Source organism: Salmo salar, chromosome 14 (assembly GCF_965601325.2).
Source record: "Salmo salar chromosome 14, fSalSal1, whole genome shotgun sequence".
In the NCBI taxonomy this organism is placed as follows: domain Eukaryota; kingdom Metazoa; phylum Chordata; class Actinopteri; order Salmoniformes; family Salmonidae; genus Salmo; species Salmo salar.
In genome coordinates, this window is record NC_138304.1 from 6846543 (window position 1) to 7134900 (window position 288358).

At 42.0% G+C, this 288358-nt stretch overlaps 1 protein-coding gene across 1 annotated transcript; it reads right to left on the reverse strand.

The window, feature by feature from the left end:
* Window positions 1-72628: 72628 nt before the first annotated feature.
* Window positions 72629-241394, reverse strand: LOC106568679 (cadherin-7). Its single transcript, XM_014139204.3, has 11 exons — window positions 240907-241394; window positions 211195-211489; window positions 200907-201026; window positions 198653-198820; window positions 196900-197087; window positions 189899-190152; window positions 189407-189543; window positions 148605-148726; window positions 102740-102857; window positions 102208-102459; window positions 72629-78327 (listed from the first exon to the last, which is right to left on the reverse strand). Exons 1-11 carry the CDS (start codon window positions 241159-241161, stop codon window positions 77825-77827), a joined length of 2412 nt encoding a protein of 803 aa, XP_013994679.3. The 5' UTR covers window positions 241162-241394; the 3' UTR covers window positions 72629-77824.
* Between the last annotated feature and the right edge of the window lie 46964 nt (window positions 241395-288358).

Here is a 288358-nt window from a genome sequence, read left to right on the forward strand (position 1 = left end):
AGATCTCACAGTAAAAGACTCAAAACACTTTGTAAAGGCTGGTGACATCTAGTGGAAGCAATAGGAAGTGCCAAAACATTAATCAACCCCTGTGTGTTTCAATGGCATAGGCTTAAAGGTAATTCAACAAGTCAGGTATCCACTTCCTGTCAGAAAATGTCTCAGGGTTTTGCCTGCCAAATGAGTTCTGTTATACTCACAGACACCATTCAAACAGTTTTAGAAACTTTAGGGTGTTTTCTATCCATATATAATAAGTATATGCATATTCTAGTTACTGGGTAGGATTAGTAACCAGATTAAATCGGGTACGTTTTTTTATCCAGCCGTGAAAATACTGCCCCCTAGCCCCAACAGGTTAAATCATTTATGCAGCAGCATACAATACAGTTTTGGACTCACCTTGTTGTGCTTGAAAAGGAAGGGCAAATTTTGTGGGGAAATTTAGTCATCAAAGTTTGGCACTTGGAATTCCGAGTTGGATGACCGTTCAAAACGTATTTTCCCAGTTGGAGCTAGTTTTTTTCAGAGTTCCAAGTTGCCTTGAACTTCATTTTATATATTTTTTTATTTAACCTTTAATTAACTTGGCAAGTCAGCTAAGAACAAATTCTTATTTACAATGACGGCCTAGCCCAGCCAAACCCTAACCCAGACGACGCTGGGCCAATTGTGCGCCGTCCTATTGGGACTCCCAATCACGGCCGGTTGTGATACATCCTGGAATCGAACCAGGGTCTGCAGTGACACCTCTAGCACTGAGCTGCAGTGCCTGCAGTGCCACTCATTGAAGTCTGAGATTTCAGAGTTTCCAGTTGTTTTGAACACGGCAGAAGTCATGCTGGATTGACAGCATGGCCAATGTATTCAACCTTTTCTGGCCCATGGTGTTGCATGTGAATGTTTATCCTTTTAAGCTTGGAAAAGAGACCCTTATACCCAGACCACACATACTCTCCACTGAATAGCAGATTTCTAACTTGTGTAATGTTTATGTCCAATGTGCACCAATATATTTTATTTATATTTCTCTTCATATGACAAGGATTGAAAAGGATTTGACAGTCAATTTTCCACTTGATTCATGATGATGACTGCTTGTCTAGCTTGCTAGCGAAGATTTTGAAAGTATTATATTGACATCAGTCCAATCATCAGTCCAATCAAAGCTAAGGTAGATATAACGTAATTTGATATAATTTGATCTGTGGCCAATGACCTTGAGACTTCTTGGATGGGCACTTCTAATGTACATTTTTGGCAGCACCCAAGGGGCTTGAATTTTTGAGCTCTCCCTGTGGATTTTGCAGTGACGTAGTGTCCCCATGAGTGACAGAACACTGAGTCAATCACGGCGCAACTAGAGAACATTACCAACCCCTAGGCTCTGTATTTTCCACTGGCTGCCCCACCACCACAGAAAGCACTGAGCTAGGCTGAAACACCTGCATTTTAGGTCTGTCTTAAGAAAGCAAAAAAGAGACCATGTTTGTATTTGGTTTTATTAACTCAGTTATTTTTGTAAATTTACATTGACACAACTCTGTAATAAAGGGCTCTAAAGTCTGATGCCAAGGCCCAGTGGCAAAAACGAGTTCACAAACGGTTCCCTACTTTAAATTGTTAAATCAATTAACGGTGCATTTGACAATGGGTCGATTACTTTAACCATAAATTAAAACGTTTTAGACACATTAATAAACATTTATGGTTAAAATTGTGAGATAGTCATTGAAAATTGTAAGCCTATGAAGCTTGGTTGAATAATGGTTTACAAAGGCACTTAAAATGTTCATAAAACAATTATTCCATTATGTAACCTTGCAAAGATTTCACTGTTGAGGAACAATCTAAATTTTGAATGGGATGCATTGGTGAAATGTTTCATTTATCACAGAAATTAAGGCATTGTGTCAGGGTCTATCCATCTGCACAACACACTCACAATAATGACAACCTTGTAGACACTCACGTCACAGAATAGACATTCCATGCAATCTGTTGAGTTATTTTTTTTTTGGGGGGGGGGGGTAGCTAACACGCTAGCTAGCTAGTTCGTCTTTTTCTAACCTTGACTAGCTAGCTACCCAAAGCTGGCAAATAGCTATGCTATGGTCACTACTCGCTAACTAAATAGCTGGGCTCTATGGTCTCATCTTCCCTGAACCTTGTTTTCAGGGTATCCGTACCCCAAGGGTATTACGTGAGACACACCCAGCATGTTAATGTTAGCTAGCTAGCTAGCTAGCTGCTTGAGTCAACACACAATAGCTGTGTTCAAATACCCACACTAACATACTGTATACTACATACTTAATGAGCATATACTACATACTATTAGTTCATTTTAGTATACTGTAAATTAATGGTATCTTTTTAGTCTAGCGCTACGCCTGTCTAACGAAAGTTGATGCTGTTACTATGCAACCTCTTGCTAACTTGTTAGCAAAACAAATTACTAGCTAGACATCTTACAACTTCATTAACAATATCCATTGAGAACGCACAACAACTATACCACTTAGCTAAGAATGACGTGAATAAACAAGTCAATACATGTTGGGTACTTAGATAGCATATAGTTAATATACTGTAAAGTTTGATGTATTAGTAACCAACTAACTTTAGGTAGCTAGCTAACATACCGGTACAGACTGCTGTAATGATATGCTTTGCAGTTCATAAGAATAGCGTAACTAACAAATTGTTAGGCAAAATAATGTGTATCATTACTTTATTACATTGCTCAACATTTTCTTAACATTTGTCATACTAAGTTAAAGCAATTTATTTCTATCCGCTCTCGTAGAACTTCGGCTGCATATTTTCCACCATTTTCTTCAAATGTGAAAACGTTATGAAGCCACACCCATTTTCTGAAGAATTGCATTATGGGCCCTAAAATCACTGCTTGTATACTTCGTTTTTTGACAAATGTAGCACGACATCTGGGAACTTTTGGCATAATAACTATATCCATACTATGACCGATAAGCATACTACATACTCAATTTACATCACAAATAGTACGGTTAGTGCTGTTAGTATGAGTATTCGAACACAGCTTATGAATAACGTTAGCTCCTTTTCAATGTAGCTAAACACTAGCTAACTTAGTATTAGCAAGCACAATTATTGCTAGTTGGATATCACAACAACTAGCTATGTAGCTAGCTAGGGCTAGCTAGCTATATGCCATACTGGGCTATGGAGGCGCACCGGAGGGAGAGTGCGAGGAGCAGGCACAGGACGTACTGGGCTATGGAGGCGCACTGGAGGGAGAGTGCGAGGAGCAGGCACAGGCTCACCACAATAAGCACGGGGAGTTGGCTCAGCTCTCACCCCTGGCCCAGCCAAACTACCCGTGTGCCCCCCCCCAAAAAAATTGGGGGCTGCCTCTCGTTCTTCCACTGTAGGCTATGATACCTGTCTATTACCTAGCCCCATGTCCAGTTTCTCCTTTCGGTCCACTCCTTCATCGACCAGGTATCCATCTCTGCCCGGGCACGCCACTTGATCCAATCATGGTGGGTAGTTCTGTAACGTGCGTCGTATAGAGGGGACCAAGGCGCGGCGTGTTGAGTGCTCATGATTATTCTTTAATGAAAACTAAACACTTTTACAAAGCAACAAAACGACAGCAAACAGTTCCGTCAGGCAACAGACAACAACATGGAAAACAACTACCCACAAACACAATAGAAAAAATCTCAACTTAAATATGATCTCCAATTAGAGACAATGAGGACCAGCTGCCTCCAATTGGAGATCAACCCCCCCCAAAAAAACATAGAAAAACTAGAACTTAAACATAGCAATAGAAAACATAGAAAACCACCCAAAACACGCCCTGACCTACTCTACCATAGAAAATAACCTCTTACATCTAGATGTTCCGCTAGCGGAACACCGCTCCAATATCCAATGATAGGGCGTGGCGCGAATTACAAAGTCCTCACAAATCCAAAAACTTCAATTTTTCAAACATATGACTATTTTCCACCATTTTAACCTCAAGACTCTCCTTTATCTAACCACATTGTCCAATTTCAAAAAGGCTTTACAACGAAAGCAAAACATTAGATTATGTCAGGAGAGTACCCAGCCAGAAATAACACACACCCATTTTTCAAGCTAGCATATAATGTCACAAAAACCAAAACCACAGCTAAATGCAGCACTAACCTTTGATGATCTTCATCAGATGACACTCCTAGGACATTATATGCATATTCTAGTTTCTGGGCAGGAGTAATAACCAGATTAAATCGGGTATGTTTTTTTATCCGGCCGTGAAAATACTGCCCCCTATCCTAAACAGGATAACCTCTTACTAGGGTCAGGATGTGACATGCACTCAAAATATCTTGTAGTTGAGTCAAGGCTACTGCTCAAATGTGGCTGGAGGTGGTATTGTGGGTGACCCGGCCTACAGAGCGCCCGTCCAGCGCTCTAACGTCCGTGGGAATGGAGATTTGCTGAGTGGGGATGCCGAGCTCAGATACCAGCGTAGGGTCCATAAAGCTCTCATCCGCCCCAAAGTCGATGAGTACCCGAAGAGATTTCGACTGGTTCCCCCACAGCAAGATGGCATGAAAAGGGGTGCGAGTAAGGGGAGAGGAAAAGTTATCCGTATGGCCCATCAGAGTACTCGCTCCTATCGGTGAGCCTGGTCTCTTAGTGGACAGGTGGACACAAAATGACCAGTAGTCCTGCAATACAGGCAACTTTTCGTGTGAAGCCTGTATAGCCGTTCAGCTGGGGACAGCCTAGCTCTGCCTAGTGAATTGGCAGACTTCGGTGACTCTCGGGGGAACTCGGGTAACCTAGGGTTGTCTCAGCAACGAAGCCGTCGGGGACTTCTGGGATGTCTCGGAAGCTAGGTGGAAGCCTTGGTCGGGGGAGTGAAATCGAACCTCCTCCCCTTCCTTCGCTCTGGTAGTCACCCATCGATTCGAATGGTCAAGGCGATGAGCAAGTCAAGATCCATTGTTAGTTCCCAGGCTGCAAGCTCATCCTTTACTTCCTCCAACACTCCTTACAGGAACATGTCGAACAGAGCTTCTGGGTTCCAGGCACTCTCAGCTGCCAACGTGCGGAAATCCACCGCATAGTCTGCCACACTGCAGGAGTCTTGCCAAAGCTGGAGTAACTTCAAGGCATCCTCTCTCCTGGACAATGGAGCATGGAAAACTTTCTTCACTTCCGCCACAAACTCCTCCAGACTGAAGCATATGGCCGACTATTGTTCCCATACTGCCGTAGCCCAGGCAAGATTCCTCCCGGACATCAGCGTGATCTTCTTAAAGTGGTCTGAGGGAAAGGAGGAGGGCTGCAGCTCAGTGATGGAGGGACCACTGAGTGAGAAACGCCTGACAGGTGCTGACTCTCCATCAAAGCATTCCGGGGAAGTAAGCGGGGTTCCCGGTGGCCGGGGAGATGGCGCTGCTACCAGCCGGGTTACTGAGGGGCTGGGAAGTTACAGTCATGGTAGGCTGCCTAACAGACAACCCGCGGAATTGCTCCAGCAATGAGTTCAACGCTTGGTCACGGCGTTCAGCCAAGGTCTGGAACCCTTCCATAAGACCACGAAACAACTCCTCGTGCCTTCCAATAGTGGCTCCTTGGGAGGAGATGACGTTGCGGAGATGGTCTGAGTCTGTTGGGTCAGTCATGGCCAGTTCGTACTATCACGTTTCAAGAGAAGACCTGTGTCGAAGTAACAAAAGTTCATTACTAGAAGGGGCAGGCAAAACGACAGGTCAAAGCAGAGGTCAGTAATCCAGATCAGAGTCCAAAAGGTACAGAACGGCAGGCAGTCTCGGGGTCAGGGCAGACAGAGGTTAATAATCCTGGATTGTGTGACAACGTACAGAACGGCATTCAGGATCAGGGCAGGCAGAATGGTCAAAACCGTGAAAACTAGAAAAAGACAGGAGTAAGGGGAAAAACGCTGGTAGGCTTGACAAACAAAACGAACTGGCAACAAACAGAGAACACAGGTATAAATACACTGGGGATAATGGGGAAGATGGGCAACACCTGGAGCGGGGTGGAGACAAGCGAAACAGATCAGGGTGTGACAACATGTTTCTCATTTGCTGGGTGATTTATTGCAAGTGTTATTTATTGTCAAGCTTTGAAAACCGAAGCCAGACTGCAACATTTTAGTAGCCTAGGACTGTGACATGTGTCTCTAAAGTCTACACTTTGTCTGCTGTGTGCTGTAAATGGGACACATGAAAGCAGCGCAATTGATGTTGAATTCATTGATGGGATTGATCAGGCTGTAATTTCATAAAGTAGGTGACTCAGCTGTTGACTCATTTATGTGTCCTATTGTCCTTTAATAGGAATTTATACCTAGTAATTAATCCTTTGTCTTATAACCTTATAACTTTTTGACCGAAAAATTACATTTTCTATAGGCTACAGCAAGGAACTATTGGAACTGAAACATGGCATGGACATTTAGTCTACAGCACATTTAAACTTTTGGTCAGGTAGAAGATTTGGTCAGTGCCATTAGTGATGTTATGATACAGCACACTCGTTGGCTCGGGTGGGTCTGTGTGTGGATCTGGGAGGAGGGGTGTGTCTGTGGCAATGCACTGCAGTTTGACGTGTAGAATGTTGGTGGTGCAGCGCATCGCGGGCGGCTTGGAGGCGGGCCAAAAATTAATTGACAACCCAAATCATTGCGCGGGGCGGATAGAAATGTGTCATGGTCTCAGTGATGGAAAAAGTACTTAGTTGTCATACTTGAATAAAAGTAATGATACCTTAATAGAAAATGACTAAAGTAAAAGTGAAAGTCACTCAGTAAAAATACTTCAGTAAGTCTAAAAGTATTTGGTTTAAATATACGTAAGTATCAAAAGTACAACTAAAAGTATGAATCATTTTTTATTTCTTATATTAAGCCAACCAGACTGGACAATTATCTTGTTTTTATTTATTTACAGATAGCCAGGGACACACTCTGACACTCAGACATAATTTAGAAATAAAGCATTTGTGTTTAGTGAGTCCGCCAGATAAGAGGTAATAGAGATGACCAGGGATGTTCTCTTGATAAGTATGTGAATTGTACCCTTTTCCTGTACTGCTAAGCATTGAAAATGTAACGAGTACTTTTGAGTGTCAGGGGAAAAAAAGTACATAATTTTCTTTAGGAATGTATTAAAGTAAAAGTTGTCAAAAATGTATATAGTAAAGCACAGATAATCCAAAAAACGACTTAAGTAGTACTTTAAAGTATTTTAACTTAAGTACTTTACACCACTGCATGGGCTAAACAAGCTAAATACTCTACTAATGTTAATTAATGACAAGTACCATTCAATATACACTTAATTTTAACTAGCTAAATCCTGTGTAACACCTAGTAATTACATTGTACTTATGCTTATGATTTTACATGTACTTGTGTGTTTATCCTCCCCCTTGAGGATGACACCCACTTGAGAATGACACCTGTATGGTAGACCACAGACAGCGATATTGATCTATATCTGATCTGTTTTCGTAAACTCGACCAAGATAACCTAGATGGTACACTTTTTGGGGGCAAGTGCTAGCAACAACATTGAGTGGACATTTTGAAGAGTGTGCATTCACGGGTAGGTAAGTAATTAGAGCCTATGTAATCTCGGGAAACCCAGAGCATCTGTCCACAAGAGATTACAACCTTGTGAAAGTTGTTACTGAATCGGATGCAGCGGAGAAGAAACAAAACACTAAATTGCTGAATTTAGTGGAAACTTGTCTATTTGAAACAAGCATAGTAACAAGTGTTCATTGTTACACCTCTAATTACAGACTGAAAATACCACCACATGTTATAAGATGTAACTAGGAGTTATTACAATTAACTACAATTCTTGTGAATTACACTCACATGATTGCATATAATTATGTGGATTGTACTAGTGACATGACATGTGTTATAAAATAAAACATGTTATGCAAACATAGTATACTTTTTGTCATAGGTGTGGGGTGGGTACTGTCACGTTCTGACCAGTATAGGGGTTATTTGTTATTGTAGTTTGGTCAGGACGTGGCAGGGGGGTATTTGTTTTATGTGGTTCGGGGTGTGTGTTTATGTAGAGGGGTGTTTGGTTAGTGTTTTCCGGGGTTTTTGTGTTATGTTCTATGTTAGTATATTTCTATGTTCTAGTCTAGTCTTTTTAGTTCTATGTTTAGTTTATTGATTTGGGCCTTCAATTGGAGGTAGCTGTTCCTCATTGCCTCTGATTGAAGGTCCTATATAGAGGGGTGTGTTTTGTTTGGGTTTTGTGATTGCATAGCTGTGTTTAGCCTGTAATCCTGTTCGTTCGTATGTTTTCTTGTTTTGTTTTCTTAAGTCTTCAAAATAAATATATAATGAGCACTCAACCCGCTGCGCTTTGGTCCACTTACTACGACGACCGTTACAGTGGGTGCCCCTTTCTGTTCAATGAGGCAATTTCCAGACAATATTCCTTTCTATTTAGGGGACCCCATTTGACTCAACAGCACTCCCAGAAACAAAAGTTCTGTATAGCATCTTTAACTTTGTATGCAACAATAATTGCCACTATGAATAGCAGGTTTGCCATAAGATACCGAATAGACCAATCACAAATTATAATTAATCATGCATATCTCATTACCAAAAGACAGATTCATTGTTACAATAAGAGAAAAAGGGCACACAGTGTATTGGATACTTTCTTGCTGCCTGACAGTATTCTTTGTGTCTCTGCTTAGAAATGGTGAATGTGCGGTGGTGTCCTGGGAGATGGAAGGCTCCTCCAGCAAAAATGTTCCCGTCATTAAAGGTGAGGATAAATAAAGGGTACGGACATGATTGGGATGCCAAGAAGCAGAGTAATTCCAAGGTAATGAGTACCTATTTGACACAGGGGCCACTATATGGAGCCCTGTGAGTTGAGAGTGAAAAAATAAAACTCAAGGTTGCATGCTGCAGGCAGTTAGACATCTTTCTCTCACACATTTTGAGGGCTCAGCTGCCTGAGTGCATTCTGTGTTCAAACTGCTCCGAACGATAAGCATATTGATGAATATACATGATACTCCAATTTGTCATTCTCATACACCAATTCTTCTTCCCGGATGTATTTGGTCAGTTCCTGTAATTTGGATTTGGGCCTGAAATTGTATGAATTCATTCTGGCTGGGTCAGGGTCAGGGTTAAGCAATACACAGCGTTTTCACCAACAAAATTGTGATTGGCAAGAGGGTACACACAGTGTTTGGCTGCTAAGGTGGCACACTCACCATTTGCACCTTATATGTAGTGAGTTGTTTTTTTATTCATCTCTCTCTATACCCCCCACCACACACACTCCATCTACACGTAATATAGTGGATTGTTTTTTATTCATCTCTATCTATACCTCTGACCACACACACAAACACACACACATAGCCACTAACTCAGTCTGCTTTCGTTTGGTGCTGCAGGTCTTCGATAAGTCCTAGTTTGTCTCCTGCAAATCCTGTGTAATTGCTGGGCTCCTGTTTGCCAGGGTAAATGAGCCGTCTCCAAACACTGGTGCTGCGTCCTAAATAGCACCCTATTATCTATGTAGTGTACTACTTTTGACCTGACATAATTTCTGACTAACCAGGCCACGACCATTAATGAGAAGATGTTGTCCATATTAGGCCAGTCCCGCGACTGTCCTAGTATGGACACCATATGAAAACTACTGTCTGACTAAGAAAACTAATATTACCCTGTTAATGTGCATGGAGTGGTAAATCTATGTTTTCCAAATGTTTTCCATGTTAAATGCCATAAACCCATTATGTTTCTTGCCATATGGAATCTTTGTTGTCATGTCAAACATGTTATGTCATGCTAATGATAGCATAAAAAAGTAATTTATAAAATCATGGTGGTAAACCAGCAAGCAAAACTGGTTGAAATGATGTAATTATGAGTTTTGCCCACTGGAAAGCCTATGCAAATGCAGGCAACTCCCTCAAAGCATTGCCTGAAATATCGAAGAGTACTCTCTGATAAGCACTGAACAGCTAGTTATTTGAAGGAATATTGGCAACCAAGGTCTTCCAAGAATAGACAGAGAATAAGTAGCAGATTTTAATACACCACATTTTGCAGTGGCCCCTGCCCCTTTCCCTGACATTCTCACAACGACTCCGGGATATGCGTAATTCATTTAATAATTTGCACATGAAAACATACATTTTTAGACAGCAATGGGAAAAACTTGTTGCCACGAAGGATGGAAGTACCGGACTCATATCTAACGCCCAAACTGAGTATGTTTTATTAAAAATAAAGTCTGAGTAAAGAAGAGGAGAGAAAGCCCGTAAGGCTCAGAGAATTTCATGCCTACTATTAAAGTGTAATGGGCATCATGAATTTCTACAAAAAGCCTTTTGTCTGCTAAGGAAGTACTTAAAAGAGAGTGAAGTTGAGTGAAGTTTTTACTCTGTCATATCCCATAAACATAACCCTAACATTAATATTTTTTTTGGGGGGGGGGTTGACTAAAGTTAACCTTTCAAGGTTCGTGCGTTACTGAATTGATGATGTTGATGAGCCAAGTGACTCAGTTATAATTTAATGTTTCTGACAAAGAAACCACCTCATTAATTAATACTGAGCTGCCTGGGTTTAGTTGGGTACATCTAGCCCAAAGTTTTTCATATAGGTTAAAAGCTGTGTTATACAGGTCCCACAGAAGAACAACTACATAACATATGGTCAACCATCATAAAGTGCCTTCATTATGAAGGGGACCATAACCTTGGACTCTGATTAGGCAATGCCTTTATTCTGCCATAAACAGCTGTTCAATTAGGAATGGTGGCACTTCTCAATGTTATGTTAATGGCACACCTCAAGACCTGGTGTTGGTATTAGATAAGCTCAAAAGTGACATTGCTTTAATAACCTACAGTGCCTTCAGAAAGTATTCACACCCTTTGACTTTTTCTACATGTTGTTGTGTTACAGTCTGAATTTAAAATGTATTAAATTGAGATTTTTTTGTCACTGGCCTACACACAATACCCCATAATGTCAAAGTGGAATTACATTTTTGAGTCAATAAGTATTCAACCCCTTTCCTATGGCAAGCCTAAATAAGTTCAGGAGTAAAAACATGCTTTAACAAGTCACAAGTTGCATGGACTCACTCTGTGTGCAATAATAGTGTTTAACATGTTTTTTTAAAGACTAGCTCATCTGTATACTCCACGCATACAATTATCGGAAAGGTCCCTCAGTCGAGCAGTGAATTGTAAACACAGATTCAACCATAAAGACCGGGAGGTTTTCCAGTGCCTCGCAAAGATGGGCACCTATTGGTAGATGGGATTAGATTTTTTTTAAAGCAGACATTGAATATCCCTTTGAGCATGGTGAAGTTATTAATTACACTTTGGATGGTGTATCAATACACCCAGTCACTACAAAGATACAGGCGTCCTTCCTAACTCATTTGCCGGAGAGGAAAGAAACCGCCCAGGGGTTTCACAATGAGGCCAATGGTGACTTTAAAACCACTTAAATGTAACTTAATGTAATAGAAAATGTAATCCCCAAAATAATTGTTTATCACGAGAGGGCCATGAACAATAACTAGTAATGCTGCATACTCCAAGAAAGGTTAAAATCTCACCTTTCTGGTAAAAATACACTGAAAAAAAAAAAAAAAACGCAATAAGGAAATTCATTAGGCCCCAATCTATGGATTTCACCTGACTGGGAATACAGATATGCATCTGTTGGTCACAGATACTTAAAAAAAAGGTAGGGGTGTAGATCAGAAAACAAGTCAGTATCTGGTGTGACCACCATTTGCCTCATGCAGTGCGACATATCTCCTTACCATAGAGTTGATGAGGCTGTTGATTGTGACCTGTGGAATGTTGTCCCACTCCTCTTACATGGCTATGCGAAGTGGCTGGATATTGGCGGGAACTGGAACACGCTGTCGTACATCCCAAATGTGCTCAAATGGGTGACATGTCTGGTGAGTATGAAGGCCATGGAAGATCTGGGACATTTTCAGCTTTCAGGAATTGTGTACAGATCCTTGCGACATGGAGCGGTGCATTATCATGCTGAAACATGAGGTGATGGCGGCGGATGAATGGCATGACAATGGGCCTCAGGATCTCATCCCAGTATTAATCCATGAAGAGCACATCTCCAGCGTGCCAATGGCCATCGAAGGTGAGCATTTGCCTACTGAAGTCGGTCACAATGCCGAATTGCAGTCAGGTCAAGACCCTGATGAGGACTACGAGCATGCAGATGAGCTTCTCTGAGATGTTTTCTGACAGTTTGTGCAAAAATTATTTGGTTGTGCAAACCCAGTTTCATAAGCTGTCCGGGTGGCTGGTCTGAGATGATTCCCGCAGGTGAAGACGCCGGATGTGAAGGTCCTTGGCTAGCATGGTTACATGTGGTCTGCGTTTGTGAGGCTGGTTGGACGGTATGGTAGAGAAATTCAAAATTATCTGGCAACAGCTCTGGTGGACATTCCTACAGTCAGCATGTGAATTGCACGCTCCCTCAACACATGAGACACCTGTGGCATTGTGTTGTGTGACAAATCTTCACATTTTAGAGTGGCCTTTTATTGTCCCCAACACAAGGTGCTTATGATCACAATCTTATGATCACGCTGTTTAATCAGCTTCTTGATATGCCACACCTGTCAGGTGGATGGTGTCACGTCCTGACCAGCAGAGGGAGCAATTGTATTAGTTTTGGTCAGGACGTGGCAGGGTTTCTGTGTGTTAAGTGTTGTGTTGGTGATTGGACTCCCAATTGAAGGCAGGTGTGTTGAGTTGCCTTTGATTGGGAGTCCTATATAGTAGTGTGTGTTTTTCTTTGGGGTTGTGGGTAGTTGATTTTGCACTGCGTTTGATAGCCTGCAAAACTGTTCTTGTCGTGTGTACCATTTATTGTTTTTTCACTGTGGATGCTTTGCGTGTTTTTTCATTAAAGAATATGAGTATCCACATACCCGCTGCGCCTTGGTCTTCTCTCCATGACGACACGTGACAGATGGATTATCTTGGAAAGGAGAAATGCTCACAAACAGGAATGGAAACAAGTTTGTGCACAACATTTTATAAAGATAGCTTTTAGTGGATATGGAACGTTTCAGAAACACATGAAACACATGTTGCGTATATATTTTTGTTCAGTATAGTTATAAATTGCTGGGGTGTAGTCACTTTTGAGGACACAAGCTCAAGTACACACTAGAAATATGGTAAAATATGAAATATTTTATATGATGTATTTTCTAAATATAGTATATTCAATTTATAAAACTAATAAGATTTCACTTTCCTTATAACTGTAAAATCAATATTTATATTGTGCATATTTTCTAAAGGTATCTCATCAACTAAATGTCTGCCCCATCACTGTGAGCATCTCACAGAGCTCTTGGCTTTCAGAACTTTTCAGGAACTCACCTTCATCTCATATTAATCTTGTCTGTCTATGAAAAACAGAAAGTAATGTTAGATTACTGGCTATAAATCGATCACTGAATGTGCTACAGTAACGGAACCACTCCCTCCTGCTGATTCCAGTAGTTGTTAGTGACTACCGCTCAATGCAAGCCATTTTGATCTATGGTGTCCACATATCAATTTATAAGCGAAAATGTTGGTGGGAAGCAGTACTATAACCACGCAGGTCCCCAAAACAGGGGACTTTACATGTAAGAGGTTTTAAAACAGATACAGAGTTTGATGGCAGTGATAGCAGATAACTGAGGATGGATCAACAACATTGTAGTCACTTCTAAATAGTAACCTAAATGACAGAGTGAAAAATTAAGCCTGTACAGAATACAAATGTTACAAAACATATGGCACTAAAGTAATACAAAAAACACAAAAATAATGTTTTGGCAGACTGTCTCTCATACAATCAAATTCTTTTAAATTGCCAATGGTTTATAGCATAGATGTTGATTGATGAAGATTTTTTGATTAACATTTTAAAGAAGACACTAAATGTAGTACTTTTCCTAGGGAAGACTTTGACATTAGTTGTAGGCTAAAGTTGCCAGGCCCATTGTGAGATCATAAATAATGGTACAATCAATGTTTAGAGCTATGTAAGTTATAGCAGAGGTAGGCATTTGAGGTAGGCACATGAAAGGCATTAGTGAAAATTCTATAGCAATATAGAGTGGGAAAGCGGCCGTGCGTTTGGACAATTAATAGACACTGCAGGAAATAAAACCTAATAAAAACATCTGTCTTGTCCAGGACCGGAATCTATTCAGACCAGTGCGCCATAGCCAATCCGAGCTAAAGTAGGCCTATATGCAAATAAGCCATTTTCCATACGGCCTGCCATCATTCACTTTCAACTGGACTGTGTGTTTACAGGGAATAGCAACTGCGCGACTTTAGATCATTAGAACGCATTCGACAAAAGCCACAAAATACACCTGAATGGATTTCTGCAAATATGTAAATACAACTGGAGTCCTCTTTCCTTTGGGAACTTCATGGTTCTATTGATCAAACAACCATGAAAAAGGTAGGCTCTCTCTCCCTCATTTATGCACATAAAAACAACAGGATCAACAACTAATGCTATCCATAGTGAGATGAGCTGAAATCTAATGTGGGAACATTAGATAAACCCCCTCAAACCTTTTCAGGTAGTTGGACGTCACAATTGCACTGATAAACAATGGGGAACAGTAGCCTGCTCGTGCTTTTGCATCTTGCCTTCCTATGCATGCTTCTCCCAACCCACGTTTTGACAACTGAATGGGAACTTGCCTGCCTGCCAGCTCATTTGAACATGCCAAAATACATTTGATTGCCAACTTATCGTGCTGTCGTAAATTGCCTCCAGTGTGTCAGAGCGCACTTTGGGTCGTTCATAAATTCAGAGTGTTGTCAGATTGTCTGTTTGTCTGCACTACTGACACTGGACACTGGTCGAGGAGAAAGGTTGAGCCGAGCTTTCCTCACAACGGCAGTCAAGCACCCAAGCTAACTGGCTAAATTTGGCTAGCTTGCTAGCTACTTCCAGACACAAATGATAGAATACCACGCTCTGGCCTTTAAACTCGCCCTAGCAGAGCTGGTTAGTCTGTTTACATGTTATCTAGAGCGTTATTGACTAACTGAAACTTGGCAACAATTAAATAATAGTGTTTTTGCCAATTTTTACAGACACCAGTCATATCAAATCAAAGTTTATTTGTCATGTGCGCCGAATACAACAGGTGTAGACCTTAGTGAAATGCTTACTTACAGGCTCTAACCAATAGTGCCAAAAAAAGGTATTAGGTAAACAATAGGTAAGTAAAGAAATGAAACAACAGTAGAAAGACAGGCTGTATACAGTAGCGAGGCCATAAAAGTAGCGAGTGACTCCGGTTAGTCAGGCTGATTGAGGTAGTATGTACATGTAGATATGGTTAAAATGACTATGCATATATGATGAACAGAGAGTAGCAGTAGCGTAAAAGAGGGGTTTATACCTGTGTTCTGTTTGTCTGTTGCCAGTTCGTTTTGTTCGTAAAACCTACCAGCGTTTGTTTTCCTGCTCCTGCCTGTTTCTTGCTCCTTTTGTCTAGTCCTTCTCTGTATTGACCGAGGGGTTGGTGGGTGGTGGGTGGCGGGACACAATGCAGATAGCCCGGTTAGTCAATGTGCGGGAGCACTGGTTGGTCGGCCCAATTGAGGTAGTATGTACATGAATGTATAGTGACTATGCATATATGATAAACAGAGAGTAGCAGCAGCGTAAAAAGAGGGTTGGGGGGCACACAATGCAAATAGTCTGGGTAGCCATTTGATTACCTGTTCAGGAGTCTTATGGCTTGGGGGTAAAAACTGTTGAGAAGCCTTTTTGTCCTAGACTTGGCACTCCGGTAACGCTTGCCATGCGGTAGTAGAGAGAACAGTCTATGACTGGGGTGGCTGGGGTCTTTGACAAGTTTTAGGGCCTTCTTCTGACACCGCCTGATGTAGAGGTCCTGGATGGCAGGCAGCTTAGCCCCATTGATGTACTGAGCTGTACGCACTACCCTCTGTAGTGCCTTGCGGTCAGAGGCCGAGCAATTGCCGTACCAGGCAGTGATGCAACCAGTCAGGATGCTCTCGATGTTGCAGCTGTGGAACCTTTTGAGGGTCTCAGGACCCATGCCAAATCTTTTTAGTTTCCTGAAGGGGAATAGGCTTTGTCATTTGAGCACACCTCCTGGTAATCCGTCTGGCCCTGTAGCCTTGTGTATGTTGACCTGTTTAAAGGTCTTACTCACATCGGCTACGGAGTGCGTGATCACACAATCGTCCGGAACAGCTGATGCTCTCATGCATGCCTCAGTGTTGCTGGCCTCGAAGCGAGCATAGAAGTGATTTAGCTCGTCTGGTAGGCTCGTGTCACTGGGCAGCTCGTGTCTGTGCTTCCCTTTGTAGTCTGAAATAGTTTGCAAGCCCTGCCACATAAGAAGAGCGTCGGAGCCAGTGTAGTATGATATTCAGCAAGCCAATAGTGCCCAAAAATTTAAAATGTACGTGTTCGTAAATTTATCAGGTACTCTGCACTCTGGCACACAGACGAGAGTGCTCTGAAATCGGAGTAGATAGCCAGAGTGAATATATGAATGCAAGAGATATGCTAACTGGATAAGTCCTTCAAGTTCAGCATAGCTAGCTCTCACCCACTCCTCCAATGACATCCTCCCAGCTAACGTTAGGCTCCGTGTTTTTAGCTAGCTAAATAAATAGTTACTGTTATGACCGACTTGTGATCAATGCCCATGCTAGTTAGTTGCATTAGTCCATTTTTGTCCAAAAATGTTGAGTCATATATTGAAGCAACAGCTCAAGACATCAGTCAGAAAGTTAAAGCTTGGTCGCAAATGGGTCTTCCAAATGGACAATGACCCCAAGCATACTTCCAAAGTTGTGGCAATATGGCTGAAGGACAACAAAGTCAAGGTATTGGAGTGGCCATCACAAAGCCCTGACCTCAATCCCATAGAAAATTTGTGGGCAGAACTGAAAAAGCGTGTGCGAGCAAGGAGGCCTACAAACCTGACTTAGTTACACCAGCTCTGTCAGGAGGAATGGGCCAAAATTCACCCAACTTATTGTTGGAAGCTTGTGGAAGGCTACCCGAAACGTTTGACCCAAGTTAAACAATTTAATGGCAATGCTAGCAAATACTAATTGAGTGTATGTAAACTTCTGACCCACTGGGAATGTGACGAAAGTAATAAAAGCTGAAATAAATCATTCTCTACTATTATTCTGACATTTTACATTCTTAAAATAAAGTTGTGATCCTAACTGACCTAAGACAGTTTAAATGTATTTGGCTAAGGTGTATGTAAACCTCTGACTTCAACTGTGCGTGCTACTGCTAACATTCCATATTTCCATTGATTTTGAAAAATATTTATATCATAAATACCTTCGATTTTGGAATTGTCTTTATCAAAATGAAAATGTGAAAAGGTCTCTACATTTTTTTGTCATTTTATTATTTGCAAAGAAAAGAAAGCATTTGATGCTTCAAAATCATGTCTTGGAAAATACATTTTGTACTCATTAATAATTATCCTGCACAAACTTAATTTGTTTTCACAAAACTAATTTCTTGTGTCCTTTGTTTGAGTATAAATCTGTACACTTGACTTTTTGGAATTACCAATGAGGAGTTTATAAACACGCCATATAAGAGCAGGGAATGTACAACTCCAGAAGAAGGGATCTAATTCTGCACTATACAGCATTCGAACCACCACAATAGTGTTTAGGAGCTTTAGAGAGGGGAAACAACACTAAAAGAGAAGGAAACTAATTCTGTGTAACACAACTCTGATGTGGTGTTACAACACATGTTGTCATGTTTCAGAACAACTCAGGTTGAATTTTTCAGTTCACCTTAAATCTGTCCCTATTGAGCCCCAAAGTGGACGCGTCATAATACCCATAAAATTAAGCGGTCAAACACAAACGGTTCCAATAATTTTTTCAACCATTCATTTTATCCATTGTGGATTTTAGAAATACTTCAAATAAGGGTTGTGTTTCATGTAGCCTTACCCTGCAGTGGCGTTCTGATAACCGTGTAAATCTCTCTCAGACAAGGAGGCTTGTATCAATATAGTCGGCTGTATTTACTCTCAGATTTCTTAAATTCGAATTATTGTCAAAGTAGACATCATGCAAGACTACAAATCCCTACAAGCTCCTGCACGTCATCTCTAGCTGACACCTTTGCTGCCATTTAGCTAGCTACTAGCTACCTTGATCCAAAACGAAAGATATGTAGAACAATTTAATTAACTTACATATTTTCTTTAATTAATATTTGTCTTATGCATTTGGTCTTGTATAGAATACTATCCTAGTAGCAGTCAGATAATTAGGTGCCATTAATACTAGGCTATTTTCTTGCAAAGAAGCTATATAGCGAAATATAAAATGGAAAAACCAAAGCCTGTAAACCTTCCCCCTTAAGATTAGCTCGGGAATGTAACTAATTGGGGGCTTGTCCGGGATCTTATTTCCTATGAGTATGGTAGTTGCTCTAATCACCTACTCTGAAGCTCTGCTCTACCAGATATTAGAGTGTTCAAAATACACTTTTGTGGAGAGTTTCTGTCAGTTAAAATTGGTGGAATAATTTAGAAAGTTGCATAAACACATAGGCTTATAAAATAAAAAGTGTATCTTCTAGACAGCATTTTGGATCAGATGTATATGAACCCTTTGCAGAGTGGTGATGCTATTGGGCAGCCGATGAGGATGTTGCAAAACAGTGAGGTGGCCCGGTCCTTCATTTTAGAGGGTATTTTGCCTTTGAAACTTCAGCAACTGGTTGCAGTGTGTTGGTACGGGCGTGGATATGGTTTACATGGAAGTGCCTTTGTATAGTGTGGAGCTCGAGTCTGATCTTATTTCTGGTTCCGTTGTCATATATATAAAAATATACAGTACCAGTCAAAAGTTTGGACACACCTACTCATTCAAAGTGTTAAACAAATCAAAATATATTTTATATTTGAGATTCTTCAAAGTAGCCACCCTTTACCTTAATGACAGCTTTGCACACTCTTGGCATTCTCTCAACCAGTTTCATGAGGTAGTCACCTGCAATGGATTTAAATTAACAGGTGTGCCTTGTTAAAAGTTAATTTGTGGAATTTCTTTCCTTCTTAATGCGTTTCAGCCAATCAGTTGTGTTGTGACAAGGAAGGGGTGGTATACAGAAGATAGCCCTATTTGGTAAAAGACCAAGTCCATATTATGGCAAGAACAGCTCAAATAAGTAAAGAGAAATGACAGTCCATCATTACTTTAAGACATGAATGTCAGTCAATACGGAAAAATGAAAGTTTCTTCAAGTACAGTCGCAAAAACCGTCAAGCGCTATAATGAAACTGGCTCTCATGAGGACCGTCACAGGAAAGGAAGACCCAGAATCAGGCCTTCATGGTCAAATTGCTGCAAAGGAACCACTACTAAAGGTCAACAACAATAAGAAGAAGAGTCTTGCTTGGGTCAAGAAACACGAGCAATGGACATTATACCGGTGGAAATCTGTCCTTTGGTCTGATGAGTCCAAATTTGAGACTTTGGGTTCCAACCGCTGTGTCGTTGTGAGATGCAGAGTAGGTGAACGGATGATCTCTGCATGTGTGGTTCTTAATGTGAAGCATGGAGGAGGTGTGATGGTGTGGAGGTACTTTGCTGGTGACACTGTTAGTGATTTATTTAGAATTCAAGGCACACTTAAGCAGCATGGCTCCCACAGCATTCTGCAGTGATACGCGATCCACCTGGTTTGGGCTTAGTGGGACTGTCATTTGTTTTTCAACAGGACAATGACCGAACACACCTCCAGGCTGTGTAAGGGCTATTTGACTAAGAAGGAGAGTGATAGAGTGCTGCATCAGATAACCTGGCTTCCACAATCACTTGACCTCAAACCAATTGAAATGGTTTGGGATGAGTTGGACCACAGAGTGAAGGAAAAGCAGAAAGCAAGTCCTCAGAATATGTGGGAACTCCTTCAAGACTGTTGGAAAAGCATTCCAGGTGAAGCTGGTTGAGAGAATGCAAGAGTGTGCAAAGCTGTCATCAAGGCAAAGTGTCGCTACTTTCAAGAATGTAACATTTGTTTAAGACTTTTTTGGTTTCTACATGATTTCATGTCTTATTTCACCGTTTTGATGTCTTCACTATTATTCTACAATGTTGAAAATAGTAAAAATAAAGAAAAACCTTTGAGTCGGTGTGTCCAAACCTTTGACTGGTACGGTACATCCCTCACCGCTGGACACCTGTGTATCACCCGCACCATCCAATCTCTCTCAGAGAAGTACTGGTGGCCCACCTTGGCACAGGACATCGTCCAGTATGTGAACTCATGTTCCACATGTACCCAATCCAAATCTCCCCGGCACTCTCCAGCAGGGAAAATACTTCCACTTCCCATACCTCAGCGGCCATGGTCACATCTGTCCATAGACTTTGTAACTGATCACCCCCTTTCTGATGGTTTTACCACTATTATGGTTGTTATCGACAAATTCATCTCTCTGGTCTACTTACCACTCTCCAGGTCGCTGAGGCACTATTCCAGCTGGTTTTCCAGTACTATGGCCTTCCAGAGGATATCGTTTCTGACCGTGGTCCCCAGTTTACATTGCAGATCAGGAAAGCCTTTATGGAAAAGCTGGGGGTCACGGTCAGCCTCTGGTAGAAAATTACAAGATTATGTTTTAATACTGTTTATGCATTGGCTAGCTTTGATGAGTGCTCTCTCGTATGACTGAGTTGGGCCTCTGGGGCTTGGCGCTAGCAATTGATTTATGATGACTTGGTGATAAAACCTACAGCCTGCATTCCATAGAATCAGTTGGTGTTCGTGACCCGAGATAGATAGAGCCTGGAGGAGTAAAAACAACACCCAGTGCACATAACTCACAAGAAGAACCCAAGATAGCTTGTGATGCCCCGAGCTGCCAGGGAGGAGTGGAATCAGCCAGGACTAAGCATTTTTTTGTGTTCGCTATATAAGACCCATGATTCCTCTGTTAGGTTGGGCTATCAACGATCACCGATGGGTGGTCGTTGACCAGCTCCATTATTGCAATTCTCAATCAATAATAAAGATTGATTGTTTGAAAAAATAACAAAGTCTCTCAACGTATAAAGAATTTTTCACGACAAGCCTTACATCTGGGTACCGGCCTCAGTCCAACGGGCAGGTGGAGAGGACCAACCAGGACCTGGGGATGTTACTAATGAGTCACTGCCAGGACCAGCAGGGGGAGTGGGCCCGATTCCTTCCCTTGGTGGAATACACCCAGAACTCACTTCGACACTCCTCCACTGGGCTGACTCCCTTCCAATGTGTCCTGGGATATCAGCCGGCTCCGTGGACTACGAGACAGATCGAGGCTCCTGCAGTGGACGAATGGTTCCGGCGTGCAGAGGAGGTGTAGAATGCCGCCCACGTGAGGCTCCAGCGCACCATGCACCGTCAGAAGGATCAGGCGGACAACCTGGCAAGCATCGTCAGGCGGCATCAGTGTGGGGGATACTAGAACGCCTACCCCTGCTCCCTCCTTCCGGTGCTCGACATCGTCGGTCTGCTAACCACCGGCCCTGGCAACTATATTACGGACACCTGTTCCCCATTATTACGCACACCTGGTCATCATTTTCTCCTTGATTTCGCCTTTATTTAGCCCTCAGTTGTCATCTGTCATTAGGTAGTATTGTTTCCTCTCACGTTCAGTACACTTCTCATGTGTGTTCATTTGTTTCATTTCATTATTAAACTCATCTTCTGCACCTGCTTCCTGACTCCCAGCGCGTACGCTACAACCATTATATACAGTGCCTTCAGAAAGTATTGAAACCCCTTCACTCTTTGCACATTTTGTTGCATTACAGGCCGAATTAAACATTTATTAAATTGAGATGTTGTGTAACTGTCCTACACACAATACCCCATAATGTCAAATTGGAATAATATTTTTCTAAGTGTTTGCAAATGAATGAAAATTGAAAAGCTGAAATGTCTTGAGTGAATAAGTATTCAACTTCTTTGGAGTAACATAAGTTGCATGGACTCACTCTGTGTGCAATAATAGTGTTTAATTTGATTTTGAATTACTACCTCATCTCTGTACCCCACACATACAATTATCTGTAAGGTCTCTACCAAACAAGAGCACCTATTGGTAGATGAGTAAAACAAAGAAAAAAGAGCAGATTTTGAATATATGTTTGAGCATGGTGCAGTTGTTAATTACACTTTGGATGGTGTATCAGTACACCCAGTCACTACAAAGACACAGGCGTCCTTCCTAACTCTGTTGCCGGAGAGCAAGGAAACCACTCAGGAATTTCACAATGAGGCCAATGGTGAGTTTAATAGCTGTGATAGGAGAAAACTAAGAATGGATCAACAACATTGCAGTTGTTCCACAATACTAACCTAAGTGAAAAGAAGGAAGCTTGTACAACATTAAAATATTCCAAAACATGCATCCTGTTTGCAATAAGGCACTAAAGTAAAAGTACAAAAAAATGTGGCAAAGAAATTAACTTTTTGTCTTGAATACAAAGTGTTATGTTTGTACAAATCCAGCACATCATTAAGTACCACTCTTCCTATTTTCAAGCATGGTGGCGGGTGCATAATGTTATGCTTGTTATCGGCAAGGGCTAGGAATTTTTGGGGATAAAATTTAACAGAATAGAGCCAAGCACAGGCAAAATCCTAGAGGAAAACCTGGTCCAGTCTGCTTTTCAACAGACTAAAATCACCTTTCAGCAGGACAATAACCTAAAACACAAGGTCAAATATACACTGGAGTTGCTTACCAAGATGATATTGAATGTTCCTGAGGTGCCTAGTTACAGTTTTAATTTAAATCACCTTGAAAATCTATGGCATGAAAATCTATGGCCATTGAAAATGGCTGTCTAGCAATGATCAACAACCAATTTGACAGAGCTTGAATAATTAAAAAAATAATAACGTGCAAATATTGTACAATCCAGGTGTGTTAAGCTTTTAGAGACTTACCCTGAAACATTCACAGCTGTAATCACTGCCAAAGGTGATTCTAACATATATTTACTCAGGAGTGTGTCGGCTCCTCTCCTTGTTCGGGAGGCGTTCGGCAGTCGACGTCACCGGCTTTCTAGCCATCGCCGCTCCATTTTTCATGTATCCATTTGTTTTGTCTTGTTCACTGCACACCTGGTTTTCATTCCCCAACCAATCTACATGTATTTATTCCTCTGTTCCCCCTCATGTCTTTGTGTAAGATTGTTTGTGTGATATGTGTTTTTGTACGCATTAGGCTTGCGTGCGATTTCTCTTGTGTGTCACGTCCTGACCAGTAATAGGGGTTATTTGTTATTGTAGTTTGGTCAGGACGTGGAAGAGGGTATTTGTTTTATGTGGTTTGGGGTGGTGGTTTGTTTAGTAGGGTATTTGATTTATGTTTTCAGGGTTTTTTTGGGCACTGTTCTATGTTAGTGTATTTCTATGTTCTGTCTAGTCTTTTGTATTTCTATGTTTTGTTAATTGGGGTTGGACTCTCAATTGGAGGCAGGTGTTTTCTAGTTGCCTCTGATTGAGAGTCCTATATATAGGTATATGTTTGTTGAGTACTTTGTGGGAGATTGTTCTGTGTGTTCATTTTGGTTCTCCTTCTTCACCAAATAAAAGAAGATGAGTGCACATATTCCTGCTGCGTTTTGGTCCACTTTATCCGACGACAGCCGTTACTGAATCTCCCACCAACCAAGGACCAAGCAGCGGGGTAAGGAGCAACGGGAGAATAATATGGACTATTGGGAAAAGTGGACGTGGGAGGAGATTATGGCCAGAGAAGGTCCATGGAGAAAGTGGAGCGAAGACCGGGAACGCTACAGGGAAACACGACTGGCGTTTAAGCCGGAGAGGTAGTTTGGCTGGGTCAGGCAGTGGACCTAAGCCAGCTCCCCGTGCTTTTTATGGGAAGCGTTTGGAGTGGAGAGCGCCGAGGTATGCAGAAGTGCGCACGATCTCGCCCATACGCACGCACAGTCCGGTGCGAGTGATCCCAGCCCCTCGCAAGTGCCGTGCTAGAGTGGGCATCCAGCCTGGTAGGAGGATGCCTGCGCAGCGCATCTGGTCACCGGTGCGCCTCCTAGGTCCAGGCTACCCTACGCCCGCTCTACGCACGGCAACCATCAGGCCCCTGCACAGCCCAGTTCGCCCTGTACCAGCACTCCGCTCGTACAGGGCTACTAGTTCCATCCAGCCAGGACGGGTTGTGCAGGAGGTGCGATCGAGACCGCCAGTGCTTCTCCACGGCCCGGTATATCCAGTACCATGCACCAGGCCTCCAATACGTCAGCCCAGTCCAACTCAGCCCGTTCCTGCTCCCCGCACTAGCCATGAGGTGCGTGTTCCCAAACTGGCACTTCCAGTACCAGCACCACGCATCAGGCTTCCAGTGCGTAATACCAGTTCCACTCGGCCGGTTCCTGCTTCCCGCACTAGCCCTGAGGTGCGTGTCCCCAGGCTGGTACCTCCACTACCAGTCCCACGCATCAGGCTTCCAGTGCGTCAGCCCAGCCTCGTGTGTCCAGAAACAGTGCCCCGTCCAGAGTATTTGGAAACAGTGCCCCGTCCAGAGTATTTGGAAACAGTGCCCCGTCCAGAGTATTTGGAAACAGTGCCCCGTCCAGAGTATTTGGAAACAGTGCCCCGTGCAGAGTATTTGGAAACAGTGCCCCGTCCAGAGTATTTGGAAACAGTGCCCCGTCCAGAGTATCCGACGACAGTGCCCCGTCCAGAGTATCCGACGACAGTGCCCCGTCCAGAGTATCCGATGACAGTGCCCCGTCCAGAGTATCCGACAACAGTACCCCGTCATGAGTATCCGGTAAGAGTGTTAAGCCCGGAACCGAGTGAGACGGCCTACAGTTCGGAACCAAGGGAGACGGCCTACAGTTCGGAACCAAGGGAGACGGCCCACAGTTCGGAGAGGGGTGAATGGGTCTACAGTCCGGAACCGAGTGAGTCTGCCTGCGATCTGGAACCGAGTGAGTCTGCCTGCAGTCCGGAACCGAGTGAGTCTGCCTGCGTCCGGAACCGAGTGAGTCTGCCTACAGCTCGGAACCGAGTGAGTCTGCCTACGGTCCGGAACCAAGCGAGTATGCCTACAGTCTGGGTGGCTGTAGACCAGAACCTGAGCCACCTCCAGTATATTGGCTCAGACACTGAGCCAATCAAGTAGTTCTACTTGTCAAGTCCCAAGATGGTAGCATGTCAAGTCGTTTGTCTGTGACTAGTACATTTTAACCTACTAATAACCTATTTATTTATGGCTGAGTAACTTCCTTGTTGTGTAGTGCAAATTATTTTATTTTTGCTGCTGTAAAGATCACGGGTCTTCCTCAACTTGGCACTTCAACTCTGCACTGACGTTTACCAAAGTAACCCGATCTCTGGCTGGCCTGAGTTCCTTCTTCATCCACGGAGTGTCTCGTCCAAGCCGCTCCTTTTTGCTCTTCGTCTGGCTGTCAGTGGCAGCTCAATAATCCCCAACCCGCTCTCTCAATCGACCTCAACACCCAATCTACTCACACGTGCAAATACTCACATTCAGATTTACATATACGCTGTCCCTCTCTCCCCTTACCTTCATTGGGCTCTATTTACATTTGTCAGAGAAAATGACAATTTTCGTGGTATTGCTTTGTGCACTGACTTTAACGAGATCTGGAGAATACGAACATTGTCGCTGGGTGAGTACATCTGACAATGTGCTCTCCCGTCCATTGGACATTTTGTTTGCAGGAACTCGCTCCTTTTCACTCGTTCCACTCGTCCAAGTGCCGATGTATTTGTGGCATGATGTGAACATTACGAATTTGTGTCACTACCAAAGTCTAATGGTTTTAAATGACTGTTTTGTATTGTCTGGAAACTCACTTGTAGACTTCGCTTGCAGTAGGTCTCTTAAAAAAGAGAAGCCGTGCAAAGTTATTAAACAGAGGTGCCTAGTTATTCTTCTTTTGTTGATATCAGGTAACGTGCAACATAACCCTGGCCCTGATATGCAATGTCTCCAAACCCCCTCTGATTTTAAATCAAGATCTGGTCTTGGTATTTTTCATTTAAATGTACGCAGCCTGTTGTCAAAAATGGATGGGGTTAGGATTTGGGCTAAATCAACTGATGCTGATATAATTGTGTTTTCTGAAACCTGGCTCAGCAAGTCTGTTCTTGATACGGATATTTGTATAACTGGTTACAATGTTTATCGCACTGATCGGGTTAAGAAAGGTGGGGGTGTGGCTATATATGTAAAAACGAAATTCCCTGTAAGTGTGGCAAAGTCTGAAACTATTTGTAAACAGTTGGAATTTCTTGCTTTGAATATTGAGGTTTCTAAGGGTCTTTCTATAACTGTGATTGGCTGTTACAGACCCCCCTCTGCTCTCGGTGATGCATTTTCTTCTTTGACGCACCTCATGTCTAAACTTCTTTACAGTGAAATGATTTTGATTGGTGATCTTAACTGGTGTTGGTTAATGCCGGTGTCTGATGATTTAAAAATGTTTTGTAATTCTATGAATCTTACCCAGTTGATTAACTCACCCACTCGCCCTAATCTAAAATGCCCTGATAAATCTACCCTGATTGATTTGATATTGACAAATGTTCCACATAAATATTCTGCGGTTGGTGTTTTTTGTAATGATTTAAGTGACCATTGTGCTGTTGTTGCTATTAGAAATACTAAGATTTCTAAGTCTAACCCGCGTTTTATTCGTAAGAGAAATCTGAAGTGTTTCATTGAGCAGGCTTTCTTTCATGATTTGTTTTATTTTGACTGGAGCAAGATTGAGCTTATCCCTGATGTGGAAACTGCCTGGAAATTCTTTCATGATGGTTTTCTCCAAATAGTAAACAGACATGCTCCATTCCGCAGGTTCAGGGTTACAGGGAGGGATAATCCATGGTTTTCGTCTGAGCTTTCTTGCATTGTTCACGACCGTAATCTAGCCTGGGCTAAAGCAAGGAAATCGTGTTCTGATGCTGATTGGCTTGTTTTTAGGCAGTTACGAAACAAGTGTTCTTCTCTTCTCAGGAAGGCCAAATCTGAATATTTTATGTCTGTTACCACTGATAACCTGAATGACCCTAGAAAGTTTTGGAAGGCTATTAAGTCTATGTCTGGTAACAGTAATGTTAATGAATTACCGTCATGTGTATTGAAGGACTCTGTTGCTATATATGACAAAACTGAAATGCTGAATTGTTTCAATGAGCACTTTGTATCATCTGGTAGGCTGTTTGATTCAGTGTCCTCTGTCTCTGTACAACCTTGTGTGGATGAACCAGTGAGAGCTGGTCAAACTTTTAGCTTTTTGCCATTCTCAGTGCAGGTGGTACATAAAGCCCTGAAATCCTTAGATCAGAGAAAGCCTGCAGGTCCTGATCTTTTGGATCCCTGCTTTTTAAATCTGGCAGCTGATTTCATAGCTGAACCACTTGCATATCTGTTTAATCTAACCCTGGAATGTAATGAAATTCCAAAGATCTGGAAATCAGCATTTGTCCTGCCACTTTTAAAAGGGGGAGATCCAACTCTTTTAAATAATTATAGGCCAATCTCAAAGCTGTCACCCCTGGTGAAAATACTTGAAACCCTTGTGAGTGACCAGCTAAAAGAGTTTTTATATACTAACTCTATTTTATCAATGTACCAATCGGGTTTCAGGAAGAAGCATAGCACAATTACAGCAGCCATGAAGGTTTTAAATGATATCACTGAAGCTCTTGACAAAAAACAGCATTGTGTCTCACTTTTTATTGATCTCTCTAAGGCTTTTGATACAGTTGATCATGCTATACTAAGGCAGAGATTGTCGAGTGTAGGTCTTTCAGAGCATGCAGTTGCATGGTTTGTTAACTATCTGTCTGATAGAACTCAGTGCACTCAATTTGATGGGCTTAGGTCTGTTAAATTGTCTGTCTTAAATGGTGTGCCCCAAGGCTCTGTACTTGGTCCTCTCTTATTCACTATTTATATAAATAATTTAGACAAAAATGTCCAAAATGCACAACTTCATTTTTATGCTGATGATACTGTTATTTACTGTTGTGCTTCATCTCTTACAAAAGCTTTCCAGAACTTGCAAACTGCTTTTAATACTGTTCAACATACCTTGTCTCAATTGAAGCTTATCCTCAATACTGACAAAACTAAACTTCTGGTGTTTTCTAAAGCAAGAAATAGACCCCTGAACCTTTCACCTATTACTAACTTTCAGGGCAAGGAGATTGAGGTTGTAACCTCATATAAATATCTTGGAATTTTGATTGATGATGGCCTCTCTTTTAAAATGCATATTCAACAACTTACAAAAAAATTGAAGCTGAAATTAGGATTTTATTTTAGGAATAAGGCTTGTTTTTCTTTTGAAGCCAGAAGGAGGCTAGTATCAGCTACATTTATGCCTTTACTAGACTATGGGGATATTTTATATATAAATGCTTCCGCTCAGTGTTTGAGATCAATTGACACCCTTTACCATGGCACTTTGAGATTTATTTTAAATTGCAAAACCCTTACGCACCACTGCACTTTGTATACCAGGGTTGGCTGGCCTTCTCTAGTCACTCGTAGGCTCAGTCACTGGTATACTTTTATTTACAAAGCCATTTTGGGTTTACTACCTTTTTATTTGGGCATTTTTATTGTTCAGAAATGTGGTGGGTACTCTCTTCGTTCGAGGGACTTTATCTTGCTAACTGTTCCAAATGTCCGAACTGAATTTGGTAAAAGTTGGCTTTTATGTACTCTGCGCCATCGTCTTGGAATGCCTTACAAAATACTTTTAAACTGGAAGAACTTGTCCCGATTGGTATTTTTAAATCACTGATGAATGATCTTGAGACTGATTCCCTGACCTGTCAATGTTTTTAATTTGCTGTTTTTGATTTTGTTATATTCTTTGTTAATTTTATGGTTTTTACTAGGTTACTTGTAGTTTTTCATGTTGTTTGTCTAATTTTTGTAATGACTTGGCGCTGCCTATCTTGGCCAGGACGCTCTTGAAAAAGAGATTTTAAATCTCAATGAGCCTTTCCTGGTTAAATAAAGGTTAAAAAAAAAAATTAAAAAAAAATTGGTGGGTTGGGGAGGGGGGGTGTAGCACAGGTGCCGTCGTTGACGGCAGCCACCCTCCCTTCCCTCCCTTTAGTTTAGGGGATTTATGTTTGTTTTGTGGTAATTTTTATTTGTTGTGTGAGGTGCATCCGGGGTCTGCACCTTTGGGGGGGGGGGGGGGGGTACTGTCACGTCCTGACCAGTAATAGGGGTTATTTGTTATTGCAGTTTGGTCAGGACGTGGCAGAGGGTATTTGTTTTATGTGGTTCGGGGTGGTGGTTTGTTTAGTGGGGTATTTGATTTATGTATTCCGTGGGTTTTTGGGCACTGTTCTATGTTAGTGTATTTCTATGTTCTGTCTAGTCTTTTGTTAATTGGGGTTGGACTCTCAATTGGAGGCAGGTGTTTTCTAGTTGCCTCTGATTGAGAGTCCTATATATAGGTATGTGTTTGTTGAGTACTTTGTGGGAGATTGTTCTGTGTATAGCCTTGTGCCTTACCAGCCTGTGAATAGTCGTTGTGTTTTCTTTGTGTACATGTTTATTTTGGTTCTCCTTCTTCACCAAATAAAAGAAGATGAGTGCACATATTCCTGCTGCGTTTTGGTCCACTTTATCCGACGACAGCCGTTACATCGTGTTATTTCACGAAGCCTGTTTGTATACATTTGATGGTTGTGACTGTTTTTTGCACGTTTTACACTTTGCCTTGTTGGTTGGAGGTTTTTGGACGCAGCTGCGTCTGTCTGTATATTCTCTCCTGCCGAAATAAAGTGTGCGCCTGTTCACAATTCTCTGCTCTCCTGCACCTGACTTCAGCACAAGTACACACACGCCTGACAGAGTGTGAACACCTATGTAAATGAGACATGAATATTTTTAAATGTCATTAAGTTGGCAAAACATTTTTTTAACAAATGTTCACACTGTTATTATGGGGTATTCTGTGTAGATGGGTAAGAAAAAAAAACATATTTCATCAATTTTGAATTCAGGCTGTAACACAACAAAATGAGAATTAAGTCAATGGGTTTGAATACTTTCTGAAGGCACTGCACATATGTACAACAGCTAGCAATATCCATACCACAATGCAGTTGGGCATTCTATATTATACTACAACATTACTCAAACTGAATATGGATGTTGTGTTGACTGAATGTTCCAGGCAGGTTCCATAATGTTCTTCAGCTGGTGAACCTGTTCTTGTGTTGGGTAATGGCAGCTGGTTTAGCAAACTTTGGCGCTGTGTCGATGTTGACAGGGATTTTGGGTTTGGGGCGCTCTGAGTCGGGCTTCTTGTAGACAACTTCTGGTCCTTTCTGCACTCCACAGCCAGGTGGACAAGCCTCTCCTACACTTTCTTCACCACCCACTGCTTCAACCTCTTGCAGAAGATTTGTTTGTACTGCAGGTCTCCTCAAAAGACATGAAGGCTGATCATGAGGATGTGTAACCATACAATAAATTATGTTCATCTGTAAACAACAAAGGGCACAGTAGACTGGTATGTGTTTTGTTACTCAGTCAATGAGGCATTGAGCAAAAATGTGAAAATTTTGAGGGGACTTGACTTCTAGACAGCCTAGTTGAGTAGTGTGGTGTATGAGCCCTTACAGTTGTACTATTGAGTAGACAAGAACAGCCAACAATAGAGTGAATAGGCTAGAAGAGTATACTAACAGCCCCTCTTCCCATGCCAAATAATTGAATACAAGTGTGTGAAAAGTTTGAGGAGCACTTGTCTGCATAGAGTTGAGTGTATTGGGGATTTAGTTTTCTGAAGAGAGTATTGAGCTTTTGTAAATACCTTTGGCTTTCCTAGCTTATTTCAAAGTCAGATCATGTTTAGCTTGAGCTTATTCCCAGGCTGAAAACGTTCATCCAATGGGTCTACAGGCTCTGTACTACTTATACTGGTGTCTAGGTCGTTGTCATCAGCAGCAGGCTTAGTCTGTAGGCAGTGAGTGATTAGCCAACATTTACACATACTACATTCCCCCCATCAATACATACTCAAACATTCTATGTCTACCCACCCCCCTCATGTCAATAGATCATGCATACTAACCTTCCCCACACAATACCCACCCCAGTCAGTCACCCGCACCATCTCCTCCTTAATAATACCTAATTTCCTCCACTTTAGACTTCAAGCCTTGCATGAGTAATCAACTAAGCCTCCATAATACAGAGAAAACTACCTAATGAAACCTAATGAAACTAACGTTAGCTTGCAAAGTTACAAATCACATCACCAGATAGCAGCTGCCTAATTACATTGGTTTGCGTTGGAATGTCTAGCTAGCATATTATGAAAGCTAGCTAGCTAGATTTTGGTTTAGATAAACACTTTATTTTGCTAGCTAGCTAGGTAACGTTAGCCGAGTTACCTCAGCTTGACTTCTTTTTTTTTGCTGTGGTGTTGTTGGCTGATTGGATAGCTGCCTCTTTTTGAATTGAAGGGGGGAAATTGATAGAATGGCATCACTTGTTCGACGACGTGGCAACCCTATCACATGAGACTTTAATTCTGTTTCGAAATCCTCTGGCTGTAAGTGCTGGCTACAAACACAGACATTTAGAGATTTCTCACACCTCCACGGGGGCTATCCTCCACATCCTGAAATTGCTATGAATTCTGGAAATGGTGGTTTGCTAACAACCAGGCAATGTAGCTGGCTCGTTTCTACCAGTGAGATGCAGAAACGCTCGTATTTGCGTGTGGTGAGGAAATGCTACATTTTTATGACACATATAACATGTTAATAACGTATTAATGGACATATATAGTGGCATAGAGCAGTGGTGAAATTTCCCTTTAAGGTGATAGAAGCTCAGTTACCACTAGTTTTAGTGTTACAAAGCACTTAATTTTAACAGCTTGGCACAATGCTTGGAAAAGGGTTTACCCACCCAAATATCTCATTCCGGTAGGATCATAAATTAGTATTATTGCTTTTGAAGATAACGCAGAGCAGTGTGAGGATGGCTTCTTGTTGAAAAATACATTGATTATTTTGAAGATATGAAGTGATAGCAGTGATGGTACAAAATCTTTTATGTCAATGGTATGGGCAGTTTGAAAAGACTGATTTAGGCTTTTAGATGTCATGGATAATTCCAGTAATTTCAGTGAGGTACGTTGTGTTAGTTTTGGTGTGTTGCTATGTTTTTGACATAAGGGTAAGCATAAAGCATATTAATGCTGCTGCTATAGATGGGGCATATAATATACACTATATTGGTTCATGAGTTCACACTCAAATGGATATACGTCTTCACGATAAGATCTCAATGACAGCAGATTAAGATTTTGAGTCCTGAGGAGAAACCCTGCGTCTACTGAATCAAAGCAGGCAGAAAATGCAAATGTGTGTCCTGAGGCGAACTTCCTGTCCAGGTTTTCTTCCTGTTCATCTCAAGATGAAGTTTCCTAGATACAGATCTAGGATTAGCTTTGTTCTCTTCAGACCCAACCTAAACCATAAGTGGGGAAAATTCTAACTGACCAAAGATCAGTGACTAGGGGCAACTTCACCCTACTCCCTAGATAAACCTAGAGAAAGCGGGGTGGACTTCATAAAATAAGTTGGATCCTACAGGTTACCTGGGTTACCCTTTGCTTGTAATATGTCTATCAGCCTCAAGGCGTGCTTTCATCATGAGACGCTTGGTGATCTTCAGTAGCCTATTAGCCAAATTTCTTTATTAAAAGTTTAAGTAACATTTAAGGGCAATAGTATGTAATCAATTTAGTTTCTTTGTAGCCTTTAGTAATTGGGTAATGCTTTATTATACAGCCCACTCTTAAATTAGTTATCACTTATGATATGCTTGGAAAGTGGAGACACTGTGCCATTTTGGAAACACTGTCACGCTTGCAAGCTAGAAGTTAGTTAACAATCGCTTCTAAACTATTTTGCTAAGTACAGTAGTGCTACTGTGTCTTTAATAACCTGTCTCCAAAATGTTTATTAATAACTGGTGTCTCCAGTTGTGTTTACATTTGACCAGTGTGATGCGTATCCACTTTCTATGCATATTGTATAGTAATTACAATTTGGTAATTGCATTAGAATCTATTTCCCAATATGATGAAGTATTATTTTATGTTATATGGTCAGTCATGTTAAAGTAAACAGTGGCACTCATGAGATCCGTGATCTGAGATGTTACTGAATTCCAGATTAACCCAAGGACAGTTGGCTGTCAATCATTGTTTGTTTCATTGTGAAATTCCAGCAGTTTATAACCTTGCTTCATTCTCTCTCCCCTCTCCTTGTCTGCCTCCAAGGCATGTATTGCAACAGCACTGTTATTCTAGAAACAAAAGCCTCCTCCTTTTGAAATCTTTTGTTTCAAGCAGCATGACTCCTGTGTTCCACCGATTGTTTGTTGTTTACATTTTCTTTGCTCACTTCCGAGGGCTTTCCCTCCTCCCTCTGTGATGCAGACCTCCTTCTCCCAGACCTGGATTCAAACCCTATGAAACATAATTTCAAATACTTTAGCTGCGCATGATTGAGCTTGTCTGGCAAAGTGGAACAATAGAAGTGCAACCCTATCTGGCACTCCAGGTAGGCAAGAGCACACAACAAATATATATATTTGAAAGATTTTGCATAGTATTTGAACCCAGGTCAGCCTTCTCCCCGGCAACGCCACTAAGTGGAAGGACAATGACAGTTATCTCTGTAGGACACACGTGCCTCTGAGTGTCTTCCACAAAGACAGTCATGTTCACTAGTGAATAGGAAGTCCTTCGTTCTGTCAATCCACCACATATGTATGTGCTGTGCCAACTGCTAGTTTGTAAAGAAGGTTTGGTAACACTTTCCTTAAAGCAGACAGGTATCATGCTGTATTACTTGTTACAGGCATGGATGAGCCATTGTAATGTATTAGTATAAGGCTTATAATCAGTGATGGACAAAGCTTTTTGGGGGCCCTGGGCAGGATTTTATTTGTGGGGCCATCTCTCTATCTCTCTGTTGTATGGTTGTTTTGTTAATATTGAAGGATAGGTCTTGTTATACAGTCCCTGTTGCACATACATATTATTGAACAGGTGACATGGGATGCTTTAACTAATCTGTGTTGTTCAGGTTGTGGCTGTGGGGTGTAGAGTATTGCGGACTCGGACTACCGTTATAAATGTGATCCATAACCATTTCCATGGCTTGGGGCGATGAATAGAAATTCTGGGAGTTGTTCAATGTTAGCTACAGGATAATTATTTTTTAATGCTGCAATAACTTTTTGGGTGACCTGACCAAATTCACATGTGTTATAGATCCATCATTCTCATTGAAAGCAAGTCTAAGAAGTGGTAGATCTGTTCTATGGGCCCTATTTCTATTCTCCCCGTTCTTAAGTTTTGTTTTTGCGTCTTTTACTTTCGGTTTTGTACACCAGCTTCAAACAGCTGAAAATACAATATTTTTTACAGGTAACAAGCTGCGGTTAGGAGCACTTTAAGAGTGTGCTCCTAATCTCAGCTCGTTACCTGTATAAAAGACACCTGGGAGCCAGAAATCGTTCTGATTGACAGGGGGTCAAATACTTATTTCCCTCATTAAAATGCAAATCAATTTATAACATTTTTGACATGCGTTTTTCTGGATTTTTTTATTGTTATTCTGTCTCTCACTGTTGAAATAAACCTACCATTAAAATTATAGACTGATCATTTCTGTGTAAGTGGGCAAACGTACAAAATCAGCAGGGGATCAAATACTTTTTTCCCCCACTGTAGATGTAATAGGATGTTCTCTCTTCTAACAATAAGCCAACTACATCAATGAGGAAGCCCTGTTCAATTTAAACAGTTTACTGGTAGATTCTGTAGTTTAGAGGAAAATACATCCCTATGTTGAGAGTGTTGGACATCCAATTGAATTTAACACTGTTTTGTGGATGGACTGAACTTAAACTCCGATCCTTGCTGCAACAAAAATATTCTTATTTTAAATTTACCTTCAATTCACGGTGAATGATTTTACTCGAATAGGGCACTCATTTAAAAAAATGAATAACCCTTAATAGGGCTAGGCATCCCGCTAGTGGGACAACTTCCGGTGAAACTGGAGGGCGCGCAATTCAAATAAATAATCATAAAAATTATGGATATTAAACATTTAGGTACATATTGGTTGAAAGACTAAATTCTTGTTAATCTAACTGCACTGTCCCATTTACAGTAGCTATTACAGCAAAAACAAGCCATGCGATTGTTTGAGGATGGCGCCCCACATCAAAATATTCTTCCAACAGGCACAGGTTTCATAAGTTCACAAATAGCGATTAAATATTCACTTACTTTTTGAAAATCTTCCTCTGATTTATCATCCAAAGGGTCCCAGCTATAACATGTAGTGTCATTTTGTTAGATAAAATCCTTTATATCCCAAAAAGTCAGTTTAGTTGGCACCATCGATTTGAGAATTCCACTCTTTCAACATGCAGAGAAAGGAATCCAAAAATCTACCCCTAAACTTTATTTCAACAAGTCAAAATAAGTTTCTATTTACTCCTCAGATACCCTAAAACGTAATCAAACTATAATATTTATTACGGAAAGAAGTATGTTTAATAGGAAACCGATTATAGCAGGTGCGTCCTGTCTTCATGGCGCGCAAACATGAATTTCCAAGACTGTGTTCCTGTACTAAAACTGATATTTCTTATTCGTTTTTGAAGTTACAAACCTGGAACATAGACTGCTGACACCCTGTGGAAGCCAGAGGAATTGCATCCAGGGAGCTAATTTTCAATATGACCTTATACTTGCCATTCTAAGAGGATGGTCTCTCTCAACAACAAAAACTTCTGGTTGGTTTTTCTTTGGATTTTCTCTTACCATATCTAGTGTGTTATATTCTCCAACATTATTTTAACATTTCTACAAACCTCAAAGTGTTTTCTTTCCAATGGTACCAATTATATGCATATCCCGACTTCAGGGCCTGAGCAACAGGCAGTTTACTTTGGGCACGTCATTCAGGCGGAAATTGAGAAAAAGGGGCCTAGCCCTAAGAAGTTTTAAATCTTACTCTCACTTTTTTTGCAAACCAGAGTTATTTGCTCATACCACTTATTATATACCTTACCTCAACTCTAATTTTGATCTTTTGTAATCTGATGAAGAAATATAGTCAGCCTCTGATTGGTTCACAAACAAGTGTTTTATTATACACTGAAGGCCAAAACACTCTATGGAGATTTTATGTGTGATACCGAATTACCTCCAAGTACAGTATGTTCATGAGGCAAGCTGCCATATGGGCTCGGTTTAATGTGGCGGAACCTATCTGGACTGCATCCCAATGCATTATTACAACCATAATTCAAGAGGGCCAGAGGGAGAAGTACAGAATATGAGGAAAAAGTAGTATGAAAGATAGTCAAGGCAAAAAAATGAGGTAGTGGGGCAAGGGAGAAAGAATAATAGGGTGATGGGAAAAGAGAGAATGTTGAAGGAAGAGACCAAAATGAAGGGAGGAGGGGAAGGAGAGAAAAGGGCAGATGGATATGCAGACTGAGTGTGAACACCATCAATGTTGTTGTCTGGGCAGAGGTTAACCTGATTAAGGCTGTTACTGCGGTAATCCCGGATGGGGTGCTTGAGTAGATCATTACTCGAAGGGTAACAAACACAGACAGCCACACACCATCAGGCTAATTCATACAGTATCTCTCCCTCTCTCCCCAATCACAGAAACAATGGAGCTCTGATTAGCCCTAATTAGCAATAGCTATGCTGTCTGACTGAAGTGTGACAAAAGCTGCTAACACAGTCAGGAAAACAATGAACAAATTCCTTAGAAATAATCATAATGAATCACAAAAGTGTCAACTACAGTGCCTCCCGAAAGTATTCACACCCCTTGATTTTTTCACATGTTGTGTTATAGCCTATATTTAAAATGGATTAAATTGGAGAGAGAAAAAAAAGTCACTGGCCTATACACAATACCTCATAATATCAAAGTGGAATTCTGTTTTTACAAATAAATAAAAAATGAAAAGCTGAAATGTCTCGAGTCAATAAATATTCAACCACTTTCTTATGGCAAGCCTAAATACATTCAGGAGTAAAGGTTTGCTTAACAAATCACATAATAAATTGCATGGACTCACTCTCTGTGCAATAATAGTGTTTATCATTATTTGTGAAGGACTACCTCATCTCTGTACCCCACACATACAAATAATTGTAAGGTCCCTCAGTCGAGCAGTGAATTTCAAACTCAGATTCAAACACAAAGACCAGGGAGGTTTTCCAATGCCTCGCAATGAAGGGCACCTGTTAGTAGATGGATCAACAAAAATGTAAATCAGACATTGAATACCCCTTTGAGCACGGTTAAGTTCTTAATTACACTTTGGATGGTGTATCAATACACCCAGTCCTTCCTAACTCAGTTGCCGGAGAGAAAGGAAACCGCTCAGGGATTTGGTGACTGGCCAATGGCGACTTTCAAACAGTTACAGAGTTTAATGGCTGTGATAGAAAACTCAGGATGGTTCAACAACATTGTAGTTACTCCACAATACTAACCATATTGACAGAGTGGAAAGAATTAACACTTTTTATTCAGGACAAAGTTATGTTTGGGGCAAATCCAATACAACACATTACTGAGTACCACTCTCCATATTTTTAAGCATAGTGGTGGCTGCATCATGTTATGGGCATGCTTGTAGTCGTTAAGGACTGGGGAGTTTCAGGATAAAAATAAACGGAATGGAGTTAAGCACATGCATAATCCTGGGAGATGAATTCACCTTTCAGCAGGACAACAACTTAAAACACAAGGCCAAATCTACACTGAAGTTTCTTACCAAGAAGACGGTGAATGTTCCTGAATGGCCGAGTTACAGTTTTGACTTAAATCTGCTTGAAAATCTATGGCAAACCTGAAAATGTTTGTCTAGCAGTTATCAACAACCAATTTGACAGAGCTTGACTAATTTTGAAAAGAATGAAAAGGGCAAATGTTGCACAATCCAGGTGTGGAAAGCTCTTAGAGACTTACCCAGATAGACTCAACTGTAATCACTGCCAAAGGCGATTCTAACATGCATTGACTCAGGGGGTTGAATAATTATCTAATCATGATATATTAGTGCTTCATTTTTCATATTTATTTTTACAAATGTTAGAGTAGTTTGTGTAGATCATTGACTAGAAATTACAATTAAATACATTTTAATCCCACTTTGTGACACAACAGAATGTGGAAAAGGTCAAGGAGTGTGAATACTTTCTGAATGACACTGGTAAAGAACAACCAGGAAGACTGCAACAGATATGTTTTTCTAACTCCACCCTTTTATAAAATCAGTTTTGTGGTCCCATAGCATAGCAAGTTTGTCGTCCCATTGCATACCGGGTTTCAGACTATTGGCTAATTCAGTGTACTACACATTAGCCCTGGGAGCTAGATTATTTATCAAGCAAGAGTAGTTCACCAAGTCACCTTCACTGCACCAACACTCATACAGACGGCTTTCTCTTAACCCCATTTATAGCTGCTGAGGTCTGAGGGATGATAAAAAATAATGTTAAGGAGCTCGGCTCTGGCAAGCAAATCCATCAGCAGGGTTTGGCAAGGTCAATAAAACTTTAGTTACACTTTCACACTATCATGCTGAACTAAACCATACTGTGCTTCCTTGGAGATTTAATTATTATACAGTCCAATTTTCAGCATGGTATCAACAACTACTGCATGGTGGATGCGCAACAAGGCCTGCCCAGTTCTGCTAGGCTGCACTCAACTCAGTAGTGTGAAAATTGTGAAATACACCCATCTTTTGAAAACTATGCATAAGTTTATAGTGGGTCCCAAACTAGGCTGTTTCCCACCAAAAGCTTTCTCAATATTTCTTTGCCCAACTATAACAAAATAAATGTTTCTAGTCATAAGCCAGCCTCTTGTTACGCTGCAAATAAACCAGTCATGTTCATTTGGACACAATGGAAAACGCTTCAAAAAGTATGGTAACAGAAAATACAAATGAGCATTTCATATTGGACAAGTCAAGGTTGTCCTTCCTTGTTTCAGTCTGTTTTCTTTCATCTGGTGCGTAATGATCCCTCTGTTCCCATCATTTGGGAAACACTGTTCTTCAGCCATCTTTAATTCCAGAAAGCAATCATAACAATGTTAGACATGTTTGACTAGAATATCTCCACAAGTCAAACAGTCATTCCAAGAGAGAAGAGACCCCTTTTACTTTCAACTAATAACTGACAGTCACCATAACTAGATATGTCAAAAGACTCTGGAAACTCTCACAGTGCTCATCCTCAAGTTTGGATAAAAGGGAATAGAGTGAGTACAAATACAACTAACAGTGACATACTGTTCTTAGAATACAAATGGCAAATCAATTATATGACACTCGCACATGTACGTGCTCTCACACAAACACACATCTAGTCCATTCTGCTGATTCAGCCAGGCAGTTTCTCTGGATCACTTTGAAGAGACTTAATGATGTACCTTTGATTTTAAAAGCCTACATTTGGTTGGTAAGGAGTCAAATAAGAGCTATATGATATTTTTCACACTGACATTGAGACAGTGTATGAGCTGAGTCTGCACTTATTTTACATTGAAAGAGGGGATATTAAACAATCACACGTCCCTATGAAAATAATAGCGCTCGTAGTCACTGCAGTAGCCCGTTCATTCATCCTGAAAGGACTGGGAGAAAGGTTTTTAAGGGAGAATGTAATCTAACTGTAACGTCCGCTGTTAAAGGTAGACCAAGGCGCATCGTGTGTTAGGTTCATCATATTTTATTTAACGGTGAACCAGCAAAAAACAATAAACAACACAACGAACGAAAAGTTTTGCAGGCTACTAACAGCAATACAAAGACAAGATCCCACAACTACAGGTGGGGAAAGGCTGCCTAAATGTGATTCCTAATCAGAGACAACGATAGACAGCTGCCTCTGATTAGGAACCATACTCGGCTCAACACAAAGAAATAGACACCATAGAATGCCCACCCCACACCCTGACCTAACCACATAGAGAAACAAACCGTCTCTCTCAGGTCAGGGCGTGACACTAACGGCCATGGAGCTCACAATCAAGGTCCTTCCAGTATTGAATCAGTGGTACGTTTCCTTTGGAGTAAATTCATTTCAATTAAAGAGGGTCGATACGCAGTCAATCACAGACACTAAAACAGTACACTTCTACATTAAAGACTGTCAACTGGGTGGGAATACTGGGGCTCAACATTCTTCTAAACTTGCACACTCAGGAAAATGCAAAGCAAGTGCCTTCAATGCACATGAAGGCAATTGTAAATGGATTACCTTACCTATCTTTATACATTGTGTTCCAACAGTAAATGACCACATAAGATGGAAAATGCTTGGTTAAAACCTTGCCTAATGCTGCAATACACTGAAAAATAAACATGTTGATTCAATGTACAATTGCAAGGCAACCAGCTGCAAAAGGATTGTGAGTTTACTCAACTTTGGCCATATTTGCTGACACAACACGCCCAAATGTTGCGTAAACTCAAAATTATTTTGCAGCTGGTTGCCTTACAATTGTACTCTGAATCAACCTCAATGCTATTTTGTTGAGAAAATTCACAATCCTATTGCAGCTGGTTGCCTTGAATTAGACTCTATAAATTGCTTACATTTTGATTTTTTAAATAAAAGTCACAATTATTGCACATGTGGAACTGAGATTATTTAACGATATTTAAACATATTTCGGATTAAGTCAAATCCATGCATTAACCTCCAGATGGTCGGCCAAAGTAAAATATATTGTATGGCCATTACATTCAAACAAAATTGTGACCAAAACACATTGGGTATGAGTGACATGCCATCAACTTAAAAGACAGGTGTTCAAACAAAGCAATGAGTAATACCACATTAACCCCAACTATCAGTAAAGAATGGCTGGCATACCATTATAATGTCCAACGTATGTCTATAAACTAGACATCCAGGCAGAGTTTCATTTAAATTGAAAACATCTGTACTGAAATTATAATTGGTTTCTTTGTAGCCCTTTCCTGCAGTCAATGACCAAAAGTGCCCCCTTCGGCCCCTTGGGTGGAATTTTATTACTATTTTTAATAATTTCATAGTTAATAAAGTTTATTTCAAAACCGACGAAAATCTGGTGTTTCTATGTCAAACGGTTTTGATATATTTCAGTCTTCTGTGATGATAAAGTGTAATATTGGGATGCAAACTCAAAATGTTATACATTTCAACTACAGTTGAAGTCGGAAGTTTACATACACCTTAGCCAAATACATTTGAACTCCGTTTTTCACAATTCCTGACATTTAATCCAAGTAAAAATTCCCTGTCTTAGGTCAGTTAGGATCACCACTTTATTTTAAGAATGTGAAAAGTCAGAATAATAGTAGAGAGAATGATTTATTTCAGCTTGTATTGCTTTCATCACATTCCCAGTGGGTCAGAAGTTTACATACACTCAATTATTATTTGGTAGCATTACCTTTAAATTGTTTAACTGGGGTCAAACGGTTTGGGTAGCCTCCCACAAGCTTCCCACAATAAGTTGGGTGAATTTTGTCCCATTTCTCCTGACAGAGCTGGTGTAACTGAGTCAGGTTTTGTAGGCCCCCTTGCACGCACACGCTTTTTCAGTTCTGCCCACAAACCTTCTATAGGATTGAGGTCAGGGCTTTGTGATGGCCACTCCAATACCTTGACTTATACTCATTGTCCATTTGGAAGACCCATTTGTGACCAAGCTTTAACTTCCTGACTGATGTCTTGAGATGTTGCTTCAATATATCCACATAATATTCCATCCTCATGATGCCATCTATTTTCTGAAGTGCACCAGTCCTTCCTGCAGCAAAGCACCCCCACAATATGATGCTGCCACCCCCGTGCTTCACGGTTGGGATGGTGTTCTTCGGCTCCTTCCCTCTCTTTCCTCCAAATATAACGATGGTCATTATGACCAAACAGTTCTATTTTTGTTTCATCAGACCAGAGGACATTTCTCCAAAAAGTACGATCTTTGTCTCCATGTGCAGTTGCAAACCATAGTCTGGCTTTTTTATGGTGGTTTTGGAGGAGTGGCTTCTTCCTTGCTGAGCGGCCTTTCAGGTTATGTTGATATAGGACTCATTTTACTGTGGATATAGACACTTTTGTACCTGTTTCCTCCAGCATCTTCACAAGGTACTTTGCTGTTGTTCTGGGATTGATTTGCACTTTTCGCACTAAAGTACGCTCATCTCTTGGAGATGGAACGCGTCTCCTTCCTGAGCAGTATGACGGCTGCGTGGTCCCATGGTGTTTATACTTGCGTACTATTGTTTGTACAGATGAACGTGGTACCTTCAGGCGTTTGGAAACTGCTCCCAAGGATGAACCAGACTTGTGGCGGGCCGCAATTTTTTTATGAGGTCTTGGCATGACGTCAAGCAAAGAGCCACTGAGTTTGAAGGTAGGCCTTGAAATACATCCACAGGTACACCTCCAATTGACTCAAATGATGTCAATTAGCCTATCAGAAGCTTCTAAAGCCATGACATCATTTTCCAAGCTGTTTATAGGCACAGTCAACTTAGTGTCTGTTAACTTCTGACCCACTGGAATTGTGATACGGTGAATTATAAGTGAAGTAACCTGTCTGTAAACAATTGTTGGAAAAATTACTTGTGTCATGCACAAAGTAGATGTCCTAACTGACTTGCCAAAACTATAGTTTGTTAACCTCTCTAGGGTAGGGGGCAGTATTTGCACGGCCGGATAAAAAACGTACCCGATTTAATCTGGTTATTACTACTGCCCAGAAACTAGAATATGCATATAATTGTTTGATTTGGATAGAAAACACCCTAAAGTTTCTAAAACTGTTTGAACGGTGTCTGTAAGTATAACAGAACTCATATGGCAGGCAAAAACCTGAGAAGATTCTGTACAGGAAGTGCCCACTCTGACCATTTCTTGGCCTTCTACACTCTCTTTATTGAAAACTGAGGATCTCTGCTGTAACGTGACACTTCCTACGGCTCCCATAGGCTCTCAGAAGGCGGCAGAACGTTGAATGATGACTTTGCAGGCCATGGCTGAAAAACAGTAGCGCATTTGGTAAGTGGTCGATCTGAGAACAATGAGACGGGGGCGCGCGTACACGTGAAGAGTCCATTTTAGATTTTCAGTCTTTGAACGAAAACAGGGTTTCCCGGTCGGAATATTATCGCTTTTTTACGAGAAAAATCGCATAAAAATTGATTTTAAACAGCGGTTGACATGCTTCGAAGTACGGTAATGGAATATTTAGATTTTTTTTGTCACGATACGCGCCGGGCGCGTCACCCTTCGTTACCCTTCGGATAGTGTCTTGAACGCACGAACAAAACAGAGGATATTTGAACATAACTACGGATTATTTGGAACCAAACCAACATTTGTTATTGAAGTAGAAGTCCTGGGAGTGCATTCTGACGAAGAACAGCAAAGGTAATCCAATTTTTCTTATAGTAAATCTGAGTTTGGTGAGTGCCAAACTTGGTGGGTGTCAAAATAGCTAGCCCGTGATGGCGAGCTATCTACTCAGAATATTGCAAAATGTGCTTTTGCCGAAAAGCTATTTTAAAATCGGACATAGCGATTGCATAAAGGAGTTCTGTATCTATAATTCTTAAAATAATTGTTATGTTTTTTGTGAACGTTTATCGTGAGTAATTTAGTAAATTCACCGGAAGTTTGCGGTGGGTATGCTAGTTCTGAACGTCACATGCTAATGTAAAAAGCTGGTTTTTGATATAAATATGAACTTGATTGAACAAAACATGCATGTATTGTATAACATAATGTCCTAGGAGTGTCATCTGATGAAGATCATCAAAGGTTAGTGCTGCATTTAGCTGTGGTTTGGGTTTATGTGACATTATATGCTGGTTTGAAAAATGGGTGTCTGATTATTTCTGGCTGGGTACTCTGCTGACATAATCTAATGTTTTGCTTTCGTTGTAAAGCCTTTTTGAAATCGGACAGTGTGGTTAGATTAACGAGAGTCTGTTATACAATACATGCATGTTTTGTTCAATCAAGTTCATATTTATATCAAAAAGCAGCTTTTTACATTAGCATGTGACTAGCATGTGACTAGCATTCCCACTGAACATTTCCGGTGAATTTACTAAATTACTCACGATAAACGTTCACAAAAAACATAACAATTATTTTAAGAATTATAGATACAGAACTCCTTTATGCAATCGCTATGTCCGATTTTAAAATAGCTTTTCGGTGAAAGCACATTTTGCAATATTCTGAGTAGATAGCCCGGCCATCACAGGCTAGCTATTTTGACACCCACCAAGTGTGGTACTCACCAAACTCAGAATTGCTATTAGAAAAATTGGATTACCTTTGCTGTTCTTCGTCAGAATGCACTCCCAGGACTTCTACTTCAATAACAAATGTTGGTTTGGTTCCAAATAATCCATAGTTATATCCAAATAGCGGCGTTTTGTTCGTGCGTTCAAGACACTATCCGAAGGGTAAAGAAGGGTGATGCGCCCGACGCGTTTCGTGCCAAAAAAATGCAAAATATTCCATTACTGTACTTCGAAGCATGTCAAACGCTGTTTAAAATCAATTTTTATGCGATTTTTCTCGTAAGAAAGCGATAATATTCCGACCGGGAAACGCTGTCTTCTACTGTGAAAACTGACCGAACGAGAGGCTTGGAATGTTGGTCATAAGCGGATGGCCTATACTACTCTGGCGCGCGAGTGCATGTTTGGGTACTCTCATTCCAATACGTTTTAAAAGAGAATGCAATCGTCCGCCTTGAATATTATTGAAGTTCTGATTGAAAAAGGCCCTAATGATTTATGCTATCCAACGTTTGACCAAACGTAAATATTTTTTTCCCCCTCTTTGGTGAAGACAAGTCCGGCGGGCGACATTCATGTTTTTGAGTAGCCTGCAGGACGCGCTAACAACACGGAGCTTTTTGGACATAAATTATGACCTATTCAAGCAAAACTACATTTGTTATGGACCTGGGATCCCTGTAAGTGCCTTCTGATGAAGATAATCAAAGGTAAGGGAATATTTACATAGTATTTTTGATTTTAGATCTCTCCAACATGGCGCCTAGTCTGTATCGCCAAGCCTATTTTTCTGAGCGCAGTACTCAGATTATTGCAAAATGTGATTTCCCAGTAAAGTTATTTTTAACCTCTTGGGGCTATGTGGGACGCTAGCGTGCCACCCGTGGTGCACCCTATCAACAGCAGGTGCATTTCAAGAGCGGCAAATTTGAAACATACAACTATCTTACACCCTTTGAAAGATAAACATCTCCTTAATCTAACCACGTTGTCCGATTTCAAAAAGGTTTTACGGCGAAAGCATAAAGTTAGATTATGTTAGGAGAGTACATTGACAATAGCTGTGTGTAATGTTTTGTCAATTCAAAGACAGGCATCACCAAAACCATAAAACCAGCTAAAATGATGCTCTAACCTTTTACAATCTCCATCAGATGACACTCCTAGGACATTATGTTAGACAATGCATGCATTTTTAGTTCTATCAAGTTCATATTTATATCCAAAAACAGCGTTTTACTATGGCGTTGATGTTCAGGAAATCGTTTCCCTTCAATAACCGGCAGTCAAGTCAGCACCACAAATTAAATAATTAAAATTAGAAAACATTGGTAAAATATTATATTGTCATTTAAAGAATTATAGATTTACATCTCTTGAACGCAATCAACTTGCCAGATTTAAAAATAACCTTACTGGGAAATCACACTTTGCAATAATCTGAGCACTGCGCCCAGAAAAATACGCTTTGCGATACAGACAAACGGCCATGTTGGAGAGATCTAAAATCGAAAATACTATGTAAATAATCCATTACCTTTGATTCTCTTCATCAGATGTCACTTCCAGGAATCCCAGGTCCATAACGAATGTAGTTTTGTTCAAAAAAGCTCATCATTTATGTCCAAAAAGCTCCGTGTTGTTAGCACATGATATAAGCCCGCCGGACTTCACTTCATGAACGAGGGGAAAAAATATATTTACGTTCGTTCAAACATGTCAAACGTTGTATAGCATAAATCATTAGTGCCTTTTTTAACCTGTTGGGTCTAGGGGGCAGCATTTGCACGTCTGGATAAAAAAATGTACCCGATTTAATCTGGTTACTAATCCTACCCAGTAACTAGAATATGCATATACTTATTATATATGGATAGAAAACACTCTAAAGTTTCCAAAACTGTTTGAATGGTGTCTGTGAGTATAACAGAACTCATTTGGCAGGCAAAACCCTGAGACATTTTCTGACAGGAAGTGGATACCTGATGTGTTGTATTGACTTTAAACCTATCCCATTGAAAAACACAGGGGTTTAGGAATATTTTGGCACTTCCTATTGCTTCCACTAGATGTCACCAGCCTTTACAAAGTGTTTTGAGTCTTCTGGAGGGAGATCTGACCGAACAAGAGCCATGGAACGGTGATGTCCCATTAGACACCTGGCGCGCTACTTCATGTTGGGTACCCTCGTTCCAATACGTTATAAAAGGCTATGCATTCGTCCACCTTGAATATTATTCATGTTCTGGTTAAAAAAGGCCCTAATGATTTATGCTATACAACGTTTGACATGTTTGAACGAACGGAAATATATTTTTTCCCCTCGTTCATGACGAGAAGTCCGGCTGGCTTACATCATGTGCTAACGAGACGGAGATTTTTGGACATAAATGATGAGCTTTTTTGAACAAAACTACATTCGTTATGGACCTGTGATACCTGGAAGTGACATCTGATGAAGAGAATCAAAGGTAATGGATTATTTACATAGTATTTTCGATTTTAGATCTCCCCAACATGACGTCTAGTCTGTATCGCAACGCGTATTTTTCTGGGCACAGTGCTCAGATTATTGCAAAGTGTGATTTCCCAGTAAGGTTATTTTTAAATCTGGCAAGTTGATTGCGTTCAAAAGATGTAAATCTATAATTCTTTAAATGACAATATAATATTTTACCAATGTTTTCTAATTTTAATTATTTAATTTGTGACGCTGACTTGACTGCCGGTTATTGGAGGGAAACGATTTCCTCAACATCAATGCCATAGTAAAACGCTGTTTTTGTATATAAATATGAACTTGATAGAACTAAAAATGCATGCATTGTCTAACATAATGTCCTAGGAGTGTCATCTGATGGAGATTGTAAAAGGTTAGTGTATCATTTTAGCTGGTTTTATGGTTTTGGTGACCCTGTCTTTGACTTGACAAAACATTACACACAACTCTTGTAAATGTACTGTCCTAACATACTCTAAATTTATGCTTTCGCCGTAAAACCTTTTTGAAATCGTAAAACGTGGTTAGATTAAGGAGATGTTTATCTTTCAAATGGTGTAACATAGTTGTATTTTTGAAAAATTTGAATTTTGACATTTATTTGGATTCAAATTTGCCGCTCTTGAAATGCACCTGCTGTTGATGGAGTGCACCACGGGTGGCACGCTAGCGTCCCACCTAGCCCCAAGAGGTTAACCAGAACATTAATAATATTCAAGGTGGACGAATGCATTCTCTTTTAAAACGTTTTGGAACGAGGGTACCCAACATGACCTCGCGCGCCAGAGTCTAATCGGCCATCACCGTTCCAAGGCTCTTGTTCGGTCAGATCTCATAGTAGAAGATTCAAAACACTTTGTAAAGGCTGGTGACATCTAGTGGAAGCAATAGGAAGTGCCAAAACATTAATCAGCCCCTGTGTGTTTCAATGGCATTGGCTTAAAGGTAATTCAACACATCAGGTATCCACTTCCTGTCAGAAAATGTCTCAGGGTTTTGCCTGCCAAATGAGTTCTGTTATACTCACAGACACCATTCAAACAGTTTTAGAAACTTTAGGGTGTTTTCTATCCATATATAATAAGTATATGCATATTCTAGTTACTGGGTAGGATTAGTAACCAGATTAAATCGGGTACGTTTTTTTATCCAGCCGTGAAAATACTCCCCCCTAGCCCCAAAAGGTTAAATCTGGCAATGCGGTTGCGTTCACGAGATGTTAATCTATAATTCTTTGAATGACAATATAATATTTTACCAATGGTTTCAAATAGTAATTATTTAATTTGTTGTGCTGATTGACTGGCGGTATTGGAGGGAAAATATTTTCTCAATATCAACGCCATTATAAAATGCTGTTTTTGGATATAAATATGAACTTGATAGAACAAAAAATGCATGTATTGTCTAACATAATGTCCTAGGAGTGTCATCTGATGAAGATTGTCAAAGGTTAGTGCATAATTTTAGCTGGTTTTCTGCTTTTGGTGATGCCTGTCATTGCATTGACAAAACATTACACACAGCTATTTTCAATGTACTGTCCTAACATAATCTAACTTTATGCTTTCGCGGTAAAGCCTTTTTGAAATCGGACAACGTGGTTATATTAAGGAGATGTTTATCTTTCAAAGGGTGTAAGATAGTTGTATGTTTGAGAAATTTGAATCATGACATTTAATTGTTTTCAAATTTGGCGCCCTTGATATTTCACGTGCTGTTGATAGGGTGTACCAGGGGTGGGACGATTGCGTCCCACCTAGCCCATAGAAGTTAATGGCCAAAGTGTTGAGGGCGGTTGATTCTGATTGAAGTTTAGTGTCTGTCTGTCTGTCTGTCTGTCTTTCACCCACAGTTGAGACTTCTTTCAGGATTCCAATTGTAGAACTGGCCATAAACCTAAGCACTGATCACCAAGCCAAAATATAAGCTCTAATGACAAACACGTTCTGGCTAAATTGCAAAGCCAGTGACTTTCTTTCAGTGTGTTTTCACCGTAGGTCAGTCAACACACTGCAGTACCCTCCCTGTCACGTCTACTCCCTATCTGGCCTCTAGGTCATCCGGCTGCTGGTTATCCCGCACACCTGTCACCATCGTCTTGCGCACCTGCGCCTCGTGACACTCACCTCCTTGATTGTCTTCCCTATATCTGTCACTCCCCTTGGTTCTTTCCTCAGGTGTTATCACGTCCTGACCAGTAATAGGGGTTATTTGTTATTATAGTTTGGTCAGGACGTGGCAGGGGGTGTTTGTTTCATGTGGTTTGGGCTATGTATTTAGGTAGAGGGGTGTTTGGTTTATGTGGTTCGGGGTTTGTTAGTCTATGTTAGTATTTTTCTATGTTCTATCTAGTCTATTGTAGTTCTATGTTTAGTTAATTGGTGTTGGGGCCTTCAGTTGGAGGCAGCTGTCTATCGTTGCCTCTGATTGAAGGTCCTATAATTAGGGGTGTGTTTGTCATGGGATTTTGTAGGAGATTGTGCTTGTTTAGCTGTGTGCCTGACAAGACTGTCCAGTTCGTTTGTGTTTTGTATATATTTATTGTGTTTCCCTTCTTCACCAAATAAAAAGAAGATGAGTATATATTTTCCCGCTGCGTCTTCGTCTTTACCCTATGACACCCATGACAGGTGTGTTGTTTATGTTTCGTGTTCATTGGTTTTTTGTTTTATTAAAACACTCACTCCCTGAAATTGCTTCTCGACTATCAGCGCACACGTTACACTCCTGTTGTCTCGGCAATAAAATCGTCATCACTTGCATAATTAACCTCTTATGGCTAGGGGGCAGTATTTTCACGGCTGGATAAAAAAACGTACCCGATTTAATCTGGTTACTAATCCTACCCAGTAACTAGAATATGCATATACTTATTATATATGGATAGAAAACACCCTAAAGTTTCTAAAACTGTTTGAATGGTGTCTGTGAGTATAACAGAACTCAAATGGCAAGTCAAAACCTGAGAGATTCCTTTACGGAAGTGGCCTGTCTGACCATTTCTGGAACTTCTTTGCCATCTCTATCTTTTACAAAGGATCTCTGCTATAACGTGACACTTCCTACGTCGTCCATGGGCGCTCAGAGCCCGGGAAAAAACAGAATGTCGTCATCCCAGCCCCAGGCTGAAACACAATATCGCCTTTCTCAAGTGGCCGATCAAGGGACTGTGGGCTTAGGCGCGTGACCTTAGGCGCGTGACCCCGTCTTTGTGATTTTTTTCCTCTGTTTGCCGAAAAGGAGATTCCCGGTTGGAATATTATCGCTTTTCTACGAGAAAAATGGCATAAAAATTGATTTTAAACAGCGGTTGACATGCTTCGAAGTACTGTAATGGAATATTTAGAATTTTTTTGTCACGAATTGCGCCATGCGCGCGACCCTTATTTTCCATTTCGGATAGTGTCTGGGACGCACGAACAAAATGCCGCTATTTGGATATAACGATGGATTATTTTGGACCAAACCAACATTTGTTATTGAAGTGGCAGTCCTGGGAGTGCATTCTGACGAAGACAACAAAAGGTAATCAAACTTTTATAATAGTAAATCTGATATTGGTGAGTGCTAAACTTGCCGGGTGTCTAAATAGCTAGCCCGTGATGGCTGGGCTATGTACTTAGAATATTGCAAAATGTGCTTTCACCAAAAAGCTATTTTAAAATCGGACATATCGAGTGCATAGAGGAGTTCTGTATCTATAATTCTTAAAATAATTGTTATGCTTTTTGTGAACGTTTATCGTGAGTAATTTAGTAAAATGTTAGCGAATTCCCCGGAAGTTTGCGGGGGGTATGCTAGTTCTGAACGTCACATGCTAATGTAAAAAGCTGGTTTTTGATATAAATATGAACTTGATTGAACAAAACATGCATGTATTGTATAACATAATGTCCTAGGGTTGTCATCTGATGAAGATCATCAAAGGTTAGTGTTGCATTTAGCTGTCTTCTGGGTTTTTGTGACATTATATGCTAGCTTGAAAAATGGGTGTCTGATTATTTCTGGCTTGGTACTCTGCTGACATAATCTAATGTTTTGCTTTCGTTGTAAAGCCTTTTTGAAATCGGACAGTGTGGTTAGATAAAGGAGAGTCTTATCTTTAAAATGCTGTGAAATAGTCATATGTTTGAAAAATTGAAGTTTTTGTATTTTAGAGGAGTTTGTATTTCGCGCCACGCCCATCATTGGATATTGGAGCAGGTGTTCCGCTAGCGGAATGTCTAGATGTAAGAGGTTAAGTGTTTCTAAAATCCCCAATGGGAAAAATGAATGGGAAAAAAAAATTGGAACCATTTCTCTGTTTGACCGCTAGGTTTTATGGCACCTCCACTGTGGGGCTCCATTATGCCCAGGTAAAAAATTTATCAAATAATTACCACAAACTACTAACTTTCTGAGGTCCTTGGTCAGAGTGTTATCTACATTCAGGGCAACTAGCCATAGTTTCAATCGGTCCGGATCATTCAATGGAAGTTTTTTATTTTTTAATTTTTTAAGAAATTGGGGGTGGATCAGCTTAATATTGCGGAAAGAATGTTGCTTCCATCAATGTAATTGTCTGCATCATTTCCAGTCCCCCATATATTTTTGGGGTAAATATATATATATATCCATACACGCATGCATACATATACACATATATACATACACATACCTATATAGACATACATACTTTTTTTAAAGAATATACTTTTATTATTATTCCCCGCAAACCCTACCACCGATCCCCCAATTGGAGTAAACTAATAAACACTTCGGCTTTTACCTTCAATTTATTCATCTTATACACATTTTACAGACACAGTCTATTTTACAATAGTTATTTTTGTTTGTTTTTAGTCATTCCTCTATTTCTGATGTTCATCCAGTTTGATTTCTATTTGTAACTGTGCTATTTCACAAAAAGTTCTGAACCTATATACATTTTACAGACCCCGTATGTTTTACATTGTTTATCTTGTTATTAGTCCCACCCTTCAGCTCCATTCAACCCCTCCCATCTATCTCTCAACATCATCCATTTCAGATTTCTATTTGCCATATATTTTTCAACTGTGTTGTGATGCTTCACAAAACAATTGAACCTTTCTATTCTCATAGCTTCTACAGATTGTAAATTAAAAATAAACATTTTTGCTAAAATAATTATTAGATTATTGCATTGATTGACTATGGCTTTTCAAATCACCCAGTATTGCTATCTGCAGCGTTAGTTCTAGGCAAATGTTGCAATTCTTCAGCCATTCCTGGACCTGTGACCAAAAACGAGCTACATATGGACAATACCAAAATAAATGATCTAATGACTCTGCCTCCTCACAGCAGAATCTGCAGAGCTGGGATGGTTGTATCTCCCATATATATAACATTCTATTAGTTGCAAGAATTTTGTATAGTAATTTAAATTGAAAAATTCGAAGTTTTGAATCCGGTGTTGTTTTGCGAATCAATTCATAAACCTTGTGCCATGGAATGGGTACATCGAAAATCTCTTCCCAACTATTTTGCAATTTATATGGCACAGCTGTCAGTTTTTTGGTCCTTAAATGAAATTGGTATATTTTTTTATTTATCACACTTTTCTTTAACCATTTATGTTCTTTAATACAGGGCCGACATACAAGTCCCTTACTTTTTTCCCCTTCTATTTGCCTCTTCCATTTTTGTGGTAATTAATTGGTTGTAATTTTGGGTAGAGCAGACATTTCCATATGTCTGTGTTAGCTGTATGTGTGACGTAACTCCACCAGTCCTATTTATGATATAATTCACAGAAATTAGACCTTTTTTTAACATTTCTACGAAAAATATATTTTTTTTTTAAATAAAATAGTATATTTGAGTTTAACCATAATATTTGTTGTATTATTTGTTCTGTCTTTTCAGGTGGATTAAACTGAAATTGCAACCAATGTTCTAAGGCTTGTTTAAAAAATAACGATATTTTGGAGATTATTTCCTTTCCAAACAACTGAAAGTGAGCAGGTGTAATCTGAATAAAGGGAAAAAGGCCCTTCTTAAACATAGGATGAGACATTCTTACCAATTTACTAGAGAACCAGTTTGGATTTAAGTATAATTTTTGTATGACTGATGCCTTTAGTGAAAGGTCTAATGCTTTAATATTTAATAATTTCTGCCCTCCGAATTCATATTCGTTATACAAATAGGCACTTTTAATTTTGTCTGGCTTGCCGTTCCAAATAAAATTGAATATTTTTCATTTAAAAAGCAGGTCACTAGGTGTAGGCAAAACCATAAGCAAATAGGTAAACTGTGATATGACTAAAGAGTAAATCAGGGTGATTTTTCCACAAATAGACATGTATTTTCCTTTCCATGGTAACACGATCTTATCTATTTTTGCTAACTTTCTATAAAGATTTATTGGAGTGAGATCATTTCTTTCTTTTGGAATTTGTATACCGAATATGTCCAAATCTCCGTCAGACCATTTAATTGGTAAACTACATGGTAATGTAAAATTTGCATTTTTTTGTGATCCAATATGTAATATTATTTATTTATAATATATAATATTTAACACTTATTATAATTTGGTTTTAACCCAGAGACGATAGCAAAAGTATCTCGATACTCTATGAGGCCGTGGAGAGATTCTAATTGTGGTTTTCAAAGAAAACATTAATCATCAGCGTACAATGACACCTTAGTTTTTAAGCCACGGATTTCTAATCCCTTAATATTATTGTTTGATCTAATTTTAACAGCTAACATTTCGATGGCAATAATAAATAGATATGCCAATATGGACAACCTTGTTTTACTCCTCTAGATAGTTTTAAACTTTCTGAGATGTAGCCATTATTTGCTATTTTACATCTAGGGTTACTATACATAATTTTAACCCATTTTATAAGAGATTCCCCAAAATTGAAATATTCTAGACGTTTATATATAAACTCCAGTCATACTTTATCAAAAGCCTTTTCAAAATCAGCTATGAAAACCAGGCCTTGTGTCCCCGAAATTTCATAGTATTCTATTGTTTCCAATACTTGTCATATATTATCTCCAATGTATCATCGATATAAAAACCTGTCTGATTAGGATGAATAATATCTGACAATACTTTTTTAATTCTATGCGCCTAGCATTTTGCTAGGATTTTTGCATCACGACACTGAAGTGTAAGAGGTCTCCAATCTTTATATATATACCATTTGGGTCCTGTTTCAGCAATAATGATATCAGACCTTCATGTTGAGTGTCTGATAATCTACCATTTATATAGGAGTGGTTAAAACATGCTAATAATGATCCTCTGAGTATATCAAAAAATGTTTTGTATACTGTCATGGCCAAAAGTTTTGAGAATGACACAAATATTAATTTCCACAACGTTTGCTGCTTCAGTGTCTTTAGATATTTTTGTCAGATGTTACTATGGAATACTGAAGTATAAATACAAGCATTTCATAAATGTCAAAGGCGCTCATTGACAATTACATGAAGTTGATGCAAAGAGTCAATATTTGCAGTGTTGACCATTCTTTTCAAGACCTCTGCAATCCGCCCTGGCATGCTGTCAATTAACTTCTGGGCCACATCCTGACTGATGGCAGCCCATTCTTGCATAATCAATGCTTGGAGTTTGTCAGAATATGTGGGTTTTTGTTTGTCCACCTGCCGCTTGAGGATTGACCACAAGTTCTCAATGGGATTAAGGTCTGGGAAGTTTCCTGGCCATGGACCCAAAATATCGATGTTTTGTTCCCCGAGCCACTTAGTTATCACTTACTTTTGCCTTATGGCAAGGTGCTCCATCATGCTGGAAAAGGCATTGTTCGTCACCAAACTGTTCCTGGATGGTTGGGAGAAGTTGCTCTCGGAGGATGTGTTGTTACCATTCTTTATTCATGGCTGTGTTCTTAGGCAAAATTGTGAGTGACCCCACTCCCTTGGCTGAGAAGCATCCCCACACATGGATGGTCTCAGGATGCTTTACTGTTGGCATGACACAGGACTGATGGTAGCACTCACCTTGTCTTCTCCGGACAAGCTTTTTTCCGGATGCCCCAAACAATCGGAAAGGGGATTCATCAGAGAAAATGACTTCACCCCAGTCCTCAGCAGTCCAATCCCTGTACCTTTTGCAGAATATCAGTCTGTCCCTGATGTATTTTCTGGAGAGAAGTGGCTTCTTTGCTGCCCTTCTTGACACCAGGCCATCCTTCAAAAGTCTTCGCCTCACTGTGCATGCAGATGCACTCACACCTGCCTGCTGCCATTCCTGAGCAAATTCTGTACTGGTGGTACCTGCAGCTGAATCAACTTTAGGAGACGGTCCTGGCGATTGCTGGACTTTTTTGGGTGCCCTGAAGCCTTCTTCACAACAATTGAACCACTCTCCCTGAAGTTCTTGATAATCCGATAAATGGTTGATTTAGGTGCAATCTTACTGGCAGCAGTATCCTTGGCTGTGAAGCCCTTTTTGTGCAAATCAATGATGACGGCACGTGTTTCCTTGCAGATAACCATGTTTGACAGAGGAAGAACAATGATTCCAAGCACCACCCTCCTTTTGAAGCTTCCAGTCTGTTATTCGAACTCAATCAGCATGACAGAGTGATCTCCAGCCTTGTCCTCGTCAACACTCACACCTGTGTTAACGAGAGAATCACTGACATGATGTCAGCTGGTCCTTTTGTGGCAGGGCTGAAATGCAGTGGAAATGTTTTTGGGGGATTCAGTTCATTTGCATGGCAAAGAGGGACTTTGCAATCAATTGCAATTCATCTGATCACTCTTCATACCATTCTGGAGTATATGCAAATTGCCATCATACAAACTGAAGCAGCAGACTTTGTGAAAATTAATATTCGTGTCATTCTCAAAACTTTTAGCCACGACTGTACTTTCACTGGTATGCCATCCAGCCCTGGAGTTTTCCCATCCTTAAAGGCCCAATTGCATCAAGAAGTTCCTCCTCTGTAATTTGGCCTTCACATGAGTCTTTCTGTACAGATGTTAATTTTACATTATTAATAGGAAAAAAATCCATACAAGTAGTTTCAGTTAGTTGAGATGGGAGACTGAAACGAAAACATATTCTTAAAGTATTTTACTTCCTCTTTCAAAATATAATTTGTTGAATCATGCATGACTCCATCATTTGTAACAAGTTTTAATACATTTTTTTGGTAGCATTTCTATATTGAAGATTAGAAAATAATTTGGTACATTTTTCCCCATATTCCATCCAGTTTGCTTTATTTTTATAATATATTACATTGGATCTTTCTTGAATAAGTTCCTCCATTTCTTTTGGTTTTTCCTCTAACTTATTCTGTGCCTATGCTACAGGTTTTATTGCTATCTAACTGTACTGTTAGTCCTTCAATTTTCTTTGTTTATATGGACTCTTGATCTAAATTGCTTACTCTTGATCTAAATTGCTTTTGTTTTATAGATGAGTACTGAATTGCATGGCGTCTAAAGGAACACTTAAAAGTGTCACATACAATAAGGGGATCTGCTGTACCTATGTTATGTCTGAAAAAGTCAGTTATAAATTATTCTGTCCTAGTTCTAAACAATTTATCATCTAGTAGGCTTTGATTAAATTTCCAATAGCCTCGCAATATCCTTACCATAGAATTTTTGTATGTTCTCTATAGTTATGTACGTGAAAAAATATAAATTGACCAATTCGGCACATTTGGGCAAACTCCTGGCAGACTTGATGCAAAATATTGTGTTATGAGGTAATTCTTCGCTGGATCAGTCTGACACTTTGCACACACACTGATGCCATCTTGTGGACAAAATCTACATTAAACCTGAGATCCTAAATTAATGTATGGCCTTTCACTTGCATTTCAAAGATTTCTTTTTCCAGATCTAATGTGTTAGACTCTCCTACATTAACTTCACATTTCCACAAACTTCAAAGTGTTTCCTTTCAAATGGTATCAAGAATATTCATATCCCTGCTTCAGGTCCTGAGCTACAGGCAGTTAGATTTGGGTATGTCATTTTAGGCGAAAATTTAAAAAAGGGTCCGATTCTTAAGAGGTTTTAATATCAGGCAAGGCCACTTTTATATTCACTGGGTCTCATATCCCATAGGTCAGAGTGAAAACAAGCCAACCATTTCATCACATGTTCAGCACTTTCATTATAAATTAAAAAAAATCACTAACTTGGTAACATAAAGTTAAAGAGACAAATAAAATAAGAGACAAAAGAGAAGAGCAGGTACTCCTACAGTTTTAAGTACAAACAAATCCATTTTTTGTGGCATCAATTTCCACGTGGGACACGCTGAAATTGGAGATTTTTCAAAAGTCACTGTTAGGAGGAACGGCCCTTACAATATTTGCTGCCATTCACAAAAAGTGATTATGCATCCAATCAATGTCAGAAACTTTTGGATATTTTTGTTACTAGTATTTTAGCATGTCCCTTACAAGTAAAAATATACATACACCTGTACATGTGGGATATTTGACATCAAAACATCCACAACTTCTCAAGTCACCACTATAAACAAAGGTTTTGCAATATTCTGATACCAAAACAAGACCAACAATTGAGTATCTGAATGGACATTAAATGAAATGCTGCGTGGCAAAAATCGGAATAACTTTCTATTCCAAGGAGTATAGAAGAAAATCATAATATTATTGATCATGGTTTCAATTTGTGTACATATATTTTGTATACTGTACACTAATGTGTGTGGTAAAGCGTAGCCTCTCCCCTTAGGTGTTGTCCAAGTGCTTACAGCAAGCCAGTTAACAAATAATTGTATTTACTTAACGGCGACAGCCGTTTCTAAGAAAATAACCTCAATCTTCATTATCGTCACTGGATGCAAAATGACAAAATTATAAATTGTGGTAGAGATTGCATTTTAGCTAATCTTTGAAAACACAAAAAGGTATATATTAAATGTGTTTTTCTAAGTGAGAAGACTCCTATAAAGGAGTTATTGTTTTTATGTAACTGAAATACTGTACTGTGGATGGATGTCTAAGGGTGTTTTCACATATAGTCCTCTTTTAAAGAACTGATTTCAGTCCTCAAAGTAAACTCTGGGGTAAAAAAAAAACTGCTAAAAAACTTTGTATTCACACTGACCTTGCCTTTGAATGAGGACTCAACTGTTTTTCCAGTTCAGCCTAATTGTTTTGGTGGTCTGAGACCTCTTTGCATTCACATTGCTATGTTTAGAAAGGAACCAATATATTTTTCCAACATTCACTCAATGTGGTTTTCACAAAGTCCAGGACAAGCCATTCTATCAGAACACGTTATCGGACAGCTAGATATACCTACTTATATTTTGGAAGCTAATAGATTGCATACAGTTAAAAGATGACACATAATAATTATAATCAGAAGATAATATTAACATGTAAATATTATTGGTAACCGAATAAATAGCAGATTAAATAATGTTGTAATTGAAAATTGGGGACTGCTTTAAATGAAGTGCAGCTTATAAATGCTTCATAGCGCCTTCATAAACACTACATAAATGGGTCACAAATCATCCATAACCATATGTCATGCTCTTTAAAGGGTTCATAAATGTGGCATAACTGTGTCATAATCACCTATTTCAATAGAGACATAATCCACTGTCAAATATGACATAAATCTGTGCTTTATAAAGGGTGGCATAAGCACCGCTTAATAAAGGCTTTATAAATCATATTACATTGAGGCTTAACAAAGCCTTTATAACTTTGTCATGCATCTTGGTAAAGTATTGCAACGCCATGATAGTTGGTTCGATTGCCGGAACCACCCATACGTATAAATGTATGCACGCATGATAAAAGCATCTGCTAAATTGTATATATTATATTACTCTAAAACATTTCTAGCAGTGATGTAGTGGTAAAAAAAATAGGTGGATAAACACTGATCACTGTTCGCAGAGAATAAAGTTATGCTCCCTATACTTTCAATGCATTTTCTATGATGTCCCAGCCAATATTGGACCTCAACTTTCCCCAAAATGATGTGCAGCAGGATGACACACACTCTAAAGTGCAGTCATGCAGAGCAAAAAAAATTGGTAGGGCCCTTTAAAATGTATTTGTTTTTCCGATTTCCCCAAATGTTTTCATGTTTCTCACAAGTTTTTTTCACACTTTTTTAACAGAAAAACAATATTTGATTTTCTGAGTCCTCACAATGCTTAAACCACATGAGGGGATGACTTTTGAGTTCTGAGAAAAATCTAAATGATTCTGTAGTGAAGAAAGTGGATATGAGATGAGTTCGTAAATCAAATGCCAACTTGTGGTGCCACTGGACAGCGGACAATGAGTATGTTAACCTTTATTTATGGTAATTGAAATGAATTTGTTGTAGTTAACTGTTGAGTTAGATTACATAGCTACCTCAATCGCTCTTTCAAATAATTTTGGTGACTTCACAGCAATTGCTAGTTACTCTGCTAAATAAAAATCCCCCTAGATACAGCCACGTCTCATAGTCACATCATGATATTTGGAAAGGAAAGAGGAATATAATAATATGAATCGAATGGAGTTTTCCCATCTCCCCATTTAGAGTATTTCTGGTGCAGAACAGAAATGCCCTTATACAGATGGTGTGACAAAAGCATTTCCTAACAGACCTGCCAATTTTCTTTGTTGTTTTAAAGGTTGGAAACAACATGCAGTACCTCCGGCAGGCAGAGGCAAAAAACATTTGTTCGCAAGCTTAGGGACAAGCTACACTATTTACAGCCCTGTGTAATGTTCAATGCAATGTCCAATGTAATTGCATTGTTGGACTTTTCGAAAATGTATGTACTTGTATTGAACCTGTTGGGGCTCGGGGGCAGTATTGAGAAATTTTGAAAAAAATATGTGCCCATTTTTAACTGCCTCCTACACCAACTCAGAAGCTAGGATATGCATATTATTAACACATTCGGATAGAAAACACTCTGAATTTTCTAAAACAGTTTGAATGGTGTCTGTAAGTATAACAAAACTCATATTGCAGGCAAAAACCTGTGAAAAATAGATAAAAAAAATGTGAATTTTGTGACTGTACTATTTAGTGTCATTGTTTTATAGATACCATAGTGAGAAAGGATTCATTTCGCAACACCTACGGCTTCCACTAGATGTCAACGATCTTTATAAAGTTGTTTGAAGCGTCTATGATAAACAGAGAGCAAATTAGAATGCAAGGAAGTTGACATGTCATCACTTCATTTTTTTGCGCCTGCGCATAAATCTGAGAAGCGTGAGTTTGTCATCATTGTTTATCTAGACATAGGATAGGTTGTGTGAAAATATTACTGATGTTTAACGTTAAAAATGGACCAAAAGATTAATGCTAAGCAACGTTTGACATATTTGAACGAACGTAAATAGATTATTTACTAGTTTTTTTTAGCTTTTCGGCGTGATTTTACACCCCCCCCACCACGTTTTGTGGGAGCATAATGAACGCTAACTACTTGTTGTTATTTGGACATAAATTATGAACTTTGTCAAAAGAAACCACATTTGTTCCGGACCTGGGAAATCCTGGCAGTGCCTTCTGATGGAGATAATCAAAGGTAAGGGGATATTTACAATGTTATTATCGATATTAGATGATGCTAACTGTATAGCATAGCTTATTGTTCTTAGCATAGCACCCCGTTTATTGCAAAATGTGATTCACCAGTAAAGTTATTTTGAGATCTGGCCATTCGGTAGCAATTACGAGATTACATTTACATTACATTACATTTGTCATTTAGCAGACGCTCTTATCCAGAGCGACTTACAAATTGGTGCATTCACCTTATGATATCCAGTGGAACAACCACTTTACAATAGTGCATCTAAATCTTTTGGGGGGGGGTTAGAAGGATTACTTTATCCTATCCTAGGTATTCCTTAAAGAGGTGGGGTTTCAGGTGTCTCCGGAAGGTGGTGATTGACTCCGCTGTCCTGGCGTCGTGAGGGAGCTTGTTCCACCATTGGGGTGCCAGAGCAGCGAACAGTTTTGACTGGGCTGAGCGGGAACTGTGCTTCCTCAGAGGTAGGGGGGCCAGCAGGCCAGAGGTGGATGAACGCAGTGCCCTTGTTTGGGTGTAGGGCCTGATCAGAGCCTGAAGGTATGGAGGTGCCATTCCCTTCACAGCTCCGTAGGCAATCACCATGGTCTTGTAGCGGATGCAAGCTTCAACTGGAAGCCAGTGGAGAGAGCGGAGGAGCGGGGTGACGTGAGAGTACTTGGGAAGGTTGAACACCAGACGGGCTGCGGCGTTCTGGATGAGTTGTAGGGGTTTAATGGCACAGGCAGGGAGCCCAGCCAACAGCGAGTTGCAGTAATCCAGACGGGAGATGACAAGTGCCTGGATTAGGACCTGCGCCGCTTCCTGTGTGAGGCAGGGTCGTACTCTGCGAATGTTGTAGAGCATGAACCTACAGGATCGGGTCACCGCCTTGATGTTAGTGGAGAACGACGGGTGTTGTCCAGGATCACGCCAAGGTTCTTAGCACTCTGGGAGGAGGACACAAGGGAGTTGTCAACCGTGATGGCGAGATCATGGAACGGGCAGTCCTTCCCCGGGAGGAAGAGCAGCTCCGTCTTGCCGAGTTTCAGCTTGAGGTGGTGATCCGTCATCCACACTGATATGTCTGACAGACATGCAGAGATGCGATTCGCCGCCTGGTTATCAGAAGGGGGAAAGGAGAAGATTAATTGTGTGTCGTCTGCATAGCAATGATAGGAGAGACCATGTGAGGATATGACAGAGCCAAGTGACTTGGTGTATAGCGAGAATAGGAGAGGGCCTAGAACTGAGCCCTGGGGGACACCAGTGGTGAGAGCGCATGGTGCGGAGACAGATTCTCGCCACGCCACCTGGTAGGAGCGACCTGTCAGGTAGGACGCAATCCAAGTGTGGGCCGCGCCGGAGATGCCCAACTCGGAGAGGGTGGAGAGGAGGATCTGATGGTTCACAGTATCAAAGGCAGCAGATAGGTCTAGAAGGATGAGAGCAGAGGAGAGAGAGTTAGCTTTAGCAGTGCGGAGAGCCTCCGTGACACAGAGAAGAGCAGTCTCAGTTGAATGCCCAGTCTTGAAACCTGACTGATTAGGATCAAGAAGGTCATTCTGAGAGAGATAGCAGGAGAGCTGGCCAAGGACGGCACGTTCAAGAGTTTTGGAGAGAAAAGAAAGAAGGGATACTGGTCTGTAGTTGTTGACATCGGAGGGATCGAGTGTAGGTTTTTTCAGAAGGGGTGCAACTCTCGCTCTCTTGAAGACGGAAGGGACGTAGCCAGCGGTCAAGGATGAGTTGATGAGCGAGGTGAGGTAGGGGAGAAGGTCTCCGGAAATGGTCTGGAGAAGAGAGGAGGGGATAGGGTCAAGTGGGCAGGTTGTTGGGCGGCCGGCCGTCACAAGACGCGAGATTTCATCTGGAGAGAGAGGGGAGAAAGAGGTCAAAGCACAGGGTAGGGCAGTGTGAGCAGGACCAGCGGTGTCGTTTGACTTAGCAAACGAGGATCGGATATCGTCAACCTTCTTTTCAAAATGGTTGACGAAGTCATCCGCAGAGAGGGAGGAGGGGGGAGGGGGAGGAGGATTCAGGAGGGAGGAGAAGGTAGCAAAGAGCTTCCTAGGGTTAGAGGCAGATGCTTGGAATTTAGAGTGGTAGAAAGTGGCTTTAGCAGCAGAGACAGAAGAGGAGAATGTAGAGAGGAGGGAGTGAAAGGATGCCAGGTCCGCAGGGAGGCGAGTTTTCCTCCATTTCCGCTCGGCTGCCCGGAGCCCTGTTCTGTGAGCTCGTAGTGAGTCGTCGAGCCACGGAGCAGGAGGGGAGGACCGAGCCGGCCTGGAGGATACGGGACAGAGAAAATCAAAGGATGCAGAAAGGGAGGAGAGGAGGGTTGAGGAGGCAGAATCAGGAGATAGGTTGGAGAAGGTTTGAGCAGAGGGAAGAGATGATAGGATGGAAGAGGAGAGAGTAGCGGGAGAGAGAGAGCGAAGGTTGGGACGGCGCAATACCATCTGAGTAGGGGCAGAGTGAGAAGTGTTGGATGAGAGCAAGAGGGAAAAGGATACAAGGTAGTGGTCGGAGATTTGGAGGGGAGTTGCAATGAGATTAGTGGAAGAACAGCATCTAGTAAAGATGAGGTCAAGCGTATTGCCTGCCTTGTGAGTAAGGGGGGAAGGTGAGAGGGTGAGGTCAAAAGAGGAGAGGAGTGGAAAGAAGGAGGCAGAGAGGAATGAGTCAAAGGTAGACGTGGGGAGGTTAACGTCACCCAGAACTGTGAGAGGTGAGCCATCTTCAGGAAAGGAACTTATCAAGGCGTCAAGCTCATTGATGAACTCTCCAAGGGAACCTGGAGGGCGATAAATGATAAGGATGTTAAGCTTGAAAGGGCTGGTAACTGTGACAGCATGGAATTCAAATGAGGAGATAGACAGATGGGTCAGGGGAGAAAGAGAGAATGTCCACTTGGGAGAGATGAGGATTCCAGTGCCACCACCCCGCTGGCTCGATGCTCTAGGGGTATGCGAGAACACGTGGGCAGACGAGGAGAGAGCAGTAGGAGTAGCAGTGTTATCTGTGGTAATCCATGTTTCTAGGGACTGGAGGGTAGCATAGGCTGAGATGAACTCAGCCTTGTTGGCTGCAGACCGGCAGTTCCAGAGGCTGCCGGAGACCTGGAACTCCACGTGGGTCGTGCGCGTTGGGACCACCAGGTTAGAGTGGCAGCGGCCACGCGGTGTGAAGCGTTTGTATGGCCTGTGCAGAGGGGAGAGAACAGGGATAGACAGACACATAGTTGACAAGCTACAGAAGTGTTGTTTCTTGTATTATTGTCTCTCGTGTCTTTAGAGAACTGTTTCACTTTGATATCCTTTTTCTTCTGTCCTGATTTTCTCTTTCTTTTCTTCTGTTAACCTGTTGGGTCTAGGGGGCAGCATTTGCACGTCTGGATAAAAAAATTTACCCGATTTAATCTGGTTACTAATCCTACCCAGTAACTAGAATATGCATATACTTATTATATATGGATAGAAAACACTCTAAAGTTTCCAAAACTGTTTGAATGGTGTCTGTGAGTATAACAGAACTCATTTGGCAGGCAAAACCCTGAGACATTTTCTGACAGGAAGTGGATACCTGATGTGTTGTATTGACTTTAAACCTATCCCATTGAAAAACACAGGGGTTTAGGAATATTTTGGCACTTCCTATTGCTTCCACTAGATGTCACCAGCCTTTACAAAGTGTTTTGAGTCTTCTGGAGGGAGATCTGACCGAACAAGAGCCATGGAACGGTGATGTCCCATTAGACACCTGGCGCGCTAGTTCATGTTGGGTACCCTCGTTCCAATACGTTATAAAAGAGTATGCATTCGTCCACCTTGAATATTATTCATGTTCTGGTTAAAAAAGGCCCTAATGATTTATGCTATACAACGTTTGACATGTTTGAACGAACGGAAATATATTTTTTCCCCTCGTTCATGACGAGAAGTCCGGCTGGCTTACATCATGTGCTAACGAGACGGAGATTTTTGGACATAAATGATGAGCTTTTTTGAACAAAACTACATTCGTTATGGACCTGTGATACCTGGAAGTGACATCTGATGAAGAGAATCAAAGGTAATGGATTATTTACATAGTATTTTCGATTTTAGATCTCCCCAACATGACGTCTAGTCTGTATCGCAACGCGTATTTTTCTGGGCGCAGTGCTCAGATTATTGCAAAGTGTGATTTCCCAGTAAGGTTATTTTTAAATCTGGCAAGTTGATTGCGTTCAAGAGATGTAAATCTATAATTCTTTAAATGACAATATAATATTTTACCAATGTTTTCTAATTTTAATTATTTAATTTGTGACGCTGACTTGACTGCCGGTTATTGGAGGGAAACGATTTCCTCAACATCAATGCCATAGTAAAACGCTGTTTTTGTATATAAATATGAACTTGATAGAACTAAAAATGCATGCATTGTCTAACATAATGTCCTAGGAGTGTCATCTGATGGAGATTGTAAAAGGTTAGTGCATCATTTTAGCTGGTTTTATGGTTTTGGTGACCCTGTCTTTGACTTTACAAAACATTACACACAACTCTTGTAAATGTACTGTCCTAACATACTCTAAATTTATGCTTTCGCCGTAAAACCTTTTTGAAATCGTAAAACGTGGTTAGATTAAGGAGATGTTTATCTTTCAAATGGTGTAACATAGTTGTATTTTTGAAAAATTTGAATTTTGACATTTATTTGGATTCAAATTTGCCGCTCTTGAAATGCACCTGCTGTTGATGGAGTGCACCACGGGTGGCACGCTAGCGTCCCACCTAGCCCCAAGAGGTTAACTAGATATTCTTTGTTGTTCTTCGTTAGCTAGCTAGCTTCTTCCAAAAGAGTCCCTAGCAACTGCTTAGCAACTGGTAAACAATTCAGCTAGCTAAGATAAAATTGTAGTTATGAAAAATAGTTATTTTTCAAAAGCCTATCTTCTTTGTTTGTTGCTTGTTTTTTCTCCTCTTCAGTCTTGCAGTTTTCTTTTGCTTTTTCCGATGTACTTCACTCTAAAAACCATGTAAATTTCAATATTTGTAGGATCTAGAATACACAATAGGGTTTTTTAATACACCCAAAACAAACAGGTAAACAAAAACACTGGGCTGTACCCAAACAAAAGAGCGAGGGTAAACCTCGTTGAACGACACGATACCCGTAATACACAATATAAATAGCTCGCAGTATAACAGCTGCAACAATGCATAGGTACTCACACCACCAACGGACATGGGAACAATAATCGACAGGACACTGGTAAACCACACTTATACAATTACGAATCACTGGGAAATGATGTTGATATGAGATGAGATGATAATATATTATTCTTTGAATGACAATATTATAATTTACCAATGTTTTCGAATAGTAATTTTGTTATGTTCAGCGGAAGCATTTCAGAGAAGAAAAAAATCTGAATTTCACGCTACTGTAAAATGCTGTTTTTGGATATAAATATGAATTTGATGGAACAAAAAATGCATGTATTGTATAACATAATGTCCTAGGAGTGTCATCTGATGGAGATTGACAAAGGTTAGTGCATAATTCTAGCTGGTTTCTGCTTTTGGTGACGCCTGACCTTGAATTGAAAATGGATGTTTGTACTTTTGTGGCTATGTACTGTCCTAACATAATCTAACTTTATGCTTTTGCCGTAAAGCCTCTTTGAAAATCGAACAATGTGGTTAGATTAAGGAGATGTTTATCTTTTAAATTGTGTAAAATAGTTGATTGTTTGTTTGAGAAATTGAAATTATTAGATTTTTGATGTTTTGAATTTCCAGCCTTGTTAGCAATCCCAACTCGGGGTTCATTGCTAACCTGTAGCCCCAACAGGTTAAAAACATGTCAAAATAAAAGGAAATGTATGGTTTAAACATGTCTTTAATGTTTATTTGTTTTAGCTGTTAGTTTTAACTTCATTAGGGTAGGGGGCACTATTTTCACCTCCGGATGAAAAGCGTGCCCAAAGTAAACTGCCTGCTACTCAGGCCCAGAAGCTAGGATATGCATTTGGATTGAAAACACTCTAAAGTTTCCAAAACTGTTAAAATAATGTCTGTGAGTATAACAGAACTGATATGGCAGGTGAAAACCTGAGAAAAATCCATCCAGGAAGTGGGATTCTTTTATTTTTGTAGTTTTCTATTGAATGCCATTACAGTATCCATTGACTTAGGACTCAACTTGCACTTCCTATGGCTTCCACTAGATGTCACCAGTCTTTAGAAAATGTTTCAGGCTTGTATTCTGAAAAATGAGCGAGTAAGACCAGTCTGAATGAGTGGACCCTGCAGTGTCCCAGAGGTTTTTTCATGTGCATGACCGAGAGCACGCCTTTCTTGTTTTCCTTTTATATTGACAAAGCTTTTGTCTGGTTGAAATGTATTGATTATTATGACTAAAAACAACCTGAGGATTGATTATAAACATCGTTTGACATGTTTCTACGAACTTTACTGATACTTTTCGGATTTTTCATCTGTCTGTTGTGACTGCTTTTGAGCCTGTGGATTACTGAACAAAACGCGTGAACAAAACGGAGGTTTTTGGATATAAAGAGGGACTTTATCAAACAAAACAAATATTTATTGAGTAAATGGGAGTCTTGTGAGTGCAACCATATGAAGTTCATCAAAGGTATGTGATTAATTTTATCACTATTTCTGACTTGTGTAATGATTTGTCTGCTGGACGCTGTTCTCAGATAATCATATGGTATGCTTTCGCCGTAAAGCTTTTTTGAAATCTGACACCGTGGTTGGATTAACAAGAAGTTCATCTTTAAACCGATGTATAACACTTGTATGTTTTATGAATTTTTATAATGAGTATTTCTGTTTTTGAATTTGGCGCTCTGCAATTTCACTGGATGTTGGCCAGGTGGGAGGTAGCGTCCCACACCCCCTAGAGCGGTTTTAATTCCCTAAGTGTTAATACATTTGTTTATAATCATTAAGCCTTTATGTATGTGTTATGAATGACCAAAGGTGTCTGACTTTATAGTAAGTACAGCGTCATATGATATGTATGCATTTATGTATGTGTTATGAATGACCAAAGGTGTCTGACTTTATAATAAGTACAGTGTCATATGATATGTATGCATTTATGTATGTGTTATATATGACCAATGGGGTCTGACTTTAAAGTAAGTACAGTGTCATGCGTCATGTGTCTTTATGGATGTGTTATGAATTACCTTTAAACTGAGTATTACAGGACACTACATAAAGTGTAAATAAATAGGTTTTTAACCTTCAGCAGATTTATGACGGTTCTCTCATGATCCACAGGTTACTGTAGGGTCTGAGAGGTATTTCAATGACTTGATTGACCTGCAAAGCTTGAGTTTGTCTGTCTGTTTGTCTTTGGAGTAATCCAACCTGAGACCACTGCACCAGGTATTCCTCTTCTGTTCCCATGCTGGAGACCAGGGCTTGATTACAACCTGTTACAATGGTGCCAACATTTTGTGGCTGATTTTTCAGCAGTGGAGTGGGTGAAGACCTGACTGGGCCTAACACAGTATGGCTCATTATATTGTTGTGTGTGTGTGTTTGTGTACTGAAGAACATGTAACTTGGTTGGGGGCTTTCATCAAGGTAAGTGTTTCTTGGTGTAACGTCGTCCTCAGGCTATTGCTCACACAGCACATATGAAACTGGGATATCAACCATTCAAAGTTGGCATAAGTGGGAGAGACCATAGAATTCTTTGGGAGTGACCTTACTGAGTAAAGTATTTGTCATCAGGCTATGTCCCTTGCTAGCAAAAACATTCCCCCAGTTACAAATTCATAATTAAGGATAAAACCTGCCCATCTCCAAAATGCCTCTTCTTAAAATTAGATTTGAAACCTAACCCTAACTGAAGGCCAAGTTTGATGCGTTGGTCCACCAGCCCTGCTGTGCAGAGGGTAATGCGTACGGCCCAGCACTGGGGCCAAGTTTCCTGCCATCCAGGACCTCTATACCAGACGGTGTCAGAGGAAGGCCCTAAACATTGCCAAAGACTCCAGCCACCCTAATAATAGACTGCTCTCTTTGCTACGGCAAGGCAAGCGGTACCGGAGTGCCAAGTCTAGGTGCAAAAGGCTTCTTAACAGCTTCTTCCCCAAGCTATAAGACTCTTGAACAGCTAATCAATTATAGCCTTGTTATTGTTATTTTATTGTTGCTTTTTTATTATTTGTATTTATTTATTTTTTGCTTCAGTTTATTTGAGTAAATACTTTCTTAACACTTATTTTTCTTAAAACTGCATTGTTGGTTAAGGGCTTGTAAGTAAGCATTTCACTGTAAGGTCTACACCTGTTGTATTCAGCACATGTGAAAAATAACATTTGATTTGGACGGAAGTGTCTGGGAACGAGATTGGGTGTAATGGGACTCACATGACTTCACTTTAAAGCTTGTGCCACCCTTCAGAACCCTTTATAAAGCACATGTTTATATAATATTCAACATATTGTTATGCCACATTTCTGAACATTTTATAAAGCATGACATACGGTTATAGATGATTTGTAACACATTTATTTAGTGTTTATCAAGGCATTATGAAGGCTTTATGGAGTCTTTATAGGCTGAACATCATTTGAAGCGGGACTGAAACAATATTTGGTGTACACCCAATGTACTTTCCCTTTAGGAGCTAGTATTGATTTTGTACCATATGTTGTGATTCTCACCAAATATTGTTGTCTTCTCACACTATTCAAACCCCACAATCGAATAAACAGAGTAGGAAGCTTTCTTAGCCTATAGATCACATATGGCAAACAAATAATCTGTACAAAACTCCACATATATGTTCATCCTTGACAATCACTAATCAATATCCAAAAACAGCACACCTGCACATCATCATATTCTCTCTTTTGTGGCACTAATGTGAAGGTTTATGGTAGGGAAAATGGTGTTGCAGTTGCCTAGTGTGTGGTGTGGGAATATTTACAAGCGAACATGTAGAGCTTTGTGTTCACACTGCCCTAAAAAAAGGAACCAGACCGCAGAATTCAAGCGAATCAAACTCAGACCATTTCTCGGGGGCTCTTATGAGGGGTCTGAGTTCCTTTGGAAAATTCACACTGCACAAAAAATTAAGTGAACCACACTTAGTTAAAAAAAAATTGGCTGAAAGGGACCAAGTGTGAAAACACCCCAAAGAAGTGAAGGCACATATTTTCTGGTAACGCTTCAAGCCAACAGTATAATGAATTAATATATATAATAATATTATACAACATATATTATACGTTTTTAATCAATTCGACAATTTTTCTATGGCCTCAGAATATTTGATAATAACTCAAGATTATTATGAGATAAAATGTAAGAGATTATGAGGGGGTCTTAGCAGATGTTTATGTGAAGTCTTGAAAAATGCCTTTGGACTGCATTGTACATCATTAGACCTGTTGGATTTAAGTTAAAATAGCATTGTATGGTTTGAGTCAGCACAATAGCACGAAAAGGATATGTAGGACTGTGTTGCTTCCATTTATTGTATAACTTTTTCTCCTACTAATGAGCATCAAATGTATGAACCGTCATCAAATAAAATAAATAAACAGCTGTGCAGCTCTGGAGGAGGGATCACCCTATACATTGACAGTAACATCAGGCACAAATGACTATGTGAACTTGAGGACACTCGTTGTGAGTGCCTTTGGCTGTGGCCTGAACTGTATTATAACAGATATAATTTACATCCCACTCCCAACTTCTAAAGAATGGGTCTCAGAGTATCTAGGGTGGTGCTTGGACCATGTGCAACGCAAATAGACCCTCCCAGGTCTTGTGATTCTTGGTGACACAAACAGATTTGCCTTAACCAAGTGGTAACATACTCTACATGTGGAGCTAATCAGCTGACTCCATATTTACCACCATGAAAGGCCTATACTCCAAAGCCAAGCATCTACCACTGACAGGTGAGTCGGATCACCAGACCATATTGTGGTCAGCAGGTGAATGGCCTAAATCACCAGCTCAGGACATCTACAAACAACACCGTACCTCTGACAACCTAAGAGCTCTCTCCATGGCACTAAATACAGATAGTTTCACACCAGTCTACACAGCAAAACACTCCCAAGAGCAGACAGATGAACTTAACTCTTTCCTAAAAATGACTTTCAATAGTAATCTCTCCATCAAAAAAAGCTAACTGACCACCAGAGACAAGCAATGGATGACCACACACACAGACTCAGCCTCAGCTCATCCAGACAGAAAGTCTTTCACAGTCAAGACAAAGCAGAATACAAGCCGCTTCAGCAGAAAGTTGCAGCTCTGGTGAAAAATGCCAAGAAAGAGTACTTCCAAGCAGAAGTCCAACAGCTGAAGTCATCTAACTTTGCTGGCTAGTACAAATCATTGAAAAGCTTGATTGGTGCGAGTGAGACAAGAGAAAACCTTTTAGCCCTCAATCAACAGGATTCTCAGAGGGAATGTGACATTCTCAGTGCCCAGTTTCCTCTGTATGGGAAGGTACAACATGCATGATCCCTGAAATTGAGGCTATTGAAAACAAGCTTACAAACGTCTGTCCCCCCAGTTTCAACATTGGCCAGATCAAAACCCATCTGAAGTGGCTGAATGGGCAGAAGTCTGCAGGCCCGACGAGATTCCTCCCTGGTTCCTAAAACGTACTGTAAGGAGCTTGCACCAGTACCATGCGATATCTTCAACTTATCTATGGGACACAGCTACTTCCCCCTCTCAATGGAAAAAGTCCATCTGTGCTGTGCCTAAAAAAGAGCAACCCCATCTTCCTCCAAGACTACAGGCAAATCTCTCTCCTCAGCTCCATGGGAAAAATCTATGAGCGGTTGAACACAACATACTGTAGAAGGAGACTGCTCATAACATCAAGTCTTCACAACATGGCTTTGTGAAGAACAGGTCAACAGTGTCTGCTCTGGCACAACGCATCAAACAAAGTGCCAAAGCAGGATGTTCATGTAACCTTCATAAGCTTTTCCAGAGCATTTAACACCCTAAACCATCTTCTACTCACTCTAGTGGAGCATGAGGTGACCCGCTCACTATGGATCTCTATCAAGAGCGAACTGGGCAACCGCAAGCAGACGGTTAGGTCGAGAACATGGCTTTCTAACTCACAGCCAGTCCCAGCTGTGCTGGAGAGTGCTCTTTCCCCTACATTCTTAGTGCTATGCATGATCACCATAGACTCCAGCCTCCCAAAGAGAATCCATCCTGTCAAGTAGGCTGATGACCTCACATTCACAGATTTTGCTCCCTGGCAAGCTACCTGGCCAAACACATGCAGCAGTATATGCAGTGGCCCAATGGGGAAAACCAACTGCCTGTATGTGAACGAAAAGAAATCCAAGGATATGGTCATCAGCTTCAGAAGGGCTGTCAGGTCCTTAACAATATCATAACCGCCATCGATAAGAGACATTACTGTGCAGCTGTATTCATGGACCTGGCCAAGGCTTTCGACTCTGTCAATCACCACATTCTTATTGGCAGACTCAACAGCCTTGGTTTCTCAAATGATTGCCTCGCCTGGTTCACCAACTACTTCTCTGATAGAGTTCAGTGTGTCAAATCGGAGGGCCTGTTGTCCGGACCTCTGGCAGTCTCTATGGGGGTGCCACAGGGTTCAATTCTTGGGCCGACTCTCTTCTCTGTATACATCAATGATGTCGCTCTTGCTGCTGGTGATTCTCTGATCCACCTCTACGCAGACGACACCATTCTGTATACTTCTGGCCCTTCTTTGGACACTGTGTTAACCTCTTTGGGATAGGGGGCAGTATTTTCACATCCGGATAAAAAACGTACCCGATTTAATCTGGTTACTACTCCTGCCCAGAAAGTAGAATATGCATATAATTAGTATATTTGGATAGAAAACACTCTAAAGTTTCTAAAACTGTTTGAATGGTGTCTGTGAGTATAACAGAACTCATATGGCAGGCCAAAACCTGAGAAGATTCTATACAGGAAGTGCCCTGTCTGACAATTTGTTGTCCTTCTGTTGCATCTCTATCGAAAATACAGCATCTGTGCTGTAACGTGACACTTTCTAAGGCTTCCATTGGCTCTCTAAAGCCGCCAGAAAGTGGAATGGGGTGTCTGCTGTCTCTGGGCAAAGTACAACAGCAGGAGAGTTTGTAAGTGGTCAGCCTGGGGACAGTGAGACTGAGATGCGCATTCACGAGACTTCTCAATTTTTTTTCTTTCAGCCTTTGAATGAATACAACGTTGCCCGGTTGGAATATTATCGCTATTTTACGAGAAAAATAGCATAAAAAAAATATTTTAAACAGCGTTTGACATGCTTCTAAGTACGGTAATGGAATATTTTGACATTTTTGTCACGAAATGTGCTCGCGCGTTACCCTTCGGATAGTGACCTGAACACACGAAATAAACGGAGGTATTTGGATATAACTATGGATTATTTGGAACCAAAACAACATTTGTTGTTGAAGTAGAAGTCCTGGGAGTGCATTCTGACGAACAACAGCAAAGGTAATCCAATTTTTCTAATAGTAATTCTGAGTTTAGTGAGACCCAAACTTGGTGGGTGTCAAATTAGCTAGGCTGTGATGGCCGAGCTATGTACTCAGAATATTGCAAAATGTGCTATCGCCAAAAAGCTATTTTAAAATCGGACATAGCGATTGCATAAAGGAGTTCTGTATCTATAATTCTTAAAATAATTGTTATGTATTTTGTCAACGTTTATCATGAGTAATTTAGTAAATACACCGGATGTTTTCGGTGGGTATGCTAGTTCTAAACATCACATGCTAATGTAAAAGCTGGTTTTTGATATAAATATGAACTTGATTGAACAAAACATGCATGTATTGTATAACATAATGTCCTAAGACTGTCATCTGATGAAGATCATCAAAGGTTAGTGCTGCATTTAGCTGTGGTTTGGGTTTATGTGACATATATGCTTGCTTGGAAAATGGCTGTGTGATTATTTGTGTTTATGTACTCTCCTAACATAATCTAATGTTTTGCTTTCGCTGTAAAGCCTTTTTGAAATCGGACAATGTGGTTAGATTAACGAGAGTCTTATCTTTAAAATGGTGTAAAATAGTTGATTGTTTGAGAAAATTGAATTGTGGTATTTTAGTTGGTTTTGTTTTCGCACCGTGCGATGCCATTGGCTGTTGGCTAGGGGTTCCGTGTCCTCAACCGGTTAACTCACCTCCAGACGAGCTTCAATGCCATACAACTCTCCTTCCGTGGCCTCCAACTGCTCTTAAAGGCAAATAAAACTAAATGCATGCTATTCAACCGATCATTGCCCGCACCTGCCCGCCCATCCAGCATCACTACTCTGAACGGCTCTGACTTAGAATATGTGGATAACTACAAATACCTGGGTGTCTGGCTAGACTGTAAACTCTCCTTCCAGACTCATATTAACCTCTTATGGCTAGGGGGCAGTATTTTCACGGCTGGATAAAAAACGTACCCGATTTAATCTGGTTACTAATCCTACCCAGTAACTAGAATATGCATATACTTATTATATATGGATAGAAAACACCCTAAAGTTTCTAAAACAGTTTGAATGGTGTCTGTGAGTATAACAGAACTCAAATGGCAGGTCAAAACCGGAGAGATCCTTTACAGGAAGTGGCCTGTCTGACCATTTCTGGAACTTCTTTGCCATCTCTATCTTTTACAAAGGATCTCTGCTCTAACGTGACACTTCCTACGTCGTCCATAGGCGCTCAGAGCCCGGGAAAAACCTGAATGTCGTCATCCCAGCCCCAGGCTGAAACACATTATCGCCTTTCTCAAGTGGCCCATCAAGGGACTGTGGGCTTAGGCGCGTGACCTGGCCGCCCCCGTCTTTGTGATTTTTTTCCTCTGTTTGCCCGAAAAGGAGATTCCCGGTCGGAATATTATCGCTTTTCTTCGAGAAAAATGGCATAAACATTTATTTTAAACAGCGGTTGACATGCTTCGAAGTACGGTAATGGAATATTTAGATTTTTTTTGTCACGAATTGCGCCATGCGCACGACCCTTCTTTACCATTCGGATAGTGTCTGGGACGCACGAACAAAACGTCGCTATTCGGATATAACGATGGATTATTTTGGACCAACCCAACATTTGTTATTGAAGTGGCAGTCCTGGGAGTGCATTCTGACGAAGACAACAAAAGGTAATCAAACTTTTATAATAGTAAATCTGATATTGGTGAGTGCTAAACTTGCCGGGTGTCTAAATAGCTAGCCCGTGATGGCTGGGCTATGTACTTAGAATATTGCAAAATGTGCTTTCACCAAAAAGCTATTTTAAAATCGGACATATCGAGTGCATAGAGGAGTTCTGTATCTATAATTCTTAAAATAATTGTTATGCTTTTTGTGAACGTTTATCGTGAGTAATTTAGTAAATTGTTAGCAAATTCCTCCGGAAGTTTGCGGGGGGTATGCTAGTTCTGAACGTCACATGCTAATGTAAAAAGCTGTTTTTTGATATAAATATGAACTTGATTGAACAAAACATGCATGTATTGTATAACATAATGTCCTAGGTGTGTCATCTGATGAAGATCATCAAAGGTTAGTGCTGCATTTAGCTGTCTTCTGGGTTTTTGTGACATTATATGCTAGCTTGAAAAATGGGTGTCTGATTATTTCTGGCTTGGTACTCTGCTGACATAATCTAATGTTTTGCTTTCGCTGTAAAGCCTTTTTGAAATCGGACAGTGTGGTTAAATAAAGGAGAGTCTTGTCTTTAAAATGCTGTGAGTCATATGTTTGAAAAATTGAAGTTTTTGTTTTTTTGAGGAATTTGTAATTTGCGCCACGCCTATCATTGGATATTGGAGCAGGTGTTCCGCTAGCGGAACGTCTAGATGTAAGAGGTTAAGCCTCTCCAATCCAAAATTAAATCTAGAATCGGCTTCCTATTTCGCAACAATGCATCCTTCACTCATGCTGCCAAACATACCCTCGTGAAACTGACAATCCTACCAATCCTCGACTTCGGCGATGTCATCTATAAAATAGCCTCCAACACTCTACTCAACAAACTGGATGCAGTCTATCACATTGCCATCCGTTTTGTCACTAAAGCCCCATACACTACCCCCCATTTCGACCTATATGCTCTCGTTGGCTGGCCCTCACTTCATACTCGTCGCCAAACCCACTGGCTACAGGTTATGTACAAGTCTCTACTAGGTAAAGCCCCGCCTTACCTCAGCTCGCTGGTCACCATAGCAGCACGCGCTCCAGCAGGTATATCTCACTGGTCACCCCCAAAGCCAGTTCCTCCTTTGGTCGCCTTTCCTTCCAGTTCTCTGCTGCCAATGACTGCCAATGACTGGAACGAACTGCAAAAATCTCTGAAGATTCCCATCTCCCTCACTAGCTTTAAGCACCAGCTGTCAGAGCAGCTCACAGATCACTGCACCTGTTCATAGCCCATCTGTATACAGCCCATCTATCTACCTCATCGCCATACTGTATTTATTTATTTATTCTGCTCCTTTTGCACCCCAGTATCTCTACTTGCACATCCATCTTTTGCACATCTACCATTCCAGTTTTTAATTGCCATATTGTAATTACTTTGCCACCATGGCCTATTTATTGCCTTAATTCTCTTATTTTACCTAATTTGCACTCACTGTATATAGACTTTTTGTTTTCTACTGTATTATTGACTCTATGTTTTGTTCATTCCATGTGTAACTCTGTGTTGTATGTGTCTAACTGCTATGCTTTGTCTTGGCCAGGTCGCAGTTGCAAATGAGAACTTGTTCTCAACTAGCCTACGTGGTTAAATAAAGGTGAAATATTTTTTTTTTAAATGTATCTTTTACATGTGTTTTATGTTATATATACAATGCAATGTCAATACGTTGCTGCATTTATACCAAGATGTTCAAATAAACCTAAACCTAAAGAGCTCTCAATCAAAAACTTTTCCAGCTGCTGTAAATGTTCTTCAACACATTAACTGTATTTTACCATGCTGCTATAGCTATGTTTCCATTTAAAAAAACAAACACAGTTTAAACCAACATGGTAGCTAGAACACCTCATAGGATACATAAAACAAACATCACAACAGCTTTGAATGTTGGAGATACCAATACGCTGCATTCAATTTAGACCTAGGGGAACAATGTTACGCTGCAACTCTTAGAAACCAGCATCATGCTGTGTGTCAAGTTGTTAATGGAGCAACGTAAGTGAGAGGTGTTTGCTCCCTTGCATCAATGGAGGGAGACTTCATAAACCCTTCAGCAGCATTGTGACCCTTAAAGCATGTTAATTAAAAACTTGAGTGTGACAAGGGACATCCCTGGCAGGTGTCTACATACATTTATAGGAATGTATTATTTCTGATACTCTAAATGGTTGAGAGATCATTGCCATGTTCGTTAGGCACCAAATTTAAGAAAGGGGGCAGAGACTACTGGTCCAATAAGAAACACTCATTTCTATTTTCTGCTTCAAAATATTTTTCTACGGTGATCCCTACTGAACACGAACCACGGTAAGCTTGAATTGATCAAATCCATCATTTGTTAAAAAAACTGCTGTAAACTCCATATGGAGTTATCTTGTTTTGTAAAGAAATTGAGAATCTGTTCTATAAATATACATTTGAAACAAATATTGCAGATCACAGTGAACCCTGTGACAGACTACAGGGCCAGTTCAAGGAGGCAATGTTTTCATTTGACCACGACATGATGGAGTACTTGATAATGTCACTGTTGTAACAACACTGGAGCATAGATATTGGTTCAGTTTTCGTCACATTTGAACGTCACGTGACTTGAGAAAGTCTGGACATTTGTGCGTTGAGGTCCTTCCAAAGGGTCTGAAGCCCATCCCAACGTCTTAAGCTTTGCATAATTTCCATCATATTAAATCTAGTTAACAAAATCTCGCAAAGTTCATTCTTTGAAAAATCCTGCCAGTCCCCCAAAAAACATTTTGAATGGAAAACCAACATCCTATTGGTTATTCTCACCGACATTGATGCATTTATATACACCAATCAAATATCCTCTGAGTAGAGCATTTTCTTCTCGTCATCTCACATTTGCTTTCTTGTATCCTTCTTTATATTCTTCAGTTTCCTTCCCTCATTTGTTAGATTGTCCGTGCCAACAGTTTGGCAGGCTCAACCGAGGGCTAAGAGGCGAAGAGGTTACCGTCATCGCTGTGGCCGTAGAGGTCTGCCAGCTTCTTGAATCGCGGCCCCCAGTCGCTGAGGTAGTCGTAGTTCTGCTCCGAGTCCGTGCTCAGGGAATCCATCGAGCTGAGGGACTCTGCGGCTGAGCCACTGCCCTCGAAGGCATATGTCTGCAGCGAGTCGTAGGGCGGTGCCGATGGGTCCACGTCGGTCTCCTTCAGCCGGTCCCAGATAAAGTCGCGGAAGATGCCATTGTCTGGCGGTGGCCGGGAAGACAAGAAGAGGGTGGGCACTTCCGGGGTGACATCACGGCGGGTCTTGCCACCGCTCTCACGGACCACTTTCAGGTTGCGGAGCGTGACCATGTCGAAGGCCTCTGTGTCCTCCTCGCCGCCGCCCTCGTCATCGTAGCGCACAATGTTCTCGCGCACGTCACGCTCCTCGTCCAGGATCAGGGGCTCCTTCTTCCTCCGTCGCATGATGACGATCAACAGGACTAGCACTGTGTTGAGAGAGGGAGAGACAGAGAGGGACAGTCACCATCACCATCAACAAAGGGCAGAGGATCAAGATAGCTGAGGGTTAATCATTAGTACACAAAGTAAAAATGGTCTGTCAATGAATATCATTTTGGAGACATTCTTTGTCAAACCTTGAGCCAAGATGGACAAAATGACAGAGGCATTACATGTCCAGGACCACTGTGGACTTTTTACAGTACAGAACATTTGTGCTATATTAGAAAAGTTTTCTTTCATAATTTTGGGTCGTAGACCAAAACATACTGGTAATGATAGGGAAACCCTGTCTGCCACCTGTGTGGCATTAGGCCCCCAAACACATCAACACAACCGTTGGAGGCAAGCTTAGCTCCGAGAAACAATTTGATGGATGGAGCGATAAAGAGCCAGTGGGGGTGGAGAAAGGAATGGAGTCAATTTATAAAGAGCGATACTATCTGTATTACATTTATTACAATAGGCCCATGTTATTCATTGTGTTTTCAGCCAAGGCATATAAGACACCCTCGTTGTATTTTCCCCACCTTTAGCCTGAAGAGTATACTCTTGTCTGAGACTACAGTTCTGGTATGTCTGGAAAATTCCTTTTAAGATGGGGGCGGATGATCCGCTACATTAGTTTTATTAATATCTTCAACTGATTAGGTTTTAATCACTTGTACTGCAGCGCTGAGAACAGCTAGCTGTTCATCGAGTGTGGTGCTATCTAGAAAAGGTGTTAGTCATTACAGTCCTGAGTTAAGGTTATTTCCGGTGGAATTCAAGTTGATTTCTGGTTGATTTAAGGTTATTTCAGGTTGAATTCAGATCTTGACAAATCAAAAAGATCTCTATCGACCTTAAAATGGACTCCTTTGAGGTATTCGCAAATTACTTCATGAGATTTTCAAGATTTATAGATTTTTAAATATGTAATCGGCCTGCTCATGTTGTTAGAACATAAACAACACAGAGATAAACACCCAGACAAACAGAGATTTGGAGTGGCCAAATATTCTGTAAATGTCAGGGTTTAACAGTGGTGCGATCCCAAATGACACCCGAACCCCTTTAGAGTGCACTACTTTTGGTCAGAGCCCTATGGGCCTTGGTCAAAAGAAGTGCACTTAATAGGTAATAGTCGGCTGCTCCCACAAGCTGCTTACCCTGGGCAGGCCAGCGCTAAATCCTTTTTTGGGCACAGCATATGCCTATCTGAGCAATAAAACAGGATTATATGCCAGTCATAAAGCAGCCACCCCTAAAAGCAAATGGACCAAGTGCAGCTCCCAAACCGTGTCAAGGTTGGACCTCTCTCTTTCTATATACTTGATGGACCACTTCTGTGCCATCTTTTGACATGCTAGAAACGTTTTTTCCTAAAATTGAATAGTCTAAAACAATATAAACCAACTTCCTCACAATATTCTAAAAGCAAAGTTTAAGGGACCATAGGCTCTATCAATTTCAAGGGCAAGCTGAAAGTACTGAACAACACACCACCTGAAAGACTAATATGCTATGCCGTGCTGAACACCCCATTTCTGAGCACTTGACTGCGTGGGCTGTGTGCATATAGACCCTATGACATACATCTCCCCTCCATCTCAGCACACACAAACATTCACACACACACACACACACACACACACACACACACACACACACACACACACACACACACACACACACACACACACACACACACACACACACACACACACACACACACACACAGAATATCTCTGTGTCACACATTCACAGACACACCCACACACAACATCACTGTGTGTCACACACACACGCGCTCACACACTTGTTACACACAAACACGCCAACATACACATCTCTGTCAAACACACTCCCCGAGACACAGTCACAGTCCACCCATCAGGTTAGTGACTGCCTGCCAGAATTCCCTCCTCTCCCACGTCGGAACTATACTCCCAGGGTTGAAAATAACCTCTGTCACTGCAGAGTGAGCGAGCAAAGCAGGGGAGGCAAACGTCTAATAATCCATCCATCAGCGCTGCCACCGCCAGGCTGAAATATGGAAGCCGCCTGGACCATACCTCATCCCCAGGCATGATGCCATTCCCTGGGCTAGACAAGCACGGTGGAGGGTGGATGCCGTGGTTTGGGGGGGGGGGGGGGCAGTGGCGGATTTAGGCATAGGCGACATGGGCAGCCGCCCAGGGCAGCATCTTGCCGGGGCGCCCAAACAATAAAAAAAAAATAAAAAAATATTTCACATTTGCGCGATCGGTTTTCTCTCGCTCATTTGCACGTCATGTCAATGATATCATGTGGTACTGTGGGTCAATTAACCTTGTCGGAATAGGAGCCCTGATTCTAGTTTGTGAGCTAGTGCTAGGCAGGCCACTGCCTGGGAAGGATTCCCACTCAGAAGTACGAGAATGGGAGGTGGCGGGGGTAGGTTGACCTCAGGTCTCCCAAGTGGAAGCCCGAGGTAGAGGGAGCGGGGGAATCTATCAAATAGCGCACCTATAACTTTGTACAGTACTAATGCAATTAGTACTGCAATTAGTTGTGCAATTTAGTTTGTGTGTTTCTTGTTTGAAGTGCAATAGTGTAATAATCTGGTTCTCTTCTTTATAAGTGTGTTATAGGATTTGTGCAATTTAGTTTTATTTGTGTGTTTGTTGTTAGCAATACGGTAATAGTGTAATAATTCAATTATCTTTTTTTATTTGTATTTATATACTACACTTTGTTTCAGAGGCAGTTGGGATGACCAGGGATGTTGTCTTGACAAGTGTCTGAATTGGGGAAAAAATCATTACATTCAAAATGTAATAAGTACTTTTGGGTGTCAGGGAAAATGTATGGAGTAGGAATGTAGTGGAGTAAAAGTAGTCCAAAAAATAAATAGTAAAGTTAAGTACAGATACCCAAAAAAAACGACTTATGTAGTACATTAAAGTTTTTTTTACTTAAGTACTTTAGAACACTGGCTAGGGGTTCTGGTTAAGTTTAGGGTTAAGTTTAAGTTTGTCTTGGTTATTTCTTTTTTATATTTATGAGTCTTATTTTTGTATTTATATTTATGGGGGGGGGGGGGGGTTAACTGGATGAGCATAGGTTAACTGGATGTCTGATTGTCTGAGCTCACCATAAATTGAGATTCTCAGTTAGTAGTCAGCGAGTTAGTTGATGAGTTAGTCAATGATGTTTGACTAACTCAAGGATATTTCCTCACAGTATTTAAAAAATCTTTACAACACTCTCCCCCTAGATAACCACCAGGCCTGGCAAAATGTCATGCTCTCATATATCCAATGGAAATAGCCTACCTGAACACATTCCTTTGCACAAAGACAGCTGTGTCTGTCCGGAGCTCCCTGGTGCGTAAACTCTGAGGGCCAGGAATAGGTTAGTTGATACAATGTTGCAAGTGTCATGACTCTCCTGGCTGAGGATCCAAGGCCTCAGATCAGATTTACAAATGGCCGACGATGACCAGACTCCTCTCACCCACAGAAGGGGGCTGGGATGGTTTTGACAGCTTAATTAAGACTTTGTCATCAATTAGGGAGGAAGAGAATCTCCCTCCTACTCTTCAGTATCAATCAAAGGAATGCCTTTGTCCCCCAGAAGACTTTTGCCGCCAAAACCATAACATCCGAAAAGTGAATATTGGAACAATATTTCTAAGATAGGAATGTTAGGAATGGTCAGTGGGTATCTAAAGAATAATCATGTCATATTGCTTGTCATTTTGTGACATTATTAAAAACTGTATGAACCAAATACTGTAACTTAGGAAGGAAAAGCCCTTTGGCTGTCAAGTTTCCATCCAATAAATTGTGAATACAATATGAAGAACAATTAAACAATTTTTGTTACGATAGGAATGTGATTTTGGTTGTCCAATGAGTTAATGGCTTTTCATGTCCTTTGCACATTAAGTAGCCACGCCCGAATGAGGTCAGAAGAGCGTGTCAGTATGATGCAACCTCCCTTTCCGACCAGAGTGCTTAAAAGGACTCGCTAAGAATTAAGATACTAGAAGACGTGAGACCATGGTACACACTTTGAAATGGTTGGAAACACTGAAACTCTCAACACTAAATGAGAAGATAACCTCACCTACCAGACCAAAACATTGCCAGGTTGCTACTGGCCTGTAAAGTGGTCGGGAGCTGAACCCTGAATAATTCATTTAGACCAGAAAACATGTAGCTGTGGCTACATGGCTGAAAATGGTTAGAACTTTGAATCTCCACACGAGGTGAAGAAGATTAGACCTTAACATTGCCATTCTGCAGCTGGGCATATAAAACTGGTCCTAGAACTTTGACTAAAGACACGAGGTGGGAAGGACAAAATCCCATCTCAGACAATCACAGAGTATCTGTTATATTTGAACACTCCACTACAAGACCAAGACAACTAAGAAGAAGGACATTGTGACCTGTGGTGGACAATCAGAGCCTTACACTGAAGCGGGACACTACAACTTCCCCATAGATGGATTGATTGGTTTCAACAGAGAAACGACGAACAAAGACATCTACATGTAAATACATTCATGATCTCTTACCCAAACGGGTGGTGGTTCGTGTGCAGAGTAAATTATTACTTTGAGGGTAGTTTCCAAATGTATCAACGATAAGTTTGACTCTCTCTTTGTCTCTCCCTATCTACCCCTCCCTCAGCAAGCAGGCATGCTGTTGTTAGTCGGCTAGGGACTTTTTCTCGTGTGTTAAGTGTTTATGTTATTCTGTGTTAATATTTAGTTAGCTAGTAAATAAATAATGAAACTGATTTTGTGTAGTGCTGAATCATAAGTAAAGCTGGGGTTCATGCAGATCCAATGAGTATGCGGCTTTCAGAATGAGACTGATATGAGGCGATTAACCTGTTAGGGCTAGGGGGCAGTATTGACACAGCCGGATAAAAAATGTACCCGATTTAATCTGGTTACTACTCCTGCCCAGTAACTAGAATATGGATATAATTATTGGCTTTGGATAGAAAACACCCTAAAGTTTCTAAAACTGTTTGAATGGTGTCTGTGAGTATAACAGAACTCAAATGGCAGGCCAAAACCTGAGAAGATTCCAGGCAGGAAGTGGCCTGTCTGACAAGTAGTGTTTCATCTGGGCTCTTTTTATTGAAGACTGAGGATCTTTGCAATAACGTGACACTTCCTACGGCTCCCATAGGCTCCCAGAGCCCGGGAAAAAGCTGAACGATAAGGAGGCAGGCTCTGGCTGAAACACATTTATCGCTTTTGGCAAGTGGCCACTCAGAGTACTATGGGCTTAGGTGCGTGCCCGCGTCGACCGAATGCTTTCTTTTCTTTTGTCTGTTTACCTAAACGCAGATTCCCAGTCGGAATGTTATCGCTTTTTTTACGAGAAAAATGGCATAAAAATTGATTTTAAACAGCGGTTGACATGCTTCGAAGTACGGTAATGGAATATTTAGATTTTTTTTGTCACGAATTGCGCCATGCTCGTCACCCTTATTTACCCTTTCGGATAGTGTCTTGAACGCACGAACAAATCGCCACTGTTTGGATATAACGATGGATTATTTTGAACCAAACCAACATTTGTTATTGAAGTAGAAGTCCTGGGAGTGCATTCTGACGAAGACAGCAAAGGTAATAACATTTTTCTTATAGTAAATCCGACATTGATGAGTGCTAAACTTGCTGGGTGTCTAAATAGCTAGCCCTGTGATGCCGGGCTATCTACTGAGAATATTGCAAAATGTGCTTTCACCGAAAAGCTATTTTAAAATCGGACATATCAAGTGCATAGAGGAGTTCTGTATCTATAATTCTTAAAATAATTGTTATGCTTTTTTGTGAACGTTTATCGTGAGTAATTTAGTAAATTCACTGGCAGTGTTCGGTGGGAATGCTAGTCACATGCTAGTCACATGCTAATGTAAAAAGCTGGTTTTTGATATAAATATGAACTTGATTGAACAAAACATGCATGTATTGTATAACATAATGTCCTAGGGTTGTCATCTGATGAAGATCATCAAAGGTTAGTGCTACATTTAGCTGTGGTTTGGGTTTATGTGACATTATATGCTAGCTTGAAAAATGGGTGTCTGATTATTTCTGGCTGGGTACTCTGCTGACATAATCTAATGTTTTGCTTTCGTTGTAAAGCCTTTTTGAAATCGGACAGTGTGGTTAGATTAACGAGAGTCTTATCTTTAAAATGGTGTAAAATGGTCATATGTTTGTAAAATTGAAGTTTTTGCATTTCTAAGGTATTTGAATAACGCGCCACGGGATTACACTGGCTGTTGAGTAGGTGGGACGCAAGCGTCCCACCTAGCCCATAGAGGTTAATAAGTGACTGTTATCGATATATATCTTTTAGAGTTTAAGTCGATGGTAACTCTATAAACATCTTCTTCCGTGGTGCCCCAAATTCCGAATGAGTTAATTGTTACATGATTAATTTAATTGGGTAACAATTAAATATAGTTAGTTGATTTGATAAATAATAGTCATCACATTAATGAAAGACACATCACAAGTTCACAAGCAATAGCTTACCAGACCTTCATATATATACAGTCATTGGGCTGGACCTAGTAAGACAGATAGAAAGGGAGGCAGAAAGGCGTAGTATCTATAGAGAGATGAAATAACCTGCATTTTCATCAGGATTTTTTCAGGATTTATATGTTTTTATTTAGTCGACAAAATAAGTTACAGGACTACCCCTAAATTGGCCTAGGCTGTCTCTCATTTCTTTAGCCGCCAATGGTTCACGGTGAATCAATGTGTCCATATGGCAAAGGCTGGTGCTCTCGTATTAGTGGGATTTAAACGTTTAGATTTTTATCAAATTCCCTTTTGTATTATTAAACAAGTTAAAATGATTTTGAGAAATTAAAACGCTACTATTGAAATGAAACTGTTCCATGAAAATGAGCATACGAAAATCATAACTGGCACGCAGATCGGTAGAAACTTGAAACTCAAGCGCCTAGGAATAGACCATTGCTAACATAGCGCACATTTCTTTGTACTGCATAATTACAGCTGGTGTGTGTGTGTGTGAGAGAGAGAAGGAGATGGGGTGTTGTAACTCAGATTGTGCCTGCTAAAACTGAACTCAAATGGACAGCTATGTGATCTGTTACAGAGAAAAGTGCTCACATCGATCCAGCGGGTGGAAAGCACAGAACTGTGTTGCTTGTTAACCTCTATGGGCTAGGTGGGACGCCTACTCAACAGCCAGTGTAATCCCGTGGCGCGTTATTCAAATACCTTAGAAATGCAAAAACTTCAATTTTTCAAACATATGACTATTTTACACCATTTTAAAGACAAGACTCTCGTTAATCTAACCACACTGTCCGATTTCAAAAAGGCTTTACAACGAAAGAAAAACATTAGATTGTCAGCAGAGTACCCAGCCAGAAATAATCAGACACCCATTTTTCAAGCTAGCATATAATGTCACATAAACCCAAACCACAGCTAAATGTAGCACTAACCTTTGATGATCTTCATCAGATGACAACCCTAGGACATTATGTTATACAATACATGCATGTTTTGTTCAATCAAGTTCATATTTATATCAAAAACCAGCTTTTTACATTAGCATGTGACTAGCATGTGACTAGCATTCCCACCGAACACTGCCGGTGAATTTACTAAATTACTCACGATAAACGTTCACAAAAAGCATAACAATTATTTTAAGAATTATAGATACAGAACTCCTCTATGCACTCGATATGTCCGATTTTAAAATAGCTTTTCGGTGAAAGCACATTTTGCAATATTCTCAGTAGATAGCCCGGCATCACAGGGCTAGCTATTTAGACACCCAGCAAGTTTAGCACTCATCAAAGTCAGATTTACTATAATGAAAAATGTTATTACCTTTGCTGTCTTCGTCAGAATGCACTCCCAGGACTTCTACTTCAATAACAAATGTTGGTTTGGTCCCAAATAATCCATAGTTATATCCAAACAGCGGCGTTTTGTTCGTGCGTTCAAGACACTATCCGAAAGGGTAAGTAAGGGTGACGAGCATGGCGCAATTCGTGACAAAAAAATTCTAAATATTCCATTACCGTACTTCGAAGCATGTCAACCGCTGTTTAAAATTGTCACGTCCTGGCCAGTATAAAGTTAATTGGTATTGTAGTTTGGTCAGGACATGGCAGAGGGTATTCGTTTTATGTGGTTCGGGGTGGTGTGTTTGTTGAAGGGGCATTTGATTTAAGTATTCCGGGGTTTTTGGGCACTGTTTGGTTTTCAGGTATTCTAGGTTTAGTCTAGTATGTCTGTTTCTATGTTTGGTTAATTGGGGTTGGGACTCTCAGTTGAAGGCAGGTGTTGTCTATCTGCCTTTGATTGAGAGTGATTGTTCTGTGTTAGCCTTGTGCCTTGCAGACTGTCAGTCGATCGTTATTTCTGTTTGTTATTTTGGTGTTCATTTTGTATTCATTAAAACGTCGAGATGAGCATTCACATACCTGCTGCGTTTTGGTCCTCTTTAACCGACGACAAGCGTGACAAAAATCAATTTTTATGCCATTTTTCTCACAAAAAAGCGATAATATTCCGACCGGGAATCTGCGTTTAGGTAAACAGACGAAAGAAAATAAAGCATGGGGTTGACTTGGGCACGTGCCTAAGCCCATAGTACTCTGATCGGCCACTTGCCAAAATCGATAATGTGTTTCAGCCAGAGGCTGCCTCGATATCGTTCAGCTTTTTCCCGGGCTCTGAGAGCCTATGGGAGCCGTAGGAAGTGTCACATTATAGCAAAGATCCTCAGTCTTCAATAAAAAGAGCCAAGATGAAACACAACTTGTCAGACAGGCCACTTCCTGCATGGAATCTTCTCAGGTTTTGGCCTGCCATATGAGTTCTGTTATACTCACAGACACCATTCAAACAGTTTTAGAAACTTTAGGGTGTTTTCTATCCAAAGCCAATAATTATATGCATATTCTAGTTACTGGGCAGGAGTAGTAACCAGATTAAATCGGGTACGTTTTTTTATCCGGCCGTGTCAATACTGCCCCCTAGCCCTAACAGGTTAAGGAGCAGGCCTTTATTATTATTATATATTTTTTTACACCTTTTTCTCCCCAATTTCATGAGATCCTATTGTAGTTATAGTGTTGTCACGTCGCTGAAACGGGAGAGGCGAAGGTCGAGAGCCATGCGTCCTCTGAAACAAAATCCTGCCAAGTCATACTGCTTCTTGACACACTGCTCACTGCTCACTTAACCCGGACGCCAGCTGCACCAATGTGTCGGAAAAAACACCGTTCAACTGGCGACCGTGTCAGCGTGCATGAACCCGGCCCACCACAGGAGTCACTAGAGCGCGATGGGACTAGGACATCCCAGCCAGCCAAACCCTCCCCTAACCTGGGCGACCCGGATGAGAATGTACAAAGCTGTCATCAAGGCAAAGGGTGGCTACTTTGAAGAATCTCAAATATAGACATATTTTGATTTGTTTAACACTTTTTTCATTTCATAGTTTTGATGTCTTCACTATTATTCTACAATGTAGAAAATAGTCAAAATAAAGAAAAACCCTGGAATGAGTAGGTGTGTCCAAACTTGACTGGTACATATATTTTTTTCAATTTATCAGGGGGTCAGCAGCACCCCCATCACCCCTACTTCCCGCGGCTATGCTTACAATTTATCATAATAACAATATTAATTGCCTGGTAATAGATATGTAACTCACCCAAAAACGACAAAAAGTTTTGTTGGATTTCCGCTGTTCATATTCAACATGTTGGGTATGCAACATTGCATGACAGACAGGCACTCAGGGGAGTTTTAATGCACATGCTAACCTTGACTGTAGTTCAGTCCAGTTAAAAATCTGAATTAAATTAGGGGCCCTGGATTTATTTTTATGGAATTAGATGGTTTGCCAGCAGCTGATTGAATGTTGTCCATATTTGGAATTGTAATAACTGATGAATTGTCTCTGGCGCAATGGGTTAGCTGTGTCTAATAGTCATAATTTGGCGGCTACCTTTTGATGTTCCTCAAAGTCATGTACACTGTAGCGAGCTGAGCCAGTTCAAAAGAAAAAAGACAGAGGCTGAAAGAGTTCCGGGACCAAGGTATGCTAATAAAAAAGATACCAAAACTAACTGGATATTTCAGTAAGCCAGCTTCCAGTTCCTCTCAACAGAATTCAACAGCCACTGCCACCGATGATGATGAGCTAACATTAGCAACAACAGCAACTGGGCTAGCTGCTAGCCTGGATCATGTGGACCAGCTCCCAATCACACCGCCAGCAGTTGACCAGACAGCAGAGGAGCAAGATAAGCCTACTGGTGAGGCAACAACTTTCTAAACAAGCCTCATTCTCGCTATATCAGCGTTAGACTTCAGGGGTCATAGTGAAACATTAGGGCGTCCTGACAATAGAAATGATTTGGGTATGTTAATAAGTCAGTGTGATCCTTTGTTAAAAGCACATAGAGAAATACATAAATGCAGACAAAGGAAATCCCTCTTACCTCTGTAGGGATCTGCAAGGAATATATTGAACTGATGGGACAGAAGGTGGTGATTGAAATGATCAGTCAATTAAAGACATTGAAATACTTTTCAATCAGTGTGGATTCCACTCCAAATGTTGCATGTAGACCAACATACATTCATCATGTGGTATCATGTGGTATGAGCGTTTTCTCAGATTTCTGTGAAACTGTTTTACAAGAGATGGACATTGACATAAACAACTGAAGAGGACAATGTTATGATATTGCTAGCAATATGTCAGGAGTCTACAGAGGTTTTCAGTAGCACCTGAGAGAGATTACCCTTTGTTTGAGTGGGTACCATGCAATTTGGTGGTTTTAACTGTTGCGTTGAGACGGAGGAGTTCTTCACCTTAGTACATAATCTTTTAAATTATTGCTCAAAACCCGTTTCATGCTGGCAGACAATTACTGTGGGGTTACAGCCAAATGTAAATAAATGGATTGAGACTGAAAACTATCTAATACAAGGTGGTCAGCACAAGCAACTAGTGGACTGTGTCTGAACTATACTTTATCCAAACAAAATATCTGACGAGACTAACCAGCATTTCACTTCTAGTGATGAAGCCAGGGCGCTAAACAAGAAATGTAGAAACTCAAGATTGCTTTTCTGTGCAATATGTGGAATAACATTCTTATGTGATTTCAGAAAACAAGTACTACACTGCAGGCAGTTGACCTGGACTTGTGCAACTCTGTTGATTTGGTTAGTTCATTGAGGCATTATGTGGCAGGCCTACAGGATCAATACGACAGCTTTGAGACAGTAGCTAAAAACATGTCCGGTACAGCCTCAACTTTATCAAGTGGACACACAACGACAAATCATCCTCAGTGTAAGTTGTCAGGCCATGAGAAGTTTTCTAGAAGCGTGGCAGACGGTATCTCTTGTCTGACATGACCATACGTTCATCATATACTATCTAATATACCATATAGCATTGTAAAGAAACCTTCAGGAGTATTGTTCGGTAATTTTTTGTTCTACTATCCATTTTGCACACAGTAAATACAGATAAATGAATTTGTACAAGCGCTGAACAGAAAATAATAAAGTTTGGCACAAAATATATGACATGAATGAGGACTTCCTTTGTGTTTGTGAGCATGGGTGCTTGAATACCGGTACTAATCTAACACGTGTCAAATTAACCGACGGTTGAATGCATGTTATTATATAGTGATTATCAACGTGTCACAAGGACCCCGTGCATACTCAGTCAACTGTAATGTCACGGATTGCATGCGTCAGCCAAACGTTGGCATTGACTTAATACCCAATTTATTTTGTACTGGATATACTACTCTTTTATATCTAAAATGAACCAGCAGTTGAATACCTTGTCACGACTTCCACCGAAGGTGGTTCCTCTCCTTGTTCGAGCGGTGCTCGGCGGTCGGCGTCGCCGGCCTACTAGCCATCACCAATCCATTTTTCTTTTTCCGTTTGTTTTGTCTTTGGTTCATGCACACCTGGTTTTCATTTGCTTTAATTCCTGTGTGTATATTTACCCGTTTCCCCGCTTAGGTTTGTGCGGGATTATCTTCATGTTGCTTGTGGAGGCTTTCCTCAGTTTATTCACGTGTGTTTATTATAGTAAGGAGCGTTGGTTTATTCTCCTTCCGTGAGTAACTGTGAGTTCCCTTTGTCTTGGGCGTTTTTTTGGTGATTGTGCCTGTACCGTTTTTTTGAACTTGCCTATTAAAAGAAACGCTACATTGACATCTCTGCTCTCCTGCGCTTGACTCCTTACCTACCTCCAGAACGAAGCCTTAACATACCTATTGTTGTATGAATATAAACATTCCACAAGAACCCTGTGCACTCATTTAACTGTAGTGTCACAAATTGCACACGACAGGCCTCACTTAAGGCCTTGATTTAGCAACATGGCAGTTTTGGCCAAAGATGAATGGGCGAGATGTGCGGTAGATCAATTGAACATTATGCCCAATTTTCCATATTTGAACTAAGAAAATAATCCATCATGCAAAATCAATGAGACTACAAGCAGAATATTTAGTGCTGGGCCCGTTCTCATCGACATATTTTTTAATGATAGATTCAGTGGCTGGGCTCCCTCTCCTCTAGTCTGTCTACAGTGGGGTGTGAAATTATTGATACCCTTGATAAGAATGAGGTAAAATGACTGTATAAAATAAATAATTTCAATTCTGAGCTATATTATACGCTCAAAAGAATTTGAAAATTGTATTATTTTATACTAATACAATTTCTCAGAGAAAGAGATTTTGTTAAACAAGTAATAAAAAAATCTCAAAAGGGATGGGATCAGAATTATTGACACCCCTGTTTCAACACCTTTCAATACCTCACCTTGCGAGGATAACAACACTGAGCCTTTTTTAAAGTGTGTTATGAGTTGGGAGGGATCTTAGACCATTTGGAACAGATTGGGAGGGGTCTTAGACCATTGGGATGGATCTTAGACCATTTGGAACAGATTGGGAGGGGTCTTAGACCATTGGGAGGGATCTTAGACCATTTGGAACAGATTGGGAGGGATCTTAGACCATTGGGAGGGATCTTAGACCATTTGTAACAGATTGGGAGGGATCTTAGACCATTGGGAGGGATCTTAGACCATTTGGAACAGATTGGGAGGGATCTTAGACCATTGGGAGGGATCTTAGACCATTTGGAACAGATTGGGAGGGATATTAGAAAATTTGGAACAGATTGAGAGGGATCTTAGACCAGTCCTCCATACAGAATCCTTCCAGATCCTTGATATCCTTTGTCTGTGCTTATGGACTGCCCTTTTCAAATCAAACCACAGGTTTCCAATGGGTTTCAAGTCTGGAGACTGAGATGGCCATTGCAAAATGTTGATTTTGAGGCCAATTAACCATTTCTTTGTAGATTTTGATGTGTGCTTGGGGTTATTGTCTGGCTGCCTGACCATGCTGTACTGAAATTAATTGATGCACATTCAGATGTTAATGTACTGCGTCATCATAATCCATCTTGAAGAGTACAAGCCTTCTGAGCAGTACTGATACATTTTTGCTATCCATACAATCTTGAAACAATGAAATAATTATCCACTATCCAATACATTATCATTTACATGGTATTTGCTGGCGGCATTAGGCTTTCTATTGATCAATCGCTATGGTATTATCATTCAATCATAAATGCTATCATTCAATTATTATAGTAAATACCCTACATTTAATCTGTGTCTTTTTAGGCTGTTTTTAGGCTGTAAAGAATTAACCACCATTATACTGTCAATTTTCTCCACTCCACCCTCAAACCATGGCCATGAGGAATAGGAATGGTACCAGATGACAAGGGAAGAGAGTGATATCACCTCTGTCAAATGCAGCAGACTTGGCTCTTGTAAGGAAAAATACAGTGTTTGACATAGTGAGTCAAGCGACCTCCGATGTACTTCAGCTGAATGGGTGCCAGTCAACATTCGCCGATCACCACAATTACAGACTATGTCAGCCAGAATGAAGGGGACAGATTGAGACACAGACACTGTCAATAATAGATTACTTTATGTTCATCAATATGTTGGCTGCCTAAAAATGTTAGATGTGAATTATCACTGAGGTGTAATGCAGCCTGGTCTCATAGACAAGATGTAACATAGTAAACATAAATCAGGGACACTCAAATGAGTATAATATGTTACGTTTGGAACAGTTACATAAGACAGAAGGACACTTAAGGCAAAAACAAAAGGAGAGTGGTTGGTCAGGGTGGATGGGAAGGTATATTTCGGGAACGTCCAGCAACCCAAAGGTTACGTGTTCAAATCTCATCAAGGACCACTTTAGCATTTTAGCAACTTTTCAACTACTTACTACTTTTTATCTACTTGCAACTACTTTGCATGTTAACTAACCCTTCCACAACCACAAACCCTTACCTTAGCCTTTTAGCTAACCTTAACCCCTAGCCTAGCTAACGTTAGCCACCTAGCTAAAGTTAGCCAGAACAAATTAAAATTTGTAACATATCATACGTTTTGCAAATTGTGGGCCTCTCCTGTTATGAGTCAGATGACCTTACGTGACTTCTCTATTTATGGTTTATCTATTTATTGTTCCAGCATTATGACGCAGAACGAACAACGGTACAGTATAGTGACTGCACAGAGCCCCAAGAGACCTCTGGAACAGCTGCTGTCATCGTTTCAGGAGCTCTGCCAAAATTCGTGAGATTGCCTCAAGATTACAAAAAAGTATAGAACCTCCAAGCTTGCCTTATTACAATTATTGAGCCACATGAGTGTGCTTAATTTTTGTTTAGTCTTATCCAGGTTAAATAACAATACTTTGTGTGTGGTGGGCATAAATTCAAAGCAGTGCAGACATATGTCAGTCAAAAATTACTGTGACCAGAAAACAGGGCTGTGTCAAGTAGTAAGAACATATTTGGAATCGGGAGTTACTACCTGAACTTGTCCAATAAGAAACCTTGTTTTTGTTTTCCGTTGCAAAACGTTGTGACGTTCTGCCCTAGTGAACAAATCTAAGTTTGGTGCAATTAAAAGGGGCACAAATCAGGACAAATACCATTGTTTTGAATGAACAACAACAAAACTATGAAACGACACACTGCCTCAGAGCCTTTGGTGCTTAGCTTGGGTCCTTGCTCTTCTCTCCCAGTGTGACTCAAGCGTCAAAAGTGCATTAATTGTTAATAATTCCCTATTTAAAATGTTTTCTTTTTCTGTTTCTACATTCTCTCTTCTGGCTCTCCACTTATCCATCTGCCCCTCACCCTCGACCATGACGGAAGGACCCCGAAGGGAAACGGCTTAGTTGGCCCAAAATATCGTCTCGTTTGAGGCTGTGCAGCAATGGACTAATCCTGGTCTTCGTCCAAAATGGCACCCTATACCCTACATAGTGCACTACTCTTGTACAGATGTCTATGGGCGCCACATTGGGAATAGGGTGCCATTTGGGACGCAGTACAAGTGCCACAGATATGCAGAGAGAAGCTTTGGGTGTCTGAATAAGACATGGGAGAGGTCTTAAGAAATACAAGGATGCAAGGCATCTGCTGCCATACAATGTATCCTCCACAACAACAGGAGAGCACAGGAGAAATGTCAGCCTGCTGCTGTGTAACACATAATGGGTAACACTTTCTTCCCTTGCGCAAAACAGCACTGGACCACGTAAAAAATGTAATATATCCATGCCTTATATACCTTTCGACATTCATAATGACCTTCAGAGAGAGAAACTCAGGGCCCATATTGATAAAACATCTCATATTAGGAGTGCTGATCTTGGATCACCCGTATTCATTATGATCTATAAGGCAAAGCCGATCCTAGATCCGCCGACCGTATGAAGCCGTAATATCTAGCTCTATCAACAGGAAATGTGAGTTATTTTGTCTAACAAAGATTGTATTAGGCAAAGAGATAATTGGACTTAGCAATAACACGACTGCAGCTTTGAAAGAGACCTTTCACTCAATCATCTGTCGAGAACAATTAAAGGTTGATTTTCACAGGAGACTAAGGTAACTGGAAAACTACCTGTTTCTCGCCTCTCTCTCTATCTCAAAAATCACAAAGAAATCTGTTGATTGATTGGTAACTTGTGAGATACACCTTAGGTGTAAGTGCCCCGTGATAGACAAAGAGACATCAAAAGAGAGGTTTAGGAAGGTAATGAAAAGATAAATACATTCAAAAGTAAAGAAGGGAGGGCTGAAAATAACAAAATAGTATGGGGAAAACCATGCCCGAACATAGACATTGTCTGATGTTTTGACAAGTTTGAAAGCATGAGCATGAAAACCATGTGAAGAATGAAATATTTCTCACCATGTTACCTGCTTACGTCATCAACAAACTACACTTACTCACTATATCTACAAGATACACGAGGAGCTTGGTTGGACCACGGCACCTCCCAACAGTGTGTGACTGACAAACACGTGGGAGAATCTCAGTGGAGAAAATACCCCCTTAACTATGCAGGGCTCATCCCCAAAAATACAAAAATATACTTTACTGAACTGTTAATAATAATAATAATTAAAGCTGCAAGCAGCGTTGCCGAGGTTCAGCTGTGTGCCCACTGTGCCACAATCAGGACAGATTGGACACATTGCCCTGGGACGAGCTACTTCTGTACTGTTTACCACACTTGCTAAATCAGAACTCAAAATCAAACTGATGGTGCCATATGCTTTTGCTGTATTTTGGACCATTTTCAATGATATTGACTACTTTAAACGTCTTCTTCTCTAGAACCAAATCTGGTATACATATTTTCCAAGACTTTAGCTGAAACAATATGGCAGCAATAATATGGCAGCAATAATATGAGCCGATGAGCTTGCATGAATGGTTTTTCATGTCCAACAGCCCCACAATGTGGCCAAACTCTACCATACTTTACAGGTTAGCTGGACTCATATCCGTGAGCATTTCATCAGTTTGGGTCAAACAGATCAAGAGATATAAAATGTGCCCTTATAGCGTCACAATACGGTTGATATGAATGTTCTTGCATATGTTGAGTCTTGACAGTGTTTGCAACGTGTACCAAGTTTTGTTACTATACAAATATCCATGACTGATTTATTTGCTTTTAAGTGCAGACCATGCACATGTGAATGTTTATTGGTCAATAGTGGCCATGTTGTTTGACATACTAGCCTGGAAAATGGTGCATTGAAAGACATGGTCCATAGAGGCCAGATATTCAGTTTCGTGCAGATTGGTAGTTCGGTGCCAGAGGAGTAGCGTTTTAAGTGTTTTTGACAAAATTCTAAGTGGGGGAAAATCCATCATGGCGGACTTTATGGATCCTTGAGGCAAATTTGTTCCTTGTGGTTAGAGGTACCTATATATACAATTTCAGGACTCTCAAACTTTCAAAATGTGCATTTTCAATCACTTGTTATAGCGCCAACATGTGGCCAATTGGCATGGCATTGCATGAGAGGGTGTGGCCCATGAGCCTTTACCATCATGCCAATTGCATGTTATTTTCCTTGGAGGAAGAACGGCAAGAAAAACAATAGGGTTTCACCGGCTTCTCTGATGAACACCTAAACATAGCAGCAAGCAGCGATGTTCCCGGGGTTCAAGCGTCATGCTCTACCAACTGAGCTACAGAGGACCCCCATGTGGGTAGTGGACAAGTGTACCCTTCAGAAAATAGTGTATTGAGATGTACTATATTGTACTGTACTATGCTGTACTCTACAGTGCTCTACTCTAATGTATTGAACTATACTGTACTGTACCGAACTATACTCTACTGTACTGAACTCTATTGTACTGTACTCTGTTACTGTACTGTGCCTTATTTTACTGCACTGTACTGTACAGTACTGAACTATACTCAAATTTACTGTACAGTACCTTAGTCTTTGGTTGGTCTGGGTCTAGCTCTGGATCTTGTTTTTCCCCATTTAAACTGGTATTGGTCTAGCCTCTCTAGGGTATGTGGGACGAAATCGTCCCACCTACTCAACAGCCAGTGGAATCCCGTGGCGCGATATTCAAATACCTTAGAAATGCTATTACTTCAATTTCTCAAACATATGACTATTTTACACCATTTTAAAGACAAGACTCTCGTTAATCTAACCACACCGTCCGATTTCAAAAAGGCTTTACAACGAAAGCAAAACATTAGATTATGTCAGCAGAGTACCCAGCCAGAAATAATCAGACACCCATTTTTCAAGCTAGCATATAATGTCACATAAACCCAAACCACAGCTAAATGCAGCACTAACCTTTGATGATCTTCATCAGATGACACTCCTAGGACATTATGTTATACAATACATGCATGTTTTGTTCAATCAAGTTCATATTTATATCAAAAACCAGCCTTTTACATTAGCATGTGACGTTCAGAACTAGCATACCCACCGCAAACTTCCGATGAATTTACTAAATTACTCACGATAAACGTTCACAAAAAACATAATTATTTTAAGAATTATAGATACAGAACTCCTTTATGCAATCGCCATGTCCGATTTGAAAATAGCTTTTCGGCAAAAGCACATTTTGCAATATTCTGAGTAGATAGCTCGCCATCATGGCTAGCTATTTTGACACCCACCAAGTTTGGCCCTCACCAAACTCAGATTTACTATAAGAAAAATTGGATTACCTTTGCTGTTCTTCGTCAGAATGCACTCCCAGGACTTCTACTTCAATAACAAATGTTGGTTTGGTTCAAAATAATCCATAGTTATGTTCAAATATCCTCTGTTTTGTTCGTGCGTTCAAGACACTATCCGAAGGGTGACGAAGGGTGACGCGCTCGACGCGTTTCGTGACAAAAAAAATAGAAATATTCCATTACCGTACCTCGAAGCATGTCAACCGCTGTTTAAAATCAATTTTTATGCGATTTTTCTCGTAAAAAAGCGATAATATTCCGACCGGGAAACCCTGTTTTCGTTCAAAGACGAAAAAATAAAAACATGGTGTCGGCTCGTGCACGCACCCCCAGTCTCATTGTTCTCTGATCGACCACTATCCAAATGCGCTACTGTTTTTCAGCCATGGCCTGCAAAGTCACCATTCAACGTTTTGCCGCCTTCTGAGAGCCTATGGGAGCCGTAGGAAGTGTCACGTTACAGCAGAGATTCTCAGTTTTCAATAAAGAGAGTGTAGAAGGCCAATAAATGGTCAGAGAGGGCACTTCCTGTAAGGAATCTTCTCAGGTTTTTGCCTGCCATATGAGTTCTGTTATACTCACAGACACCATTCAAACAGTTTTAGAAACTTTAGGGTGTTGTCTATCCAAATCAAACAATTATATGCATATTCTAGTTTCTGGGCAGTAGTAATAACCAGATTAAATCGGGTACGCTTTTTATCCGGCCGTGCAAATACTGCCCCCTACCCTAGAGAGGCTAGTCATGGTCTTGATGCACTGGTTCTTGGACTGGGTCTAAAGAGGTCAAGTGTTGGTCTGGGTCTCGAGTTTTCTGGTCTCTCTCTTACGCCAATCTTATACTTTTAAATATATGTGCGTAGTGGACAAATTCACACTTCAGGACATATTGGAGAGCATTGAGATGCATAGCCAGAAGGGGGCTCCAACCCTTCAAGAGCGTCCATGTTGTTTAAGATATCAACTTAATTCATGTTACATATAAAGATCTTGGTCTATAGATGCAGTACACCACGTTTCGGGGGAAATCGGTGTAGCGGTGTCTGAAGAGATGCATGATTTACACCATTTTCAAGTGAGGTGAGGTCATTGGTCCTAGAGGAACATTTGTTCCCTAGAGAGGAACCTACGTACCAAATTCCGAGACGCTAGGTAAAATGAGGAGATCAAAGACAAATGTTGTTTAAATCACCACCATTTGGCCATTTACCACCACCACCGTTCATATCACCACCATTAGTTGCACCATGTGTAACCAGATGAATTTGGCCACCAACTTACACCATCCCACCCAGTTTGGTGTCTATAGGTCTTATCACCTAAGAGCTATAGCTTTCTAATAAAAATAATAAATATAGCTGCAAGCATCCATGCCGGGGTTCAAGCTTTGGCCCCATAGTGCCACCATCAGGACAAATTGGACACATCATCTTAATATGAGCGACTTCTGTAGCCATTACCACACTTGCCAAATATCAGAACTCAAAATCGAACAGATTATGCAATATGCTTTTAATGTATGTTGGACCATTTTTTTATGACGTTGACTATTTTAAACATTTTCTAGAACCGCTGGACCGATCAACACCAAAGTCGGTATATAGCATCGATAGATGCATGTCTTCTAAAAAATGTTTTCCCAAAACTCTAGCTGGAACAATATTGCCATTATACTCCAATAAGCTTACATGAATGTTTTTCCATGTCTAACAACACCATGTGGCCAAAGAAGTTAACTAGACTCACACCCTTGAGTGTGTATGCCAAATTTCATCACACTGAGTCAAGCAGATGAAAGAGATAAAAATATGTGCCCATTACAGCGCCATTGTGTGGTCGATTTAAATGTGCTTGCAAATGATTCTTGACAGTGTTACAAACATGTGTATAAAGTTTTGTTACAATACAAATATCTGTGTCTGAATTATATGCATTTATGTGCCAGGTCACGCCCACTTGAAAGTTTATTGGTGTGTAGCGGCCATGTGGTTTGAGAGTCTAAAAATGTTGCGTTGTGAGAACTTGGTCTATAGATGCCATATATCAAGTTTCGTGCAGATCAGTAATTCGGTGCCGGAGAAGTTGCATTTTAAGTGTCTTTCACAAAAATCCAAATAGTGGAAAATCCATCATGGAGGAGAGGGACCTACAGAGCATTCGTAAAGTATTCAGACCCCTTGACTTTTCAAAACGTTGTTACCTCACAGCCTAATTCTAAAATGGATGAAAAAAGAATTCTCATCAATCTACACACAATACTCCATGATGATGAAGCAACATTTTTTTATAAAAAATAAAGAACCAAAATACCTTATTTACATAAGTATTCAGACACTTTGCTATGAGACTCGAAATTGAACTCAGGTGCATCCTGTTTCATTGATCATTCTTGAGATTGATTGGAGTCCACTCATGGTATATTCAATTGATTTGACATGATTTAGATAGGCATACACCTGTCTATATAAAGGTCCCACAGTTGACAGTGCATCTCAGACCCATGAGGTCGAAGGAATTGTCCGTAGACCTCCGAGACAGGATCGTGTCGAGGCACAGATCTGGCAAATGGTACCAAAAAATGTCTGCAGCATTAAATGTCCCCAAGAATATAGTGGCCTCCATCATTCTAAAATGGAAGAAGTTTGGAACCACCAAGTCTCTTCCTAGAACTAGCCGCCCGGCCAAACGGCGCAATCGGGGGAGAAAGGCCTTGGTAAGGGAGGTGACCAAGAACCTGATGGTCACTCTGACAGAGCTCCAGAGTTCCTCTGTGGACATGGGAGAACTTTCCAGAAGGACAACCATCTCTGCAGCACTCCAACAATCAGTATTTTATGGTAGATTGGCCAGACGGAAGCCACTCCTCAGTAAAAGGCACATGACAGCCTGCTTGGAGTTTGCAAAAAGGCACCTAAAAGGACTCTCAGATGTTGAGAAACAATATTCTCAGGTCTGACGAAACCATGTTTTTTAGCGGCAGGGACAAGGAGACAAGTCAGGATTGAGGGAAAGATGAACAGATCAAACATCTCTGGAGAGACCTGAAAATAGCTGTGCAGCTTCCCATCCAACCTAACAGAGCTTGAGAGGATCTGCAGAGAAGAATGGGAGTAAACTCCCCAAATACAGGTGTGCCAAGCTTGTAGTGTCATACCCAATAAGACTCGATGCTATAATCACTGCCAAAGGTGCTTCAACAAAGTACTAAGTAAAGGGTCTGAATATTTATGTTTTGGCTTTGTCATTATGGGGTATTGTGTGTAGATTGATGAGGGGAAAAATGATTTAATCCATTTTAGAACAAGGCTGTAACGTAAAAACAAGTCAAGGGATCTGAATACTTTCAGAATGCACTGTAAATATACCCAGATTTTGATTTGGTGAAATGGTGAATAGACGACAAACATAAGTATATGCACATGCATTCATTGAGATGAAAATTGAACAGCAGTAACTCAGAAAACAGGGGAGATCCTGAGGACATTCTGCGATGTTCCTTCTGCGAGAATCTTAATTCCATACTCCTCGCATCCTCTCTCCTCACCTCCTTCTCAAAGCCCATTGGAGGAGAAGGTCAGAGGGGAGAGACCTCGGCTTTCTCATCCAATGGGTTTTGAGAAGGAGGCCAGGAGAGAGGAAATTGGACGCGAGGAGTATGCAATTGCGATTCTCCCTCTGATTGTAGGTTACAAGGGGTGATGGGCGTGACCTTTCAAAGTTTGCATATTTAATTGCTTGTTATAGCAACACCATGTGTCCAATTGGCATGGCAATGTATTCGAGGGTGTGGCCTTTGGCCCTTTACCATCATGCAAGGTTGCACCCTCCTACGCCTTACCGTCTCATGGGAATTTTCCTTTTTTCACAAAATCCCTGCTTGAACCCCTAATAATATTAATCATAACAATTAAAATAGGGTTCCAGTCCATTCGGAGCTTGGACCCCTAATAATAATATTAATAATACATTTTATTTGTCAGATGCCTTTCAGGACACTCAAGGACAATAAAAGTAGGCCTATATAGACTAGTTGGGGCAGATCATTTGAATTCATTACACAGTTACTCTTGGCACAACGTGTTTAAACTAAACAACCTCTTCATCAGGCAGCCTGATGTGTACATAGTTCAGTCAAGTATCTTTCTTGCGTCATACAGGCCACTTTCATGTCCTTTTTTGAGTGACAAACTAACAATTATCTAAGCAAGAAACAATCAAACCATGAATCTGGATTTACTACCTCTGAGCACCTATACATAAAAATACATAAAAAATGCAAAAACGTTACCCCATGGGTCAGTCATAGTGGAAGGCACAGAGAGAGAAATATCCTCTACGACAGTGTTCCCCAACTCCAATCTCTGGCCCCAAAAATCTACTGACTGATTAGCTAATCAGAGAGAAGAAATGGGTACAAATCAAGCTTACGGTCTCTCATCAAACAATCAACAAATAACTCAGACAAATACAGCAATCAAGATCAACATTCACAATGGAGGTTCGGGGGGGGGGGGGGGGGGGGGAACAAGCCAATCTGACCACCTTAAGTGGACTATTTCCTGATTATAGTGCTACTGTCCCACAGGGGCCGGAGAGTCCAATCATACATGTACCTGGCAACATGTGTCTTTTTTAAGGTTCTTTATACGGAGCTAACAACTTCAAGTTTAGAACGCTTACAATACAGCAAGATCACAATTGCATCATGTGCATCATCTCATATAGTTCTGGTGTTAGAGAAGTTACGTCGCACCACAGTGTTGTCAAAACCATGGCAACAAGTCCTCCTCTCCCAAAGCCCATGGTTTTATTCAACACACTACATGATATTGTGTTCGTACGACATACCAATGTTTGAAGGACATCTTGGGATTAACTGGGTACAACTAGTGTAACGTGAAAAGGTACATGAACAATGTTCATCGACTCCTGTATTACAATATCAAAACAGATCTTTTATTTCCCCAGATGGGCATTCCATAAATGCCTGATGTTCTACAGTGAAGTTGTTAATGTCGTTAATGTGAACGCCTGGCATCTTGCGACTTTGATAAAATAACTCCTTCGACTCTCTTGTACTGTTATAAGATATGAAATGTCAGTCTGGGTGCCACACAAATGCAGCTTGCAGGCCTGATGGGGCACTGATGTTTTTTGGTATAATGGCTGCCTCATACCTAGAAGTGTGAGGATGCAAGCCAGGATGGCGATAAGGGACCCAGTGCTGAGGCCTGCTGAGAGCATGGAGGCTTCACTCCCACATGACTGGGGAGCTCCATCTGGGTCACAGTCGCACACCCGGATGGACAGGGTGTTGGTGCTGCTGAGGGCAGGGCTCCCGCCATCCATGATGAGGACGGGGAGGCGGTACATAGTCTGGTCGTGACGCTGGAAACCCCCTCGCATGGTCAGCACAGAAGCGGTGTTGTCTGTGAAGAGTAAGGCATAGCAGCAATGCAATGATCAAATTGTGTTCAGATAGTAATACTTGGTGGATTCCAACTAATCATGATGACAGTTAGCTCTGATATAATGTTTGGATAATGGAAAATATCCATACCAGGGCTAGGAAACCACTATGGTGTTGTGGAGCTGCTCCTGCCTGGTAACTAGGCATTCAGTATGAAGGGCTCTCTTATTCGACTAGGTTGTCTTGCTGCCAAATATGCACATTTCGTTGGCCAAATATGACTATGTGTCTGCCTTTACCTTTGTTGTCTCTCAGGGTGAAGTTGAGGTTCCCAGCAGCCTCTGCAGTCAGGGAGAAGAAGAAGCGGTGTCCACTCTGAGGTTCGTCTCTGTCCATTGCGCTGATGGTCTCAATGACCTGCAGAGGACAGAGGACCAAAGGTCACATTTAGTTATGTTTAGTCATAGGAATTTGTCTTGTATTCTAGTGTCCATCTTAAGACAGACTCAGTCTTTAAAAAAATTCAAATTATTTCACCTTTATTTAACCAGGTAGGCCAGTTGAGAACAAGTTCTCATTTACAACTGTGACCTGGCCAAGATAAAGCAAAGCAGTGCGACAAAAAAAATCAACACCGAGTTACACATAAACAAACATACAGTCAATATCAATAGACAATTCTATGTACAGTGTGTACAAATGTAGAAGATTAGGGAAGTAAGGCAATAAATAGGCCATAGAGGTGAAATAATTACATTTTAGCATTAACACTGGAGTGATAGATGTGAAGATGATGATGAGCAAGTAGAAATACTGTACTGGGTTGCAAAAGAGCAAGAAGATAAATAACAATATGGGGATGAGGTAGTTGGGTGTGCTATTTACAGATTGGCTGTGTACAGTCGTGGCCAAACGTTTTGAGAATGACACAAATATTAATTTTCACAAAGTCTGTTGCCTCAGTTTGTATGATGGCAAATTGCATATACTCCAAAATGTTATGAAGAGTGATCAGATGAATTGCAATTAATTGCAAAGTCCCTCTTTGCCATGCAAATTAACTGAATCCACAAAAAAAACATTTCCACTGCATTTCAGCTCTGCCACAAAAGGACCAGCTGATATTATGCCAGTGATTCTCTCGTTAAAACAGGTGTGAATGCTGACGAGGACTAGGCTGGAGATCACTCTGTCATGCTGATTGAGTTCAAATAACAGACTGGAAGCTTCAAAAGGAGGGTGGTGCTTGGAATCATTGTTCTTCCTCTGTCAAACATGGTTACCTGCAAGGACACACGTGCCGTCATCATTGATTTGCACAAAAAGGGCTTCACAGGCAAGGATATTGTTGCCAGTAAGATTGCACCTAAATCAACCATTTATCGGATCATCAAGAACTTCAAGGAGAGTGGTTCAATTGTTGTGAAGAAGGCTTCAGGGTGCCCAAGAAAGTCCAACAAGCGCCAGGACCGTCTCCTAAAGTTGATTCAGCTGCGGGATCGGGGCACCACCAGTATAGAGCTTGCTCAGGAATGGCAGCAGGCAGGTGTGAGTGCATCTGCACGCACAGTGAGGCAAAGACTTTTGGAGGATGGCCTGGTGTCAAGAAGGGCAGCAAAGAAGCCACTTCTCTCCAGGAAATACATCAGGGACAGACTGATATTCTGCAAAAGGTACAGGGATTGGATTGCTGAGGACTGGGGTAAAGTCGTTTTCTCTGATGAATCGCCTTTTCGATTGTTCGGGGCATCTGGAAAAAAGCTTGTCTGGAGAAGACAAGGTGAGCGCTACCATCAGTCCTGTGTCATGCCAACAGTAAAGCCTCCTGAGACCATTCATGTGTGGGGTTGCTTCTCAGCCAAGGGGTGGACTCACTCACAATTTTGCCTAAGAACACAGCCATGAATAAAGAATGGTACCAACACATCCTACGAGAGCAACTTCTCCCAACCATCCAGGAACAGTTTGGTGACGAACAATGCCTTTTCCAGCATGATGGAGCACCTTGCCATAAGGCAAAAGTGATAACTAAGTGGCTCGGGGAACAAAACATCGATATTTTGGGTCCATGGCCAGGAAACTCCCCAGACCTTAATCCCATTGAGAACTTGTGGTCAATCCTCAAGAGTTGGGTGGACAAACAAAAACCCACAAATTCTGACAAACTCCAAGCATTGATTATGCAAGAATGGGCTGCCATCAGTCAGGATGTGGCCCACAAGTTAATTGACAGCATGCCAGGGCGGATTGCAGAGGTCTTGAAAAAGAAGGGTCAACACTGCAAATATTGACTCTTTGCATCAACTTCATGTAATTGTCAATAAAAGCCTTTGACACTTATGAAATGCTTGTAATTATACTATAGTATTCCATAGTAACATCTGACAAACATATCTAAAGACACTGAAGTAGCAAACTTTGTGGAAATTAATATTTGTGTCATTCTCAAAACTTTTGACCACGACTGTACAGGTACAGTGATCGGTAAGCTGCTCTGACAGCTGATGCTTAAAGTTAGAAAGGGAGATATAAGTCTCCAGCTTCAGTGATTTCTGCTTGAGATTTTTGTTATTGTTTGAAAGTCCTGTTGAGACTGAGGCTGTCCTAATATGGACACCATGTTGGAGCAGCACTAAGTAAAAAAACTATCACCAAGAGATAGAGCCATATACAACACAAGCTATAAAATCTGACATGTCATACTTTGAGAGGGAAGGGACTTGGGAGACATCGTATAGTGGAAGTGAGAGATATTTTCTAAAAAACAGGCAAGGAAAATCAACACAATTTGGTGACCGTTCCACCGCCAACACAATCTCCATTGAACTGCCTGTAGTCAGCATTAGCCTCACACCAACATGATAATAGACCCTTTCAACAATACTCATAATAATAATTGTGTTACATGAGTATTTATTTGCCAGGTTGATATATTATAAGTAGAATCTGATATATTTTGTATAATATGACACAATACATGTTGTGCGTACTGTAGCTATGTCAGCTGCAGAACAACAAATAGACTACAGAGTTCAGGATGGTGATGGAATTATACTATTATAAACCACAATTACCTTGAATTATCTCTCAAAAACATCATCATAAGGGGTCCAAATATCAGTTCCAAACCAAATGGACATGAGGAAGTGTGGGTTTAAGCAAATGAACTAATACTGCACACACACACACACACACACACACACACACACACACACACACACACACACACACACACACACACACACACACACACACACACACACACACACACACACACACACACACACACAAAGACACAAACACACACATTGTTTATCTAGGACAGTTTACGAAGCGTTAAAGTGGAAAAGCCATCCCCGGGCTGGCTTATGAATTATTACACACACCAAAAAAACACACACCATTTAAAAGTGCTGTGTTTAAAAGATGATTATCAGTGGAGGCCCATCAGGTTGCGCTATAAGAAGATTCACTCGGTCCGATGCTCTGCAGTGGCCTAATCCCCCTAGCTTTGGCTGGGTTAAACACCGGCCGTACCGAGCCCTGCCCTTGCGAAGAGCCAGAGTCAGCACAAACTCAATCTGCCAGAAAATCTCCTGGAAACTGGAAATCGAACAACCTGCCAACAGGGTAGCGTTCCAAATGGCACCCTATTCCCTATATAGTGCAAAACTTTTGACCAAAGCCCTATGGGCCCTGGTTAAAAGTAGTGCACTATATAAGGAAAAGGTTGCCATTTGGGACACACACACACAGGGAGTGAATACAGCAACAACAGTATATTTTTGGGATAAATTTACATATATCCAAAAATATGCTGCGTTGTCCGTGCGAGGCTTTAAAGTTTGAACCTACATGATTATCTGGATGGATTTAGTGTTTTATTTATTAAGGAATTACAGTTGAAGTCGGAAGTTTACATACACCTTAGTCAAATAAATTTAAACTCAGTTTCACAATTCCTGACATTTAATCCTAGTAAGAATTCCTTGTTTTAGGTCAGTTAGGATCACCACTTTATTTTAAGAATGTGAGATGTATTTATTTGTATTTTATTTCACCTTTATTTAACCAGGTAGGCCAGTTGAGAACAAGTTCTCATTTACAACTGCGACCTGGCCAAGATAAAGCAAAGCAGTGCGACAAAAACAACACAGAGTTACAAATGGGATAAACAAATGTACAGTCAATAACACAATAGAAAAATCTGTATACAGTGTGTGCAAATGAAGTAAGGAGGTAAGGCAATAAATAGACCATAGTGGCGAAATAATTACAATTACAATTTAGCACTAACACTGCAGATGACGATGTGCAAGTAGAGATAATGGGGTGCAAAAGAGCAAGAGGGTAAGTAATAATATGGGGATGAGGTAGTTGGGTGTGCTATTTACAGATTGGCTGTGTACAGATAAAGTGATCGGTAAGATGCTTAAAGTTAGAGAGGGCAATATAAGACTCCAGCTTCAGTGATTTTTGCAATTCGTTCCAGTCATTGGCAGCAGAGAACTGGAAGGAAAGGCAGCCAAAAGAAGTGTTGGCTTTGGGGATGACCAGTGAAATATACTTGCTGGAGCGTGTGCTACGGGTGGGTGTTGCTATGGTGACCAGTAAGCTGAGATAAGGCGGGACTTTACCTAGCAAAGACTTATAGATGCCCTGGAGCCAGTGGGTTTGGCTACAAATATGTAGTTGTGGGTCGCAGTGGTGGGTAGTATATGGGGCATTGGTGACAAAAAGGATGGTACTGTGATAGACTACATCCAGTTTGCTAAGTAGAGTGTTGGAGGTTATTTTGTAGATGACATTGCCGAAGTCAAGGATCGGTAGGATGGTCAGTTTTACGAGGGTATGTTTGGCAGCATGAGTGAAGGAGGCTTTGTTGCAAAATAGGAAGCCGATTCTAGATTTAATTTTGGATTGGAGATGCTTAATATGAGTCTGGAAGGAGAGTTTACAGTCTAACCAGACACCTAGGTATTAGTAGTTATCCACATATTCTAAGTCAGAACTGCCCAGAGTGGTGATGTTAGTCGGGCGGGCGGGTGCGGGCAGCAATCGGTTGAAGAGCATGTACTTCATTTACCAAGCATTTAAAAGCAGTTGGAGGCCACGGAAGGAGTGTTGTATGGTGTGGAAGCTCGTTTAGAGGTTTGTTAGCACAGTGTCCAAAGAAGGACCAGCTGTATACAGAATGGTGTCGCCTGCAGAGAGGTGGATCAGAAAATCAGCAGCAGCAAGAGCGACATTTACATTTACATTTAAGTCATTTAGCAGACGCTCTTATCCAGAGCGACTTACAAAATGGTGCATTCACCTTATGATATCCAGTGGAACAACCACTTTACAATAGTGCATCTAAATCTTTTAAGGGGGGGGTTAGAAGGATTACTTTATCCTATCCTAGGTATTCCTTAAAGAGGTGGGGTTTCAGGTGTCTCCGGAAGGTGGTGATTGACTCCGCTGTCCTGGCGTCGTGAGGGAGCTTGTTCCACCATTGGGGTGCCAGAGCAGCGAACAGTTTTGACTGGGCTGAGCGGGAACTGTGCTTCCTCAGAGGTAGGGGGGCCAGCAGGCCAGTGGTGGATGAACGCAGTGCCCTTGTTTGGGTGTAGGGCCTGATCAGAGACATCACTGATATATTCTGAGAAAAGAGTTGAAATGTCAGAATAATAGGAGAGAGAATGATTCATTTCAGCTTTTACTTATTTCATCAATTTCCCAGTGGGTCAGAAGTTTACATACACTCAATTTGTATTTGGGAGCATTGCCTTTAAGTTGTTTATCCCATGTGTAACTCTGTGTTGTTTTTGTCGCACTGCTTTGCTTTATATTGGCCAGGTCGCAGTTGTAAATGAGAACTTGTTCTCAACTGGCTTACCTGGTTAAATAAAGGTGAAAAAAAACAGAGCTGGTGTAACTGAGTCAGGTTTGTAGGCCACCTTGCTCGCACACACTTTTTCAGTTCTGCCCACAAATTTTATATAGGATCGGGGCTTTGTGATGGCCACTCCAATACCTTGACTTTGTTGTCCTTAAGCCATTTTTCCACAACTTTGGAAGTATGCTTGGGGTCACTGTCCATTTAGAAGACCCATTTGCAACAAAGATTTAACTTTCTGACTGATGTCTTGAGATGTTGCTTCAATATATCCACATACATTTTTAGATGATGACATCTATTTTGTGAAATGCACCAGTTCCTCCTGCAGCAAAACACCCCCACAACATGATGATGCCACCCCCGTGCTTCACGGTTGGGATCGTGTTCTTTGGCTTGCAAGCCTCCCCCTTTTTCCTCCAAACATAATGATGGTCATTATGGCCAAACAGTTCTATTTTTGTTTCATCAGACCAGAGGACATTTCTCCAAAAAGTACGATCTTTGAACAAGGTCCTTTGCTGTTGTTCTGGGATTGATTTGCACTTTTCGCACCCAAGTACGTTGATCTCTAGGAAGCAGAACGCGTCTCCTTCCTGAGCGGTATGACAGCTGCATGGTCCCATGGTGTTTATACAGATGAACGTGGTACCTTCAGGCATTTGGATATTTCTCCCAAGGATTAACCAGACTTGTGGAGGTCTATAATTGTTTTTCTGACATCTTGGCTGATTTCTTTAGATTTCCCAATGATGTCAAGCAAAGAGGCACTGAGTTTGAAGGTAGGCCTTGAAATACATCCACTTATTAATACACCACCAATTGACTCAAATGATGTCAATTAGCCTATCAGAAGCTTCTAAAGCCATGACATCATTTTCTGAAATTTTCCAAGCTGTTTAAAGGCACAGTCAACTTAGTGTATGTAAACTTCTGACCCACTGGAATTGTGATACAGTGCATTTTAAGTGAAATAATCTGTCTGTAAACAATTGTTGGAAAAATATATTGTGTCATGCACAAACTAGATGGCCAAACCGACTTGCCAAAACAATAGTTTGTTAACAATACATTTGTGGAGTGGTTGAAAAATGAGTTTTAATGACTCCAACCTAAGTGTACGTATACTTCTGACTTCAACTGTATGTCATCCCTCTTTACTTAACATTGAGTGAATATTTGGCACTGGATTTTTGGTGATTTGAGGGTTTTTAGGATAATCAAATAAATCCTGTATATCAAATGTTTACTTGATAGAAAGATGTGTTATTTATGTCATTGTTTTATTTTCTGTTTGGTTTATTTGAGAAAAATGAACACATTTTCTGCTTTTGTCCAAATACATTATAGAGAAGTGAGATCAGCTGCGCAAGCATTTACCCATCTTTAGCGGAAAAATGCATTGAAAGTCACTTTTTTTTCCACTGCGACCAGCGATCAGAGTATACCCACATATGTTTTTTTACCACTACATCACTGAGTGAGATGTGATATATTGTTATGATGACTGTTATTGCTGAGCAAGTCCCACAGGCAGCTAGATATGTGAAATGTACGGTACATTCGTAAAGTATTCAGACCCCTTGACTTTTTCCACATTTTGTTACCTTACAGCCTTATTTAAAATTGATTAAATTAATTGTTTTCCTCCTCAATCTACACACAATACCCCATAATGACAAAGTGAAAATTGTAGCAAATATACACTACCGTTCAAAAGTTTGGGGTCACTTAGACATGTCCTTGTTTTCCATGAAAACACACATGAAATGAGTTGCAAAATGAATAGGAAATATAGTCAAGACGTTGGCAAGGTCATACATTTCTTTAAATTAAAATAATAATTGTGTCTTTCAAACTTTGCTTTCGTCAAAGAATCCTCAATTTGCAGCAATTACAGCCTTACAGACCTTTGGCATTCTAGTTGTCAATTTGTTGAGGTAATCTGAATAGATTTCACCCCATGCTTCCTGAAGCACCTCCAACAAGTTGGATTGGCTTGATGGGCACTTCTTACGTACCATACGGTCAAGCTGCTCCCACAACAGCTCAATAGACAGAATACCAGCTGATTGCTTCTTCCCTAAATAGTTCTTGTATAGTTTGGAGCTGTGCTTTGGGTCATTGTCCTGTTGTTGGAGGAAATTGGCTCCAATTAAGTGCCATCCACAGGGTATGGCATGGCATTGCAAAATTGAGTGATAGCCTTCCTTCTTCAAGATCCCTTTTACCCTGTACAAATCTCCCACTTTACCACCACCAAAGCACCCCCAGACTATCCCATTGCCTCCACCATGCTTGACAGATGGCGTCAAGCACTCCTCCAGCATCTTTACATTTTTTCTGTGTCTCACAAATGTTCTTCTTTGTGATCCGAACACCTCAAACGTCGTCTGTCCATAACACTTTTTCCAATCCACTGTCTGTGTTCTTTTGCTCATCTTAATATTTTATTTTTATTGGACAGTCTGAGATATGGCTTTTACTTCGCAACTCTGCCTAATAATCTATTTTACGAGAGAGAACTGGCCAAAATAGCACAAACACAAAGCACTACAGTTTACTGATATAAATGTACAAATTGAACAGCAAGTTTGTTTGGGAAAGTGTGGTGTAACTAGGGGTCAAAACTTTGACAGTACCCCACTTAATTTTCCATCATGGTGTTTAATCTAGCTTTAAACTAATTTAAAGGGATGAGCTCCTGTAATTTCAGGACATTTCGACGCTCGTTCCAATCGGAAGGGGCAGAGAACTTGAAAGCTTTTTTCCTAGCTCTGTACCGGGCCATAGGCATATATTATATTCTTCACCCTTTCAAGCTCATGCAATTTACCCAAAAAGGGCCCTTGACTGAAAAGATGTCCCATGGTTACTGTTATTATAAGTACAGTGCCTTCAGAAAGTGTTCATACCACTTCATACATTATATTCCACATTTTGTTGTGTTACAGCCTGAATTCAAAATGTGTTAAATATATTTTTTTCTCTAACCCATCTACACACAATACCCCATAATGACAAAGGGAAAAAACATTTTTTTTACAACATGTTTGCTAATTTATTGAAAATGAAATACAGATATATCTCATCTCATTTACATACGTATTCACACCGTTGAGTCAATACATTGTTACAATACGTTAGAATCACCTTTAGCAACGATTAAAGCTGTGAGTCTTTCTGTGTAAGTCTTTGAGACGGCCCATGTACTCCCCATTCACAAAGGTGGTGACCCTTGTGACCTAAATAATTATCAGCCTATTTCTAAAATCTCTTGACTTGCTAAAATATTAGAATCCTAGATGAATTCTCAGCTAACACCTTTCTTATCTTTGAAAGGAATTCTAAACGTACAGTACCAGCCAACATTTCGGGACACATCTACTCATTTCAGGGATTTTCTTTATTTGTACTATTATCTACCTTGTAGTGAAGACATCAAAACTATGAAATAACACATATGGAATCATGTAGTAACCAAAAAAGCGTTAAACAAATCAAAATATATTTTATATTTGCGATTCTTCAAAAAGCCACCATTTGCCTTGATGACAACTTTGCACACTCTTGGAATTCTCTCAACCAGCTTCATGAGGGAGTCACCTGGAAGTAATTTCAATTAACAGGTATGCCTTGTTAAATGTTCATTTGTGGAATTTCTTTCCTTCTTAATTAATGCGTTTCAGCCAATCAGTTGTGTTGTGACATGGTAGGGGTGGAATACAGAAGATAGCCATATTTGGTAAAAGAACAAGTCCATATTATGGCAAGAACAGCTCAAATAAGCGAAGGCAAACGACAGTACATCATTGCTTTAAGACATGAAGGTCAGTCAATCTGCAAAATTTCAAGAACTTTTAAAGTTTCTTCAAGTGCAGTCGCAAAAACCATCAAGTGCTATGATGAAACTGGCTCTCATGAGGACCGCTACAGGAAAGGAAGACCCAGAGTTACCTCTGCTGCAGAGGATAAGTTAATTAGTGTTATCAGCCTCAAATATTGCAGCCCAAATAAATGCTTCACAGAGTTCAAGTAACAGACACATCTCAACATCAACTGTTAAGAGGAGACTGCATGAATTAGGCCTTCATGGTCAAATTGCTGCAAAGAAACCACTACTAAAGGACACCAATAAGAGTCTTGCTTGGGCCAAGAAACACAATAAATGAATATTAGACCGGTGGAAATCTGTCCTTTGGTTTGATGAGTCCAAATCTGAGATTTTTGGATCCAACCGACGTGTCTTTGTGAGAGAGTAGGTGAACGGATGATCTCCGCATGTGTGGTTTCCACTGTGAAGCATGAGGAGGAGGTATGTTAGTGTGGGGGTGCTTTCCTGGTAACACTGTAATTTATGTTTTTAGAATTCACTTAACCAGTATGGCTACCACAGCATACTGCAGCAATACGCCATCCCATCTGGTTTGGGATTATCAAAATTTGCTTTCAACAGGACAATGACCCAAAACACCTCCAGCCTGTTTACGTGCTATTTGACTAAGAATGAGAGTGACTGAGTGCTTCATCAGATGATCTGGCCTCCACAATCACCCGACCTCAACCCAATTGAGATGGTTTGGGATTAGTTGGACAGCAGAGAGAAGGAAAAGCAGCAAACAAGTGCTCAGCATATTTGGGAACTCCTTCAAGACTGTTGGAAAAGCATTCCAGGTGAAGCTAGTTGAGGGAATGCCAACAGTGTGCAAAGCTGTCATCAAGGCAAAGGGTGGCTACTTTGAAGAATCTGAAATGTAAAATATATTTGGATTTGTTTAACACTTTTTTGGTTACTATATGATTTCATATGTGTTATTTCATAGTTATGTCTTCACTATTATTCTACATTGTAGAAAATAGTAAAAATACAGAAAAACCGTTGAGAAGGTGTGTCCAAACGTTTGACTAGTACTGTACATCAGTCAGGTTTTAGACCAGGTCATAGCACTATCTCTGCTGCATCCCTAGTTGTAAATTCACTTTATGGATGAAAGGCAACATTGTGCTGCCCTCTTCATTCACCTGTCAGGCTTTCGATACGGTTAAGCACTCACTGCTAATCAGTGGTGGAAAAAGTACTAAATTGTCATACTTGAGTAAAAGTGAAGATACCTTCGTAGAAAATGACTCAAGTAAAAGTAAAAGTCACCCTTTAAAATACTACTTGAGTAAAAGTCTAAAAGTATTTGGTTTTAAATATATTTAAGTATCAAAACTAAATGGAATTGTTAAAATGTTAAGTATTAAAAGTATAAATAATTTCAAATTCCTTATATTAAGCAAACCAGATGTCACAATTGTATTTTTTTGTTTTATTGACAGGTAGCCAGGGGCATACTCCAATACTCAGACATAATTTACTAACGGAGAATTTGTGTTTCGTGAGTCTGCCAGATCAGATGCAGTAGGTATGACCAGGGATGTTCTTTTGAACATGTGAACATGTGATTTGGACTATTTTCCTGTCAAAATGTAACGAGTACTTTGGGTGTCAGGGAAAATGTATGGAGTAAAAAGTACATTATTTTCTTTTGGAATTTAGTGAAGTAAAAGTAAAAATTGCCAAAAATATAAATAGTACCACCATAGTTCCTGTGCCCAAGAACACCTAGGTAATCTGCCTAAATGACTACTGACCTGTAGAACTCACGTCTGTATCCATATAATGCTTTGAAACTCTGGTCATAGCTCACATCAACACCGTCATCCCAGAAACCCTAGACCCACCCTAATTTGCATACTGCCCCAACAGATCCACACATGACGCAATCTCTATTGCACTCCACACTGCCCTTTCCCACCTGGACAAAAGGAACACCTATGCGAGAATGCTGTTCATTGACTACAGCTCAGCGTTCAACACCATAGTGCCCTCAAACCTCATCACTAAGCAAAGGAAGCTGGGACTAATTCAGGGCTCATCTGTAAAAGAGTCCTTGATCTCAGTATGACTCCCTGATAAAATAAAGGATAATTAAAAACATTTAAAAAAAGAGCTTTGCACACCTGGATTGCACAATATTTGCACATTATTCTTTTTTCAAATTAATCAAGCTCTGTCTAGTTGGTTGTTGATCATTGCCAGACAGCCATTTTCAAGTCTTGCCATAGATATTTCAAGCTGATTTAAGTCAAAACTATTACTAGGCCACTCAAGAACATTCAATGTCATCTTGGTAAGCAACTCCAGTGTATATTTGGCCTTGTGTTTTAGGTTATTGTCCTGCTGAAAGGTGAATTTGTCTCCCAATGTCTGTTGGAAAGCAGACTGAACCAGGATTTCCTCTAGGATTTTGCCTGCGCTTAGCTCTATTCCGTTTCTTTTTATCCAAAATAAAACTCCCTAGTCCTTGCCGATGACAAGCATACCCATAACATGATTCAGATACCACCATGATTGAAAATATTAAGAATGGTACTCAGTGACGTGTGGTGTTGGATTTTCCCCAAAAGCTTTGTATTTGGGACCTAAAGTTCCTTTTTTTCCCACAATTGCATGTTTTGGAATATTTTTATTCTGTACAAGTTCCTTCTTTTCACTCTGTCATTTAGGTTAATATTGGGGAGTAACTACAATGTTGTTGATCCATCCTCAGTTTTCTTCTATCACAGCCAATAAACTGTTTTAAAGTCACTTTTGGCCTCATGGTGAAATCCCTGGGATATTCAATGTCTGCTTTTGAATGTTTAACCAATCTATCAATAGGTGCCCTTCTTTGCGAGGCATTGGAAAACCTCCCTGGTCTTTGTGGTTGAATCTGTGTTTCAAATTCAGTGCTCGACTGAGGGAACTTACAGATAATTGAATGTGTGGGGTACAGAGATGGGGGTAGTCATTCAAAAGTCATGTTAAACACAACTTGTATTGCTAATTTTCACTCCAGAACTTGTTTTGGCTTGCCATAAAAAAGGGTTTGAATACTTATTGAATCAAGACATTTCAGCTTAAATTTGCAAAAAAATATATAATAATAATACATTTGGACTTTTTGTGTGTATTGTGAGTAGACCAGTGACACAATATCTCAATTTACTCTATTTTAAATTCAGTCTGTAACACAACAAAATGTGGAAAAAGTAAAGGGGTGTGAATACTTTGCAGTGTATATTTTCGGTGTATTATTATACAGTATCAGTTATCTGTGATAACAGATGTAAAGAAGGTGTAGGCTGCCTTTTTTCACCTGCCTTTTATTTCACTATTGTTATATCCTTCGCTCCATGGAAGCACCCCTAGAGAACATAGTTACCTAGAAATGCTACAAATATACAAAAGCTTGGGAAGAGACGACACTTCAGACTCGTCAAGCTACTCAAGCTTGTTTGCCAGCCAGTGGCTATAAAAAGCCTATAACAGTCATTTAGGAAGGCAGCAGGCATATAGAAAAGAATGCATTAAAATAATAACTCTGACAAGTGCTGGACCGACGTATAAAAATGCTGCTCTATATCGAATTTAGCCTCAATTCTTCTTCATCGTCTGCCATAACAGCACAGGTCTTTGTGCAAAACCAATGGCAGTTAAAACCAGCTCTGGATGGCACATCATAAACAATAATGGAATGACAGTTGGGAAAGAATCAAAATGGCCGAATCAAGGGCACTAAACAATAGCTCAGGCACCCTGAGATTGAAAACACAAGGCAAGCAAAAGCTACATGAATAACCCCATAACAGGTGTGGGTTGCTGATGGGATTTGGGGACTGACGCTTACACACCTGCCATCTGTTTTGCATCTGTTTTGCATTGCAACGGCTGAAGCGGCAACCTTTTTGGGGTTTTGGAAATGAATATATTTGGCTTGTTCATTACTGCTTTCCTTTTGTAAGCAAAACTCCAGGGATGAGGATGGTTCGTGTAAGGATAATGCAATTAACAATGAACAACAAGGAATTGTTATTGGTAATCCCTTAGATTTACTCTTCATCAAAAGGCATTTATACATTAATGAGAACTTAATAAACATGACGGTGAGGCAAGATGTTATTGAAGCTTTGAAATGCCCCAACATCATTGAACATTTCAATTATTTCTGTCTAATTTAACCCTATCAGTCCCGAGACCCCAGAAAAAAATCAGCTTTTCATTTATCTGACTTTCATTTACAGTGCATCAAAATCAAATCAAATACAGCTCTGTCAGAGTAACCATCGGGTTCTTAGTCACCTCCCTGACCAAGGCCAATGTGTTTTTGGGGACCTTCAATGCTGCAGAATGTTTTGGTACCCTTCCCCAGATCTGTGCCTTAACACAACCCTGTCTCGGAGCTCTACGGACAATTCCTTCAACCTTATGGTTTGGTTTTTGCTCTGACATACACTGTCAACTGTGGGCATTTATATAGACAGGTGTGTGCCTTTCCAAATCATGTCCAATCAATTTAAATTTACCACAGGTGGACTACAATGAAGTTGTCGAAACATCTCAAGGATGATCAATGGAAACAGGATGCACCTAATCTCCATTTCGAGTCTCATAAAAAAGGGTCAATTATTCTTTTTTTTAACAACATTTAAAAAAAAATGTTTTATTAAGTTTTATTTTGGTCATTTTGGGGTATTGTGCGTAGATTGATTCATTTTTTTGTTGTTGTATTTAATCAATTTTAGAATAAGGCTGTAACGTAACAACACGTGGAAAAAGTCAAGGGGTCTGAATACTTTCCGAATGCACCGTATGTCCAGCCCTTATATTTAGCCTCACAATTAAGTGTTTTACCATTTTCTTTTCAGGTCATCCAGTGCTACAAGTAGAACATAAAATAAGTTTACATAAACAGTTGCATTCTCGAGTGTTGTTGACAAATGCAAAAAACTGATAAAAATGAATTCATGTAAATACTGTAAGTACCAAAATAGTTTGCTCACTGGCCAATTAATATCCAACTAGTCTATGACAACTGTGTGGAGTTTGTGACAGCAACTATGTCCGCTTATTACAGTATTATAGACACTATGTCCTGGATTTCCTTAGATCTACGTAGAAGAACCTCTTACCTTCTAAGGACACGTGTAGCTTGTGAGCGTCATAAAGTAAATGTTATAGGTGCGTGTTCGTGAGAATCTCAGCTTTTCATAGATAGCTTTTAATAGTCTGTAGCTCAAACCATTCGGATTCTACAGACGTTAAACATTATTATTGTACACAGAGTGAGTCCATGCAACGTATTCTGTGAAATGTGAAGCATATTTTTACTCCTGAACTTATTTAGGGTTGCTATAATAAAAGGTTTGAATACTTATTGACTCAAGACATTTCAGCTTTTTTTTTGTAAATTTGTAAATTAAAAAAAAAACATAATTCCACTATGACATTATCGGGTATTGTGTGTAGATCAGTGACAGAAAATCTTAACGTAATCAATTTTAAATTCAGACTGTAACACAACAGAGTGTGGAAAAAGTCAAGGGGTGTGAATACTTTCTGAAAGCACTGTAAACTATCCGAACTAGTCATGAAAATATTTACATAAAATCTGTGATTTGGCACACTTTTTGACTAACATTTAAAAGAATACATATTTGGGCCCTTTTATTGCATTCTACAGCCCCCCTTAAACATTTACGCCATCATTGGGCTTCATGTACCTATTATTTCCGGAGATATGGCCATGTGATCCAATATGGCCCCATAAAGCTCCAATATGGCCCCATGTTATGATCAGCCTGAGGGAATTGGAATTTGTGGAATTGTTTGGGATCATTTTGAATTGGGAATTGAATAATCGGAATTGACCTAACATTGGAATTGAGAGGAATTTAATTATCTCTTAAGACTGAACAGAAATGTGAATTTAATTACATGGAATTTACAGGGAGAGGGAATTGAATTTGAATAGAATTTGTGGAATTAACCCCAACCCAGCTAGCTAGCTAAGTTCTATCTCTGTGTTTGTTGATGAAGCTAGCTAGCTAGCTAGCTAGCTAGCTTTGGTGCCGTTTTTTCAACTTTCTCAATATCTATTACCAGAGTGTGCGTCATGTTACAAAACAGGTTCCAGCAGGACACAAGATGCTCGCCAATGGGTTTATAATTTTGGAATATTTACAAGTGGCAGTTGGGATGCAAGTGCACATCGTATCAATTCTCATTTTGCCCAAAACAGTAGCAGACTCGAGTGATCACTATCAAACACATCAGTGCCCACTCCATAAAGGGCTTAGGGGCCAAGTGCTCTTTCAACATAACATTGGCAACGTGTTGTCTTATGTAAACAAGTCCATGTCCAAGGTGCTGCATAATGGAAATGTCTGTCTCACTGTCTGGAGGTTGTGTCCTTTGATTGGATAGAGCGCAACCGGCACAGCTGTTTCTTCGTGCATGATAATTCGCCTTAGGCGTTACAATCCTGTATTTGTGGGCAAGTGGGCATGACTGTTATCCAAACCCAACCTTCATGTAAGTTGTGACGACATCAGCTACATAAATCTCACAAAACTTAGTTTTGTAATATAGCGACTTTTAGACAAAAATTATCCTACTTATTATTTTTAGTTACTTTTGGCACTGGAATAAAAGTTTGACTAATATCATTGCCTATAGGCCGTTTTCAACCAGAGAAGTTAATTTTTTTGCGTTCAGTTGCCTTTTAAGTTCATAATGAGTGATAAACATAAATGCAGGGTTATTTCGAAAGAGACTGGAACTAGCCCTGAAATGACAGGAAAAGTCAATCAAGGTGAAAGAAAAACAAGAATTTATGTGATTGATTTTCCTAAACAAAAACGTGTCTTTAGCACTGAATGATTTACTTTAAAGCCACATTTCCTTTCACAATGTCTTTTAAAATTCAAATAACAATGGTAACTATTTATACTTAACGGTTATTAAGTCATAACAGATATGAAAGGTGATTAAAGTGTACATTTTCTTTTGTGAAATAAGCCACATTGATATTTATTTAAAAAACAGATTCCATAAAATGGAATAAAAATAAATGTGCACACTGGTAGGCCTATATGCTCCCAAGTGTTTTAAAATGACATTTTTAGGATAGCGTTTCATCAGTTGGGGTATGTACTTAATAAAACTACAGTAAGCACTTGGGAGCATGTACCCGTGTGCAGATGTATTTTTGTTCTTGGATATAGTACTTTCTCTTTTCTTCTTAAAAAGTAAAAAGTGTGACAACCAGCCCGTCTCCCCTACTGCTGACGTTGCAATCTGTCATGATCATTTGCACCAGAAGTCCATCTGTGAAGCCAAAAGGACATTCTACTCCACACGGATTTCCCACTTAAAAAGAGAAAACCCAAGGTCCTGGCACAGGGAGGTACAATGCATGGCCAGAATGAGAAAAGCACCACTCAAAGTAAGCATCCCTGGTTGGGATCAGAATGACAACAAAGCAATTGCACATTTTTCTTACAGGTTAGTCAACAAACTAGTCCTCTGCCTGCCCCGCAGCCACTCCCAGACGTCAATGTGTGGGACGTATATGACAAGCTGAGAACAGTTAAAAGCTCCAAGCCCTGATGGCTTGCCAAATAATATTTTATGTGAATTTTCTTGTGAACAAAGCCAACCAATATGAAACATCCTCAATTCCTGATTCAGGGAAGGAAAATATACCTCACAGTGAAAAGAGGTCATGATAGTACCCATTGCTAAATCCTACAAACCATTGATCAGCTGCGACCTATAGGTAGCTACCAAAATAAAGAAAACAACAACATAAAGTGTCTTAAAGGTCAGATGTAGCTGTTTTTATCTCCATATTAAATCATTTGAAACAATTATTAAGTACCTTACTATGATTGTCTTCAATCTAAATGGTCAAACACATAAACAGCATCTTAGCAAAGAGCAATTTCTCAAGCAAAAATTTTGCTAGGACTCTGGGAGTGGTCTGTGTGGGGAGGGGAAAACTGAAAACTAGCTGTTATTGGCAGAGAGGTTTGGAACTCTCATTAATAACTACACTGAACAAAAATATAAACACAACATGTAAAGTGTTGGTCCCAAGTTTCATGAGCTGAAATAAAATATCTCAGAAATGTTCCATACGCACAAAAAGCGTATTTCTCTAAAATGTTGTGCATAACTTTGTTTGCATCCCTGTTAGTGAGCATTTCTCCTTTGCCAAGATAATACATCCACCTGACAGGTGTGGCATATCAAAATACTGATTAAACAGCATGATCATTACACAGGTGCCACTTGTGTTGGGGGCAATAAAAGGCCACTCTAGAATGTGCAGTTTTGTCACACAACACAATGCCACAGATGTCTCAAGTTTTGAGGGAGCGTGCAATTGGCATGCTGACTGCAGGAATGTCCACTAGAGCTGTTGCCAGATAATTTAATGTTAATCTCTTTACTATAAGCCGCCTCCAACGTTGTTTTAGAGAATTTGGCTGTACGTCCATCCGGTCTCACAACTGCAGACCATGTGCACGGCGTCATGTGGGCGAGCGGTTTGCTGATGTCAACATTGTGAACAGAGTGCCCCATAGTGGTGGTGGGGTTATGGTATGGGCAGGCATAAACTATGGACAACAAACAAAATTGCATTTTATTGATGGCAATTTGAATGCACAGAAATACAGTGACAATATCCTGGGGACCATTGTGAGGTCCATTATTTGTAAAGGTATTCCCAGTCATGAAATCCATAGAGTAGGGCCTAATGAATGTATTTCAATTGACTGATTTCCTCATATGAACTATAACTCTATAAATTGTTGCATGTTGCGTTTATATTTTTGTTTAGTATAATTTATCGCCTGGTGATGTCGCCAGGCAGGCCAACACTCCATCCCACCAAAACAGGCTGTAATTTTAGGTGGTCTTTTCAAACAGCTATTAAAATGAAAGTGCATTATCCTTTTCACAATTTTATGGTATTATTCCAACCTCATATATATAAAACACAGGAATATCATGTTTTTTACTGCACTGGACCATTCATATCTAAGGAAGTCTCAAGGTTTTGCTCGCCTGAGGTAGAGTATCTCATGATAAGCTGTAGACCACCCTATCTACCTAGAGAGTTTTCATCTGTATTTTTCATAGCTGTCTACAAACCACCACAGACCGATTCTGTCACTAAGACTGCACTCAATGAGCTGTATTCCGCCATAAGCAAACAGGAAAATGCTCATCCAGAGGTGGCGCTCCTAGTAACCGGGGACTTTAAAGCAGGGAAACTTAAATCAGTTTTACCTCATTTCTACCAGCATGTTAAATGTGCAACCAGAGAAAAAAAAACTTTACACCATCTTTACTCCATACACAGAGACACATACAAAGCTCTCCCTCACCCTCCATTTGGCAAATGTGATCATAATTATATCCTCCTGATTCCTGCTTACAAGCAAAAATTAAAGCAGGAAGCACCAGTGACTAGGTCAATAAAAAAGTGGTTAGATGAAGCAGATGCTAAGCTACAGGACTGTTTTGCTAGCACAGACTGGAGAATGTTCCGGGATTCTTCCAATGGCATTGAGGAGTTCACTATCAGTCACTTGCTTCATTAATAAGTGCATCAATGACGTCGTCCCCACAGTGACTGTACGTACATACCCCAACCAGAAGCCATGGATTGCAGGCAACATCCGCACTGAGCTAAAGGGTAGAGCTGCCGCTTTCAAAGAGTGGGACTCTAACCCGGAAACTTATAAGAATTCCCGCTATGCCCTACGATGAACCATCAAACAGGCAAATGGTCAATGCAGGACTAAGGACTAATCGTACTACAGGACTAAGGACTAATCGTACTACACTGGCTCCGACGCTCGTCGGATGTGGCAGGGCTTGCAAACTACTACAGACTACAAAGGGAAGCACAGCCGAGAGCTGACCAGTGACACGAGCCTACCAGATGAGCAAAATTACTTCTATGCTCACTTCGAGGCAAATAACACTGAAACATGCATGAGAGCACCAGCTGTTCACACGACTGTATGATCATGCACTCCACAGCCGATGTGAGTAAGACCTTTAAACAGGTCAACATTCACAAGGCCGGAGGGCCAGATGGAATACCAGGACGTGTACTCCGAACATGCCCTGGACAAACTGTCAAGTGTCTTCACTGACATTTTCAACCTCTCCCTGTCTGAGTCTGTAATGCCAACATGTTTCAAGTAGACCACCATAGTCCCTGTGCCCAAGAACACTAAAGTAACCTGCCTAAATGACAACCGACCCGTAGCACTCACGTCTGTAGCCATGAAGTGCTTTGAAAGGCTGGTCATGGCTCACATCAACACCATTATACCAGAAACCCTAGACCCACTCCAATTTGCATACCGCCCCAACAGATCTACAGATGATGCAATCTCTATTGGACTCCACACTGCCCTTTCACACCTGGACAAAAGGAACACATATGTGAGAATGCTATTCATTGATTATAGCTCAGCGTTCAACACCATAGTGCCCTCAAAGTGCATCACTAAGCTAAGGACACTGGGACTAAACACTTCCTTCTGCAACTGGATCCTGGACTTACTGACGGGCCACCCCTTGGTGGTAAGGGTAGGTAACAACACATGCGCTATGCTGATCCTCAACACAGGGGGCCCTCAAAAGGGTGTGTGCTCAGTCCCCTCCTGTAATCCCTGTTCACTCATGACAGCATGGCCAGGCACAACTCCAACACTATTATTAACCTGTTAGGGCTAGGGGGCAGTATTGACACGGCCGGATAAAAAACGTACCCGATTTAATCTGGTTACTACTCCTGCCCAGTAACTAAAATATGCATATAATTATTGGCTTTGGATAGAAAACACCCTAAAGTTTCTAAAACTGTTTGAATGGTGTCTGTGAGTATAACAGAACTCAAATGGCAGGCCAAACCTGCCATTTGTGGTGGCCTGTCTGACAAGTTGTGTTTCATCTTGGCTCTTTTTATTGAAGACTGAGGATCTTTGCTCTAACGTGACACTTCCTACGGCTCCCATAGGCTCTCAGAGCCCGGGAAAAAGCTGAACGATATCGAGGCAGCCTCTGGCTGAAACACATTATCGCTTTTGGCAAGTGGCCGATCAGAGTACTATGGGCTTAGGCGCGTGCCCGAGTCAACCGAATGCTTTATTTTCTTTCGTCTGTTTACCTAAACGCAGATTCCCGGTCGGAATATTATCGCTTTTTTATGAGAAAAATTGCATAAAAATTGATTTTAAACAGCGGTTGACATGCTTCGAAGTACGGTAATGGAATATTTAGAATTGTTTTGTCATGAATTGCGCCATGCTCGTCACCCTTATTTACCCTTTCGGATAGTGTCTTGAACGCACGAACAAAACGCCGCTGTTTGGATATAACTATGGATTATTTTGGACCAAACCAACATTTGTTATTGAAGTAGAAGTCCTGGGAGTGCATTCTGACGAAGAACACCCAAGGTAATAACATTTTTCTTATAGTAAATCTGACTTTGGTGAGTGCTAAATTTGCTGGGTGTCTAAATAGCTAGCCCTGTGATGCCGGGCTATCTACTGAGAATATTGCAAAGTGTGCTTTCACCGAAAAGCTATTTTAAAATCGGACATATCGAGTGCATAGAGGAGTTCTGTATCTATAATTCTTAAAATAATTGTTATGCTTTTTGTGAACGTTTATCGTGAGTAATTTAGTAAATTCACCGGCAGTGTTCGGTGGGAGGACCGAGCACGCCCCCATTCTCATCGACGGGGCTGTAGTGGAGCTGTTGGAGAACATCAAGTGTCCACATCACCAACAAACTAACATGGTCCAAGCACACCAAGACAGTCGTGAAGAGGGCACGACAAACCTATTCCCCCTCAGGAGACTGAAAAGATTTGGCATGGGTCCTCAGATCCTCAAAAGGTTCTACAGCTGCACCATTGAGATCATCCTGACTGGTTGCATCACTGCCTGGTATGGCAACTGCTCGGCCTTCGACCGCAAGGCACTACAGAGGGTAGTGTATATAGCCTCGCTATTGTTATTTTACCGCTGCTCTTTAATTGTTTTTTTTAAAACTTTTTTTGTATTTTCTTAAACCTGCATTGTTGGTTAAGGGCTTGTAAGTAAGCATTTCACTGTAAGGTATTCGGCGCATGTGACAAATAACTTTTGATTTGATTTGATTCTACCTGTTGACCCAGCAAGCCATATGACCAACCAAGGGCGCCAACCTGCGGTACGATTCCCAGAATCCATCCAGTACATGCGTACGCAAGTGTGTCCCGCCTAGGGACAGGCCAATTGGTCCCAGCTATGGACTATTTATTGGCCCGGCAGCTGGGCCTTACTAGCCTCTTAGAATCAGGTGCACTAGATTAGGGTTGGAGAGCCCTGAATAAAAGTGATACCAAAGAAATGTTAGTGGTCAAACACGCATTTAGTTTGTTTCAGGATATTTTGTATAATGTCCAGTGCACTTTATTTTACCTGTAGAAGACCACAACATAAAATGAATTATTTCAGTTTTTTACCTTAAAATTCCACTCAAGCCAGATGGCTGTAATGAGGCCTCACTGTTACCTAACATCTTGTGCTCATCTGTCATGAGGGGGATTTGGAGACAAACCTTTCACTGTTAAACAATTCTTTACATGATAATGACAAAGCTGCTTTGGACTTGTTGAATGGATAGCATGTGCCTTCATCAGTGTGGAAATGTTTTTCAGTCCTTTCTACCCTGCTCATTGTAATGTGTTGCATAATAAATGTTTTGCTTGACATTTCTTCCTGCAGACTTTTGAATGGTAGCAATCAGTGGAAAAAGTACTCAATTGTCATTTTTCAAATGTTATTTTACCTTTATTTAACTAGGGAAGTCAGTTAAGAACAAATTCTTATTTTCATACTTAAGTAAAAGTAGATACCTTAATGGAAAATGACTCAAGTAAAAGTAAAAGTCAACCAGTAAAATACTACTTGAGTAAAAGTCTAAAAGTATTTGGTTTTAAATATACTTAAGTATCAAAAGTAAATGGAATTGCACAAATGTACTTAAGTATCAAAAGTCAAAGTAAAAGTATAAACCATTTCAAATTCCTTATATTAAGCAAACCAGACGGCACAATTACATTTTTTATTTTTTATTGACGGATATCCAGGGGCACACTCCAACACTCAGACATAATTTACAAACAAAGTATTTGTGTTTAGTGAGTCCGCCAGATCAGTGGCAGTAGGGATGATCTCTTGATAAGTGTGTGAATTCGACCATTTTCCTGTCAAAATGTAACAAGTACTTGTGGGTATCAGGGAAAATGTAAGGAGTAAAAAGTACATTATTTTCTTTAGGAATGTAATGAAGTAAAAGTAATAGTTGGCAAAAATATAAATAGTCAAGTAAAGTACAGATAGCTGTCACGTCCTGACCATATACTTAGGTTTTTTTGTACTATATTTGGTCAGGACGTGGCAGTTATGTTTGGTTATGGTATAGTGGGGTTGTGAGTGTTGGGGTAGGTTCTAGGTTAGGTATTTCTATGTGGAGTTTAGTGAGTGTATGTTTGTTTGGTTAATTGGGGTTGGGACTCTCAGTTGAAGGCAGGTGTTGTCTATCTGCCTTTGATTGAGAGTCCCATATAGTGGGGTGTGTTTGTTTGATTTTTGTGGGTAATTGTAATTTTGCACTGTGTTTCGTTTCACCTGTGAAACTGTCACCTTTCTCCTCTGCGTGTTTATTTTGTTTTGTCGTTTCCATCTAAAATAAATATGATGTGGAACAGTCAACCTGCTGCGTATTGGTCATCGAGTGATTTCGACATATCTTCCGATGAGGGAGAATACGAGGAACGTGACAGAATTACCCACCGACAACGGACCAAGCAGCAGAGGAAGGAGCAGCACAAGGAGAGGCACCAGGAGAAAGGCTATCTGGAGTCATGGACTTGGGAGGAAATCCTGGACGGGAAAGGACCATGGACTCAAGCTGGGGATTATCGCCGCCCACAGTGGGAGATCGAGGCGGCGAGAGCTGAGAGGCGCTGGTATGAGGAGAGGGAGCGCAACGGACACGGGAGGCAGCCCCACAATTTTTTTTGGGGGGGGCACACGGGGAGATTGGCGGAGTCAGGTGGTAGACCTAAGCCAACTCCCCGTGCTTACCGGAAGCAGCGTGGTACTGGTAAGACACCGTGTTATGCTGTGGAGCGCACGGTGTCCCCAGTGCACGTTCAAAGCCCGGTGCGCTACATACCAGCCCCCCGCAAGTGCCATGCGAGTGCAGGCATCGAGCCAGGGCGGATGGTGCCAGCTCAGCGCGTCTGGTCTCCAGTGCGCCTCCTCGGTCCAGGTTATCCTGCGCCGGCGTTGCGCACTGTGTCTCCAGAGCGCTGGGAGGGTCCAGTTCGCCCAATGCCTGCTCTCCGCCCGTGCCGGGCCAAAGTGGGCATTCAGCCTGGAGTGTGGGTAAAGAGTGTCCGTACCAGAACTCCAGTGCTCCCCCACAGCCCGGTTTATCCTGTGCCTCCTCCTCGGACCAGGCCTCCAGTGGGTCTCCCCATCCTGGTTCATCCTGTGCCACCTCCCAGGACCAGGCCTTCAGTGGGTCTCCCCATCCTGGTTCATCCTGTGCCACCTCCCAGGACCAGGCCTCCAGTGGGTCTCCCCATCCTGGTCCGTCCTGTGCCACCTCCTCGGACCAGGCCTCCAGTGGGTCTCCCCATCCTGGTTCATCCTGTGCCACCTCCCAGGACCAGGCCTTCAGTGGGTCTCCCCAGCCTGGTGAGTCCTGTGCCACCTCCCAGGACCAGGCCTTCAGTGGGTCTCCCCATCCTGGTTCATCCTGTGCCACCTCCCAGGACCAGGCCTCCAGTGGGTCTCCCCATCCTGGTTCATCCTGTGCCACCTCCCAGGACCAGGCCTTCAGTGGGTCTCCCCAGCCTGGTGAGTCCTGTGCCACCTCCCAGGACCAGGCCTTCAGTGGGTCTCCCCATCCTGGTTCATCCTGTGCCACCTCCCAGGACCAGGCCTTCAGTGGGTCTCCCCAGCCTGGTGAGTCCTGTGCCTGTGCCCAGGGCCAGGCATCCATCATGTCTCCCCAGCCTGGTGAATCCTGGGTCAGGGCCGTCGGAGGATCCGACACCGGGGTGCGGCCCAGAGGATCCGACACCGGGGTGCGGACCAGAGTATCCGACAACCTCTTGCGACCCGGGACTGAGGGGAGCTGCCTGTGACCCAGAACCGGGTGAGTCTGGTCACAATTCTAAAATAAAGTTGATTAACTATGACTGTGATGATTCTGCCTACAACCCAGAACCGAAGGAGTCTGCTTACAGCCTGGGACCGACGGAGTCGGCCCACGAACCAGAACCAAAGAAGTCTGCCTACTGTCCTAAGCCCAACAGGTCTGTCTACGGTCTGTTGGACAGTAGGCCAGAACCGGAGCCACCTCCAATAGAGGTGGGTTGGGGAGGGGGGGTGTAGCACTGTGCCGTCGTTGACGGCAGCCACCCTCCCTTCCCTCCCTTTAGTTAGGAGGTTAATTGTGTGTTGTTTTTTTTTGTTTTGTTTTTTTCTGTTGGTTTTGTGCATTCAGTGTATGCACCTTTAGGGGGGGGTAATGTCACGTCCTGACCATATACTTAGGTTTTTTTGTACTATATTTGGTCAGGACGTGGCAGTTATGTTTGGTTATGGTATAGTGGGGTTGTGAGTGTTGGGGTAGGTTCTAGGTTAGGTATTTCTATGTGGAGTTTAGTGAGTGTATGTTTGTTTGGTTAATTGGGGTTGGGACTCTCAGTTGAAGGCAGGTGTTGTCTATCTGCCTTTGATTGAGAGTCCCATATAGTGGGGTGTGTTTGTTTGATTTTTGTGGGTAATTGTAATTTTGCACTGTGTTTCGTTTCACCTGTGAAACTGTCACCTTTCTCCTCTGCGTGTTTATTTTGTTTTGTCGTTTCCATCTAAAATAAATATGATGTGGAACAGTCAACCTGCTGCGTATTGGTCATCGAGTGATTTCGACATATCTTCCGATGAGGGAGAATACGAGGAACGTGACAATAGCCCAGAAAACTACTTAGTTAGTATTTAAAAATATATTTTTACTTAAGTACTTTACACCACTGCTTTTAGCTTAACACTGACCTAGACTAAATGCTGTATTCCAGAAGTGTTAAATACAAGCCATCAGTGAACACAATAACAGTTTACATTTAACAGTGACCTAATGTAAAAATGTAATTCTGATGGCGAATTCTAATGTCTTAAATACAACACCAGGTCAGTGTTAAATGTACACTGTTATTGTGTTCACTGATGGCTTGTATTTAACATTTCTTGATACAGCACTCTCTCTATGTCAGTGTTAAGGTAAAAGTTTTCACTGATTGCTACCATTCAAAAGTACGTAGACAGCAATTTCTATGCTTTATTACGGACGATAGGTTCAGTATACATCACTGCTTTCTGTATCAGAAAGTAGGCTGGCACTCTCTGAAGTCTCGTAGATCGATGCATTGCACTCTTTTTGTTTATAAAGCCCGCATGCATAAACGTCCGCCTTAGCTTACTTCCTTGTTAACTTACAGAAGTACGAGATACCAGACCCGGTTTCAGGGATGGCTAACTCCGGAGATCCCTTCGATCTCCACTGAGTTAGGTTTTTTTGCACCTTACTTGTGGAATGATCTCCAAGGCCCTCTAAAGTTGGATGAATTGGTGCCTCAAGGGTAAGATGACATACAGTTGGTAGCGTTAGAGCTCCCTTTGTCACAGACATCTGACAAGAGTCATAAGGGAGATAGAGAAAAATATATACAGTGATTTTCATATTACAGCAAAAGGAACAAAGAGTCACTTCAGCCCAACAGGCATTTCAAGATGTGTAAAGTAATTTGGCTAGAAAGTCCCCCTTTGAAAAATCCTGCCGAGGGGAACTCGGCTGGGCCAAAAAAACACGGAGAGTTTCTCCCACAGGGGAATTTCAGCTACACCTTTCAAAGACAGAGATGTAGCGCTTGTTGAGATGAGCCGTGCATCACCAGCACCTCGACACTTTGGGAATAAGGTGTCCATATTAGGACAGGCCCAATCTTAGCAGGAGTTGAGACGAGACAACTCCTGCTGAGACTGAGGCTGTCCTAATAGGGACACTGTAAGCAGTAGCAGTGCGTGGGTAAAATAAATGAGGAAGCCAAGCCAGTAAAAAAGCCATGTTACAAACTATGTTGTGAAATTTGCATTGTTTGCTCTATAACACATCCGTTCATATGCCACCGTGATATACAATAAGGCTGTGACAAAAAAACAAACAAACAGTCACACAGTGGCGGAATAAACTCAACTACACATTCGTTTTTTTCATCAGAAAAACGGAGAGCTAAAAAAATTCTGTGAAAACCACAAAGCAAGTATTGCATGTAACAAACAGTTATATGACCTGCAGCATGGTCAAGCAAGATAATATTTTTGACAGTTCAACTGCGGATTTAGAACCACAGAGATACCGTAAGTCAGCAAAAAAGACAATAGGAGCCCTGCCTCTGTTATTCCATCACCCTTTCAACTTAAACATCATCAAGTCAACAAGGCTATATACTCTAAATGTAATACACTGAAAACAAGCTTAAAGATACCAAAACAATTTATCAGTATTGCTAAATACAATGTGGCTGTCCATGGTACTGATTTCTGTCTGTGTGTGTGCATGGTGCACAAGTAAAAAAAAAAAACGTTTTTTTTTACTCACAGTAGTGGTAGACTAGTTGAACGCCAATGCCATCCTCCTGTCTTTCATGTTGGCTAAACGGTCTATGGCTCTGTCATACAGCATGATTTTAGTTTTTGATGTCATAGGCTACCTAGCTAAAGTGCTTGCTTGCCTAACTTCCTCGCATGGGCAACAATGAACCAAATAAGCTAGCTAGCTAACGTGAGCCTACTAGGCTACATGTAGGCTACATATTGAACTTCAAATTGTCTCAGGCCAGTGGCACAATATATGAATTTATGGTTAGATCAGAATCGCCGCCATAATCCTTAGCCTGTAGAGAGAATTAAGTCAAAGCCACAAGTCCAAATCCCCATCTCCATCCATGGCTTGGGAAAGGGTTGAGATAGCAAGCTAGCCACTGCAGGACATCAACACAAACAGACGACGTTTACCTTAGGATGTGATTTGATTGGTGTGAAGCGAAATCCAAACCCCTTGGGACGAGTTTTGCTGTGACCAGGGCAACCCAGAGTTGAGCGTTTGGCTGATTGTCTAATTCTTTCATAATTGTTTTATCAAGGCAGGCCAAATGCTTGCTGGTATAAATCAATCAAATGCTACAGCGGCAACATGTCATTCTCTTTTGTTCCAGACAGCATCAGATACATGGGCTACACATACTAAGCCAGAGGGGCGCTGTTTCCCTCGATCGGATGATTTCTCCAGTGAGATTTTGCCACTTGCAAATTGGGAAAATTATGAAAACACAGAGACCCAAATATTTGGGGAAGCCTGGCTTCCCTTGGCGTCCATGAATACACATCACTGACAGTAAGGGAACAACAAATACAATTCAGTGGGTACTGGAGCAAGCTGGGCATAATTTGCTTCAGTGCAAACAATGATGTTTTCACAGGGTATTATGTGGAAACACAATCTGTGCCTCTCTCTCCTTCTCTCGCTCCTCCCCCTCTCTTTCGATCTCTCTTCCCTCCATCTTTCCCTCTCTCTACAGTTTGAATATAAGTCTCTAATGGAGTAAATAAATTGACTTTAAGCCCTCTTTGCAGCAGCTTCAAAGCAGCATAGTCAATCAGGGACACACACATTTACATTTTAGTCATTTAGCAGACGCTCTTATCCAGAGCAACTTACAGTAGTGAATGCATACAGTTCATACATTGTTTTCTCTCCGTACTGGTCCCCCGTGGGAATTGAACCCACAACCCTGGCATTGCAAACACCATGCTCTACCAACTGAGCCACATATTTAGTTTATGTCAATCTGTCTCCCAGTGTCTGTCAGTCATGTTGTTTCTTTTTACAGGATTGGCATTGTCATCCGATTACAATCAGGTATAGGCAGTAAATACTGAACTCACAGGAGTGTATGGTACTGTTGACGTTGGCTTTGTAATTTTCATATACATTAGAATTGTGGATGAATATGACTGATGCAATGATCATAGTGTAAATGCAGATATGATTTACCTCTAGACTGTTTCTTATTTCTCTGGTAGGCCTATCGGATTTGAGTGTGTCTGTTTCAGTAACCAATTTTTAACGTTCATTTTGCCAATGCAAAATATATTTTCTACTCCTACTCTCGACATAATGAGACCCATCTCGTCCAAAAAATTGACTGAAGTTTGCTAAAAAAGCACCTGGAAAATCATCAAGACTCTTGGAAGAATGTTCTATGGACAGATGAGTCAAAAGTATACGTTTTTGGATGACATCGGTCCCATTATGCCTGGCGATAACCAACCACTGCATTCCACAGTAAGAACTTTATACCAACAGTCAAGCATGGTGGTGGTAGTGTGATGTTTGGGGATGGTTTGCTGCGTCAGGACCTGGACAACTTGCCTTAATAGAAGGAACCATCAATTCTGTTCTGTATCAGATAATTCTAAAGGAGAATGTCAGGCACTTTGTCTGTGAGCTGAAGCTGGGTCATGCAGCAAGAGAATGATGCAAAACACACAATCAAGTCTACATGAAATGGCTGGTCAAAGTCCAGACGGGTTGTAAGCACAACCCCCCACCTGTGAACGTCAGGCCCTCATACCACCTTCATGGAGTCTGTTTCTGACCATTTGAGCAGACATATGCACATTTGTGGCCTGCTGGAGGTCATTTTGCAGGGCTCTGGCAGTGCTCCTCCTGCTCCTCCTTGCACAAAGGCGGAGGTAGTGGTCCTGCTGCTGGGTTGTTGCCCTCCAACGGCCTCCTCCACGTCTCCTGATGTACTGGCCTGTCTCCTGGTAGCGCCTCCATGCTCTGGACACTACGCTGACAGACACAGCAAACCTTCTTGCCACAGCTCGCATTGATGTGCCATCCTGGATGAGCTGCACTACCTGAGCCACTTGTGTGGGTTGTAGACTCCGTCTCATGCTACCACTAGAGTGAAAGCACCGCCAGCATTCAAAAGTGACCAAAACATCAGCCAGGAAGCATAGGAACTGAGAAGTGGTCTTTGGTCACCACCTGCAGAACCACTCCTTTATTGGGGGTGTCTTGCCAATTGCCTATAATTTCCACCTGTTTTCTATTCCATTTGCACAACAGCATGTGAAATTTATTGTCAATCAGTGTTGCTTCCTAAGTGGACAGTTTGATTTCACAGAAGTGTGATTGACTTGGAGTTACATTGTGTTGTTTAAGTGTTCCCTTTATTTTTTTGAGCAGTGTATATGGTTATTTTTACCCATGGAGTTGAAGGACTGATGGCAAGTCTGCTTGTTTAGTTTGGCTAGCTAAGAAGCCTGCTGCATTTAGAAGATGCATTTCACTCAGCACCGACTTCTTGATCAATGAGGCCTGATTGAATTGTGGAAATGGCAAAGAGCTCGTGATGAGGATGACTACTGCTCTGGACTGAATTGTGGAAATGGCAAAGAGCTCGTGATGAGGATGACTACTGCTCTGGACTGATGTGTGGTGAGCTTCTTTGCACAATAGCAGCTGCAAATGCATCACCCAAGTGGGTGCTACACGTTAGTTGTGGAGGAGAACTAAGTCCAGGCTACAGAGAGGTTGAGCTTAGAACGACATCAGGGCCAGCAAGCCAATGTCCACCAGAGCTGTTGTCAGAGAATTGGCTGTTAATTTCTTTACCATAAGCTGCCTCCAACGTTGTTTTAGAGAATTTGGCAGTACGTTCAACCCGCCTCACAACCGCAGACCACGTGTAACCACGCCAGCCCAGGACCTCCACATTCGGCATCTTTACCTGCGGGATCGTCTGAGACCAGCCACCCGGACAGCTGATGAAACTGTGGGTTTGTTCAAACTGTCAGAAACCATCTCTGCGAAGCTCATCTGCATGCTAGTCATCCTCATCAGGGTCTTGACCTGACTGCAGTTTGGTGTCATAACCGACTTCAGTGGGCAAATTCTCACCTTCGATGGCCCCTGGCACGCTGGAGAAGTATCTTCTTCACGGATGAATCCCAGTTTCAACTGTCCCAGGCAGATAGCAGAGAGTGTTGTGTGAGTGAGCGGTTTGCTGGTGTCAACGTTGTGAGCAGAGAGCCCCATGGTGCGTGAGGCAGAGCCCCATGCTGCATGAGGCAGATGGAGGTCATACCAGGTACTGACTGGTTTTCTGATCCACGCCCCTACCTTTTTTTAAGGTATCTGTGACCAACAGATGCATATCTGTATTCCCAGTCATGTGAAATCCATAGATTAGGGCGTAATGAATGTACTTCAATTGACTGATTTCCTTATATGGACTGTAACTCAGTAAAATTGTTGACATTTTTAGATGTTGCATTTATATTTTCGTTCAGTGTAGTTGTTGTCATGCTATGTCAACTCAAAGTTTGTAAGGAAAGCTCCATGTTTGGCATTACAATGACCATAGTAGTTGGTTATACAGCACAAACAGATCTGAGACCAGGGTGGTACTCAGGTACTCTACAAAAAACAAAACACATGTCTTACTTTTAAATGCATATAGTGCATTCGGAAAGTATTCAGACCCCTTGACTTTTTCAAAAAAAAAATTACATTACAGCCTTATTCTACTCATCGATCTAAACACAATATCACATAATGACATAGCAAAAACAGTTTAGACATTTTTGCTAATGTATTGCAAATAAAAAACAGAAATACCTTATTTACATAAGAATTCAGACCCTTTGCTATGAGACTCGAAATTGAGGTCAGGTGCATTCTGTTTCCATTGATCATCCTTGAGATGTTTCTAAAACTTGATTAGAGCCCACCTGTGGTAAATTCAATTGATTGGACATGATTTGGAAAGGCAAACACCTGTCTATATAAGGTCTCACAGTTGACAGTGCATGTCAGAGCAAAAACTAAGCCATGAGGTCGAAGGAATGGTCCGTAGAGCTCCGAGACAGGATTTTGTTAAGACCTGAAAATGGCTGTGCAGTGACACTCCCTATCCAACCTGACAGACCTTGAGAGGATCTGCAGAGAAGAATGGGAGAAACTCCCCAAATACAGGTGTGCCAAGCTTGTGGCGTCATTCCCAAAAAGACTCGAGTCTGTAATCGCTGCCAGAGGTGCTTCAACAAAATACTGAGTAAAGGGTCTGAAAACTTAGCTAATTATAATATTTCAAAATGTTCTAAAAACCTGTTTTTTCTTTGTCATTATGGTGTATTGTGTGTAGATTGATAACAGGAATTTAAAAAATATATATTTTTAGAATAAGACTGTAACATAACAAAATGTGGAAAAAGTCTAAAAGTCTTAATCCGAATGCACTGTACATTTGATCCAGGTGTGAATACAACTGTATAATATATAGTTATTATATAGGACATTGACTACCACTTTCCAATAGTTATCATGAAGGATATATTATCTCCTCAAAATTTTTAAGCCTAACTTTTCAACAACTCACAAGTATTCATTCAAGCCATGTGTGAATAACACTCACTATTTAGTCATTACATATGAGATTGAAGGCTGGGCTGACGCACTAAAAGCCTGATGCGTGGGGCTGGTACCGGATGTGCCAGTCTGGGCACACGCACCTCAGGGCTAGTGCGTGGAGCGGGAACAGGCCGAGTCGGACTGGGTTGACGCACTAAAAGCCTGATGCGTGGGGCTGGTACTGGACGTGCCAGCCTGGAGACACGCACCTCAAGGCTAGTGCGTGTAGCGGGAAACACTGGACCGTAGAGGCGCACTGGCGGTCTCGAGCGCAGGGCTGGCATCACCCCTACTGGCTGGATGCCCACTTTCCCCTGGCACATGCGGGGCTCTGGTACTGCGCATACCGGCCTGAAAATACCCGGCCTTGCCACAGCACCCATCACCCCAAAGCACGGGACCTGTCCAGTTTGTCTCTGCCCAAAAAGGGTATGGGGAGCTGGCCTGGGGCTCCATTCTCGCCTCGCCAAACTGCCCTTGTGCCCCCTCCCCAAAAAATTATTGGGGCTGCCTCTCGGGCTCCCTTGCCAGCGCGTACATAGCCTCACAACGCCGCCTCTCAGCCTTCGCCTCCTCGATCTCCTCCCGTGGGCGACGGTATTCCCCATCCTGATGCCAAGGTCCAGCCCCGTCCAGAATCTCCTACCAAGTCCATTCTTCGCCATAGTCCATGTAGTTAGTGACCTGCTCCTTCTTCCGCTGCTTGGTCCTGTTGTGGTGGGTAGTTCTGTCACAGCTGTCATGGAAGAGAGAATGGGACCAAGGCGCAGCGGGTTGCGTGCTCAACATATTTATTTATAATAATGCGAACACCATGGAAAAACAATAAACAAACTAACGACAGGAACAGAGAAGCAGGCTCAACAAAACCAGTGCTCACAAACAACTACCCACAAGTGGCAAACAAAAACACACACCTATTTATAGGACTCCCAATCAGAGGCAACTAGAAACACCTGACTCCAATTGAGAGTCCAGCACCCAACCTACACATAGAAAACTATCCTAGAACATACACGGAAATACAAACATAGACCAGTGACCAAAAAACCCCGTAATACATAAATAAACTACCCTCTGCCACGTCCTGACCAAACTACAATAACACAATATCCTCTATACTGGTCAGGACGTGACACACTGGCCTACACAAAGTGGAATTATCTTTTTAAAAATGAAAAGCTGAAATATCTGGAGTCAATAAATATTCAACCCCTTTGTTATGGCAAGCCTAAATAAATTCAGGGGTAAAAATGTACATAACAAGTCACATAACAAGTTGATCTGTGTGCAATAATAGTGTTTAACATGGTTTTTGAATGACTACCTCATCTCTGTACCCCACATATACAAGTATATGTAATGTCCCTCATTCAAGCAGTGAATTTCAAACACAGATTCAACCACAAAGACCAGGGAGGTTTTCCAATGCATCGCAAATAAGGGCACCTATCGGTAGATGGGTAAAAAGTAAAAAAGCAGACATTGAATATCCCTTTGAGCATGGAGAAGTTATTAATTACACTTCATGGTGTATCAATACACCCAGTCACAACAAAGATACAGGTGTCCTTCCTAACTCAGTAGCCGGAGAGAAAGTAAACCGCTCAGAGATTTCACCATGAGGCCAATGGTGACTTTAAACAGTTACAGAGTTTAATAGCTGTGACAGCAAAAAACTGAGGATGGATCAACAACATTGTAGTTACTCCATAATACTAACCTAAATGACAAAGTGTAAAGACGGAAGCCTGTACAGAATAAAAATATTCCACAAATGCATCCTGTTTGCAAGAAGGCACTAAAGTGAAACTGAAAAAATGTGGCAAAGAAATTAACTTTGTCCCAAATATAAAGCATTATGTTCGGGGAAAATCTAACACAAAACATCACTGAGAATCACTCTTCAAAATGTAAAACATGGTGTTGGCTGCAACGTGTTATGGGTATGCTTGTCATCAGCAAGGGAGTTTTTGGGGGGGATAAAAATAAACGGAATAGAGCACAGACAAAATCCTAGAGGAAAACCTGGTTCAGTCTGTTTTCCAACAGACAACTGAGAGACAAATTCACCTTTCAGCAGGACAATAACCTAAAGCACATATACACTGGAGTTTCTTTCCAAGACAACATTGAATGTTCTTGAGTGGCCTAGTTATGGTTTTGACTGAAATAGTCTTGAAAATCTATGGCAAGACTTGAAAATGGCTGTCTAGCAATGATCAACAATGACCTTGACAGAGCTTGAAGAATTTTTTTAATAACAATGTGCAAATATTGTACAATCCAGGTGGGCAAAGCTCTTAGAGACTTACTCAGCCTGGTCATGTCCAAGAGGTGGTGCTGAGGCTGTGTTTGGGCTGAGCATGGAGCGGGAGTGGAGGTCCGCCACGACGTTGTCACGCACTGGTGTGAACTTGAGGCGGAAGTTGCACTGCTGCAGACAGTCCAACTAGTGGTAGAGGTGGAGAGGTTTGAGGCCTGTACCAGACGTGGCCAGAATGGTGGTGTGCGCTTAGTGGTCCGTCCGAAGTGTGAATGCATGTCAGTACAGATACACATACTTCACATGCTGGAGCCTCCCGCTCATCCACAGAATATCTCTGCTCTGTGGGCTAAGGGCTCGGGAGGCGAAGGCGATCGGCCTCTTCTGTCCATTTTGCAGCTGGGACAGCACTACTCCTATGGCAACGGCATAGGCATCGCACGTGACAAGGGTGGTGCTTGGGAGGTCGAAGTGGACCAAGACCGGTGATGAGATGAGCTGTGATTTAAGGAGATGCACAGCATCGGAGCACCACTTTATTCAGCAGGTGGCACAACAGAGCGGTTGTGGACGAGTTCTTTGGTAGGAAATGGAGGTTGTACGATATCATACCCAGGAAGGATGCAAACTGGGCAGCAGAGGTTGGCTCTGGAATACCATGGATCACTTCAGTGTTGGAGTGGAGTGGGGAAATCCCCTTGGCTAGGAGGCAAAATCCCACGAAGTCAATGGCAGGGGCGAAAAAGAAACACTTTTCTCCATTGAGCGTGAGGTGGTGTTTTGGCAGTGAAGAGAACACGCTGTGTAGGCGCTCATCATTGACCCTGGACCCATGAACAACATCATCAAGATAGATGGGATCCCCGTGAAGACAGACATCATAATCTTTTGGAAGCAGCTGGGGAGAGCTTAATCCGAATGTCATGCGCTTGTAGTGGAAAACAGCTAAATGTGTGATGTATGCTGTGAAGTTGCGGCTTCTGTGGTGTAGCGGCACCTGTAGGTATCCCTGATGGAAGCCCAACTTGATGAACACAGTGGAGTCGTAGAACAGGGCAGTGAGCTCTTCAGCAGTGGGCAGGGGTTATTTATCTGGGATGATGGTCTTGTTTGCTGCTCTAAGGTCCACACAGGTACGCAGGCCCCCTGATTTATTTTTTACCACCACCAGGTTGGAGATCCAGGGGGATGCATCGGTAGGCTCGATGATGTCTTCCTCTAGCTGGTGCTGGAGCTCGGCAACGACATCTGATCACAGGGCCAGTGGGACGCAGAGTAGAGGGGGGGTCATGGTGGGATCAATCAGGGGCTGGTGTGCAAAGGAGAAGAGGCATACCAGTGCAGGGTGCTGTTGCTGCCACAGGGTGGCGACAGTGAAGATTCTCCCCGTATTTAAGAGGTAGCTGGAGGGATCCCACAATATCAATTTTGAAGTTGGCACAACCACATAGGGCAGTTGAGGGGGTGCCCAATGGTTGGTGGGAGAAAAACTGTCTATATCTCTCTAAGTTAAGCAGAGACACATTAGCTCTTGTGTTGAGGAGGAGTTGCAGGCTGTCCTCATCAATCATCAGAGTGCATGTTTTAAATGCCACCCATCCAGAGCTGACATTGTAAATGATTGTGGTTGGTTATTGGGGAAGATACCATTGTTGTCTGTCAGCTTGCAGACTTTAACCTGTTATGGCTAGGGGGCAGTATTTTCACGGCCGGATATAAAACGTACCCGATTTAATCTGATTATTACTCCTGCCCAGAAACTAGAATATGCATATAATTATTAGCTTTGGATAGAAAACACTCCAACGTTTCTAAAACTGTTTGAATGGTGTCTGTGAGTATAACAGAACTCATTTGGCAGGCCAAAACCTGAGAAGATTCCATGCAGGAAGTGCCCTGTCTGACAATTTCTTGCCCTTCTTGATTATCTCTATCCAATACAGGGGATCTCTGCTGTTACGTGACACTTCCTACGGCTCCCATGGGCTCTCAGAAGGCGGCAAAAAGCTGAATCGTGGCTTTGCAGGCTCTGGCGGAAAAACAGTAGCGCGTTTGGATAGTGGCTGGTCACAGTACTGTGAGACTCACGCTCGTGCACGAGGGGATCCCATGCTTTTATTTTCTCTCTCTTTGTACGTATACACGCTTTCCCGGTCGGAATATTATCGCTTTTTTTACGAGAAAAATGGCATAAAAAAAGATTTTAAACAGCGGTTGACATGCTACGAAGTACGGTAATGGAATATTTAGAAATCTTTTGTCACGAAATGCGCCATGCTCGTGACCCTTATTTACACTTCGGATAGTGTCTTGAACGCATGAACAAAACGCCACTATTTGGATATAACAATGGATTATTTTGAACCAAACCAACATTTGTTATTGAAGTAGCAGTCCTGGGAGTGCATTCTGACGAAGAACACCAAAGGTAATCAAACTTTTCTAAAAGTAAATCTGAGTTTGGTCAGGGCTAAACTTGTTGGGTGTCTAAATAGCTAGCCGTGATGGCTGGGCTATCTTCTCAGAATATTGCAAAATGTGCTTTCACCGAAAAGCTATTTTAAAATCGGACACCTCGATTGCACAAAGGAGTTCTGTATCTATAATTCTTAAAATAATTATGTTTTTTGTGAACGTTTATCGTGAGTAATTTAGTAAATTCACCGGAGGTTTGCGGGGGGTATGCTAGTTCTGAACGTCACATGCTAATGTAAAAAGCTGTTTTTTTATATAAATATGAACTTGATTGAACAAAACATGCATGTATTGTATAACATAATGTCCTAGGTGTGTCATCTGATGAAGATCATCAAAGGTTAGTGCTGCATTTAGCTGTGGTTTTGTTTTTTGTGACATTATATGCTAGCTTCAAAAATGGGTGTCTGATTATTTCTGGCTGGGTACTCTGCTGACATAATCTAATGTTTTGCTTTCGCTGTAAAGCCTTTTTGAAATCGGACAGTGTGGTTAGATAAAGGAGAGTCTTGTCTTTAAAATGCTGTAAAATAGTCATATGTTTGAAAAATTGAAGTTTTTGTATTTTTGAGGAATTTGTCATTCGTGCCACGCCTATCATTGGATATTGGAGCAGGTGTTCCGCTAGCGGAACGTCTAGATGTAAGAGGTTAACGGCGATCAACCGTGTTGTTGTCACAGAAGAAGTTGACCGAGTTTTGAAATCAGTGGAATGGCTGGCTTGCTAGCTAGCTAATGTTACGTGTATGATCTGTGTGGTAATATTATTTGTATCTCAGAAACCATTTGCATTGCTAGTAATAGCCTAATGTTAGCTAGCTAGCTAATATTGAACCTAGTTGGTTAGCTTTAGCTACTTGCAGAATCATGCATGGTAGTAACGTTATGAGTTGGGATTATGGTTAATTGTTTAACTAACTAGCAACATACGTAAACAAAAGACTCCATTATGCGTTTAACCATTTCACTGTACCGTTTTCACCTTCTGTATCCTGTGCATGTGACAAATAAACATAGCTTTTATTTGATATAGTGTGTGTTTACCAGAGATGGTAATATGAAGAATAACATGACTTGCACCAAAGTCAAATTAGGATATAAAGGTAGGCCAACAAGACAGTGTCCAAGTTAAAAAATTATCAGAATGCCTTGCTTTTATTACGTCACACTCACAACCGTAAGTTATTTTATGTAATTAGCTTGACATTAACTTGTAAGGAATGATCTTGTTGTGAGTTTATTTTCCTGTAATAATGAATAAAAAAATTCTAAAGTTAAGATGTTGTCAGCTATGAAATTGTCATTATTTTAACTGGCTAGCCAGCTAACTTAACATTAGCTAACAAGCTAGAAATGAACCAAAACATTGTTTAGAAAGTTGCTTTTAATTGCCTGGTTTGCTAGATTGACATATATTAAATTCATTTTTTAAAAGGATGGGTTTATTGGTGTTAAAATACACCTGTTATGTTATTTTGGACCACCAGGCTTCTTATGTCATGCAGCCTGTAGTTTTTGTGTTTACAGTTTGTATGACAATAGAATGTTCACAAAGTCACTGCTACAACTGTCTACAGACATGTTGATAGACGTAGTATAAACCAGCCTTTAGTCTTTGGTTGTTTAGTACACTAACGTACTCACTCTGTTTAGCACATGGCCTCACATGTGAATTCTTAAAGAGATGGGTGGGGCTAATGCTTAAGAGGGTGTGAACGATGCTTAACCTCTTGGGGCTAGGTGGGACGCTAGCGTGCCACCCGTGGTGCACTCCATCAACAGCAGGTGCATTTCAAGAGCGGCAAATTTGAATCCAAATAAATGTCAAAATTCAAATTTTTCAAAAATACAACTATGTTACACCATTTGAAAGATAAACATCTCCTTAATCTAACCACGTTTTACGATTTCAAAAAGGTTTTACGGCGAAAGCATAAATTTAGAGTATGTTAGGACAGTACATTTACAAGAGTTGTGTGTAATGTTTTGTCAAGTCAAAGACAGGGTCACCAAAACCATAAAACCAGCTAAAATGATACACTAACCTTTTACAATCTCCATCAGATGACACTCCTAGGACATTATGTTAGACAATGCATGCATTTTTAGTTCTATCAAGTTGATATTTATATCCAAAAACAGCGTTTTACTATGGCATTGATGTTGAGGAAATCGTTTCCCTCCAATAACCGGCAGTCAAGTCAGCGTCACAAATTAAATAATTAAAATTAGAAAACATTGGTAAAATATTATATTGTCATTTAAAGAATTATAGATTTACATCTTTTGAACGCAATCAACTTGCCAGATTTAAAAATAACCTTACTGGGAAATCACACTTTGCAATAATCTGAGCACTGTGCCCAGAAAAATACGCGTTGCGATACAGACTAGACGTCATGTTGGGGAGATCTAAAATCGAAAATACTATGTAAATAATCCATTACCTTTGATTCTCTTCATCAGATGTCACTTCCAGGTATCACAGGTCCATAACGAATGTAGTTTTGTTCAAAAAAGCTCATCATTTATGTCCAAAAATCTCCGTCTCGTTAGCACATGATGTAAGCCAGCCGGACTTCTCGTCATGAACGAGGGGAAAAAATATATTTCCGTTCGTTCAAACATGTCAAACGTTGTATAGCATAAATCATTAGGGCCTTTTTTAACCAGAACATGAATAATATTCAAGGTGGACGAATGCATAGTCTTTTATAACGTATTGGAACGAGGGTACCCAACATGAAGTAGCGCGCCAGGTGTCTAATGGGACATCACCGTTCCATGGCTCTTGTTCGGTCAGATCTCCCTCCAGAAGACTCAAAACACTTTGTAAAGGCTGGTGACATCTAGTGGAAGCAATAGGAAGTGCCAAAATATTCCTAAACCCCTGTGTTTTTCAATGGGATAGGTTTAAAGTCAATACAACACATCAGGTATCCACTTCCTGTCAGAAAATGTCTCAGGGTTTTGCCTGCCAAATGAGTTCTGTTATACTCACAGACACCATTCAAACAGTTTTGGAAACTTTAGAGTGTTTTCTATCCATATATAATAAGTATATGCATATTCTAGTTACTGGGTAGGATTAGTAACCAGATTAAATCGGGTACATTTTTTTTATCCAGACGTGCAAATGCTGCCCCCTAGACCCAACAGGTTAATGGGTGTAGACAAAGAAGAGCTCTGTAGTTGGTGTACCAAAACATTCAAGGGCCATTTTCTCTAAAGTGAGGTTACAAGTTTATCAACTTTCAAAGCTGAATTACTTTCCCATTGTTCCTCAAATGCAGTGTATGATATACCATTTTCGAGCTCTGAGTCTCGCATTTTATCCAATGTAAAAAACACAATTTTAAATGTTGGTACATAAGACTGAATTGAGCCGGTCGGTCACATGTTTAAAGGAATAGCATGCTAGTAGATACCCATAGACTTCCAGTCATTGCACTAATGCTAGATAGCATTTGGTCGCAAAACTACCTCGAACGTCCTTCATACTGGACACAGAGACATACAAATGGTATCCACGAGTTCATCTGCCAATATCCCAAAGGATCCCTTTAAAACCTGTTGGGGCTACAGGTTAGCAATGAACCCCGAGACGGGATTGCTAACAAGGCTGGAAATTCAAAACATCAAAAATCTAATAATTTCAATTTCTCAAACAATCAACTATTTTACACAATTTAAAAGATAAACATCTCCTTAATCTAACCACATTGTTCGATTTTCAAAGAGGCTTTACGGCAAAAGCATAAAGTTAGATTATGTTAGGACAGTACATAGCCACAAAAGTACAAACATCCAGTTTCAATTCAAGGTCAGGCGTCACCAAAAGCAGAAACCAGCTAAAATTATGCACCAACCTTTGACAATCTCCATCAGATGACACTCCTAGGACATTATGTTATACAATACATGCATTTTTTGTTCCATCAAGTTCATATTTATATCCAAAAACAGCATTTTACAGTAGCGTGAAATTCAGATTTTTTTCTTCTCTGAAATGCTTCCGGTGAACATAACAAAATTACTATTCGAAAACATTGGTAAATTATAATATTGTCATTCAAAGAATAATATATTATCATCTCGTAATTGCTACCGAATGGCCAGATCTCAAAATAACTTTACTGGGAAATCACATTTTGCAATAAACGGGGTGCTATGCTAAGAACAATAAGCTATGCTATACAGTTAGCATCATCTAATATCGATAATAACATTGTAAATATCCCCTTACCTTTGATTATCTCCATCAGAAGGCACTGCCAGAAATCCCAGGTCCGGAACAAATGTGGTTTCTTTTGACAAAGTTCATAATTTATGTCCAAATAACACCAAGTAGTTAGCGTTCATTATGCTCCCACAAAACGTGGTGGGGAGGGTGTAAAATCACGCCGAAAAGCTAAAAAAAAAAATGAAGTGACGACATGTCAACTTCCTTGCATTCTAATTTGCTCTCTGTTTATCATAGACGCTTCAAACAACTTTATAAAGATCGTTGACATCTAGTGGAAGCCGTAGGAGGTGCGAAATGAATCCTTTCTCACTATGGTATCTATAAAACAATGACACTAAATAGTACAGTCACAAAATTCACATTTTTTTAAATCTATTTTTCACAGGTTTTTGCCTGCAATATGAGTTTTGTTATACTTACAGACACCATTCAAACTGTTTTAGAAAATTCTGAGTGTTTTCTATCCGAATGTGTTAATAATATGCATATCCTAGCTTCTGAGTTGGTGTAGGAGGCAGTTAAAAATGGGCACATATTTTTTTCAAAATTTCTCAATACTGCCCCCTAGCCCCAACAGGTTAATATGGCTATCATCTCCCATTGTAATTGTTTTCGGACAGATGTGTGTGAAGGTAAAGTATTATAATGGCTGCTTGAAGAGACCGTTTAACTGTTGTTCAATTAGTGTAATACAATACATTCTTGGGTATGGGGAATGCCAATGTGGTGTGAGAAATTCACTGCTATTATTTTTGTATGGAATGCGGGAACGTGGAGCTTATTTGCAATAGCATGAACGTCTTAATGACACCACAGGTGTAATGTCAAACACATGCATACGCAGGCAACACACACACACACACACACACACACACACACACACACACACACACACACACACACACACACACACACACACACACACACACCTCAGCTGTGCTCTCAGACCACGGAGAGTGCAGATGGATGCATAAGTAAACATGTGGTGTCAGCGTGGCCAGTTGGCTGTCGTGGTGAGCTGACACCGAGCACTTGATACCACGCCACGTTTTCGCACAAATCAATTTCATGCCACAATCCCCCAACAATCCCCCAGTTTTTCAACCCTCTTTAAAAACCACATGGCAGCACAATGCTTTATTCCCTGATTAGGCACCTGCTATGGAGATCCATGTGATGAATCTATGTCACGTCCTGACCAGTAAAGGGGTTATTGTAGTTTGGTCAGGACATGGCAGGGAGATGTTTGTTTTATGTGGTTCGGGGTTTGTTGGGATATGTGTTTATTTAGAGGGGTGTTTGTTTAGAGTATTCCGGGGTTTTTGGTTATGTTCTATGTTTTGTATTTCTATGATCTGTCTATGTTGTGTATTTCTTTGTGTTGGCCTGGTATGGCTCTCAATCAGGAACAGCTGTACATTGTTGTTGCTAATTGGGAATCATACTTAGGTAGCCCTGTTTTCACATTTCCCTTGTGGGAAGTTGTTTTTGCACTGCTAGGGTTAGCCTGCATTACTGTTCGTTCGTTCATTCGTTTTCTTGTTTTGTTTCATTAAGTGTTCAAATAAAAGTTAACCTGTTTGGGCTAGGGGGCAGTATTGAGAATTTTGGAAAAAATATGTGCCCATTTTTAACTGCCTCCTACACCAACTCAGAAGCTAGAATATGCATATTATTGTTCAGGTTTGGATAGAAAACACCCTAAAGTTTCTAAAACTGTTTGAATGGTGTCTGTGAGTATAACAGAACTCCTATGGCAGGCAAAAACCTGACAAGGTTTCATGCAGGAAGTGGCCTGTCTGACAAGGAGTCGTGCATCTTGCAGCTGTTTATTGAAGAGTAAGGATCTTAGCTGTAACGTGACAATTCCCAGGGCTCCAATAGGCTCTCAGAACCCGGGAAAAACCTGAACGATGACGAGGCAGCCTCTGGCTGAAACAGATTATCGCCTTATCCAAGTGGCCGATCAGAGGACCATTGAATGAGGCGCGTGCACGATTCGCCCCCGTGGAGAAATTTCATTCGGCTGTTTAGCTTATTGCAGATTCCCGGTCGGAATATTATCGCTTTTCTACGAGATAAATGGCATAAAAATTGGTTTTAAACAGCGGTTGACATGCTTCGAAGTACGGTAATGGAATATTTAGACATTTTTTGTCACGCCATGCGCCATGCGCACGACCGTTATTTACCATTCGTATAGTGTCTAGAACGCACGAACAAAACAGAGGATATTTGGATATAACGATGGATTATTTGGGACCAAACCTACATTTGTTATTGAAGTAGAAGTCCTGGGAGTGCATTCTGACGAAGAACAGGAAAGGTAAGAACATTTTTCTAATAATAAATCTGACTTTGGTGAAGGCTAATCTTGCCGGGTGTCTAAATAGCTAGCCGTGATGGCTGGGCTATGTACTTAGAATATTGCAAAATGTGCTTCATCCGAAAAGCTATTTTAAAATCGGACATATCGAGTGCATAGAGGAGTAATGTATCTATAATTCTTAAAATAATTGTTATGCTTTTTGTGAACGTTTATCGTGAGTAATTTAGCAAACTGTTAGTAAATTCCCCGGAAGTTTGCGGGGGGTATGCTTTTTCTGAACGTCACATGCTAATGTAAAAAGCTGTTTTTTGATATAAATATGAACTTCATTGAACAGACATGCATGTATTGTATAACATAATGTCCTAGGTGTGTCATCTGATGAAGATCATAAAAGGTTAGTGCTGCATTTAGCTGTGGTTCGGGTTTTTGTGACATTATATGCTAGCTTGAAAAATGGGTGTCTGATTATTTCTGGCTGGGCACTCTCCTGACATAATCTAATGTTTTGCTTTCGTTGTAAAGCCTTTTTGAAATCGGACAGTGTGGTTAGATTAAGGAGAGTCTTGTCTTTAAATAGCTGTAAAATAGTCATATGTTTGAGAAATTGAAGTAATAGTATTTCAAACGATTCAAAAATCGCGCCACTGAATTCAGGTGGCTGTTACGTAGGTGGGACGAATTCGTCCCGCCTTGCCCATAGAGGTTAATATGAGCACTCAACCCGCTGCGCCTTGGTCCACTATATACGACGACCGTTACAGAACTTCCCACCACCAAAGGACCAAGCAGCAGAGGAAGGAGCAGCAGGTGGACTACAAGGAGTCATGGACTTGGGAGGACATCTTGGAAGGAAAAGGATCCTACACATGGGAGGAGATCCAGGCTGGAAGGGATCGCCTCCCATGGGAACAGGTGGAGGCAGCCAGGGAGGCTGGAGAGGACCGGGACTGTTATATTGGAACACGGCTGGCATGGAAGTGTGAGAGGCAGCCCCAATAAATATTTTTGAGGGGGCACACGGGTAGTTTGGCAGGGCCAGGGTTGAGCCCTAAGCCAACTCCCCGTGCTTACCGGAGGCAGCGTGTTACTGGTCAGGCCCCGTGCTATGGGGTGATGCGCACGGCATCGAGGCTGAGCATTCACAGGCCGGTGCGCGCAGTGCCAGCGTCCCGCATTTGCCAGGGGGAAGCGGGCATCCAGCCAGTAAGGGTGGTGCCAGTACTGCGCCCGAGACTGCCAGTGCGCCTTCACGGCCCAGTGTATCCTGTTCCCGCTCCTCGCACCAGCCCTGAGGTGCGTGTATCCAGTCTGGCGTATCCAAAGCCAGCACCACGCACCAGGCCTCCAGTGCGTCAGCCCAGTCCAACTCGTCCTGTTCCTGCTCCTCGCACTAGCCTTGGGGTGCGTTTCTCCAGTCTGGTACCTCCAGTACCAGCCCCACGCACCAGGCCTCCAGTGCGTCAGCCCAGTCCAACTCGTCCTGTTCCTGCTCCTCGCACTAGCCTTGGGGTGCGTGTATCCAGTCTGGTACCTCCACTACCAGCCCCACGCACCAGGCGTCCAGTGCATCAGCCCAGTCCAACTCGTCCTGTTCCTGCACCTCGCACTAGCCTTGGGGTGCGTGTCTCCAGTCTGGTACCTCCACTACCACCCCACGCATTAGGCTTTCAGTGCGCAGTCCCCGTCCAGAGCGTCCGACGACAGTGCCCCGTCCAGAGCTTCCGGCAACAGTGCCCCGTCCAGAGCGTCCGGCAACAGTGCCCCGTCCAGAGCGTCCGGCAACAGTGCCCCGTCCAGAGCGTCCGGCAACAGTGCCCCGTCCAGAGCGTCCGGCAACAGTGCCCCGTCCAGAGCGTCCGGCAACAGTGCCCCGTCCAGAGCGTCCGGCAACAGTGCCCCGTCCAGAGCGTCCGGCAACAGTGCCCCGTCCAGAGTGTCCAGGAACAGTTGTACATTGTTGTTGCTGATTGGGAGTCATACTTAGGTTACCCTGTTTTCACATGTCCTTTGTGGGAAGTTGTTTTTGCACTGCTGTGTGTGTAGCCTGCATTACTGTTCATTCGTTCGTTTTCTTTCGTAAGTGTTCTAATAAAAGTTCATATGAGCACTCAACCCGCTGCGCCTTGGTCCACTATATACGATGACCGTTAGAATCGAACTCCTTTCACCTGACCACTCCTGTAATTATACAATTGACCATGAGAGAATTATGGCGCAGATAATAGTTTTCTGCCTCCAAAATGTGCCTAATTATTCATATGCCCAGTTATTAATTTATTATTTTAATTGCAACAATGACACCCAATATATCAGCACTACCAGAATCCCGTCATATCCTCTTTGAACTGCCTCAGAACATTAAATTGTGTCAGTCCAGTATAAAATGTATTTGTCAGTGTGGTTTTCCATTACGAATAGTAGCTTTTGGAGGCATATAATATTTAGATGTTGACATACCTGTCCAGGTCTGGCACTCTCACAAAGGTAGGTCTCGTACTCGATGGCGAAGACGGGTGCGTTGTCATTGATGTCCGTCACAGTGATCAGAATTATGCCCTTTCCCACTTGTAATGGGTCCACTGAAAAAATAAACAAGAGAGAAACAAGTGGTCAAGGACAAGCACAACCAAATGCACTGGTCTTTGAAGCATGTATCTGGTAGTTGATGGTGTAAAGCAGAAGAAGAGGATGCAGGGAAGCTAAATGTTTGAAGCAATACCCAGTTGCATGTCCTGCCCTACAACATCAGTTTCCATTGTTGGGTTCGACATTTTGAACATTGAGATTTTAAATAAATGATAGAGAAGAAGCATATAATTAAAGGAGAAAGTTAAGGGTTCTCTGTAGAAAGCCAGAAGGCTTTGGAATGTGTTTGATGGAGGAGAGGAGAGCGACATGTTGATACAGGAAAGACAGATGGACATCTGTGTATTAGATGAAAGAGGCGTTGAGGTCAGGAGGTGAGGACAGAGTCTCTTAAGAGAGTAATAAATGTTTGGTATCCTGTTACCCTGTTTATTAGCTTCCTGTCGAGCCATAAAATGTAAGGATTGGAGAGAAGGAGGAGTGTCTTAACTGGGATATAAATATCTAGATTGGACAAATGTTGGGTTGTCTGATTACAGCTGTACAGAACCTTTGGGAAGAATTAAACTTGGTTAAAGCGTCTCTAGTGTCCTTGGGTTATTTACTCTGAAAAACAAGAGCCTAACATCATTAACTGACAAATTCACCACACACCTGTATCTGTAAGTGTCTTAAGTTAACTTTATAGAGTTACAGGATAAATTTCAGACAATTTCAGAGACTAAAAAGTTAGCATTTGGCAACAGTGTCCAGGTAAACAAAACCAAAGCATGGGTTGCTGTATTACCTTGTAAATAGACTGGGTAAGGGCACCAATAAGTCATTTTCTAATTTGGGTGAACTATCCCTTTAAGAAAACATTCATTTTAAAGCCATCAGAAAACAGTCTGTGTAGGAAGTCTGGAAGTTTCCTCATAAAGAGTCAGAGCTCGACGACAACTCAGTGCTTTTCATTGATTTTTAACAAGCTCTTGTTGTCTTGTTCACCTCATCTTCATCTAAATCTTTACCTTAATATAAATCATGAATCAGGGATAACAGACAGGTCAAGGTTACTCGGCATGCTAAATTCTCCACTGTAGAATCGTTTGAAGGCATAAATATAAATACAGATATTTGAAATCAGACTCATTAGAATAGTTGATCATATTTTTTATCTCATTTGCAACTTCCTACAAACTTTGTGTATAGTATTATGACCTATGGACCTATGGACACATTCTGTATGAGGTGCATGATAATGTAGCACATATAACATCTTTATAATCAAGAGGTATATTTAATTAATTGATATTACAAGACATTTTGTCTTACTAGTGTTGGATTCTAGCTTGAAATATACTTATTCACGTTACCATACTAGAACTTATTGATTATTTGCATGTATAGGGAATGTATATGTTGGGTCAATGAAGGGTAGATAAGGACTTGGCGTATGGAAAGTTACTGAGTGAGACAATGGGGGTGCATAAAATTAATATTCTGTTGCATGTTTCTAAGGAAGAACACAAAGGGCAATAGTTAGTCTCTGATAAGGCAGGCCAGCTGCGGAGCTAGGGAGGAGCGAAGATTTTGGCTCGAGTCAGCAGATGAAGTGAGAAAAAAAACTTCTGGGAGAGGGGCCAGAGGGGCCAAACACAACAACCCTCCTACAACAGTCCTATCTCACACAAAAAAACTTCCACGACCACAAAAATGGGGTGCAACTCAATATTAGGAAGGTGTACAGTACCAGTAAAAAGTTTGGACACACCTACTCGTACCAGGGTTTTTCTTTATTGAAACTATTTTAAACATTGTAGAATAATAATGAAGTCATCAAAACTATGAAATAACACATATGGAATCATGTAGTAACCAAAAAAGTGTTAAACAAATCAAAATATATTTTAGGAGCATAGTTGGTTTAGCATTGGAAAAAGACCGGAACCTTCCCGCTAGCCATGATTGGCTGAGATAGTAGGTGGGCTGGACACGCCGAGAGATCAGTTCGGATTGGTCTGCCATGTAGCACGCTTCTGTCTATAACATGAGCTGGTCAATATGTGTAGGTATTCTTTTCTAACGTGCATTTTTTTGAAAGATATCACGTAGTAGAACTGCAAAAGTGTTGTTCTCCACTTTTTGGCAGGCCAAGTTTTGAAATCAGTGGAATTAGAGTATGATAGCTAAGGAGATTCTGCCGTTTGATTGCAATTATGCAAAGGGAGTCGAAAAGAGAACACAGAAGGCTATTTTATAAAACATCTGTCTCCGGATTACATCTTCAAACAAAGGGCAACCATGGCATCCATGACAGAGAGGGAGAATAATCCATCCATGTATACGATAGACTAGCTAGCTACATTTTCAGATATTACACATTTCTAATTTTGTCAAAGTTGTTTTCATTTCAAGTTAAAGCCTACTGTTAGCTAGCTAGCTAACGTTAGCTGGCTGGCTCACTAGCTAACCTTACATGTATGATCTGTGTAGTAATATTATTCATATCACAGAGCCAGTTGCATTGCTAGTTATAGCTTAATGTTAACTAGCTAGCTAACATTGAACCTGGTTGGTTAGCTACCTGTAGATACATGCAGGGTAGTAACGTTATGAGTTGGGATTATTGTTCATTGTTTAGCTAGCTAGCTATATGTCTAAACAAAATACTCGCTATCTATGCAAGTAACCATTTCAATGGACTCTCTTAACTATAACATTGGGGTCCAACAAGGGTCAATATTAGGCCCCCTTCTGTTTACCAGCTATATAAATGATCTTCCACTTGCTTGCCAACAAGTGAACATGCAGATGTATGCAGACAATACAGTTCTGTATGTACACTCAGAAAATAGACAATTGGTTGTTAACAAGTTAACTGAAGCTATGGTATATGTTTCTAAATGGATGACAAATGATTTTAAATATCGACAAGACTGTATGTACTTCTCTAAGAAATCCATTGATTCTTCCTAACGAGTTGTTCTTGTTAACCTGTTATGGCTAGGGGGCAGTATTTTCACAGCCGGAAAAAAAACGTACCCGATTTAATCTGATTATTACTCCTGCCCAGAAACTAGAATATGCATATAATTATTAGCTTTGGATAAAAAACACTCCAAAGTTTCTAAAACTGTTTGAATGGTGTCTGTGAGTATAACAGAACTCATTTGGCAGGCCAAAACCTGAGAAGATTCCATGCAGGAAGTGCCCTGTCTGACAATTTCTTGCCCTTCTTGATTATCTCTATCCATTACAGAGGATCTCTGCTGTTACGTGACACTTCCTACGGCTCCCATGGGCTCTCAGAAGGTGGCAAAAAGCTGAATCGTGGCTTTGCAGGCTCTGAAAAAAAGTAGCGCGTTTGGGTAGTGGCTGGTTACAGTACTGTGAGACTCAGGCTCGTGCCCGCGTCGACACCATGTTTTGTTTTCTTTCGTCTGTTTACCTAAACGCAGATTCCCGGTCGGAATATTATCGCTTTTTTACGAGAAAAATGGCATAAAAATTGATTTTAAACAGCGGTTGACATGCTTTGAAGTACGGTAAAGGAATATTTAGAAATCTTTTGTCACGAATTGCGCCATGCTCGTGACCCTTATTTACCCTTTCGGATAGTGCCTTGAACGCACAAACAAAACGCCGCTATTTGGATATAACGATGGATTATTTTGAACCAAACCTGACGAAGACAGCAAAGGTAATAACATTTTTCTAATAATAAATCTGACTTTGGTGAGTGCTAAACTTGCTGGGTGTCTAAATAGCTAGCCCTGTGATGCCGGACTATGTACTCAGAATATTGCAAAATGTGCTTTCACCGAAAAGCTATTTTAAAATCGGACACCTCGATTGCACAAAGGAGTTCTGTATCTATAATTCTTAAAATAATTGTTATGTTTTTTGTGAACGTTTATCGTGAGTAATTTAGTAAATTCACCGGAAGTTTGCGGTGGGAATGCTAGTTCTGAACGTCACATGCTAATGTAAAAAGCTGGTTTTTGATATAAATATGAACTTGATTGAACAAAACATGCATGTATTGTATAACATAATGTCCTAGGGTTGTCATCTGATGAAGATCATCAAAGGTTAGTGCTGCATTTAGCTGTGGTTTTGTTTTTTGTGACATTATATGCTAGCTTGAAAAATGGGTGTCTGATTATTTCTGGCTGGGTACTCTGCTGACATAATCTAATGTTTTGCTTTCGCTGTAAAGCCTTTTTGAAATCGGACAGTGTGGTTAGATAAAGGAGAGTCTTATCTTTAAAATGCTGTGAAATAGTCATATGTTTGAAAAATTGAAGTTTTTGTATTTTTGAGGAATTTGTAATTCCCGCCATGCCTATCATTGGATATTGGAGCAGGTGTTCCACTAGCGGAACGTCTACATTTAAGAGGTTAATGGGTAGAATCTGAAATTTGTGTCTAACTTCAGGTATCTTGGTGTCATTTTGGACTCCAAACATCTGAAGAAGGTGATTATCACGTTAAGATTGTATTATCCAACTTTAGGTTTATTAGATCTTTCCTTCCTCTGGAGGCCGCCAAACTATATATGCATGCTGTGATCTTCTCACATCTGAGATATTGTCTGACATGCTGGTCACAAGCAAGAGCTACTATTCTGAAAGCAATTTAATCACTCTACAAACAAACACTTAACATTTTATATAACAAACCAAACAGTTACCACCATTGTCATATCATTTACAAACATAATTTATTTCGTCTGGAAAGCTTTAAGCAGTATGTAGATGCAAGCCTTGTCTTAAGATCCTGCATGATCTTGACCCTCCACCCCTATGCCGGCATATCATGCTCAAGGAAAGCACAGTAAAATATGTGAATCGGCCTTCTCTGACAAAAGTAATTTTTCCAACAATTGTTTACAGTCAGATTATTTCACTTATAATTCACTGTATCACAATTCCAGTGGGTCAGAAGTTAACATACACTTCTTTAAGGAATACCTGGGATAGGATAAAGTAATCCTTCTAACCCCCCCCCCCCAAAAAAAGATATAGATGTACTATTGTAAAGTGGTTGTTCCACTGGATATCTTAAGGTGAATGTACCAATTTGTAAGTCGCTCTGGATAAGAGCGTCTGCTAAATGACGTAAATGTAAATGTAAGTTGACTGTGCCTTTAAACAGCCTGGAAAATTCCCAAAAATTATGTCATGGCTTTAGAAGCTTCTGATAGGCTAATTGACATCATTTGAGTCAATTGGAGGTGTACCTGTTGATGTATTTCAAGGCCTACCTTCAAACTCAGTGCCTCTATGCTTGACATCATGGGAAAATCAAAAGAAATCATCCAAGACCCCTGAAAAAAACTGTAGACCTCCTTGGGAGCAATTTCCATACGCCTGAAGGTACCACGTTCATCTGTATAAACAATAGTACGCAAGTATAAACACCATGGGACCACGCAGCCATCAGACCGCTCAGGAAGGAGACGCGTTCTGTCTCCTAGAGATGAACGTACTTAGGTGCGAAAAGTGCAAATCAATCCCAGAAGAACTGCAAAGGACTTTGTGAAGATGCTGGAGGAAACAGGCACAAAAGTATCTATATCCACAGTAAAATTAGTCCTATATCTACATAACCTGAAAGGCAGCTCTGCAGGGATAAAGCCACTGCTCCAAAACCGCCATAAAAAAGCCATTATGACCATTGTTATGTTTGGAGGAAAGAGTGGGAGGCTTGCAAGCTGAAGAAAACCATCCTAACCGTGAAGCACTGGGGTGGCAGCATCATGTTGTGGGTGTGCTTTGCTGCAGGAGGGACTGGTGCACTTCACAAAATAGATTGCATCATGAGAATGGAAAATTATGTGGATATATTGAAGCAACATGTTAAGACATCAGTCAGGAAGTTAAAGCTTGGTCGCAAATGGGCTTCAAAATGGACAATGACCCCAAGCATACTTTCAAAGTTGTGGCAAAATTGCTTAAGGACAACAAAGTCAAGGTATTGGAGTGGCTATCACAAAGCCCTGACCTCAAGCCTATCGAAAATGTGTTGGCAGAACTGAAAAAGTGTGTGCGAGCAAGGAGGCCTACAAAACCTGACTCAGTTACACCAGCTCTGTAAGGAGGAATGGGACAAAATACACCCAACTTTTTGTGGGAAGCTTGTGGAAGGCTACCCGAAACATTTGACCCAAGTTAAACAATTTAATGGCAATGGTACCAAATACTAATTGAGTGTATGTAAACTTCTGACACACTGGGAATGTTATGAAAGTAATAAAAGCTGAAAAAAATCATTCTCTCTACTATTATTCTGACATTTCACATTCTTAACATAAAGTGGTGATCCTAACTGACCTAAGACAGGGAATTTTTACTAGGATTAAATGTCAGGAATTGTGAAAAACTGAGTTCAACTGCATTTGGCTAAGGTGAATGTAAACTTCCAACTTCAACTGTATATTCACTGTCTTTTAAAGGGAAAATTGGGGGAACATATTTGACCTTTACGGTAAAATGTAAAAAAATTAACCAAAGTTACCGGAATCTTCAGGAATTTTGGTAATTAACCAGGAAAAAACTGATTGTCTTTTCTTATTATCCACTAAGCCTTTACAATTATAACTAGCTATACTTATTTCACCACTTAACATAATGATTTACAAGTTTCAATTCTATTTACCATAATATATGTTTGCAAATGTACCATTAAAAAGTACCATTCTGATTGAATGTCCATATGATTGAATGTACCATGATTGCGACTGAGTCAACCTCCAACTGTCCTACAATATTCCACCCATTTAATCCTCCCCCCATCCCAAGTTGGATTGTCGTTCCAGTGACTGACAGACCACCTCTGTAGACATGGATCCCAAGTCCTTTGAGAGATTGGAACCCATCATTTGAAAATAACAGATTAACTTTTTAGCTTCTTTTGTACAGCCGTGGTCAAAAGTATTGAGAATGACACAAATATTAATTTTCACAAAGTTTGCTGCTTCAGTGTCTTTAGATATTTTTGTCAGATGTTACTTTGGAATACTGAAGTATAATTACAAGCATTTCATAAGCGTCAAAGGCTTTTGTTGACAATTACATGAAGTTGATGCAAGAGTCAATATTTGCAGTGTTGACCCTTCTATTTCAAGGGCTCTACAATCCGCCCTGGCATGCTGTCAATTAACTTGTGGGCCACATCCTGACTGATGGCAGCCCATTCTTGCATAATCAATGCTTGGAGTTTGTCAGAATTTGTGGGGTTTTGTTTGTCCACTCGCCTCTTGAGGATTGACCACGTTCTCAATAGGATTAAGGTCTTCGGAGTTTCCTGGCCATGGACCCAAAATATCGATGTTTTGTTCCCCGAGCCATTTAGTTATCACTTTTGCCTTATGGCAAGGTCATGCTGGAAAAGTTCATCAGTTCAGTTGCCCTCGGAGGATGTGTTGGTTCCATTCTTTATTCATGGCTGTGTTCTCAGGCAAAATTGTGAGTGAGCCACTCCCTTGGCTGAAAAGCAACCCCACAAATGAATGGTCTCAGGATGCTTTACTGTTGGCATGACACAGGACTGATGGTAGCGCTCACCTTGTCTTCTCTGGACAAACTTTTTTTCGGGTGCCCCAAACAATCGGAAAGGGGATACATCAGAGAAAATCACTTTTCCCCAGTCCTCAGCAGTCCAATCCCTGTACCTTTTGCAGAATATCAGTCTGTCCCTGATGTTTATCCTGGAGAGAAGTGGCTTCTTTGCTGCCCTTCTTGACACCAGGCCATCCTCCAAAAGTCTTCGCCTCAGTGTGCATGCAGATGCACTCACACCTGCCTGCTGCCATTCCTGAGCAAGCTCTCTACCGGTGGTGCCCCGATCCCGCAACTGAATCAACTTTAGGAGACGGTCCTGACGCTTGCTGGACTTTCTTGGGCACCCTGAAGCCTTCTTCACAACAATTGAACCACTCTCCTTGAAGTTCTTGATGGTCTGATAAATGGTTGATTTAGGTGGAATCTTACTGGCAGCAATATCCTTGCCTGTGAAGCCCTTTTTGTGCAAATCAATGATGACGGCACGTGTTTCCTTGCAGGTAACCATGATTGATAGAGGAAGAACAATGATTCCAAGCACCACCTTCCTTTTGAAGCTTTCAGTCTGTTACTCGAACTCAATCAGCATGACAGAGTGATCTCCAGCCTTGTCCTCGTCAACACTCACACCTGTGTTAACGAGAGAATCCCTGACATGATGTCAGCTGGTCCTTTTGTGGCAGGGCTGAAATGCAGTGGAAATGTTTTTGGGGATTCAGTTCATTTGCATGGCAAAGAGAGACTTTGCAATTATTTGCAATTCATCTGAACACTCTTCATAACATTCTGGAGTATTTGCACATTTCCATCATACAAGCTGAGGCAGCAGACTTTTGAAAATTTATATTTGTGTCATTCTCAAAACTTTTGGCCACGACTGTGTTATATATAGTTAAAATAATTTATACAATACCATTAAAAAGTCTGGACACACCCATATTCATTCAAGTGTTTGTCTTTATTGTAACTAGTTTCTACATTGTATAATAAAAGTGAAGACATCACAACTATGAAATTACACATCATGTAGTAACCAAAAAAGTGTTAAACAAAATATGTTTTTTTTAGATTATTCAAGGTAGCCACCCTTTGCCCTGATACAGCTTTGCACACTCTTGAAATTCTCTCTACCAGCTTCACGAGGTAGTCACCTAGAATGCATTTCAATTTACAGGTGTGCCTTGTTAAAAGTTAATTTGTGAAATTAATGCTAAACACTTAATGCATTTGAGACAATCAGTTGTGTTGTGACAAGGTAGGGGTGATATACAGAAGATAGCCCTATTTGGTAAAAGATCAAGTCCATATTATGGCAAGAACAGCTCAAATAAGCAAAGAGTAACGGCAGTCCATCATTACTTTAAGACATGAAGGTCAGTCAGTGCACAACATTTCAAGAACTTTGAAAGTTTCTCCAAGTGCAATCGCAAAAACCATCAAGCGCTATGATGAAACTGGCTCTCATGAGGACCACTACAGGAAAGTAAGACCTCTGCTGCAGAGGGTAAGTTAATTAGAGTTACCAGCCTCACAAATTGCATCCCAAATTAATGCTTCAAAGAGTTCAAGTAACAGACACATCCCAACATCAACTGTTCAGAGGAGACTGCCTGAATCAGGCCTTCATGGTTGATATGCTGCAAAGAAACCAATACTAGAGGACACCAATAATAAAAAGAGACTTGCTTGGACCAAGAAACACAAGCAATGGACATTAGACCAGTGGAAATCTGTCCTTTGGTCTGATGAGTCCAAATTTGAGATTTTTGGTTCCAACCGCCGTGTCTTCGTGAATGGATGATCTCCGCATGTGTGTTTCCCACTGAGGGCATGGAGGAGGACGTGTGATGGTGTGGGGGTGCTTTGCTGGTGACACTGTGGGTGATTTATTTAGAATTCAAGGCACACAACCAGCATAGCTACCACAGCATTCTGCAGTGATACGCCATCCTATCTGGTTTGCGCTTAGTGGGACTATCATTTGTTTTTCATCAGGACAATGACCCAACACACCTCCATGCTGTGTAAGGGCTATTTGACCAATAAGGAGAGTGATGGAGTGCTGCATCAGATGGTTTGGGATGAGTTGGACCGCAGAGTGAAGGATAAGCAGCCAACAAGTGTTTTTTGGATCCTACATGATTCCATATGTGTTATTTCATAATTTTGATGTCTTCACTATTAATCTCCAATGTAGAAAATAGTAAAAATAAAGAAAACCCTTGAATGAGTAGGTGTGTCCAAACTTTTGACTGGTACTGTATTTACATAAAAAATGGTGCATGTGTTAATTCTTTCCACAAGTGGCGAATAATATCCAGAATAATGTAGGCTCTTCCTACGAAAGATTTTTACCTATAACAAGGACTGGCAGTACAAAATAAAACATTTTGGCAAGCAATTACAATTCATTTTACACTACACCTTGTGATTCCATCCTAGCCTAACATCATTACCCCATAGCAACAGATGTGGGATGCATACACGCACTCACCCCACCCCTCCGACACGAATACCTCTACCCCTCTCTCCCCTTCCACCGATAGACCGACCATCAACCCCCTACACACTCATTCACACACACACACACACACACACACACACACACACACACACACACACACACACACACACACACACACACACACACACACACACACACACACACACGCTCAGATGTTCAACAGTTGTTCAAGCCCAACTCAAGAGAATACTTGATGTGTGAATGTGTATATAGTTGTAGCTGTTTGAGAAGGCATGCCAAATTGAGCAGGAATGGGAAGATTTGATTAACCAATGTCTAGTCGTAGCTGATGGAGCTCGGGTACCCCCCTTCCCCCCAACACGCACACACGTGCTGTTCCCACGTTGTGACCCTTCTTCCCAAGCATCTCTGTTCAGTCAGACCATTTGATTATTCTGTGCGGCCAGTGCCACAATAATTTACCCCCTCTCCGATTGTCCAAGTGTGTCCCACTCCCCATAGATTACTGCAGCCAGTTTTGCCAGCAGTGCCACTACCTAGGTGGGGGGTCTCCACTGGTATTCCCACCGGCTAGGTATGAGGTCATCAAGGTTGACATTAGTAGCTTTTAGAAAATGCTTGTATATTGTGCTCTTCCATCCAGGGGCTTTGGCTTTTGTTGGACCAACCCTGCCAGGCAGCCTCAGACTCAGAGTGTTTGTGTGTGTATGTCTGTCTGCTTGGCCATTACAACTGCCCTCTTTCCGTTTGTCCTTTGTGGTAAAAAAGCATTTGCCACAATATCATTCCATACGTCTCTCTCTTTCTCCCTCTCGCTGTCCTTACTTTGGGTCAGTTCTGCACGTTTTGGCTGCATAATGAAGAGGATTTGACAACAATGATTTAGATTTATTTAGGCTGCAGGGGAGATCAAATGTTTTTCGTTAGATTAAAGAAACAGGAATACACTTCTGAGAATCCGTAGGCAAGCGAGTGAACTCCCACTGCAATCCGTTCTTCTTGCTAACGTGCAATCATTGGAAAATAAAATGTATGACCTACGATTAAGATTATCATACCAACGGGACATCAAAGACTGTAACATCTTATGTTTCACTGAGACATGGCTGAACGACGATACGAACAATATAGAGCTAAAGGGATTTTCCATGCACCGGCAGAACAGAGAAGCTACCTCTGGTTAAGTCGAGGGGTGGGGGTGTGTGTCGATTTGTCAATAACAGCTGGTGCGCAATGTCTAATATTAAAGAAGTCTCGAGGTATTGCTCGCCTGAGGTAGAGTACCTTATGATAAACTGTAGACCACAGTGGCTACCAAAGGAGTTCTCATCTTGCTGTCTCTGCCTGGCCGGTTTCCCCTCTTTCCACTGGGATTCTCTGCCTCTACCCCTATTACAGGGGCTGAGTCACTGGCTTACTGGTGTACTTCCATGCCGTCCCTAGGAGGGGTGCGTCACTTGAGTGGGTTGAGTCACTGACGTGGTCTTCCTGTCTGGGTTGGCGCCCCCCTTGGGTTGTGCCGTGGCGGAGATCTTTGTGGGCTATACTCGGCCTTGTCTCGGGATGGTATGTTGGTGGTTGGAGTTATCCCTCCAGTGGTGTGGGGGCTGTGCTTTGGCAAAGTGGGTGGGGTTATATCCTACCTGTTTGGCCCAGTCCGGGGGTTTCATCGGACGGGGCCACAGTGTCTCCTGACCCCTCCTGTCTCAGCCTCCAGTATTTATGCTGCAGTAGTTTATGTGTCGGGGGGCTAGGGTCAGTCTGTCACATCTGGAGTATTTCTCTTGTCTTTTCCGGTGTCCTGTGTGAATTTAAATATGCTCTCTCTAATTCTCTCTTTCTCGGAGGACCTGAGCCCTAGGACCATGCCTCAGGACTACCTGGCTTGATGACTCATTACTGTCCCCAGTTCACCTGGCCGTGCTGCTGCTCCAGTTCCAACTGTTCTGCCTGCGGCTATAGAACACTGACCTGTTCACCGGACGTGCTACCTGTCCCAGACCTGCTGTTTCCAACTCTCTAGAGACAGCAGGAGCGGTAGAGATACTCTCAAAGATCGGCTATGAAAAAGCCAACTGACACTTACTCTTGTGTTACTGACTTGTTGCACCGTCGACAACTACTATGATTATTATTATTTGACCATGCTGGTCATTTATGAACATTTGAACATCTTGGCCAGGTGCTGTTATAATCTCCACCCGGCACAGCCATTAGAGGACTGGCCACCCTCATAGCCTGGTTCCTCTCTAGGTTTCTTCCTAGGTTTTGGCCTTTCTAGGGAGTTTTTCCTAGCCACTGTGCTTCTACACCTGCATTGCTTGCTGTTTGTGGTTTTAGGCTGGGTTTCTGTACAGCACTTTGAGATATCAGCTGATGTAAGAAGGGCTATATAAATACATTTGATTTGATTTATATTATTCGTAGTCGTCTATTTACCACCACAGAACGAAGCTGGCACTAAGACTGCTCTCAACCAACTCTATAAGGCCATAAGCAAAGAAGAAAATTCTCACCCAGAAGCGGCGCTCCTAGTGGACTTTAATGCAGGCAAATTTAAATCAGTTTTACCAGATTTTTACCAGCATGTCACATGTGCAACCAGAGAAGGAAAAAAAATCCTAGACCACCATTACTCCACACACAGAGATGCATACAAAGCTCTCCTCCGCCCTCCATTTTGTAAGTCTGACCATAATTCTATCCTCCTGATTCCTGCTTTCAAGCTAAAACAGGAAGTACCAGTGACTCGCTCAATACGGAAGTGGTCAGATGATGCAGATGCTACACTGCAGGACTGTTTTGCTAGCACAGACTGGAATATGTTCCGGGATTCTTCCAATGGCATTGAGGAGTACACCACCTCAGTCATCGACTTCATCATTAACCTGTTTAGGATAGGGGGCAGTATTGACACGGCTGGATAAAAAACATACCCGATTTAATCTGGTTACCACTCCTACCCAGTAACTAGAATATGCATATACTTATTACATATGGATAGAAAACACCCTACATTTTCTAAAACTGTTTGAATGGTGTCTGTGAGTATAACAGAACTCAAATGGCAGGTCAAAACCTGAGAGATTCCTTTACAGGAAGTGGCCTGTCTGACCATTTCTGGAACTTCTTTGCCATCTCTATCTTTTACTAAGGATCTCTGCTCTAACGTGACACTTCCCACGTCTTCCATAGGCTCTCAGAGCCCGGGGAAAAACAGAATGTCGTCATTCCAGCCCCAGGCTGAAACACATTATCGCCTTTCTCAAGTGGCCGATCAAGGGACACTGGGCTTATGCGCGTGACCCCGACCGCCCCCGCCTTTGGGATTTTTTCCTCTGTTTGCCGAAAAGGAGATTCCCTGTCGGAATATTATCGCTTTTCTACGAGAAAAATTTCGTAAAAATTGATTTTAAACAGCGGTTGACATGCTTCGAAGTACGGTAATGGAATATTTAGAATTTTATTGTCACGAATTGCGCCATGCGCGCGACACTTCTTTACTATTTTGGATAGTGTCTGGAACGCACGAACAAAACGCCGCTATTCGGATATAACGATGGATTATTTTGGACCAAACCAACATTTGTTATTGAAGTAGCAGTCCTGGGTGTGCATTCTGACGAAGACAACAAAAGGTAATCAAACTTTTATAATAGTAAATATGATTATGGTGAGTGCTAAACTTGCCGGTTGTCTAAATAGCGAGCCCGTGATGCCTGGGCTATGTACTTAGAATATTGCAAAATGTGCTTTCACCAAAAAGCTATTTTAAAATCGGACATATCGAGTGCATAGAGGAGGTCTGTAACTATAATTCTTAAAATAATTGTTATGCTTTTTGTGAACGTTTATCGTGGGTAATTTAGTAAAATGTTAGCGAATTCCCCGGAAGTTTGCGGGGGTATGCTAGTTCTGAACGTCACATGCTAATGTAAAAAGCTGGTTTTTGATATAAATATGAACTTGATTGAACAAAACATGCATGTATTGTATAACATAATGTCCTAGGGTTGTCATCTGATGAAGATCATCAAAGGTGAGTGCTGCATTTAGCTGTCTTCTGGGTTTTGGTGACATTATATGCTGGCTTGAAAAATGGGTGTCTGATTATTTCTGGCTTGGTACTCTGCTGACATAATCTAATGTTTTGCTTTCGTTGTAAAGCCTTTTTGAAATCGGACAGTGTGGTTAGATTAACGAGAGTCTTGTCTTTAAATAGCTGTGAAATAGTCATATGTTTGAGAAATTGAAGTAATAGGATTTTTAAGGTTTTGAAAATCGCGCCACAGGCTGCCAGTGGCTGTTACGTAGGTGGGACGAATTCGTCCCGCCTAGCCCAGAGAGGTTAAGTGCATCGACGACGTTGTCCCCACAGTGACTGTACGTACATATCCCAACCAGAAGCCATGGATTACAGGCAACATCCACATCGAGCTAAAGGCTAGAGCTGCTGCTTTCAAGGAGTGGGAGACTAATCCGGACGCTTATAAGAAATCCCGCTATGCCCTCAGACAAACCATCAAACAAGCAAAGTATCAATACAGGATTAAGATTGAATCCGACTACACCGGTGCTGACGCTTGTCGGATATGGCAGGGCTCGAAAACTATTACGGATTACAAAAGGAAACCCAGATGCGAGCTGCCCAGTGATGCGAGCCTACCAGATAAGCTAAATGCCTTTTATGCTCGCTTCGAGGCAAGCAACACTGAAGCATGCACGAGATCACCAGCTGTTCTGGATGACTGTGTGATAACGCTCTCAGTAGCAGATGTGAACAAAACCTTTAAACAGGTCAACATTCACAAAGATACTGGGCCAGACGGATTACCAGGACATGTACTCAAAGCATGCGCGGACCAACTATCAAGTGTCTTCACTGACATTTTCAACCTCTCCCTGACCGAGTCTGTAATACCCACATGTTTCAAGCAGACCACCATAGTCCCTGTGCTCAAGGAAGCGAAGGTAACTTGCCTAAATGATTACCGCCCCGTGGTACTCACATTGGTAGCCATGAAGTATTTTGAAAGGCTGGTCATGGCTCACATCAACAGCATCCTCCCAGACACCCTAGACCCACTCCAATTCGCATACCGCCCCAACAGATCCACAGATGACGCAATCTCAATCGCACTCCACACTGTCCTTTCTCACCTGGACAAAAGGAACACCTATGTGAGAATGCTGTTCATTGACTACAGCTCAGCGTTTAACACCATAGTGCCCACGAAGCTCATCACTAAGCTAAGGACTCTGGGACTAAACACCTCCCTCTGCAAATGGATCCTGGACTTCCTGACGGGCCGCCCCCCAGGTGGTAAGAATAGGCAACAACACGTCTGCCATACCGATCCTTAACACTGGGGCCCTTCAGGGGTGTGTAGTTAGTCCCCTCCTGTATTCCCTTTTCACCCACAAGTGCATGGCCAAACACGACTCCAACAACATCATTAAGTTTGCTGACAACAGAGGGAGGCCTGATCACAGACAATGATGAGACGCCTATAGGGAGGAGGTCAGAGAACTGGCAGTGTGGTACCTGGACAACAACCTCTTTCTCATTGTGAGCAAGAGAAAGGAGCTGATTGTGGACTACAGGAAAAGGTGGGCCGAACACGCCCCCATTAACCTGTTGGGGATAGGGGGCAGTATTTGTACGGCCGGATAAAAAACATACCGATTTAATCTGGTTACTACTCCTGCCCAGTAACTAGAATATGCATATAATTGTTTGATTTGGATAGAAAACACCCTAAAGTTTCTAAAACTGTTTGAATGGTGTCTGTGAGTATAACAGAACTCATTTGGCAGGCCAAAACCTGAGAAGATTCCAAACAGGAAGCGCTCTCTCTGACTATTTCTTGGCCTTCTTGATCATCTCTATCTAAAACAGGGGATCTCTGGCATAACGTGACATTTTCTAACGCTCCCATAGGCTCTCAGAAGGCGCCAGAACGTTGAATGGTGACTTTGCAGGCCATGGCTGAAAAACAGTAGCGCATTTGGACAGTGGTCGATCTGAGAACAATGAGACTGGGCCACGTGCACGAGCCGACACCATGTTTTTATTTTTTCGTCTTTGAACGAAAACAGGGTTTCCCGGTCGGAATATTATCACTTTTTTACGAGAAAAATCACATAAAAATGGATTTTAAACAGCGTTTGACATGCTTCGAAGTACGGTAATGGAATATTTTGAATTTTTTTGTCACGAAACGCGCGTCACCCTTCTTTACCCATCGGATAGTGTCTTGAACGCACGAACAAAACGCCGTTATTTGGATATAACTATGGATTATTTGGAACCAAACCAACATTTGTTATTGAAGTAGAAGTCCTGGGAGTGCATTCTGACAAAGAACAGCAAAGGTAATCCAATTTTTCTTATAGTAAATCTGAGTTTGGTGAGTACCACACTTGGTGGGTGTCAAAATAGCTAGCCTGTGATGGCCGGGCTATCTACTCAGAATATTGCAAAATGTGCTTTCACCGAGAAGCTATTTTAAAATCGGACACCGCGATTGCATAAAGGAGTTCTGTATCTATAATTCTTAAAATAATTGTTATGTTTTTTGTGAACGAGTAATTTAGTAAATTCACCGGAAGTGTTCGGTGGGAATGCTAGTCACATGCTAGTCACATGCTAATGTAAAAAGCTGGTTTTTGATATAAATATGAACTTGATTGAACAAAACATGCATGTATTGTATAACATAATGTCCTAGGAGTGTCATCTGATGAAGATCAAAAGGTTAGTGCTGCATTTAGCTGTGGTTTTGGTTTTTGTGACATTATATGCTGGCTTGAAAAATGGGTGTCTGATTATTTCTGGCTGGGTACTCTGCTGACATAATCTAATGTTTTGCTTTTTGAAATCGGACAGTGTGGTTAGATTAACGAGAGTCTTGTCTTTAAAATGGTGTAAAATAGTCATATGTTTGAGAAATTGAATTAATAGCATTTCTAAGGTATTTGAATATCGCGCCACGGGATTCCACTGGCTGTTGAGTAGGTGGGACGCAAGCGTCCCACCTAGCCCATAGAGGTTAACATCGACGGGGCTGTAGTGGAGCGGGTCGAGAGTTTCAAGTTCCTTGGTGTCCACATCACCAACGAACAATCATGGTCCAAACATACTGTCACGACTACTGCCGAGGGCGGTTCTGTGTGCGGGCTTGTTACGTGTCGTCACTTTGTATGTTTTGTGGTACATGTATTTTGGACTTCGGGGTTATTGTTTCGCCCTGTTGTGTTTGGACATATTTCCTCGGTTTTCAGTACTTATTAAATTACATATTGTACCAAACATTTTCCTGCTTCCTGCGCCTGACTCCACACCCATGAAGCCCAAAGTGTTACAGAAGCCCGCACCATAGAAATGGAGTCAGCAGAAGCAGCCACCACCCCTCTACCATCGATGGAGGAACGGGTCCTCCATCACACCACCGTTCTCCATCGGATTGGGTCAGCCATGGACCAGATGATGGAGAGAATGGATCGATGGGAGAGGAGTGGTCTCCTCCCTTCACCTCCGGTTCACCCGACGAGCTCACCTCCTCCACTCCTTCCCCGTCTGGATCTGGGGCACTACGTCTTACGCCTCCGAGGGAGTATGATGGAGCAGCGGCAAGGTGCCATGGATTCCTATTACAACTTGAAATATACCTGGCGACCGTGAGGCCGACTCCCTCGGGGGAGGAGAGCGTGAGCCTCATCTCCTGTTTGACGGGCCGAGCATTGGAGTGGGCCAATGCTGTGTGGAATGGACCCGATTCCACATGAAACGACTACCCTGAGTTCACCCGCCGTGAACGACTGTTTCACCTTAGGCAGGAGATGAGGAGCGCGCAAGACTTTGCCCTAGAATTCCAGACTTTGGCGGCTGGAGCTGGGTGGAATGACAGGGCCCTAATAGATCACTACCGGTGTAGCCTCAGGGAGGTCGTCCGCAGGGAGCTAGCGTGTCGGGACACTACACTCTCCCTAAATGAACTGATCGACATGTCTATACGACTGGACAATCTGCTGGCTGCCCACGGGCGTTCAGAGAGGGTCCTGTCAGTTCCAGCTCCTAGCCTGCCTGCACCCATTCCTATGGAGCTCGGGGGAACTGCGTCAAGAGGAACCGGAGGAGGGCGCCCCTCCTGCACCAATTGTGGTCGACGAGGACACACGGCCGACCGGTGCTGGGGGGGTCCCTCTGGGAGTCGAGAGGGCAGGCAGAACACTCCTCGTTCATCCCAGGTGAATCAGCACCACACTCACCCAGAATCCTCTGTTGGTCACATGTTTGTCTTAATTTTTTTTTCCTTGATTTTGCTCCCTTTTCCCAGTATAAGGCGCTAATTGATTTAGGCGCAGCTGGGCACTTTATGGATAGCGGACTAGCCCTTAACCTGTTGGGTCTAGGGGGCAGCATTTGCACGTCTGGATAAAAAAAATGTACCCGATTTAATCTGGTTACTAATCCTACCCAGTAACTAGAATATGCATATACTTATTATATATGGATAGAAAACACTCTAAAGTTTCCAAAACTGTTTGAATGGTGTCTGTGAGTATAACAGAACTCATTTGGCAGGCAAAACCCTGAGACATTTTCTGACAGGAAGTGGATACCTGATGTGTTGTATTGACTTTAAACCTATCCCATTGAAAAACACAGGGGTTTAGGAATATTTTGGCACTTCCTATTGCTTCCACTAGATGTCACCAGCCTTTACAAAGTGTTTTGAGTCTTCTGGAGGGAGATCTGACCGAACAAGAGCCATGGAACGGTGATGTCCCATTAGACACCTGGCGCGCTACTTCATGTTGGGTACCCTCGTTCCAATACGTTATAAAAGACTATGCATTCGTCCACCTTGAATATTATTCATGTTCTGGTTAAAAAAGGCCCTAATGATTTATGCTATACAACGTTTGACATGTTTGAACGAACGGAAATATATTTTTTCCCCTCGTTCATGACGAGAAGTCCGGCTGGCTTACATCATGTGCTAACGAGACGGAGATTTTTGGACATAAATGATGAGCTTTTTTGAACAAAACTACATTCGTTATGGACCTGTGATACCTGGAAGTGACATCTGATGAAGAGAATCAAAGGTAATGGATTATTTACATAGTATTTTCGATTTTAGATCTCCCCAACATGACGTCTAGTCTGTATCGCAACGCGTATTTTTCTGGGCACAGTGCTCAGATTATTGCAAAGTGTGATTTCCCAGTAAGGTTATTTTTAAATCTGGCAAGTTGATTGCGTTCAAAAGATGTAAATCTATAATTCTTTAAATGACAATATAATATTTTACCAATGTTTTCTAATTTTAATTATTTAATTTGTGACGCTGACTTGACTGCCGGTTATTGGAGGGAAACGATTTCCTCAACATCAATGCCATAGTAAAACGCTGTTTTTGGATATAAATATCAACTTGATAGAACTAAAAATGCATGCATTGTCTAACATAATGTCCTAGGAGTGTCATCTGATGGAGATTGTAAAAGGTTAGTGTATCATTTTAGCTGGTTTTATGGTTTTGGTGACCCTGTCTTTGACTTGACAAAACATTACACACAACTCTTGTAAATGTACTGTCCTAACATACTCTAAATTTATGCTTTCGCCGTAAAACCTTTTTGAAATCGTAAAACGTGGTTAGATTAAGGAGATGTTTATCTTTCAAATGGTGTAACATAGTTGTATTTTTGAAAAATTTGAATTTTGACATTTATTTGGATTCAAATTTGCCGCTCTTGAAATGCACCTGCTGTTGATGGAGTGCACCACGGGTGGCACGCTAGCGTCCCACCTAGCCCCAAGAGGTTAAGTTGGGAATTCCGCTGGTACCATTAGATTCCCCTTTCCCCGTGCACTCCTTAGATAGCCGACCATTAGGGTCAGGGCTGATCAGGGAGACCAAGGTGCCACTGGACATGGTAACGCAGCGGAAACATAAGGAACGAATTAGTTTCTTTATTATCGACTCACCTGCGTTTCCAGTGGTGCTGGGGGCGCCCTGGTTAGCTAGTCACAATCCTAAGATTTTGTGGAAACGGGATTCTCCAGGGATGGTCAGAGGAGTGTTCAGGTAGATGTCTAGGTGTTTCCATCGGTGCCACGTCGGTGGAGAGTTCAGACCAGGTTTCCACTGTGCGCATTTCCCCTGAGTATGCCGATTTGGCTCTCGCCTTCTGTAAAAAGAAGGCGACTAAATTATCACCTCATCGACCGGGGGATTGTGCGATAGACCTCCAGGATAACGCTGCACTTCCTAAGAGTCACGTGTACCCATTGGCCCAGGAGGAGACGTTGGCTATGGAGACATATGTCATGGAAGCTCTGGGGCAAGGGTACATTCAGCCCTCCATTTCACCGGTCTCCTCGAGTTTATTTTTCATGAAAAAAAGGTTGGGAGGTTTGCGTCCGTGCATTGATTATAGAGGTCTCAATTCTATCACAGTGGGGTTCAGTTACCCGCTACCTCTCATTGCTACCGCAGTGGAATCATTTAACGGAGCGCGTTTTTTCACGAAACTGGATCTCAGAAGCGCTTCTAATCTGGTGCGTATTCGGAAGGGAGATGAGTGGAAAACCGCTTTTAGTACCACATCGGGCCACTATGAGTACCTCGTCATGCCGTATGGGTTGAAGAATGCTCCAGCCGTCTTTCAATCTTTTGTTGATGAGATTCTTAGGGACCTGCACAGGCAGGGGGTGATTGTGTATATCGATGATATCCTTATTTACTCCTCCACACGCGCCGAGCATCTCTAGTGCGCAAAGTTGCTGAAGCATGATCTATACGTCAAGGCTGAGAAATGTGAGTTCTTCAAAAAAGCTGTTTCCTTCCTGGGTTATCGCATTTCCACCTCAGGGATGGTGATGGAGTGTGATCGTGTTAATGCCGTGCGTAATTGGCCCGACTCCCACCACGGTGAAGGAGGTGCAGCGGTTTTTGGGTTTTGCCAATTACTACCGGAGGTTTATCCGGGGTTTTGGCAAAGTTGCGGCTCCCGTTACCTCACTTTTGAAGGGGGGACCGGTGCGTTTGCGGTGGTCGGCTGAAGCGGACAGAGCCTTCAACCAGTTGAAGGCGCTGTTCACTGATGCGCCCGTGTTGGCGCACCCGGACCCCTCTTTGCCGTTCATAGTGGAAGTGGACGCATCCGAGGCTGGGGTGGGTGCCGTTCTATCACAGCGCTCGGGTGCGCTACCGAAACTCCGCCCCTGTGCTTTCTTTTCTAAGAAACTCAGTCCGGCAGAGCGTAACTATGATGTGGGGGACCGTGAGTTGTTAGCTGTGGTTAAGGCTCTGACTGTGTGGAGACATTGGCTTGAGGGGGCTAGACAGCCTTTTCTCATCTGGACTGATCACCGGAACCTGGAGTATACCCGGGCAGCCCGGAGACTGAATCCGCGTCAGGCAAGGTGGGCCATGTTTTTCACCCGATTTCAGTTCAGGATGTCATATAGACCAGGCTCTATGAACACTAAGGCTGACACGCTGTCCCGCCTCTATGACACTGAGGATAGGCCCATCGATCCTACTCCAATCCTTCCAGCCTCTAAGCTGGTAGCACCAGTAGTATGGGAGGTGGATGCGGACATTGAGCGGGCGTTGCAAATGGAGCCTGCGCCTTCAAATTGTACTACCGGTCGTAAATACGTTCCGCTTGGTGTTCGTGATCGATTGATTCGATGGGCTCATACGCTACCTTCGTCGGGTCATCCTGGGGTGGCGAGGACAGTGCAAGGCCTTAGGGGGAAGTACTGGTGGCCCACCTTGGCTAAGGACGTGAGGTTTTATGTCTCTTCCTGTTCGGTATGCTCCCAGAGCAAGGCTCCTAGGCACCTTCCTAGAGGGAAGTTACAACCCCTCCCCGTTCCACAACGGCCGTGGTCTCACCTGTCGGTGGACTTTCTTACCGATCTTCCCCCGTCTCCGGGGAATACCACGGTGCTGGTAGTTGTGGATCGGTTTTCTAAGTCCTGCCGTCTCCTCCTGTTGCCCGGTCTCCCTACGGCCCTACAGACTGCGGAGGCTCTATTCACCCATGTGTTCCGGCATTACGGGGTGCCGGAGGACATCGTCTCTGATCGGGGTCCCCAGTTCACGTCCCATGTCTGGAGGGCGTTTATGGAGCGTCTGGGGGTCTCGGTTAGCTTGACCTCCGGTTATCACCCCGAGAGCAATGGGCAGGTGGAGAGAGTGAACCAGGAGGTGGGTAGGTTTCTGCGGTTGTACTGCCAGGACCGGCCAGGTGAGTGGTCGAGGTATTTACCCTGGGCTGAAGTAGTGCAAAATTCACTCCGCCACTCATCCACTATAATGTTGCCTTTCCAGTGTGTGTTAGGCTACCAGCCGGTCCTGGCACTATGGCATCAGAGTCAGACCGAGGCTCCTGCGGTGGAGGATTGGGTACGGCACTCCAAGGACACCTGGAGAAATGTGGAGGAATCCCTTAAACAAGCAGGAGAAAGGCAAAAGAGGAGCGCTGACCGCCACCGCAGTGAGGCTCCCATATTCGCACTGGGAGACAGGGTCTGGCTCTCGACCCGAAACCTGCCCCTCCGCTTGCCCTGCCGGAAGCTGGGTCCGCAGCGTGTAGGGCCCTTCAAAGTCCTGAGGAGAATAAACGAAGTGTGTTATAGATTAAAACTCCCTTCTTATTATCGTATTAACCCCTCGTTTCATGTGTCTCTCCTCAGGCCGGTGGTAGCTGGTCCCCTACAAGACGGTGAGGTGCCGGAGATCCATCCGCCCCCCTCGTGGACTGGGAGGGGTACGGTCCGGAGGAGAGGTGCTGGGTCCCGGTGGGGGACATACTGGATCCATCATTGTTAGTTGATTTCCATCGCCTCCATCCGGATCGCCCTGCGCCTCGTCCTCCGGGTCGACCTCGAGGCCGGTGTCGGGGCGCTGCAGGAGCCGTGCGTCGGTGGGGGGGTACTGTCACGACTACTGCCGAGGGCGGTTCCTCTCCCTGTTTGGGTGGCGCTCGGCGGTCGTCGTCACCGGCCTACTAGCTGCCATCGATCCCTTTTTCGTTTTTCTGTTAGTTATGTCTTTATGAGTTACACCTGTTTCCCATTAGTAATTCGTTTTATTATTTAAGCCCGCCTCTCCACCTGTTCTGTGTGCAGGCTTGTTACGTGTCGTCACTTTGTATGTTTTGTGGTACATGTATTTTGGACTTCGGGGTTATTGTTTCGCCCTGTTGTGTTTGGACATATTTCCTCGGTTTTCAGTACTTATTAAATTACATATTGTACCAAACATTTTCCTGCTTCCTGCGCCTGACTCCACACCCACGAAGCCCAAAGTGTTACACATACCAAGACAGTCGTGAAGAGAGCATGACAAAACCTGTTCCCCCTCAGGAGACTGAAAAGATTTGGTATGGGTCCCCAAATCCTCAAAAGGTTCTACAGCTGCACCACAGAAAGCATCCTGACTGGTTGCATCCCCGCCTCGTATGGCAACTACTCGGCATCTGACCGTAAGGCACTACAGAGGGTAGTGCGTACGGCCCAGTTCATCACTGGGGCCAAGCTTCCTGCCATCCAGGACCTATACAATAGGCGGTGTTAGAGGAAAGCCCATAAAATTCTCCAGTCACCTAAGTTATAGACTGTTTTCTCTGCTACTGCACGGCATGCGATACCAGAGTGCCAAGTCTAGGACCAAAAGGCTCCTCAACAGCTTCTACCCCTAAGCCATAATAAATGTATTAATAAAATCGCCACCGGACAATTGACATTGACCCTCCCCTCCCTTTTGTACACTGCTGCTACTCGCTGTTTATTATCTATACATAGTCACTTGTTGTATTTTTTCGTTCATGTTTTATTGTCATTGTTTGTCCATTTCCAAGTTTATGTAATGTTGAACAGTATGATATCAAATGTTCAAAGAGAATGGACTGATGGGTTCGGATTTTTAACTTCTCTAGGGCCAGTGGGACGATTTCGTCCCACCTACCTAACAGCCAGTGGAATCCCGTGGCGCGTTATTCAAATACCTTAGAAATGCTATTTTTTCAATTTCTCAAACATATGACTATTTTACACCATTTTAAAGACAAGACTCTCGTTAATCTAACCACACTGTCCGATTTCAAAAAGGCTTTACAACAAAAGCAAAACATTAGATTATGTCAGCAGAGTACCCAGCCAGAAAGAATCAGAAAACCCATTTTTCAAGCTAGCATATAATGTCACATAAACCCAAACCACAGCTAAATGCAGCACTAACCTTTAATGATCTTCATCAGATGACAATCTTAGGACATTATGTTATACAATACATGCATGTTTTGTTCAATCAAGTTCATATTTATATCAAAAACCAGCTTTTTACATTAGCATGTGACGTTCAGAACTAGCATACCCCCCGCAAACTTCCGGTGAATTTACTAAATTACTCACGATAAACGTTCACAAAAAGCATAACAATTATTTTAAGAATTATAGATACAGAACTCCTCTACGCACTCGCTATGTCCGATTTTAAAATAGCTTTTCGGTGAAAGCACATTTTGCAATATTATAAGTAGATAGCCCGGCATCACAGGGCTAGCTATTTAGACACCAACCAAAGTCAGATTTACTATAAGAAAAATGTTATTACTGTCACGTCCTGACCAGTAGAGGGTGTAGTTGGGTCAGGACGTGGCAGAAGGGAGTGAGTGTTTTATTGTTTCATTTAATTTTGGCCGTGTGACTTCCAATCAAGCACAGCTGTAGAGGGTTGTGGTTGATTGGGAGTCACACATAAGTTGCCTACGTTTCCGTTGTGTGGTGTGGGTAATTGTTCTTGTCACTGTTGTTGCACCTGACAAGACTGTGTTGGCTGTCAGTTTTGTTGTTTTGTGAATTGCATAGTGTTCGTGACATTAAAAATGACGAACCCTAACTCCCCCGCATTTTGGTCCACTTCTTCCGTAGACAGCCGTTACAGAATTACCCACCAAACCAGGACCAAGCGGCGGAAGAGGAAGGAGCAGCAGGACTACTGCGTTATGGACAAATGGACGTGGGAACAGATCCTGGACGGAGAGGGACCATGGACTCAGGCTGGGGATTATCGCCTCCCGCAGTGGGAGATTGAAGCGGCGAGAGCGGAGAGGCGATACTACGTAGAGAGAGAGCGCAACGAGCGCGAGAGGCAGCCCCAATAATTTTTTTGGGGGGGGCACACGGGACAGTCGGTGGAGCTGAGGTCGGAACCAGAGCCAGTCGGGATGACATTGGAGGTGAGCGAGGGATATGAGACAGAGACTGTGACGGGGTTAATGGGAAAATTAGGAGAGAGAGAGATGAGAGAGCTGCTAGTGTGGTGCATAAAGTACGGCATTCGCCCTAATGAGCGTGTCGTGGGTATGATGTCACCTGAGGCAGCTCTCCATACTCGTCCTGAGGTGCGTGCTGGTTGTCTGGTAAAGACTGTGCCTGCGCCCAGAAACAGGCCTCCTGCATGTCTTCCCAGCCCTGCACATCCTGTACCTACGCCCAGAACCAAGCCTCCTGCATGTCTTCCCATCCTGGTCAAGCCCGTGCCTCCTCCACGGACCAGTACTCCAGTGGGTCTCCCTATCCTGGTCAAGCCCGTGTCTCCTCCACGGACCAGTCCTCTAGTGGGTCTCCCTATTTTGGTCAAACCCGTGTCTCCTCCACGGACCGGTCCTCCATTGGGTCTCTCCACCCTGGTCTCTCCTGTGCCACCTCCTCAAACCAGGCCTCCAGCGGGCCTTCCCAGACTGGTGAGTCCAGGGCCTGCGCCCAGAGCCAGGCCTCCGTTATGTCTCCCCAGCCTGGTGAATCCAGAGTGGCCAGACTGCCCTGTTCTGCCAGAGTGGCCGGACTGCCCTGTTCTGCCAGAGTGGCCGGACTGCCCTGTTCTGCCAGAGTGGCCGGACTGCCCTGTTCTGCCAGAGTGGCCGGACTGCCCTGTTCTGCCAGAGTGGCCGGACTGCCCTGTTCTGCCAGAGTGGCCGGACTGCCCTGTTCTGCCAGAGGTGCCCGCCTGCCCTGATCTGCCAGGGTGCCCGGCCTGTCAGGATCAGCCCGAGTGGTCCTCCTGCCCTCCGGCCCAGCCCGAGTGGTCCTCCTGCCCTCCGGCCCAGCCCGAGTGGTCCGCATGTCTTCCGACCCAGCCAGAGTGGTCCGTCTGCCAGGGTCAGCCCGAGTGGCCCGTCTGCCCGCCGCAGCGATCGGCGCCAACAGAGTGGGCGACGCCGAAGGTGGAGCGAGGTCCACGTCCTGCACCTGAGCCACCTCCAGGATAGGTGGGTTGGGGAGGGAGGGTGTAGCACAGTGCCGTCGGTGACGGCAGCCACCCTCCCTTCCCTCCCTTATTGTTTAGGTGTTCCTTTTTGTTGGGGATTTTTTTTTGTGTTTTCCTTTTTTTAGGTGCATCCCGGGGTCTGCACCTTGGGGGGGGGGGGGGGGGTACTGTCACGTCCTGACCAGTAGAGGGTGTAGTTGGGTCAGGACGTGGCAGAAGGGAGTGAGTGTTTTATTGTTTCATTTAATTTTGGCCGTGTGACTTCCAATCAAGCACAGCTGTAGAGGGTTGTGGTTGATTGGGAGTCACACATAAGTTGCCTACGTTTCCGTTGTGTGGTGTGGGTAATTGTTCTTGTCACTGTTGTTGCACCTGACAGGACTGTGTTGGCTGTCAGTTTTGTTGTTTTGTGAATTGCATAGTGTTCGTGACATTAAAAATGACGAACCCTAACTCCGCCGCATTTTGGTCCACTTCTTCCGTAGACCGCAGTTACAATTACCTTTGCTGTTCTTGGTCAGAATGCACTCCCAGGACTTCTACTTCAATAACAAATGTTGGTTTGGTTCCAAATAATCCATAGTTATATCCAAATAGCGGCGTTTTGTTCGTGCGTTCAAGACACTATCCGAAAGGGTAAAGAAGGGTGACGCGCCCGACGCGTTTCGTGACCAAAAAAAATCTAAATATTCCATTACCGTAGTTCGAAGCATGTCAAACGCTGTTTAAAATCAATTTTTATGCAATTTTTCTCGTAAAAAAAGCGATAATATTCCGACCGGGAATCTGTGTTTTAGTACAAAGAGAGAAAATAAAACATGGGGTCACCTCGTGCACGCGCCCCAGTCAGATTGTCCTTTGATAGACCACTTACCAAAGGCGCTAATGTTTTTCAGCCAGGGGCTGGAATTACATCATTCAGCTTTTTCCCGGGTTCTGAGAGCCTATGGGAGCCGTAGGAAGTGTCACGTTACAGCAAAGATCCTCAGTTTTCAATAAAGAGAGTCAAGAAGAACAAGAACTTGTCAGACAGGCCACTTCCTGTAAGGAATCTTCTCAGGTTTTTGCCTGCCATATGAGTTCTGTTATACTCACAGACACCATTCAAACAGTTTTAGAAACTTTAGGGTGTTTTCTATCCAAAGCCAATAATTATAGGCATATTCTAGTTTCTGGGCAGTAGTAATAACCAGATTTATAATCGGGTACGTTTTTTTTATCCGGCCGTGTAAATACTGCCCCCTAGCCCTAACAGGCTAAACTTTAAATATTATTAATCATTAGCTATGCTAGAGACATGAGGGGTGCCATAGTCTAGGGTCACACCATTAGTTAATGGGTATCTGTAGGAGGAATGTATATGATCAATGCAATTAAGTTTGTAATGTACTGAGTGTAGGGGAAACGATCACGTGGCAGCACTGATAAGGGGAGAGAGCTGTAGATTAGTGATGAAGGGGGTCAAGTCAGGTTAGGTCACATTAAGGGAGAAGGAACAGTTTGTCCGTATCACTTAATTTCCTGCCCGTATCACTTAATTTCCTGCCTAGCAAACAAAGATGCAATGTTTAGCGAGAAGGAAGTGACTCCACCCCAAATTGGGGTATATATACCACCACTGGTAGAACCATGTCTTTGTCTGTTTAGCTGTTCGATCCTTTGGGATGAATAAACTTGGTTTAAGCTTTCACAATGTTCGCCGAGTTCTTACTCTGATATTTAGAACCTAACAAGTAGGTACGAAATGGGAGAAAACTGTCCAAAACTGAGTGAAACAAGGAGGTACTATTTAAACTTGTCTGTTTTTGTTTTACGTTGCAAAATGTTTTGATGTGGTGTGAACATGCCCTAAGGAACACGACTCTAAACGCCTTGCGTATCAGTTGCTATCTATAGAATTTTGTGGATGACACATTGGCTGTGTTCCAGGCCGCCTAAATCTCATAACCTCTGAAAGTGTTTAACATGACAGTAAAAGCATCAATATGATTGTAATTAACACGAGGGGAGACAGAGAGCTGGTTTCAAGAGCAGAGCACAGCAGGTGTTTATTGCAAAGGACCACAGGAGGAGGCAGGTAGCTGGGTCCAGGTGCAGGCAGAAGGTCATACACAGGGGTCCAAAAGGGCAACAGTACAGGCAGGGAAAAGGCTAGTAACGCAGTCTGGGAGATCAGGTAATAGGTACATAACAGGAAATCCGATAGGCTAAAGTACAGGCTAAAGTACAGGCAGGGAATAGGCAAAAGCCATCATTAGTGAGGCAGGCATAAACTATCATTCACGGGAGAAGTAACTCACGGGAAACTCAGCGCTCAGAAAGCCGTGTGTCACAAAACAAACAATACCTCACAGTGATTGGGTGCAAAGAACTGAACTAAATAGTGTGTGATAATGACATACAGGTGTGTGAACAGGTGATTGGGATCTGGAGAGTAATCTGCGTTCAGGGGATCTAGGTGTTTGAGAGTGTGAGCTGGAAAGTGGGCTGGAAAGTGAGCTGCGTTCAGGGGATCTACGTGTTTGATTGTGTGAGTTGGAAGCAGATGTTACAATGATATTGAAATCTGATGCCCAAATCACTGATTAATATGTGCAGTTTGACTGCTTTGCAGTCGGTCTGGAACGCGGCCAATATCATAATGAGTTTTCCTGTAAGCATACAGTACATGTGTTTGTAGTGCAAAATTCCAGTGCAAATATCCAATGTTTATCTCCCTCATACAAATGTTATCAAAACATCTCCATGAATAAAACATTTGCGAAATTAACACCTTTTACTACTGTAGCGTTAGCTACATGTCTCCACAGTGCTGATTGCAGCTCGACTCGGAAATAGATTATGTGCATCTGTCAGTGAATCATGCACATCTGCTGTTAATTTATAGAGGTGAAGCGGGAGAGAGTGCAAGAGAGGGAGTGAGAGAGAGCACTTAATTACTGTAAATCACACACACACCATACATACACACACTTCTCAGTAAGGCAGCCAGCCAGGTGAGAAGCAGATCCAAGAATCTTGCCTCACTCTCCAGGTACAGTAACCCAGTTGGTTTATGATGCTGCCCAAAGGAAATAAATAAAGAGAGGTGATATTTTAGCTGAGCTCTACCGACTCTGACAATGGCAGTAAAGTATGTTGTCATAGAGATACAGCTCCCCACTCTATTCAATGTCTTGAGGGCATAGACTGGAACGAGGTATAGAGAGACAAAAACTGAGTGTTAGCCTTTGGAGCAAACTTCTGTTCTTGCAAATTGGCCTCCTTTGGTACAACTTATCTCTAACTTTCTAATCCCAGTCCAAAGTGAGACAAAAAAACTAATCAAATATCCAAATCATGAGGATATCCAAAGATAAAAGCTTTTCAATCAATTTCTAACAGAAACATCTCACATCTGAAGCCCAGCTTTTCCTGCAATTGTATAATCGAATAGCACATTTTGGAGGCACAACACCAAAGGGTGATAGGCATCCAATTGTTATGGTGAACTCGATCATCTGATTGCACAGTTAGGGTTAGTTTACCAGACACAGACTAATTCTAGTCCTTGACTAAGAAGCTATTTAAATGGAGATTCCCTATTGAGCATGCTTTTTAGTCCAAGACTAAACCTAATATGTGTCCTTGAAGCCAGTCCCAAGATTTGTTTTCAAGAATACCTTAATTTTTTGGCCAATTGCTAACTCTGGCTAACACAATGGACACAAGGCTTCTTCAGGGATCAGCCATGTCTCCCACCCAGAGAAACATAGGAGAAGACACCTCAATCTTCCCTGCCAAGACACATTTAAGGGAGCTGCGATGCCTCTGACCATGATCTATTGACTTTAAAGTCTCTGTTTCAACAAACCTAACGCAATGGTTAATATTAGGGCTGGCATTACACTCTTGGAAAAAGAAGGCGCTATCTACGACCTTAAAGGATACTTTAGCTGTCCCCATAGGAGAACCCTTTGAAGAACCATTTTTGGTTACAGGTAACACTCTTTTGGGTTCCATGTAGAACCCTTTCTACAGAGGGTTCTACATGGAACCCAAAAGGGTTCTACCTGGAACCAAAAAGGGTTATCCTATGGGTACAGCCGAAGAACCCTTTTGGAACCCTTTCTTCTAAGAGTGTAGTGGTATGTATGTTCGGGGGTGTGTCTAAAATATTTTAGCTATTTTCACAACTGGAATTATGGGCGTAGAAGCTGGCGGTGGCACGAAAGGGTTCAGTTTTTATGAATAAACAAGTTGTGGGAGTGTCTAGGCTCGGCCCCCTCAGTGTCCAATCAGAATGTGCTCCATGGCTAAATATATGGCTGCTTCACGTCGTGTATTTACAGTCTTTTATGTATTGCATTGTCATCAACTCCAGTTAGAATGTTGAATACGTTATAGCCTAGTTTGTTAAATAGCCTGCCCCATATTTGCTAAATATGTTGAATATATTTGCAGTCCACATTTTTGTAATTGCATTGTTTCAACATGGAAATACATTGTTAAACATAGGCTACAGCATTCACACTGATTTAGGGGCTAGGCCTACTTTAAATTGCAATCTGGACATGCCAAACATAGTCAATAAACAAGATTCAATTCACTAGGCTATTGACAAGGCCTAAAATTACAGTGTATAATTCTAACCATATTCTTATAAAATGCAACAACTTGTTCTACAATGTAGAAAACAGTACGAATAAAGAAAAACCCTTGACTGAGTAGGTGTTCTAAAACTTTTGACCAGTAGTGTACATGACCAGCATTGCCTATCCCCCACCAAAATGATTTGACTCCCGAAAGTTGCTGTTTAGCACGTAGGCTTGTTTTGGTGGAAGACACATTCGAGCAAGCAAGGGATGGCCTTATTCTGCTGGACAGACACTTGTAAGTAGCAACATTGGATATGGGTATTGATTGTTGGTGTTACTGTTGTAGTTAGAATGTGTAGTTATTGCTATAAATGTTAGTTACATAGTACATTCAGGTTTCATAGAACGCCATTGTAGCTGGTGTAGCTAGAAGCTTAGCCTAAAGAAAGGGAAGGAACGGTAACATTAGCCACATTATAATGCGAACAAAACGTTCAGATTGAAATATATTATATAACACTATGCATCTGACATGAAGAATATGGAATCCTGTCAGCTCTGTTTATGTCATTTCTTTCGGTCAAGTAATCTTGAGTCAAAGATGAGTATCTTGTTTTTCTATTTAGTCTAGCGGGCACAAGTTGGGGAATCTTCTATCAACTACATTCCATTCCATGTCCACTTTCATAAGCGATTTAAACAACAAAGTAAATCACTAATGAACATGTTCATTTTTGCCTGTTGAACTGTTCAATAGCATAACCAGTTTGATGCGTCTTTTATATTGTGTAGACCTGTGCTGGATTTATGGGTTTTTTGTGTTTTTTTTAATAATTCCTTTTTTAGGATTTACTTCAGGAATGATGTTGAACCCCTGCTCGGGTGAAACCTCTTTCCTGGATGAAACAATTGATCAGTCAATCTCCCTCAACCTCACCTACAGGTACTCCTGGCTGGCTGAGATAGTATATATTTTTCCTATATATATATTTTTTCCTATATTTTTTTCCCCTATATTTTTCAGCCAATGCAAACACACCACTATTTAGGATATCTAGTTTATTCAAAAGGTATACTGACTAGCAAATCCTGAACATGCTGCAAAGCAATTGTGGACCCACAGGGACCCTGTTTATTGTGTATGTAGACTACATAGTGCTTTTACTCATATTTTTCTATCTAGACATAACTACAAGACATTTACACAACTGTATTTATTTCTCCTTTCAGGAAAGATGAGCTCTGTGATGCAACCTATCTCCTGGATGACAAAGAAGAGAAGTACTACTATTCACATCAGCTGTGTCCCTGACACATCAACAGGGCTGCAGTGGAACGGGTCAAGCGCTTCAAGTTCCTCAGTGTCCAAATCACTAAGGAGTTACGGTAGTTCACACACAGGCGCACAGTCATGAAGAAGGCGTGATAGTGCCTCTTCCCCTTCAGGAGGTTGAAAAGGTTTAGCATGGGCCCTCAAACCCTAAAAAGGTTCTACAGCTGTACCATTGACAGCTTCTTGACCGGATGTAACACGGCTTGGTATGACATGGCGCTAAATAGGGTGGTGCAGACAGCCCAGTACATCACTGGGGCCGAGCTCCCTGCCATCCAGAACCTCTATATCAGGCGGTTTTAAAGGAAGGCCCAGAAAATCGTTAAAGACTACAGCCACCCAAGCCATAGACTGTTCTCTCTGCATCTGCATGTTAAGTGGTACCGGTGCATCAAGTCTGTCAACCAGGCTCCTGAATAGCTTCTATCCCAAAGACTGCTAAATAGCTAACTAAATAGCTGACAAAATAGCTACATGGACTAATTGAGTTCATAGTCTGTGTAGTCATTTGCACACTCTATGCACACTCACTGACCCTCCAACACACACACAAACACACTTCATAATTTGCTCACACACACATAAATTTATACTGACTGTACACACTCGCACAACCACTCACATACAATCATCATATATGCTGCTGCTACTCTGTTTATCATATATCATCCTGATGCCTAGTCACCTTACGCCTATACATATCTATCTCTATCACTCCAGTATCCCGGCACATTGTAAATATGGTAAGGGAACTGACTGACCCTGGATACAGACCGCCGCTGAAGGCTCCAGGCTGGGGAGCGTCGCTGAGGGCTCCGGGCTGGGGAGCGTCGCTGGAGGCTCCGGGCTGAGGAGCGTCGCTGGAGGCTCCGGGCTGGAGAGCGTCGCTGTAGGTTCCGGACTGGAGAGCGTCTCTGTAGGTTCCGGACTGGAGAGCGTCTCTGTAGGTTCCGGACTGGAGAGCGTCTCTGTAGGTTCCGGACTGGAGAGCGTCTCTGTAGGTTCCGGACTGGAGAGCGTCTCTGTAGGTTCCGGACTGGAGAGCGTCTCTGTAGGTTCCGGACTGGAGAGCGTCTCTGTAGGTTCCGGACTGGGGACCTTCGCTGCAGGCTCCGTGCCATGGATCATCACTGGAGGCTTTGTGCCATGGATCATCACTGGAGGCTAAGGGCCATGGATTATCACTGGAGGCTTCGTGCCATAGATCATCCCTACAGGCTTCGTGCCATAGATCATCCCTACAGGCTCCGTGCCATGGATCATCCCTACAGGCTTCGTGCCATGGATTATCACTGGAGGCTTCGTGCCATGGATGATCACTGGAGGCTTCGTGCCATGGATGATCACTGGAGGCTTCGTGCCATGGATGATCACTGGAGGCTTCGAACCATTGATCATCACTGGAGGCTTCCTACGGGGAGCTGGAACCGGTCTCACCGGACTGGGGAGACGCACTGAGTGCTCAAAGCAGGCCCCCGGCCTTACTGGGCTATTGAGGCGAACTGGAGGGAGAGTGTGGGAAGCAGGCACAGGACTTCCTGGATTCTGGAGGCGCACTGGAGGGAGAGCGTGAAGAGCAGGCACTGGACATACTGGATTATGGAGGCGTACCGGAGAGGGAGTGCGAGAGGCAGGCACATGCTCACCACAATAAGCACTGGGAGTTGGCTCAGGGCTCACCCCTGGCCCAGCCAAACTATCCGTGTGCCCCCCCCCAAATGCTTTTGGGGCTGCCTCTCATTCTTCCCCGGTAGGCTCCGATATCTGTCAATGACTTGCCCCCAACTCCATCCATTCCATGTGTGACCAGGTGTCCATCTCTGCCTGGGCATGCCGCTTGATCCAGTCATGGTGGGTAGTTCTGTAACGAGGGTCGTATGAAGGGGACCAAGGCGCAGCGTGTAAAGTGCTCATATTTCTTTTAATGACGACACTTAAACAAAAATAACAAAAACGACAGCCAACATTTCCATCAGGTACATGAACAAAACGGAAAACAACTACCCACAAAACCCAAAGGAAAAACAGGTTGCCTAAGTATGGTTCCTAATCAGAGACAACGTTAGACAGCTGCCTCTGGTTAGGAACCATACTCGGCCCAACAAAGAAATACAAAACATAGAAATACAAAAACAGACAAACACCCCCTGTCACGCCCTGACCTACTCTAACATAGAAAATAACAACTTACTATGGTCAGGACGTGACAGTGTCCGAAATCTGCCTTGCCTACTTACTAAAACTGCATACTATGTACTTATCAAACGTCCTACTATTTAGAATTCACTGTTTGGTAAAAATGTATGGAGTAAGAAACAAATATCAACATACTAATCATACATACTGAGAAAGCGTCATCTAATGTGCAATGGTGATTTGTTCATTTTTGTACAGGACATCCCCTATTCTGATTATTAGCTGTTGTCAAATACACGTGGGTGTGAAAAGATGATTCTCTTCCTCAATAGCAGTGGTGTAGTGGAGGGTATATGCAGGTATATGCCGTATACCCAGTTATTTTTTCTGTGGGCATTACGTATACTCAATTCTTAATCCCCACTGATACGTATCAAAGTAGTGTAGTGGAGGTGTATGCCTATCATTTCATAGGGCTGAAGGAACAGATCAGAATGTTTAGCTTCAAATGTTGATAAACTATTATTTCTTCACATTTTAGGCACATCAATGTACACACGGCAGTAAGCCTACGCAGGAATGTTCAATTTCAAAACTCTATTCTATATGCAAGCGGTTTCATGGACAGAAATGGAAATATCCATTAGAAAGAGGAGGGATTTAAAGATGCAACAACTTTCAAGGGTCGCTAATATGATTAAGATAATGCCTTTGGCTTCTGGACAATGAAAGAAAGTTGAAAAGAAAACAATAGAACAGGAGAATGCATATGAGTTAGGCTTATTCAAAATAATTGCCTCCACATTTCAAAATTGTAGACCTCCACGAGTCTGGTTCATCCTTGGGAGCAATTTCCAAATGCCTGAAGGTACCAGGTTCATCTGTACAAACAATAGTATGCAAGTATAAACACCATGGGACCACTCAGCCGTCATACCGCTCAGGAAGGAGACGCGTTCTGTCTCCTAGAGATGAACGTACTTTGGTGGGAGAAGTGCAAATCAATCCCAGACCAACAGCAAAGGCCCTTGTGAAGATGCTGGAGGAAACAGATACAAAAGTATCTATATCCACAGTAAAACGAGTGCTATATTGACAACCTGAAAGGCCGCTCACCAAGGAAGAAGCCACTGCTCCAAAACCGCCATAAAAAAGCTAGACTATGGCTTGCAACTGCACATGGGGACAAAGTTCGTACTTTTTGGAGAAATGTCCTCTGGTCTGATGAAACAAAAATAGAACTGTTTGGCCATAATGACCATCGTTATGTTTGGAGAAAAAAGGGGGATGCTTGCAAGCCGAAGAACACCATCCCAACCGTGAAGCACAGGGGTGGCAGCATCATGTTAGGACGGTAAGTTGGTGGTTGGAGACATTCCTCTAGTGGTGTGGGGGCTGTGCTTTGGCAAAGTGGGTGGGGTTATATCCTGCCTGTTTGGCCCTGTCCGGGGGTATCATCGGATGGGGCCACAGTGTCTTCTGATCCCTCCTGTCTCAGCCTCCAGTATTTATGCTGCAGTAGTTTATGTGTCGGGGGGCTAGGGTCAGTCTGTTCCATCTGGAGTATTTCTCTTGTCTTATCCGGTGTCCTGTGTGTGAATTTAAATATGCTCTCTCTAATTCTCTCTTTCTTTCTTTCTTTCTTTCTTTCTTTCTTTCTTTCTTTCTTTCTTTCTTTCTTTCTTTCTTTCTTTCTTTCTTTCTTTCTTTCTTTCTTTCTTTCTTTCTCGGGGGACCTGAGCCCTAGGACCATGCCTCAGGACTACCTGGCATGATGACTCCTTGCTGTCCCCAGTCCACCTGGCCGTGCTGCTGCTCCAGTTTCAACTGTTCTGCCTGCAGCTATGGAACCCTGACCTGTTCACCGGACGTGCTTGTTGCACCCTCGACAACTACTATGATTATTATTATTTGACCATGCTGGTCATTTATGAACATTTTAACATCTTGACCATGTTCTGTTATAATATCCACCCGGCACAGCCAGAAGAGGACTGGCCACCCCTCATAGCCTGGTTCCTCTCTAGGTTTCTGGCCTTTCTAGGGAGTTTTTCCTAGGGAGTTTTTCCTAGCCACCGTGCTTCTTTCACATGCATTGCTTGCTGTTTGGGGTTTTAGGCTGGGTTTCTGTACAGCACTTTGAGATATCAGCTGATGTACGAAGGGCTATATAAATACATTTGATTTTGATTTGATGTTGTGGGGGTGCTTTGCTGCAGGAGGGACTGGTGCACTTCACAAAATGGATGGCATCGTGAGGTGGGAAAATTAAGTGGATATATTGAAGCAACATCTCAAGACATCAGTCAGGAAGTTAAAGCTTGGTCGCAAATGGGTCTTCCAAATGGACAATGACCCCAAGCATACTTCCAAAGTTGTGGCAAAATGGCTTAGGGACAACAAAGTCAAGGTATTGGAGTGGCCATCACAAAACCCTGACCTCCATCCCATAGAACATTTGTGGGCAGAACTGAAAAAGTGAGTGCAAGCAAGGAGAATTCACCCAACTTACCCCAGTTAAACAATTTAAAGGCAATGCTACCAAATACTAATTGAGTGTATGTTAACTTCTGACCCACTGGGAATGTGATGAAAGAAATAAAAGCTGAAATAAATCATTCTCTCTACTATTATTCTGACATTTCACATTCTTAAAATAAAGTGGTGATCCTAACTGACCTAAAACAAGGAATTTTTACTAGGATTAAATGTCAGGAATTGTGAAAAACTGAGTTTAAATGCATTTGGCTAAGGTGTATGTAAACTTCCGACTTCAACTGTATATCTCACTGGTCATCCCCAAAGCCACCACCTCCTTTGGCAGGCCATTCCTTCCAGCTCTCTGCTGCCAATGACTGGAACGAATAGCAAAAATCGCTGAAGTTGGAGACATATCTCCCTCACTAACTATAAGCATCAGCTATCTGAGCAGCTTACCGATCGCTGCAGCTGTACACAGCCCATCTGTAAATTGCCCATCCAATCTACCTACCTCATCCCCATATTGTTTTTATTGACTTTTTTGCTCTTTTGCGCACCAGTATTTCTACTTGCACATCTATCACTCCAGTGTTAATTTTCTAAATTGTAATTACTTTGCTACTATGGCCTATTTATTGCCTTACCTCCTTGCGCCATTTGCACACACTGTATATAGACTTTTTATATTGTGTTATTGACTGTACGTTTGTTCCATGTGTAACTCTGTTGTTTGTGTTGTACTGCTTTGCTTTATCTTGGCCAGGTCGCAGTTGTAAATGAGAACTTTTTTTCAACTGGCCTACCTGGTTAAATAAAGGTGAAATAAAAAAATAACAAATTCATATACTGTCCCTGCAAAAATGCACGTTATATCTACTTCGATTTGAGTTTTAGTCAATATTCACTCATTGTCTAATTAATCGCACTGCTTAAAATGTTTTGAAAGTCAAATGAAATTGACTGAGGAGGTTATAGTAGTACTCTATTCTAATAAAATATGTTAAAAGTTAAATTAAATTTACAAGGAGGGACGTTAGAGTACTCTACTCAAGTCTACTGATATGTTGAAAGTGAAATGTCATTGACTAAGGAGCAATGAAGTGTGACTAAGGAGCTGAAGAAGCCCTTTGGAACCCTTTTTTCTATGAGTGTACAGTACTATCTACTGTAAACGTAGAAAAAAGGGTTCCAAAGGGGTTCTTCAGCTGTCCCCATAGGAGAACCCTTTTTAAAAGGGTTCTACCTGGAACCAAAATGGGTTCTGCTATGGTTTTAGCCGAATAACTCTTTTAGGTTCTAGATAGCACCTTTTTTTCTAAGAGTGTATTTACATGTAAATATGTTGAAACTATAATTACATTAAGGAAAGGAAAGAGGGATACCTAGTCAGTTGTACAACTGAATAAATTCAACTGAAATGTGTCTTCCACATTTAACCCAACCCCTCTGAATCAGAGAGGTGCGGGGGGTTGCCTTAATCGACATCCACGTCTTTGACGCCTGGGGAACAGTGGGATAACTGCTCAGGGGCAGAAAGACATATTTTTACTTTGTCAGCTCGGGGATTCGTTATGTTAGAGTAGTTAGAAATCTACTTAAATATGTTGAAAGTAAAATGATTAAGGAGCAATGTTACACTCCTCCAACCCCAATGGGGGTTTGCCATGGTGCAGGTTTGATTGAGCTCCAGCCTCAGTAGTACTGAGTCAGATGGAACGATTGGGGAACAGCGGCACTTCTTTTGGTGAAGGTCACAGACAAAGTCTGCAGCGGGAGAGCCCGGGCGTTGGGAGGAAAGTGTGTGTGTGTGTGGGTCAGCTTCGGCCATCGTTTGGAATCAAGGTGACGCTCGATCAAACACTACAAGTTCTAGAGCCAGTGATCAACTGCAGTCAACCTCTGTAGCAGTAGAGCATCTGCTCAAACTCTCCTTTACAAGTCAAGGAGATGAAGGGTCTGTGCACGTTCTCCCTACTGATTTTCAGACTTCCAGGAGAATTTGGCAACATCTCAGTGAGCCTTCTACTAATGATATTCATTGGGAAATAGTACAGGAAGCTTAAGTCTATCTTTTATGATACAGGATTTACCTCATTTTAACCTGTTATGGCTAGGGGGCAGTATTTTCACGGCTGGATAAAAAACGTACCCGATTTAATCTGGTTACTACTCCTGCCCAGTAACTAGAATATGCATATAATTATTGGCTTTGGATAGAAAACACTCCAAAGTTTCTAAAACTATTTGAATGGTGTCTGTGAGTATAACAGAACTCAAATGGCAGGTCAAAACCTGAGAGATTCCTTTACAGGAAGTGGCCTGTCTGACCATTTCTTGAACTTCTTTGCCATCTCTATCTTTTACAAAGGATCTCTGCTCTAACGTGACACTTCCTACGTCTTCCATGGGCGCTCAGAGCCCGGGAAAAAACAGAATGTCGTCATCCCAGCCCCAGGCTGAAACACATTATCGCCTTTCTCAAGTGGCCGATCAAGGGACTGTGGGCTTAGGCGCGTGCCCTGGCCGCCCCCGTCTTTGTGATTTTTCCTCTGTTTGCCGAAAAGGAGATTCCCGGTCGGAATATTATCGCTTTTTTACGAGATAAATTGCATAAAAATTGATTTTAAACAGCGGTTGACATGCTTTGAAGTACGGTAATGGAATATTTAGAATTTTTTTGTCACGAATTGCGCCATGCGCGCGACCCTGATTTACCATTTCGGATAGTGTCTGGGACGCACGAACAAAACGCCGCTATTCGGATATAACGATGGATTATTTTGGACCAAACCAACATTTGTTATTGAAGTAGCAGTCCTGGGAGTGCATTCTGACGAAGACAACAAAAGGTAATCAAACTTTTATAATAGTAAATCTGATTTTGGTGAAGGCTAAACTTGCCGGGTGTCTAAATAGCTAGCCCATGATGGCTGGGCTATGTACTTAGAATATTGCAAAATGTGCTTTCACCAAAAAGCTATTTTAAAATCGGACATATCGAGTGCATAGAGGAGTTCTGTATCTATAATTGTTAAAATAATTGTTATGCTTTTTGTGAACGTTTATCGTGAGTAATTTAGTAAATTGTTAGCAATTTGTATGCTAGTTCTGAACTTCACATGCTAATGTAAAAAGCTGTTTTTTGATATAAATATGAACTTGATTGAACAAAACATGTATGTATTGTATAACATAATGTCCTAGGTGTGTCATCTGATGAAGATCATCAAAGGTTAGTGCTGCATTTAGCTGTCTTCTGGGTTTTTGTGACATTATATGCTAGCTTGAAAAATGGGTGTCTGATTATTTCTGGCTTGGTACTCTGCTGACATAATCTAATGTTTTGCTTTCGCTGTAAAGCCTTTTTGAAATCGGACAGTGTGGTTAGATAAAGGAGAGTCTTGTCTTTAAAATGCTGTGAAATAGTCATATGTTTGAAAAATAGAAGTTTTTGTATTTTTGAGGAATTTTTAATTCGCGCCACGCCTATCATTGGATATTGGAGCAGGTGTTCCGCTAGCGGAACGTCTAGATGTAAGAGGTTAAAGAGAATTTGGGATTTGTCAGTGTGAAATAGTCTTAAGTCGTATGCGATGTCACTGTTGAAGAGGCACTACATAACATTTGCCTCTGGGGGTGCTCTTTAGGGGTCCCTTAAATAGACATATTGTCCAGAAATCGCCACATTGTACAGAAAGCCAACATTTGATGTACACAATTAGCAACTCCATTGTGTATCTTTAAGTTTTAACAGTGATTGACAAGAACCCGTATGTAATGTAGCAACTGCAGAAAGAGCAAAGTAAGAACACTTACAGCTCTCCATGGCGAAGATGGTGATGTTATGTATGGCGTTGACTTCTCTGTCCAGCGGTTTGGCAGTGCTGATGACACCGGTGGTGGCGTCTATGTTGAAGAAGCGCTCCAAGTCGGTGTTGCGATCTATTGAGTACCTGGAGTTAGGTAGACAGGAGAGAGAGCCTGTTGAAGAGGCTTCCTATCAAGGGCCAGATTCAACAGCACCCACCATATAAATGCATTCTATGGACCATCTGTGGGCAATGCATTAAGAATGCATTAATCAGGGATGCATACTGTACATTTATGCAGGCTGTTATAATAACGAACAATCATACATCGAATAATGAAGGCTACAACTGATGCATACCAAATACATAACAAGCAGTTAAACAACCAGCAAATGTATTTGTCGTAGAAACAGAAAATGGAACTGATCAAAAACATTTAAACAGTAACAGAGCATTACGATTTAGAACTTGCTATGATGAATCCTTGCCACACCCCTACCTGATGGGACTGTTGGTGGAGTCAGGGTCATGTGCGGAGACCGTCCCGATGGTGGTGCCCACCTTTGCTGCCTCCGATATTAACATTTTGCTGAGCGGCAAGGAGAAAACAGGCGGCTCGTCCACATTCTCCACGATGAGGCGCACTGTAGCTGTGTCGCTAAATGGGCCAAGGGAAAGGAATCGCAGGTCGATGTTTCTATTGGACACCTCGACACGCAGGGTGTAGCTCGACTTGGTCTCAAAGTCCAGGCCCTACCGATTTGAAAGGGAGAGAGAAATATTTATTGAAGGAAGTAGGGAAAGAAGGAGGGAGGGTCAGACTTTGGGCATATCTGAATACCAGTACTTGAGTTCTAAAAAGTAGGCTAGTTGGGAATGTGAAAATAAAGTTAATAAAATATTGTATGCAAAATTTCGACAATTTCAACAATTCTTTTGGCTTTTTATCTAGTACGAATTCGTTGCATGCTATTGAGGAAGAGAATCATCTTTTGGGACGTAATGTGTTTGACAACAGCTGATAATCACATAAGGGGATGTGCTGTACCAAAATGAAAAAATGGCTGGAAACAACGCAATTGTGCATTAGATGAAATTATATTTGTATGGATGATGTTGACATTTGTTTCTTACTGCATACGTTTTTACTAAACAGTATATTGTAAATAGTATGTAGTATGTAGTACTACACAATAGGTCGTTTTAGTAGGATGGATGGAATGAATACAGTGCCTTGCAAAATTATTATCATCCCCATTGGCATTTTTCCTATTTTGTTGCATTACAACCTGTAATTTAACTTGATTTTTATTTGGATTTCATATAATGGACTACAAAATAGACAAATGGTGAAGTGAAAAAAATTACTTGTTTCAAAAAAATTCAAACAAATGTAAAACTAAAAAGTGGTGTGTGCTGTCATGACGTTGGCCTGTGGGTAAGGTTTATGACCCCCCCCCCATAAATACCTTTCTCCCTTCCCCTCTCTGACCCTACTGAAGGACTTGAATAGCCTGTGTTAAATATAGAGAGTCTGGGAACATCAAACAAATGGGGAAAAGGAACCATATTTTGGTAATAAAACCAGTTGGAAATATGCTTGGGAACGTAATGAGCATGTATGTCAGTTCGGTTGTCATCTGAGACATTATGACTGATGACAGGACAACATAAACTGTACCTGGGAAAGTATACACCCTCTAGTTATCAGAGTAACATGGAATTGTTATGCAATTTAAATGTTTGATATTGAAATTGTTTGTTAGGAGATTAAATGTAATTTTAGCTTCCAAATGAGAGATTTGGGTTTTCATAAGGAAAGTGCCCTGCTTGATCAGTGGCCCATCCCTGTGAAGAGGAGGGGTTATAAACGATGAAACACATCCTTCCCCCTCTCTACTATATAAGCCTTTGACGAAAAGATAACCAGGTTGTTCCAGTACGTGAGGTCTGCAGACTCTACGTTAGAAGGACACACGTCAAGTACAGAACTAAGCCAACCTCGGCGTGAGCTTTGATGGCGAATGGTATGAACTTTGAGCTTATTCACTACAGAAGTGATACTTCCTAGCCGTTGAGTTAGCAGCGGCCGCTGTAGACGGGGGCTAGGAAAGGATGGACGACGGATCCAGTCTAACAGACGGACGAAGATACCACCACGTATCCAATTTACCACCAGAGACATTCTTCCGAGGACAGGAAGATCTGTTGGCCAACCCGGCCAGCATCTACGACCAATCTACCGAAGCGCAGCTCAGAGTAAATATTTATTGCATTTTCCTTTTCCAAATGGGCGGTAATTTAGAATGCATAAGATAATGTATTTACGATAGCATAGCTGCTGTTTCTTTGTTCCTAAATCTTCCCGCTCTTTCATTCAAGCCCAACCCCCTTTCCTTTGTGTAACCAGCTTTCATACAGGTTCCGTCCACCAGGACATTTTCTGTATGACATCATTTGTATTCTGTGTGATTAGTTCAGGTATTTAGTAAATAAATAATTAAACCCAATTTGGTATTGCTGATTCAACCTGTTAGCCAGGGTTCGTGAAGATAGCCAAGAATTTACAACTTTCATTATGAGACTGAAAATAAGATAAGGGTTAATATTGACTGCTACCGATGTAAAGTATTACTAAGTATTTTAAGAGTTTATTCGGAAGATAACGGCTCTATAAACATTCTTCCGTGGTGCCCCGACTTTCTAGTTAATTACATTTACATGATTAGCTTAATCAGGTAATATTAATTAGAGAAAGAATTTTATAGGTTAGCATGTCATATCACTTAATCCGGCATAGCCAAAGACACGACAGTGCATATGTATTCACCCCTTTCCTGTGAAGCCCCTAAGTAAGATCTGGTACAACCAATTACCTTCAGAAGTCTCATAATTAGTTAAATAAAGTCCACCTGTGTGCAATCTAAGTGTCACGTGATCTGTCACATGATCTCAGTATATATACACCTGTTCTGAAGGTCCCAGATTCTGCAACACCACTAAGCAAGGGGCACCATGAAGACCAACGACCTCTCCAAACAGGTTAGGGACAAAGTTGTGGAGAAGTACAGATCAGGGTTGGGTTATAAAAAAATAGCCAAAACATTGAACATCCCACGGAGCACCATTAAATCCATTATTAAAAAATGGAAAGAACATGGCACCACAACAAGCCTGCCAAGAGAGGGCCGCCCACCAAAACTCACAGACCAGGCAAGGAGGGCATTAATCAGAGAGGCAACAAAGCGACCAAAGATAACCCTGAAGGAGCTGCAAAGCTTCACAGCGGAGATTGGAGTATCTGTCAATAGGACCACTTTAAGCTGTACACTCCACAGAGTTGGGCTTTACGGAATGTGGCCAGAAAAAACGCCATTGCTTAAAGAAAAAATAAGCAAACACGTTTTGTATTCGCAAAATGCATGTGGGAGACTCGCCAAACATATGGAAGAAGGTACTCTGGCCAGATGAGACTAAAATGTAGCTTTTTGGCCATCAAAGAAAACGTTATGTCTGGCGCAAACCCAACACCTCTCATCACCCCGAAAACACCATCCCCACAGTGAAGCATGGTAGTGGCAGCATCATGCTGTGGGTATGTTTTTCCATCGGCAGGGACTGGGAAACTGGTCAGAATTGAAGGAATTATGGATGGCGCTAAATACAGGGAAATTCTTGAGGGAAACCTGTTTCAGTCCTCCAGAGATTTGAGACTGGGACGGAGGATCACCTTCCAGCAGGACAATGACCCTAAGGATACTGCTAAAGCAACACTCGAGTGGTTTAAGGGGAAACATTTAAATGTCTTGGAATGGCTAGGTCAAAGCCCAGACCTCAATCCAATTGAGAATCTGTGGTATGACTTAAAGATTGCTGTAAACCAGCGGAACCCATCCAACTTGAAGGAGCTGGAGCAGTTTTGCCTTGAATAATGGGCAAGAATCCCAGTGGCTAGATGTGCCAAGTTTTTAGAGACATACCCCAAGAGACTTGCAGCTGTAATTGCTGCAAAAGGTGGCTCTACAAAGTATTGACTTTGGGGGGGTGAATAGTTATGCACGCTCAAGTTCTGTTTTTTGTCTTATTTCTCGTTTGTGTCACAATAAAAAATATTTTGCATCTTCAAAGTGGTAGGCATGTTGTGTACGGCAAATGATACAAACCCCCCAAACAATACATTTCAATTCCAGGTTGTAAGGCAACAAAATAGGACAAATTCCAAGGGGGGTGAATACTTTCGCAAGCCACTGAAGATGGAGGAAAGAGACAAATGTTTTTTTTAAATATGGAAGGGAGTAAATAAAAAAATAAGGAAGAGAGGGAGGGGGGGAGAGAGAACGAGAGAGAGGGGGAAGGCAGGAAGGAAGTGAGGAACAAGAGGAAAAAGAAAAAAGAAAGAAATAATAAAATAAGTCAGCCAAAATCACTTCACAATAGATAAAGGCCCAGGGTTAAACTCTTTTTTTATATACTGCTCAAAAAAATAAAGGGAACACTTAAACAACACATCCTAGATCTGAATGAAAGAAATAATCTTATTAAATACTTTTTTCTTTACATAGTTGAATGTGCTGACAACAAAATCACACAAAAATAATCAATGGAAATCCAATTTATCAACCCATGGAGGTCTGGATTTGGAGTCACACTCAAAATTAAAGTGGAAAACCACACTACAGGCTGATCCAACTTTGATGTAATGTCCTTAAAACAAGTCAAAATGAGGCTCAATAGTGTGTGTGGCCTCCACGTGCCTGTATGACCTAACTACAACGCCTGGGCATGCTCCTGATGAGGTGGCGGATGGTCTCCTGAGGGATCTCCTCCCAGACCTGGACTAAAGCATCCGCCAACTCCTGGACAGTCTGTGGTGCAACGTGGCGTTGGTGGATGGAGCGAGACATGATGTCCCAGATGTGCTGAATTGGATTCAGGTCTGCGGAACGGGCGGCCAGTCCATAGCATCAATGCCTTCCTCTTGCAGGAACTGCTGACACACTCCAGCCACATGAGGTCTAGCATTGTCTTGCATTAGGAGGAACCCAGGGCCAACCGCACCAGCATATGGTCTCACAAGGGGTCTGAGGATCTCATCTCGGTACCTAATGGCAGTCAGGCTACCTCTGGCGAGCACATGGAGGGCTGTGCGGCCCCCCAAAGAAATGCCACCCCACACCATGACTGACCCACAGCCAAACTGGTCATGATGGAGGATGTTGCAGCCAGCAGAACATTCTCCACGGCGTCTCCAGACTCTGTCACGTCTGTCACGTGCTCAGTGTGAACCTGCTTTCATCTGTGAAGAGCACAGGGCGCCAGTGGCGAATTTGCCATTCTTGGTGTTCTCTGGCAAATGCCAAACGTCCTGCACGGTGTTGGGCTGTAAGCACAACCCCCACCTCTGGACGTCGGGCCCTCATACCACCCTCATGGAGTCTGTTTCTGACCGTTTGAGCAGACACATGCACATTTGTGGCCTGCTGGAGGTCATTTTGCAGGGCTCTGGCAGTGCTCCTCCTATTCCTCCTTGCACAAAGGCGGAGGTAGCGGTCCTGCTGCTGGGTTGTTGCTTTCCTACGGCCTCCTCCACGTCTCCTGATGTACTGGCCTGTCTCCTGGTAGCGCCTCCATGCTCTGGACACTACGCTGACAGACACAGAAAACCTTCTTGCCACAGCTCACATTGATGTGCCATCCTGGATGAGCTGCACTACCTGAGCCACTTGTGTGGGTTGTAGACTCCGTCTCATGCTACCACTAGAGTGAAAGCACCGCCAGCATTCAAAAGTGACCAAAACATCAGCCAGGAAGCATAGCATCTGTGGTCCCCACCTGCAGAAACACTCCTTTATTGGGGGTGTCTTGCTAATTGCCTATAATTTCCACCTGTTGTCTATTCCATTTGCACAACAGCATGTGACATTTATTGTCAATCAGTGTTGCTTCCTAAGTGGACAGTTTGATTTCACAGAAGTGTGTTTGACTTGGAGTTACATTGTGTTGTTTAAGTGTTCCCTTTATTTTTTTGAGCAGTGTACAACTGTTTTCTGAGCCTCCTCAATCTCTGAACATTGCTGTCATATTGACTTACAGTACATAACTGTGCCAAGGCAAAATATTGATCTTAAGACAAAGATACATGACCCTGAAAATGTCTTCTGACGCACTCTCGCAGCTCCTCATTTACTCATCCTGTCAGAGTTATGAAATTATTGCTTTTTAAGATATCAAATGCAAAGTATTGAGCATACACTCATTGTCTGTAAATAATTCAAATTGTAGAAAAAACTAAAGAGATATTTTTATCTCCATTTGAAACTGATATTTTGGCAATAGTCAAAAGCTTTATGATTAAGTTCAGAGAAACTTAAGAAGCATTTAGAAGTCAAGTTCTTCAAATTCCAGGGGATGTCTTACAGACTTTGGCCGTGTATGAATACCCATACTTGTGTTCTAAATAGTAGACTGATTGGATTTGCAAAAATATAAACTTTTATAGTATGTCAAATTTCAGAAATGTTGTGTGCTTTAAATGCCTTTTCATCTAGTAGAATTCGCTGCAGGCTTTTGAGCAAGAGAATCATCTTTTCAGACCCACATGTGTTTTACAACAGCTGATAATCAGATAAGAGGAGGTCTGTATCAACATGAACGAATGGGGGAAAACAACGGAATTGTGCATTTTGAACACATTCTCCATATGGGTGAGCCTAGATTGTTGATATTTGTTGCTTATTGCATACGTTTATACTAAACAGTACATTCTAAATGGTATGTAATATAATTACTACACAATACGTAGTTTTAATAAACAGTAGGGGGCGGCAGGTAGCCTAGTGGTTAGAGTGGTGGGCCAGTAACCAAAATGTTGCTGAATCGAATCCCTGAGCTGACAAGGTAAAAATCTGTCATTCTACCCATGAACAAGGCAGTTAACCCACTGTTCCCCGCTAGGCCGTCATTGTAAATAAGAATTTGTTCTTAACTGACTTGTCTAGTTAATAAAAGGTTAATAATAAAGTAGGCAAGGCAGATTTGGACACAGCCTGAGGAGCTATGGTGTCTACCGGCTTTAGTTCCAGCCTAGCACTAACACACCTGTTTCACATAAGCCTGTGTCTCAATGGGATTTCCTGGTTAAATTAAAAATGTAAAATGATTAGCTGTATCAGGTGTGTTATTGCCAGGGTGGAACAAAAGCATGCACACAAAGTAGCTATCTGGGACCAGAGTTGGAAAAGCATTAGATTAAGGATCTACATCTATACAGTGTCCATGGACAAGAGTTACACGTCCATGGAATGTGTCAAACTCACTTGGAGATTTGAGTTGGTGTTGTTGTCGCTTTGACACCAACTCCAAACTCTGACTCTGACACAACTTCCACTGTCTTAATACGGACACCTTATCTATTGGTCTTATAGGGTGTCCATGAGGACAGTGCAATACTATAGCAGACCTCTAGCGATGGCTTCCTTAAAGGAAAGGTTTGCATTATACCTTTTGCAGAGTGACGAGGCCTTCCTGTGTGTCTCGGTCGGGGGTGATTCGGAACAACCCGAGGCCGTCCCCATCCACAATTCTGTACTCCATCTCAGCATTGGGCCCCACATCCGAGTCTAGCGTCTTTATCTTGGCTACCACTGAGGCCACCGGCAGGGACTCAGACATGCTGAATTGATAACTTTCTATAGGTGAGAGAGACAGAGAGAGACAGAGAGAGACAGAGAGAAGAGGAAAATTAGAAAAACAGCCCACACATACAAGGTATTGATGAGACCATTTTCCACCTTCGCTCTGTGTCCACGCTCATCACCATGTTGCTAAATGTAGGCTACCTGTTTTTGTTGTTATTTTTCTGTAGGGTTTCTCTACCCTGTGCAGATTGAGCTATATTAACTCTTGTGTGAGTCTGTCATGTCTGTGGATAGATTCCCACCACCACTTCCTTCTCAACCAACAACTTTTGGTTAGTGTCCACCCTGAGATTGGAAGGTTGGGAGCTCGAACCCTGGCTGAGTCATTTAAAAAATAAAAAAAATAAAAATAATAATAATAATAATAATAAATATATATATAACCTTTATTTAACTGGACAAGTCAGTTAAGAACAAATTCTTATTTACAATGACGACCTACCCCAGCCAAACCCAGATGACGCTGTGCCAATTGTGTGCAGCCCTATGGGACTCCCAATCACGGCCTGTATGTGATACAGCCTAGAATCAAACCAGGGTCTGTAGTGACGCATCTAGCACTGAGATGCATTGCCTTAGACCGCTGCGCCACGCAGCCTAACACTGTTATACACATCTCAAGGAACCATGGAACCTTCAGGGTTGCAACTTCACTTTATTAAGTTTATTTGAAAGCAACAAAGCACATTAATCAACATTTCTGTGAACGTGCCAGATTTAGCCAGCCTGCTAATTTCACTTGAAGTCCATGGGCAGGTAGACAAAAGCATCCACATTCTCCACAAGTATCTGGGATGGAGCTTTTTGATCTGAAAATACAGGTCTTTAGATGGGTCAACCCCTTCTCTATCACGCAATAATGCTGTTATAGCATTGTCTCAATACTGTCTTCTTAACAATGGCACCACCTTTCATTAGGTAGCGATAAAAAACTGTTGTAAATATCCACAAAAAAATTGCCTTTTCTAGTTGAGTAATGTTGTTCTGTGGTTGATTATCGTCCTGTAGATAGATTCTCGCCCCCAAAATACTGTAGACAGTTTTATCTAAATAATGTTATTTTTGCCCTAAATATCAAACTTTAGACCCAGCCTGAGAAGGACGTAAGTAAGTAAGTAGCCTTGCACGAGCGAGCCGGAATGTCTCATAGGAGCAGGAGCCTATCTCCTGTTTCTCTCTTGAGGCAGCTTGATGTACAAGTACACCCCCTGGACATAGCTCTAGTCTATCGCAGAGGCGTACCCTCAGTCTATCTCCTTAATGCTGCGTGCCAAGCAGAGACGCATCCGGTCCCATTTTTACAGTCTTTGGACTCCAGAGTGGCGCAGCGGCCTAAGGCACTGCATCTCAGTGCTTGAGGCATCACTACAGACACCCTGGTTTGAATCCACAACCGGCCATGATTGGGAGTCCCATAGGGCGGTGCACAATTGGCCCAGCATTGTCCGGGATTGGCTGGTGTAGATCATCATTGTAAATAAGAATTTGTTCTTAACCGACTTGCCTGGTTAAATAAAAATAAAATTTGTGCAAACTGACTGAAAAGAAGGGCTTACTGCGAGAGAAGTGTGGTGGGTTGTCGTTGACGTCAGTGAGAGTCACCATGACGGAGGTGGTCCCAGAGAGTCCTCCCATCTGGCCCACCATGTCCTTGGCCTGGATGACCAACAGATACTGGTCCCGTGCCTCACGGTCCATATTGGGCAGAGCTGTCTTGACCACGCCTGCAAAAAAAGATTCAGTAACACTTTACTTAGGGCATTCAGTTATAATATAACGTGGTACATCTTGGTATGTTTTATGAATCAACTTATGTTATGTCTTCGACATGGCAATTTTTCAACCGTCTTGAAATGACTGATTCATTTTTTACTCAGATGCATTATAATAACTCATAAAAAAGAATAGACAAATCCCACTACGACTTGCCCAGCTTGCAAAATTTGGCACATGATGTAATAATTTTGTTTTTTTCTGGTTGTAAACTGGTGTTCTGGTAGAGAAGACGTCATGTGATTTACAACCAACTGGTGTTTGTTACACTCCGGAAAATAGAAAAAAAATTATGGCGAGATCAAGGCATCATGGGAAATAAGTCATATTTTGGTTCTTATGATCTCGTCAGATCATTAGGTTACAACCCGATAAAGATTCATTTTTTTGGTTGATTAAATGACATTAACAAAACCTCCTTAAACAACCAGTACACAACCTGACCACAACATAAAATACATCATAACGATGTCATTGCAAACTCTTTTGCTCGCTGGGAAGAGTTTCTCCCTGGTATGACAATGACCATATGGCTGTATTCTAGAATAATCCTTGGCGAATGCGCCATCACCGCTCTGAGCCTTAAACTCATAACTCAGGAACGTTATTACAGTTTGTCCCCGTCGCCCACGGTCAGCCCTCCGGTTCATGCATGCAGTACTCCACTCAGAGAATGATGAAATAAGAGGCAGCGCGTTAGGTTGTAAATGCTGTCCTTGATGGCAGAGGAGAGGCTTTTAATCTGGGAACAGACTACTGTACGTGTGCACCTCCCTTACACTCAGTAACATCAGGACAACCATCATAAACACAGTTTGAGTTGTATTAAGTGATAACTAGATAATAATTTCTACCTTTCTACCTTTACCAGTCAAAAGTTTGGACACACCTACTCATTCCAGGGTTTTTCTTTATTTTTAATATTTTCTACATTGTAGAGTAATAGTGAAGACATGAAAACTATGAAATAACTCATTTGGAATCATATAGTAACCAAAAAACTGTTAAACAAATCAAAATACATTTTATATTTGAGATTCTTCAAAGTAGCCACCCTTTGCCTTGATGACAGCTTTGCACATTCTTGGCATTCTCTCAACCATCTTCATGAGGATGGTTGAGTAGTTGTTTAGTAAACTGTTTAATAAACTGAAACATGAACTTGCTTGACCATGCTGTAGGTCATGTACATTTTGTTACATGCATTATTTACAGTGTGACTGTTGGCGGAATTTTGGACATGCTTTACTCATCTCATATGTATATACTGTATTCTATTCTACTGTATTTTAGTCAATGCCACTCCGACATCGCTCTAATAATATTTATATATTTCTTAATTCCATTCTTTTACTTTTAGATTTGTGTGTATTGTTGTGAATTGTTTGATACTACTGCACTGTTGGAGCTAGGAACACAAGCATTTCGCTACGCCCGCAATAACATCTGCTAAATATGTGTATGTGACCAATGACATTTGATTTGATTTAATTTGTTGTCGTTTTGTTGTCTCAGCGTTGAACTAATGGGTTATAGAGCAAACATTGCAATTATCACAACATAGGTTGTAACAAGGCCTTTATCCTGGCTTGGCTTCCTCAATGATTTTACCCACGTACCGCTACTGGGCAATTTGAAGAAATATTCAGTAATGTATTTATCTACAAACTGAAAATGTACAAAACATAAAACACTCAAATAAGCTTTCAATCTTATTGCCCTGTGTAAGTTTGAGGAAACTTGACTTTGCTGTGTAACATAATGTCAGAATTCTCCAATATATCTCATATTTTAATTTTGCAATCTAACAAACTATCCCTGCTGAGGTTTAATAATTTGTATGTAATTATGCGTATAAGTGACGGCAGACAACACAGAATCTGATGGGATGCTAGGTACCCCTATTTTGCACTTAGCCCCTAAAACTGCTCCAGGGGTGCTTCACTGTGGCTGACCCTGGCTTCCAACACCTTGGGGTGTTCGTTGATCCAGCTTTTAGACAGTACACACCTCTGTGTGATTTGGTTTAATCCTCACCTGTCTTTGGTTCCACAGAGAAGTAGGGCTGGCCCTCGAGGATACTGTAGATCACCCTGGCACTGTTTCCATATGTGGGGTCATCCGCATCTGTTGCCACCACCGTCACCACAGATGTGCCTGTAATGACAAATCATTTGGTCATAAAAACAACTGAAAAGCCTGTTCGCCATTTATTTTTTCTTCAAGCGTCGTAGTTGGACAGGATAATGTAGGTAGACAGAGAAATGCTGATAATTTTTTTGTTGAAGTAGGTGTGGAACCAGGATTTGATCCCATGTGGACTCGATTGGATAGTGAAGTTGGTGGTGTTATCCACTAGACGAAAGGCCTAAAGTAGGGTTGTAGTGATAATGTATTGCATGGTGTAGGCAAGAGTTGGTCTTGCGTTTCAATTCAATGTGTTACATTTTTTTTTATTTTACTAGGAAGTCAGTTTAGAACAAATTGTTATTTTCAAATGATAGCCTAGTGGGTTAACTGCCTTGTTCAAGGGCAGAACAACAGATTTTTACCTTGGGGATTCGATCTTGCAACCTTTCAGTTACTAGTCCAACGCTCTAAGCACTAGGCTATCTGCCGCCCCGTTGTCATGAGCCTGGTTGTGAGGTGTGCTTTGAAAATCAGCCAAAACTTTATAATTTCAAACTGCTCCAAAACCTACCTTTGCTAATATGAAACTTGTGATAAAGCCTGCTTATGTTTAATGAACATGATACTAATTAAAATGCAAATATTGGCCAAAAAGTTTATTTCACATCTGACTCCATATGTAAAGAAACACAATGCGCCTGTCACAGCGTCCACAGAAGGTGGCGCCCCTCCCCGGGCGGGCGGTGCTCGGCGGTCGTCGTCGCCGGCCTACTAGCTGCCACCGATCTACGTTTCTGTGTCTTTTCGTTTTGTCTGTCTAGGTCCGCACCTGTTCCTTGTTAGTCATTAGTGCGGGGGTATTTAGTTTGTCTTTTTTGTTTGGGAATTCGTGCGGGATTGTTTCATGTCATGTTCTTTGTGATAGTCGGCATTTTGTAGTCGGCATTTCGTATCACATTCTGAATTAAGGATATTTATAATCAATGCTATTAATACAATTGCTTTATGTAAAAACAAAAACATGGGTATCTTTGGGCTTGTTTTTATTTCTCAATGGAAAATAATTCTAATACAATCCATTCATGACTGTAATATGTGTCTGGCAGTGGAGGCTACTGAGGGGAGGACAATGGGTGGCTTGAAAAATGGGTGTCTGATTATTTCTGGCTTGGTACTCTGCTGACATAATCTAATGTTTTGCTTTCGTTGTAAAGCCTTTTTGAAATCGGACAGTGTGGTTAGATTAACGAGAGTCTTATCTTTAAATGGCTGTAAAATAGTCATATGTTTGAGAAATTGAAGTAATAGGATTTTTAAGATTTTGAAAATCGCGCCACAGGCTGCAAGTGGCTGTTACGTAGGTGGGACGAATTCGTCCCGCCTAGCCTAGACAGGTTAAAACACATGGACGCTAATAATAGTTGTTTTGTGAATTTATCATTTCCACCATGCCCTGAATCGGGAAGAACAACAAGTTTCAAGACAGCCCACACGGAAGCTACCACAGACATACAGTTGCGAGTTTTGATTGGATGCATGTGTTTTTTCCATTTGCATTGGTATGCACATACTCACACAGTTCCAAGAAATTATGCATTCCCCAACATACAATATCAGCATATAAAATGTCACCCAATCACTACCTTGGGGGTTCAACTGGCCTTCAGTAATTCAACTGCTATTCTTCAGCACAATCGATTCAGTCACAAGGGGACCATTTCAGCCAGCTATAGTGGCTAGTCAAATGTATTGGTAGAATCTTGAATCTTGGATTCAGTTAAATAACTTCCCCCTCTGGTCCCTTTCTACTCATGATTGAAAAGGCTGCTTCCTTTCCCGGTTGTTTAATGGCTTCACAGCCGGCTTCTCTTTCACTATATCTTATTCAAGGTACAATTCAATGGCATTCTATGAAGACAAAAGTCTACTTTTCGAGGTTTCTTGTAATTTCTTTGGCACTCTTTCTTTTTCATGTGTTTGCCAATTGTGGCTTTGGACATATTTCTTTCATAAGGGATACAGAGACGTCACCACTGTGTTACTTTGGTGGCGCTTAAAGGGAAAATTGGGGGAACATATTTGACCTTTACGGTAAAATGTAAAAAAATTAACCAAAGTTACCGGAATCTTCAGGAATTTTGGTAATTAACAGAAAATCTATGACAATCTATAGTAACGTTGGAAATTTATACTAGAATGTATAAAAGAGAATGTTGTAAAAGAGAATGTGTTCTCAGTCAATTTACCTGGTAAAATAAGGATTATTTTCTAACACTTGTGGCAAACCTCTTCAAAGTTAGGAGCGTTTGTCACAAATTAAGTGGGAAACTGTCACCAAAGTCAGCCCAGAATGAAAGTTCTTTCGAACATGACAGTACCTGTGTGTTTGTTTCGCTGTCCTGGTCCACCCAGGCCACAGGTAAGGTCAAGGATAGCAGGGTTCGGTACACAAATCTGGTTCTCGGTAGGTCCAGGTCTAAACGCCAACAGGTAAGTCCAAAACAGTCCAGCTCGTACACGGTAAATCCAGCCAATGTAGATTGTCACTTTCTCTATGGTTCATAGATCCTTCCCGCCCTCTCTCTCTTCCTGGTTTTTCTTGACCTTTTATCTGTGGGTCGGCTCCACCTTCTGAGGGTTCCCCTTGCTTCTGGGAATTGTAGTTTTGGCAGTCGGCCATTTTGTGATCTGTAGTTCTGATCGGGGTGGCCATTTTAGTGATCGGGCAGAGCCCGTTTATTAGTTCTGCCCTCACATATCTGCCATTTATCACTCGACCCCCTTCTTTGCCACACATCTCCCGCCCCTAGATCCGACCCCCTAGGTCGGGCTACCGCAGCAAAATATGCGTGCATGCGGGATAACCCATCCACATTTTCCATTTCCTTTCCTGCTCTGTGTTTCAAGTCAAAGTGAAATGGTTGGAGACTCAAAAACCACCGCATCACCCGAGCGTTCTTCTCTTTAGACCTATGCATCCAGGTGAGTGGTGCATGGTCACTGATGAGGGTGAAGTGGCGCCCCAGCAGGTAGTATTTCAGGCTTTCCAGAGCCCACTTTACTGCCAGCGCCTCTTTCTCAACAACTGAGTAGTTGGTTTCCCGTGGTTCCAGCTTCCTGCTTAAAAACAGGATAGGGTGTTCCACCCCTTCTACCTCTTGGGACAGCACTGCTCCCAAGCCGACCTCTGAAGCATCCGTCTGAACCACAAACTCTCTCTCAAAGTCTGGTACCACCAGCACTGGATTACAGCAGAGGGCCTCCTGTAATGTCCTAAATGCTTTGGTGGCCCTTTCATCCCACTTGACCATGTTTGGCCCTCTGGCTCTAGTCATGTCGGTGAGTGGGGCGGCCACTGTGGCATAACTTGGGATGAACTTCCGGTAGTACCCGGTCAGCCCTAGGAAGGCTCGAACCTGCTTCTTATTTACTGGTTTCGGCCATTCTCTAATTGCCTCCACCTTCTTACGTTGGGGTTTGATTAATCCTCTTCCCACTGTGTATCCCAGATACTCTGTTTCCTCTAACCCCACATAACACTTGGCAGGGTTCGCCGTGAGCCCTGCCTTTCTAAGGGCATCTAACACCGCCTGTACCCGGGGTAAGTGGGATTCCCAATCTGGGCTGTAGATCCCCACGTCATCTAAATAAGCTGCGGCGTATGTTTGGTGCGGTTTTAGGACCTTGTCCATGAGCCGTTGAAAGGTGGCTGGGGCCCCGTGTAGGCCGAATGGCATGACGGTGTATTGAAACAAACCGTCAGGGGTTGCAAAGGCTGTCTTTTCTTTGGCCCTGGGGGTCAGAGGAATTTGCCAGTACCCTTTTGTCAGGTCCAGGGTCGTAATGTACCGAGCTTTACCAATTTTCTCCAGTAGTTCGTCTACTCTGGGCATGGGGTAGGCATCAAACTTGGAGATTTCATTTACCTTCCGAAAGTCGTTACAGAACCGCAAAGACCCATCGGGCTTGGAGACCATCACAATTGGGCTAGACCACTCACTATGTGACTCTTCGATCACTCCAGCTGTCAACATTTTCTCCGTCTCTGCTCTAATCGCTGCCTGTCGAGCCTCGGGTACCCGATATGGCCTCATGCTCACTTTTCTCCCTGGTAGGGAAACGATATCATGAGCTGTAACCTCAGTTTGGCCGGGTACTTCTGAAAACACATCTCTGTTTTTCTGGATCAGGGTCTTTACTTCCTGTACTTGTGCTGGGGACAAAGTAGGTGAAATATTTACTTCAGCTGTCTCCTGAGTGTGTGTGGGGTCCGTGACCATTAGTGTTTCTCTCTCTCTCCATGCTTTTAACAGGTTTATGTGATAGATCTGTTCCTGGGGCCGTCGACCTGGCTGTCGGATCCGATAATTAACTTCTCCTATTCTCTCCAGTACTTCATATGGTCCTTTCCATGTGGCTAGTAGTTTGCACTCTACCGTGGGGATCAGCACTAACACCTTATCTCCCGGTTGAAATTCCCTCAGGGTAGCCTGCCGGTTATAAGTGTGCCGCTGGTGCTCTTGTGCTTGTCTCATGTGCTCTCTGACGATGGGCATGACTGTGGCTATCCTGTTTTGCATTGCCGTGACGTGCTCTATGACACTAGTATACGGGGTGGATTGGTGTTCCCAGGTTTCCCGGGCGATGTCTAAGATTCCCCGGGGGTGCCTCCCATATACCAGCTCGAAGGGAGAAAACCCCAGCGAGGCTTGAGGAACCTCTCTAATGGCAAACATCAGATATGGCAACATGCAATCCCAGTTTTTCCCATCCTTGTCGATTACCTTCCTGAGCATTGACTTCAGGGTCCGGTTGAATCTCTCAACCAGCCCGTCCGTCTGTGGATGGTAAACCGATGTCCTCAACTGTTTCACCTGCCACAATTTACAAAGGTCTGCCATAAGGCGGGACATAAAGGGGGTCCCCTGGTCAGTAAGGATCTCCTTTGGGACCCCAACCCTGGTGAACAATAGCACTAGTTCCTTGGCGATATTTTTGGAAGCCATTGTCCGAAGGGGAAGGGCTTCTGGGTAGCGAGTGGCATAATCTAGAATGACCAGAATGTATTGGTGCCCTCTGGCAGATTTGGGTAGTGGGCCCACTATGTCCATCGCTATCCTCTCAAATGGCGTTTCGATTATGGGGAGTGGCACTAACGGGCTTCTAAACGCTGGTCGGGGAGCTGTTACCTGGCACTCCGGGCACTCTCCACAATGCCGAGCCACTTCAGCCTGAATTCCTGGCCAGTAAAACCTCCTTACAATCCGGTCTCGGGTTTTATCGATACCAAGGTGTCCACCCAGAATGTGCCCATGAGCTAGATCCAGTACTGTCTTCCTGTACCGGGTGGGGACCAACAACTGTTCCACCACATCAACCCCTATTTTTGAGACTCTGTACACCAAACCATTTTTCATGATGAAGTGGGGAAAACTATTAGGCATCATCCTATCATTTATGGCTTGCTGCAGGGTTGGATCCTGGTGTTGGGCCGTCCCGAAATTAGTCATGGACCCTGCCAGGTCTGCTGGTTCTAGATAGTCGTCCTCTGGATTCAGATCGACCCCAGCCCCACTAGTACTGGGCTGTTCATTATCAACGAGGTTTGCCACTTCATCCTCATCCTCCCCTACTAATACCTGTGAGGTTGGCCCCTGGGAGACCTCTTTTCTTGGCCTTGGTTGAAGGCAAAATGCTTCTTCCTGCTTGGTCAGGGTTGTTGGCTTCTCAAATATGCCGTTCTTTTGACCTAACTTCGCAAAGTTAGGAAAGTATCTACCCAATATTACATCATATGGCATCTTTGGGACCACGCCGACCTCATAATCCAGCAGACCGTCCTCTGTTTGTATGCTCACTAATGCTGTAGGGTACAGACGGGTATCCCCATGAATGCACGTAACACTGATATCCTGACTTGTATCCAGTTTATGCGTCGGCACTAGGTTTGCAACGACCAGGGTTAGCATACTGCCGGAATCCAGTAGTGCTTCAACCTCCTTCCCTTCAACCTTCACCCTGCACATATGTTTGTTTCTTGATCTTTCAAGTACAGTGGTTACCAAGGGACATGCATACCATATCTCATCTTCTTTTTCACCGAGGTTACATTGCATTGGCTCTTTTTTAATAGGGCAGTAGGCTGCAATATGTCCCGGTCGATTACAATTGTAACAGATAATAGGGTTCCGGGGGGGAGACCTCCTCGACCCCCAGTCCCGGTTTCCGGTTTTTCCCTTAGTGTCTCGGCCCGATTCTGATTCTTTTCTCATGGCCCCACGCTGCTCTCCTCCCCCTCCCCCTGTTGGGACAGTCTTACCCTGTCCGCTGGTTCGCCCAGGCCTGGGGAATGGGAATCTTTCCTCCTGCGCCTGCTCAGCTGTTCCTGCCGTACAATACCGTTCAACCAGGCCCACGAGATGGTCGGCGGAAAGTACCTCGTTCTGGCCAACCCATCGTCGCACTTCTTGGGGTAGACCTCGCTGAAACTGGTTGAGTACGATGGTCTCGACGACCTCGGCGGACGAACGGGTCTCCGGTCGCAACCATTTCCGTGCCAGGTGAATCAAGTCGAACATCTGTGTTCGGGGGGGTTGTCCCGGTCTGTAGGACCACTGGTGGAAGCAGTGTGCCCTCACGGTATCGGTCACTCCCAGTCTAGTCAGAATCTCTCCCTTGAGTTTATCATAATCCTGTGCATCCTTCAACTCCAGGTCAAAATATGCTTTTTGAGCGTCCCCTGCCAGGTATGGTGCCAGAAGCCCTGCCCATTCTTCTTTCGGCCACTTCTCCCTCTCTGCCATCCTTTCGAAGGTGGTAAGATATGCTTCCACATCATCCTGCGCTGTCATTTTTTGAAGAAAATGATTGGCCCACCTTTGGGTATTTGCAGCTGGTAACTGAGCCCCAATTTGGTCCGCTAGCCCCTTTAGGCCTTCTCTTAACTCCCGGGTGTTTCTCTCTTGCTCTTCTCTGAGCAGCTGGTTGGTGCGGTGCTGGACCTGTAACGTGTCCTGATACATTCGCATTGCATCCTGATGAGCTATTTGTTGAGCTCTAGTTGCCTCTTGTTGGGCGGCCGCCGCTTGTAACAGAGCCTGTATGGCTCCCTCCATACTCATTTTCCTGAAAAAAACTGTCCTAACCAAACAAAGCCACAAAAAAAACAAAAAAAACCTGACTCCCCTTTGGAGTGCTAACTAAACTTTTTTTTATTTTTTTCTACCTAACCAGCGGTATGGTTAATCCAGTGCCCACATTCTCCACCACGTGTGGCAAACCTCTTCAAAGTTAGGAGCGTTTGTCACAAATTAAGTGGGAAACTGTCACCAAAATCAGCCCAGAATGAAAGTCCTTTCGAACATGACAGTACCTGTGTGTTTGTTTCGCTGTCCTGGTCCACCCAGGCCACAGGTAAGGTCAAGGATAGCAGGGTTCGGTACACAAATCTGGTTCTCGGTAGGTCCAGGTCTAAACGCCAACAGGTAAGTCCAAAACAGTCCAGCTCGTACACGGTAAATCCAGCCAATGTAGATTGTCTCTTTCTCTATGGTTCATAGATCCTTCCCGCCCTCTCTCTCTCTTCCTGGTTTTTCTTGACCTTTTATCTGTGGGTCGGCTCCATCTTCTGAGGGTTCCCCTTGCTTCTGGGAATTGTAGTTTTGGCAGTCGGCCATTTTGTGATCTGTAGTTCTGATCGGGGTGGCCATTTTAGTGATCGGGCAGAGCCCGTTTATTAGTTCTGCCCTCACATATCTGCCATTTATCACTCGACCCCCTTCTTAGCCACACACTATAGCCGGGACGATTTCAGTTTTCTTTCTATGTGCCATCTCATTTGTCACAGCAAATTGTCTTGAGAGGCATTACTGTAAACAAGCTCTTGCCTAATTACCAAATTAAACAAATAATTTTCTCTTAATCAGATCCATTCACACTACATGACCAAAAGTATGTGGACACTCGTCAAAAATTAATATGGAGTTGGTCCCATCTTTGCTGCTATAACAGCCTCCAATCTTCTGGGAAGGCTTTCCACTAGATGTTGCAACATTGCTGCATGGACTTGCTTCCATTGAGCCACAAGAGCATTAGCGAGGTCGGGCACTGATGTTGAGCGATTAGGCCTGGCTTGCAGTCAGCATTCCAATTCATCCCAAAGGTGTTCGATGGGGTTGACGTCAGGGCTCTGTGCAGGCCAGTCAAGTTCTTCTACACCGATCTCGACAAACCATTTAATTTTTGCTTGGACCTCGCTTTGTGCACAGGGCATTGTCATGCTGAAACAGGAAAGGAACTTTCCCAATCTGTTTCCACGAAGTTGGAAGCACTGAATCATCTAGAATGTCTTTGTATGTTGTACGTTTAAGATTTCTCATCACTGGAAATAAGGGGCCTAGCCCGAACCATGAAAAACATTATTACTCTTCCACCAAACTGTACAGTTGGCACTACAGGTAGCGTTCTCCTGGCATCCGCCAAACCCAGATTAGTCCGATGGACTGCCAGATGGTGAAGCGTGATTCGTCACTCTAGAGAAAGCGTTTCCACTGCTCCAAAGTCCAATGGCGGCAAGCTTTACAATGGCGGTGACTCCAGCCAATGCTTGGCATTGCGGATGGTGATCTTAGGCTTGTGTGCAGCTGATTGGCCATGGAAACCCATTTCCTGACACTCCCGACGAACAGATATTGTGCTGACGTTGCTTCCCGTTTGGTTGCTACAGACAATTTTGTGAGAAGACCAATTGACAAATACCGCTCTAGCTCTGTTACCTTTCACCGTAGATGTGGAAGTGTGACATCGGTGGATGCGGTGGATTCATAAGCATCCTATGCAAAAGCATCCAAGATATCTCTATCTTAAACTGACAGATTTTCATGTTGGTTTTTTTTGTGCTAATTAGATTTCCGCAGGTGCGTGGACATCAACTCTATGGGGTTAAAAAAAAGGTAAGGGCATTGATCAGAAAACCAGTCAGTATCTGGCATAACTACCACTTGCCTCATGCAGTGTGACACATCTCCTTCACATAGAGTTGATCAGGCTGTTGATTGTGTCCTGTAGAATGTTGAACTACTCCTTTTCAATGGCTTTGTGAAGTTTCTGGATATTGGCGGGAACTGAAACAAGCTGTTGTACACGTCGATCCAGAGCATCCCAAACTTACTCAATAGGTGACATGTCTAGTGAGTATGCAGGCCATGGAAGAATTGGGACATTTTCAGCTTCCAGGAATTGTGTACAGATCCTTGCGAAATGGGGCCATGCATTATCATCCTGAACTATGAGGTGTTGGCGACGGATGAGTTGGACGGATGGACCTCAGGATCTTGTTACGGTGTCTCTGTGCATTCAAATTGCCATCAATAAATCGCAGTTGTGTTCGTTGTTCGTAGCTTATGCCTGCTCATACCATAACCCCACCGCCAGCATGGGGGCACTCTGTTCGGTTCTGCAAACCCACAGTTTCATCAGCTGTCCGGGCGGCTGGTCTCAGATGATCTCGCAGGTGAAGAAGCTGGATGTGGAGGACCTGGGCTGGCGTGGTTACACATGGTCAGCAGTTGTAAGGCCGTGTCTTATGGTAGAGAAAGTAACATTCAGTTCTCTGGTAACAGCTCTGGTGGACATTACTGCAGTCACCATGCCAATTGCACGCTCCCTCAAAACTTGAGACCTCTGTGGAATTGTGTTGTGTGACAAAACTGCACATTTTAGAGTGGCGTTTTATTGTCCCCAGCACAAGGTGCAGTTGTGTAAGGATCAGGCTGTTTAATCAGCTTCTTGCTATGCCACACCTGTCAGGTGGATGGATTATCTTGGCAAGGGAGAAATGCTCACTAACAGGGATGCAAATACATTTGTGCAAAGAATTTGAGAGAAATAAGCGTTTTATGTGTATTGAACATTTCTGGGATCTTTTATTTCAGCTCATGAAACATGGGACCAACACTTTACATGTTGCGTTCATATTTTTGTCCAGTGTAGTAAGAAAGTTAAACAAAACGTCCTCCATGCTACACAGTGTATGCCCATTGCTTGTCACCCACTATGCATTTTTTGTACCATTCCATAGGACTTCCCAGCAGGAAAAACTGGTTGAAATTAGATGGTTGAAATTAGATAATTCCAACAAAAAAATAGTTTTTGCTCGGTTTTGCCCGCTGGGTTGATGTCACTTAATGTTACTCACCCACTGGGGACATCTCGGGGACCCTGGCTGAGTAGGGCCCGTCCAGGAACTTGGGCTCATTGTCATTGATATCCTGGACCTTGATGACAAACTCGGACTCGGGCTCCACGGGTAGGTTGTTTTCGCGATTCCTGGCCTGAGCCCGGAGTGTGTAGTAAGCCTGCTCCTCGCGATCCAGACGCTTGGTGGCATGGATATCACCAGTGTTCTCGTCAATGGTGAAGATGGAGGTAGCTCCCTGGCCATTGAGCACGTACTTCACCTGCCCTTCACCCTTGTCCACGTCTGAGTGCAGCTACAGGGGTAGAGAGGAGGTTATATTATAAAATAAAACAGCTTTATTTTGTCACAATGGAAAGTGGTCCTCTGCTCTGCTTTCAATAACCACCCCCAGACAACTAAACAAACACATTTTGAGGTTGTGGGAGCCAGATAGTTATTGAGACAATATCAAAGATGACACTTTACATGTCTTTGTGTTAATAGCACCTCAAAATGGAACCAGTGACAATATTGATTTACTATCACGTCCTGACGAGTATAGAGGATATTTTGTTATTGTAGTTTGGTCAGGACATGGTAGAGGGTAGTTTATTTATATATTACGAGGTTTTTTGGTCACTGGTCTATGTTTGTATTTCTATGTGTATGTTCTAGGATAGAAAACTATGTGTAGGTTGGGTGCTGGACTCTCAATTGGAGGCAGGTGTTTCTAGTTGCCTCTGATTGGGAGTCCTATAAATAGGTGTGTATTTTTGTTTGTCACTTGTGGGTAGTTGTTTGAGAGCACTGCTTTTGTTGAGCCTGCTTCTCTGTTCCTGTCATTAGTTTGTTTATTGTTTTTTCCGTGGTGTGCGCATTTTTTATAATAAATATGTTGAGCACGCAACCCGCTGCGCCTTGGTCCCATTCTCTCTTCCATGACAGCTGTGACAGAACTACCCACCACAACAGGACCAAGCAGCGGAGGAAATCTGGCGAGGACCGGGGAACACGGCTGGTAAGGGAGCCCGAGAGGCAGCCCCAATAATTTTTTGGGGGGGGCACAAGGGCAGTTTGGCGGGGCGAGGATGGAGCCCCAGGCTTGCTCCCCGTACCCTTTTTGGGCAGAGACATACGGGACAGGTCCCGTGCTTTGGGGTGATGGGTGCTGTGGCGAGGCCGGGTATTTTCAGGCCGGTACGCGCAGTACCAGCGCCCCGCATGTGCCAGGGGAAAGTGGGCATCCAGCCAGTAGGGGTGATGCCAGCCCTGCGCTCGAGACCGCCAGTGTGCCTCTACGGTCCAGTGTTTCCCACTACACGCACTAGCCTTGAGATGCGTGTCTCCAGGCTGGCACATCCAGTACCAGCCCCACGCATCAGGCTTCTAGTGTGTCAACCCAGTCCGACTCGGCCTGTTCCCGCTACACGCACTAGCCTTGAGGTGCGTGTCTCCAGGCTGGCACGTCCAGTACCAGCCCCACGCATCAGGCTTCTAGTGCATCAGCCGCCCGCCAGTCAGGAGCTGCCAGAGCCGCCCGCCAGTCAGGAGCTGCCAGAGCCGCCCGCCAGTCCGGAGCTGCCAGAGCGGCCCGCCTGTCCGGATCTGCCAGAGCGGCCCGCCTGTCCGGATCTGCCAGAGCGGCCCGCCTGTCCGGATCTGCCATCGCCAGCCGGGCGCAGCAAGGGTCGCCCGCCAGCCGGGCGCAGCCAGAGACACCCGCCAGCCGGGCGCAGCAAGAATTGCCCGCCAGCCAGGCGAAGTCAGGGTCGCCCACCAGTCCTCCGGCACGGCCAGGGGCACCACCTAAGTGGGCGACGTCGAGGGTGGAGCGGAGTCCACGTCCCGCACCTGAGCTGCCTTCAATATAGGTGGGTTGGGGAGGGGGGTGTAGCACAGTGCCGTCGTTGACGGCAGCCACCCTCCCTTCCCTCTCTCTAGTTTAGGGGGGATTTTTCTGTTTGTTTTGGGGGTACTGGGGGGGGGGGGGGGGGGTACTGTCACGTCCTGACCAGTATAGAGGATATTTTGTTATTGTAGTTTGGTCAGGACGTGGCAGAGGGTAGTTTATTTATGTATTACGGGGTTTTTTGGTCACTGGTCTATGTTTGTATTTCTATGTGTATGTTCTAGGATAGTTTTCTATGTGTAGGTTGGGTGCTAGGCTCTCAATTGGAGGCAGGTGTTTCTAGTTGCCTCTGATTGGGAGTCCTATAAATAGGTGTGTGTTTTTGTTTGTCACTTGTGGGTAGTTGTTTGAGAGCACTGCTTTTGTTGAGCCTGCTTCTCTGTTCCTGTCGTTAGTTTGTTTATTGTTTTTTCCGTGGTGTGCACATTTTTTATAATAAATATGTTGAGCATGCAACCCGCTGCGCCTTGGTCCCATTTTCTCTTCCACGACAGCTGTGACATTTACTCATATATCAAATGATGAATTCCTGTTTTCCAGTGTCTGTTGGAAAGCAGACTGAACTGGGTTTTCCTCTAGGATTTTGCCTGTGCTTAGCTCGATATCGTTTATTTATTAGTGTTTTATTAGTGTTTGCCAATGTCATGCATACCAATAACATTATGCAGCCACCACCATTATTGACTCAACAAATTTCAGCTTTTATTTTTAATGAATTTGTGAAAAATGCTAAAAACATAATTCCACTTTGACATCATGGGGTATTGTGGGTAGGCCAGTGACACAATATCTCATTTTAACCAATTTGAAATTAAGGCGGTAACACAACAAAATATGGAAAAAGTCAAGGGGTGTGTACTTTCTGAAGGCACTGTATATCATTGAACTAATATAGAATAATCCTTAGATACTGTTGAAATGATTTGATCTGGTTTAGAAAAATGTTATGAGACAGCTGGGAATTGCGTGTTAAGATTAAGTCAAGTTGTTCTGTTCTTCACACACCTCAGTCTTTGCAGAATCAGCACATTTCTGGAACACATGAATACCAACTGCCGTCCTTGGTCAAGGATACCTTGTTCAACATAATACATCAGTGTACAACACGCTATACATTTCTCAGGTACCACTCCAGGTGTCCTAGGTTTTGGGGATCTGTTTTCAAGAATATGTGTTTTTCTGTCATTTCTTATTTATTAGAGGTGGTGTACCAACATGGATTTGCGTAGTTTCATATTTTGCCCCTGTGTACAAACTTCGCTCATTATTAGCATGGATTTCATTCAAATACAGCCACTGAATCTCAAGTTAAAATGCAAATATTGGCCAAAAAGTTTATTTCACATCTGACTCCATATGTGAAGAAACACAATACGCCTGTCACAGCGTCCACAGAAGGTGGCGCCCCTCCCCGGTCGGGCGGTGCTCGGCGGTCGTCGTCGCCGGCCTACTAGCTGCCACCGATCTACGTTTCTGTGTCTTTTCGTTTTGTCTGTCTAGGTCCGCACCTGTTCCTTGTTAGTCATTAGTGCGGGGGTATTTAGTTTGTCTTTTTTGTTTGGGAATTCGTGCGGGATTGTTTCATGTCATGTTCTTTGTGATAGTCGGCATTTTGTAGTCGGCATTTCGTATCACATTCTGAATAAAGGAGATTTATAATCAATGCTATTAATACAATTGCTTTATGTAAAAACAAAAACATGGGTATCTTTGGGCTTGTTTTTATTTCTCAATGGAAAATAATTCTAATACAATCCATTCATGACTGTAATATGTGTCTGGCAGTGGAGGCTACTGAGGGGAGGACAGTTCATAATACGGCCAGAATGAAGTATGGAATGGAATGGTATCAAACACATTTTTGTTTTTTGTTTTCATGTGTTTGATATAATTCCATTCACTCCATTCCAGCCATTAACCTCTATGGGCTAGGCGGGACGAATTCGTCCCACCTACGTAACAGCCAGTCTAATCCAGTGGCGCGATTTTTGAATCGTTTGAAATACTATTACTTCAATTTCTCAAACATATGACTATTTTACAGCTATTTAAAGACAAGACTCTCGTTTATCTAACCACACTGTCCGATTTCAAAAAGGCTTTACAACGAAAGCAAAACATTAGATTATGTCAGGAGAGTGCCCAGCCAGAAATAATCAGACACCCATTTTTCAAGCTAGCATATAATGTCACCAAAAACCCAAACCACAGCTAAATGCAGCACTAACCTTTTATGATCTTCATCAGATGACACACCTAGGACATTATGTTATACAATACATGCATGTCTGTTCAATCAAGTTCATATTTATATCAAAAAACAGCTTTTTACATTAGCATGTGACGTTCAGATAAAGCATACCCCCGCAAACTTCCTGGGGAATTTACTAACAGTTTGCTAAATTACTCACGATAAACGTTCACAAAAAGCATAACAATTATTTTAAGAATTATAGATACATTACTCCTCTATGCACTCGATATGTCCGATTTTAAAATAGCTATTCGGATGAAGCACATTTTGCAATATTCTAAGTACATAGCCCAGCCATCACGGCTAGCTATTTAGACACCCGGCAAGATTAGCCTTCACCATAATCACATTTCCTATAAGAAAAATGTTCTTACCTTTCCTGTTCTTCGTCAGAATGCACTCCCAGGACTTCTACTTCAATAACAAATGTAGGTTTGGTCCCAAATAATCCATAGTTATATCCAAATAGCGTCGTTTTGTTTGTGCGTTCTAGACACTATCAGAATGGTAATCCACGGTCGTGCGCATGGCGCATGGCGTGACAAAAAATGTCTAAATATTCCATTACCGTACTTCGAAGCATGTCAACCGCTGTTTAAAACCAATTTTTATGCCATTTATCTCGTAGAAAAGCGATAATATTCCGACCGGGAATCTGCAATAAACTAAACAGCCGAATTAAAATACTCCACGGGGGCTAATCGCGCACGCGCCTCATTCCATTGTCACCTAATGGGACACTTGAATAAGGTGATAATCTGTTTCAGCCTGAGGCTGCCTCGTCAACCTTCATGATTTTCCCGGCTTCTGAGAGCCTATTGGAGCCCTGGGAATTGTCACGTTACAGCTAAGATCCTTACTCTTCAATAAACAGATGCAAGACGCACGACTCCTTGTCAGACAGGCCACTTCCTGCATGAAACCTTGTCAGTTTTTTGCCTGCCATAGGAGTTCTGTTATACTCACAGACACCATTCAAACAGTTTTAGAAACTTTAGGGTGTTTTCTATCCAAACCTGAACAATAATATGCATATTCTAGCTTCTGAGTTGGTGTAGGAGGCAGTTAAAAATGGGCACATATTTTTTCCAAAATTCTCAATACTGCCCCCTAGCCCAAACAGGTTAAACTCCATTTTAGCCATTATTTTAGAGCCGTCCTCCCCTCAGCAGCCTTCACTGGTATCTGGAGATTGAAAGTCTATTCCATAACCACCCTCCTCTCTAAGGGCAAAGGCTCGCAGTCCCAATAACAAGACGGTCTCCATGGCACAGCTCAATGCTATTTTCTAAGTGACTGCCCGCAGCTGCTTAAGTCACACTGTTTAGAACCTTTTTCTGCTTAAGTTTCCAGCCATTGTGTTATTTGTTCAAAGTTGCTCAAGGGATGTTAGAGTTGGAATAGGTGAGGACATCAGTTCCGTCAAGGCCAAAATAGCTAGTAGCCATTGAGATATGACCAAAAATATGACATGTTTGCAAGGGTTATAGTCGTGTAAACAAAAACAGGGAATATACATGTGAAATTACTTAATAACGTGTTTCCAGTACATTTGGAATACAAATACTAATGTATTTGGGAACTAAAAATGCTCTCCAGACAAGCTTTTTCAGATGTTTGTGAAAGCAAAGACAGGGTAGAATGCATTTTTAACATGTTACAATTCAATTCGTCTTACAATCAAATGTCTTATTGTGCAATTATTGTATTTCCAACACGTTTATTAAACATATACATTTCGGGTAGGGAACATGGCTGTGTGTTGATGTTGTGTAGAACTCCCCTCAAGACTTGATCGAGTACAGGTACACAACTTAGCTTCCCTGTACATTTTCCAATATAAAATATGAATATCACCTGTATTGGCACAGCAATTAGTCTATAATGTTGCTTGATCTATGGTTAGGCTATTACCTAGTCAAAATGAGGCTTCATGAAAAGTTGAAAGTTGCCATATGGCCAAAACAATAGTGAAAACATTTTTTATTATAAAATGTAAGAAAAAAAACATAATTGGAAAAAACAACTGCCTAAACAATTCCAAATGTTATTTATGTTGCCAACTTTTTGGGGGGTGTTTAATGATTCCCAAATACTTCTGTTTTTAAATCAGTAATCATATTCTGTTAATTCAATTGAAAAACACAACATTTTCTTGTATAATGACGATAACCAAGTGTCTCCCCAATACATTTTGAGTAAGATTTAGTCATTTGACAAAAACCTACAGTACATAAAAAGCAATTAGTTTAATTGTGTATTATGATAATGTTACCTGCCTCATGTTAATAAAATATTTTTAACATTTTGTTCAAGACAACCCCTTTTTTTTATTTTAATTCATTGGCGCCCCCCCATAGAACATTATGTCACACCGATGGAAAATACACAACAGGCAGTAAAATGTTATGGTTAAAACATAAATAATGACACTTTCAGAAGTTTCTGACTGCTCTAAAATGCAACTTCTAAACATCAGTCATGGATCCTCATGAATTAAAAGATTTAAAATGTAGTCATTCCAATTACATTGCCTCGAAAGAGTCCTATTTTGTTATTTTTCGCCACTAACTCGCCGAGTCGGGAGTGTGTAATTTGCACGCAATGGTGCCTTCCTTGGATGTGATAGCCATTTTTAGACTCCTCTCCGGAATCTAACCATGATTCCCCTTTGGTCACTATGGAATGAACAGAAAGTACCATTGAAAGTTGATAGGGCAGACTGTCAGCGCCACGAATGGCATGCCACCTGTCGAGGTTATAGGGTCACCAAAAGCATTTGAGAGTAGGCCTACCCCGCATGGGTTTTGGGTCTGAATAAATGCATGCATCCCTGAAGGTCAACACTTGTTGGCATGTATTAGCTCTATCATTGCTGCAGTCATCCAATCCAAGTGACGTTGGAGCAATCAAAGGAACCATAACTAATTTAATGAGCCATTTGCAGTTTCACTGTACCGGCTCTTTGTACTAAGACTTGCATGGCAAGTCTTTGAGACAGGAATATGCTACTGGCAGGATCACTCAGATAGACCCCCAGAACATTGATGTGTACTTGGCAGTGCAAAAAGGCACAGGGGCAGAGTTCTCCAGTGATGGAGGAGACCTAAGCCTACCCAGTCTAAGGTCCCAACCTACCAACAGCCGAAGCCGTGGGAGCTGAGGCACCACTCGAGACGTGTTCTTTTGGAGGGTTTTTGGAGTATACCACAAAATGGAGCCAATGACAGGTTTTGAGAAACACAACGTGTCCCTCCCAGGGATGATCACGTATGCCAATTGGCCAGGAGGAGTGAAACTGCTGGGACAGAGAGAGAGGGATCGAGGGGATGGTTGGTCTAATGCGGAGAGTGAGAACCAAGAGTGGGAGCACCACATCCAGTCGCCAATATCTACCTGCACCATCACTAGGGCCAGGTAAAAGAACCAGAGGGCAGAGACAGACCCTGAGGTCGCCGGAGCAATGGTCACCTGCAGGATGTGAGAAGCCAGGCGTGGGAGAATGAATATGTAAATACTGCACTCAGAACCACTTAAAAGGAGCAAAATTGCAACAGAACACAAATATGTATAATACAAATAAGTGTTATTAGATAGAAAATAAGTCTAAAATTGTCATTATTTCCTCTGATGTGATACCCTCTTCATGTCACACCAAGGGAAAAAAGCTGTCCCACCAGCGAAAATCTCAGGCTATATTTTTGGCCTTATTGTTAACATATAGCCTACCATTTGATTTGCACTGTAATATTCTTATTTCTATTATACATTCAAAAGGCGTCACACCAAAGGACTAAGAAATGGACCCCTTTTTTGTCAATGGAAGAAATATTTCTAATAAAGCTTACAATCTGTTCAGACCATGTGCTCCAGCAATGCCTTATGTACTTCCTCATTGTAAGAGAACCCTCCTGTCAGGAGCGTCGTAAAAAGTGGACCAAGGCGCAGCGGGTATCGTGCTCATCTTCCTTTTTTATTTGGATAAACGTGAACACTTAACGACAACGACGACGACGACGACGACGACGACGACGAAAAACCAGTCCTGTAAGGCTACACAGCTATACATGGAACAACTACCCACAAACACTGTGACAAAAACCCCCTACTTAAATATGGCCTCCAATTAGAAGCAACGAAGAACAGCTGCTTCCAATTGAAGGCCAAACCAAAACCTGAACATAGAAATAGACTAAATAGACATTGAAACATAGAAATGGACAACATAGAACATTACCCAAAAACCCAAGACACATAAATAAAACACACCCCTGCCACGTCCTGACCATACTACAATAACAAAATGACCCCTTACTGGTCAGGACATGACACCTCCCCTGCACAATTAATCACAAAATTGTGTCACACCATGTGGACATTTTGGGGACAAAATTTAATCAATCAGAACTATTTGGAAATATCATGAATTGACTTCAGGACTACTGTTTCTTAAAATAAACTTCTGTGTCATAAGTACAAGAGTAGGTGAACAAAATTTTATTCATGTTTTCATTACATTAGTTATCTTTTTTTAATTTGTTTTTAGTCCCACCCTTCAGCTAACGTCAAACCCTCCCATCTATCTTTGAAAACCATCCAGTTTTGATTTCTAATTGTCATATATTTTTAAACTGTGCTGTAATGTTTCGTAAAAGTTCTGAATCTTTCTATTCTCATAGTTTCTACAGATTGTAAATTAAAGATGAACATTTTTACTAAGAGTATTATTATATTATTGATTGATTGACTACGGCTTTTCAAGTCACAAGAAACAAAAGTTTGTGCTTGTCAATATAGAGAATTAAAAAAGGGCTGTCACATCAACTCCCAACCATGTGTTAGTATGTGTTTTCAGTGAATTTACCTATATCACAAAGCTCATCTGCATTTCCTGCGGCACAGGAAAATGATCTAGCAACAAAAGGTTGATCAAATTCAGACCTAATCAGTCAGGTTTCAAGACTGGGCATTCAACTGAGACTGCTCTTCTCTGTGTCACGGAGGCTCTCCGCACTGCTAAAGCTAACTCTCTCTCCTCTGCTCTCATCCTTCTAGACCTATCTGCTGCCTTAGATACTGTGAACCATCAGATCCTCCTCTCCACCCTCTCCGAGTTGGGCATCTCCGGCGCGGCCCACGCTTGGATTGCGTCCTACCTGACAGGTCGCTCCTACCAGGTGGCGTGGCGAGAATCTGTCTCCGCACCATGCGCTCTCACCACTGGTGTCCCCCAGGGCTCTGTTCTAGGCCCTCTCCTATTCTCGCTATACACCAAGTCACTTGGCTCTGTCATATCCTCACATGGTCTCTCCTATCATTGCTATGCAGACGACACACAATTAATCTTCTCCTTTCCCCCTTCTGATAACCAGGCGGCGAATCGCATCTCTGCATGTCTGTCAAACATATCAGTGTGGATGACGGATCACCAGCTCAAGCTGAAACTCGGCAAGACGGAGCTGCTCTTCCTCCCGGGGAAGGACTGCCCCTTCCATGATCTCGCCATCACGGTTGACAACTCCCTTGTGTCCTCCTCCCAGAGTGCTAAGAACCTTGGCGTGATCCTGGACAACACCCTGTCGTTCTCCACTAACATCAAGGCGGTGACCCGATCCTGTAGGTTCATGCTCTACAACATTCGCAGAGTACGACCCTGCCTCACACAGGAAGCGGCGCAGGTCCTAATCCAGGCACTTGTCATCTCCCGTCTGGATTACTGCAACTCGCTGTTGGCTGGGCTCCCTGCCTGTGCCATTAAACCCCTACAACTCATCCAGAACGCCGCAGCCCGTCTGGTGTTCAACCTTCCCAAGTTCTCTCACGTCACCCCGCTCCTCCGCTCTCTCCACTGGCTTCCAGTTGAAGCTCGCATCCGCTACAAGACCATGGTGATTGCCTACGGAGCTGTGAAGGGAACGGCACCTCCATACCTTCAGGCTCTGATCAGGCCCTACACCCAAACAAGGGCACTGCGTTCATCCACCACTGGCCTGCTGGCCCCCCTACCTCTGAGGAAGCACAGTTCCCGCTCAGCCCAGTCAAAACTGTTTGCTGCTCTGGCACCCCAATGGTGGAACAAGCTCCCTCACGACGCCAGGACAGCGGAGTCAATCACCACCTTCCGGAGACACCTGAAACCCCACCTCTTTAAGGAATACCTAGGATAGGATAAAGTAATCCTTCTAACCCCCCCCCCCCCTTAAAAGATTTAGATGCACTATTGTAAAGTGGTTGTTCCACTGGATATCATAAGGTGAACGCACCATTTTGTAAGTCGCTCTGGATAAGAGCGTCTGCTAAATGACTTAAATGTAATGTAAATGTAAATTAAAATCCTACATCTGTATGGAGAAGTGGCTGAGATTTCCTAGTTACATATGTCTCTCAGTTCAGGATCTATCCCTTGAAAAAAAGTCCACCCTTGAGGCTCATGTCTGTCATTTTTCCAAGGCTAGTGGGCATCTCTTACCGCTCCACAGGACAGAAAAGTGCTAGATATCACAATGTCACATCTGAGGACAATATCTTTGCTATCTGCTTAGAAAAAGGCCCACCAGAAATGTATAACAAATGCAAACTTGAAGTGGCTTAAACAGACTAAAGAAACATCTCATAGTGAACAAACTGGGTTAGTACTGAATGTAGGCAAAAAGTAGCGTGGGTACAGAAGTTGGTTGATGGCAGACATGCACCTACCCCAATGCTCTCTTGCTGATGACTTGGATAAATGCAGGAGCATATTTCAGGAGCAGGACAAAACACACTCTTTTTGACTGATTGATATAAGGGCATATATTTCTTAGTCCAAGTAAAGTAACACAGGATGGTCATAATGCTTCATGACAGTGTCATAAAGTGCATTTTCTACAAGTTATTTAAAATATGATTTAAAAAATATATATATACATGACTGTAAAGAATTCATTACAACAACAAAAGATTTAAGAAACAAACTTTCAAATGAAAGGAAAATTCTTAGCAGGGAAAAATGAATTTGAATAAATGGTGTCATAGCCATCCATAAAAAATGCAATTTAAGTCACAACAGGTGTAAATATATGGGTCATGACAGTGTTAGGACCATATTATGATAGGTTATGACAAGTTATTTTAGCTGTTAGACACAAACTCGCCACTCTGCAAGGAGAAACATCACACCGGACCAAAAAATGGTTGAGCCAACTAATGCTTCCACATTTTTTCAACAGACTGAATTAACATAATTACTTTTTGCCCGAAAGGGAAAATGTCAATTCATTTCCTGAATTGACAGAATGGAAACTTAAATTGACCCCAACCCTGCTGTAGAAACTTAGTGCCCTCAAATGTCCCAAAGATGGCCAACTCTGAATGGTGACTCATCAACTCCTATATATACCCGTGGCGTATGTACAGATAGAGACAGCCAGGCAGAGACAGCCAGCCAGGCTATCAAAGGCTCTGTGTGTGTGTGTGTGTGTGTGTGTGTGTGTGTGTGTGTGTGTGTGTGTGTGTGTGTTCATGTGTGTGTGCATCTATCAAACACAATATATTGCAACAGTGATAAAGGGAGACAACTGAACCTGGCTAACACAAGCCTCCTTGTTTGTCCAATGCCACATGGCGAACACCAATTATGCCAGCGAGATTATAAACCCAGCTCGTTTCAGACACGCTAATTTAGTATTCATCTGTTTCACTTCCTGTATCGCAGCTAACCCCACATCTCAACTGGCCCCTCCGTAAATGTCACCCAATGAAGGAATATGGCGTTGTCGTACCATCTCTCCTGCCAGCACACATCAATTATCAGTCTCTGACTGCTGACTGTTTTCTCCCCTCAACGAACGTGCCCGTTTGTCAGCACATAAACCATCCTATCAAATAAGCGGCGTCGAAATACATGTCATATCCTGAGTGATGGGCTTTGGCCCGCCACACTCCAAGACAGTACATGGGATTTAGTTTGGGCAAATTCAATTACAGCGGGTGAGACCGAGAGCTGATGGATGCCGTGCAGATGGCGGCTCTAATTCAATACTTAAGACTCAATCATCCCTCTTTATTTAAAGGACGTTGTATGGGAAAATGTGGAAAAGTTCAACTTATTATAAAAAAATAAAAAATCTATTTCTATGTAATTGCTAAGTATTTACTAAAGTAATATGTAACAACAATTTCGTAACTGTAGTAATAACAGTGTTACTGCACTGGTATAAGAGCAACTTAATGTAAAGTGTTATACTTATTCTCTCATGTGAGAAGTGAAGAAGTTACTGTAAACAACAACCTTATGGTAGGGTAAATGTAAGCACGCTAGCTTAGCGAGTATGAACTTATTTTTGAAACTTTGTGTCCCAGGTCAGGCAGACAGGAATACAATACAGATGACCCTGCAAGTAATTCATGTAACAGGTTTTATTAGCAATGATTATGTTATGTGCTTGACTTTGTTGACACACTTATTGTAAGTTACTCGGGATAAGAGCGTCTGCTAAACGACTAATGTGTCAATGTAACCTCATTCCCATCACGGAAACAAAGCCTGGGTTAGTATTGGAAACATCTTAAAACTGTTCTAACAGTAGTCCTACTGTTGTTATAATCACTGGTCGAAGCCCTGTTCAGAAAGGTAACAGGGGAAGTTCATATTAAATTACATTTTCGACGATGTCTCGGTCTACTTGACTTACATACAATCTCTCCCTTTATAGGAAACAAATAGAGACATGACCAATTGAATAGTCTATCTCCCAAATTAATTTTACAAGAGATATAACAAAATAGAGCTGTTTGTCAGGGCACTGTTCACTCTTATGCAGGGCAGAACAACAGCTAGACCATTTGCAAAGTTTTGAGATAACTTAGTAATGAGCATTGGAAAGCTGGGAAGCAATTGTTGGATTTTGGTCTATGCATCTGAAAAGGGCTGCTGTGAACCAGTATTTTAAGAACGTGAAATGTCAGAATAACAGTAGAGAGAATGATTTATTTCAGCTTTTATTAGTTTCATCACATTCCCAGTAGGTCAGAAGTTCACATACACTCAATTAGTATTTGGTAGCATTGCCTTTAAATTGTTTAACTGGGGTCAAACGGTTTGGGTAGCCTTCCACAAGCTTCCCACAATAAATTGGGTGAATTTTGGCCCATTCCTCCTGACAGAGCTGGTGTAACTGAATCAGGTTTGTAGGCCTCCTTGCGCGCACATGTTTTTTCAGTTCTGCCCACAAATTTTCTACAGGATTATGGTCAGGACTTTGTGATGGCCGCTCCAATACCTTGACTTTGTTGTCCTTAAGTCATTTTGCCACAACTTTGGAAGTATACTTGTGGTCATTGTCCATTTGGAAGACCCATTTGTGACCAAGCTTTAACTTCCTGACTGATGTCTTTAGATGTTGCTTCAATATAGCCACATAATTACCCACCTCATGATGCCATCCATTTTGTGAAGTGCACCAGTCGCTCCTGCAGCAAAGCACCCCCACAACATGATGCTGCCACCCCTGTGCTTCACGGTTGGGATGGTGTTCTTCGGCTTGCAAGCATCCCCCTTTTTCCTCCAAACATAACAATGGTCATAATGGCAAAACAGTTCTATTTTTGTATCATTAGACCAGAAGACAATTCTCCAAAAAGTATGATCTTTGTCCCCATGTGCAGTTGCAAACCGTAGTCTAGCTTTTTTATGGCGGTTTTGGAGCAGTGGCTTCTTCATTGCTGAGCAGCCTTTCAGGTTATGTCGATATAGGACTCCTTTTACTGTGGATATAGATACTTTTGTACCTGTTTCCTCCAGCATCTTCACAAGGTCCTTTGCTGTTGTTGTGGGATTGATTTGCACTTTTCGCACCAAAGTACGTTCATCTTTAGGAGACAGAAGGTGTCTCCTTCCTGAGCGGTATGATGGCTGGTCCCATAGTGTTTATACAGATGAACGTGATACCTTCAGGCGTTTGGAAATTGCTCCCAAGGGTGAACCAGACTTGTGGAGTTCTACAATTGTTGTTCTGAGGTCTTGGCTGATTTCTTTTGATTTTCCAATGATGTCAAGCAAAGAGGCACTGAGTTTGAAGGTAGGCCTTGAAATACATCCACAGGTACACCACCAATTGACTCAAACGATGTCAATTAGCCTATCAGAAGCTTCTAAAGCCATGACATAATTTTCTGGAATTTTCCAAGCCATTTGAAGGCACAGTCAACGTAGTGTATGTAAACTTATGACCCACTGGAATTGTGATACAGTGAATTATAAGTGAAATAATCTGTCTGTAAACAATTGTTGGAAAAATTACTTGTGTCATGCACAAAGTAGATGTCCTAACCGACTTGCCAAAACTATAGTTTGTTAACAAGACATTTGTGGAAGGGTTGAAAAACGAGTTTTAATGACAACCTAACTATATGTAAACTTCCGACTTCAACTGTATTTCATTGCAGAGTATATGCTTTCCATCAGCACTGGCATGTATTCAAACACAGATCCTGATTCTATTTATTTGACGCATCTGTGTATACAGCAAGCAACCGAATCCTTTGTGCCTTAGAAATACCCTAGAATATAACGTCTCAGTTTATTGTGTTGTGGAGGAGAGGGACAGAGAGAGAAAGCAAGACAGAGAGCAACCCTGAGAAAGAGATTCAGACAGAGAGAGAAATAGAGACAGAAAGGCCCAGAGAAGAAGAAAGAGATGGCAAGAAGAAGAAAGAATGCTCCATATTTCAGGGCCTCCTGTCTTCGTCTGACTTTGGCTCCCGCTGCCTCCCTCTGCTTCCTCTGCTCTGAGCTCAGGTGGAGGAGAAGCACCTCCACATTTCATAATTTCTTTTTCTGTCTGTTGGAGAGCCTCCCATCCCTAAAAAGACATGACAGAATGCCTATGGTAATTAGGAATGCCAATATTTGAAAGATCCAATACAATTACCCCAACTCACCACCAGGTTCTTAGCTGACCTGTGTTCAAATACTATTTAAACAATTTCAAATTAAGCTGGGTTTGACTGACCTTGCCTGATGCAATGGAGCTAATAGATTATTCGCAAAACTGAAAACCCCAGGCAGGCTAAAGCAACCATTCAAAATATTTGATTGATTTCAAATAGTATTTGAACCCAGGTCTGGTTTTAAGAGGGTGGGGAAAAAATTTGATAGCTTTGGAATGACTCTTGTATGTTTTCAGTCTCATTGCCAGAAACTCCTTTCCCTTTTTAAGTTACATTTTGGGGGGTGAATGAATGAACGCATCAAGAGTGCTAGCTATATAAATGCAAATTGTATTGTATTACTTTGTGGTACTGCTCCATTCAAGAGAAATCGAGAGCTTTTCTCCTTTTATCATCTTCATTAAAATCAGATGTCTGCTCATATCGTTTTCAGCACATAAAGAGCTCTGCTGGCTTGAATGAAAAGAGATGTTCATGCCACAGCCACCAGCCCATCTACCTAATTATATGAAAGGCAGACTATTCATTTTCTCCATCATTTGTGTGTGTATGTGTGTCTCTTTGTGTGTGTGTGTGTGCGTGTGTGTGTGTGTGCATGTCCGTGTGTGTGTGTGTGCGTGTGATACAGATACTGTGTGTGTGTGTGTGTGTGTGTGTGTGTGTGTGTGTGTGTGTGTGTGTGTGTGTGTGTGTGTGGTGTCTCGGTGAGAATGACTGTTGTGGTGTCGCTTGAAGGCGAGCAAGGAGAAAGCACTGGTGATTGCTAACCTGATGACTTTCACCTCCTGCTCTGATAAAAGGCCATGGCGGAGCAGCCCAGAGACAGGGAGATACAGATTAAAAGCCCTGGAATTGCATTTCATTAACTTTTTAAGGTATAGGGGGCAGTATTTTCATTTTCGGATGAAAAGTGTGCCCAGAGTAAACTGCCTAATACTCGGGCCCAGAGTCAAATATTTGCATATTATTAGTAGATTCGGATAGAAAACACTGAAGTTTCTAAAACTGTTTGAATGATGTCTGTGAGTATAACAGAACTCATATGGCAGGCAAAAACCTGAGAAAAATCCAACCAGGAAGTGGGAAATCTGAGAATTGTAGTTCTTTTGAATCCCTATCGAAACTACAGTGCCTGTGGGGTCAAATTGCACTTCCTAAGGCTTCCATTTGCTGTCAACAGCCTTTAGAAACGTGTTTCATCCTTCTCCTGTTACTGGGCAGAAAATAGGAGCTCAGTCAATGAGTGGATTGCCTGGGACCAGTGAGTTGTTTACGGCGCGGCCACATTTGGCGCGCCGCTCCTTCTTTTTCCTCTGTAATGAATACGCTATTGTCCGGTTGGAATATTATCAACGTTTTATGTTAACCTGTTAGGGCTAGGGGGCAGCATTGACACGGCTGGATAAAAAACATACCGATTTAATCTGGTTACCACTCCTACTCAGTAACTAGAATATGCATATACTTATTACATATGGATAGAAAACACCCTAAATTTTCTAAAACTGTTTGAATGGTGTCTGTGAGTATAACAGAACTCAAATGGCAGGTCAAAACCTGAGAGATTCCTTTACAGGAAGTGGCCTGTCTGACCATTTGTTGAACTTCTTTTCCATCTCTATCATTTACTAAGGATCTCTGCTCTAACGTGACACTTCCCACGTCGTCCATAGGCGCTCAGAGCCCGGGAAAAAACAGAATGTCGTCATTCCAGCCCCAGGCTGAAACACATTATCGCCTTTCTCAAGTGGCCCATCAAGAGACACTAGCTTATGCGCGTGACCCCGACCGCCCCCGCCTTTGGGATTTTTTCCTCTGTTTGCCGAAAAGGAGATTCCCTGTCGGAATATTATCGCTTTTCTACGAGAAAAATGTCGTAAAAATTGATTTTAAACAGCGGTTGACATGCTTCGAAGTACGGTAATGGAATACTTAGAATTTTATTGTCACGAATTGCGCCAAGCGCGTGACACTTCTTTACTATTTCGGATAGTGTCTGGAACGCACGAACAAAACGCCGCTATTCGGATATAACGATGGATTATTTTGGACCAAACCAACATTTGTTATTGAAGTAGCTGTCCTGGGTGTGTATTCTGACGAAGACAACAAAAGGTAATGAAATTTTTATAATAGTAAATATGATTATGGTGAGTGCTAAACTTGCCGGGTGTCTAAATAGCGAGTCCGTGATGCCTGGGCTATGTACTTAGAATATTGCAAAATGTGCTTTCACCAAAAAGCTATTTTAAAATCGGACATATCGAGTGCATAGAGGAGGTCTGTATCTATAATTCTTAAAATAATTGTTATGCTTTTTGTGAACGTTTATCGTGAGTAATTTAGTAAAATGTTAGCGAATTCCCCGGAAGTTTGCGGGGGGTATGCTAGTTCTGAACGTCACATGCTAATGTAAAAAGCTGGTTTTTGATATAAATATGAACTTGATTGAACAAAACATGCATGTATTGTATAACATAATGTCCTAGGGTTGTCATCTGATGAAGATCATCAAAGGTGAGTGCTGCATTTAGCTGTCTTCTGGGTTTTGGTGACATTATATGCTGGCTTGAAAAATGGGTGTCTGATTATTTCTGGCTTGGTACTCTGCTGACATAATCTAATGTTTTGCTTTCGTTGTAAAGCCTTTTTGAAATCGGACAGTGTGGTTAGATTAACGAGAGTCTTATCTTTAAATGGCTGTAAAATAGTCATATGTTTGAGAAATTGAAGTAATAGGATTTTTAAGGTTTTGAAAATCGCGCCACAGGATAGCCGTGGCTGTTACGTAGGTGGGACGAATTCGTCCCGCCTAGCCTAGAGAGGTTAAAAATTCCCTAAGGGTTGATTGTAAATAACGTTTGACATGTTTCTACGAACGGCAATGGAACTATTTGACTTTTCGTGTCTGGATTTACGCTCGCGCGTTATGCCTTTGGATAGTGATCTGAACGCACGAACAAAACAGAGATATTTGGACATAAATATGGAGTATTTCAAACAAAAATAACATTTCTTGTGGAAGTAGGAGTCCTGGGAGTGCATTCTGACGAAGATCAGCAAAGGTAAGAGAATATTTATAATACTAATTCTGAGTTTAGTTGACCCCAGAACTTGGTGGGTATCTGTATAGCTTGCTTCGATGGCTGAGCTATGTACTCAGAATATTGAAAAATGTGCTTTCTCCGTAAAGCTATTTTAACCCTTTCACACGTACCATCACACGGGGTGTGATCGTTCTACAGTGGTCCCTGAAGCGTACGATCACACCCCGTGTGATTAGAACACTCATTTAGAACGCTCATTTAGAACGGCCAGTTTCGAATGACGCAACAATCAGCATTTGAGCTGGCCACACTTTTTTCAGAAACTATTTACACAAACAGTCCTTACAAAGTTATGTCCAGAATGTGAGCAGTTTATTTTTGGATGCAATGTTCAGATATTCACAGAAGTATCTATAGCATAACACAATCATCCTAACTGGAAAAATGTAGGCTACATTTGTCCTAGCGCTAACTGAGGAAAGATTGACGCAACACAAGCGGTCATATTTTCTAACTCTCGGCTGACGTAAACTATACCATGAATTAGCTAATAGCAATTACTATGTATAATTAATCACATCACGAGTGAGCTCACCATTGATCGAAATAATTAGGTAAAACACTTTCTAGAAATTGAAAATAATCCGTCGATTAGTTTCAGCGCACAGCCATGCATTTTTTCCTCACAGAAACCGAAGATAATAAGAGAAGACAAGATGAGTTTGGTCTGTTTACAGTATGCATGTTGAAGGGGTGTGTCATCTACTGTCGTTCACATACCACCATTCATTTGCAGAAGTCCTCAAAAAATGAGTGAACTCTTACTCACCTCATTTTGTTATAATATCTTTGGTCAAACGGATGATTATGTGAAACCCAGAATGCATTTTATGTCAACAAACATGGCTCCATACACATAGCTGGAATTAGCTTAGCTCATCATAAATCAGTACAACCTTCAAAACATTATTTTACACACATACTATGCGCCCATTACAATTTATGCAAAAATCGGAATGCATGATTTATCACGGGTAATTGAAAACGTCAATAAAATACTAAATATATCAATAATACCACACAAAACATTTTCTGATAGTGATTTACTGATACAAATGGCGCGTGCAGGCAGTCAATCACGGTAACCTCTCACTCCCACTCTGAGCCATTCAGTGTTGTTGTTTATGTAACAATCACATCCTGGAATGGAGAGAACGTTCAAACATCACGTGCATAAAAAAACTCACGCTGAGGCGACCGTTAGAGATATTTGGAACTCACGCGTGAAAGGGTTAAAATCTGACACAGCGGTTGCATTAAGGAGAATTATATCTATAATTCTTTCAATAACTGTTGTAAATTTTATCAACGTTTATGATGAGTATTTTTGTAAATTGATGTGCTCATTCATTTTCTGAACATCACGCGGCAATGTAAAATGGGGTTTTTGGATATAAATATGAACTTTATCGAGCAAACATACATGTATTGTGTAACATGAAGTCCTATGAATGCCATCTGATGAAGATCAAAGGTTAGTGAATATTTTAGCTGTATTTTTGTTTTTTGTGATGCATGTCCTTGCTTGGAAAATGGCTGTGTGGTTTTTCTTGTGAAGTTTATGTCCTAACATAATGTAATGTTATGCTTTCGCCGTAAAGACTTTTTGAAATCGGACAATGTGGTTAGATTAACGAGAAGTTTATCTTTAAAATGGTGTAAAACAGTTAATTGTTTGAGAAAATGGAATTATGAGATTTTTGCTGTTTTGTATTTCGCGCCCTGATATTTCACTGGCTGTTAATAGTGTGTACCGCGGGTGGGACGCTAGCGTCCCACATAGCCCATAGAAGTTAACAAACTCATGTTCAAAATCACACCAAAGAGAATCACACCAAAGAGAATGTACTTCACCTTGGGAGGTGAAGTGCATGTCAGGGATTTTTGGGGCTGCGTGGTAAACAGGAAATGGTAATAGACTGCAGCAGCGGCCCAGTAGATTCCCAGACGCTCCTGGCGAACGTTCTCCTCCTCGCCTGCAAAGGATCTCCTCCAATTAAACCCGGACTCAAAGGGCTTCACCTCAGGAGAAACCCGGCAAACAAGGGAAGGATAGGGGAAAATGCGATCAACTCAGGCCCAGATGCTCTGGGTCGCTCCATGCTGCGCTAAAGGAATCGTATTAGAGTTAACCTCTATGGGACCCCTTCCCTTTCTCATCCCGTTAACGGGATTGAGTTTGACAACAGTCAGTGGAAAATCAGAGCGCCAAATTTAAAACAGCTAAAATCTCATAATTCCATTTCCTCAAACAATCAACTATTTTACACCATTTTAAAAATAAACTTCTCGTTAATGTAACCACATTGTCCGATTTCAAAAAGGCTTTACGGCGAAAGCATAAAATTAGATTATGTTAGGACATAAACTTCACAAGAAACACCAGTCAGCCATTTTCCAAGCAACTAGATGCATCACAAAAACCCAAAACACAGCTAAATGATGCACTAACCTTTGACGATCTTCATCAGATGACACTCCTAGGACATTATGTTAGACAATACATGTATGTTTTGCTTGATAATGTTCATATTTATATCGAAAAACAGCATTTTACATTGGCGAGTAATGTTGAGAAATGTTTTCCCTCCAAACCACCGGTGACTCAGCACAATTAGCACACATAGTACGTAAATTCTTATCGTAAACATTGATCAATATAGAAGTGTTATGCACAGAATTATAGATACACTTCTCCTAAATGTAATCGCGTTGTCCAATTTCAAAAAAGGTTCATGGCGAAAGCACAATTTGCAATAATCTGAGTACAGCCCAGATGACACTAACAACTAGCAAACAGAAACCCGCCATCTTGGAGTCAATAAAACTAAGAAATTACATTATAAATATTCACAGCTCCACAATAAATGTTCGATAAAGTTCATATTTATTTCCAAATAATCCATTTTGTTCACGCGTTAGGTTCACTATCCAAATCCACAACGTGCGTGCTTACTTAGTTCAGACGAAAAGCCAAAAAAGTTATACTACAGTTTGTAGAAAAATGTCAAACGATGTATAGAATCAATCTTTAGGTTGCTTTTATCATATATCTTGAATAAAATTCCAACCAGACCTATCCGTTCTCTTTAGGAGTGAATATGAACTCAGCTCGCTCCCAAGTCATTGCGCGTGACTTGAGCCCATGCCTTATAATGGAACACCAGTTTACCACAGCTGGTATTCCCTTCAAATTCACCATAGAATCTTCAAACACCGTTCTAAAGACTGCTGACATCTAGTGGAAGCTTTAGGAAGTGCAAAATGAACCCTATTTCACTGTATACAGTCAAGGCAATCACTTGAAAGGACTACAAGCACCAGACTTCCCACTTCCTGCTTGGATTTCTCTCAGGTTTTTTCCTGCCACATGAGTTCTGTTATACTCACAAACACCATTCAAACAGTTTTAGAAACTTCAGAGTGCTCAAAATGGACAGAAACAAATAACTTTCTTTTGAAACTCGTCAGTCTATTCTTGTTCTGAGAAATGAGGGCTATTCCATGCGAGAAATTGCCAAGAAACTGAAGATCTCGTACAATGATGTGTACTACTCTCTTCACAGAACAGCGCAAATTGACTCAAACCAGAATAGAAAGAGGAGTGGGAGACCCCGGTGCACAACTGAGCAAGAGGACAAGTACATTAGAGTGTCTAGTTTGAGATACAGACACCTCGCAAGTCCTCAACTGGCAGCTTCATTAAATAGTACCCACAAAACACCAGTCTCAACGTCAACAGCGAAGAGGCGACTCCAGGATGCCTCATTGTACGAGATCTTCAGTTTCTTGGCAATTTCTCGCATGGAAAAGCCCTCATGCCGACAGCAGTCGCACAATCAATCGTGTTTCCATCAGCCGATGTCATAAAGTGCTATAGAGAAACCCAGAAACCCAACCCCAAACAAACTTTCTGAATTCAAAAGTAATCCTCAAAGTTATCATCTAGTTTTTCAAAAGTATCTGTAATCTGATTACAATATTTTTGCTGGTAATGTAACAGATTACAGTTACAGTTCTTTTGTAATCCCTTACATGTAACGGATTACATGTAATCCGTTACTCCCCAACCCTGGCTGCAGTTCACCATGTACATACTAAACCAACCTCTGACGAGGAGTCACTACGGCCACAGATTCCAGTCAACTTGCAATTGGGTAATCAGATCGGTATGGGGATGTGGAAAGGTTCAGAGACCCTCTTGGTCTTGGTGGCTGGTTTTATGAAGTGGGGTACCAGCATTGGGAATGATTAATATGATTAATTGAGGCATATACAGCCAATAAAATAAATTACCTTACAAGCGTTGAAGGCTGTCAGAGTCTTGAAAATAGTAGTAGTGATAATTCAAGTTAAGCAAAAAGAACATTGTACTGTAAAGCAGGCATATCAAATAGCTGTCCTAGCACCACAATATATTGCTGTATTGCAATAAATAGATTAATTAGAAACCCAAAAAATAAGCTTGAAATTCGAATGAAAAATGCTCAAATAGATTAAAAACAGCAGTTTACTGAAACTGCGTACACTCCTTCTCTAGTTATGCTTTTGAACTTTCATAACAATTTATGTAGATTGGAGAAATGGCTTAACCTGTTATGGCTAGGGGGCAGTATTTTCACAGCCGGATAAAAAACGTACCCGATTTAATCTGATTATTACTCCTGCCCAGAAACTAGAATATGCATGTAATTATTAGCTTTGGATAGAAAACACTCCAAAGTTTCTAAAACTGTTTGAATGGTGTCTGTGAGTATAACAGAACTCATTCGGCAGGCCAAAACCTGAGAAGATTCCATGCAGGAAGTGCCCTGTCTGACAATTTCTTGCCCTTCTTGATTATCTCTATCCATTACAGAGGATCTCTGCTGTTACGTGACACTTCCTACGGCTCCCATGGGCTCTCCGAAGGCGGCAAAAAGCTGAATCGTGGCTTTGCAGGCTCTGGCTGAAAAAAAGTAGCGGGTTTGGGTAGTGGCTGGTTACAGTACTGTGAGACTCAGGCGCGTGCCCGAGTCGACCTCATGCTTTGTTTTCTTTCGTCTGTTTACCTAAACGCAGATTCCCGGTCGGAATATTATCGCTTTTTTACGAGAAAAATGGCATAAAAATTGATTTTAAACAGCGGTTGACATGCTTTGAAGTACGGTAAAGGAATATTTAGAAATCTTTTGTCACGAATTGTGCCATGCTCGTGACCCTTATTTACACTTCGGAGGGTGTCTTGAACGCACGAACAAAACGCCGCTATTTGGATATAACAATGGATTATTTTGAACCAAACCAACATTTGTTATTGAAGTAGCAGTCCTGGGAGTGCATTCTGACGAAGAACACCAAAGGTAATCAAACTTTTGTAATAGTAAATCGGAGTTTGGTCAGGTCTAAACTTGGTCGGTGTCTAAATGGCTAGCCGTGATGGCTGGGCTATCTACTGAGAATATTGCAAAATGTGCTTTCACCGAAAAGCTATTTTAAAATCGGACATATCGAGTGCATAGAGGAGGTCTGTATCTATAATTCTTAAAATAATTGTTATGTTTTTTGTGAACGTTTATCGTGAGTAATTTAGTAAATTCACCGGATGTTTGCGGGGGGTATGCTAGTTCTGAACGTCACATGCTAATGTAAAAAAGCAGTTTTTTGATATAAATGTGAACTTGATTGAACAAAACATGCATGCATTGTATAACATAATGTCCTAGGGTTGTCATCTGATGAAGATCATCAAAGGTTAGTGCTGCATTTAGCTGTGGTTTTGTTTTTTGTGACATTATATACTAGCTTGAAAAATGGGTGTCTGATTATTTCTGGCTGGGCACTCTGCTGACATAATCTAATGTTTTGCTTTCGTTGTAAAGCCTTTTTGAAATCGGACAGTGTGGTTAGATTAACGAGAGTCTTGTCTTTAAAATGCTGTAAAATAGTCATATGTTTGAAAAATGTAAGTTTTCGGATTTTAGAGGAGTTTGTATTTCGCGCCACGCCCATCATTGGATATTGGAGCAGGTGTTCCGCTAGCGGAACGTCTAGATGTAAGAGGTTTTTAAGAATGATGTCATACAATGGTGTACTAGAGGGACATGTGTATTTGTCCCTCAAGTACCCAATCAATAAAAGAGCCTGAAACAAAATGGTTCCCCAAATAGAATGTGACATGACATTGGTGAAAATCACAGATCCATTTTGTATATATACAGTGGCTTGCGAAAGTATTCACCCCCCTTGGAATTTTGTTGCCTTACAACCTGGAATGAATTTCCCTGTATTTAGTACCATCCATCATTCCTTCAATTCTGACCAGTTTCCAAGTCACTGCCGATGAAAAACATCCCCACGGAATGATGCTGCCACCACCATGCTTCACTGTGGGGAAGGTGTTTTTCATAATTTTTCATGTTGGCTTATTTTTTTTTAAGCAATGGCTTTTTTTCTGGCCACTCTTCCGTAAAGCCCAGCTCTGTGGGAATGTACGGCTTAAAGTGGTCCTATGGACAGATACTCCAATCTCCGCTGTGAAGCTTTGCAGCTCCTTCAGGGTTATCTTTGGTCACTTTGTTACCTCTCTGATTAATGCCGTCCTTGCCTGGTCCGTGAGTTTTGGTGGGCGGCCCTCTCTTGTCAGGCTTGTTGTGGTGACATATTCTTAACCGTTTTTAATAATGGATTTAATGGTCCTCTGTGGGATGTTCAAAGTTTCAGATATTTTTATTCTAAAATTGATAAATTGTTTTTTTTCCCCTCATCAATCTACACACAATACCCAATAACGACAAAGCAACAACTGGTTTGAAATTTTTGCACATTTATCTACAAAAAACTATATCATCACATTTACATAAGTATTCAAACCCTTTACTCAGTACTTTGTTGAAGCACCTTTTGCAGCAATTACAGCCTCAAGTCTTCTTGGGTTTGACGCTACAAGCTTGGCACACCTGTATTTGGGGAGTTTATGCTATTCTTCTCTGCAGACCCTCTCAAGCTCTGTAAGGTTGGATGGGGAGAGTCGATCTTGTTCAAGTCCGGGCTCTGGCTTGACCACTCAAGGACATTCAGAGACTTGTCCGAAAGCCACTTTTGCGTTGTCTTGGCTGTGTGCTTAGAGTCGATGACCTGTTGGATGGTGAACCTTCACCCCAGTCTGAGGTCCTGAGCACTCTGGGGCAGGTTTTCATCAAAGATCTCTCTGTACTTTGCTCCATTCATCTTTCCCTCGATCCTGACTAGTCTCCCAGTCCCTGCCACTGAAAAACACCCCCAAAGCATGATGCTGCCACCACCATGCTTCACCGTAGGAATGGTATTGGCCAGGTGATGAGCGGTGCCTGGTTTCCTCCAGACCTGATGCTTGGCATTCAGGCCAAAGAGTTTAATCTTGGTTTCATCAGACCAGATAATCTTGTTTCTCATGGTCTGAGAGTCTTTTAGGTGCCTTTTGGCAAACTACAAGTGGGCTATCATGTGCCTTTTATTGAGGAGTGGCTTCCGTCTGGCCAGTCTAACATAAAGACCTGAATGGTGGAGTGCTGCAGAGATGGTTTTCCTTCTGGAAGGTTATCCCATCTCCACAGAGGAACTCTGGAGCTCTGTCAGAATGACCATCGGGTTCTTGGTCACCTCCCCGACAAAGGCCCTTCTCCCCGATTGCTCAGTTTGGACGAGTGGCCAGCTCTAGGAAGAGTCTTGGTTCTTCCATTAAAGAATGATGGAGGCCTGTGTCTTCTTGGGGACCTTCAATGCTGCAGACATTTTTTGGTACCCTTCCCCGGATCTGTGCCTCAACACAATCCTATCTCGGAGCTCTATGTACAATTCCTTCGACACCATGGCTTAGTTTTTGCTCTGTCATGAACTGTCAACTGTGGGACCTTATATAGATAGATGTGTGCCTTAATTTTCTATGAAAGTATCTTTACTTTTACTTAAGTATGACAATTGAGTACTTTTTCCACCACTGCTAATATGTGCCGAAAAGACTGAGGACTCACAAATGGTTACGTTCATGGCTTTGTGGTGGTGTCCTCCCACTTGTCCACATGCTCAAGATTAATTTATGTGTAAGGCAACACTCGGTAGATTCACCCCCCATGAGAGACACGTGTTCCAACAACCTCTTGGATTCCCAAACGAAAGAGACGTGTTCATCGCTTTATGCCCCTGCCATCTACGTACAAGATCTGTTTAAATACTGAAAGAATTTGAAAGATAAAGGAAGCCTTTGATCGCAATGAACTCGTCAGCGATTATTTGACTGGGTCGAGTATCAAATGAGAGGATGTACACGCTCACGTTCAAGAGGCCTCTTTGATACAATTGCTATTTGGCTTTTTTTCAGATCGTATACGAGAGGAATTTTGAGTCTTAAGAAAATGTCACTGCTTAAGTACCTTTGCTATGTCTTCGTTTACTGTAGACTATGGTAGGGTTGATTAAGGGATTAGAATAATCTTGTCAATTCTTATAATGCCTCTGTCATCCACCCCTCCCTGTTCCTGTACAGTATGTAGCTTTCCAATGCCTCTGTTTTGCCAACTCAGCGCCATTCAACAATAGTAATTGAAATAGTATCTCTTGTAGTATTTTAATGAACGGAGGCAGTAGCATGAGTTCCCTAGAAGGCCGCGAACCCAAATTGCCAGGCCCAAAGAAGAACGGCCTAACCACTATTCCAATTGTAAGAGATTGTAAGGTGCCTATCGACTAGGGTTGTTACAGTATAATTTCCACATACAGTGTTGGTTGGGTGTTTGAATTACTTTCTTCCCCTTGTATTGCCCAACAATCTATCAGGAATCAAGGTAAGACCCAAGTGCAGACTGTGTGAAGTAACAATGTTTATTGTAACAACAGGGGCGGGCAAACGAGAGGTCAAGGCAGGCAAGGGTCGATAATCCAGAGTAGAGGCCAAGTTACAGGACGACAGGCAAGCACAGGGTCAGGTCAGGCAGAGGTCGGTAATCCAGAGGTGGAATAAAGGTACAGGATGGCAGGCAGGCTCAGGTCAGGGACAGGCAGAGCGGTCAGGCAGGCAGGTACCTGGTCAGGACAGGCAAGGGTCAAAAACCAGGAGGACGAGACAAAGAGCGACTGGGGAAAAACTGGAGCTGAGACAAACCACTGGTAGGCTTAAGCAAACAAGACAAACTGGCACAGACAGAAAACACAGGTATAAATACCCAGAGGAAAAGTGGGGAAGATGGGCGACACTTGGAGGGGGTGGAGACAAGTACAAGGACAGGTGAAACGGATCAGGGCGTGACACAATCAGAGCTTCCTTTTCCTTGTGAATATGTGTACCCTAACCAGCCATTCGGTTTAGCTGCCACAATCACATACAGTGGCAAGAAAAAGTATGTGAACCCTTTGGAATTACCTGGATTTCTGCATAATTTGGTCATAAAATTTGATCTGATCTTCATCTAAGTCACAACAATAGACAAACACAGTCTGCTTAAACTAATAACACAAACAATTATATGTTTTCATGTCTTTATTGAACACACCATGTAAACATTCACAGTGTAGGGTGGAAAAGTATGTGAACCCTTGGATTTAATAACTGGTTGGCAGCAATAAACTCAACCAAATGTTTTCTGTAGTTGCGGATCAGACCTGCACAACGGTCAGGAGGAATTTTGGACCATTCATCTTTACAAAACTGTTTTAGTTCAGCAATATTCTTAGAACATCTGGTGTGAACCGCTCTCGAGGTCATGCCACAGCATTTTAAATCGGGTTGAGGTCAGGACTGATGTTGATTTACTCCTGTGTTTTGGGTCGTTGTCCTGATGCATCACCCAACTTCTGTTGAGCTTCAATTGGCAGACAGATAGCCTTACATTTCCCTGCAAAATGTCTTGATAAACTTGGGAATTCATTTTTCCGGCGATGATAGCAAGCTGTCCAGGCCCTTAAGCAGCAAAGCAGCCTCAAACCATGTTGCTCCCTCCACCATACTTTACAGGTGGGATGAGGTTTTGATGTTGGTGTGCTGTGCCTTTTTTTCTCCACACTGTTGTTTGTTCCTTCCTTCCAAACAACTCAACTTTAGTTTTTATCTGTATACAGAATATTTTGCCAGAAGCGCTGTGGAACATCCAGGTGCTCTTTTGCGAACTTCAGACGTGCAGCAATGTTTTTTTTGGACAGCAGTGTCTTCTTCCGTGGTTTCCTCCCATGAACACCATTCTTGTTTACTGTTTTACGTATCGTAGGCTCGTCAACAGAGATGTTAGCATGTTCCAGAGATTTCTGTAAGTCTTTAGCTGACACTCTAGGATTCTTCTTAACCTCATTGAGCATTCTGCGCTGTGCTTTTGCAGTCATCTTTGCAGGAAGGCCACTCCTAGGGAGAAGCAACAGAGCTGAACTTTCTCCATTTATAGACAATTTGTCTTACCGTGGACTGATGAACATCAAGGCTTTTAGAGATAATTTTGTAACCTTTTCCAGCTTTATGCAAGTCAACAATTCTTAATATTAGGTATTCTGAGATTTCTTTTGTTCGAGGAATGGTTCACATCAGGCAATGCTTCTTGTGAATAGCAAACTCAAATATTGTGAGTGTTTTTTATAGGGCAGGGCAGCTCTAACCAACATCTCTAATCTAGTCACATTGATTGGACTCCAGGTTAGCTGACTCCTGACTCCAATTAGCTTTTGGAAAAGTAATTAGCCTAGGGGTTCACATACTTTTTCCAACCTACACTGTGAATGTTTAAATTATGTATTCAATATAAACAATAAAAATACAATAATGTGTGTGTTATTAGTTTAAGCACACTGTTTGTCTATTGTTGTGACTAAGATAATGATCAGATCAAATTGTATGACTAATTTATGCAGAAATCCAGGTAATTCTAAAGGGTTCACATACTTTTTCTAGCCACTGTATCACAATGTGGTGAGATCCATTCACTACTCCATCTTGGAGGTGCCCTATCAAAACTTATAATTGTTGTCAGACCTTAAGCAGGAGGCATAAGTGGACACCACGGGCCTGTTCAGGAGGATGCAAAGTTACAGAATGTTCAGATAGAAAACCTTTTTTTTTTTAGAACAGGCATGATTGTCAAGTAGAATTAGGGAACAGAGTAAGCTCTATTTATTTATATCGGCAACCTTCTGAAGGTTTCATCTCACTAAATAAACGGCGGAAGTAAACATGCAATTGAAAACCCTTGCGCTCTTCATGCACTCTTTATGAAAGGGTTTCTACACAAGAGCATCTAATGGAGATGGACGAAGACCTGAGAACCCGAGACTCTCTGAAACACAAAATGTTCTCCGTTGCTCCTAAATCCTTCCTGTGAACTCACATCTCCAACAAATGCATAAACAGGTAAATAAGTATTGGATAACACAAGTATAGTTGGGTCAAGACTTTTTGATCATCTTGTACTCAGCATCTTTTCTCCCCTTCACCGAATCCACCTGTATGGTGTCCATATTAGGACAGTCACACATCCACCGGTTCCCTGTATAAATGCACAGCTGAGAGAGAACCCAGGTGAGAGAGAAATTCTTACCTTGCCCACGTAGAGTGGCTCGTCCCCTGTGTACTCCTCCAGCACGAAGAACTGGTTCCACACCCAACTGCGCCTCTGCCTGTGGTGTGCCCCCCCTTCGCAGCTTCTTTGGTACGTCCCGACTGGCGGCAGGGGCACTGAGTTAAAGCTCAGGCCAGAGCAGCCCATCTCCCAAAGTGGTAATAGCAACAAAGTCAACAGGCTAACCACACTCCATACGGGGGAACAGTTCAGTCTCATCATTGCGATACACATATTTTGGGTGAATATGAACTGCGAAAGACTCAAGAAGAAATGTTGTCAACCATCCACAGGGTGAATTTTGGGGTTCAACAGAAGCGACACCTCAGTCCAGGTGTCGTTTGTTTAACGAGCAAGTGTATCCTTCAGCAGACAGACGGAGGATAGTGATTGTTGGTTGTCAAGGAGTCAGAAAACGGCTACGGCAGCGGAATGGTCTTCTTTACACCTGAGCACAATGAATAATTGGAGCCTATCAGAAAGAAAGAGAGAGGGTGGGAGGGAAAGGAAGGAAGGAAGGAAGGAAGGAAGGAAGGAAGGAAGGAAGGAAGGAAGGAAGGAAGGAAGGAAGGAAGGAAGGAAGGAAGGAAGGAAGGAAGGAAGGAAGGAAGGAAGGGTGAGAGGGAAAAGAAGGTGAGGTGAAGAGAGAGATTCAACGTTGGATGAAAATTATCATGCCAAGGCTTACGTGTATGATAACAAGCAGTCAGGGATAACATGCACCCATTCATTTTTTTTTCTCCAGAAAATTTAACATTTGTCAATGGGGGATCATTTAGCTATTTGATTTTGAGTTTTAAGACCCCTTGAAGTATCCCCCCAAAATATAAAACATTTATTTGATTTAAAAAAATATGTGGCCTTACTGCTATTAGCCCATACAAATGCATTGAATAACAGATTCACTACATGGAACAACAGATAGTCCCAAAAACAAATCAAAACAAAGTATGTTCTGAAGTGTCTGTCCTAGAGATATAACAAAGATCAGGAAACATTTGTAATAATTGTTTTGTTGTTGTTGTATTTAATCCCTTATTTTTGGCACTGAGCAGTACTTCCATAAATTGTTTCAGACGAGTCTTGTGAGGCCTGTGGGCATGTACGTGTTTGGGAGAGTCTCACGTTTCCACAGAGGGGTCATATTAGTGTACAGCCCAAACTGTTTGGACGCTATAGACAGAAGTTGGCAGATCAGTTGTACTGATTTCAGACGAGTCCTAAGAAGCTTGTGGGGGTCGTAGAGCAACATGGAGAACACCATCATGTTCGCGAGAGTCTCATCTTTCCATAGAGGGGACACTACAGCTCAGACACTACAGACAATTTTGTGAGAAGAGCTCTAGCTCTGTCACCGTGCACCACAGATGCGGAAGTGAGACATCAGCGGATGCTGTGGATTGAGAAAAAATAACTGATATCTCTAGCTAAAACGTACACATTTTTATGGGGATTTTTTCTTATGATAATTAGATTTCCGTGGGGACGAGGACTTTAACTCTTGTTTTTTTTTTACAAACTTTTATGCCTGGTATATAGTATCATAACCTAGGAATTAAAGCAATTTTTGTATTTTCTAAAGTCTAGCAACCTTGCCCGCAAGTATGCCAGCTAACTTCTTGGGGCTATGTGGGACGCTAGCGTGCCACCCGTGGTGCACCCTATCAACAGCAGGTGCATTTCAAGAGCGGCAAATTTGAAACCAAATAAATGTCAAAATTCAAATTTTTCAAACATACAACTATCTTACACCCTTTGAAAGATAAACATCTCCTTAATCTAACCACGTCGTCCGATTTCAAAAAGGTTTTACGGCGAAAGCATAAAGTTAGATTATGTTAGGAGAGTACATTGACAATAGCTGTGTGTAATGTTTTGTCAATTCAAAGACAGGCGTCACCAAAACCATAAAACCAGCTAAAATGATGCACTAACCTTTTACAATCTCCATCAGATGACACTCCTAGGACATTATGTTAGACAATGCATGCATTTTTAGTTCTATCAAGTTCATATTTATATCCAAAAACAGCGTTTTACTATGGCATTGATGTTGAGGAAATCGTTTCCCTCCAATAACCGGCAGTCAAGTCAGCACCACAAATTAAATAATTAAAATTAGAAAACATTGGTAAAATATTATATTGTCATTTAAAGAATTATAGATTTACATCTCTTGAACGCAATCAACTTGCCAGATTTAAAAAGAACCTTACTGGGAAATCACACTTTGCAATAATCTGAGCACTGCGCCCAGAAAAATACGCTTTGCTGTACAGACAAACGGCCATGTTGGAGAGATCTAAAATCGAAAATACTATGTAAATAATCCATTACCTTTGATTCTCTTCATCAGATGTCACTTCCAGGAATCCCAGGTCCATAACGAATGTAGTTTTGTTCAAAAAAGCTCATCATTTATATCCAAAAAGCTCCGTGTTGTTAGCACATGATCTAAGCCAGCCGGACTTCTCGTCATGAACGAGGGGAAAAAATATATTTACGTTCGTTCAAACATGTCAAACGTTGTATAGCATAAATCATTAGTGCCTTTTTTAACCAGAACATGAATAATATTCAAGGTGGACGAATGCATTCTCTTTTATAACCTATTGGAACGAGGGTACCCAACATGAACTCGCGCGCCAGAGTCTAATCGGCCATCACCGTTCCATGGCTCTTGTTCGGTCAGATCTCACAGTAAAAGACTCAAAACACTTTGTAAAGGCTGGTGACATCTAGTGGAAGCAATAGGAAGTGCCAAAACATTAATCAACCCCTGTGTGTTTCAATGGCATAGGCTTAAAGTTAATTCAACACATCAGGTATCCACTTCCTGTCAGAAAATGTCTCAGGGTTTTGCCTGCCAAATGAGTTCTGTTATACTCACAGACACCATTCAAACAGTTTTAGAAACTTTAGGGTGTTTTCTATCCATATATAATAAGTATATGCATATTCTAGTTACTGGGTAGGATTAGTAACCAGATTAAATCGGGTACGTTTTTTTATCCAGCCGTGAAAATACTGCCCCCTAGCCCCAACAGGCTAAGATAGTTAGACACGCTACTTTAACTTGATTAATAGCCTAAAATGACTTGGTAGCTAGTTATGAGGTTAGGAGATTGGGAACCTATCTAGCTGGCTAGCTAATAATTGCTAGGTGTCACGTCCTGACCAGTATAGGGGTTATTTGTTATTATAGTTTGGTCAGGATGTGGCAGGGGGTGTTTGTTTCATGTGGTTTGGGCTATGTATTTAGGTAGAGGGGTGTTTGGTTTATGTGGTTCGGGGTTTGTTAGTCTATGTTCTATGTTACTATATTTTCCATGTTCTATCTAGTCTTTTGTATTTCTATGTGTAGTTAATTGGGGTTGGACTTTCATTTTTTGTCAAAAAAAATTCAATTGGAGGCAGCTGGTTAATGTTGCCTCTGATTGAGGGTCCTATAATTAGGAGTTTGTTTTTCATGGGTTTTTGTGGGAGATTGTGCTTGTTTAGCTGTGTGCCTGACAAGACTGTCCAGTTCGTTTGTGTTTTGTATACGTTTATTGTGTTTTCCTTCTTCACCAAATAAAAACAAAGTATATATTTTCCCGCTGCGTCTTGGTCTTTACCCTACGACAACCGTGACACTAGGTGGCTAGTATTATATAGAAACAACAAAACACGTTATAATAATTTATTAATCAAGAAGGAATCAATAGGCTACATAGCTGATTAAATTAATTTACAAACATACTTCCTGCCCAACATCGGCAGCTAAAATCAAATCAAACGCTGTGTGTCACTCAACACTTTCTCTCCTCCTCCACTGATGGTACAGTCTGCACGCACTACAATATCTAGTGTCCTGCCTAGCATATCTTTCCTAAGTGGTGCACCTTGGAAGGGCATGACACCTCTGTAAGCAATAATAACACAAGTAACACCTTGACATAGTTTCTACCGAGAGAAATATATTTAACCTCTTGAGGATACCCTAGGATAGGGGGCGCCACAGCGCATTTTGAAAAAAATTCGTTCCCATTTTCAACGGCCTACTAATCAAACTCAGAAGCTAGGACATGCATATACTTATTATATATGGATAGAAAACACCCTAAAGTTTCTAAAACTGTTTGAATGGTGTCTGTGAGTATAACAGAACTCATATGGCAGTCAAAACCCCGAGACCGATTGAGACAGGAAGTGGAATTCTGAATTGTGGACTCGACTTCTCATCTTTCCCTATTAATCACACCGTTAACAATGTTTCATTGAGCACTTCCTATTGCTTCCACTAAATGTCGCCAGTCTTTTCACAGTGGTTTGAGCCTTATACAGTCGAAACTCAGTGAATGAGACGCATTGGAAATTGGTCACAGGGGATGGGCCATCACCATTATGACGCCGGCGGCCCTGTCTACCCCCACCTTTGGAAACGTTTTAAAACACTCTGCAACCGTCCCCGTCGAATCTTATTGGCTCTCTTGGTGTTACAGGCCCTGAAGATTAATGTTTTACAACGTTTGACATGTTTGAACGAACCTAAAGGCGGGAAAATCTCATTTTTCCGAAACTGCAGCCCTGCGCACGTCGGAGTATTTGGAGACAGCCCTAGGACGCGCTACCAACAGCAGGCTAATGGAACATGAAGGATGGACTTTTTCGACCGAAAATACATCTGTTGTGGACCTGGGAATCCTGGAAGTGCTTTCTGATGAAGACAACTAAAGGTAGGCGATTATTGACAATATTATACAAGATGAGATGTGACATGCGATTGTTCCAAGATGGCGCCGAGCTCGGTTTATTAGCTCATTTTCTGAGTATCGCATCTCCTTTTATCGCAAAGTGTGATTACCCAGTAAAGTTAATTTAAAATCTGGTATGACAGGTGTTCTCAAGAGATATTCATCTATAAATGTTAGATTGACAATGTAAATTTAAAAAATTGTTTTCGAATAGTAATTTAGGGATTTGTAGCACTGTTTCCCGGGACGCATTTGAGGGGAAAATAGTTAGTCAACGTCAGACGCCGATGTAAAATGCTGTTTTTATATATAAATATGACCTTTATTGAACAAAAGAATGCATGCATTGTGTAACATGATGTCCTAGGTGTGTCATCTGATGAAGTTTGTAAAAGGTTAGTGCTGCATTTAGCTGTTTTTTGGTTATTTGTGATGCAAGTGGTTGGTCGGAAAATGGCTATGTTGCTGCTTTTTACGATGGACTCATCTAACATAATCTAATGATTTGCTTTTCCTGTAAAACCTTTTTGAAATCGGACGACGTGGGTCGATTCAGGAGAGGTGTATCTATAAAAAAAATATATATTAATAAAAAAATATATATATATTACTTTTTTTTATGCTAATTGGCGATATGATTTTTCGCTGGATTTTGATCCCGCTGACGGGATGAGACGCTGAAGAGGTTGTTTAAGGTCTGGTAACTACAAAAGGTACCTGAATTCGGTAAATACTTTCACTGTCGCATGATTAATTACATTGTACTTCAAAGTGGCTTAACCTTTCGCTGCAGCTGAGAAAACAGTCTTTGAGATTACACTTTTCTTTGAGACTTTCAAAAGAGCAAGCATGCATTGACTATCATATAATACAGAGCCTATCAAACCGCAGTGAAGATTCAATAGTAAAGATTTGTTTTGTCATATCTATGTGGAGAAAGCCTTCTCTCATTGTCTCTGTGTGACTTGCCTTTGAGTTGTGTGTGGAAATGGCATCAGCAGTCATGCCCACTCCAGAAGCCTTTGTTTGCTCTTACCCTAGGAGCTGTAAGACCACTGTGCCTGTCGGCAGCTACAGTATATGGGAGAGGCTGTACGGACACGCCTGGTGCCCAAATTAATAAAGTATCTCGGGCAGCTGAGAGTCTAATGGAGACGAATGGATTCAGTTCAGTCAGGTCAGTTAGTCGTCTTGATGAGCCCTTCTCAGCCAACTAGTTTAAAGCTAGCTAGCTGGCATCAAAAGCAGCATGGAGCTAGTTAAAACTTGTAAAAGAAAGTGATGTTTATTTTGATGGGTAGGTTGAAATAACTTGTAGTATTGGTCACCATCTGAATGTCACCATAACATGCCAATTATCTAACGTAACGACATGCCGGGGAGAATGACCAGTGCAACGGTGTTGTAACGAGGTGCTTCCCACTAATGCTTCCCACTGGGCAGCAGTTGCTTCACCGGGCAGCTGTATCACATGTCGCTAGCGGTAGCTAACGTGGCCAGTTTGTTCCATCCCACTGATTATATTTAGAGTAGGATAGCAGCCTACACGGCAAAAGTCAATTGCGTTATATCACTGAAATGCAAGACACGTTGGAGTGTATATAGTGTCTGGTCTTGAGATCCACGGTGTCTGCTGATTTTCACCCAACAGTTTGTGGTCTCTCTGGGCCAACCCAACCACAATTCACCAATCATTAGGCATATTTCATTCTTAAAGATTTGCAGTTTAGTTTCAAATAAATGTTTCTTTCTACACCTTTTGGATCAACTAAACCAATGTTCAGTAGCTTTTCCAAAATTCCCAGGTTTTCCCAAAAAAATCATGGTTGGAAGATTCCAGATTTCCTACTTATTCCCTCCTGATTCCGGGAATCTTCCAACTGGGATTTCTGTACAACCTGGGGATTTGGGAAAGTTGGTTATAAGAATTTCTCACCCCTACCGATGTTTGTCGCATTGTTATCTCTCTTGATGCAATTCACAGTATATACTAACATAAACAAGCCCAAGCTCCAGTGGATTAGGCACTAGCCACACGTTTCGACAGTTACTTGTCCACTAGGGGTGTTGTCGATAGGGTTGAGGATGTGCTAACAAGTGAGCTATGGCTCCAAACATTGTGGGTACATTCCCAGTGCTAGGCACTTGTTTTTTCATTTTAGTTTGTCTGTTTTAACCCAAACCTTAACCCTAACCACTCAGAATTAATGCCTAAATTTAACCCAATCCTTAACCCTAACCTTAACCACTCGGAATTCATGCCAAAACTTGACCCTTGAGGTCGGTTTTGGTTTGATGAGTGAATGACAGCACTTCTGTTGTGCAGTTTGACTGACGGATGACAGGACGTGTTGATATAAAATATTTGGTTCGACATGGGGATTTGTATTTGGCTGTTTAGAAGTACACAAAACATATTAAATACTTAGGATGCTTAATAAGTGACAACAAACAACAAACATATAAAGATAACTTTATTCCATTACTCAACAATATGAAAACAGATCTAACTAAATGGAATAAAATTCCCCAAAATCTTAGTTAGAATAAACATCTTTAGAATTGCATTGCTGCCAAAGTTTTTGTATTTATTTTCGGTAATACCAATTACACCACCTAAAGCATTCTTCTAAATAAGTATAACAGACCTTATATGGGGAAATAAAATTCATAGAAAAAAAGCAAAGTTTTACATCTTCCTAAAAGGCTCTGCATGGTCAATTCGATGTCTGAAGTGGCCTTACAGCATTTACTGCGGTGCAGCCTCAGCAGACTTCAGGGCTTTCATACTTCATACTTCTTGCGCTTAGCGGAGCAGAGCAGAGCTATTGTGAAGGAAGTTGTCAAGGAAGTTTGTGTTTATACAGGACATACCGCCCTCACCTACTGCAACCAAACATGTCAATGCGGAGCTATACAGAGCCCTCCGGATTGTTACAAAATTTGAGAGGCGCACGGTAGACAGCTTGATTTGGCCTCCGGAGGCTCCGCATTTGCGTCACACCCTCCATTACGAAGCCTCTAACCACATTTTTGGATCAAGTATGAATTTGCTTAATTTTTTAACCTTCCAGACTTGGAATTGTATCAACTCACAAACCAAGGCTTTTACTTGCAACAGATATGCATCCACAACACCCCTAGTGGACAAGTAATTGTCAAAGCGTGTGGCTAGTGCCTAAAGAGGAACAATCTGTACATATTGAAGATGCGCATTCTCATCCCCAGATTCTATTTTCAAAAGATAAAGCTAACAACTTCATAGTGAAGAACACTATAACAACATGGAAGAAAATGTAATTTCTTCTACAAGAACCAATATCACTCACTAAAAACAATCTTATGGAACAATCCTTGGATGGATTTCAGAATTCACCGATAAATTGGTCCACATGGAAAACTATAGACATAGAAACCGCAAATTACTTGCTAACAGGAAATACAATTAAGTCCATGACAGAATTAAAAAGTAATTTTGGACTGACCAATAGTCAAATACATGCAACTTAAAAGTTGCATATTACAACATTTGAATTTTAAATCTTTTGGACATCAGAGCAACCTTGAGGTAATCTTATTTAAGTCAGAAAAGGATGTTCATATGATAGGGAAGATATACAAAACCTTGCAGAGAGCATATTCAACTAACAATCTCTTAGAACAAAATAGAAATTATTGGAACAAAGACTTAAAAAGGACTGATGTTGGCACAAAATGGAGGGAAAGTTGGAGCATAACTATTGAAATTACATTTAGCAAAAATGTATGCTCAATCCAGTATAAACTAATGTATATAATGTATTATACAAAAGACACATTTCACAAATGCTAAAGCACCACTGGCAGAGTCATATCTCAAGTGTAAACTAGTAATGACTCAATAACCCATGCTTTCTGGGAATGCTATAAAGTCCTGAAGTTGTCGGCAGAGCTAAAAGTTGGCTGTTAGAAGTAATAGAATGTAAACTTACTTTAATCCGTCTGCATATTTCAAGACATTGCATATGGGGATGTAGTGCAATACCCAATTGGCTGGACGACTCTCTTTTCATCACTCATCTTGAAAAAATGTATAGCAAAACTTGGACACAATGGAAACATTTTATGATTTATTATTGAAACATTGAAATAGCATGGGCAACCGAGAAAAACAAAATGGTACAATTTAAGGCTAAGTTGCAAACAATAATGCAGGCACTAGGGATTGGGGTGTGAGCATGCGGGTCTGAGCAGATGAGAGGTAGTCATTGTTGGTGTGTGTCTATAAGTTGTTGTTCGTATGTATGTATACGTTTGTTTTTGGAGTGTAAAAAAAAAGGTGAAAAAATCGAAAATGTAATACTTTTAAAAAAATACTAAAATTACAAAAATAAACCGACATAGACTCTCCTCACTATTCACAAGGCCCCTTGGATTCAGAGGTTCAAGATGAACCTATGCCATTCTCTTTGATCATCCTCTATCCAGCCTCCTTTCCATCCATCCATCTCTCCCTTTCTCTTGCTCTCTCTCTCTCCCTCCCTTTCTTTTTCTCTTTCTCTCTCTCTCTTCCCACATGCTGCAACGCTGCTGAGGTGACACTTGTATGAAGGGGAAATGTCTTATCTGAACCCTCTAATCTCTTTTATAAGCCTCACTTTACAGGGAATTACAAGTGCTTAGTAACCGATTAGATAGATATCGTCTCTTTATTAAACAGCATACATGCAATACAGTCTGTTGAATTGAACAACTGGAGAGTTCAGGAAATGGTAAACATAGCTATTGGATATTATCACCTAGAATTTCAGATTCAGTTTTCACTATTCTATTCCTGTGTGGCGCTTGCAACACCAGGGGTAGTGGGATTGGTTCTCGCTGGGGCCACCCATTAGATTTTTTTTATAGCTATTCTAGACGACTCGTTGCTGTAAATTTGAGTGACTACACTACAATGTATCTGACAGCACTAGCAGAGCCTATAAGCGTGGATAGCACGTGACTTTAGGTTGGACCTGACTACCAGACTGGGGCTCAACTACTACTGGTAAGTTCTTTCAAATTTGCTAGTTGCGCTTGATTTAGCTTGCCCGGCACAATGGAATCAGTGGAGTTGTCCCAAAAGTGCAATTCCCGTCCATCTGGCACTCCATGCAATGAAACAGTTGACTGCACAGGGCTCTTGCAGTCAAAACAATTGTTTTTTATCCTATTGTACAACAGCTGATGAAACTAACACTGTAAAAGTATGAAACAATGTATCAGTGTTATTTCCTGATAGTTGCTGGTTGAAAATACAATCTACACAGGACCTTCTAATCAGCAAGTTTGCATCGGCGGGAGTTTCGGCTTGCCCGGTGGCATCACCAGGCCGTAAATTGGTTAATAGACCAATAACAAAGAGTTCCAAACCTCTCTACCAATAACAGCTAGTTTTCCCCTCCCCACTCAGACCACTCCCACAGTCCTGGCAAAATTCTTGCTTGAGAAATAGTTTTTTACTAAAAAAGCTATTTCTGTCCATTTTTATTGAAAACTATTCCAGTAAGGTACTTAATTGTTACCCAGAAATGATTTTATATTGGTGTAAAAACATCTGCATTGGGCCTTTAAGGTGGAAGCAATAGTGTGGCAGCTTTAACATCACACTCTTTATACCTACCCAGACCTTTTATACATGCTAACATCAAGGGGTTGGGGCCGATTTTGGAGAGATAGGGAGCGATTTGGGCCGGCTATATCAAAATATTTTTAAGGAAACTAAAACTTTCTGAACCCAGGTCTGTGAACACTGAATGGAATTATGAGAAACTCTGATGTCCGTGTTATGTCCTATCCCTGCTCACCCTCACCCTTGCAATAGGAGTCAGTATTGTGCAGTGGCCACAGACCTGACTGATTCCACACTTCTCCATTTCTCCTGACCTGTCTTGGCAATGTCACATCTTTATTTATAGTAGTCAACAAAATCCTGCACAAGCAGTCATGCACAGGTAACAGGCATCACGCTGTTTGCTTATCACTACTTCTTCCTCCCTCACCAACTCACAGCCTTGGGCTGGATCTAGGGACGTCTGTCTTGCAAACACATGTCACCGCCCTGTTGACAATGTCTTAGCCAGCTGCGCCACCGAAAAGCTAGCAATTTGAAGCAGTGGGTGGAGACATCAAGCTGAGGAGTGATTTACACACATATGACTTATTCTGAAGCATCTTCCTGTGAGGGGAGTCTGCCTGGTGCTTTGAAACTACCCAATATTGCTCTGAGATTTGATTTGGCCACAAGAGAAGCGATATGTTAACATGCTAAACTACTGCAATGCCGATTTGACTGAATTCAGCCCTGTGAGTGCTGCTGTGTATATAAACTTGATGGTAGCCTACGTTATGTTATTCCACTTAACCCTGTTGACTCTGTAGCCTAGACTAGGGCTGGGAATCAATGCAATCAGACATGGGGAGTGTTGACTGCGGTCTCTGCGAACACTGGAACATTGGCTTTAAAAGGTGCATAGCTGAGAAAGCACGATTGGATTGAATTCCATCCCCCCAAACATTTTGCCAACGAGTTTCCAACCCCCCATCAGCCCCGCACATACAAACACGCATGCACACATGAACACACACACGCACCCACAACCAGTAATTCCCTCTTTTCTCTGGTGTGTACACAGTGCACACAAGGGCACCTTGGGTCCCCCGGGCAAGATTTACATATCTCTGTAGCCATATCCCTGCTCCACTCTCACAGGGCAAATAGCTCCTCTTTCAAAGCACGACTCTCTGTTTGTGTGTGTTTGGTCGTGTGTGTGTGTCATACCCGGATCCACGAGGGGGTTAAAGGGGGCTTAGCCTTATTGTCACAGGCGTCAAAATGAGTAGACCAAGGTGCAGCGTGGAAAATGTTCATCTTGATGTTAAATGAAAAAATTAACACTTACGAATTATACAAAATTTACAGCAGACAGTTCCGTCAGGTACTCACAACTAAACGGAAAACAACTACAATCAAAAACAGGCTGCCTAAATATGGCTTCCAATCAGAGACAACGATAGACACCTGCCTCTGATTGGAAACCATACCCGGCTAAAACATAGAACACAAAACATAGAAGACCCACCCACCTATCACACCCTGGCCTAGCTAAACAGAGAAAACACAGCTCTCCTAGGTCAGAGTGTGACAGTACCCCCCCCCCCCCCCCCCCCCCTCCAAAGGTGCGGACTCCCGGCCGCAAACCTGATCCTATTGGGGAGGGTCCGGGTGGGCATCTATAATTGGTGGCGGCTCTGGTTTGGGGCATAGCCCCCACACCGCCCGCTGATCCCCCCGCTTCTGTGTCCCCGGAGGAACCAGACCGTGGATCAGCGCCGGAGGCTCTGAACTGCTGACCGCCGCTGAAGACTCTGGGCTGCAGGCCGCCGCTGAAGACTCTGGGCTGCAGGCCGCCGCTGAAGACTCTGGGCTGCAGGCCGCCGCTGAAGACTCTGGCCTGCAGGCCACCGCTGAGGACTCGGGGCTGAAGACCGTCGCTGAAGACTCGGGGCTGCAGACCGTCGCTGACGACTCGGGGCTGCAGACCGTCGCTGACGACTCGGGGCTGCAGACCGTCGCTGACGACTCGGGGCTGCAGACCGTCGCTGAAGACTCGGGGCTGCGGACCGTCGCTGAAGACTTGGGGCTGCGGATCGTCGCTGAAGACTCCGGGCTGCGGACCGTCGCTGAAGACTCCGGGCTGCGGACCGCCGCTGAAGGCTCCGGACTGGGGAGTGTTGCTGGAGGCTCCAGACTGGGGAGCGTCGCTGGAGGCCCCGGACTGAGGAGCGTCGCTGGAGGCTCCGGACTGGGGAGCGCCGCTGGAGGCTCCGGGCTGAGGAGCGTCGCTGGAGGCTCCGGGCTGAGGAGCGTCTCTGTAGGTCCCGGACCGGGGACCTTCGCTGCAGGCTCCGTGCCATGGATCATCACTACTGGTTCCACGCCATGGATCATCACTGGAGGCTTCGTGCCATGGATCATCCCTACAGGCTCTGGGCCATGGATCATCACTGGAGGCTTCGTGCCATGGATCATCACTACTGGCTTCGTGCCATGGATTATCACTGGAGGCTTTGGACCATTGATTATCACTGGAGGCTTCCTACGGGGAGCTGGAACTGGTCTCACCAGACTGGGGAGACGCACTGAGGACCGCGTGCTCAAAGCAGGCACCAGCCGTACTGGGCTATGGAGGCGTACTGGAGGAAGAGTGCAAGGAGCAGGCACAGGACGTACTGGGCTATGGTGGCGCACTGGAGGGAGAGTGCGCGGAGCAGGCACAGGACGTACTGGGCTATGGTGGCGCACTGGAGGGAGAGTGCGTGGAGCAGGCACAGGGTACACTGGGCCTTGGAGGCGCACTGGAGGTCTGACGCTTAGGACTGGCACAACCCGTCCTGGCTCGATGTTGACTATAGCCTGGCAAGGGCGGAGCGCTGGTACGGGACGAACTGGGCTGTGCTGATGAATGAGGGGTACCGTGCGTAGAGCAGGCACAGGATAACCTGGGCCGAAGAGACGCACTGGAGACCAGATACGTTGAGCCGGTGCACTTCACCCTGGCTGCCGGCCAACTCTAGCACGGCAAAGGTGAGGAGCTTGCACCCAGCGCACCGGGCTGTGAGCACGCACTGGCGACACAGTGCGTATCACCGCATAACACGGTGCTTGCTCGGTCACTCACTCCCCACGGTAAGCACGGGGAGTTGGCTCAGGTCTTAAACCCGCCTTAGCCAATCCCCCCCCCCCCCCCACAATTTTTGTTGCAGCTGCCTCTCGGCCTCCTGTTGCTTGCCTAGCCGTTTCTCCCAGTATCGTCGTTCCGCCTTCGCTGCCTCTATCTCCCATTGCAGACGGCGATACTCCCCAGGTCTTGTCCAGGGTCCTGCCCCATCTAGGATCTCCTCCCAGGTCCACTCCTCTGAGCCATACTGCTTGGTCCCGCTCCTCCTCCTGGAGAGTGCACGCTGCTTGGTCTTCTTGTGGTGGGTAGTTCTGTCACTCGCGTCAAAATGAGTAGACCAAGGTGCAGCGTGGAATATGTTCATCTTGATGTTTAATGAAAGAATGAACACTTACAAATTATACAAAAAATGACAGCAGACAGTTCTGTCAGGTACTCACAACGAAAACAACTACCCACAAAAACAAAGGAAAAACAGGCTGCCTAAGTATGGCTTCCAATCAGAGACAACGATAGACACCTGCCTCTGATTGGAAACCATACCCGGCCAAAACATAGAACACAAAACATAGAATGCCCACCCACCTATCACACCCTGGCCTAGCTAAACAGAGAAAACACAGCTCTCCTAGGTCAGAGCATGACACTTATGGGGTAAATTTCATGCCATATGTATTGATTTCAAAATCAAATAAATCGTGAACATGAAAAATAAAGTTGAGAATGTAAACATTATATTTCCGAGGACGGGTGAAATAATGGATGTTGAAATCAAAAACCAAACAATGAAAGCAAAATTTATAGAATTGTAAACAAAAATAAGACATAAAAAAAACAATAACTTGTAAGCAAATAATTTTAAAGCGAGAGCAAATCTCTGACAAATTATTTGAAAAAATGTTTGAAAACAAATGCAAAATTTGTTTCTGGATAAACTTTCCCAGCAACCAATCCTATTGAATAGATTTTGCCTACACTCTTGCTTGCATGTACTACCTTTTGGTTACGGTACACGTATCTTTGCTTTCGATATTTGTTTCTTTGCTTTCAGTGCCAGTCTTTTCGATTGCGAGTTTTGGCATTATTTTTCCGTGAAGGGCGGGGGTCTAGAGGGAGGCGTAGACAATGAGTCTCCATTGGTCCGCTAGTTTTGGAGTGACGGTCCGTCTGAACCCAATCAATGAATATGATAGACAGGCTTTTTTTCTATTGCCTACTTAAGTAGACGGTCTGACGTCACCTCATATTAGGGTTTTAGCTAACGCACTTCAACATTTTCAGTCACGGGTCAGTAATGTATGGATATTAGAATTCATCAAATGGACATACCATATTGGTCAATATTTATCATGTACCCAGTGCTCGTTTGGAATGTGTCCTTCTGCCTTGATGTCACATGTCCATTAGTTTGGGTAGTGTTACTGAACCGAAATGATTTCAGGTGAAGGGAAAATGAACACTGCTACATCCTGACAATGTTTGAGGTTACTGTTTATGTGTGGGGAATGTATCTCAAGCATAATTTAAAATGTTGAGACCAGAATAAGGTTAGGGGTGTGTGGCGAAGATACGCTATATCCACGTCTCTCTCCACTATTGCACACCAGCTCCCGCCAATTCGTGCACACTATTTGTTTCATTGTGTCAATTGTTTTGGGAATGTTTATCAATGCCCCGTGAAATATATATTCATTAGTGAAGTTACTGTTAATCCCAACATATTCCCCCATGAATTTAGAATGTTTGGTTACGGATATTATTGTATAATTAATTAAATATAATATACAGTGCCTTCGGAAAGTATTCAGACCCGTTGACTTTTTAAACAATTTGTTACGTTACAGCCTTATTGTAAAATTGGTTAAATTGTTTTTTTTCCCACATCAATCTACACACAATACTCCATAACGACTAAGCAAAACAAGTTTTTTGAATTTTTTATTCATTTATCAAACCCAAACAACTGCAATATCAAATTTACATAAGTGTTCCGACCCTTTACTCAGTACTTTGTTGAAGCACCTTTGACAGGGATTGCAGCATGGAGTCTTCCGTAGAAATGGTGCCAGGTTTCCTTCAGACGTGACGCTTGTCATTCAGGCCAAAGAGTTCAATCTTGGTTTCGTCAGACCAGAGAATCTTGTTTCTCATGGTCTGAGATCTTTAGGTGCCTTTTGGAAAACTCCAAGCTGGCTGTTATGTGCCTTTTACTGAGGAGTGGCTGCCGTCTATCCACTCTAGCATAAAGGCCTGATTGGTGGAGTGGTGCAGAGATGGTTGTCCTTCTGGAAGTTTTTCCCATCTCCACAGAGGAACTCTAGATCTCTGTCAGAGTGAGCATCGGGTTCTTGGTCACCTACCTGCTGACAAAGGCCTTTCTCCCCTGATTGCTCAGTTTGGCTGGGCGGCCAGCTCTAGGAAGTCTTGGTGGTTCCAAACTTCTTCCATTTAAGAATGATGGTGCCACTGTGTTCTTGGGGCCCTTCAATATTGCAGATATTTTTTGGTTCCTTTACCCAGATTTGTGCCTCGACACAATCCTGTCTTGGAGCTCTACGGACAATTCCTTCGACCTCATGGCTTGGTTTTTGCTCTGACATTCCCCATCAGCTGTGGGACCTTATATAGACAGGTGTGTGCCTTTCCAGATAATGTCCAATCAATTGAATTTACCACAGGTTGATTCCACTCAAGTTGTAGAAACATCTCAAGTCTGCCTCTACCCCTATTACGGGGGCTGAGTCACTGGCTTACTGGTGTTCTTCCATGCCGTCCCTGGGAGGGGTGCGTCACTTGAGTGGGTTGAGTCACTGACGTGGTCTTCCTGTCTGGGTTGGCGCCCCCCCTTGGGCTGTGCCGTGGCTGAGATCTTTGTGGGCTATACTCGGCCTTGTCCCGGCATGGTATGTTGGTGGTTGGAGATATCCCTCCAGTGGTGTGGAGGCTGTGCTTTGGCAAAGTGGGTGGGGTTATATCCTACCTGTTTGGCCCTGTCCGGGGGTTTCATCGGATGGGGCCACAGTGTCTCCTGACCCCTCCTGTCTCAGCCTCCAGTATTTATGCTGCAGTAGTTTATGTGTCGGGGGGCTAGGGTCAGTCTGTCACATCTGGAGTATTTCTCTTGTCTTTTCCGGTGTCCTGTGTGAATTTAAATATGCTCTCTCTAATTCTCTCTTTCTCTTTCTTTCTTTCTCTCTCTCGGAGGACCTGAGCCCTAGGACCATGCCTCAGGACTACCTGGCTTGATGACTCCTTGCTGTCCCCAGTTCACCTGGCCGTGCTGCTGCTCCAGTTCCAACTGTTCTGCCTGCAGCTATGGAACCCTGACCTGTTCACCGGACGTGCTACCTGTCCCAGACCTGCTGTCCCAGACCTGCTGGAACCCTGACCTTTTCACCGGACGTGCTACCTGTCCCAGACCTGCCGTTTTCAACTCTCTAGAGACAGCAGGAGCGGTAGAGATACTCTCAAAGATCGGCTATGAAAAAGCCAACTGACACTTACTCTTGTGTTACTGACTTGTTGCACCCTCGACAACTACTATGATTATTATTATTTGACCATGCTGGTCATTTATGAACATTTGAACATCTTGGCCATGTGCTGTTATAATCTCCACCCGGCACAGCCAGAAGAGGACTGGCCACCCCTCATAGCCTGGTTCCTCTCTAGGTTTCTTCCTAGGTTTTGGCCTTTCTAGGGAGTTTTTCCTAGCCACCGTGCTTCTACACCTGCATTGCTTGCTGTTTGGGGTTTTAGGCTGGGTTTCTGTACAGCACTTTGAGATATCAGCTGATGTAAGAAGGGCTATATAAATACATTTGATTTGATGATCAATGGAAACAGGATGCACTTGAGCTCAATTTCGAGACTCATAGCAAATAAGGTAAATAAGGTATTTCCATTTTTTTTAAATAAATTTGCAAAAATGTCTAAAAACCTATTTTCACTTTGTCATTATGCCGTATTGTGTGTAGATTAAGGCTGTAACGTAACACAATACTTTCCGAAGGCACTGTAATTCCAATGCAAGAATCTCCCCCAAAATTGCACCCTCGACGATTTCAACTTCCCCCTTAGTCACTTTATCCAAGCGCCAGGTCTGGTACTACGTGGCTCACAGTGTGAAAGCAACAAAGAAGGCTATTTGCAGTAGTTGCTATATGAAGCACTATATGCAACTGAGCACCGAGTAGAGTTGTCCTTATTTTCTCTTCGCCCTCACCCTCCTCCCTGTAAGCGGTGCGTAACTGGCTGCAGGGAAGTCAGGCGCAGGAGAGCAGAAATGGGTAACAGCCGGAGCACTTTAATAATGCAAAAACAAACGGCACCCAGAACAGCAAAATACGGGTTGAAACAACCCGTAACCAACCAGTCAGCAATTCACAAAACACTTACAACAAACAATTCCACACACAGACATGGGGGGAACAGAGAGTTAACCTGTTAGGGCTAGGGGGCAGCATTTGCACGTCTGGATAAAAAAAATGTACCCGATTTAATCTGGTTACTAATCCTACCCAGTAACTAGAATATGCATATACTTATTATATATGGATAGAAAACACTCTAAAGTTTCTAAAACTGTTTGAATGGTGTCTGTGAGTATAACAGAACTCATTTGGCAGGCAAAACCCTGAGACATTTTCTGACAAGAAGTGGATACCTGATGTGTTGTATTGACTTTAAACCTATCCCATTGAAAAACACAGGGGCTGAGGAATATTTTGGCACTTCCTATTGCTTCCACTAGATGTCACCAGCCTTTACAAAGTGTTTTGAGTCTTCTGGAGGGAGATCTGACCGAACAAGAGCCATGGAACGATGATGTCCCATTAGACACCTGGCGCGCGAGTTCATGTTGGGTACCCTCGTTCCAATACATTATAAAAGAGTATGCATTCGTCCACCTTGAATATTATTCATGTTCTGGTTAAAAAAGGCCCTAATGATTTATGCTATACAACGTTTGACATGTTTGAATGAACGGAAATATATTTTTTCCCCTCGTTCATGACGAGAAGTCCGGCTGGCTTAGATCATGTGCTAACAAGACGGAGATTTTTGGACATAAATGATGAGCTTTTTTGAACAAAACTACATTCGTTATGGACCTGTGATACCTGGAAGTGACATCTGATGAAGAGAATCAAAGGTAATGGATTATTTACATAGTATTTTCGATTTTAGATCTCCCCAACATGACGTCTAGTCTGTATCGCAACGCGTATTTTTCTGGGCGCAGTGCTCAGATTATTGCAAAGTGTGATTTCCCAGTAAGGTTATTTTTAAATCTGGCAAGTTGATTGCGTTCAAGAGATGTAAATCTATAATTCTTTAAATGACAATATAATATTTTACCAATGTTTTCTAATTTTAATTATTTAATTTGTGACGCTGACTTGACTGCCGGTTATTGGAGGGAAACGATTTCCTCAACATCAATGCCATAGTAAAACGCTGTTTTTGGATATAAATATGAACTTGATAGAACTAAAAATGCATGCATTGTCTAACATAATGTCCTAGGAGTGTCATCTGATGGAGATTGTAAAAGGTTAGTGCATCATTTTAGCTGGTTTTATGGTTTTGGTGACCCTGTCTTTGACTTGACAAAACATTACACACAACTATTGTAAATGTACTGTCCTAACATACTCTAAATTTATGCTTTCGCCGTAAAACCTTTTTGAAATCGTAAAACGTGGTTAGATTAAGGAGATGTTTATCTTTCAAAGGGTGTAAAATAGTTGTATGTTTGAAAAATTTGAATTTTGACATTTATTTGGATTCAAATTTGCCGCTCTTGAAATGCACCTGCTGTTGATGGAGTGCACCACGGGTGGCACGCTAGCGTCCCACCTAGCCCATAGAGGTTAAATACACGTCAAATAATAAGGGAATGTAAACCAGGTGTGTGGGAAAACAAGACAAAACAAATGGAAAAATGAAAGGTGGATCGGCGATGGCTAGAAGACCGGTGACGTCGACCGCCGCCCAAACAAGGGGAGGAACCGACTTTGGCGGAAGTCGTGACACTCCCCTCTTTCACTTCCCACCTTTTTTTCGTCCCAGTCCTGAAATATGCCTGTTGTCGGTCTTGGCACTGCATGACCGAAGCAGTGTTCTGCGGCTTGTCCAAATGGACTGAGACAGGATGATGAAGTCTCATTAGACTCTCCTGCCATCTGACGCGTGTTGCACAGGCGGCAAGTGCACGCATCCAGAGAGCGCACTCAAACCGTGAGCAATTCAAGCGTTTGCACCACCACCGTCCCTCCATATCTAACCCCCTTCCCCTCTCCCACTACTTTATGTCCCCTCTTCTCCCCAAACCATTTGCTAGAAACAGAGAGCTCCCTTGGAGTGAAGTGCAAACACAGGCATTTAGAGCACAAGACCTCGCTGTGGGAACAACCGCAGCCTCCTGGGGAGAGAACGCTCAAACGCAGAGAGTGCATGGACATAAAGCACAGCGTGGGGAGTGACTGGTAACATAGCCTTGTTATAATGGCTAGCCGACTCAATTTTCAGCTCTTTATTGTGGTAGAGAGACTGAGGCAGAAGTTATCATGCATGTAGTTGAGAAACACTTTGGAGACGTAGCTTACGGAAAGGCATGATGATTTCCATACCAGAACTCACCCTAATCAATTAACAAAATGTGGATTGACTCTTATAAAACCTTTAATTAAAATGAATTAATCCATCATTAAAAAAAAAAAGAAAATCACTTCTAGGTTTTTTCCGATGGCATTAAGCATTAACTATAACCTAATAATTTCGCCCTGTGCATATCCTGCAAGCTACTCGATGTCCTTCTTAATTAACACATTGATGAATCAAAACACACCCTGACACAGCATAGGCTACATGCAAGCACAGACTTAAGTATTCAAAACTACATGCTTATTGCAAATAACATGTCATCAACTAACCTAGGCCTATTTCATGATTGGTGTGTTGATTTATGAATCTTCCACATGGTTTCCAAGAGTAATGTGATTCTATTTGTAGATGACTTGTTTATCATAGGCCTATATATTTTCCACAATACAGATGGCACACACAGTATAAGCATCTCTATAGGACATTAGGGCGGTAAGTATAGGGCCCTAATCAACATGTGATGCACTGCCTGCGCTGTGATTGCTTATCATGCCCTACCGGCTTAAAACTAGAAGCACTAAATCAGTAATTTATTTATTTTATTACTCTCCCATTTTTAAAGTCATGCCCCCCCCCCCCCCCCCGTCCTTGAATTTGCCTAAATAAGTCTATATAACAGATTGATGTTGTTCGAATCATAATATCAAAAACAGAACTGGAGTTAAAACCAGTTTTAGGAAGGGAGGTCTTTATTTCAATGGTCTTCCCGTTGCCCCTCCAATGGAATATGCGGTGTCCAGCTGATAATTAGCCCGATATTTGCCTCAAAACTGAAGCTAAACTATACTGAACCTAATTTCACACATATAACAACATATACACTACCGTTCAAAAGTTTGGGGTCACTTACAAATGTCCTTGTTTTTGAAAGAAAAGCACATTTTTTTTGCCCATTAATAAAATAACATCAAATTGATCAGAAATACAGTGTAGACATTGTTAATGTTGTAAATGACTGTTGTAGCTGGAAATGGCAGATTTTTTATGGAATATCTACATAGGCGTACAGAGGCCCATTATCAGCAACAATCACTCCTGTGTTCCTAATCCAAGTTTATCATTTTAAAAGTCTAATTGATCATTAGAAAACCCTTTAGCAATTATGTTTGCACAGCTGAAAACTGTTGTTCTGATTAAAGAAACAATAACACTGGCCTTCTTTAGACTAGTTGAGTATCTGGAGCATCAGCATTTGTGGGTTTGATTATAGGGTCAAAATGAACAGAAACAAAAACCTTTCTTCTGAAACTCGTCAGTCTATTCTTGTTCTGAGAAATGAAGACTATTCCATGCGAGAAATTGCCAAGAAACTGAAGATCTCGTACAACGCTGTGTACTACTGCCTTCACAGAACAGCGCAAACTGGCTCTAACCAGAACAGAAAGAGGAATGGGAGGCCCCGGTGCACAACTTTGGCAATACCACCATGGACAATTTCTTCACATCACTGTCATTGGCGATCAAGTTGCTTGGAAATAAAACAAGCATAGTTGGCACCATGGACTATGCGAGACGGGTACTCCCTCCCTCTGCGCAAAATAATATACCTGCACAGCCGTTGTTCTCCACAACGATGCTAAAAAATGACAAGACAACAGTCACACTATACAAAATCAAGGCAAGAAAGAGTGTTTCTGTCATGAGCACAATGCATCCGACAGTTGCCATTGAAAGGGAGACAATAAAGAGAAAACCGGATACTATTACGCCCCTACAACCAAACAAGGTATGTAAATATTACATTGCCATATATCGGTAAACGTATGCAATGCATTATGCTCTTCTGTATAATATGTGTTGTTTTTCCTATGGGACAATAATTATAATATTTTCTACTATATACTGTTCCATAGGTTGGGGTGGATGTTTTGGATCAGATGGCACGGTTGTACTGGGTGAAAGGAGGCACCCGCTGCTGGCCTGTTGCTGTGTTCTACAACATGCTTGACTTGGCTGCTATCAATGCACACGTGTTGTTCAAGCAGTGCAAGAACAACACCATGCCCAGGAGAGACTTCACCATGAGTCTGGCATACTGGCTATGTGAGAGACATATGAGGGCCAAGTCCGCAGCAAAGTTTCCATGTGAGCCTTTGCGTGAGCCAAATTGTGTACAGCACCTGGAGGAGAAAGTGCCAGATGGCCAGATGAACAAAGAACAGAACCCAAGACACTCATGTCGCCTGCAAGTTACGTTTTTGTGGGATGTGTTTCAAGCAAGTGAAAGTGGCAAAGATTTGTGTGGACTGTTAGGACAAGGGATAACCGCTAAATGAAATCTAACTGATGCCATTGCGTGAAAACGCAAACAATGTAAGCAAGCACAAGCTGACAATAATGGACTATTTTTGACTGCTGTCATATTGACACTTATAATGCCATTATTGCTTTTGTGCAGATTTTTACTATTTATCAAGCACACGTGGCGCTTGTAATTATGTTTAGGATACTGTTTTCATCCTTTGATCGTGTTCTGCTGACCGTGCGTCTTTGTGATTGGGGTATTTTTTGAAAATAAATATTTATTAATAGAAGCTGTTACCATCTTCCAACACATATGGTTTTTGTTTCATAGTTGTAACAAAAGCATGCCACGCATAAAATGTATTGAACATTTAAATGTTTGTGTTTTTTTGTTTTTACATATAGCTTACAGTAACATAAACTTATGAAAATGCTATTTTGCTATTTAAAATGGAAAATTATTTGTATTCTAGTGTTACCTAACACCTTCATGAGCACAACCACATTATTATTTTAGAGATAGCATATATGAAATGTATTAATTACACTGTTAGAATGTTGCAGTCAGAATGACTGCTGGTTAGCTTGAAGAGGGGCCCCTCGAGTCCCAGCGGTTCTACTGTTAAGGGAAACACGTGGGCTACATCATCATCTTCAATCTTGTCTCATTGTTCGAGCTCAGTCCAAATAATAAACAGACCTGCACAGCAGCTAAACTATACTAAACTAATTTCACACATATAACAATAGATTAACTAAATCTAGTGAAGTATGATGGAGAAGAAAGGGGGAGAATGGGTGAGTTGATGAGCAAGGGGAAGTAAATCATGCATAATTATGTAATCACCAATTGTGACAGAAGAACAGGGCGGGCCATTCTATTGTATAGATATATTCTAATTATAATCTCAAAATGGAATGTACTCCATATCAGTCCACCAAATCTAAGCAGTCTTATCAGTCTACTCTGGCCAACTTGGAGTACACAGTGAGAGCGAGTGTAATTTACAATGGCAAGAAGACCAAGAAGAATGGATGTACATGCGGCATTATCGCTGCTACAATATCTGAATGAAAAGGACTCAGATGGTGGGAAAGAAATGAATCATGACATCTCTGATGATTACTCTTCTGATTCTGAGCCTCAGCTTGAACCTACACATTTGAGGCCTAAACGCAAATAAACCAGAACGGTACGTGCTGAGCAGGTGCAGGCGCCACCACCAAATCAAACCGTGAGACAGGAGAGAGGAAGGGACGGCACCATTTGGGAAAAAGATCCACATCGGGCAGCAGGTGAGCCAGTGACGGAGAATGTGGTGATGAGGCTTGTGGAACCTTACATTGGCAAGGAGAGGAATATCACCAATTTCATCACTTCACTGTCATTGGTGAACAAGTTGCTTGGAAATAAAACAAGCCTAGTTGGCACCATGAACAAAGCGAGACGGGAGCACTCTGCGCAAAATAATAGAACAGGGTTAGCAGAGAAATCAACATATTTATATTTTAGTATGCACTCTTTTCCAGAAGGACTTACATGAGCAATTAGGGTAAAGTGCCTTGCTCATGGGTACAGACAGATTTTCCACCTTGTCAGCACTGAGATTCGAACCAGCAACATTTCAGTTCACCTTACCTGCCTCCCACATATCAAACAACAATCTGTTTGGGGAAGAATTACAGCCTAATATTGGGCAAATATTGTCTTAAAATGTTAAAGAAAAGTATAAGTTGTGAAACTTCTAAAACATCTCAATTTGTAGGCCTACATAAACTATTGTCTATTTAATATATGTTATTCAAACATACCGTAGTTGTTGACTTTGCATCTCCCCCAAATGTTAAAATCAGAAGAGTTATATCGAATAACTTTGCTTTGTCGTAGGCTATAGACCTACAGATCATAATGTTGTTGGAACAGGGACCCAAAATCATTACAAACTATAGGCTAGTATCATCCACGCCACCCAGTGGACAAAATAAAACCTATACGCTGGACCAGAAAGACCGTTATTCAAACGGAACAATCATTGACTCGACTGATGAATGATGCAGAGATATTAGATATGGAGTGATACTGTGTCAATTCATATCAACAACAGTTAACCACATTATCTGCCATATATGATTGCCTATATTTATTATGAAACCCAAAGTGTCACTCAAAAGTATAGGCCTACGCAGGAATAAACTGAAAATGTTTTGAGGACACGCAAATTATTGCCTAGTCTAGCCTACTTTACCAACTTTAATGATAATGATAGTTCCCATTCGTCCAATATGTCATATAAAATAGTCTCGATGTATAGTTTAATATACATAAAAGTTTAAACTAATAAAACATGTATGAGCAACATGAGCAGCTGTATAGGTAGCCCGATCAATAATTGTACAGCTTTATAATATTGCCTACGGAATACTAATAAATGAGTCTGCGATGCAATTTTGTTTTGATATTCATTAGAGGCATCACTATCATATTATGAAATTATACAAAACATGCAAGAAACATCACTGTCATAGGAAATGGAGAATAGGCTAAGCAAAACAGATCTTTTCGGATTTTGTAATATTCCAAGTTGTTTTATTCTTCCAGATTCCCTAAGGGCAAATTCTAGTGAGAGTAAAGCCATATCCAGTCAGTTTTGAAGAAACACGTTTTTAGTTCATACAGAACATGTGTGTCAAAGAAATATACTAGAACTCATAAAATATCCAAAGCACTAAAATTGCACCGTTGGACAGTTATAATATGAAGTGAATCCTGGTTCATACCATTGGACAGTTATAATATAAAGTGAATCCTGATTCATACCTTTTTTTTCTCGCGCTCCGAAACGCACTCAAAAGGAAGCCGCAGTCGCATAGCCAATAGATGCGGTAAAGATGTCAATGGACCTTGACCAAAATAATGGAAATTCGTGGGGGAAAGATACCGAATCTTCTCTTTGCCCAAAGAAAAATGTATGGATGTCAGCCCCAATACATGTTCACGTCATCATCACCTGCAGTACAGTTCAAAAGGACTTTGACTACCACCTATTTCTACCAGCTTATACGAACGGGAGTTCGCATTTAACAGACACTTCTAAACATGAAAAGTGACTACTTCTAAATGTTATGCAGTGAAAACAGCCAAATATATGCACATCGGACTTTAGTAACCACATTGTGGGCCTGTTACAATACAATTGAGGAATATCTACTTTGTTAGATTTGTTAAATATGCGCCAAACCAGTATCCTTCTATCCCCCACGTTCTGCGTTCCATTGATCTCTTTACCGCATGTATGCTCTAAAAAAGAATCCAACACATTGTAAAGCCTCTGCCATAGTTGAAGTCTTGAGGAAGGCTCACTGTAACATATTATAAACCCTACCTTACCACTACGTTCGTTTGATGTCTTCCTCTCTCAAACATAGGCAGGACGATGCCACTGCAACAGACAGCGCGCTCAACGTGATTGCAATAACTGCGATGCTCAGCTCCCTAGCTCCAACTACGTGTTGTCGCTACAATGAGCTCCATTGAGAAGTCACAGCTGCAGCGGGACGCAGACCGATGATGGCTCCGCATGCTGTGGGAAGTGTTGGAGAAAAATATAACTGACAGTCATCAAACATGCCCCGACGCTTCAATGGCACCTTATAGACCTACAGAAGTGGAAAGGGAGGCAGGCAGTCAAGCGTACGGCTCTAGGCTACTTTTCCAGGCGCAACAATACGGTTGGCATATTTTAAGAATACTATTGAATTAGGATGAACATAGACATGGTTGGGTAGTAGGACTGAACTAATTAATACTAAGGAGGAAATAGACATGGCAGCAGTGTGATATCAGATAACCTTGTAAAAATAACTTTCCAAACTGCCAAATAACATATTGTCACAAACAATGCAATACATTTAATCTGTGACCAGTGTGCAGTGTGTAACCAACCATCTGATTGTTGTGTCTTGTCAGGTTACCTAAACACAAAGTGTGTGTAATGCCCTCCCAAGGCCTTCTGTTTCCCTCAGGGTTTACAGTCAACTCTGGTGAATCTACTTGCCAGTAATCATGAATTGTATCTGCATAACTCAAACTCAAATCTGGCAGTGCTGCATAAACACGTGACATGCATGCACACATGCAGGCAGGAAGACAGACAGCCACATGTGACATTTACACCAGCCTGGTCTCATAGACAGAACATAGTAAATGTAAATAAGACAGAAGGTTACTTAAGGTAAAAACAAAAGGAAGTCGATTACTTACTACTTTTTAGCTACTTTGCAACTGTTAGATAACCCTACCCGTAACCTTAACCCTTTTGGCTAACCATAACCTTAACCCTTTAACCTAACTCCTATTCTTAACCTTAACCCTAACCCAGCGTTTCCCAAACTCGGTCCTCGGGACCCCAAAGAGTGCACATTTTGGTTTTTGCCCTAACACTACACAGCTGATCCAAATGATCAAAGCTTGATGATTAGTTCATTATTTGAATCAGCTGTGTAGTGCTAGGGGGGAAAGAAATACGTGCACCCCTGTCCTGAGGACAGAGCATGGGAAACCCTGCCCTAACCCCAAACCCTAGACTTGTTAACGTTAGCCAGCTAGCTAATGTTGGCGTTAGCTACCTAGATAAAGTCAGCCACAACAAATTGCATTTCATAACAGATCATATGTTTTGCGAATTTGTAACAAATTGTCAATTTTGCTAATTTGTAACATATCTTACAAATTGTAATTCATAACATATCATATGAAAGGAATGATGGATATCCACAAATTAATATATACCAATACGAAATGCTCTGAGACCAAGTTGTTTACACACACACGTTTATTTTAACTTTATTTTCATGAAATGTATCCGCTATAATTTCTTACAATTAACAACAACTTTTTAACATCAGATCGGCAGTTACTTACCTAATTTTAGGTTTCAACTTCGACACATCTGCCCTGGGCTCGATAATTACGACCCAATTTTCAGGCTAACCAAGAGGAAACGGCGATGTTACTAATGCAAGAGAGGGGGATCCTGGCGAGATTAATAAGATGAAGGGAGAACCGGCCACCTCTTCCCTCCATACTACTGGATGACCTCTGATCACGGATTTCCTACCAACGAGACTCTCGAAACTACAATATTCTCTGCTTTTCTGGTTGCCAGCAATTTTAATTCTGCGTCATTAAGACACGTGATACCAAACTTCCATAAATTTTTACCCCCAGAATGCAACACACTTTGAAAGGAGGTAACCAACGATGGTCACCAACTTCACAAAAGTGATCTGCTCGAATGCACACATTGAGATGAGCAACATGCAAGACTTTGCTCTCACACAGTCACACAGAATATCTGCGCATGTGCACAAACAGCAAAGAAGTTTAGCTTTGTGCTTTAACGCTCCTGGTTGTTGCAGAAATTGACCCACTACTACTGTGTACTTTGTGAATCTATGTCATCTCGCTGAGTCTACCTTTGAAGAGCAGCTGAACCAAAAAGGATCATTTTGGTCTTAAAGGTCAGTGTCTTCCGAAACAGAGATTTGGGAAAAAATGGAAACTCATTGCGCTCTAGCCAATTGTACAGCAATACTAGTTTTTCTGCAACATTTTTACTTGAGAAATACTGCACTAAATCCCTTAGCTAGATGTAAAATTGCGCGACTAAGACCTCCTTGGTAAAAATGTCAAAATGAATTACAGATTTCTTGATTTATTTAAGATTCATTCAGACTTCATTGAGGATGAAATGTTGCTACCGTGACTCAAGGGACAAACAACAATAACTGCCAGCGTACGATATAGTGAACAAAACACACACATTGAACCACACTGTTTTTTTTATGAGCAGCATGCTGAATCGGTGTGTTCAGCCCTCCTTAAAGAGCAACTGCCACTAAAAAAACGACTTAAAAACAATTATTCTAGTGTAAAAATTGAGATTTGAGAGACGATAGTAAAACATATTTTTTACAATATTAACCTTCATTTAACTAGGCAAGTCAGTTAAGAACAAAGTCTTATTTACAATGACAGCCTACCCCGGCAAAATCTGGACAGCGCTGGGCCAATTGTGCCACTCTATGGGACTCCCAAGCACATCCAGATGTAATACAGCCTGGATTAGAACCAGTGAATGTCGTGACACCTCTTGCACTGAGATGCAATGCCTTAGACCACTGCGCCACCCGGAAGCCTGTATGCCACAGTTTTCCTTGGGTTGGGTTTATTTCAATCCTGCCAACATGCCGACAGCTGGAAGCTCCCAAGTAATCATAATTTCAAAGCACAGCTGCACCTGACCTGATCATAATGCCCATAGTCAATTTGGTTTAACATTCAATATCCCTATGGGGCTAGTTAGGGACTATCAGTAAATTACACAATGTACATGGGACAATATTTTTTAAATGGCAATAACAAAACATTTCAATGATGTAAAAACCTCAAACCAACTATAAATTGTAGAAATTCATATACAAATATTGAAAGCAATAAATGACACATGCAACATGAAAATATTGTCCCATTTACATTGAGTCATTTATTGAGGGTCCCTAACTAGCCCCAGAGATGTCAAATGTCAAACCAGCTCTGCCATGGTTACACACCAGCCGGCTGAAGTTAATTGGTGAAAGAAGTTGGCTAGCACTAGCTAGGCTGGGCAACTTCAAGACGCAAGACTTTTTCAAGTTATCTAGAAGGGTGAGTGACTGTAACTGTGTATTGTTTTGGCAGAGTGAATGTACAAACGCTTGCCATGTACAAACACACACACAAGAAACACCCCCCGCTGATGCATTTCTTATTTACCAAGATGAAAAATTAGGCCAAATTAGGAAATTCAGTCACCCTTTAAAACCTAACTAAAGATAATCTATTATATTGACAAGATGGTCGGGTTACCATTCTAACAATGGAAATACATGTCCTCATGTATCAGGTGAGATCAGGCGAGATCAGGTGGCACCATTCTATCCATTGAGAGGGCAGATACGCGTGTCAACAACAGGCTCAACTCCAATACAAAGTAGTTTTGAAATGCCACTTGCGTCCACTTATATCACTGCATTTGTAACAACCTAACCATTATGAAACATCTATTAGATTCCTCACTTCGTGGTCTTATTTTCGTGGACAGATTTAGGCAGCGTAAACCCTCTCGCTTTGCCTCATCCTCTCTGACCTAACCTAACCTAACCACATTATGCATTACTGCCCTACAGTGGCAAGAAGTGACATCCCCAAAAACACAAATGATCTCTTGCAAAGTTGTAACAGTTTCTGTCTATCTGTGTATGTGTCTGTGTGATGTCTCGCAAAAAAGTGGTTATATAAATGCTAAAAAAAACACAAAATACAGAAAGACCTAAACACATAAGTATTCACACTGCAATACATGTTAATATCATATTTTGCAGCAATTACAGCTATGAGTCTTTCTGGGTAAATCTGTAAGAGCTTTGCACACCTGGATTGTACAATATTTGAACATTATTCTTTAAAGAATTCTTCAAGGTCTGTTGAGTTGGTTGTTAATCATTGCTAGACAGCCATTTTAAAGTCTTGCCAAAGATTTTGAAGCAGATTTAAGTCAAAAATGTAACTAGGCCACTCAGGAACATTCTATGTCATCTTGGTAAGCAGTATATATTTGCCCTTGTGTTTTAGGTTATTGTCCTGCTGAAAGGTGAATTTGCCTCATAGTGTCTGTTGGAAAGCAGACTGAACCAGGTTTTGGCTGTGCTTAACTCTATTACGTTTATTTTGATCCTAAAACACTCCCTTGTCTTTGCCGATGACAAGCATACCCATAACATGATGCAGCCACCACGCTTGTAAATATGAAGAGTGAAACTCAGTGATGTGTTGTGTTGGATTTACCCCAAACATAGCACTTTGTATTCAGGACATAAAGTTAATTTCCTTGCCATGTTTTTTGCTGTTTTACTTTAGTGCCTTACTTCAAACAGGATGCATGTTTTGGAATATTTTTATTTTGTACAAGCTTCCTTCTTTTCATTCTGTCACTAAGGTTAGTATTGTGGCATAACTACAATGTTGTTGATCCATCCTCAGTTTCTCTTAGCACATTTACATTTACGTCATTTAGCAGACGCTCTTATCCAGAGCGACTTACAAATTGGTGCATTCACCTTATGATATCCAGTGGAACAACCACTTTACAATAGTACATCTATATCTTTTTTTGGTGGGGGGGGGGTTAGAAGGATATTCCTTAAAGAGCACAGCCTTTAATCTCCATAACTGTTTTAAAGTCACTATTGGCTTTATTGTGAAATCCACGATTTGCTTTCTTTCTCTCCGGCAACTGAGTTAGTAAGGCGACTGTATCTTTGTAGTGAATGGGTATATTGATACACCATCCAAAGCGTAATTAATAACTTCACCATGCTTTTTTTCCCTTGGTCTACCAATAGGTGCCCTTCTTTGCGAGGCATTGAAAAACCTCTCTGATCTTTGTGGTTGAATCTGTGTTTGACATTCACTGCTCGACTGAGGGACTTTACAGATAATTGTGTGGGTACAGAGATGAGATAGTTATGCAAAAATCATATTAAACACTATTGTTGCACACACAGTGAGTCGATGCAACTTATTATATGACTTATTAAGTACATTTTTATGACTGAACTTACACTGCATTCGGAAAGTATTCAGACCCCCTGACTTTTTACACACTTGTTCTACAGCCTTGTTCTAAAATTGATTTAAAAAATATATATTATCATCAATCTACACACAATACCCCATAATGACAAAAAAAAATGGTTTTTAGAAATTTTTGCAAATGTATTAAAACAAAAAAAACAGATACCTTATTTACGTAAGTATTCAGACCGTTTGCTATGAGACTCAATTGAGCTCAGGTGCATCCTGTTCCTATTGATCATCCTTGAGATGTTTCTACAAATTTATTGGAGTCCACTTGTGGTAAAATTCAATTGATTGGACATGATTTGGAAAGGCACACATCTGTCTATATAAAGTCCCACAGTTGACAGTGCATGTCCTCAGTAAAAGGCACATGATTGCCCGCTTGGAGTTTGCCAAAAGGGACCTAAAGACTCTCAGACCATGAGAAACAAAATTATCTGGTCTGATGAACCAAGATTGAACTCTTTGGCCTGAATGCCTAGCGTCACGTCTGGAGGAAACCTGGCACCATCCCTACGGTGAAGCATGGTGGTGGCAGCATCAGCGTCGGCCCAAACTCTGAATGCAATGCTGCCTGACTACAGTGTAATTCTGCCAGAATTACAGTAAGGGAATTTAATTGCATATTAAAACATTAAGTTAAAAACGAATTATGAATTATGTTTTAACGTAATATGCTTATTTTCTGAAGTGGACATCAAGGGCTTTTGCTTGGGTGTGAAACGTTAAGCTAAAATTGTCAATGTTATTTTGTCAAATTATCTCTGTATGAACAGTAATGGGGCCAACATACTTTGCCATGTAGACTAGTTACCATTTAAGCCTATTTTAAGAATAGTAATACTCATTATATTGATGCTTTCTCTCTACAGGCCTGACTGAAGGATGTTGGTGCTCATCTAGACTTCCGGCTACCAATTAATTAAAGGTAAGTTTTGGATATCCGAGTTGTGACATTGCTTTATCAAAAGTGTTGTACAGGGGAGAATCTCAATTGCATTTCCTTGATTCTTCACATCCTTTCTCCTCGCCTCCTTCTCAAAATCCATTGGACGAGAAGAGGTCCGTCCTTTCTGAAGCGAGGACAGAGGACCCGAGAAATCAATGAAATGCAATTGAGATTTACACCATGACACTCAAAACCTTGAAATTATAACAATAGTATTTTAAAGGCAGCTAAGAGTTGGCCCTTTGGTGACTATTCCATTGATTCCATTGTACCAGTTAAATTAAACCAAGCACTTATCACAAGTCATTTTAGGCTAAATATACAAATATTTCTCTTGTGGATATTTAGTAAATTGTTACCAATGACATATTGTTGATGTACCAGGTTAGATTAGTAACCCATTGTCATAAAATACATGTTTAGTTTAAGGATGTCCACACAAGGCATACCACTGTTCTCTGTGCTCTTCCTGTGTTGTTGCATAAGAAAGTATTTTGCTTAACTTGCAAGGTTGCTTTTTTATTAATCTGGTTACTGTTGGTTATTGCGCCCATTCCGATTTTAACCCACTCGTAGCTCCTATACACCTGTGGTGATCTGAGAGGATTAGATGGGTGAGTATGGTGTTAACTTTATCTAGACAACCATAGGTCAGGGTGGATATATTGCTATATAACATTCTGACAAGCTTGGTGACGAATCGGTAGCCCTACTTATAATCATCAGTGACCACGCCGAAAATATAGTCCACTACAACCTGGTCAAGTATCTCCGTTGTCCCCAGACTGGTGGAAGCTTAACTGGTCATGTTTGGTCTAATCTATGATCTACATCTCAGTTATTCCAAAGAACTGTCCAACACCTTTGAGTTTATTCAGAAAATCCTGCTCAGTTTAAAAGATGTTAAACTGAAGTCAAGACATTGCCCAAATGACAAACACTGCCTAAAAACACCCTGTGTCCTTTTTTCAACATTACGAATGTGGCGTAAGGCAGCAGTTTTCTGTATTTATTTTTGTTCCACGAGACATTGGGTTGGATTCAGTAAGAACTGTTATGTTGAGCTGTATCTAAAATACAGTACAAAATATACTGCTCAAAAAAATAAAGGGAACACTAAAATAACACATCCTAGATCTGAATGAATGAAATAATCTTATTAAATACTTTTTTCTTTACATAGCTGAATGTGCTGACAACAAAATCACACAAAAATAATCAATGGAAATCCAATTTATCAACCCATGAAGGTCTGGATTTGGAGTCACACTCAAAATTAAAGTGTAAAAACACACTACAGGCTGATCCAACTTTGATGTAATGTCCTTAAAACAAGTCAAAATGAGGCTCAGTAGTGTGTGTGGCCTCCACGTGCCTGTATGACCTCCCTACAATGCCTGGGCATGCTCCTGATGAGGTGGCGGATGGTCTCCTGAGGGATCTCCTCCCAGACCTGGACTAAAGCATCCGCCAACTCCTGGACAGTCTGTGGTGCAACGTGGCGTTGGTGGATGAAGCGAGACATGATGTCCCAGATGTGCTCAATTGGATTCAGGTCTGGGGAACGGGCGGGCCAGTCCATAGCATCAATGCCTTCCTCTTGCAGGAACTGCTGACACACTCCAGCCACATGAGGTCTAGCATTGTCTTGCATTAGGAGGAACCCAGGGCCAACCGCACCAGCATATGGTCTCACAAGGGGTCTGAGGATCTCATCTCGGTACCTAATGGCAGTCAGGCTACCTCTGGCGAGCACATGGAGGGCTGTGCGGCCCCCCAAAGAAATGCCACCCCACACCATGACTGACCCTCCGCCAAACCGGTCATGCTGGAGGATGTTGCAGGCAGTAGAACGTTCTCCACGGCGTCTCCAGACTCTGTCACGTCTGTCACGTGCTCAGTGTGAACCTGCTTTCATCTGTGAAGAGCACAGGGCGCCAGTGGCGAATTTGCCAATCTTGGTGTTCTCCGGCAAATGCCAAATGTCCTGCACGGTGTTGGGCTGTAAGCACAACCCCCACCTGTGGACGTCGGGCCCTCATACCACCCTCATGGAGTCTGTTTCTGACCGTTTGAGCAGACACATGCACATTTGTGGCCTGCTGGAGGTCATTTTGCAGGGCTCTGTCAGTGCTTCTCCTGCTCCTCCTTGCACAAAGGCGGAGGTAGCGGTCCTGCTGCTGGGTTGTTGCCCTCCTACTGCCTCCTCCACGTCTCCTGATGTACTGGCCTGTCTCCTGGTAGCGCCTCCATGCTCTGGACACTACGCTGACAGACACAGCAAACCTTCTTGCCACAGCTCGCATTGATGTGCCATCCTGGATGAGCTGCACTACCTGAGCCACTTGTGTGGGTTGTAGACTCCGTCTCATGCTACCACTAGACTGAAAGCACCGCCAGCATTCAAAAGTGACCAAAACATCAGCCAGGAAGCATAAGAACTGAGAAGTGGTCTGTGGTCACCACCTGCCGAACCACTCCTTTATTGGGGGTGTCTTGCTAATAGCCTATAATTTCCACCTGTTGTCTATTCCATTTGCACAACAGCATGTGAACTTTATTGTCAATCAGTGTTGCTTCCTAAGTGGACAGTTTGATTTCACAGAAGTGTGATTGACTTGGAGTTACATTGTGTTGTTTAAGTGTTCCCTTTATTTTTTTGAGCAGTGTATAAAGTTGTTTGAAGTGTGATCACAAAATGAAGTCTTTGTGAAGCCTTTGTCCTAAATTAATGCCTACTTCTACACTTTTATGAGTGCCCATAGGAAGGAGAGCCTAGGGGAGAATCTCAATTGCGGTTCCTTGTCTCCTCGTATCTTCTCGCCTCGTCTTTTTCTCAAAACCCATTGGATGAGAAGTTCTAAGTGGAGGGACCTCTCATCATCTCATCCAATGGGTTTTGAGAAGGAGGTAAGGAGAGAGGACACAATGAATCAAGGAAATGCAATTGAGATTCCTCCAAGAAATTGATTTGGAATAAAGAGATGGAGAGACCATATTTCTTTGTAATAACCTGCTCTTTGTCAATGGGAGAATCTGAATTGCATTTCCTTGATTCCTCATATCCTCTCGCCTCCTTCTCAAAACCAATTGGAGGACACACGGAATCAAGGAGAGAGGATGTGAGGAATCAAGGAAATGCAATTGAAATTCTCCCAATGAATATTGTCTGTTTTCTACTACACTAATTATATGTAGGCCTGTGTAGAACAATAGGAGAAGCATGACACCATGATCTTTTATTCTGCACATAATCTATTATCTTGATGACCACTGAACATTTACTGATGCATTTGTATTTTCACTGATCTAGGAAGTGTTGGGAATTTGCTTAAAAACTGTGTGGGTCAACTTAACTATTTTGATAATGTTAAGGATTACTTATTATTTGAGACATAATTACATTGTTTCAAACATGTTGTCCATTGTTTAACTTGGATAGGCCTACCACTGCCAATTTGATTTGGGGGCTTACATATGGGGCAATGTATCAGTGGAGGTCAGGGTTGGGGTCAATTCCGTCAATTCAGGAAGAAAAAGTGATTGGAATTTCAGTTTTCTCATAGGATGCAATAAGGAAAATTGGAATTTATATTATAATTTCAGTTTACTTCCTGAATTGACTGAATTGAAAAGGAATTGACCCCAACCCTGGTGGAGGTGCTACTGTAAACTGTGTACACACTTTAAATGTGAACCTTTACACTATGGTAAATAATAGTAGGTCATGGTGATTCTTAGAGCCGTCATTTTCCTTAATATAATTTATGACACCCCTACTAAATATCATGCATTGATAAATATTGACTTTGTTTCAAGCATGGTGTCCATTGTTTGTAACACACGGCACTTGAATATGCCTACCACTGCCAAGTTATTTTGCCAAGTTTGCTTTCTGTATTGACTGAATTGAAAAGGAATTGACCTGGTGGAGTTGCTAAGGGAACTGTGTGTTCACTTTAAATGTGAACATTTGCACTCTATTTTTATTTATTTTATTTCACCTTTATTTAACCAGGTAGGCTAGTTGAGAACAAGTTCTCATTTGCAACTGCGACCTGGCCAAGATAAAGCATAGCATTTCGACACATACAACAACACAGAGTTACACATGGAATAAACAAAACATACAGTCAATAATACCGTAGAACAAAATAAAAAAAAGTCTATATACAGTGAGTGCAAATGAGGTAAGATAAGGGAGTTAAGGCAATAAATAGGCCTTGGTGGCGAAGTAATTACAATATAGCAATTAAACACTGGAATGGTAGATGTGCAGAAGATGAATGTGCAAGTAGAGATACTGGGGTGCAAAGGAGCAAGATAAATAAATAAATACAGTATGGGGATGAGGTAGATAGATGGGCTGTTTACAGATGGGCTATGTACAGGTGCAGTGATCTGTGAGCTGCTCTGACAGCTGGTGGTTAAAGCTAGTGAGGGAGATATGAGTCTCCAGCTTCAGTGATTTTTGCAGTTCGTTCCAGTCATTGGCAGCAGAGAACTGGAAGGAAAGACGACCAAAGGAGGAATTGGCTTTGGGGGTGTCACGTCCTGACCAGTAGAGGGTGTAGTTGGGTCAGGACGTGGCAGAAAATAGTGGGTGTTTTGATTGTTTCGTTGATTTTGGCCATGTGACTTCCAATCAGGCACAGCTGTAGAGGGTTGTGGCTGATTGGGAGTCACACATAAGTTGCCTACGTTTCCTTTGTGTTTCGTGGGTAATTGTTCTTGTCACAGTGGCTGCACCTGACAGGACTGTGTTGGCTGTCAGTTTTCTTGTTTTGTGTAGTTGTAAAGTGTTCGTTTAATTAAATCATGTTGAACACTAACTCCGCCGCATTTTGGTCCACTTCCTCAGACAGCCCTTACAGGGGGTGACCAGGGAGATATACCTGCTGGAGCGCGTGCTATGAGTGGGTGCTGCTATGGTGACCAGTGAGCTGAGATAAGGCGGGGCTTTACCTAGCAGAGACTTGTAGATAACCTGTAGCCAGTGGGTTTGGCGACGAGTATGAAGTGAGGGCCAGCCAACGAGAGCTTACAGGTCGCAGTGGTGGGTAGTGTACGGGGCTTTGGTTACAAAACGGATGGCACTGTGATAGACTGCATCCAATTTGTTGAGTAGAGTGTTGGAGGCTATTTTATAGATGACATCACCGAAGTCGAGGATCGGTAGGATGGTCAGTTTTATGAGGGTGTGTTTGGCAGCATGAGTGAAGGATGCTTTGTTGCGATATAGGAAGCCGATTCTAGATTTAATTTTGGATTGGAGATGCTTAATGTGAGTCTGGAAGGAGAGTTTACAGTCTAATAACCAGACACCTAGGTATTTGTAGTTGTCCACGTATTCTAAGTCAGAGCCGTCCAGAGTAGTGATGCTGGATGGGCGGACAGGTGTGGGCAGTGATCGATTGAATAGCATGCATTTAGTTTTACTTGCATTGAAGAGCAGTTGGAGGCCACGGAAGGAGAGTTGTAATGGCATTGAAGCTCATCTGGAGGTTAGTTAACACAGTGTCCAAAGAGGGGCCAGAAGTATAAAGAATGGTGTCGTCTGCATAGAGGTGGATCAGAGAATCACCAGCAGCAAGAGCGACATCATTGATGGATACAGAGAAGAGAGCCGGCCCGAGAATTGAACCCTGTGGCACCCCCATAGAGACTGCCAGAGGTCCGGACAACAGGCCCTCCAATTTGACACACTGAACTCTATCAGAGAAGTAGTTGGTAAACCAGACGAGGCCATCATTTGAGAAACCAAGGCTGTCGAGTCTGCCAATAAGAATGTGGTGATTGACAGAGTCCAAAGCCTTGGCCAGGTCGATGAATACGGCTGCACAGTAATGTCTCTTATCGATGGCGGTTATGATATCATTTAGGACCTTGAGCGTGGCTGAGGTGCACCCATGACCAGCTCTGAAACCAGATTGCATTGTGGAGAAGGTACGGTGGGATGCGAAATGGTCGGTAATCTGTTTGTTAACTTGGCTTTCGAAGACCTTAGAAAGACAGGGTAGGATAGATATCGGTCTGCAGCAGTTTGGGTCTAGAGTGTCACCCCCTTCTAAGAGGGGGATGACCATGGCAGCTTTCCAATCTTTGGGAATCTCAGACGATACGAAAGAGAGGTTGAACAGGCTAGTAATAGGGGTTGCAACAATTTCGGCAGATAATTTTAGAAGGAGAAGGTCCAGATTGTCTAGCCCGGCTGATTTGTAGGGGTCCAGATTTTGCAGCTCTTTCAGAACATTAGCTATTTGGATTTGGTTGAAGGACAATGGTGGGGGCTTGGGAATGTTGCTGTGGAGGGTGCTGGGCAGTTGACCGGGGTAGGGGTAGCCAGGTGGAAAGCATCGCCAGCCATAGAGAAATGTTTATTGAAATTCTCAATTATTGTGGATTTATCGGTGATAACAGTGTTTCCTAGCCTGAGAGCAGTGGGCAGCTGGGAGGAGGTGCTCTTATTATCCATGGACTTTACAGTGTTCCAGAACGTTTTTGAGTTTGTACTACAGGATGGTCGTTTGATGGCAGACCCATTACGGATGCAGGCAATGAAGCAGTGTTCGCTGAGATCTTGATTGAAAACAGCAGAGGTGTATTTGGAGGGCGAGTTAGTTAGGATGATATCTATGACGTTGCCCGTGTTTACGGATTTGGGGTTGTACCAGGTAGTTTCATTGATACTTTGTGTGAGATTTAGGGCATCAAGCTCAGATTGTAGGATGGCTGGGGTGTTAAGCATGTCCCAGTTTAGGTCACCTAGTAGCACGAGCTCAGAAGACAGATGGGGGGCAATCAATTCACATATGGTGTCGAGGGCACAGCTGGGGGCAGAGGGTGGTCTATAGCAAGCGGCAACGGTGAGAGAATTGTTTCTGTAAAGGTGCATTTTTAGAAGTAGAAGCTCGAATTGTTTGGATGCAGACCTGGATAGTAAGACAGAACTCTGCAGGCTATCTTTGCAGTAGATTGCAACACCGCCCCCTTTGGCAGTTCTATCTTGGTGGAAAATGTTATAGTTAGGGATGGAGATTTCAGGGTTTTTGGTGGTTTTCCTAAGCCAGGATTCAGACACGGCTAAGACATCCAGGTTGGCAGAGTATGCTAAAGCAGTGAGTAAAACAAACTTAGGGAGGAGGCTTCTAATGTTAACATGCATGAAACCAAGGCTTTTACGATTACAGAAGTCAACAAATGAGAGCACCTGGGGAGTGGGAGTGGAGCTAGGCACTGCAGGACCTGGATTAACCTCTACATCACCAGAGGAACAGTGGAGAAGTAGGATAAGGGTACGGATGAAGGCTATACAAACTGGCCATCTAGCACGTTCGGAACAGAGAGTAAAAGGAGCAGGTTTCTGGGCACGATAGCATAGATTCAAGGCATGGTGTACAGACAAAGGTAAGGTAGGATGTATGTACATTGGAGGTAAACCTAGGCATTGAGTAATGATGAGAGAGATATAGTCTCTAGAGACGTTTAAACCAGGTGATGTCATCGCATATGTAGGAGGTGGAACAACATGGTTGGTTAAGGCACATTGAGGAGGGTTAGAGGCTCTACAGTGAAATAAGACAGTAATCACTAACCAGGACAGTAATGGACGAGGCATATTGATATTAGAGAGAGGCATGCGTAGTCAAGTGATCATATGGGTCCAGTGAGTGGTTGGCCTGGCTGGGGACATGGCGATTCAGACAGTTAGCAGGCCGGGGCTAACAAGCTAGCAGTTAGTAGTCCGGGGCTAACAAGCTAGCAATTAGCAGACCGGGGCTTGCAAGCTAGCAGTTAGCAGACCGGGGTTAGCAAGCAAGCAGTTAGCAGACCGGGGCTAGCAGTTAGCAGACTGGGGCTAGCAAGTTAGCAGAAGGGCCTTTGGGGGACATCGTGATGGAGGTAAGTCTATTTTTGCCTCCTCGTGCGGTGACGTCGATAGTAGGGTTCCAAGTCGCTCTAGATAGCTAGCAGGCCGCAGTTAGCAGAATGGGCCTTCAGCAGACGTCGCGCCTGAGGGGCCTGTTGGAATCCTCGGGCAGATTATGTCGGTATTCCAGTGGTAGAGGATCGGCGGGGTTCCGTGCCCCATACCGGCAGTAGAAGGGGTCCGGATATTGTAGCCCAGGAGTGGGCTTCGGTGGTAGCCCAGGAGACCTAGCCGGGCTAGCTTCAGGCTAATTGGTGCTTGCTCCGGGATGGAAACACTAGCCAGGAGTAGTCACCCGGGATTGCGGTTAGCTAGTTGCGAAGATCCAGATGAAAAGGTTCAGAGTTTGTGGTAGGAATCTGGGGATATGGAGAGAAAAATAGGTCCGTTATGCTCTGGTTTGAGTCACATTGTACGAACTGGTGAGAGCTTTCCCGAGCTAAAGGTTAGCTGATGACCGCTAGCAGTGGTTTGCTGACTGATAGCTGGTAGTTAGCTGGCTAGCTTCAGTTGAGGGATTCCAGATCCGAAGTAAATAGAAATACTTTAGAAAAAAAAGGATCCACACCACATTGGGTGAGGCGGGTTGTAGGAGAATATTTAGAAGTTGAGGTTTTGGAAAATATTTTTAAAAGATATGAGAAGAAAAATATATTAAAAGTTATATACAAGGGACATGACAGGACAAAGACAAAGACGTCTGACTGCTATGCCATCTTGGAATGATGCTTGTTCAGGAAACACTGTTTACTTATTGGACCTTTTATTATTGTAACTGAAACAATATATTGATATTATTGATGTTTAGAAGCATAGAAGCATGTTTTAGAAGTCATTCATGGAAAATATTTAAAACATTCCCAATAAACAGCTGTGTTGAAATAAGATTATGTTTTTGTACCATCTCTCCATGTGTTTATGTCATTTTTGATGGAATTACTGTATATTGAGTTTCCACAACTTCAGTGGTTCAAAGGGTGTTGAGTTGTTGCAACTGTCACGCCTACTCCCATTATCTCTCTCCAGCGCTCAACGTCGCTGGTTTACTAACCTGCGGTCCTGGCAACCCACATTACTCACACCTGGCAACCATCATTACGCACACCTGCTCCCCATCGTTATACACACCTGGACTTCATCAATACCTTGATTACTTCACGTTTATTTAGCCCTCAGCACATTCAATGCTCTTCTCCTGTTTTGTTTATATGCTTATTATCATTATTTAACTCACCTGCTGCACCTGACTCCTAGCGTGTATATGTTACAGAAACTTAATAGGTTTAAGGCAATCGGGGTCCTTGAACCATTTAAGTAGAAAGATTAATTTTAAAGTGAGCTTAACTCGTTTGTGTTTAAGTAAACTTCACTCACAAGGGATTTGTTATAATGACATAGTATGTTTATGTGAAGTAGACATGTATACTTCACTCAATGATTCTTTTCGGTCTATGACATCATTGGTTTTGAACAGTGAATGGGAAGTGATGAGCTAGCACACTGTGGATGCATCCAAAATGGCACCCTATTCTGTATTTAGCCTTTTCTTTTGGCACCCTATTCACTATTTAGTGCACTATATAGGGAATATAGTGTCATTTGGGACACTATCCCCTTACATGTAGCATTTGACCTGAGAGACTGTTTTTGATGGCTAAGGGTTACACGTTCCCAGAGTGGTGACAAGTCCTCTGACATTTAGGGTACAAGTCCCAGGACATTTTGTCCAAGCTCTGAGCCGCAACAGATATAGATTCCCCCCTCTCCCCAGCATACAAACACAGGACGAGCACACCTATGCATACTACACTCTTAGAAAAAAGGGTTCCGAAAGGGTTCTTTGGCTGTCCACATAGGATAACCCTTTTTTGTTTCAGGTACAACCTTTTTGGGTTCCATGTAGAACCCGCTGCGGGAAGTGTTCTTCTTGGAACCCAAAAGGGTTCTACCTGGAACCAAAAATAGTTATTCAAAGGGTTCTCCTATGGGGACAGCTGAAAAACCATTTTAGGTTCTATATAGCACCTTTATTTCTGAGTGTATACACCCACACGGCAACCTCCCCCCCACACACACACACACAAACAAACAAATGGCGGCCTGCACTCACTCACTCACATGTCTTATGGGAATACAACAGCATTTGAGCACTGAAGGCACAGAACAGATGATGCGCCTCTTGTGCGCTTACATCATCTTGTCTGTTCACAGAACAATAGAGGGCACCTCCAGGTGTGAACTCTATGTTCAGTCCAACAGGGTGGCTACAGGGGTGATCCAACCCTACGGGTGAAGCATTGAATCTCCATTCATGAAAGGCTTCATAGAGTTATATATGAGAGGGGTGGAAGTATGAGCATTGTGTAACATGAAAAAGGCGAAACACCACGAATGTCTACTTGTGGATTCTTATCTTAGGTTTTTTGCGGTATGTAGACCAAGACGTAATCTGTAACGCATAGAATAAAATATACAACAATCATGTTGTACACAAATAGATGTATGGCTGAGGCACTAAAGATGCCCTACTCATCCCTACAATACATGAAAAGAGGAAGATCCGCTCTCAGTCTTCGCAGTGAAATAAAGGAAGACTGAGTTCGAACTGTCCCCTTTTTAAAAGCGTATATTGGAATGAGTAAAAGTGTCGACCGTAGGGCATCTTTAGTGCATCAGCCATAAAACTATTTGTTTATACTAAGAGTATTAATAAAATTCATTCACACAGGTGGAAGAAGAGTCACCTTTGAGTTGTCATTTCGTTTTTTTATTCATCTAACTAAATTGACCTCTTAACGGGATATACTGTGACATGAGTACACAACACTCAACACATAATGACAATGTATTGTAACAGAGTGAGTTCCCAACCAGCTTGTGTTACATTCTGCTAAAACAATCAATTTGAATACCGTTTTCATTTGTCTGTATTTATCTGCTTACTTTATCAAGATACAAAATATGTGGAAAATGTTCAATAAAACTTGTCATGAGGCATTGAAAAAAAGAGAGTCTCTCCACCGAACGCCCAAGGTGACACAAAGTAAAAAGTGTGAAAATATTTTAAAGATGTGTATATTTGTGCCAGTGAGCCTGTCATGAGGAAACAATGTTTGCCCAAAGGACACAAAAAATTCCCCTTGGAGTGAGTTTATTAAGCTTCATAATTAGATGAAGATTTATTTATCCTCCATTTCCTCTACCTGGGAGGTTTGTGTGTTTGTGTGTGTATATATATGTATGCATTTGCACTCGTGTGCGTGGGTGTGTCTATGTGTATGTGTGAGCTTGCCCGTGTGTGTGTGTGTGTGTGTGTATGTGTGTGTGTGTGTGTGTGTGTGTGTGTGTGTGTGTGTGTGTCTAGGATGCTTTTCTCACAAGTCTCTGAGAGGAGTTGGGAAACTGCTGTAGCACAACACCCCAAACCAAGAACCCAAACTGCTGCCTTTGAAGAGCCAGAAAAATATCATCAATATTGTTGGATGCTGAGAGAGGACTGGACTCGCTGCCACTGCTCTTTTTCTCCATCCTTTAGGCACCTCTCTCTCCTCTGTTTTTCATCTCTCTTTCTTCCACTCTCTTTTGCGAAGCAGTGACTGTGGGCCTCAATCAATCAAGACCCATATTGATAAGTGGCAGATGTCGACAACACTGAAGCAGTCAAGCCTGTAGTCTTAGACCCCTCTCCTTCCAATCCTCTGCCCCTTCTTCCCCATCTCTCATCTTAGGCTCCCATAGTTTTACTTGTTATTGATCGGTCAGAGAGAAAAGAGAGAGAGAGGGGTGCAGAGAGAGAGAATGGGTGCTTTTGCAATAGAGAGGATGGGTGCTTTTGGAGGAGAGAGACTGGGTCGCTTTTCAATCACAACGGTTTCATCTCCTGTGGGGCATGTGTGCTCATACGCCTCAGCGAGTCCACTGAATGACGGCAAAGGCCCCCTGCTTATGCCGCTTGTTCATGCGGTGTTTAGAGGAGGAGTAGGGCCTCCAGTGCGGTCATCATGCTCGTCTAGCTATGAACAAACCCCATCCCCAGGAACCCCCCACCAACCTATTTTCTTCCCCTCTCGCTCACTCACCCTCCTTTCCTCCCCCCTTTCCCGCCCCCACCTCAGATGTCTGCTTTTGGATAGCTGTGTCCAATGGAGATGAACTGAGGAATGAAAAGAAATAACGAAAGAAAAGGAGGAACATGTTATGATATCCTTCATTTTGAGAATGTACAGAAGGAAAAGGGGGAGCCTTTATTCTCTAAATTTTGATGATGTAACAATACAAGAGCACCTCCGACAATTTCCTATGAAATGACACGGTGTAAAAAAGCTAAACAGAGCAGCAAATTTAACAGAAATGTTTATTGATTAGCATTCAGGATAATGTCAAACCAAGTCTGTACTCTGCAAATTGCATATCTGCTATCTGTGGAAAACTATCATAAATATCAGCACAACGCCGAAGCGTCAATTTTCACTTAGCAACAGTTATAGAGGAGAAAGTGGCACACTTAGAATGTTCAGACAGAAACAGCACTGGCCCAACTATCTATATATACAGCATAACTCTGGGGAGAGCTATTTAGACAGGGGCCAGATCCTCCCCCCACACAAAGCAGCATGGGATTACTTTTGACACAGTCCATATATGAAGACCTGGGCCTTGTTAGGGGGAAACCAAAGACAAAAAGAGGGGGAACCAAATGTGTTAGGGCGAGACAATGTGGTGAACATTCCTAAGTGACCTGAGCAGAGGATTGAAGGGCGTTACAGAGATTACTGTGACACACCTAATTAAGGGATGAAAAAGGCATAAAAAAATCCTGATTGAGAAGGAGTATGAGGAAGAGTGTGTAGTACAGACCATGGTGAAAGGGAAAATTGAAGAACTAGTGTGTGCAGAAGCCAAACAAACATGGGTCCTACAGTGAGCTTTAAAAGTATTAGGACATAGCATTTCTTGTTGTTGTTTTGGCTCTGTACTCCAGCACTATGCATTTGAAATGATACAATGACTATGAGGTTAAATTGCAGACTGTCAGCTTCAATTTGAGTATATTTTAATTCAAATCGGGTGAAATTACAGCACTTTTTGTACATATTCCCCCTATTTTAAGGGACCAAAAATATTGGGATGAATTTACTTGTATGTGTATTAATGTAGTAAAAAGTAAATAATTTTGGTCCCATATTCATATCACGCAATGTCTACATTATGCTTGTGATGCTACACATTTGTTGGATGCATTTGCTGTTTGTTTTGGTTGTGTTTCAGATTATTTTGTGCCCAATAGAAATGAATGGTAAATAATGTATTGTGTCATTTAGGAGTCACTTTTATTGTAAATAAGAATAGAATATGTTTCTAAACACTTCTATATGAATGTGGCTGCTACCATGATTACGAATCATCTTGAATGGCACAATCCACGATTTGCAGGTTCCATGATTGGCTGATATAATGGAGGGGTTGGACATGCCAAGAGATGAGATCTGATTGGTCTGTCATGTCACAGGCTTCTGTCTATAATAGAATGGGGTATTCACTGGTCATTATATAGCTAATCTTTGCTACCGCAGATTTTTTTTAAATGTATACAGTGCCTTCAGAAATTATTCACACCCTTTCAGTTTTTACACATTTTGTTGTGTTACAGCCTGAATTTAAAATGGATTAAATTTAGATTTTGTTTCACTGGCCTACACACAATACCACATAATGTCAAAAGTGGAATTATGTCTTGAGTCAATAAGTATTCAACCCCATTTGTTATGTGTTGTGGAAAATTACATAATTAGTCAGGCTATCCTGTGTTTGACTGCTTAATGAATAGTTTCTTGTTATATGCTTGTGTTTTCTTAACTTGATACAAACTTCTCTTTGTGAGACTTAGTCATAAGACTGGGCATATAGGTAAGGTCTGTTTGGGTGTGACCACAGCATGTGACGTCCCGTGGGTTTAGCATCTACAGAAAGTCACATGTATGGAAACTTGCAGAAAGAAGCATATTATAGTGTTTGCTGTTGTAAATGCAGTTAGACAGTTGAGCCCTCAGGCTATCAACCTCACGCTATCTTAAATCTGCACAGACAACTAATTGCCTTTTACACACTATCTGCTGACTGCCAGGTATACAAAAAGGATGTGCTTCTCTATAAAAGCTGAGAACCGACACTGTTCGATGGGTCTTAACTGCACAACTGTTGAAGTGTATTGTTAACTGCTCCACTTTTGTAAAACGTATAATAAAGTGTTGTTTGAAAGAATCTGCAGTCTCTCTTCCCTTTGATTAGAATTTCTACGACAATTTGGTGACAGAGGTGTGATGCTAACTCCGCTTGCTGATTGCTCCTGGGAGACCGAGGTTAACTGCGTGCAGGGGCTCTGTTAGATGTGGCTCAGGGTAGCCCACACTCCACTTACTCGGAGCAGGAGGGACCCTCCTTCGACCTACCGGGAGTGTCAGTGAGTGGATACATTTTAGACAGATAAGATACATTAAGGGTGAGAGTGATTTTCTTAAACACAGCCTCCAATTGGGGAAAGTTAACTTATAGAAAGTCCTGTTCTAGGAACAGGTCACGTGTGTTAGAGATACCAGGACAGAGTCCTGATGTAAGTGATTCCAGAATAATATCCTGAGGTACTATAGAGATACCAGGACAATTTCCTGAATTAATATACCATGGGTTACGATCGTAAAGTGTAATGTATGAGCTATGTAAGAGATACCAGGACAGAGTCCTAATGAAAGTGTTCCATGATAAAATCCTGAAGAAATAAGAAAATATTCCTGCAGGTTAGAAAAAATAAGATTATTCCTGCAGGTAGACAAATATATATATTTTTATAAACATTGTAAAAGAAAATGTATTAATCAGTGTACTGGTAAAACAGTTGGTTATGATTGGGAAACCAGCTATACATTTACATTTCCTACACGGAAGGAGGGACTACCATGTGGGTACATTTTAAATTACATAGAGTAATTCAATAATATTTTGATGGAGTAGAAATGACAATTTTTTTATTATATGAAATGCAGACATTCCTAACCAAATACTGTTTTGTGTGTTTGTGTCTGTGTGTTATGGACAACTGTGGAAAACAGGGACATTTCGCTAGAAAGTGTCCAAACCCAAGTAAACAGAGGGCAGCAGGGTAAGTTTGGAAAACCGGACCTCCACCAAAAACAATCCTTTACAACCCACATATGGACTGACGCAAGGTAGAGACAGTTGACACTCTTGGACAGCTTTTAAAGATTTTTTCAAACCCCTGCGAGGAGACAATGGTTTGTCTCTTCATCAGTGGTGCGTCAATAGATTTTGTAGTAGATACTGGTGCTGCAAGGTCTATCATAACTTTAAACCTCCCATGTCAAATGAATCAGTCAGCAATGTGGAGTGACTATGAAAGAGTTGCTAACGATGCTCCTACGTGTTAAAGTTGATTAAACATCAATTCATTGACTGCATATTGTCCTGTAAATTTGGCAGGAAGAGATTTTCTCTGTAAATTGGGGATTA

Bases quoted from the DNA above. Each gene is read 5' to 3' on its own strand.
- LOC106568679 (XM_014139204.3), bottom strand. From the start codon at position 241,161: ATGTGTATCGCAATGATGAGACTGAACTGTTCCCCCGTATGGAGTGTG. The intron at 211,490-240,906 runs GTAAGAATTTCT...CTACCCCTGTAG, and splicing joins AGCCACTCTACGTGGGCAAG to CTGCACTCAGACGTGGACAA. The intron at 102,858-148,604 runs GTATGTCAACAT...TGTCCTCTGCAG, and splicing joins AGAGTGCCAGACCTGGACAG to GTCATTGAGACCATCAGCGC.